Source organism: Hyla sarda, chromosome 6, assembly GCF_029499605.1.
Source record: "Hyla sarda isolate aHylSar1 chromosome 6, aHylSar1.hap1, whole genome shotgun sequence".
NCBI classification, from domain to species: domain Eukaryota; kingdom Metazoa; phylum Chordata; class Amphibia; order Anura; family Hylidae; genus Hyla; species Hyla sarda.
Genome location: NC_079194.1, coordinates 17,162,658 through 17,451,015, shown reverse-complemented (window position 1 = coordinate 17,451,015; position 288,358 = coordinate 17,162,658). Strand labels below are relative to the sequence as shown.

Here is a 288,358-nt window from a genome sequence, read left to right as displayed (position 1 = left end):
TTCACCAGAGCCCGCCGCAAAGCGGGATGGTCTTGCTGCGGCGGTAGTGACCAGGTCGTATCCACTAGCAACGGCTCACCTCTCTGACTGCTGAAGATAGGCGAGGTACAAGGGAGTAGACAGAAGCAAGGTCGGACGTAGCAGAAGGTCGGGGGCAGGCGGCAAGGTTCGTAGTCAGGGTGGATAGCAGAAGTTCTGGTACACAGGCTTTAGACACACAAAACGCTTTCACTAGGCACAAGGGCAACAAGATCCGGCAAGGGAGTGCAAGGGAGGAGACCAGATATAGCCAGGGAACAGGTGGAAGCCAATTAAGCTAATTGGGCCAGGCACCAATCATTGGTGCACTGGCCCTTTAAGTCTCAGGGAGCTGGCGCGCGCGCGCCCTAGAGAGCGGAGCCGCGCGCGCCAGCACATGACAGCAGGGGACGGGAACGGGTAAGTGACCTGGGATGCGATTCGCGAGCGGGCGCGTCCCGCTGTGCGAATCGCATCCCCGACGGCCATGACAGTGCAGCGCTCCCGGTCAGCGGGACCGACCGGGGCGCTGCGGAGAGAGAGACGCCGTACGCGCTCCGGGGAGGAGCGGGGACCCGGAGCGCTAGGCGTAACAGTACCCCCCCCCTTAGGTCTCCCCTTCTCTTTGTCCGGTAACTGCCTCCCCTGGGATGAGGACACCGGGAAAGGATGGAGGGATTCCTCAACGGCAGGCAGAACAGCAGGAGTGGGAATGGGGAGGGAGGGCAGAGGGCGAGGCCTGGCACGGGGCAGTGTGACACCAGGACGAGGACCATGAGGAGGCACCGAGGCTTGCCTGACTGGACTGGGAGGGGGGGAGAGGCACTTCTTAAGGCAGGCAGAGTCCATAACGACCTTAGGGAGACCGGATACAGGAGGAACCACAGGGTCACGGCAGGGAGTACTGGGAACCGGTTGAAGGCAGTCCTTGGAACAAGAGGGACCCCAACTCTTGATCTTCCCAGTGGACCAATCCAAGGTTGGGGAATGGTGTTGAAGCCAGGGTAGTCCAAGGAGAATTTCGGAAGTGCAATTGGGGAGGACCAAAAATTCAATTTTCTCGTGATGAGGTCCGATGCACATTGGGAGGGGCTCCGTGCGGTAACGCACGGTGCAATCCAACCTGGCTCCGTTGACCGCGGAAATGTGGAGTGGCTTGAACAGACGGGTCACCAGAATGCGGAATTTATTCACCAAGGACTCCCGAATAAAATTCCCGGAGGCACCAGAGTCCAGGCAGGCCACGGCTGAGAGGGAAGAGCTGGCTGAAGTAGAAATCCGTACAGGCACCGTGAGACGTGGAGAAGCCGACTTAGCATCAAGAGATGCCACACCCACGAGAGCTGGGTGCGAGCGTGCGTTTCCCAGACGTGGAGGACGGACAGGGCAATCCACCAAAAAATGTTCGGTACTGGCACAGTACAGACAAAGATTCTCTTCCTTACGGCGATTCCTCTCTTCCAGGGTCAGGCGAGACCGATCCACTTGCATGGCCTCCTCGGCGGGAGGCCTAGGCGCAGATTGCAATGGAGACTGTGGGAGAGGTGTCCAGAGATCTAAGTCTTTTTCCTGGCGGAGCTCTTGATGCCTCTCAGAAAAACGCATGTCAATGCGAGTGGCTAGATGAATGAGTTCATGCAGGTTAGCAGGAGTCTCTCGTGCGGCCAGAACATCTTTAATGTTGCTGGATAGGCCTTTTTTAAAGGTCGCGCAGAGAGCCTCATTATTCCAGGAAAGTTCAGAAGCAAGAGTACGGAATTGTATGGCGTACTCGCCAACGGAGGAATTACCCTGGACCAGGTTCAGCAGGGCAGTCTCAGCAGAAGAGGCTCGGGCAGGTTCCTCAAAGACACTTCGAATTTCCGAGAAGAAGGAGTGTACAGAGGCAGTGACGGGGTCATCGCGGTCCCAGAGCGGTGTGGCCCATGACAGAGCTTTTCCAGACAGAAGGCTGACTACGAAAGCCACCTTAGACCTTTCAGTAGGAAACTGGTCCGACATCATCTCCAAGTGCAGGGAACATTGCGAGAGAAAGCCACGGCAAAACTTAGAGTCCCCATTAAATTTGTCCGGCAAGGACAGGCGGAGGCTAGGAGTGGCCACTCGCTGCGGAAGGGGTGCAGGAGCTGGCGGAGGAGATGGCTGTTGCTGCTGTAGCTGTGACTGAACTTGCTGTAGCTGTGACTGTTGCTGCTGTAGCTGCGACTGGAGTTGCTGTGTCATGGTGGTCAAGTACGACAGCTGGTGATCTTGTTGGGCGATCTGTCGGGCTTGCTGGGCGACCAGCGTAGGGAGGTCAGAGACAACTGGCAGGGGAACCTCAGCGGGATCCATGGCCGGATCTACTGTCACGATGCCGGCTGGCAGGTAGTGGATCCTCTGTGCCAGAGAGGGATTGGCGAGGACCGCGCTAGTGGACCGGTTCTAAGTCACTACTGGTTTTCACCAGAGCCCGCCGCAAAGCGGGATGGTCTTGCTGCGGCGGTAGTGACCAGGTCGTATCCACTAGCAACGGCTCACCTCTCTGACTGCTGAAGATAGGCGAGGTACAAGGGAGTAGACAGAAGCAAGGTCGGACGTAGCAGAAGGTCGGGGGCAGGCGGCAAGGTTCGTAGTCAGGGTGGATAGCAGAAGTTCTGGTACACAGGCTTTAGACACACAAAACGCTTTCACTAGGCACAAGGGCAACAAGATCCGGCAAGGGAGTGCAAGGGAGGAGACCAGATATAGCCAGGGAACAGGTGGAAGCCAATTAAGCTAATTGGGCCAGGCACCAATCATTGGTGCACTGGCCCTTTAAGTCTCAGGGAGCTGGCGCGCGCGCGCCCTAGAGAGCGGAGCCGCGCGCGCCAGCACATGACAGCAGGGGACGGGAACGGGTAAGTGACCTGGGATGCGATTCGCGAGCGGGCGCGTCCCGCTGTGCGAATCGCATCCCCAACGGCCATGACAGTGCAGCGCTCCCGGTCAGCGGGACCGACCGGGGCGCTGCGGAGAGAGAGACGCCGTACGCGCACCGGGGAGGAGCGGGGACCCGGAGCGCTAGGCGTAACAAGCTTCAGAGTTCGAAAAATTCAAAATGTTCTAATTTTTCATGAAATTTTGGATTTTTTCATCAAAAAATGATGCAAGTATCGACAAAAATTTTCCACTAACATAAACTAGAATATGTCATGAAAAAACAATCTCAGAATCAAATTCATAAGTTAAAGCATCCCAGAGTTTTTAATGCTTAAAGTGACAGTGGTCATGTTTGCAAAATATGGCTGCGTCCTTAAGGTCAAAATGGGCTGCGTCCTTAAGGGGTTAATACCACTTTTGCATATTCTGCAAAATCAAGAACTCAGGGGTTAAACCTCTGTCTCAGATGGAATTGAAGAGAAAATGGTGATTATATGTGTACCCTCTATCTTCTTCCTAGTGATAAACAGTGGGGTTCCTGCCAACAGCATGTTGAATTCTAGCATTCAATCTGCTGGTGAAATGTAGTAATTGGGATATTGAGAAGATATGGCAAACAATATAATCAAAGGGGGGTTAATGTTATGAAGACTAAACAATTAATATCCTTAAAGTACAGAATTTGTTAGAAAATAAGCTTAATTTGAGTAAGGCCAAGAAGTTGGTTCTACTTTGTATCAGTGTATGAGTTCTCAGGAAGGAATGACCAAGCTGATAACAGTAATTGAGGAGATTCTGGGAAATTGGCCAAGAGCTGAGTTAGGCTGGGTCCACACTACGTTTTGTCCCATACGGGAGCGCATACGGCAGGGGGGAGCTAAAACCTCGCGCTCCCGTATGTTACCGTATGCGCTCCCGTATGTCATTCATTTCAATGAGCCGACCGGAGTGAAACGTTCGGTCCGGTCGGCTCATTTTTGCGCCGTATGCGCTTTTACAACCGGACCTAAAACCGTGGTTGACCACAGTTTTAGGTCCGGTTGTAAAAGCGCATACGGCGCAAAAATGAGCCGACCGGACCGAACGTTTCACTCCGGTCGGCTCATTGAAATGAATGACATACGGGAGCGCATACGGTCACATACGGGAGCGCGAGGTTTTAGCTCCCCCCTGCCGTATGCGCTCCCGTATGGGACAAAACGTAGTGTGGACCCAGCCTTAGCATGTAGGTGTCCTCTGGTTAATTGCTATGTATAATTGTATAACTTGTGACGTTTACTTAGTATATATCCAATGTATAAGTGGGTAGTTATGCCTAAAATACCATAAGATCAGAGACATTACTCTGTAGGAAAGTAGAAGTATCAGGAACAGATCCTATAGGAGGGTTTTTCTTAGGCTTGGTTCACATTACATTTTTGCCATACTGTTTTCAATCCATTTTTCTAAAGAAAACCGTATGGCAACCACGGTTTTGACTCTGGTTTAACCTGTTAAGGACCCAGGGCGTACAGGTACGCCCTGAGTCCGCTCCCGATCTATAACGCGGGGCCACGGCGTGGCCCCGCATCATAGCAGGTCGGGCCCGGCCTCTAACAACGGCCGGGACCCGCGTCTAAAATGAAAGTGAACCCATGCCGGTTAGTTCAGGGAGCTGTTCGGGATAGCCACAGTGAAATTGCTGGAGGGTCCCTACCTGCCTCCTCGCTGTCCAATGGCCAAATGACTGCTCAGTGCATGAGATCCAGGCATGAGCAGTCAAGCGGCAGAATCATCGATCACTGCTTTCTTATGAGAAACCAGTGATCAATGTGAAAGATCAGTGTGCGCAGTGTTATAGGTCCCTATGGGACCTATAACACTGAAGAAAAAAAGGGGGGAAAAAAGTAAATAAAGATCATTTAACCCCTCCCCTATTAAAAAAACAGTGTAAATAAAAATAAACATATGTGGTACCGCCGCGTGCGGAAATGTCCGAATTATAAAAATATATCATTAATTAAACCGCACGGTCAATGGCGTACGCGCCAAAAAATTCCAAAGTCCAAAATAGTGCATTTTTGGTCACTTTTTATATCATGAAAAAAAGAATAAAAAGCGATCAATAATTCCTATCAATGCAAAAATTGTACCGCTAAAAACTTCAGATCACGGCGCAAAAAATGAGACCTCATACCGCCCCATACGTGGAAAAATAAAAAAGTTATAGGGGTCAGAAGATGACAATTTTAAACGTATAAATTTTCCTGCATGTAGCTTTGATTTTTTCCAGAAGTACGACAAAATCAAACCTATATAAGTAGGGTATCATTTTAACCGTATGGACCTACAGAATAAAAAGAAGGTGTCATTTTTACTGAAAAATGTACTGTGCAGAAACGGAAGCCCCCAAAAGTTACAAAATGGCGTTATTTTTTTCAATTTTGTCTCACATTGATTTTTTTTCCCATTTCGCCGCAGATTTTGGGGTAAAATGACTAACATCATTACGAAGTAAAATTGGTGGTGCAAAAAATAAGCCATCATATGGATTTTTAGGTGAAAGATTGAAAGAGTTATGATTTTTTAAAGGTAAGGAGGAAAAAACGAAAATGCAAAAACAGAAAAACCCCGGGTCCTTAAGGGGTTAAAAACCACACTGCAACCACATACGTTTTTTGTTATTTAACATGGACGTCAATGGGAAACGCACATGTATACGGTTCCATACGGGAAAACGTAGACGGTTTTTACTTTGCACATGCGCATTTGCATCCTAAAGTCGCCACCCAAGACCCCGCCCATTAAAAATGGACAAAATTATCAAAAACTTATGTTTTTTTCTTTCTATAAAAATGGACGGAACTGTATGCACTTTTAAAAACAGTATACTGTTTAAAAACGCATACGGTTTACTTTTACCCAAACTGTTCCATCCGTTTTTTTGCCATACGGTTTTCTTTAGAAAAACGGATTGAAAACAGTATGGCAAAAACGTGATGGGAACCCAGCCTTAGAAGTCAGACCTAGAGGAAAGGAATATCCAAGAAAAGGGAAGTGCCTTATACCACACAGGGGTGTGGAAATTTTATAAAAAACTACTTGTCCACGGGACTAAAATGGAGCAAAATCTACTTGTCCCTCATGACGATCCACTTGTCCCGGCCAATTTAAGCTTTTACGCACTCATTTTTCCTCCTCGCCCTATAATAGCCATAACTACCTACTAAAATGATACCTTTTAATTTTTCAATAACATTCTCTGAACCAAAAAATATATATATATAAAGGGAAGTGAAATTGAAATAGTAAAAGATAATTTTGCAGATTTGGTGTTATTCTTTTCTGCGCCATTTACCTTGTGGTTGAGGTAACATATTAGTTTTATACTTTAGGCGCCTGGTTACAGCAATACCAGATTTATATCGTTTACGTCATGTTTTACTAATTTTGAACGTTTTCAACAAATTTTAATTGCCATTTTTTAACCCCTGTAGCTTTTTTTTTTTTCCGCATACCAGGCTGTATGAGGGCTCATGTTTTGCGCCATAATCTGTTTTTTGTATCGGTACCATTTTGGCATTGATCTGACTTTTTAATCGCTTTTTAACTTTTTTTTATGGGATATTATAAAACTTGCAAATCTGTGGTTTGGTATTTTTTTACATTTACCGTACGGGATACATAATGTTATATTTTAATAGGTTGTACAATTACGCAGGAAGCGATACCAAATATGTTTATTTTTATTATGTTTGCATGTTTTTATATAGGAAAAGGGGGTGATTTGAACTTTTAACATGGAAGGGGTTAATGCAGCGGTCTTTAAACTGTGGCCCTCCAGATGTTGCAAAACTACAACTCCCAGCATGCCCGGACAGCAAACGGCTGGGGTGCAGGGGTGTGGAAATAAAAAAAAAAAACTACTTGTCCAAGGGACTAAAGCGGAACACAATCTACTTGTCCCTCAAGAAAATCCACTTGTCCTGGTAGATAAAATAATTTCAACCAAAATAGTACGATCCCCCCACTAGACCACCAGGGATGGATATAAGATTCCTTTAGACACTGCTGACAGCGCTGATCTAATGGTTTAATAGGCGATCGCAGTATGCCAGGCTATTAGCGGAGGGAGAGCTGTAGATCCTCTTACACCCGAGACAAGCCCAGAAAAGTCTAGATATAACTTTTTGATCACCATAAAAAATTTCTCATATGAAGTGACCAAAAATGAGCAATTCTGGACTATTCTTTACATTTACACCGTTCACCGTATTTAATTAACATTATATTTTAATAGTCTGGACATTTCCACATGCAGCGATACCACTTATGTTTATTTTTGTACATTATTTCTATTTAAAGAAAATTGGAAACTTTTATTAGGAAAGGGGCTTATTCACATATATACGCACTTTTTACAATATTTTAATCACTATTTTTCAGTCTCAATAGGGACTTATGTGTTACTGGGGGGGGGGGGGGGGGTTCTGCTTCTCCAGTTTATGTGCTGCATTTTGTGTCAGAAAATGCTGGAAGTTGCATTTAGTTACTAGATAACTACAACACCCAGCATGCCCTGATACAGCCTATGGTTGTGTGGGTGTTGCAGCATGTTACACTGTATAGTAGGACAGTTAAGGTTATTGTGTAACATGCTGGGAGTTGTAGTTTTGGTTTGTGTCAGCTGCAGAGCCATAGGATGTGTCAAGGAATACTGAGAATTGCAGTTAGTAACTACAACACCCAGCATGCCCTGATGCAGCCTATGGCTCTGCAGCTGACCCGAACCAACACTACAACTCCCAGCATGTTGCACTTTATAGTTCTACAGTTTAGGTTATGGTCCAACATGCTGGGAGTTGTAGTTTTGGTTCGGGCGTGTTTGTGTGCATCTGTGGGGCTCTTGGTTGGCGGGTGAGTATGAAGGGGGTGGGATTCTGGGGGTGCAATTTAGTGTGGGTGCCACTAAAAATAAATAAAATTAGATGGCACAACTGCCCTAATGCCCGACGTGACAGTCCGCTCCTATACAAAACATTCATGCATACACATATCATACATGCACCAGCCACTGCCCCCATATACATATATACACACACACACCTGCCACTGCCCCCCCCACATCATACATTACATACACACATACACTCACACCATACACCTGCCGCTGCCCACCCCACATCATACATCACATACATACACATCACACTTAGACATTATACATACATCATACATTACATACACATCACACATAGACATCATACACACATACACATCCACCAGTGTTTCCCAACCAGGGTGCCTCCAGCTGTTGCAAAACTACAACTCCCAGCATGCCCAGAGCATGCTGGGAGGTGTAGTTTTGCAACAGCTGGAGGCACCCTGGTTGGGAAACACTGACATACACCATACATATAGGGTTGCCACCTTTCCCTCAGAAAAATACCGGTCATGGGTGTGACTATGTGGGGGTGGAGCTACAAAAGGGGAGGGGCCAGAATGCACAGGGGCTGAGGGATCAGGGGTTTAAGAAATGGCATGGGGATGGGAGGGGGGTTTAAGAAATGGCATAGGGGATTGGAGGGATACAATATATATGTGGGGGGCATTTTCCTATATCGCACAAAAAAATTTACATTTAGAGAATACCTACCAAAACCCTATTTATGCCAGCAGCGGCGGTAGTGGTGGTGCGCGACAGCAACGCTGGCTCTCTCTGATGACGAGTGACGTCGCCCTGCGCAATGTCAGATAGACAGGCTAATCAGACAGTATCACACATGACAGATTTAGATACACAGGCTCAGCAGATAGTATCCCACATGATAGATGTGGATATACAGGCTCAGCAGACAGTATCACACATGACAGGATTAGATACACAGGCTCATATCACACATGACAGGATTAGATACACAGAGGCTCAGCTCACAGTATCACACATGACAGATTTAGATGCACAGGCTCAGCAGACAGTATCATACATAACAGGATTAGATACACAGGCTCAGCTCACAGTATCACACATGACAGGATTAGATACACAGGCTAATCAGACAGTATCACACATGACATATTTAGATGCACAGGCTCAGCAGATAGTATCCCACATGACAGATTTGGATATACAGGCTCAGCAGACAGTATCGCACATGACAGGATTAGATACACAGGCTCAGCAGACAGTATCGCACATGACAGGATTAGATACACAGGCTCAGCAGACAGTATCGCGCATGACCGGATTAGATACACAGGCTCAGCAGACAGTATCACACATGACAGATTTAGATGCACAGGCTCAGCAGACAGTATCACACATGACAGGATTAGATACACAGGCTCCGCTCACAGTATCACACATGACAGATTTAGATGCACAGGCTCAGCAGACAGTATCCCACATGACAGGATTAGATACACAGGCTCATATCCCACATGACAGATTTGGATATACAGGCTCAGCTCACAGTATCACACATGACAGAATTAGATACACAGGCTCAGCAGACAGTATCACACATGACAGGATTAGATACAGAGCGCAGCAGATAGTTTCACACATTAAAACATTAAATCAGTGTTTTCCAACCAGGGTGCCTCCAGCTATTGCAAAACTACAACTCCCAGCATGCCCGGACAGCCAAAGGCTGTCTGGGCATGCTGGGAGTAATAGTTTTGCAACAGCTGGAGGCACCCTGGTTGGGAAACACTGCATTAAATACACAATTTTGCAGAGAGGTCTCACCAGTCTCTTGTCTTCACTTTCTCCTTTCCCCGGGCGGCTCCAGGTTAAGGAATGTCCGGGGTTGAGGAGGAATGGGGTGGGCAATTATTTATCCCATGGGGCCACATGAGAAACTAAAAATATTGTGGAGGGCCAGGTAGTTTTTCCCCAGATTAGGCAGCATGGTTGTCCCCCAGATTAGGCAGCATAGTTGTCCCCCAGATTAGGCAGCATAGTTGTCCCCCAGATTAGGAGGATAGTTGTCCCCCAGATTAGGCAGCATAGTTGTCCCCCAGATTAGGAGCATAGTTGTCCCCCAGATTAGGAGCATAGTTGTCCCCCAGATTAGGAGCATAGTTGTCCCCCAGATTAGGCAGCATAGTTGTCCCCCAGATCAGGCAGCATAGTTGTCCCCCAGATTAGGCAGTTTACCCCCCCCCCCTACACACACACACACACACACATATATACACAGACACATAGAGACACATACACAGACACATGTATACAGACACATATAATCACATACAGACACATATATACACAGACACATAGAGACACATACACAGACACATATAATCACATACAGACACATATATACACAGACACTCACCCGCCCTGCGCAGCAGAGGGAGACAGGATACACGGCCTCTTCTCCTCTCCCTTCCCTGCTCTGCCTATGGAGGGTTGTAAGACTGCACGGGGCAGAGGGAAGGAGGGGGAGGGGGAGAGAGGAGACAGGAGGTCACGCCCGCTCCCCAGCACTGTATAATCTCTTCCTGTCATCGCACGGAGCTCTCCCTGTCACAGGCTGCTGGTGTCAGACCTGGGCATTGTACGGCCGGTCATGAAAGAAGTGCTGATCTGGGGATGATGCTCCGTTCGCCCCTGTCAGTGAATGAAAAATACCGGCCATTGCATGGCCGGTATTTTTCATCCAAACTTACCGGCACAGCCCGGAATGTAGATGAAAATACCGTCTGTGCCGGTAAAATACCGGCAGGGTGGCAACCCTACATACATACACACATCATACATACACCTGCCGCTGCCCCCCATCATACATTACATACACATCACACATACACTCACACCATACATATACAACCACCCTTCCTGCCGCCGCCCGTATTCTCTGCCTCCTCACCTGAGCCGCCATGAGTGGACATCAGAGCTGTAGTCCCGGCCGGTGTGAGGTGAGATTTCCGTCCTCCCCCTCCCCCTGCTCTGTGTTTTCCCCGTGCAAACAAGCAACCTCTCCGTGGTGGATTAGGTCCTGTCTAGACAGAGCAGGGGAGGGGGAGGGGGGAGCTGTGTGCGGGGGATGGAGCTGTGCACGGAGCTGTCTACGTCCTTTCTCTCACCCTGCTGTGTCTTCTAAGCTCCGTCCATCCTCCGAGAGGGGAGATAAGGGGGCTCTGCGGTCAGCTGCAGGCCGCCGCCCCCTCCATACACTCAGAGCTGGTGTGAGGTGCAGACTTGCATCGGCTCCTGCGCCTCACACCGACATTACATAAAAATAAGGGGGAAGTCTGTCTGTCCCTGCTAGCCCGATACAGGGCTAAATCTATAAACAATTCACCTGCCCGGCGCCCAAAACTACTAGTCCCGGGCGTCGGTCTATAGGATTTCCACATCCCTGTTAATGTGTCTTTCAAACTTTTATTAAAACTTTTTTTTTTTTTTTACACTTTATTAGACTTATGAGGAATCATTAGATTCCTCAGACAGATGAATAGAGTTCTATTGAACTCTATTAATCTGTGTGCTCTGTGATCCATTGATAGAGCCTGGTCCAGCCAGGCTCTATCAATGACAGAGCCGGGACAGGAGGAAGCAGAGGTAAGTCCTCCGGCTACCTCTATAGTGGATCGCCCCCCTGCAATCGCGCTGCGGGGGGGCGATCCACCCCACTAGCCCACCAGGGAGCATTCACATCTCCCTTTAGACGCAGCTGTCAGCTTTGACAGCGGCGATCTAAAGGGTTAATAGCCAGCCGCGGCGATCGCCGCATGCTGGCTATTAGCGATGGCCCCCAGCTACTGAGAACAGCCGGGGGCTGCAGAGTATGGAGCGGGCAGGAATCCCGAGCCCGCTCCATACATACTGCAGAGCGCCGCATGCATCTCCCCGTGCAGACGTGCCTCCTCCCCTCAGCTCTCCGAAGATACAGCTGGGGGGAGTTAAGGCAGAGGACGCAGGTCTGCACGGGGAGCAAGAAGCCACGCCCCCTCATCTCCCCCCGCACGTCTGCAGAGCAGGGGAGAGAAGACATACACAGCTTCTATCTCCCCTGCTCTGCTTCCGAGCATACAGTTTTTTATTGTCGGAGGCGGCAGAGTATGGATCGGGCAGGAGTCGGCAGCCCGCTCCATACAGACTGCAGATCGCCACCGCACTTGTCAGGTCCGGCCCTGCTTGCCCGAAGCCGGGCTAAGGGCCGGACAAATTCACCTGCCCGGCGCCAAAACTGCTAGTCCCGGGCGTCGGGCGATAGGAATTCCACATCCCTGCCACAGTTAAAACATTAAATAAAACTATAAGGTTCATCAACCTCACCATAGAGGATGCCATAGCATTAGAGACAAGATATCAAGATAACAATGAGTGGCTAGAATGGCTAATCTGTAAAGCCAAAACATTAAAAAGAGAAATTGCCTAGTCTGTGCGGGTGTCAGGCCCCACTTAGCTGCAGCACCCTTTCCTTTAAACCCTAGTACAGATCCAAAAGGTTTACATTGTATGATGAAACTGTTCCAAAAAGCATACAACCTGATACTAACACAACCTGTCATACATTGAGTTTGTTGTTTCCTCAGGTCCAGACATCTCAAATACCCCCAGTGGTTACAGCATTTCATGGCAATTTTACTCTCTTTGCACTCCCAGGAAATGAGGGCGGTACAAACCTGGGCTTGTTGCCCGATGACTACTGTATGGAGAGGATTAACAAGAGAGGGAAAGATGGTGGCTGGGTTGAGCATGATACCCAAAGGGCTGATGTCTGGCGGTTATGCCGGCTAAGAGCTAGGAGCCCAGCCAATGCCTGAGGGTATTGTGCTGGGGTCCAACTGGGTATGTCCCTCCATATCCTGTCAGAGTCACCCTGGAAAAGAGGCCACTCACGTAGTCGAAGGGACACCTCTCCTAAAGGGTCTTTTGATTCTCAGGTGTACATTGACGAGATAGGGGTTCCACATGAAGTGCCTAATGAGTTTAAAGCCAGAGATCAAGTGGCAGCAGGGTTTGAGCCTCTGTTCTTTTGGTGGAGTACAGTAAACAAAAAATGTTGACTGAATAAATTACATCTACTATAACCAACAGAGGTTTGTACATTATACAAGGGACGCAGTCAAAGGTTTAGCAGAATAATTGGCCCCCACCTCATTGATGACCTGGAAAAATAGAATGGCCCTAGATATAGTACTAGCAGAAAGAGGAGGGGTCTGCAAGATGTTTGGCAGTATGTGTTGTACCTTTATTCCCAACAATACAGCCCCAGGAGGAATCGTGACCAGTGTAAGGCTGGGTTCACACTACGTTTTGTCCCATACGGGAGCGCATACGGCAGGGGGGAGCTAAAACCTCGCGCTCCCATATGTGACCGTATGCGCTCCCGTATGTCATTCATTTCAATGAGCCGACCGGAGTGAAACGTTCGGTCCGGTCGGCTCATTTTTGCGCCGTATGCGCTTTTACAACCGGACCTAAAACTGTGGTCAACCACGGTTTTAGGTCCGGTTGTAAAAGCGCATACGGCGCAAAAATGAGCCGACCGGACCGAACGTTTCACTCCGGTCGGCTCATTGAAATGAATGACATACGGGAGCGCATACGGTCACATACGGGAGCGCGAGGTTTTAGCTCCCCCCTGCCGTATGCGCTCCCGTATGGGACAAAACGTAGTGTGAACCCAGCCTAACAGAAGGAATAACTGCATTATCAAATGAACTGTCCGAGAACTCAGGAATAAGTCACCCATTCACCGACTGGCTTTAGGGATGGTTTGGAAGATGGACGGGATTGGTGACTTCGGCCCTCATCTCCATTGTGATTGTGTTGGCCATTTTGGTGACCTGTGGATGTTGTTGCATTCCCTGCATTCGAGGACTATCTCAAAGACTGATTGAGACTGCTGTGACAAGAACTGTGTACCAAACTATTTCTCTGGAAGAAGATGTCTATGATGATACTCCCTCTCTATGAAGCAAAGTCCAAAAACCCAGCTGAGGAAGGTACTTATGCTGAAATGAACTGAGAGAGTGAACATAGATATCAGAGGAGGGAATATGTTGGTAAAATAATATTTTGATATCTATGTTCTCTGTATATATATATATATATATATATATATATATATATATATGTCTAACTTTAGATGATGTTGGACAGTTTTATCTAGTTTCAATTAACTACTGTCCTAAGTCCTGGCCAGCACCCAGAAGGTGGAAAAACTATCCAATTGACCTTGGTAAATAATGAGGCTTTTGTTGGATAACAAGCTTTTTCTATGAAAGTGTACAGGAACCCTGTGATTGGTAATAAAGTTTAACACTATGAGCCACCGGGGTTTCCTTTGCCAATAAACTTACACTTAGAGCGTTGCCATATAAAAGAGCTGTAATCTATTTTGGGGTATGATTTTCTTCTGCGGAGCTGTTTCAATGCTTGTAAGAGGTCATTGTTACGCCGAGCGCTCCGGGTCCCCGCTCCTCCCCGGAGCGCTCGCAACATCCTCGCAATTGCAGCGCCCCGGTCAGACCTGCTGACCGGGTGCGCTGCGATACCTCTCCCAGCCGGGATGCGATTCGCGATGCGGGTGGCGCCCGCTCGCGATGCGCACCCCGGCTCCCGTACCTGACTCGCTCTCCGTCGGTCCTGTCCCGGCGCGCGCGGCCCCGCTCCTTAGGGCGCGCGCGCCGGGTCTCTGCGATTTAAAGGGCCACTGCGCCACTGATTGGCGCAGTTGGCTTAATTAGTGTGTTCACCTGTGCACTCCCTATTTATACCTCACTTCCCCTGCACTCCCTCGCCGGATCTTGTTGCCATTGTGCCAGTGAAAGCGTTTCCTTGTGTGTTCCTAGCCTGTGTTCCAGACCTCCTGCCGTTGCCCCTGACTACGATCCTTGCTGCCTGCCCCGACCTTCTGCTACGTCCGACCTTGCTCTTGTCTACTCCCTTGTACCGCGCCTATCTCCAGCAGTCAGAGAGGTTGAGCCGTTGCTAGTGGATACGACCTGGTTGCTACCGCCGCTGCAAGACCATCCCGCTTTGCGGCGGGCTCTGGTGAATACCAGTAGCAACTTAGAACCGGTCCACCAGCACGGTCCACGCCAATCCCTCTCTGGCACAGAGGATCCACCTCCTGCCAGCCGAATCGTGACAGTAGATCCGGCCATGGATCCCGCTGAAGTTCCACTGCCAGTTGTCGCCGACCTCACCACGGTGGTCGCCCAGCAGTCGCAACAGATAGCGCAACAAGGCCACCAGCTGTCTCAACTGACCGTGATGCTACAGCAGCTACTACCACAGCTTCAGCAATCATCTCCTCCGCCAGCTCCTGCACCTCCTCCGCAGTGAGTGGCCGCTTCCGGCCTACGACTATCCTTGCCGGATAAATTTGATGGGGACTCTAAGTTTTGCCGTGGCTTTCTTTCACAATGTTCCCTGCACTTGGAGATGCTGTCGGACCAGTTTCCTACTGAAAGGTCTAAGGTGGCTTTCGTAGTCAGCCTTCTGTCTGGGAAAGCTCTGTCATGGGCCACACCGCTCTGGGACCGCAATGACCCCGTCACTGCCTCTGTACACTCCTTCTTCACGGAGATTCGAAGTGTCTTTGAGGAACCTGCCCGAGCCTCTTCTGCTGAGACTGCCCTGCTGAACCTGGTCCAGGGTAATTCTTCCGTTGGCGTGTACGCCATCCAATTCCGTACTCTTGCCTCCGAATTATCCTGGAATAATGAGGCCCTCTGCGCGACCTTTAAAAAAGGCCTATCCAGCAACATTAAAGATGTTCTGGCCGCACGAGAAATTCCTGCTAACCTGCATGAACTTATTCATCTAGCCACTCGCATTGACATGCGTTTTTCCGAAAGGCGTCAGGAGCTCCGCCAGGATATGGACTTTGTTCGCACGAGGCGTTTTTTCTCCCCGGCTCCTCTCTCCTCTGGTCCTCTGCAATCCGTTCCTGTGCCTCCCGCCGTGGAGGCTATGCAAGTTGACCGGTCTCGCTTGACACCTCAAGAGAGGACACGACGCCGCATGGAGAATCTGTGCCTGTACTGTGCCGGTACCGAACACTTCCTGAAGGATTGTCCTATCCGTCCTCCCCGCCTGGAAAGACGTACGCTGACTCCGCACAAAGGTGAGACAGTTCTTGATGTCAACTCTGCTTCTCCACGCCTTACTGTGCCTGTGCGGATATCTTCCTCTGCCTTCTCCTTCTCTACTATGGCCTTCTTGGATTCCGGATCTGCAGGAAATTTTATTTTGGCCTCTCTCATCAACAGGTTCAACATCCCGGTGACCAGTCTCGCCAGACCCCTCTACATCAATTGTGTTAACAATGAAAGATTGGACTGTACCGTGCGTTACCGCACGGAACCCCTCCTAATGTGCATCGGACCTCATCACGAAAAAATTGAGTTTTTGGTCCTCTCCAATTGCACTTCCGAAATTCTCCTTGGATTACCGTGGCTTCAACGCCATTCCCCAACCCTTGATTGGTCCACAGGAGAAATCAAGAGCTGGGGTACTTCTTGTTTCAAGGACTGTCTTAAACCGGTTCCCAGTACTCCCTGCCGTGACCCTGTGGTTCCCCCTGTAACCGGCCTCCCTAAGGCTTATATGGACTATGCTGACGTGTTTTGCAAAAAGCAAGCTGAGACTTTACCTCCTCACAGGCCTTATGACTGTCCTATTGACCTCCTCCCGGGCACTACTCCACCCCGGGGCAGAATTTATCCTATGTCCGCTCCAGAGACTCTTGCTATGTCTGAATACATCCAGGAAAATTTAAAAAAGGGGTTTATCCGCAAATCCTCCTCTCCTGCCGAAGCTGAATTTTTTTTTGTGTCCAAAAAAGATGGCTCCCTACGTCCTTGCATTGATTACCGCGGACTTAATAAAATCACGGTAAAGAACCGCTACCCCCTACCTCTTATCTCAGAACTCTTTGATCGCCTTCAAAGTGCCCACATCTTTACCAAACTGGACTTAAGAGGTGCTTATAATCTCATCCGCATCAGGGAGGGGGACGAATGGAAGACTGCATTTAACACCAGAGATGGACACTTTGAGTATCTGGTCATGCCCTTTGGCCTGTGCAACGCCCCTGCCGTCTTCCAAGACTTTGTTAATGAAATTTTTCGTGATCTCTTATATTCCTGTGTTGTTGTGTATCTGGACGATATTCTGATTTTTTCTGCCAACTTAGAAGAACACCGCCAGCATGTCCGCATGGTTCTTCAGAGACTTCGAGACAATCAACTTTATGCCAAAATGGAGAAATGTCTGTTTGAATGTCAATCTCTTCCTTTCCTAGGATACTTGGTCTCTGGCCAGGGATTACAAATGGACCCGGATAAACTTTCTGCCGTCTTAGATTGGCCACGCCCCTCCGGACTCCGTGCTATCCAACGTTTTTTGGGGTTCGCCAATTATTACAGACAATTTATTCCACACTTTTCCACTATTGTGGCTCCTATCGTGGCTTTAACCAAGAAAAATGCCAATCCCAAGTCCTGGTCTCCCCAAGCGGAAGACGCATTTAAACGGCTCAAGTCTGCCTTTTCTTCTGCTCCCGTGCTCTCCAGACCTGACCCATCTAAACCCTTCCTATTGGAGGTAGATGCCTCCTCAGTGGGAGCTGGAGCGGTCCTTCTACAAAAAAATTCTTCCGGGCATGCTGTTACTTGTGGGGTTTTTTTCTAGGACCTTCTCTCCGGCGGGGAGAAACTACTCCATCGGGGTTTGAGAACTACTGGCCATTAAATTGTCACTTGAGGAATGGAGGCATCTGCTGGAGGGATCAAAATTTCCAGTTATCATTTACACCGATCACAAGAATCTCTCCTATCTCCAGTCTGCCCAACGGCTGAACCCTCGCCAGGCCAGGTGGTCGTTGTTCTTTGCCCGTTTTAACTTTGAAATTCATTTTCGCCCTGCCGACAAGAACATTAGGGCCGATGCCCTCTCTCGTTCCTCGGATGCCTCGGAAGTAGAGGTCTCTCCGCAACACATCATTCCTCCTGACTGTCTGATCTCCACTTCTCCAGCCTCCATCAGGCAAACTCCTCCAGGGAAGACCTTCGTTTCTCCACGCCAACGTCTCGGGATTCTCAAATGGGGTCACTCCTCCCACCTCGCAGGCCATGCGGGCATCAAAAAGTCCTTGCAACTCATCTCTCGTTTCTATTGGTGTCCGACTCTGGAGACGGATGTTGTTGATTTTGTGCGGGCCTGTACTATCTGTGCCCGGGATAAGACTCCTCGCCAGAAGCCTGCTGGTCTCCTTCATCCTCTGCCTGTCCCCGAACAGCCTTGGTCACTGATTGGTATGGACTTTATTACAGACTTACCCCCATCCCGTGGCAACACTGTTGTTTGGGTGGTCGTTGATCGATTTTCCAAGATGGCACATTTTATTCCTCTTCTTGGTCTCCCTTCAGCGCCTCAGTTGGCAAAACAATTTTTTGTTCACATTTTTCGTCTTCACGGTTTGCCCACGCAGATCGTCTCGGATAGAGGCGTCCAATTCGTGTCTAAATTCTGGAGGGCCCTCTGTAAACAGCTCAAGATTAAATTAAACTTCTCTTCTTCTTATCATCCCCAATCCAATGGGCAAGTAGAAAGAATTAACCAGGTCCTGGGTGACTATTTACGGCATTTTGTTTCCTCCCGCCAGGATGACTGGGCAGATCTTCTACCATGGGCCGAATTCTCATACAACTTCAGAGTCTCTGAATCTTCTGCTAAGTCCCCATTTTTCGTGGTGTACGGCCGTCACCCTCTTCCCCCCCTCCCTACTCCCTTGCCCTCTGGTTTGCCCGCTGTGGATGAAGTGACTCGTGATCTTTCCACCATATGGAAAGAGACCCAAAATTCTCTTTTACAGGCTTCATCCCGCATGAAAAGGTTTGCCGATAAGAAAAGAAGAACTCCCCCCATTTTTGCTCCCGGAGACAAGGTATGGCTCTCCGCTAAATATGTCCGCTTTCGTGTCCCCAGTTACAAACTGGGACCACGCTATCTTGGTCCTTTCAAAGTCTTGTGCCAGATTAATCCTGTCTCTTACAAACTCCTTCTTCCTCCTTCTCTTCGTATTCCCAATGCCTTCCATGTCTCTCTCCTTAAACCACTCATCATCAACCGTTTCTCTCCCAAACTTGTTTCTCCCACTCCTGTTTCCGGTTCTTCTGACATCTTCTCCGTGAAGGAGATACTGGCCTCCAAGACGGTCAGAGGGAAAAGATTTTTCTTGGTAGATTGGGAGGGCTGTGGTCCAGAAGAGAGATCCTGGGAACCTGAGGACAACATCCTAGACAAAAGTCTGGTCCTCAGGTTCTCAGGCTCCAAGAAGAGGGGGAGACCCAAGGGGGGGGGGGGTACTGTTACGCCGAGCGCTCCGGGTCCCCGCTCCTCCCCGGAGCGCTCGCAACATCCTCGCAATTGCAGCACCCCGGTGAGACCTGCTGACCGGGTGCGCTGCGATACCTCTCCCAGCCGGGATGCGATTCGCGATGCGGGTGGCGCCCGCTCGCGATGCGCACCCCGGCTCCCGTACCTGACTCGCTCTCCGTCGGTCCTGTCCCGGCGCGCGCGGCCCGCTCCTTAGGGCGCGCGCGCGCCGGGTCTCTGCGATTTAAAGGGCCACTGCGCCACTGATTGGCGCAGTTGGCTTAATTAGTGTGTTCACCTGTGCACTCCCTATTTATACCTCACTTCCCCTGCACTCCCTCGCCGGATCTTGTTGCCATTGTGCCAGTGAAAGCGTTTCCTTGTGTGTTCCTAGCCTGTGTTCCAGACCTCCTGCCGTTGCCCCTGACTACGATCCTTGCTGCCTGCCCCGACCTTTTGCTACGTCCGACCTTGCTCTTGTCTACTCCCTTGTACCGCGCCTATCTTCAGCAGTCAGAGAGGTTGAGCCGTTGCTAGTGGATACGACCTGGTTGCTACCGCCGCTGCAAGACCATCCCGCTTTGCGGCGGGCTCTGGTGAATACCAGTAGCAACTTAGAACCGGTCCACCAGCACGGTCCACGCCAATCCCTCTCTGGCACAGAGGATCCACCTCCTGCCAGCCGAATAGTGACAGTCATCCACCTGTATTGATACATGTGCATTAAATCTATCTACTAATCAACATGGCTGGAGTTGACTGATCACAGGGAGAAATAGATCCTAACAAATATAGTGTCTGTACCTGTGTGTGACCGTTTTCTCACAATTCTTCTGTGATTTTCACCCAAACATTTATTTTTACCAGCATACAAAATGACTGTTGGCTCAGATTTTTCCCAGCTTGCAATGTGGCCGAGACCTGACGCACTAGTCAGCTGATGACAGGGAACCTGTCTGCTTCAATGGGTGGAGGGATCAATCTGCAACTAATGCAACACCTGGAGGCACCCTGATTGAAAGAAAACCACACTGATTTGAATGGATGCAGCTCATTTATGTTTCAATGAGTGGGGTGGCTGATGTGTGGGAGGGAGGAAGATGGAATTGTGGGATTTGTAGTCAATAAAAGAAAAGTCAAACAGGAAATATTAGTTCACAAACAGCTAGCCACAGTGTTATGGTAACCTCACAACATAGCCATTTATCCCCAAGACAAGTGGAGATCCTTCCTAAGCATATCCATTACTGTCTGCCAGGTACGTATTAAAATCACCTTATGCTGGATAACCCCTTTAACTCAGTGTTTCCCAACCAGTGTGCCTCTAGCTATTGCATAACTACAACTCCCAGCATGTGCGGTCTGTCAGTGGAAGCTGGGAGTTGTAGTTTTGTAACAGCTTGAGGATTAGTGAGTATCCCGATTCAAGTTTGAGCTGCGGCAACTTTTCCGTCACAGCTCAAACTCCTAAACTACACATACACTCCCTTACACAGTTAACCCCCTCCCAATAAAAATTATGAATGGCTCATAAGGCACTGTTTCCAAAATGGAGCCTCCAGCTGTTGCAAAACAACAAATCCCAGCATTGCTGGACATCCATTGACTGTCCAGGCATGCTGGAAGTTTTGCAACAGGTGGAGGCACACTGTTTGGAAAACATTGCAGTAGGTATTTTTGGTGGAGGAGACAAATGCCATGCTTGCACCAGGTCCGCCCCTAATCCACAATTTAGGATTAAAATGCGCATGGCACTCTCTCACTTCAGAGCCGTTTTGTATTTCTAGGCAACAGTTTAGTGCCACTTATGGGGTATTTCCTTACTTGGAAGAAATTGTGTCACAAATTTTGGGGGCTTTTTCTCCTTTTACCCATTATGAAAAGGAAAAGTTGGGGGCCACACCAGCATGTTAGTGTAAAAAAATAAAATAAATGTTTTTACACTAACAAGCTGGTGTTGCCACATACTTTTCATTTTCACAAGAAGTAAAAGAAGAAAAAATAAATGTGTAACGCAATTTTTCCTGAGAATGGAAATACCCCCATGGACATAAAGTGCTCAGCTGGCACATAACATGGCTTAGGAGTGAGATCGCACCATGTACAGTTGAGGCCTAAATTGGTGATTTGCATTGGAATGGCTGATAGTGGTGCAGTTTTGACATAAACGCAAAAAAATGAAACACGTGTGACCCCATTTTTTAAACTAAACCCATCGAGAAATGCAACAAGGGGTCTAGTGAGCATTTACAACCCACAGGTGTCTGACATTTTTTGAACAGTGGTCTGAAAAAATGAAATTTTTTTTTCACAGCCCACTGTTCCAAAAATCTGTCAAACACCTGTGGGGTGTAAAGGCTCACTGCACCCCTTGTTACTTTCCTTGAGGGGTGTAGTTTTCAAAATAGTGTGCCTTTTTTTTTTTTTTTGCTGTTCTGGTACCATGGGGGCTTCCTAAATGCGACATGCCCCACAAAAACCATTTCAGCATAATTCGCTCTCCAAAAGCCAAATTTTGCTTCTTCTGTACCTAGCATTGTAGTGGGGATTTCCATGCTCTAAAGAAATAGGGTTACTAATTTTGGGGGCATTTTCTCCTATTACCCCTTAAGAAAATGAAAAATTTGGGGTAACACCAGCATTTTAGTGAAAATTTTCACATCCCACTTTACAGAGTGCCTGTCACTAAATAAACCTTTCTAAACTAACTCAGGCTATGTTCCCTAGCTACTCCTAACACCCCTCCCCTGCCCTTAAACATTTTAAAAAGCTCTGTATCTTACCTCTCTTCTTGCTTACATAGTGTGAGCGGCCGGCAGGATGATGTGGGCGTGCACCAGCAGGTGCTACATAATTGAAGCCTGCTGGGGGACTGCTTCTGCCCTCACTTTGCTGAGGAGAGCACCGGGGGGGGGGGGGGGGAGGGGCGGGGAGGGGGGTGGTGGGGTATGTGAGCATGCCTGCATTTGCAGAGCCCTGCTTGTCCTCACTGCACAGAGCCCCGGTTGTCCTCAGTGCACAGAGCGCCGCTTGTCCTTAGTGTACAGAGCCCTGCTGGTCCTCAGTGTACAGAGCCCTGCTTGTTCTCAGTGTACAGAGCCCTGCTTGTCCTCACTGCACAGAGCCCTGCTTTTCCTCAGTGTATGGAGCCCTGCTTGTCCTCAGTGTACAGAGTGCTTCTTGTCCTCACTGCACAGAGCACTGCTTGTCCTCAGTGTAGAGCCCCGCTTGTCCTCACTTTACAGAGCCCTGCTTGTCCTCAGTGTGTAGAGCCCCGCGGGGTATGCGAGTGAGCACAGCGCTCCCGCCTGTCTGATTGACAGGCAGGGAGCTGTGCTGAGCTGGTCACATGCTCAGCCAGCGGTCTGCGATTTCGGACTCACTGCCAGGCCGGCGTGAGTACGAAATCAATGCAAAAGCTTGCATCCAAGGACTCCTAGGAAGACCCCCTAGTGGCCACATTTTTTAAATGTACACAAGGAAACATTTTTTTAACAAAAATTCTATTAGAAAGTTGTTTAATATTTATAACACATAAAAACATTTTTCATGACAGGTCGTGTAACAAAAGTTTGTCAATCAACTGTGGGGTTAAGGCTCACAGTATCCCTTGCTATATTCCTTGAGGGGCGTAGTTTTTATTTTTTTTATATTTCTTGTTCTTGCACCATGGGGGCTTCCTAAATGCCCCCCCCCCCCCAAACCATTTTAGCAAAATTCGCTCTCCAAAAGCCCAATGTCGCTCATTCCCTTCTGAGCCCTCTAGTGCACCCACAGAGCACTTTACATCCACATATGAGGTATTTTCTTACTCAAGTGTAAAAAATGGAGATTTAGAATTTTTGCCTCCACTATGCTGCTATTCCTGTGAAACACGTAAAGGGTTAACAAACTTCTTGAATGTCATTTTTAATACTTTAAGGGGTGCAGTTTTTATAATGGAGTCCATTATGGGGGATTTCTAACATAAAGACCCTCAAATTTACTTAAAAACTGAAGTGAATTTCGGATTTCAAAATTTTCGTGTCAAAATTGGAAAATTGCTGCTATACTTTGAAGCCCTCTAATGTCTTCAAAAAGTAAAATCATGTCAATATAAAGTAGGCATACTGTATATGTGAATCAATATATAATTTATTTGGCATGTCCATTTTCCCTACAAGCAGAGAGTTTCAATGTAAAAAATGTTTTACATTTTTTATTTTTTCATGACATTTTGGCATTTTTCACCAAGAAACAATGGAAGTATTGACGAAAATTTACCACTAAGGCTGGGTTCACACCACGTTTTAGCCAATATGGGACCGCATAGGGCTGGGGGGGGGCTAAAACCGGGCGCCCCCATATCCAGCCCATATGTAATGTACTTCAATGAACTGATTGGAGTGAAACGCTGTCTCCGGTCGGCTCATTTTTGTCCCGTGTGCGGTTTTCCCACCGGACCTAAAACCGTGGTCTACCACGGTTTTAGGTATGGTGGGAAAACTGCATACGGGACAAAAATGAGCGGACCAGAGTCAGTGCTTCTTTCCGGTCAGCTCATTGAAATACATTACATACGGGCCGCATACTGCAGGGATACGGGAGCACCCAGTTTTAGCTCCCCACAGCCGTATGCGGTCCTGTATTGCCTAAAACGTGGTGTGATCCCAACCTAACATAAAGTAGAAAATGTCACAAAAAAAACTCTCGGAATCAAATTCATAAGTAAGCATCTCAGCGTTTTTAATGTATAAAATGACAGAGGTCAGATTTGCAAAAAATGCTCTGGTCTTTAACCCCTTAAGGACGCAGGGCATACCTGTACGCCCTGAGTCCGCTCCCTTTCTTTAATGCGGGGCCACGGCCTCTAACAACGGCCGGGACCCATGGCTAATAGCGCGCAGTGGTGCCACTGATCATGGTGCCACGTGGTATTAACCCTTTAGACGAGGCGTTCAAAGTTGCTCACCGCATCTAAAGTGAAAGTAAACTGCTCCCGGCTAGCTCAGCAGGCTGTTCGGGAATGTTGCAGCGAAATTGTGGCGTACCGAACAGCTGGCAGACACAAGGAGGGTCCTTACCTTCCTCCTGCATCGCCGATCGCCAAATAACTAACTAACTTATGATCGCCAAATAACTAACTAAGATCCAGGCATGAGCAGTAAAGCAGCAGAATCATCGATCAATGTTATCCTATGAGATAACAAAGATCGATTTAAAAGATCAGTTAGTGCAGTATTATACCCACTTGAGGGAGCTATAACACTGCAAAGAAAAAAGTGAAAAAAAAAATTAATAAAGGTCATTTAACCTCTTCCATAACAAAAGTTTGAATCACCCCTCTTTTCCTTTTTAAAAAAAAAAACTGGGTAAATAAAAATAAATATATGTGGTATCACCTCGTATCATTCAATATAGCGTATTTTGGTCACTTTTTATATCATGAAAAAATCTATAAAAATTATCATACAGTCCTATCAATACAAAAAAGGTAACATTAAAAACTTCAGATCACGGCGCAAAAAATAAGCCCTTATACTGCCCCGTACGGGGAAAAATAAAAAAGTTATAGGGGTCACAGGGGTGTGGAAATTAAAAAAAAAAAACTACTTGTCCAAGGGACTAAAGCGGAACACAATCTACTTGTCCCTCAAGAAAATCCACTTGTCCTGATAGATAAAATAATTTCGACCAAAATAGTACGATCCCCCCCACTAGACCACCAGGGATGGATATAAGATCCTTTAAACGCTGCTGTCAACTTAGGTGATCGCAGTATGCCAGGCTATTAGCGGAGGGAGAGCTGTAGCTCCTCTTATGCCCAAGACAAGCCCAGAAAAGTCTAGATATAACTTTTTGATCACCATAAAAAATTTCTCATATGAAGTGACCAAAAATGAGCAATTCTGGACTATTTTTTACATTTACACCGTTCACCATACGGTTTAATTAACATTATATTTTAATAGCCTGGACATTTCCACATGCAGCGATACCACTTATGATTATTTTTGTACATTATTTTTATTTAAAGAAAATTGGAAACTTATTAGGAAAGGGGCTTATTCACATATATACGCACATTTTAAAATATTTTAATCACTATTTTTCAGTCTCAATAGGAACTTATGTGTTACTGGGGGTGTTCTGCTTCTCCAGTTTATGTGCTGCATTTTGTGTCAGAAAATGCTGGAAGTTGCATTTAGTTACTAGATAACTACAACTCCCAGCATGCCATGATACAGCCTATGGTTGTGTGGGTGTTGCAGCATGTTGCACTGTATAGTAGTACAGTTAAGGTTATTGTAGGACATGCTGGGAGTTGTAGTTTTTGTCCGTGTCAGCTGCAGAGCCATAGGATGTGTCAGGGAATACTGGGAATTACAGTTAGTAACTACAACTCCCAGCATGCCCTGATGCAGCCTATGGCTCTGCAGCTGACCCGAACCAAAACTACAACTCCCAGCATGTTACACTTTATAGTTCTACAATTTAGGTTACGGTGGAACATGCTGGGAGTTGTAGTTTTGGTTCGGGCATCCGTGTTTGTTTGCGTGCATCCGTGGGGCTCTTGGTCAGCGGGTGAGTATGAAGGGGGGGGGGGGGTTCTGGGGGTGCAATTTAGTGCGGGTGGCCAGAAACCACTAAAAATAAATAAAATTAGATGGCACAACTGGCGGTGGCAGCAGTGCCCCCCCACATCATACATTACATACACACATCACAGATACATCATACACATATACACTCACACCATACATATACACACATCATACATACACCCGCCACTGCCCCCCCCACATCATATATTACATACACATCACAGATACATCATACACACATACACTCACACTATGCATATACACACACATCATACATACACCGCTGCCCACCCCACATCATACATCACATACACACATCACACTTAGACAGACATCATACACACATTATCCATTACATACACATCACACACAGACATTATACACACATTATACATTACATACACATCACACACAGACATCATACACACATTATACATTACATACACATCACACACAGACATTATACACACATTATACATTACATACACATCACACACAGACATTATACACACATTATACATTACATACACATCACACACAGACATTATACACACATTATACATTACATACACATCACACACAGACATCATACACACATTATACATTACATACACATCACACATAGACAGACATCATACACCTATTATCCATTACACACACATCACACATAGACAGACATCATACACACATTATACATTACATACACATCACACACAGACATTATACACACATCATACATTACATACATATCACACACAGACATTATACACACATTATACATTACATACACATCACACATAGACATCATACACACATTATACATTACATACACATCACACATAGACAGACATCATACACACATTATCCATTACACACACATTACACATAGACAGACATCATACACACATTATACATTACATACACATCACACAGACATCATACACACATCATACATTACATACACATCACACATAGACAGACATCATACACACATTATCCATTACACACACATCACACACAGACATCATACACACACATCAAACAGACATTATACACACATTATCCATTACATACACATCACACACAGACATTATACATTACATACACATCACACATAGACGGGCATCATACACACATTATACATTACATACACATCACACACCGACATCATACACACATCATACATTACATACACATCACACACCGACATCATACACACATCATACATTACATACACATCACACACAGACATTATACACACATCACACATACACTCACACCCTACATATACAACCACCCTTCCTGTCACCTGCATTCTCTGTCTCCTCACCTGATCCGGCCATGAGTGGACATCAGAGCTGTAGTCCCGGACGGTGTGAGGTTACATGGGTTTGAAAATCTCCCCTCACACCGGACGTCCTCTCCCCTCCCCCCTGGTCAGTGTTTTCCCCGTGCAAACATGCAGCCTCCCCGTGGTGGATTAGGTCCTGTGAAGAAAGAGCAGGGGGAGGGATAGAGCTTTGTGCGGGGGAGGGGAGGAGCTGTGGACATCCTTTCTCTCCCCCTGTCTTCTTGTGTTATGTGCAGCTGTGTCCTCCATCCTCCGGGAGGATTAGATAAGGGGGCGGGCTCAATTATGTAATGGGAACGTGCGACCTCGGGCTCTGCGGTCAGCTGGGGGCCGCCGCCGCCCCCTCCATGTGTGAGGTGCAGACTTGCATCCGCTCCTGCGCCTCACACCGGCAGTAAAGAAAAATACGGGGGAAGTCGGTCTGTCCCAGCTAGCCCGATACAGGGCTAAATCTATAAACAATTCACCTACTCGGCACCCAAAACTACTTGTCCCGGGCATCGGGAGATAGAATTTCCACATCCCTGGGTCAATAGATGACAATTTTAAACGTATACATTTTCATGCATGTAGTTATAATTTTTCCAAAAGTACGACAAAATAAAACCTATATAAGTAGGGTATCATTTTAATCGTATGGACCGACAATAAAGAGAAGGTGTCATTTTTACTGAAAAATTTACTGCGTAGAAATGGAAGCCCCTAAAAATTACAAAATTGTGTTTTTTCTTCCATTTTGTCGCACAATTATTATTTTTTTCCATTTCGCCGTAGATTTCTGGGTAAAATAACTGATGTCATTACAAAGTAGAATTGGTGGCGCAAAAAATAAGTAATCATGTGGATTTTTAGGTGAAAAATTTAAAGAATTAAGATTTTTTTAATGGTAAGGAGGAAAAAACGAAAGTGCAAAAATGGAAAAACCCTCAGTCCTAAGGGGATTTAAGGGATACTGCACTGGCCAACATTCGGAACATTTCCTTCCAAACTCTGTGTGCGCGCTGCTGGGGTCGGCCAAGCTCCATCGTGATGTCAGGCCACGCCTCCTCAATGCAAGTCTATGGGGCCTGACGTCACAAGGGGGCTTGGCCGACCCACGGCTTGCACACAGAGTTCAGAACTAAGGGGGAGATGTATCAAAACCTGTCCAGAGGAAAAGTTGCTGAATTGCCCATAGCAACCAATCAGATGGCTTTTTTCATTTTGCCTCTACTTTTCCTCTGGACAGGTTTTAACCTGTTAAGTACCCATGACGTACCGGTACGACATGAGACCCTGGTAGTTAAGGACCCATGACGTACATGTACGTCCGTGGGAATAACAATCAGCAGGCAACCCGCGCAAATGCCCAGGGGGGTCATCAGACCATCCCATGTCGACAATCACACCGGCGATTTGTGTCAATTCCGGGTCATACGGGTCTAGAAGTAACGACCAATAGCAGATCGGGGGGGGGGGGGGGGGTTAACTTTCGGTTTCCCGATTCTACCCACCCACAGTAGGCTGGGTAGAACGGGAAAACCGACAAGGACCGGCGCTGAAGGTCCACTTACCCATCGGCGGCGGCAGCGGGCGGTGATCGGCGGCAGAAGAGGACGGCGATGCGGCTCCCTGGATCCTACGGAAGCCGGTGAGTTGCCTAGAAACATATGGAGGGCTACAGTCTGAGACCACTATACAGTGGTCTCTAAACTGTAGACCTCCAGATGTTGCAAATTTACAACTCCCAGCATGCCCAGACAGCTGTTTGCTGTTTGGGCATGCTAGGATTTGTAGTTTTGCAACATCTGGAGGGCCACAGTTTGGAAATCACTGTGCAGTGGTCTCTAAACTGTAGCCCTCCAGATGTTGCAAAACTGCAAATCCCAGCATGCCCAAACAGCAAACAGCTGTCTCAGCATGCCGGAAGTTATAGTTTAGTACCTAAAGTTGTTGTATAACTACATCTCCCAGCATGCCCTTTGGCGATCAGTACATGCTGAAAGTTGTAGTTTTGCAACAGCTGGAGGCACACTGGTTGGAAAATACTGAGTTAGGTAACAGAAACTAACTGAAGGTTTTCCAACCAGTGTGCCTCCGGCTGTTGCAAAAGTACAACTCCCAGCCTGCATGGTCTGTCAGTACATGCTGGGAGTTGCAGTTTTGAAACACCTGGAGGTTTGCCCCCCATGTGAATGTACAGGGTACATTCACACGGGCAGGCTTACAGTAAGTTACCTGCTTGAAGTTTGAGCTGCGGAAAATTTTTTGTTGCAGCGCAAATTCCTAGCGGGAAACTGACCGTAACACGCCAGTGTGAATGTACCCTAAAAACACTACACTACACTAACACAAAATAAAGGGTAAAACACTACATATACATCTCCTTACACTATTCCCCCCCCCCCCCAATAAAAATGAAACAGTATTGTACGGCAGTGTTTCCAAAACGGAGCCTCCAGCTGTTGCAAAACAACAACTCCTAGCATTTCCGGACAACCTCTGACTGTCCAGGCATGCGGGAAATTTAGCAACAGCTGGAGGCACCCTGTTTGGGAATCACTGGCGTAGAATACCCCTATGTCCACCCCTATGCAATCCCTAATTTAGTCCTAAATTGCACATGGCTCTCTCTCACTTCAGAGCCCTGTCGTATTTCAAGGAAACAGTTTAGCGCCACATAAAAGGTATTTCCGTACTCGGGAGAAATTGCACTACAAATTTTGGGGGGCTTTTTCTCCTTTTCCCCTTCTGAAATGGAAAAGTTGGGGGCTATACCAGCTTGTTAGTGTAAAAAAAAAAAAAATTACAATAACATGCTGGTGTTGCCCTATACTTTTTATTTTCACAAGCGGTAAAAGGAAAAAAAGACCCCCAAAATTTGTAACGCAATTTCTCCTGAGTACGAAAATACCCCATATGTGGGCGTAAAATGCTCTGCAGACGCACAACAAGGCTCAGGAGTAAAAGCGCACTATGTACATTTGAGGCCTAAATTGGTGAATTGCACAGGGGTGCCTGATTTTACAGCGGTTCTGACATAAACGCAAAAAAAATACCCACACGTGACCACATTTTGGGAACTACACCCCTCATGGAACATAACAAGGGGTATAGTGAGCCTTAAAACCCCACAGGTGTTTGAAGAATTTTCATTAACCCCTTGAGTACGCAGTGTTTTTCCGTTTTTGCATTTTCATTTTTTCCTCATCACCTTCTAAAAATCATAACACTTTCAATTTTGCACATAAAATTCCATATGATGGCTTATTTTTTGCGGCACCAATTCTACTTTGCAGTGACATCAGTCATTTTACCAACAAATCCACGGCGAAACAGAAAAAAAATTAATTGTGCGACAAAACTGAAGAAAAAATGTCATTTTGTAACTTTTGGGGGCTTCCGTTTCTACACAGTGCATTTTTCGGTAAAAATAACACCTTATCTTTATTCTGTAGGTCCATACGGTTAAAATGAAAGCCTACTTACATAGGTTGGATATTGTCGTACTTCGGAAAAAAATCATAACTACATGCAGGAAAATTTGCATGTTTAACCACTTAAGGACCAGGCCATTTTACACCTTAGGACCAGAGCGTTTTTTGCACATCTGACCACTGTCACTTTAAACATTAATAACTCTGGAATGCTTTTAGTTATCAATCTGATTCTGAGATAGTTTTTTCGTGACATATTCTACTTTAACATAGTGGTAACATTTTGTGGTAACTTGCATCCTTTCTTGGTGAAACGTTTTTCAGAAATGGTTTTTGGGGGGCATGTTGCATTTAGGAAGCCCCTATGGTGCCAGAACAGCAAAAATACCCCCATGGCATACCATTTTGGAAACTAGACCCCTTGGGGAACGTAACAAGGAATAAAGTGAGCCTTAATACCCCACAGGTGTTTCACGACTTTTGCATATGTAAAAAAAAATTTTTTTTTTCACTAAAATGTGTGTTTCCCCCCAAATTTCGCATTTTTGCAAGGGTTAATAGCAGAAAATACCCCCCAAAATTTGTAACCCCATCTCTTCTGAGTATGGAGGTACCCCATAAGTTGGCATGAAGTGCATTACGGTCGAACTACAATGCTCCGAAGAGAAGGAGTGATATTTGACTTTTTGAGAGCAAATTTTGCTCGGGGGGCATGTCGCATTTAGGAAGCCCCTATGGTGCCAGAACAGCAAAAAAAAAACACATGGCATACCATTTTGGAAACTAGACCCCTTGAGGAACGTAACAAGGAATAAAGTGAGCCTTAATACCACACACGGGTTTCACGACTTTTGCATATGTAGAAAAATATATATATTTTTTTCACTAAAATGTGTGTTTCCCCCCAAATTTCACATTTTTGCAAGGGTTAATAGCAGAAAATACCCCCCAAAATTTGTAACCCCATCTCTTCTGAGTATGGAGGTACCCCATAAGTGGACCTGAAGTGCACTAAGGGCGAACTACAATGCTCAGAAGAGGAGGAGCACCATTGAGCTTTTGGAAAGAGAATTCGTTTGGAATGGTAGTCAGGGGCCATGTGCATTTACAAAGCCCCCCGTGGTGCCAGAACAGTGGACCCCCCCCCCACATGTGACCCCATTTTGGAAACTACACCCCTCACAGAATTTAATAAGTGGTGCAGTGAGCATTTACACCCCACTGGCATTTGACAGATCTTTGGGACAGTGGGCTGTGCAAATGAAAAATTACATTTTTCATTTTCACGGATCACTGTTCCAAAAATCTGTCAGACACCTGTGGGGCGTAAATGCTCACTGCGCCCCTTATTACATTACATGAGGGGTGTAGTTTCCAAAATGGGGTCACATATGGGGGGGGGTCCATTGTTCTGGTACCATGGGGGCTTTGTAAACACAAGTGGCCTTCAATTCCGGACAAATTTTCTCTTCAAAATCCCAATGGCACTCCTTCTCTTCTGAGCATTGTAGTGCACCCATAGAGCACTTTACATCCACATATGGGGTATGTTCTTACTCAGAAGAAATTGGGTTACAAATTTTGGGGGGCTTTTTTCATTTTCCCTTGTGAAAATGAAAAATTTAGGGTGACACCAGCATTTTAGTGGAATTTTTTTTTTTTTTTCATTTTCCCATCCAACTTTAATGAAAATTTGTCAAACACCTGTGGGGTGTTCAGGCTCACTATACCCCTTGTTACGTTCCGTGAGGGGTGTCGTTTCCAAAATGGGGTCACATGTCTGTATTTATTGTTTTGTGTTTATGTTAGAACCACTGTAAAATCAGCCACCCCTGTGCAAATCACCAATTTAGGCCTCAAATGTACATGGTGCACTCTCACTCCTGAGCCTTGTTGTGCGTCCGCAAAGCATTTTACGCCCACATATGGGGTATCTCCGTATTCAGGAGAAATTGCGTTACAAATTTTGGGGGTCTTTTTTTCCTTTTACCTCCCGTGAAAATAAAAAGTAAAGGACAACACCAGCATGTTAGTGTAAAAAAAAAAAAAATTTTACACTAACAGGCTGGTGTAGACCCCAACTTTTCTTTTTTACAAGGGGTAAAAGGAAAAAAAGCCCCCAAAATTAGTAACGCAATTTCTCCCGAGTACGGAGATACCCCATATGTGGCACTAAACTGTTTCCTTGAAATACGACAGGGCTCCGAAGTGAGAGAGCGCCATGCGCATTTGAGGACTAAATTAGTGATTGCATAGGGGTGGACATAGGGGTATTCTACTCCAGTGATTCCTAAACAGGGTGCCTCCTGCTGTTGCTAAACTCCCAGCATGCCTGGACAGTCAGTGGCTGTCCAGAAATGCTGGGAGTTGTTGTTTTGCAACAGCTGGAGGCTCTGTTTTGGAAACACTGCCGTACAATACGTTTTTTTTTTTTTATTAGGGGGACAGTGTAAGGGGGTGTATATGTTGTATTTTACTCTTTATTATGTGTAAGTGTAGTGTGGTGTTTTTAGGGTACATTCACACTGGCGGGTTTACAGTGAATTTACCGCTAGGAGTTTGCGCTGCGGTGAAAAATTTGCCACAGCCCAAACTTGAAGCAGAAAACTTACTGTAAACCCGTCAGTGTGAATGTACCCTGTACGTTCACATGGGGGGGGCAAACCTCCAGCTGTTTCAAAACTACAACTCCCAGCATGTACTGACAGACCGTGCATGCTGGGAGTTGTACTTTTGCAACAGCTGGAGGCACACTGGTTGGAAAACCTTCAGTTAGGTTCTGTTACCTAATCCATTATTTTCCAACCAGTGTGCCTCCAGCTGTTGCAAAACTTCAACTCCTAGCATGTACTGATCGCCGAAAGGCATGCTGGGAGATGTAGTTATGCAACAGCTGGAGGGATCGTTACTACAACTCCCAGCATGCAGAGACAGCTGATTGCTGTTTAGGCTTGCTGGGAGTTGCAGTTTTGCAACATCTGTAGAGCTATTGTTTAGAGACCACTGCATAGTGGTCTCCAAACTGTGGACCTCCAAATGTTGCAAAACTACAACTCCCAGCATGCCCAGACAGCAAACTGCTGTCTGGGCATGCTGGGAGTTGTAGTTTTGCAAGATCTGGAGGTGCACAGTATAGAGATCACTTTGCAGTGGTCTCAAACTGTAGACCTCCAGCTGTTGCAAAACTGCAACTCCCAGCAAGCCGAAACAGCTCTCTGGGCATGCTGGAAGTTGTAGTTTTGCAACATCTGGAGGGTTACAGTTTAGAGACCACTATAGTGGTCTCAGACTGTAGCCCTCCAGATGTTGCTAAGTAACTCACCGGCTTCCGTTGTATTGATCGAACTCTTTGATCGCTTTTTATTCATCTTTTCATGATATGCAAAGTGACCAAAAATACACTATTTTGGACTTTGGAATTTTTTTGCGTGCATGCCATTCACCGTGCGATTTAATTAACGATATATTTTTATAGTTCGGACATTTCCGCACGCGGCGATACCATATATGTTTATTTTTATTTACACAGTTTTTTTCTATTATGGGAAAAGGGGGGTGATTCAAACTTTTATTAGGGAAGGGGTTAAATGTTAACTTTTTTTTTCCACTTTTTTTTGCAGTTATAGCTCCCATAGGGACCTATAACACTGCACACACTGATCTCCTATGCTGATCCCTGCAAAGCCATAGCTTTGTGAGATAGGGGCTTGATTGCTCAAGCCTGTGGCTCAGGCTTGGAGCAATCAATCGACGATCGGACACCACAGAGACAGGTAAGGAGACCTCCGTCTGCGTCCCAGCTGATCGGAACATCGCGATTTTATCGCGATGTCCCAATCAGTCCGTCTGAGCTGCAGGGAAGCGTATACTTTTGCTTTCAAACGCGGCGGTCAACTTTGATCGCCGCGTCTGAAGGGTTAACAGCACGCGGCATAACGATCGATGCTGCGTGCTGTTAGCCCAGGGTCCTGGCTATGATTAGCAGCCAGGACCGACCCGGTGTGATGCCGGGTCACGGCGTGACCCCGTTCTAAACACCGGGACCGGGCGTACAGGTACGCCCTATGTCCTTAAGGAGTTAAAAGGTTAAAGTTGGATGGGAAAATGAAAAAAAAAAAATTTCAACAAAATGCTGGTGTTACCCTAAATTTTTCTTTTTCGCAATAAAAAATAGGAAAAAAGCCCCCCTGAGTAAGAACATACCCCATATGTGGATGTAAAGTGCTCTGCTGGCGTACTACAATGCTCAGAAGAGAAGGAGTGCCATTGGGCTTTTGGAGAGAAAATTTTTCCGGAATTGAAGGCCACATGTGTTTACAAAGCCCCATAGTGCCAGAACAATGGGCTACATGTGACCCCATTTTGGAAACTACACCCCTCATGTAATGTAATAAGGCGTGCCGTGAGTATTTACGCCCTACAGTTTTCTGATAGATTTTTGAAACAGTGGTTCGTAAAAATGAAAAATGTAATTTTTCATTTGCACAACCCACTGTTCCAAAGATCTGTCAAACGCCAGTGGGATGTAAATGCTCACTGCACCCCTTGTTACATTCCGTGAGGGGTGTGGTTTCCAAACTGGGGTCACTTGTGGGGGGTCCACTGTTCTGGCACCACGGGGGGCTTTGTAAACGCACATGGCCCCTGACTTCCATTCCAAACAAATTCACTCTCCAAAAGCTCAATTGCGCTCCTTATCTTCTGAGCATTGTAGTTCGCCAACAGAGCACTTGACGTCTACACATGGGGTATTTCCATACTTAGAAGAAATGGGGTCAAACATTTTGGGGGTCATTTTCTTCTATTAACTCATGTAAAAATGTAAAATTTGGGGAAAAAACTGCATTTTAGTGGAAAAAGTTTTTTTCTTCATTTACATATCCAACTTTAACAAAAAGTTGTCAAACAACTGTGAGGTGTTAAGGCTCATTGTACCCCTTGTTACGTTCCTTGAGGGGTGTAGTTTCCAAAACAGTATGATATGTGGTTTGTTTCTTTCTGTTCTGGCACCATAGGGGCTTCCTAAATGAGACATGCCCCCCCAAAAAAACATTTCAGCAATATTTGCTTTCCAAAAGTCAATTGTGACTCCTTCTCTTCTGAGCATTGTAGTGCACCCGCAGTGCATTTGACGTTCACACATGGGGTATTTCCATACTCAGAAGAGATGGGGTTACAAATTTGGGGGGGGGGGGCATTTTCTCCTATTATCCCTTGTAAAAATTAAACATTTGGGAGAAAACTGGCATTTTAGTGAAAAAAAAAGAATAATAATAATAATTAACAAAAAGTTGTCAAACACCTGTGGGGTGTTAAGGCTCACTGTACCCCTTGTTACGTTCGTTGAGGGGTGTAGTTTCCAAAATTATATGCCATGTTTTTTTTTTTTTTTTGCTGTTCTGGCACCATAGGGGCTTTTTAACCCCTTAAGGATGCAGCTCATTTTCACCTTAAGGACGCAGGCCTTTTTTTGCACATCTGACCACTGTCACTTTAAGCATTAATAACTCTGGGATGCGTATATTTTTCATTCTGATTCCGAGACTGTTTTTTTGTGACATGTTCTACTTTACGTTAGTGGAAAAATGTTGTCGATACTTGCATCATTTCGTGGTGAAAAACTCCAAAATGTGAAAATTTAGCATTTTTTTAACTTTGAAACTCTCTGCTCATAAGGAAAAATGGACATTCCAAATAAATTATATATTGATTCACATATACAATATGTCTATTTGCATCATAAAATTGACATGTTTTTACTTTTGCAAGACATCAGAGGGCTTCAAAGTTCAGCAGCAATTTTCCAATTTTTCACAAATTTTTCAAAATCTGATTTTTTCAGGGACCAGTTCAGTTTTAAGTGATTTGAGGGGCCTTCATATAAGAAATACCCCACAAATGACCCCATTATAAAAACTGAACCCCTTAAAGTATTCAAAATTACATTCAGTAAGTGTGTTAACCCTTTAGGTGTTTCACAGGAATAGCAGCAAAGTCAAGGAGAAAATTCAAAATCTTCATTTTTTACATTTCCATGTTCTTGTAGACCCAGTTTTTGAATTGTTACAAGGGATAAAAGGAGAAAAATCTTCCTAAAATTTGTAACCCAATTTCTCTCGAGTAAGGAAATACCTCGTATGTGTATGTCAAGTGTTCGGCAGGCGCAGTAGAGGGCTCAGAAGGGAAGGCGTGACAATGGAATTTTGGCATACTATTTTGGAAACTACACCCCTCACGGAATGTAACAAGGGGTCCGGTGAGCTTTAACACCCCACAGGTGTTTGACGACTTTTTGTTAAATTTGGACGTGTAAATTAAATTTGGAGAAAATGTCCCCATAATTTGTATCCCCATCTCTTCTGAGTATGGAAATACCCCATGTGTGGACGTCAAGGGCACTGCGGGCACACTACACTGATCAGAACAGAAGGAGTCACATTTGGCTTTTGGAGAGAAAATTTGGGCTGAAATGGTTTTTGTGGGGCATGTCACATTTAGGAAGCCCCTATGGTGTCAGAACAGCAAAAAAAAACAAAACATGGCATACTATTTTGGAAACTACACCCCTCAAGGAACGTAACAAGGGGTACAGTGAGCCTTAATACCCCACAGATGTTTGACAACTTTTCGTTAAAGTTTGATGTGTAAATTAATTTTTATTAATTTTTTTCACAAAAATGCAGTTTTTTGCCCAAATTTTACATTTCTACAAGGGGTAATAGGAGAAATGCCCCCCAAAATGTGTAACCCCATTGTTTCTGAGTATAAAAATATCCCATGTGTGGATGTCAAGTGCTCTGCTGGCCCACTACAATGCTCAGAAGAGATGGAGTGCCATTGAACTTATGGAGAGAGAATTTGGTTGGGGGCCTTGTGCATTTACAAAGCATCCCGTGGTGTCAGAACAGTGGAACCCCCCCCCCCCCCACATATCACCCCATATTGGAAACTACACCCCCACAGAATTTAATAAGGGGTGCAGTGAGCATTTACACCCCACTGGCATTTAACAGATCTTTGGTACAGTGGGCTGTGCAAATGAAAACTTTAAATCTGTTCAAATCTGTCAGACACCAGTGGAGTGTAAATGCTCACTGCACCCCTTATTACATTACGTGAGGGGTGTAGTTTCCAAAATGGGGTCACATCCATTGTTCTGGCACTATGGGGGCTTTGTAAAAACATGTGGCATTCAATTTTGGACAAATTTTCTCTTCAAAATCCCAATGGCGCTCCTTCTCTCAGAAGAAATGGGGTTACATATTTTGGGGGGCTTTTTTCCTATTTTCCCTTGTGAAAATGAAAAATGTAGGGTAACACCAGCATTTTAGTAAAAAAAATATATATATTTTTTCATTTTCCCATCCAAATGTAATGAAAATTCGTCAAACACCTGTGGGGTGTTAAGGCTCACTATACCCATTGTTACTTTCCGTGAGGGGTGTAGTTTCCAAAATGGGGTCACCTGTGGGTATTTATTTTTTTCCCCTTATGGCAGAACCGCTGTAAAATCAGCCACCCCTGTGCAAATCACCAATTTAGGCTTCAAATGTACATGGTGCGCTCTCACTCCTGAGCCTTGTTGTGTGTCCGCAGAGCATTTTACGCTCACATATGGGGTATTTCCGTACTCAGGAGAAATTGCGTTACAAATTTTGGGGGTCTTTTTTTCCTTCTACTGCTTGTGAAAATAAAAAGTATGGAGCAACACCAGCCTGTTAGTGTAAAAAAAAAATTTTTAACACTAACCAGCTGATGTAGACCCCAACTTTTCCTTTTCATAAAGGGTAAATGGAAAAAAAAAGCCCTCCAAAATTTGTAACTCAATTTCTCCTGAGTACGGAAATATCCCATATGTGACCCTAAACTGTTTCCTTGAAATACAACAGGGCTCCGAAGTGAGAGAGCGCCATGCTCATTAGAGGACTAAAATATGGATTGCATAGGGGTGGACATAGGGGTATTCTACGCCAGTGATTCCCAAACAGGGTGTCTCCAGCTATTGCTAAACTCCCAGCATGCCTGGACAGTCAGTGGCTGTCCAGAAATGCTGGGAGTTGTTGTTTCTCAACAGCTGTAGGCTCCGTTTTGGAAACACTGCCGTACGATATGTTTTTAATTTTTATTGGGGGGGACAGTGTAAGGGTATGTTCACACTACGGAGTGTGAATGGAATCTCCGTTCGCAGAATTTAGTGAGCGGAGATTCAGCCTGGTAGCCGGCGGCGGTGGTAGGACCGAGCGGCACTGCGCCGTCACCATTGAAGGCTATGCCGTGCTCACGGACTTCCGTGCAAAGAATGAACATGTTCTTTCTTTGCGCAGAACAATTTCAGCGGCAGAATTGTCCGCAGCTGAAATTCCGCAGTGTGAACAGGTCTCGCAGAAGACCCATTCACACAGATGCTACTGTTCACTGTGCGGACTTTTACTAGCGGAATTCCGCGGGGATTCCACAGTATAAACATACCCTAAGGGGGTGTATATGTAGTGTTTTACCCTTAATTATGTGTGAGTTTTGCGCTAGGAGTTTGCGCCGAGGCAGAAAATTTGCCGCAGCTCAAACTTGAAACAGGAAACTTACTGTAAACCTGCCTGCGTGAATGTATCCTGTACATTCACATGGGGGGGCAAACCTCAAGCTGTTGCAAAACTAGAACTCCCAGCATGTACTGATCGCCAAAGGTCATGCTGGGAGATGTAGTTATGCAACAGCTGGAGGTATGCAACTACAACTCCCAGCATGCCGAGACATCTCTTTGCTGCTTAGGCATGCTGGGTTTTGCAGTTTTGCAACATCTGGAGGGCTACAGTTTAGAGACCACTGCACTGTGATCTCCAAACTGTAGCCCTCTAAATCTTGCAAAACTCCAAATCCCAGCATGCCCATACGGCTGTCTGGGCTTGCTGGGAGTTGTTGTTTTGCAACATCTGGAGGGCTACAGTTTAGAGACCACTGTATAGTGGTCTCCAAACTTTAGCCCCCCCCCCCACACACCAGATATTGCTAGGCAACTACTCACCGGCTTCTGTAGTCTTCAGCAGGGAGCAGTACGAGGGAGCCGCACGTCATGTAAGGGACCTCCACCGCCGCCGATCACGCTACAGTTCCACCGTTTTGCATGCATTACTCTCAGTGGGCAGAACAGGGGAACCGAACTTTAACCCCGCCGCCACCGATCTGCTATTGGTCGTCGCTTCTTGACGACCAATAGCAGGGATAGGGGGGGTGGCACCGCTGCCACCGAACACCTATGGCTTCAGGGGGAACCCTGATTTTCAGGGTCACCGGACACCGGTATGAACCGGATCCACCGAAAATCGCCGGTCTGAGTTGACCTGCGATTTCCGGTGATCGCCAACATGGGGGGGGGGGGTCTCAGGACCCCCCTGGGCATATGCACGGGATGCCTGCTGATAGATATCGGCAGTCATCCCGGTCCGGTCCCCGACCTTATGGACTCAGGATGCAGGGCGTATGCATACGCCCAGCATCCTGAAGAGGTACAATGTGACATGCCCCCCAAAAAAAAATTCAGAAAAACTCTCCAAAATCCCCACTGTCGCTCCTTCCCTTCTGAGCCCTCTAGTGCACCCACAGAGCACTTGACATATACATATGAGGTATTTCCTTACTCGAGAGAAATTGGGTTCTACATTTTAGGAAGATTTCTTTCCTTTTACCCCTTTTAAAAATTCAATAACTAGGTCTACAAGAACAGTTAAAAAGTGTAAAAGTGTAAAAAAATGAAGATTTTGAATTTTCTCCTTCAATTTGCTGCTAATCCTGTGAAACACCTAAAGGGTTAACAAACCTTTTGAATGTCATTCTGAATACGTTGAGGGGTGCAGTTTTTATAATGGGGTCATTGATGGGGTATTTCTATTAAGAAGGCCTTTCAAATTCACTTCAAAACTGAACTGGTTCCTGACAAATTTTGATTTTGAAAATGTTGTGAAAAATTGGAAAATTGCTGCTGAACTTTGAAGCCCTCTGATGTCTTCCAAAAGTAAAAACATGTCAACTTTATGATGCAAACATAAAGTAGACATATTGTATATATGAATCAATATATAATTTATTTGGAATATTAATTTTCCTTCAAATAAAAAAAAAATGCAAAATTTTCAATTTTTTTCATAAAATTTTGGAATTTTTCACCAAGAAATGATGCAAGTATTGACGAAATTTTACCACTAACATAAAGTAGAATATGTCACAAAAAAAACTATCTCAGAATCAGAATGAAAGGTAAAAGCATCCCAGAGTTATTAATGCTTAAAGTGACAGTGGTCAGATGTGCAAAAAATGTCCGAGTCCTACACTGAAAATTGGCTGGGTCCTTAACCCCTTAACGACCACGGACGTAAATGTACATCCTGGATTGGCGGTAATTCGCGCACCAGGACGTACATTTACGTGCTGTGTATGACCGCGAGCATTGGTAATGGACGACATCCGCAATCGCACGGATGTCTGCTATTAAACCCACAGATGCCGTGATCAGTACAGATCACGGCATCTGCGGCAATGCACATGTTAAAATAGATTATCGGATCGCCCGCAGCGCTGCCCAAGTGATCCAATCATCTGTAATAGCGGACGGAGGTCCCCTCACCTGCCTCCGTCCATCTCCCAGCGTCTCCTGCTCTGGTCTGAGATCGAGCAGACCAGAGCAGGAAATAGCGGATAATACTGATCAGTGCTATGTCCTATGCATAGCACTGAACAGTATTAGCAATCAAATGATTGCTATAGATAGTCCCCTATGGGGACATAAAAAGTGTAAAAAAAAAAGTTGAAACATGTAAAAATAAAAAGTAAAAAAAAGTGAAAAATCACCTCGCCCAATAAAAATGAAAATTGTCAGTTTTTCCCATTTTACCCCCAAAAAGTGTAAAATTTTCTTTTTACAAATATATTTGGTATAGCCGTGTGCGTAAATGTCCGAACTATCAAAATATAATGTTAATGATCCCGTACGATGAATGGCGTAAACGTAAAACATTTAAAAACATTTAAAAAATGTTGCTTTTTTGTCATATTTTATTCACCAAAAAATTCATACAAAACGATCTAAAAGTTTCATATAAGCAAATTTGGTATTGATAAAAAGTACAGATGATGGCGCAAAAAATTAGCCCTCATACCACCCTCTATATGGAAAAATGAAAAAGTTATAAGTGGTCAAAATAGGGCAATTTTAGATTACTGATTTTGTACAAAGTTTTACATTTTTTTTAAGTAGTACAAAAATATAAAAGTATCTAGCCATGGGTATCATTTTAATCGTATTGACCCACAGAATAAAGAACACGTCATTTTTACCGAAAATTGTACAGTTTGAAAACGAAACTTTCCAAAATTTGCAAAATTGTGGTTTCCATTAAAATTTCCTCCCTAAAATAATTTTTGGGGGGTTTGCCGTACATTTTATGGTAAAATAAGAGGTTTCATTACAAAGTACAATTGGTCAAGCAAAAAACAATCCCTTATATGGGTCTGTAGATGGAGATATGAAAGAGTTATAGACTTTAGAAGGTAAGGAGGAAAAAACAAAAACACATAAATAAAATTGGCCTGTCCTTAAGGTGAAAATAAGCTTGGTCCTTAACCCCTTAAGGACCGGGGTTTTTTCCGTTTTTGCATGTTCGTTTTTTGCTCCTTGTCTTTAAAAAATCATAACTCTTTCAATTTTGCACCTAAAAATCCATATGATTGCTTATTTTTTGCGCCACCAATTCTACTTTGTGATGCCATCAGTCATTTTGCCCAAAAATCTAAGGTGAAACGGAAAAAAAAATCATTGTGCAACAAAATTGGAAAAAAAACGCCGTTTTGTAACTTTTGGGGGCTTCCGTTTCTACGTAGTACATTTTTTGCGCCGTGATCTGAAGTTTTTAACAGTACCATTTTTGCATTGCTAGGACTTGCATTTTTGCTATTTTGGACTTTGGAATTTTTTTGCGCGCACGCCATTGACCGAGAGGTTTAATTAACAATATATTTTTATAATTCGGACATTTCCGCATGCGGTGATACCATATATGTTTATTTTAATTTACACTGTGTTTTTTTTTATGCGAAAAGGGGGGTGATTCAAACTTTTAATAGGGGAGGGGTTAAATGATCTTTATTCACTTTTTTTTTTCACTTTTTTTTGCAGTGTTATAGCTCCCATAGGGACCTATAACACTGCACACACTGATCATTGTTATCCCATAGGGACCTATAACACTGCACACACTGATCTTTATCATTGATCACTGGTTTCTCATAGGAAACCAGTGATCGATGATTCTGCCGCTTGACTGCTCATGCCTGGATCTCAGGCACTGAGCAGTCATTCGGCGATCGGACAGCGGGGAGGCAGGTAGGGACCCTCAGGCTGTCCTGTAAGCTGGCTATCCCGAACAGCCCACTGAGCTAACCGTCACTTTTTACTTTCACTTTTAGCCACGTGGCTCAGCTTTGAGCGTGCAGCTAAAGGGTTAATAGCGCGCGGCACCGCAATCAGTGCTGTGCGCTATTAGCGGCAGGTCCTGGCTTCACTATGAAGCCGGGCCCGCCGTGATATGATGCAGGGTCACCAAGGGACCCCGCGTTATATCACGGGAGCGGGACCAAGGACGTACTCATACGTCCTTGGTCCTTAAGAGGTTAAAGGGGTACTCCGGTGCTTAGACATCTTATCCCCAATCCAAAGGATAGGGGATAAGATGCCTGATCGTGGGAGTCCCGCCGCTGGGGACCCCCGTGATCTTGCACGTGGCACCCTGTTTGTAATAAGTCTGATTACCGGCGACCACAGGGCCGACGACGTGTGACGTCACACCTTCGCCCCCCCATGTGACATCACGCCTCCGCCCCCCATGTGACATTAGGTTGTAGTCCCCCCCCCCACATTAGGTGCAGTATAGTTCACCCACATTAGGTTGTAGTTCCCCCACATTAGGTGCAGTATAGTTCTCCCACATTAGGTGCAATATAGTCCCCCATATTAGGCTGGCAGTATAGTTCCCCCACATTAGGTGCAATATAGTCCCCCGCATTACGTTGGCAGTATGTTCCTCCACATTAGGTGCAATATAGTCCCCCACATTACGTTGGCAGTATAGTCCCCACACATTAGGTGCAATATAGTCCCCCACATTAGGCTGGCAGTATAGTTTCCCCCCCATTAGGTGCAATATAGTCCCCCACATTAGACTGGCAGTATAGTTCCCCCACATTAGGTGCAGTACAGTTCTCCCACATTAGGTGCAATATAGTCCCCCACATTACGTTGGCAGTATAGTCCCCCCACATTAGGTCCAATATAGTCCCCCACATTAGGCTGGCAGTATAGTTCCCGCACATTAGGCTGGCAGTATAGTCCCCCAAATTACGTTGGCAGTATAGTCCCCCACATTAGGTGCAGTATGTTCCCCCACATTAGGTGCAGTATAGTCCCCCACATTAGGCTGGCAGTATGTTCCCCCACATTAGGCTGGCAGCATAGTCCCCCAAATTACGTTAGCAGTATAGTTCCCCCAAATTAGGCTGGCAGTATGTTCCCCCACATTAGGTGCAGTATGTTCCCCCACATAGTGTTCGCTCCGGGTCTGATTACCGGCGACCACAGGGCAGACGACGTGTGACGTCACGCCTCCGCCCCCCCTGTGACATCACGCTCCGCCCCTAAATGCAAGCCTGCGGGAGGGGGCGTGATAGCTGTAAAACCCCCTCCCACAGACTTGCATTGAGGGGCGGAGCGTGACGTCACACGGGGGCGGAGCCCCGTGATCGACAGTAATCAGACCCGGAGCGAACACGCTCCGGGGACTGATTACAAACGGGGTGCCGCGTGCAAGATAACGGGGGTCCCCAGCGGTGGGACTTCAGCGATCAGACATCTTATCCTCTATCTTTGGATAGGGGATAAGATGTCTAAGCACCGGAGAAACCCTTTAACCCCTTAAGGACTCAGGGTTTTTCCGTTTTTCCACTTTCGTTTTTTCCTCCTTACCTTTTAAAAATCATAACCCTTTCAATTTTCCACCTAAAAATCCATATTATGGCTTATTTTTTGCGACATCAATTCTACTTTGCAGTGACATCAGTCATTTTACACAAAAATTCCAGACGAAACGGAAAAAAAAATCATTGTGAGACAAAATCGAAGAAAAAACGCCATTTTGTAACTTTTGGGGGCTTCCGTTTCTATGCAGTGCATATTTCGGTAAAAATGACACCTTATCTTTATTCTGTAGGTCCATACGGTTAAAATGATCCCCTACTTATATAGGTTTGATTTTTTCGTACTTCTGGAAAAAATCATAACTACATGCAGGAAAATTTATATGTTTAAAAATGTCCTCTTCTGACCCCTATAACTTTTTTATTTTACTGAGTATGGGGCGGCATGAGAGCTATTTTTTTGCGCCGTGATCTGAAGTTTTCATCAGTATGATTTTTGTTTTGATCGGACTTTTTGATCACTTTTTATTCATTTTTTAATGGTATAAAAAGTGACCAAAATACGCTTTTTGGGATTTTGGAATTTTTTTGCGCGTACGCCATTGACCGTGCGGTTTAATTAATTATATATTTTTATAGTTCGGACATTTACGCACGCGGCGATACCACATATGTTTATTTTTATTTACACTGTTTTATTTTTTTTATGGGAAAAGGGGGGTGATATTAACACGCCTGTGATCAGTGTTATCGGCGCTTGACTGCTCCTGCCTGGATCTCAGGCACGGAGCAGTCATTCGTCGATCAGACACCGAGGAGGCAGGTAAGGGCCCTCCCGGTGTCCTGCAAACTGTTCGGGACGCCGCGATTTCACCGCGGTGGTCCCGAACAGCCCGACTGACTAGCCGCGATACTTTCGCTGTAGAAGCGGCGGTCAGCTTTGACCGCCGCTTCTAAAGGGTTAATACCGTACATCGCCGCGATCGGCGATGTGTGGTATTAGCCACGGGTCCCGGCCGTTGATGAGCGCCGGGACCGACGCGATGTGATGCGGGGTCGCAGCGCGACCCTGCTTCATATCGCGGGAGTCGGCGGAGGACATAAATATACGTCCTGCGTCGTTAAAGGGTTAAGGACTCAGACAATTTTATGTTTTCGTTTTTTCCTCCTCGCCTTCAAAAAATCATAACTCTGCCATTACTCATTTTACCATAAAATGTATTGCGCAACCATAAAAATACACATTTGTGTGCGGAAATTAAAAAGAAAACCGCAATTTCGCTAATTTTGGAAGGTTTCGTTCTCACGCCTTACAATTTACGGTAAAAATTGCATGTGTTCTTTATTCTTTGGGTCAATACGATTAAAATGATACCCATTATAACAGGGGTCCTCAAACTTTTTAAATGGGGGGCCAGTTCACGGTCCCTCAGACCATTGGAGGGCCGGACTATAGATAACAAAACATGAATAAATTCCTATGCACACTTATATATCTTATTAGTGGACTACCACTTTAAGTACACAGCACAGTTCCCACCACATTAGGTTGGCAGTATAGATCCCCCCACATTAGGTTGAAGTTCCCCCACATTAGGGTTGGCAGTACAGTTCCCCCACATTAGGGTTGGCAGTACAGTTCCCCCACATTAGGTGCAGTACAATTCCCCCACATGACGTCGCTGCGTGCGCCTGCTCCTGGCAGTCCCCGCGTTTTTAAAGTAAACGCGGGCCGTAGGGACTTCACAGAGGCATCCTTGTGTTCCGAAAGCATCTTTCGGAACACAGGGATGTCATAAGGCAAAAACACCCGGGGGGCCGGGTAAATGAACTCCGCGGCCAGCATGTGGCCCGCGGGCCGTAGTTTGAGGACCCCTGCATTATAACATACTTTTCTATTACTGTTGCGCTTAAAAAAAATCGAAAACTTTTTAACCAAATTAGTACGTTTAAAATCCCCCTATTTTGAAGACCAATAACTTTTTCATTTTTCCATATAAGCGGTAGTATGAGGGCTCATTTTTTGCACCGTGATCTGTACTTTTTATTGATACCCTATTTGCTTATATAAAACTTTTAATACATTTTTATAAATTTTTTTGGAATAAAATGTTATAAAAAAAGCAGCTATTTTGGACTTTTATATATTTTTACGTTCACGCCGTTCACCGTACGGTTCCATTAACATCTTATTTTAATAGTTCCGATATTTACGCATGCGGCGATACCAAATATGTATATTACATATTTTTTAACACTATTTGGGGGTGAAATAGGGAAAATGGGACAATTGACGTTTTTATTGGGGAAGGGGGTTTTCACTTCTTTTTTTAACTTAATTTTTTAACTTTTTTACTTTTATTTTTACAATTTAATAGTCCCCATAGGGGACTATTTATAGGAATCATTCGATTGCTAATACTGGTCACTGCTATGTATAGGACATAGCACTGATCAGCATTATCAGCCATCTTCTGCTCTGGTCTGCGGAAAGGCAGATCAGAGCAGAAGACTCCGGAAGGCAGCAGAGGCAGGTGAGGGGACCTGCGGCTGCCGTGCTGGATGATCGGATCACCGTGGCAGCACTGCGGGCGATCCAATTATCCATTTTAATGACCGTGATGCTGCAGATGCCGTGATCTGTATTGATCACGGCATCTGAGGGGTTAATGACCGACATCCGCGGGATCGCAGATGTCCGCCATTACGGGCGGGTCCCTGGCTGCGATCAGCAGCCGGGACCTGCCGCGCATGATCCGGGCATCGCTCCGATGCTCGTGGGTATAATTAGGACGTAAATGTACCAGCTCACCAGAACGTACATTTACGTCCTGCGTCCTTAAGGGGTTAAAATATACATCGCTGGGAAGCAGCTCCCCCTGCTGCCCCTCTAGTTAATAAGTTATGATCTCAGCGGGTCTCAAAAGGGAGACCAGATGCAATCAATCCCTCAGCCTCTGTACTACTACTCCCAACATAGAACAAATTCTGTTCCATCATGGGAGTAGGAGTACAAGCGCTACTGTACTCTCCCCAGCCGCCCGTAGACTCCCTCGGCGGGGAACAACAACGCCAATCATTGAAAAAGTCTGTTACATGATGGGAGTAGTAGTAGTACCACAGCACTGCAGGATTCCCGAGCGGCTGCAGAGTAAAATGTGAAAAACAGTACAGAACCGTGGTAGACTACAGATGGTTTTGTGCACAGGGAAAAAAAAAAGCAAAAAAATGTACACCCACAAAAACTTACACAACTGGATACATCTAGTTGTGTACATTTTTGTATGGCAGGTTAATGTATAAGGTTTTCTATACGGCTCCATACAATTTTAAAATTGAAAACGTATACTGCAACCGTATAGCAAAATCATGATGTGAATGTACCCTAATCATACATCACACAGTAATGCAGTATCAGCCTCTACATTATATATAAGATCAGTATTACCTCCTACAATCATAAACTAGTGTAGTTTTAGCTTTGTTGTTATATACAGGGCTGTGGAGTCGGTAGACAAATGTTCCGACTCCGACTCGGGAGTTTTTTGTACTTCTGACTCCCCGACTCCGACTCCTCTGTATGAATATGCGAATGTATTTTATACATTTCTTGAAGGAAAGAAAGGCAACATACATGTCATTACCACAGGACTACTGGCTGGGAAGCCAACAGTCTACTGTATTGAACAGTTTGTGTGCTGATCTGCTGCTGAAGATAGGGCAGTGGGAGGATCCAGGAAGGGGCATTTATTATAAAACATGATTTCCCTTGTAGAATCCCATAGTCATGTTTAAAGGGGTACTCCGCCCCTAGAAATCTTATCCCCTATCCAAAGGATAGGGGATAAGATGTCAGATCGCCGGGATCCCGCTGCTGGGGACCCCCTGGATCACCGCTGTGGCACCGCGCTTTCATTATTACACAGAGCGAGTTCGCACTGTGCGTAATGATGGGGATACAGGGGACGGAGCAGTGTGACGTCATGGCTCCGCCCCTCGTGACATCACGGCCCACCCCCTCAATACAATAGACTTGTATTGAGGGGGCGGGGCCATGATGTAACAATGCTCCGGCCCCTGTATCACCCGACATTACGCACAGAGCGAACTCTTTCTGTGCAGTAATGAGAGCGCGGTGCCGCAGCGGCGATCCCGGGGGTCCCCAGCAGCGGGACCCCAGCGATCTGACATCTTATCCCCTATCCTTTGGATAGGGGATAAGATGTCTAGGGGCCGAGTACCCCTTTAAGCTAACAATCGAGTTTACAGGTTTTTATAGCCTTTTTCCAATGGTTTACATCTTCAGTCTTGAACTGTTGACCCTCCATTCCCTTCACTTATACAAGTGTCTCTAGTCCTGCAAAAAACATATTTACTTAATCCCTTATCAGTGAGAGGCTAGGTTACCCATGGGTTCCCTGTAACAGCAGAACACAACACTATGGAAAGTATAAGTATTGCCGCTCCTAATTGTGCGTTGCGTGCCATATAGTGAAGCACATGAAAAGCATGCTTCTTCACGGTCACTTAACGTGTTCGTTTTGTTTTGCGGTTACGTGAGGCACTGCATGCATTGGTCTTTATTCTTACAGTAGAGAAGTCATTAATTATAACTTTTTGTGAATTGGGACATTTAAACTTGCTTTTTTAAATTATTTTGTTCCAATCTAAATTTAGTCGGAGTCGGTGCATTGTTTGCCGACTCCGACTCCAGGTACCCAAAATTTCCTCCGACTCCGACTCCACAACCCTGGTTATATATGGGATCAATATTATCACATAGAATATACACAAGTGCAGTGTAACCTTTTATATTATATATGGGATCAGTTTTACCTCATACACCATAAACTAGTGTAGCAGCAGCTTCTATATTATATATGGGATCAGTTTTACCTCATACATCATGCATTAGAGTAGTATCAGCTTCTATATTATATATAGGATCAGTATTACCTCATACATCATAAACTAGTGTAGAAGCAACTTCTATATTATATATATGATCAGTTTTACCTCATACACCATCAACTAGTGTAGCAGCAGCTTCTATATTATATATGGGATCAGTTTTACCTCATACATCATACATTAGAGTAGTATCAGCTTCTATATTATACATGGGTTAATTTTTACCTCATACACTAGTGTAGTATCCGCTTCTATTTAATTTTTGGGATAACCTCATACATCATAAAATAGAGTACTATCCACTTCTTTATCGTTTATGGGATAAGTTTTACCTCAAACATCAGTGTAGTATCTGCTTCTATTATCATTTATGGGATCAGTATTACCTCATACATCATATATTAGAGTAGTATCCACTTCTGTATCATTTATGGGATCAATATTACCTGACATATTAGAGTAGTATAAAATTATATATTATTTATGGGTTCAGCATTACCTCATACATCATATATTATAGTATCAGAATAAGGAGATTTTTTATGCTTACCGTAAAATCTCTTTCTTGAAGGATCCGTTTGGGGACACAGACCATGGGTGTATGCTCCTGTCATTAGGAGGCTTAACACAATGGCAACAAGAGAAGTCGGCTCCTCCCAGCAGGGTATACCCGCCCACAGGCACCTGAGGTAATCAGTTTTAGTCCCAGAGCAATAGGAGAAGACCGACAGGTCAAGAGAAAACCACAAACTGTCCGAGCAATCAGAAGAAAAGGCAATTGAACACACCTTCGGACAGATAACTGAAATAGGAACACCAGAAAAAAGGGTGGGAGCTGTGTCCCCTAATGGATCCTTCGAGAAAGAGATTTTACGGTAAGCATAAAAAATCTCCTTTTCTCTATCGGCTACATTGGAGGACACAGACCATGGGACGTACCAAAGCCATCCCTTGGGTGGGTAAGGAATCAGACAGGTGGACGGTTGGACCACCGCCGTCTGCAACATCTTACAGACCAGAGTAGCATCAACTAATGCGAAGGCATGAATCTGGTAGCACCTTGAGAAAGTGTACAAAGACGACCACGCGGACGCCTTACAGAACTGCAAGGCCAAAGCCACGTAGCGGTGGGCCCAGAATGCCCCGAAAAATGGGTGGAATCTTCCCCTTGCAGCGGTAAGCTCCCAAAAAGAGCAGACCGGATCCATCGAAAAATGGTGGTCGTAGAAGCAGGTTGTCCTATACAACGACCTTCTGGAAAAACAAAAAAGGGGGTCACACTGCCGAAAGGAAAGAGTGATTGAGAGATAAGTCCGAACAGCCCTCACCACAACCAGGTTGTGGGATAAACGTTTCCAGGGATGAGAAGGGGCCGGACAAGAGGATGGTAGGACGATGTTCTCATTGAGATGAAAAAGTAAAAAACCATGTCAGGTAAGAAGGACGGACCTGTACGGAAAACAACTTGTCCTGGTATACCACCAGGAAAGGAGAACGGCAGGAGAGAGCTACCAGCTCTGACACCCTCCTAACAGAGGTAAGAGCAAGAAGGAATGCCACCTTCCGGGGAAGGAGGCAAAGAGAAATGTCCCTGAGAGGGTCAAAAGGGGAGTCTTGCAGGGCACCTAAGACCAAGTATAATTCCCAAGTGAAAGAAGGGGACTGATAAGGAGGGGCAGCTTGTGCCACTCCCTGAACTAGGTTCGGACATGATAATTGAACGCCAAAGAACGTTGAAAAAGAATGGAAACGGCCGAACCTTTGACCCCCTAAGGGAGCTGAAAGCCAACCACGACCGGAGAAAAAGGCTGAGTTTCACACCAACAGAAATAAGACCGCCAGGTATGGTGATAAATCTTTCCAGAGGAAGGTTTGTGAGCCCTCAGCATGGTGTGAACCACTTGGTAAGAGAAACCGCGGGTCCTCAGAACCGCTGTCTCAACCGCCACGCGGTCAAAAGTAGAGACGGTAAATAGGGGTGGCACAGGAGACCTGATATAGGAGGTCTGGACAATAGGGAAGGTGCAGAGGTAAGTAGTACAGGAGCCTGACCACGACGATGTACCACGCCCACCGGGGCCGGTCTGGGCCACGAGAATGGCGAGAATGCCCTCTGCTGTGAGTTTCCTCAGGACCCCAAAAAGAGAGGAAGGGGAGGAAACAGATAAGGTAGGGCAAAGCCTGACCAATAAACAGATAAGGTAGGGCAAAGCCCGACCAAGAAAGAGGAACGCTTGGTTGTGGCGGGACATGCAGAGGTCCACGCCTAGAGCACCCTAGAGGTTGCAGACCACTGCAAACACCTCCGGATGTAGGGACCACTCGCCTTGGACGGCTGAGGGCCGGCTGAGAAAGACCACATCCCAGAAACGCCCAGAATGAAAAGCGTTGAGATGGCCGGAAACAAAGCCACCATAGAAGGGACCGACAAGACTGTTGAGTGACAATGGAGACCTGTCCCACCGGAAGAGAATCAACAATTGAAGAGGTCGGTGATGAAACTGGGCAAATGGCACGCCGCTAACCGACCCAGGACATCCATGCAAAAGCGAATGGAAACTGGAGCAGGGTGCCGAAGTCATCGGACTCTTGATAAGAAAGTCAGACGATTGGTCGGCGGAGTTGAAAGCGGGCAGAGGCCGCGTCGAACTGGAGCCCCAGGAAAGCAGTTGGACTTGTCCCGAATGACCATCCAACCGAAGAGAGACAAGGTCTGAAGGTTGAAGCTAAGACTCTCCAGGATCTGGGCCCTGGCTGGAGCTCTGATCAGAAGGTCATCCAATTAAGGAATCACAGAAACAACTGTTGTCCGTAAAAGGGGCTATCACAGGCCCCAGGACTTTGTTAAAGGTCCGCGGAGAAGTGGACACCAGCACCGAACGGAGAGACTCCATTCGGGATGGGAAGCAGAAGATGCTGGCTGAGATACTCAAGAACCAAGATTGGGCGAACAGAAACGCCTTTCTTGGGGACCACAAAGAGGTTGGAATAAACCTTGAAAATGTTCCCCTGAAGGAACCAGGACAATGAATGTGCGTGGTCCAGGCATCCCGGAAGAGTAAGAGGCGACCAACCACCCGAGAAAGGTCGGCGGGTGGGGGCGACCCATCAGATCGAGGAAGGCCTATGGGTGCCTGATGGGCCGCAAAATGGCCTGAACAGATAGCCGACCTCCGGGAGGGACAGGACCGGAAGGAGGGAGTCCTCTTCCCGTGAAGGCGCCCGGCTGGACCCTTTGTTGGTATCCTGTGGTGGCACCAAAGGTCCGCAGAACCCGCGGGAGGACTTACGACGGAAAGCGGTTCTGTGAGCCGTATCCAGAGGTAATAAAGAACTCTTTTTCCGACCAACGCCTCACTTCCTGAAGGCGGCGTCCACATTCCAGGCTTTAAGCCACATGGAGGGACGGTGGCTACCAGGTAGCTTGTGGCAAAGTGGCTACGCATGGAACAGAAAATCTCCAGCTGCGGAGCATGGGGAGCTAGATCAAATAAATCCTCCAGAGGCATCTTGAAGACTACCCTGGCGGAGATGGGAGACCATACTGAAAGGGCCTTGACCCCCAGGCCGGAGCAAAAGCAGGAAGATCCTGCTGTCTCAAAGGCAAAGTTTGCCAAAGTCTCCACCTTCATGTCGGCTGGATCCTTGAAGGCTGCCGCATCAGCCAAAGGCCCGGTAGGCGCCTTAGAGAGGCAGGAGACCGGCAGATCCACAGTTGGAAAGGCGGTCCACCGAGCAATGAGGTCCTTGGCGAAGGGATATCGCGCTTGAACCTTCTATGTTTCCTGAAACTTCTTGTCAGGGTGCCTCCAGGCGGATACCAGCAGGGCGTAAAATTCAGCGTGAGAGTTGAAAGTCTTGGGTGCCGGTCGGGCACGAAGAAATGGAGACTTCTGGAGCCACGTCTGAAGTTCCTGGGTCCTTTAGATGGAAGGTATCTCTTATGGCCGAAACCAATGAGTACACCACATCAGGCATCCGTGCGTTCCTTTAAGTCGGAGGCCGAATCAGAAACCTCATCCGCAAGTTCTCCAGGTGAATGGGAACGAGGTAAGGCAGCCCTGGAATAGGTCGGGCACGATGAGAGGAAACTTCTGGACCACGTACAAAGTTCCTAGGTCCTTAGCTGGAAGGTGTTTCTTATGGCCGAAACCAATGAGTACACCACATTAGGCATATCCGTGTGGTCCTCTGAGTCGGAGGCCAAATCAGAAACCTCATCCACAAGTTCTCCGGGTGAATAGGAACGAGGTGAGGCAGCCCTGGAGGTTGGGCACAATTAAAGGAAACTTCTGGAGCCACGTCTGAAGTTCCTAGGTCCTCTAGATGGAAGGTGTCTCTTGTGGCTGAGACCAATGAGTGCACCATGTCCGACATATCAGTGTGATCCTCTGAACCAGAAACTTCATCCACAAGTTCTCCAGGTGAATGGGAACGTGTGAGGTGGCCCTGGAAGAGGGGGAGACTGACCAGGTACGCGGGTCTGGAGAGCCAGAGCGGCGACCATGGGAGCGTCCTCTAGGGAAGCGACGCTTGCTACAGGGCGGAGTAACAGAGTGATGCCTGTGAGGGGAGCACCCATGCCGGCCAGAAGACTCGGAGGATGAGTCAGATGAAAAACACCCCCATGACGCTGCGAGAGCATCAGTATAGGGGGAGAGTGGAACCCTCCGGAGGGCCGGGAGGGAGACCTGAGCAAAGTCAGATATAGACTGGGGGAGGGAGAGAACCCAGGCTGGAGGGGTAGCCGAACCCACCGGGTTTGGTAGACAACCGGGGTAGAATAGCAGGGGGGTCTGGGGGAGCAGTGGAGCAGGCAGAACAAGTGGTTCAGCAGAACCAGACATTTTTGAGATACAACTTTTACAGATGTAATGAGTGGCTAACACTCCAGTTAACTGTTTAGAGGGAGCAAATGGGTTCAGCAGAACCAGGCATTTTGGAATTACAGCTTTTACAGACAAAATGATGAACTAACACTCCAGTTGTCTGTGCAGCCCAAGTCTGTGACCCCAGGTCAGCTGCTGTGAGGAGAACTCCGTTCTAGTGTAGATAGAGAAGTGATAAATGCCGGCCAATAGCAAAAGAGGGGCGGGCCAGGAGCAGGGGCGCTGCTGATTGGCCCCTGCCTCTCACAACGCGTGCACAGCGCTGATGGGAGGCTGATTTGCGCCTCTTAGAAGCCCCGACAACAGAGGGGGTGGAGCTATAGTGCCCTCAGCTTCTGACAAGAAGGTCAGTAATGGTGCCCATGCCCGCTCCTCTCCCCGAGCGCACGTCATTCGCATATGCGCTTGCGGGGAAGCGAGCGAGCGAGATGCCGCCGGCAGCCGACTGCTGCCGAAAGCGAAAGTAAGCCGGCGCTTCATGCGCCCGCATAGTAAAAAACGCCATGGCTGTCAGCCGCTTAAAGAAACACACATACCACACACACATATTTTTCAGGAAAGTGAAAAGTATGAATAAAGCTGTGCCTCAGTCCAAAAATGTTCCTGCTCACCCCAGCAATAAATATAGAAAAAAACCCTGTCCAGGTCTGCCCCTGAGAGAAAGTGGGCAAAAAGTGAGGGTCTCCAGAGGTTGCAAGGCTGTACCTAACGGAGAAAGGGAATATACTCACCTCAGTCAGAAGAACTTACCTAATGAAGTCTCCTATGAGGTCTTCAGTCAGCTTTCTGTCACCTGCATCACGCCGAGCTACCATGTGCGAGCGAGGCGAGCAGGGAAATAGGGGGACCCGACCCATGAGGTACAACCCCAGGCGCTGACCGTTGGCGAGAGGGGGTTGACAGCCCATATACGCAATGTCTGTGCCCCCTCAATCGCAATGGGGAGACAGTGAGCTGCAGTTCCTGAATCCCGACCTGAATCCCGAGCTCCCGTCCCGCGGCCCATACCTGCCTCTTACCCGCACGATCCGGCTGCATAGGGGGCCTCACCACTCACCCCCCGGACTACCACACGCCCGGTGAATGGACCGATACCTTCAGAGGGGAGGAATGTCCGCTGGACAACCGCTGGAGCCGTCCGCATTACGCAGCAGCAGCGTGCCCAAGATGGCCGCCACAGCATCAACGCTGCCTCAGGAGCACCACACGCTGCGCCCTCGAGTGCCGGAGAAGGCTATAGTACCCTCACCTCTGTCCCAAGCACAATTACCAGCTGACTTACCGGTGACCGCCACTCAGGGTGATGCAGCCGCAATGGAAATGGACACAGCTGACACTCCACTTCAGGATGTATCCTCAGGATCCTCTCCGGCCTCCTCAGGGCAGAGACAAAACGAGCAGCAGGTCAGTGTTCGCAGTGATACCTACTCTGGCTCTATAAACATAGACTATCAGCGCCTGGCCCTAGAGATGTCCCAACAGATGGCACCCAGCATGAAAGCTATAGTGGAGGATGCCCTAAAAAATGCACTTCAGCACCTGCAACTAGAACTGTCTGATCATACCGCTCGACTGGGGGAAGTTGAACGGAGGGTCTCCTCCCTAGAGGACAGTGACACTACAGTCTCCAACAGGATGCGCTCTGCTGAGCTGGAAATTACTCGACTATCTGATAAAGTTGAGGACCTAGAAAATAGGTCCCGCCGTAATAATTTACGCATTGTAGGGGTCAAAGAGTCAGTGTTACAGCAAGATCTCCAACGATTCTGTGAGAGGGACCTGCCAAAAACTCTAGGCTTGCCTCACCCCTGTAGGGTGGAACGCGCCCACCGAATTGGACTGGCTCCTATATCATCTCAAAGGGACACTGACCCCCTTTCTCATCGCCCACGCCAAGTGATACTCCGTCTTCTGGACTTTAATGACAAAGTCGACCTGCTGCGGGCATATAGGCGTCTGTAACAACCGCTAGAAGTTCAAGGTATGCGCCTATTATTATTTGAAGACTTTTCAGTGGAAGTCGCTAAAAAACGAAGGGCGTTTAGCGCTATCTGCACGTCCCTCCACAGACGTAATCGCCGCTTCCAATTGCAGTACCCGGCTGTCCTGAGAGTGTTTAATACCGATGGCTCTTCTTCAGTCTTTAATACCCCGGAGGCAGCCGAAGCCTCCCTGAACTTACCGGGTTCCCCCTCCAGGGGCCGTACCCCGCAACCAAGGAAATCGGGCAGCCGTTCTCGCTCACCCAGAGGAGACAGGACCCCCAAGGGACCAGCCAGGAACGACTCTTACTCACCTGACCCAACAGGACGAAGGAAACGTCCACGCTCACCCAGACGGCGCAGAGGAGACAGACAACCATCCCCAGACTGATCTTGGAGGTGCTGGATATTTGAGTGACTCTGCGACGAGCATTGACATGCTTTCATTGACCAGGTCGCTCTAATGCATATTATGTCTGATGTGGTCTCCAAATGTGGTTGTCTGGCGAATAGTAATTATTTCTCTGGATGATGATTTTCTACATCAACCACCCCCCCCCCCGTATGTGTCTACCGTCTCCCTCCCTTCCTCCCCCCCCCTAACCCACCTACCTCCCCCACCCCCCTCCCTCGTGTTCACTCTATTCCTTTCTCCTTTATTTCACCCCGCTCATATACGTGTCTCACTGTAATATCTACTTGTACCGAGGGCAGTGGGTAGCTGCTTTACCTAGCAGCCAGATGGGGCCGTGGGAGGGGAGATGCTTGAATGGAAGTCGCTTCTCATTCTCTTACCGCTTATATATCGTATAATGTTTGAACCTGCACCGCCTGAAAAAAGGGAGTCCATTACCCTATTGGAATGTGCCCTACTTGCCCGGGTGGCACACTCAGGGTTTATTTTTTCCTCTATAGTACCTATGATAGTTATGTTATGCGTTATTTATACTGTTTTGTTACTGTTTTTTTCACATGTATCTCGCCCATGGCATACAAGATATGAAGTCCGGGAGGTCCGCTCCAATGCTGCTGCACCTGATATATGCGCCCACCACATACTCCAGTTATTCTACGCCTGCAATCCGATCGACTTATTTAAGGTACCATGATTACACTCATCTCATGGAACGTCAAGGGTCTTCGTTCCCCCCACAAACGAAGGCTCTTGCTACGTTATCTCAAAAAACATCGCCCTGACATAGTCATGTTACAAGAGACTCACTTGTCTCAGCAAGACTTTTTCAGGATGCAGCAGCAGTGGGTCGGACAAGTTTATGGATCTCCTGCAATTGAAGGCAAGGCTGGGGTGCTCACTTTAATGCATAAATCTTTCACTCATACACTACTCTCTCAGACTGCCGACGAGGAGGGTAGGCTCTCCCACCTACAGATTGACCATAATGGGGAGGTTTATAGTCTGTATAATGTTTATGCTCCTAATGGGGAAAATAAGACATTTTTTGAGGGTATTCGAGATATGATGTTGACTGATGACACACCTTATAGGATATTGGGGGGGGATTTGAACACGGTTCTAGATCCCCTGACAGATAGAAAGGGTCGCTCCCAGATACAATCAACCCCTAGACAACGTGACTGTGTGCTACCCGACTTCCTGATAAGCCTAGCCCTGACTGACGCCTGGCGACTTTCCCACCCGGACGATAGGGAATTTACACACTATTCGTGCGTCCACCAGTCCTGGTCCCGAATAGATTATATCCTAATAGACCGACGACTAAGCGAACGCATTGATAAGGTGACCATTAGTGACTTAGTGATTTCTGACCATGCCCCGGTGATCCTTTCCCTACTTCCCACATATCCAAAGGGCACTGATATCCTCTGGTGCTTCCCAACATTTATGTCTAAAGATGAATCCTTTATAGAACTTCTTCAGGCATGGTGGCTAGAGTTTGCAAACGATAACAGGTCCCACCGCTCTAACGCAGGGCTATATTGGGAAACGGGAAAATCAGTACTGAGGGGGAGATTGATAGCTCATTTCTCGACCCTTAAACGTACTGCTTCCACCAAATTTACAGAGGCTAGCGCTGATCTATGACGTGCCTATGCCGGATATCTACGTACCCCTACGGATGCAAACAGAGAGGATTGGCTCAAAGCCCGTACACAATTCGAATTATGGCTGGATAGGAAGGAACGATTTCATCGCTCCCATTTTGAAGCGGATTTATTCCGCCATGGTAACAAAGCAGGCCGCCTGATGGCCAGGCTAGCAAGAGGTCGCCTTGGACTGTCCCTTCCAACTAAATTGAAGGATGGAATGGGTATGCTTCAAAGTGACCCTCACCAAATTAACAAAATTTTCGCACAATTCTATAAGGACCTTTATGAGGACTCACCCTCTGACCCTTCCTCAGGTAGGACGTTCCTAGATTCTTTGGAGCTTCCGCGCTTGGTAGAGAGTCAGAGGGAACTCCTTAATGCACAGGTTACGGAGGAGGAAATTCAGTACACCATAAAATCCCTACAAAACGGTAAAGCCCCGGGACCTGACGGATATACAGGGGAGTTCTACAAAGCACTCCTGCCACAGGTCTCTCCGATCCTAAAAGATCTGTTTAATTAATTCATATCCACGGGCCAGATTTCTAAAGAGGCATCGGTTGCCTATCTCAAAGTTCTGCCCAAACCAGGGAAAGACCTGTCTGACCCCGGATCATACAGGCCGATATCTTTAATAAACCAGGACATCAAGATCTTGTCCAAAATAATGGCGGACAGGCTATCTAGACTAATGCCAGAATTAGTGGGAACGCACCAAGTGGGGTTTATACGGAGGCGCTCGGCGACCATGAATATCCGAACGGTTTTAGCAGTTTTGGATCGTGTCCAACACCAGCCACAAGTGGGCGAACAACCAGCCTTGCTTTCCCTGGATGCTGAGAAAGCATTTGACAATATGCGATGGAACTGGTTGTGGCTGGTGCTTGATAAGTTCGGTATTCATGGTCGATTCAGAGACTTTCTACATGGGGTATATAGTTCACCTGTCGCAAGAGTATACACACCGGGTATCCTCTCCCAACCCATCCGTCTCTATAGGGGGACACGCCAAGGATGCCCACATTCCCCATTACTCTTTGACTTGGCCCTAGAACCCCTGGCCAAACATCTACTCGATTCGGCTGTTTTCTTGGGCATACGGGTGGGGGCGTCCGCAATCAAACTTACCATGTTTGCGGATGACATCCTCTTGTTTCTCGACAAACCAGCTGTGTCTTTGCCTACTGTGCTGACCTCGCTGCGAATGTTCGGTGAATTTTCTGGTTACAAAATTAACGTAGATAAATCCGAACTGCTGCCGGTGGGAGCTTCTCCACCTCGCTGGTTGCCGGACGTAGCGAACCTAGGGATACGTCTAGCCTCAAGTTCTATAACTTACCTAGGCATTAAAATAGGACGCACCCCTGACTCCTTGTACCGCCTTAATTATTCCCCCTTGATATTGAAGATACAAACAGAACTGAAAAAGTGGGCAGGAATACCTCTCACATTCATGGGCAGATGTCATTTGATAAAAATGGTTAGTTTTGCGCGCCTCTTGTACCCCTTGCAGACCCTCCCCTTATTATTATGACACATGGACATACGCTCCCTGCAATCAGCCTTTACCAAATTTATTTGGGGTGGGAAACGTCCACGCATAGCGCTTCAAAAATTGACCATACCAAAGAAAGAGGGAGGCCTTAATTTCCCAAATATTAGGGGTTACAATTTAGCTTGTCTCTTCCGCTTTGTGGTGGACTGGCTCCACGGTACCTCTTTCCATGTCTACTTTGGCCTGGAAAGTGACTTAGCAGCCCCATGGAGTCTGGCGGCGCTGCTACATACGCCGTTTTCCAGACTGCCCCCGTTGATCAAGCACTCCTCCTTGTTTAGGGATACCATCGTGACATGGAAAGTGACCCGTAAGCTGTACCGTCTTCCCTATTTAGTATCGAAATACCTTCCTCTTGCTGGCCTGCCTGAACTTCCGGATGGCATCACGGCAAGGACTCTAACTATATGGTCAGATCATGGCATCCGTACAGCTAACGATCTGATGAACGTACAGGAGCATACCTGGCTCACACCTGAGCAACTAGCGGATAAATTTCACTTACCGACGTCTCACATTTATTCTCTCAATCAAATCTACTCCTTCCTAAAACACCGATTGCGCGATCTGTCCAGAGAGGCGAACACGCATCCCATGGACGACCTCATAGGTTCGGGCCAACGCAGCCTGTCGATCTCGGACCTTTATCCAGCATTTAGACAAACCCTCCTGAAAACAGACCCTTCTTCTCTGTTTGCGTCCTGGGGAAAGTGGATCCTTGATGACAATATCTCAGATAGTATTCTGAAGGGATGGCAAAAACTACTCACATGTGTAATCAATGAGCGCTTGAGAGAGACTTATTTTAAATTGGCACACAGAGCTATCTATGGATTCAATATCCTCCCTTCCCCAGACTTCCCCGACAGAATAACGGCCTGCCCCAAATGTGCATCACCGCTTACTGACCTTTGGCATGGTGTGTGGGCGTGTGGTTCTACTCAGGAATATTGGGCGATGATTCAGAGTTATCTTAGAGACACTTGGAACTTGACCTTACCCCTTCAACCTCAGGTTTTCCTCTTTCACCAACTGAGACCCCCTGAAATTTCCCAGACAGAGGACTCGAAGGTACCCTCACTGATTCATGTCATCTTACTGGTAGCCTTACGCTGCCTTTTCACTGCATGGTTGTCTAACTCTATTCCCACGTTGTCAATGGTAATCCAGCAAATGAAACTGTTCTGTAATGTAGATCGGCTTGACACGGAACGACACAAAAACACTAAGACTCAGAAATTTTTTGACAAATGGGAACATTTTATTATTAACCATTATACGACCCCTGAAATAGCAGACATAGTCCAACCCTTCAGCCTCACAGAGTGGTACTGTGTACAATCTATGGGGGATACCTTGGGTACCCTACGCCTGCCTCATTCATAAATGGGACCACAAATACTCCACGACTCGGCATGTCAAATCCCCTTGCTCCCCCCACCCCCCTCCCAGACTTCAATCTTGACTTAACAACGATTTAGTTTGTAACGGGCGAGATATCTAATGTTACTCTGTCTAAACTGAGTTGATGACTTTACGATCCTGCAAGACATCGCAAGTTTTTATATTGTTGTTGTTTGTTGAAAATATCAATAAAATATGTTTAAAAAAAAAAAAAAAAAACTAACACATCCCTAACTAGGAAAATAATAAAACATAAGACCTGATCTGGAGAGAACTCCAGACCATGTCCACCTCCTTAAGACACTAAGCTAAAACTGATTACCTCAGGTGTCTGTGGGTGGGTATACCCTGCTGGGAGGATCCGACTTCTCTTGTTGCCATAGTGTCGAGCCTCCTAGTAACAGCAGCATACACCCATGGTCTGTGTCCCCCAATGGAGCAGATAGAGAAATATATAATTTATGGGTTCAGTATACATCATATATTACAGTAGGATCAGATTATATATCATTTATGGGTTCAGTATTACCTCATAAATCATATATTAGAGTAGTATCAGATTATATATCATTTATGGGTTCAGTATTACCTCATACATCATATATTAGAGTAGTATCAGATATCATACATCATATATTAGAGTAGTATCAGATTACATATAATTTATGGGTTCAGTATTACCTCATACATCATATATTAGAGTAATATCAGATTATATATAATTTATGGGTTCAGTATTACCTCATACATCATATATTAGAGTAATATCAGATTATACATCATTTATGGGATCAGTATTACCTCATACATCATATAGTAGTGTAGTATCACAATATATAAAATTTGTGGGTTCAGGATTACCTCATACATCATATATTACAGTAGGATCAGATTATATATCATGTATGGGATCAGTATTACCTCACACATCATATATTAACCCCTTAAGGACCAGGTCATTTTACACCTTAAGGACCAGAGCATTTTTTGCAAATCTTACCCCTGTCACTTTAAACATTAATAACTCTGGAATGCTTTTTTTTATCATTCTGATTCCGAGATTGTTTTTTCGTGACATATTCTACTTTAACATAGTGGTAAAATTTTATGGTAACTTGCATCCTTTCTTGGTGAAAAATCCCAAAATTTGATGAAAAAAATGAAAATTTTGCATTTTTCTAACTTTGAAGTTATCTGCTTGTAAGGAAAATGGATATTCAAAATATTTTTTTTTTGTTCACATATACAATATGTCTACTTTATGTTTGCATCATAAAATTGAAGTGATTTTACTTTTGGAAGACACCAGACAGCTTCAAAGTTCAGCAGCAATTTTGACATTTTTCACAAAATTTTCAAATTCACTATTTTTCAGTGACCAGTTCAGGTTTGAAGTGGATTTGAAGGGTCTTCATCTTAGAAATACCCCACAAATGACCCCATTATAAAAACTGCACCCCCCCAAAGTATTCAAAATGACATTCAGTAAGTGTTTTAACCCTTTAGGTGTTTCACAGGAATAGCAGCAAAGTGAAGGAATAAATTCAAAATCTTCATTTTTTACACTCGCATGTTCTTGTAGACCCAATTTTTGAATTTTTTCAAGTGGTAAAAAGGAGAAAATTTTTACTTGTATTTGAAACCCAATTTCTCTCGAGTAAGGACATACCTCATATGTCTATGTTAATTGTTCGGCGGGCGCAGTAGAGGGCTCAGAAGGGAAGAAGCGACAAATGGTTTTTGGGAGGCATGTCACCTTTAGGAAGCCCCTATGGTGCTAGGACAGCAAAAAAAAAAAAAACACATGGCATACCATTTTGGAAACTAGACCCCTCGGGGAACATAACAAGGGGTAAAGTGAACCTTAATACCCCACAGGTGATTCACAACTTTTGCATATGTAAAAAAAAAAAAAAAATGTTTTACCTAAAATGCTTGGTTTCCCAAGAATTTTTAAATTTTTAAAAAGGGTAATAGCAGAAAATACCCCCCAAAATTTGAAGCCCAATTTCTCCCGATTCGGAAAACACCCCATATGGGGGTGAAAATTGCTCTGCTGGCGCACTACAGGTCTCAGAAGAGGAGTCATATTTGGCTTTTTGAAAGCAAATTTTGCTCTGGGGGCATGCCGCATTTAGGAGCCCCTATGGTGCCAGTACAGCAAAAAACCTCCACATGGCATACCATTTTGGAAACTAGACCCCTCGGGGAACGTAACAAGGGGTAATGTGAACCTTTATACCCCACAGGTGTTTCACGACTTTTGCATATGTAAAAAAAAAAGAATTTTTTTTTTACCTAAAATGCTTGGTTTCCCCAAAATTTAACATTTTTAAAAAGGGTAATAGCAGAAAATACCCCCCAAAATTTGTAACACAATTTCTCCCGAGTATGACGATACCCCATATGTGACCCTAAACTGTTGCCTTGAAATAAGACAGGGCTCCAGAGCGAAAGAGCGCCATGCGCATTTGAGGCCTAAATAAGGGATTTGCATAGGGGTGGACATAGGGTTATTCTACGCCAGTGATTCCCAAACAGGGTGCCTCCAGCTGTTGTAAAACTCCTAGCATGCCTGGACAGTCAGTGGCTATCTGGCAATACTTGGAGTAGTTGTTTTGCAACAGCTGGAGGCTCCGTTTTGGAAACAGTGGCGTACCAGACGTTTTTCATTTTTATTGGGGAGGGGAGGGGGGCTGTGTAGGGGTATGTGTATATGTAGTGTTTTTTACTTTTTATTTTATTGTGTGTTAGTGTAGTGTAGTGTTTTTAGGGTACAGTCGCACGGGCGGGGATTCACAGTAGTTTCTCGCTGGCTGTTTGAGCTGCGGCAGAAAATTTGCCGCAGCTCAAACTTGCAACCGGATACTTACTGTAAACCTCCGCCCATGTGAATGTACCCTGTACATTCACATTGGGGGGGGGGGAGAAACTGGTAGGGACTTTGTAGTTATGCAACAGCTGGAGGCATACTACTTTGGCTGGGGATTGTAGTTATGCAACAGCTGGAGACACACTGGTTTGCTACTTAACTCAGTGTTTCACAACCAGTGTGCCTTCAGCTGTTGCAAAACTACAACTCTCAGCAGTCACCGACAGCCAACGGGCATGATGAGAGTTGTAGTTATGCAACCAGCAGATGCACCACTACAACTCCCAGCATGTACTTTAGCTGATTGTGCAAGCTGGGAGTTGTAATTATACAACAGCTGAAGGTACACTTTTCCATAGAAAAAATGTGCCTCCAGCTGTTGCAAAACTATAAGTCCCAGCATGCCCATAAGGGAATGCTGGGAGTTGTGGTGGTCTGCCTCCTGCTGTTGCATAACTACAGCTCCCAGCATGTCCTTTTTGCATGCTGGGAGCTGTTGCTAAGCAACAGGAGGAGGCTGTCAATCACCTCCAACTGCTGCTCAGCTGCAGGTCAGTTCCTCGCCGCCACCGCTCCTGGAGCCCCGATCCCAACATTGACGCCCGGGATCGGGGTCCCCAGCTCCCGGGGTATTCTTCCCGCACCCGCTCACGTCCTCCAGAAGAGGGACGGAGCGGGTTGCGGGAGTGACAACCGCAGCAGGTGCCCTGATTGGTTGGCCACCTCACCCCTGCTGGCTATGGCTGTTCGGGGCCGTCAGAGATGGCCCCGATCAGCCAGTAATTCCGGGTCACCGGAGACCCGATTGACCCGGAATCCGCCGTAGATCGCTGGGCTGAATTGTCCAGCGATCTGCGGCCATCGCCGACATGGGGGGTCATCATGACCCCCCTGGGCGATATGCCGCGATGCCTGCTGAACGATTTCAGAAGGCATCGGGCACCGGATCCCCTCCGGCTAGCGGCGGGGGTCCGGGAATGGACAGGACGTACTCCTACGTCCTCGGTCCTTAAGGACTCGGAAACGGGGGCGTAGGAGTACGTCCATTGTCCTTAACCCCTTGAGGATCGGGGGTTTTTTTTTTTTTTGCATTTTCGTTTTTTGCTCCTTGCCTTTAAAAAATCATAACTCTTTCAATTTTGCACCTACAAATCCATATGATGACTTATTTTTTGCGCCACCAATTCTACTTTGTAATGGCATAAGTCATTTTGCCCAAAATTCTATGGTGAAATGGAAAAAAAAAATCATTGTGCAACAAAATTGAAAAAAACACGCCGTTTTGTAACTCTTGGGGGCTTCCGTTTCTACGTAGTAAATTTTTCGGTAAAAATGACACCTTATCTTTATTCTGTAGGTCCATACGATTAAAATGATACCCTACTTATATAGGTTTGATTTTGTCGTACTTCTGAAAAAAATCATAACTACATGAAGGAAAATTTAATCGTTTAAAATTGTCATCTTCTGACCCCTATAACTTTTTTATTTTTCCGTGTATGGGGCGGTATGAGGGCTCATTTTTTGCGCCATGATCTGAAGTTTTTAACGGTATCATTTTTGTATTGATAGGACTTATTGAATTTTTTTGCGCGCACGCCATTGACCGAGCGGTTTAATTAATGATATATTTTTATAATTCGGACATTTCCGCACGCGGTGATACCATATATGTTTATTTTTATTTACACTGTGGTTTTTTTTAATGGGAAAAGGGGGGTGATTCAAACTTTTAATAGGGGAGGAGTTAAATGATCTTTATTCACTTTTTTTTTTCACTTTTTTTTTGCAATGTTATAGGTCCCATAGGGACCTATAACACTGCACACACTGATCTTCATCATTGATCACTGGTTTCTCATAGGAAACCATTGATCGACGATTCTGCCGCATGACTGCTCATGCCTGGATCTCAGGCACTGAGCAGTCATTCGGCGATCGGACAGCGAGGAGGCAGGTAGGGGCCCTCCCGCTGTCCTGTAAGCTGTTCGGGATGCCGCGATTTTGCCGCGGCTATCCCGAACAGCCCACTGAGTTAACCGGCAGCTTTCACTTTCGGTTTTAGCCACGCGGCTCAGCTCTGAGCGCGCGGCTAAAGGGTTAATAGCGCTGCGCGCCGCGATCGGCGCTGCGCGCTATTAGCGGCGGGTCCCGGGCCCGCCGTGATATGATGCGGGGTTACCGTGTAACCCCGCGTTATATCAGGAGAGCAGGACCAAGGACGTACCGGTACGTCCTTGGTCCTTAAGGGGTTAAAGTAGTATCAGATTATATATCATTAATGGGTTCAGTATTACCTCATACATCATATACAGTGGTCCCTCAGGTTACAATATTAATTGGTTCCAGGAGGACCATTGTATGTTGAAACCATTGCATGTTGAGACCATAACTCTATGGAAACTTGGTAATTGGTTCTGAAGCCACCAAAATGTCATCACAAATATAGGAAAAAGTGAGGATTAAAGAAAAATAAGTAGATAACTAATATAGATAAAGGAAGTCCTTTCATATAAAAGTAAGAAAGATCTGCCTGGAGCTGTAAATCACTGTCTATTTCAGTGTATTCCAACCAGGGTGCTTCCAGCTGTTGCAAAGCTACAACTCCCAGTATGGCTGTCCGGGGATGCTGGGAGTTGTAATTTTGCAACAGCTGGAGGCACCCTCATTGGGAAACACACGTCTATGTAGAGAACACATGTCCTATAAAAAAGTAAAATGGAGCCGCCCTTACTTGGTGTCCAAAGGAGCAGCTTACTAAGGCACATGGTTAAAAGTAGTACAGAACATGTAATACCTCCCTGTACTTTAGGGGGTGATACCAGACAGACATTCAGTGAATGCACATTAGGAATACGCAGGTTTTACCAGTGAATGCCCATTCTGATTGGTCAGTTCTTACAGTCATTGACATGTTTCGCAGATTCCATAGCATTGTATGTTGAGTCTGGTTTCAAGTTACAATGGTCCAGAATAGACCATTGTATGTTGAAACTATTGTATGTTGAGGCAATTGTAAGTTGAGGGATCATACTAGAGTAGTATCAGATTATATATCATTTATGGGATCAGTATTACCTCATACATCATACATTAGTGTAGTATCACAATATATAAAATTTGTGGGTTCAGTATTACCTCATACAAAGCTGATTTTACTTCACTTAATTTCACTTCACTTGATTTCACCGCGGCGGTCCCGAACAGCCTGAGTGACTAGCCAGGATAGTTTCACTTTCACTTTAGAAGCGGCGGTCAGCTTTGATCGCCGCTTCTAAAGGGTTAATACCGCACATTGCCGCGATCGGCGATGTGTGGTATTAGCCGCGGGTCCCGGCCGTTGATGAGCACCGGGACCGACGCGATGTGTATCAGAATATATATCATTTATGGGTTCAGTATTACCTCATACATCATATATTAGAGTAGTATCAGATTGTATATAATTTATGGGTTCAGTATTACCTCATACATCATATCAGGGATGTGGAATTCCTATCGCCCGACGCCCGGGACTAGCAGTTTTGGGCGCCGGACAGGTGAATTTGTCCGGCCCTTAGCCCGTCTTCGGGCAAGCAGGGCCGGACCTGACAAGTGCGGCAGCGATCTGCAGTCTGTATGGAGATGGCTCCCAACTCCTGCCCGCTCCGTACTCTGCAGCCTGTGTCCTCGGCAGGGGAGATGAGAAGCTGTGTACAGTATTTGTCTTCTCTCCCCTGCTCTGCAGACGTGCGAGGGGAGATGAGGGGGCGTGGCTTCTTTCTCCCCGTGCAGACCTGCGTCCTTTGCCTTCACTCCCCGCACGTCTGCACGGGCAGATGCATGCGGCGCTCACAGGGGAGTATGGAGCGGGCTCGGGATTCCTGCCCGCTCCATACTCTGCAGCCCCCGGCTGTTCTCAGTAGCCGGGGGCCGCCGCTAATAGCCAGCCGCGGCTGGCTATTAACCCTTTAGATCGCCGCTGTCAAAGCTGACAGCGGTGTCTAAAGGGACATGTGAATGCTCCCTGGTGGGCTAGTAGGGTGGATCGCCCCCCCGCAGCGCGATCGCAGGGGGGCGATCCACTATGGAGGTAGCCGGAGGGCTTACCTCTGTTCCCTGCTGTACCGCTCTGTCATTGATAGATCCTGACTGGACCAGGCTCTATCAATGGATCACAGAGCACACAGATTAATAGAGTTCAATAGAATCTATTCATCTGTATGAGGAATCTAATGATTCCTCCTATAAGTGTAATAAAGTGTAAAAAAATTTTTTTTATAAAAAAGCTTTAATAAAAGTTTGAAAGACACACATTAACCCAGTGGTCTTCAAACTGTGCCCCTCCAGATGTTACAAAACTACAATTCCCAGCATGCCAGGACAGCCGTTGGCTGTCCGGGCATGCTAGGAGTTGTAGTTTTGCAACATCTGGAGGGCCACAGTTTGAAGACCGCTGCATTAACCCCTTCCATGTTAAAAGTTCAAATCACCCCCTTTTCCTATATAAAAACATGCAAACATAATAAAAATAAACATATTTGGTATCGCTTCCTGCGTAATTGTACAACCTATTAAAATATAACATTATGTATCCCGTACGGTAAATGTAAAAAAAATACCAAACCGCAGAATTGCAATTTTTATAATATCCCCGAAAAAAAGTTAAAAAGCGATTAAAAAGTCAGATCAATACCAAAATGGTACCGATACAAAAAACAGATTATGGCGCAAAAAATGAGCCCTCATACAGCCTGGTATGCGGGGAAAAAAAAAAGCTACAGGGGTTGAAAAATGGCAATTAAAAAATGTTTTAAAAAGTTCAGAATTAGTAAAACATGACGTAAACGATACAAATCTGGGATCGCTGTAATCAGGCGCCTAAAGTATAAAACTAACATGTTACCTCAACCACAAGGTAAATGGCGCAGAAAAGAATAACCCCAAATCTGCAAAATTATCTTTTACTATTTCAATTTCACTTCCCTTTATATATATATATATATATATATTTATTTATTTTTTTTGTTCAGAGAATATGTTATTGAAAAATTAAATAGTAGGTAGTTATGGCTATTATAGGGCGAGGAGGAAAAAATTAGAGCATAAAAGCGAAAATTGGTGCGGACAAGTGGATCGCCATGAGGGACAAGTAGATTTTGCTCCATTTTAGTCCCGTGGACAAGTAGTTTTTTTATAAAATTTCCACACCCCTGCATATACTAGAGTAGTATCAGATTATGTATAATTTATGGGATCAGTATTACCTCATACATCATATATTACAGTAGTCTCAGAATATATATAATTTATGGGTTCAGTATTACCTCATACATCATATATTAGAGTAATATCAGATTACGGTATATATAATTTATGGGTTCAGTATTACCTCATACATCAAATATTAGAGTAGTATCAGATTATATATAATTTATGGGTTCAGTATTACCTCATACATCATATATTAGAGTAATATCAGATTATATATCATTTATGGGTTCAGTATTACCTCATACATCATATATTAGAGTAATATCAGATTATATATAATTTATGAGTTCAGTATTACCTCATACATCATATATTAGAGTAGTATCAGAATATATATATAATTTACGGGTTCAGTATTACCTCATACATCAAATATTAGAGTAGTATCAGAATATATATAATTTATGGGTTCAGTATACATCATATATTAGAGTAATATCAGATTATATATAATTTATGGGTTCAGTATTACCTCATACATCATATATTAGATTGGTATCAGATTATATATCATTTATGGGATCAGTATTCCCTCATACATCATATATTATAGTATCAGATTATATATAATTTATGGGATCAGTATTCCCTCATACATCATATATTAGAGTAGTATCAGATTATATATAATTTATGGGTTCAGTATTACCTCATACATCATATATTAGAGTAGTATCAGAATATATATATAATTTACGGGTTCAGTATTACCTCATACATCAAATATTAGAGTAGTATCAGAATATATATAATTTATGGGTTCAGTATACATCATATATTAGAGTAATATCAGATTATATATAATTTATGGGTTCAGTATTACCTCATACATCATATATTAGATTGGTATCAGATTATATATCATTTATGGGATCAGTATTCCCTCATACATCATATATTATAGTATCAGATTATATATAATTTATGGGATCAGTATTCCCTCATACATCATATATTAGAGTAGTATCAGATTATATATAATTTATGGGATCAGTATTACCTCATACATCATATATTAGAGTAATATCAGATTATATATAATTTATGGGATCAGTATTACCTCATACATCAAATGTTAGAGTAATATCAGATTATATATAATTTATGGGTTCAGTATTACTTCATACATCAAATATTAGAGTAGTATCAGATCATATATAATTTATGGGATCAGTATTACCTCATACATCATATATTAGTGTAGTATCAGATTATATATAATTTATGGGATCAGTATTACCTCATAAATCATATATTAGAGTAGTATCAGATTACATATAATTTATGGGTTCAGTATTACCTCATACATCATTTATTAGAGTAATATCAGATTATATATAATTTATGGGATCAGTATTACCTCATACATCATATATTAGAGTAGTATCAGATTACATATAATTTATGGGTTCAGTATTACTTCATACATCAAATATTAGAGTAGTATCAGATCATATATAATTTATGGGATCAGTATTACCTCAGATTATATATAATGTATGGGTTCATATTAGAGTAGTATCAGATTATATATAATTTATGGGTTCAGTATTACCTCATACATCATTTTTAGATTAGTATCAGATTATGTATTATTTATGGGTTCAGTATTACTTCATACATCAAATATTAGAGTAGTATCAGATTATATATAATTTATGGGATCAGTATTACCTCATAAATCATATATTAGAGTAGTATCAGATTATATATAATTTATGGGATCAGTATTACCTCATAAATCATATATTAGAGTAGTATCAGATTACATATAATTTATGGGTTCAGTATTACCTCATACATCATATATTAGAGTAGTATCAGAATATATATATAATTTATGGGTTCAGTATTACCTCATAAATCATATATTAGAGTAGTATCAGATTACATATAATTTATGGGTTCAGTATTACTTCATACATCAAATATTAGAGTAGTATCAGATCATATATAATTTATGGGATCAGTATTACCTCAGATTATATATAATGTATGGGTTCATATTAGAGTAGTATCAGATTACATATAATTTATGGGTTCAGTATTACCTCATACATCATATATTAGAGTAGTATCAGATTATATATACTTTATGGGTTCAGTATTACCTCATACATCATTTTTAGATTAGTATCAGATTATGTATTATTTATGGGTTCAGTATTACTTCATACATCAAATATTAGAGTAGTATCAGATCATATATAATTTATGGGATCAGTATTACTTCATACATCAAATATTAGAGTAGTATCAGATCATATATAATTTTTGGGATCAGTATTACCTCATACATCATATATTAGAGTAGTATCAGATCATATATAATTTATGGGATCAGTATTACCTCATACATCATTTATTAGATTAGTATCAGATTATATATCATTTATGGGATCAGTATTACCTCATACATCATATATTAGATTAGTATCAGATTATATATCACTTATGGGATCAGTATTACCTCAGTGAATTCTTTAGTCAGCTCATGTCTCTCACTTACCTCACACATTACAGATGCTGCCGTGTACACTCTCTGTAGACATGGCTGATGTATCACAGAATACTGAATGGAGTCCTGTGTGATAGGAGAGGACAGAGGCTTTACAGGTATTTGCCATAACTTTGGTCAATGGGGGATCTGGGGGGGGGTCACATATACTGGACCCTGGTGAGAGGAGCAGCCGGGGAGAAGACATGTCAGAGAGGAGGAGTCTGTATGGAGGCTGCATTGCTCTCATACTCTCCTCATGTCTACTATGTCTGTATAGTGACTAACGGTATGTTGTGTATTCTGCCTATGCTTTGTAGTGACTATGTATACTAACTATGCTGTGTTTAGTGACTATGTTGCGTACATTGGCTGTGCTGTGTATACTGAATATGATGTGTATACTGGCTGTGCTGTGCATACTGACTATGCTGTGTACAGTGACTATGCTGTGTATACTGACTATGCTGTGTATACTGACTATGCTGTGTACAGTGACTATGATGTGTATACTGACTATGCTGTGTATATTGACTATGCTGTGTACAGTGACTATGATGTGTATACTAACTATGCTGTGTACAGTGACTGATGTGTTTACTGACTATGCTGTGTAGTGACACTGGCTGTGCTGTGTTTATTGACTATGGTGTGTATACTGACTATGCTGTGTACAGTGACTATGATGTGTATACTGACTATGCTGTGTACAGTGACTATGATGTGTATACTGACTATGCTGTGTACAGTGACTATGATGTGTATACTGACTATGCTGTGTACAGTGACTATGATGTGTATACTAACTATGCTGTGTACAGTGACTATGATGTGTATACTGACTATGCTGTGTACAGTGACTATGATGTGTATACTGACTATGCTGTGTACAGTGACTATGATGTGTATACTGACTATGCTGTGTACAGTGACTATGATGTGTATACTGACTATGCTGTGTACAGTGACTATGCTGTGTATACTGACTTTGCTGTGTAGAGTGACTATGATGTGTATACTGACTATGCTGTGTACACTGGCTGTGCTGTGTTTATTGACTATGGTGTGTATACTGACTATGCTGTGTACACTGGCTATGCTGTGTATACTGGCTGTACATAGAGTCACATCTATGTGTTGTGTAAACTGACTTGTTGTGTATAGTAACTATGATGTGTATACTGGCTGTGCTGTGTATATTGGCTATGCTGTGTATACTGGCTGTGCTGTGTTTGTTGACTATGCTTTGTGTACTTGCTGTACATAGTGACTGTGTTGTGTATGCTGACTTTTCTGTGTATAGTAACTATGATGTGTATACTAGCCATGCTGTGTATACTGACTTTTCTGTATGTACTGTTCATGCTATGTATACTGCTGTGCTGTGTGTACTGACTATGATGTGTATACTGGCTATGCTGCGTGTATATTGACTATGCTGTGTACACTGGCTGTGCTGTGTGTACTGACTATGCTGTGTACACTGGCTGTGCTGTGTGTACTGACTATGATGTGTATACTGGCTGTGCTGTGTATACTGACTTTGTTGTGTATAGTAACCATGATGTGTATACTGGCTGTGCTGTGTATACTGACTTGGCTGTATGTACTGTTCATGCTATGTATACTGCTGTGCTGTGTGTACTGACTATGATGTGTATACTGGTTGTGCTGTGTATATTGGCTGTGCTGTGTATACTTACTTTGCTGTATATACTGTTCATGCTATGTTTACTGCTGTGCTGTATATACTTTCTATGATCTGTATACTGGTTGTGCTGTGTATACTGGCTGTGCTATGTATACTGACTTTGCTGTATATACTGACTTTGCTGTATATACTGTTCATGCTATGTATACTGCTGTGCTGTGTGTACTGACCATGATCTGTATACTGGCTGTGCTGTGTATACTGACTATGATGTGTATACTGTCTGTGCTTTGTGCAGTGACTATGTTGTGTATACTGACTATCACCTTAACCCCTTAAGGAACCGGGGTTTTTCAGTTTTTGCATTTTCGTTTTTTCCTCCTTACCTTTTAAAAATCATAACTCTTTCAATTTTCCACCTAAAAATCCATATTATGGCTTATTTTTTGCATCACAAATTCTACTTTGCAGTGACATTAGTCATTTTACCCAAAAATTCACGGCGAATTGGAAAAAAAAATCATTGTGCTACAAAATCGAAGAAAAGACACCATTTTGTAACTTTTGGGGGCTTCCGTTTCTACGCAGTGCATATTTCGGTAAAAATTACACATTATCATTATTCTGTAGGTCCATACGATTAAAATGATCCCCTACTTATATAGGTTTGATTTTGTCGTACTTCTGGAAAAAATCATAACTACATGCAGGAAAATTTATACGTTTAAAAATGTCCTATTCTGACCCCTATAACTTTTTTATTTTTCCATGTACAGGGCGGTATGAGGGCTAATTTTTTTGTGCCGTGATCTGAAGTTTTTATCAGTACCATTTTTGTTTTGATCTGACTTTTTGATCACTTTTTCTAAAAATTTTAATGGAATAAAAAGTTACCAAAAATACGCTTTTTTGGACTTTACGCCATTGGCCGTGCGGTTTAATTAATGATATATTTTTATAGTCCGGACATTTACGCACGCGGCTATACCACATATGTTTATTTTTATTTACACTGTTTTATGTTATTTTATGGGAAAAGGGGTTTGATTCAAACTTTTGTTAGGGAAGGGGTTAAATGATCTTTATTAACACTTTTTTTAACCTTTTTTTGCAGTGTTATAGCTCCCATAGGGACCAATAACACTGCACACACCAATCTTTTACACAGATCACAGGTGTGTATTAACACACCTGTGATCAGGGTTATCGGCGCTTGACTGCTCCTGCCTGGATCTCAGGCACGGAGCAGTCATTCGCCAATCGGACACCGAGGAGGCAGGTAAGGTCTCTCCCGGTGTCTGTAAGCTGTTCGGGACGCCGCAATTTAACAGCAGCTGGGATACTTTCACTTTCGCTTCAGACGTGGCGCTCAGCTTTGATCGCCGCGTCTGAAGGGTTAATACAGGGCATCACCGCGATCGGTGATGTCCTGTATTAGCCGCGGGTCCCGGCCATTGATGGCCGCCGGGACCGACCCAATATGATGCGGGGATACCGCGTGACCCTGCGGCATATCGCGGGAGCCTGCGGAGGACGTAAATATACGTCCTTCGTCATTAAGGGGTTAAGGACGGAGCGTTTTTCCGTTTTTGCACTTTCCTTTTTTCCTCCTCAACTTTTAAAAATCATAACCCTTTAAATTTTGCACCTACAGACCCATATAATGGCTTGTTGTTTGCGCCACCAAATCAGCATTGTAATGACAACAGTCATTTTACCCAAAAATCTACGGCAAAACCAAACAAAATAATATTTGTGGGAGAAAATTTAAAAAATAAAACACAATTTTGCAAATTTGAGGGGCTTCTGTTTCAATGCAGTGCCTTTTTGTGTAAAAATGATACCTTATCTTTATTCTGTAGGTCCATACAATTAAAATAATACACAATTTAGGCTACATTCACACTGGCTGTTGTCTTCCGGCAGTGTGAAGCCTGTTATTTTAGGATCGAGAATAGCCGGAGAAAAAATAGTGCTTGCACCGTCTTTTTTTCCGGCTATTCTCTCCGAAAATAAGGGCGCCCGACGGACCCAATTGACTATAATGGGGTCCATCGGGACCAGTTATTGGCCTTTATGACCCATCAAAATTATGGCCGTCAAATTGCAAAAAAAATTAAATAAAAAGAGGGAGTTTGACGGCCATATTTGACGGGGCATACTGGCAGTGTGAAAGGGGCCTTATATAGGTTTGATTTTGTCGTACGTCTGGTAAAGATCATAACTACATTCACCAAAATGAATATGTTTAAAAATGTCCTCTTCTGACCCCTATAACTTTTTTATTTTTTAGCATGCGGGGCGGTATGAGGGCTCATTTTTTGTGCAGTGATCTGAAGTTTTTATCGTTACCATTTTTGTTTTGATCAGACTTTTTAATTGCTTTTTATTCATTTTTCTATGGTTTGAAAAGGGACCAAAAATACGCTATTTTGGAATATTTTTTTATGTGTATGCCATTGACCGTGCGGTTAATTAATGAATTATTTTTATAAAAGGGAAATATTCAAACTTTTATTAGGGAAGTGGTTAAATCACATTTATTAACTATTTTTTTACACTTTTTTTTAAAAATTTTCTAGCCCCCATAGGGGACTATAACAAGCAATACCTTGATTGCAGACACTGATCAATGCTATGATATAGCATAGCATTGATCAGTGTTATCGGCGTTCCACTCGGCGATCGGACAATGAGGAGGCTGGTAGGGACCCTTCTTGTGTCCTCACAGCTGATCAGGACACCGCAGCTGAACACCACATCTAAAGGGTTAATACCAGGCATCACTATGTTTAATAATGTCCGGTATTAGCCATGGGTCCTGGCTATGGTAAGCCACATGACCCCACTTTATAGCACAGGAGCGAGCACAGGGCATCCTTAAGTGGTTAAGGACCAAGGGCGTACCTGTACACCCTGGTCCTGCTCCTGTACTATAACACAGGATCACGGGCTGACTGCACGTCATAGCTTGGTGGTCCCAGTGGCTATCAATGGCCAGGACCCGTGACTAATTCTGGATTTCACGTTATACACCTGCTGGTGTATTAAAGAAAAAAAAGTTTTTCCTGTGTACAAATACGCTTTTTCAGTGGCCTTATCATTGCAAAGGGCCTACATACAAGCAAATAGTGTACCATATACTACCTTTTTTTCTGTCTCTGTGTAAATTCAGTGTTGTACCACATGTTATACACCTGCCGGTGTATTAAAGAATTTTTTTTTTCCTGCGTACAAATACGCTTAACAGTGGCCTTATCATTGCAAAGGGCCTAAATACAAGCAAATAGCGTACCATATACCACCTTTTTTTCTGTCTCTGTGCTAAATTCAGTGTTATACCATACGTTATACACCTGCCGGTGTATTAAAGAAAAAAAAAATTTTTTCTGAGGACAAATACGCTTTTTCAGTGGCCTTATCATTGCAAAGGGCCTACATACAAGCAAATAGCGTACCATATACCACCTTTTTTTCTCTCTCTGTGCTAAATTCAGTGTTATACCACACGTTATACACCTGCCGGTGTATTAAAGAAAAAAAAGGTTTTCCTGCGTACAAATACGCTTAACAGTGGCCTTATCATTGCAAAGGGCCTAAATACAAGCAAATAGTGTACCATATACTACCTTTTTTCCAGTCTCTGTGCTAAATTAAGTGTTATACCACACGTTATACACCTGCCGGTTGTCACGATGCCGGCTGGCAGGTAGTGGATCCTCTGTGCCAGAGAGGGATTGGCGTGGACCGTGCTAGAGGATCGGTTCTAAGTCACTACTGGTTTTCACCAGAGCCCGCCGCAAAGCGGGATGGTCTTGCTGCGGCGGTAGTGACCAGGTCGTATCCCCTAGCAACGGCTCAACCTCTCTGGCTGCTGAAGATAGGCGCGGTACAAGGGAGTAGACAGAAGCAAGGTCGGACGTAGCAGAAGGTCGGGGCAGGCAGCAAGGATCGTAGTCAGGGGCAACGGCAGGAGGTCTGGAACACAGGCTAGGAACACACAAGGAAACGCTTTCACTGGCACTAAGGCAACAAGATCCGGCGAGGGAGTGAAGGGGAAGTGAGGTGATATAGGGAAGTGCACAGGTGTAAACACTAATTGGAACCACTGCGCCAATCAGCGGCGCAGTGGCCCTTTAAATCGCAAAGACCCGGCGCGCGCGCGCCCTAGGGAGCGGGGCCGCGCGCGCCGGGACAGAACTGACGGAGAGCGAGTCAGGTACGGGAGCCGGGGTGCGCATCGCGAGCGGGCGCTACCCGCATCGCGAATCGCATCCCGGCCAGAGGCGGTATCGCAGCGCCCCGGGTCCGTGGAACCGACCGGAGCGCTGCAGTGAGAGGAGTGTAGCGAGCGCTCCGGGGAGGAGCGGGGACCCGGAGCGCTCGGCGTAACAGTACCCCCCCCCTTGGGTCTCCCCCTCTTCTTGGAGCCTGAGAACCTGAGGACCAGACTTTTGTCCAGGATATTGTCCTCAGGTTCCCAGGACCTCTCTTCAGGACCACAACCCTCCCAATCCACTAAAAAGAAGGTTTTCCCTCTGACCTTTTTAGATGCTAAAATTTCTTTGACGGAGAAGATGTCCGAGGAGCCGGAGACAGGAGTGGGGGGAACAGATTTGGGAGAGAAACGGTTAATGATAAGTGGTTTAAGAAGAGAAACATGAAAGGCATTAGGAATACGAAGAGAAGGAGGAAGAAGAAGTTTGTAAGAGACAGGATTAATCTGGCGCAAAATCTTGAAAGGACCAAGATAGCGTGGTCCCAACTTATAGCTAGGGACACGGAAGCGGACATATTTGGCGGAGAGCCATACCTTGTCTCCAGGGGAAAAAATGGGAGGAGCTCTTCTTTTCTTATCCGCGAATCTCTTCATGCGTGAAGAAGCCTGTAAGAGAGAATTTTGGGTCTCTCTCCATATGATGGAAAGATCACGAGAAATTTCATCCACAGCGGGCAGACCAGAGGGCAAGGGGGTAGGGAGGGGGGGAAGAGGGTGACGGCCGTACACCACGAAAAACGGGGATTTGGAGGAAGATTCAGAGATTCTGAAATTATACGAGAATTCGGCCCAAGGTAGAAGATCTGCCCAGTCATCCTGGCGGGAGGAAACAAAATGTCGTAAATAGTCACCCAAGATCTGGTTAATTCTTTCTACTTGTCCATTGGATTGAGGATGGTATGCAGAAGAAAAATTTAATTTAATCTTGAGTTGTTTACAGAGAGCCCTCCAGAATTTAGACACAAATTGGACGCCTCTATCCGAGACGATCTGCGTAGGCAACCCGTGAAGACGAAAAATGTGTACAAAAAATTGTTTAGCCAACTGAGGCGCTGAAGGAAGACCAGGAAGAGGGATGAAATGTGCCATTTTGGAGAATCGATCAACGACCACCCAAATAACAGTGTTGCCATGGGATGGGGGTAAGTCAGTAATAAAATCCATACCAATCAGAGACCAAGGTTGTTCGGGAACAGGCAGAGGAAGAAGAAAACCAGCGGGCTTCAGGCGAGGAGTCTTATCCCGGGCACAGATAGTGCAGGCTCGCACAAAGTCCACCACATCAGTCTCTAGAGTCGGCCACCAATAGAAGCGAGAGATGAGTTGCACAGATTTCTTGATGCCCGCATGACCTGCGAGATGGGAGGAGTGACCCCATTTGAGGATTCCGAGGCGTTGGCGTGGAGAAACAAAGGTCTTTCCGGGAGGAGTTTGCCTGATGGAGGCTGGAGAAGTGGAAATCAGGCAGTCAGGAGGAATGATGTGTTGAGGAGAGAGTTCAATTTCAGAAGCATCTGAGGAACGAGAGAGAGCATCGGCCCTAATGTTCTTATCAGCAGGCCGAAAGTGAATTTCAAAATTAAATCGGGCAAAGAACAGAGACCACCTGGCCTGACGAGGATTCAGCCGTTGGGCAGACTCGAGGTATGAGAGGTTCTTGTGATCGGTGTAAATAATAACTGGAAATCTTGATCCCTCCAGCAGATGCCTCCATTCCTCAAGTGCTAATTTAATGGCTAGAAGCTCTCGATCCCCGATGGAGTAGTTCCTCTCCGCCGGAGAGAAGGTCCTAGAAAAAAAACCACAAGTAACAGCATGCCCGGAAGAGTTTTTTTGTAGAAGGACAGCTCCAGCTCCCACTGAGGAGGCATCAACCTCCAATAGGAAGGGTTTAGATGGGTCAGGTCTGGAGAGCACGGGAGCCGAAGAGAAGGCAGACTTGAGTCGTTTAAAGGCGTCTTCCGCTTGAGGAGGCCAAGACTTGGGATCGGCATTTTTTTTGGTTAAAGCCACAATAGGAGCCACAATGGTAGAAAAATGTGGAATAAATTGCCTGTAATAATTGGCGAACCCCAAAAAACGTTGGATGGCACGGAGTCCGGAGGGGCGTGGCCAATCTAAGACGGCAGAGAGTTTATCTGGATCCATTTGTAGTCCCTGGCCAGAGACCAAGTATCCTAGAAAAGGAAGAGATTGGCATTCAAACAGACATTTCTCAATTTTAGCATAGAGTTGATTGTCACGAAGTCTCTGAAGAACCATACGGACATGCTGGCGGTGTTCTTCTAGATTGGCCGAAAAAATTAGGATATCATCAAGATATACAACAACACAGGAGTATAACAGATCACGAAAAATTTCATTAACAAAGTCTTGGAAGACAGCAGGGGCGTTGCACAGGCCAAAGGGCATGACCAGATACTCAAAGTGTCCATCTCTGGTGTTAAATGCTGTTTTCCACTCATCCCCCTCTCTGATGCGGATGAGGTTATAGGCGCCTCTTAAGTCCAATTTAGTAAAGATGTGGGCACCTTGGAGGCGATCAAAGAGTTCAGAGATGAGGGGTAAGGGGTAGCGGTTCTTAACCGTGATTTTATTAAGTCCGCGGTAGTCAATGCAAGGACGTAGAGAGCCATCTTTTTTGGACACAAAGAAAAATCCGGCTCCGGCAGGAGAGGAGGATTTACGGATAAAGCCCTTTTTTAGATTCTCCTGGACGTATTCAGACATGGCAAGAGTCTCTGGGGCAGAGAGAGGATAAATTCTGCCCCGGGGTGGAGTAGTGCCCGGGAGGAGGTCGATAGGACAATCATAAGGCCTGTGAGGAGGTAGAGTCTCCGCTTGTTTTTTGCAGAAAACATCCGCGAAGTCCATATAGGCCTTAGGGAGACCGGTTACTGGAGGAAGCAGAGAGTTACGGCAAGGGTTACTGGGAACCGGTTTTAGACAGTCCTTGGAACAAGAGGGCCCCCAACTCTTGATCTCCCCAGTGGACCAATCCAGGGTTGGGGAATGAAGTTGAAGCCAGGGAAGTCCAAGGAGAATTTCCGAGGTGCAATTGGGGAGGACCAAAAGTTCAATCCTCTCGTGATGAGATCCGATGCTCATTAGAAGGGGCTCCGTGCGGAAACGTATGGAACAGTCCAATCTTTCATTGTTTATACAATTGATGTAAAGGGGTCTGGTGAGACTGGTCACTGGGATGTTGAACCTGTTGACGAGAGAGGCCAAAATAAAATTTCCTGCAGATCCAGAGTCCAAGAAGGCCACAGAAGAGAAGGAGAAGGCAGAGGCAGACATCCGCACAGGCACAGTAAGACGTGGAGAAGCAGAGTGGACATCAAGGATTGTCTCACCTTTGTGCGGAGTCAGGGTACGTCTTTCCAGGCGGGGAGGGCGGATAGGACAATCCCTCAGGAAGTGTTCGGTACTAGCACAGTACAGGCAGAGGTTCTCCATGCGGCGTCGTGTCCTCTCTTGAGATGTCAGGCGAGACCGGTCGACCTGCATAGCCTCCACGGCGGGAGGCACAGGAACAGATTGCAGGGAACCAGAGGAGAGAGGAGCCGAGGAGAAGAAACGCCTCGTGCGAACAGAGTCCATATCTTGGCGGAGCTCCTGACGCCTTTCGGAAAAACGCATGTCAATGCGAGTGGCTAGGTGAATAAGTTCATGAAGATTAGCAGGCATTTCTCGTGCGGCCAGAACATCTTTAATGTTGCTGGATAGGCCTTTTTTAAAGGTCGCGCAGAGGGCCTCATTGTTCCAGGATAATTCAGAAGCAAGAGTACGGAATTGTACGGCATACTCGCCAACGGAAGAATTACCCTGGACCAGGTTCAACAGGGCAGTCTCAGCAGAAGAGGCTCGGGCAGGTTCCTCAAAGACACTTCGAATTTCCGAGAAGAAGGAGTGTACAGAGGCAGTGACGGGGTCATTGCGGTCCCAGAGCGGTGTGGCCCAAGCCAGGGCTTTTCCAGACAGCAGGCTGACTACGAAAGCCACCTTAGACCTTTCAGTGGGGAACTGGTCCGACATCATCTCCAAGTGTAATGAACATTGGGAAAGGAAGCCACGGCAAAACTTAGAGTCCCCATCAAATTTATCCGGCAAGGATAGTCGTAGTCCAGAAGCGGCCACTCGCTGCGGGGGAGGTACAGGAGCTGGCGGAGGAGATGGTTGCTGGAGCTGTGGTAGTAACTGTTGTAGCATAACAGTCAGTTGAGACAGCTGTTGGCCTTGTTGCGCAATCTGTTGTGACTGCTGGGCGACCACCGTGGTGAGGTCAGCGACAACTGGCAGAGGAACTTCAGCGGGATCCATGGCCGGATCTACTGTCACGATGCCGGCTGGCAGGTAGTGGATCCTCTGTGCCAGAGAGGGATTGGCGTGGACCGTGCTAGAGGATCGGTTCTAAGTCACTACTGGTTTTCACCAGAGCCCGCCGCAAAGCGGGATGGTCTTGCTGCGGCGGTAGTGACCAGGTCGTATCCCCTAGCAACGGCTCAACCTCTCTGGCTGCTGAAGATAGGCGCGGTACAAGGGAGTAGACAGAAGCAAGGTCGGACGTAGCAGAAGGTCGGGGCAGGCAGCAAGGATCGTAGTCAGGGGCAACGGCAGGAGGTCTGGAACACAGGCTAGGAACACACAAGGAAACGCTTTCACTGGCACTAAGGCAACAAGATCCGGCGAGGGAGTGAAGGGGAAGTGAGGTGATATAGGGAAGTGCACAGGTGTAAACACTAATTGGAACCACTGCGCCAATCAGCGGCGCAGTGGCCCTTTAAATCGCAAAGACCCGGCGCGCGCGCGCCCTAGGGAGCGGGGCCGCGCGCGCCGGGACAGAACTGACGGAGAGCGAGTCAGGTACGGGAGCCGGGGTGCGCATCGCGAGCGGGCGCTACCCGCATCGCGAATCGCATCCCGGCCAGAGGCGGTATCGCAGCGCCCCGGGTCCGTGGAACCGACCGGAGCGCTGCAGTGAGAGGAGTGTAGCGAGCGCTCCGGGGAGGAGCGGGGACCCGGAGCGCTCGGCGTAACACCGGTGTATTAAAGAAAAAAATTAAGTTTTTCCTGCGTATAAATACGCTTAACAGTGCGCTCATCATTGCAAAGGGAAAACATACAACCAAGTAGTGTACTATTTAGTACCTGTATTTCGGTCTCAGTGCTAAATTCAGTGCTATTCCACACATTAGTATACTCCGGCTGGTGTATACAACAAAAAAAGAGTTTTTTTCTGCGTATAAATACGCTTAACAGTGCGCTCATCATTGCAAAGGGCATACATAGAACCAAGTAGTATACTATTTACTACCTGTTATTCTGCCTCTGTGCTAAATTCAGTGCTATTCCACACATTAGTATACCTGCCGGTGTATTTAAAAAAAAAAGTTTTTTTTCTGCGTAGAAATACGCATATCAGTGCGCTCATCATTGCAAAGGGCATACATACAACAAAGGAGTGTACTATTTAGTAACTGTTATTCTGTCTAGGGCCTATATATTTTGAAAGGACAGCCATAAGTAATCGCCTGCTGCTGTTCTATACCCTCATAAACGCACTAAGTATGTCAGGCAGGGAAGTGCCAGGACGTGCGCAGAGAGGGTGCAGAGGCCTACATACGTCAGGCAGAGTTGGCAGCAGACTTGGGGCTAGTGGCAACAGGAGTCGCAGCAATAGGCCTGAGCTCCCGTTAACACCCAGCGGTCGTGTCGTCGACCCATCTCTCCTCGTCAATTGGTTTGCACACTCATCCCCATCATCACAAGCGACATCTCACTACCCCAGTCAATAGTCGGTGGGTTCCTCAGACACAACCCTCAGTTGGCATGGCCCAGGAGCAGTCCCCGTAATCCCATTGCCTTTGTCCTATGCTGGTCCCTCTCCCAAAGAAGTATCTCATACTTTGGGTTCAGCTCCACTATTTAGTGAGGACAATGTAATAGAGGACAGTCAGCAGCTAATGGGAAGCCAAGAATGTGAGGAGACATGCGTCGCTTGCTCTGCAAGGCGGGCAAGTAGTGATGCGGAGAGGGACGTGGGAGGTGGTGTTTCAATTGTTCAGGGTCCTGAGGTAGACACTGTTGTGGAACACGAGGAGGACATCAGTGACGTGCACAAATCTTTTGATGATGATGAAACCGATCGCAATTGGGAGCCGGGTGCAGAAGCCGGGGCTTCATCATCATCAGGAGAAGAGATTTTCTCTTTGTCTATGAGGCAGCAAGGCAGTAACATGGTTGGCAATCAGCATGGTGATGGCAGTAGTGGAAATTCAGGAGCCAAACGTGCCAGGGGGAGACCACCTGCTTTGCGGCAAGCTACCATTCAGGGAGGTAGTGGAACAGGGGTTCCTGGAGACGGCGCCAATAGCAGTGAAATAGTGCGGACTGCGGGTGGGAAAATCAGCTACTCTGCGGTGTGGTTGTTCTTCATAAAGAATCCGGAGGACCTTAGCATAGTCACATGCAAAATCTGTCGGCAGAAAGTGAAGCGTGGCCAGGGTCCCAATCTCGGCACCACAGCCCTGCGTCAACACATGATTCGCCACCATAAAGCGGCCTGGGATAACCGTTGCTCCGAGGTAGTGGTCCAGCCTGCCGCATCACCCAGTGGTCATCCGCTCTCTCCGTCATCCAGCCAAGGCTCCACAACCTCAGCCAAAGGGAGCATTGTGTAAAATCCTCCTTCTTGCGCTCCTGCTTCTTCCGCTTGTAGTCAGTCATTCCGCCAACAATCGATCGGCGAAGCCATGCCCAAGAGACAACAGTATGCGCCCACTCATCCAACAGCGCAGAAGTTGAATATGCTCCTGTCCAAGTTGCTGGTGTTGCAGTCCCTCCCTTTCCAACTAGTGGACTCTGCAGCTTTCAGGGAATTGATGGCTTGTGCCGAGCCGAGGTGGAGAGTCCCAAGCCGTCATTTTTTTGCGAAGAAGGCAGTACCAGCCCTGCATAAGTTTGTACAAGAGAAGGTGGGCCAGTCCTTGAGCCTGTCGGTGTGTTCAAAAGTGCACGGCATCGCCGACGTGTGGAGCTGAAACTACGGGGAGGGACAATACATGTCTTTTATGGCCCACTGGGTAAATGTTGTTCCTGCACTGCCACAACAGCAACTTGGACAGGTCACACCGCTTCCTCCTCCACGCTCTGGCTCCCAGGCAGTTGGTCCTTTTACAGTGAGCGCCTCCTCCTCCCCATGTCCTCGGCCTCCACTGCACGTCCAAATCTCAGTGGCCCTTCATCGTACCACGTGTGTAGGACACAGCGATGTCAAGCCGTCCTTCACATGGTTTGCCTTGGCGAACGGAGTCACACAGGGGGGGGACTGCTGAAGTTCATTAGGGAAGAAATCCGAGTATGGCTTACTCCACAAAATCTGGAAATGGGAACCATAGTGACCGACAATGGGAAGAACATTGTGGCCGCGCTGCGACAAGGAAGTGTGAACCATTTGCCCTGCATGGCAGACGTGTTGAATCTGGTAGTCAAGAAGTTCATCAAGTCTTCACCCCATTTGCAAGACATCCTGACAATGACAAGGAAACTGTGCATGCACTTCAGCCACTCGTACACCGCCAAACACACTTTGCTTGAGCTGCAGCTTCAGAACAATATCCCACAACATAGTCTCATTTGTGACGTTGCCACACGTTGGAATTCCACCCTCCATATGTTGGACAGACTATACAAATAAAGAAAAGCCATCATGGATTTTTTGATGATACAACCAGATAGGAGTACTCCCCTGTGTAACTTCAATGTGAACGAGTGGCAGCTCAGACCTGACACCTGCCGTTTGCTGAGGCCCTTTGAGGAAGCCACATTTTTTGTTAGTCGCTCGAATTACGCCATGAACGATGTAATTCCACTCCTACATTTACTCCAAAAAATGATTGAAAACATGGCTGGTCACAGCAATGGAGATGTTGCGCCTACATCAGAAGACTACATGAGTCCTGTGGGGGATGAACTGGAGGAGGATGATGAGGGGCAGAGCGGAGCACAGTTTATGGTGGATAAGATGGCTGGTGTTTCTGGTGATTGGACAGGAGAGGAGGAGCAGGAGCAGCCAGAGGAGCTGGAGGGTTATTACGAGGGAGGCGAGACAGAGGACATAGACACACCGTGGCAGTATGCAGTCGAGATGGAGGCAGGTAGTCCCAGCGAGTCACAAATGGCACGATGCATGCTGAGTTGCTTGCGTAGTGACCCCCGAATTGTCAAAATTCGTCAGCGCGATGACTTCTGGATCTCCACCTTATTAGGCCCTCGCTACCGGCCCAGAATGGGGGCCTGTTTTACACCCACTGAGAGGGAGGACAAACTGACCTACTCGCAGGTCTGACTCGGGGGGCCCTCTGCGCTCACCTTCCACTGCCACGGCTGCTGGGGAGGGGAGGGGTGGCAGGAGAAGTACCGGCTCAATCAGCAGCAGCCTGAGTCTACAGTCGCTGATGAGTAGCTTCCTTCAGCCGCATAGTGAAGCTACTCATCAGCAGCAGGTGGACATGGAGCAGGACCTGAACCAGCAGGTGGTGGCTTACCTCGATATGACCCTGCCAACAACCGTTGAAGATCAGCTGGACTTCTGGGCAGCCAAACTTGATTTATGGCCGCAACTAGCGGAGTTTGCCCTGGAAAAGCTGTCCTGCCCGGCCAGTAGTGTGCCATCAGTGCAGCCGGAGCCATAGTTACCCCAAGGCAAACTCGTCTGTCAACTAAAAATGTGGAGAGACTGACGTTGTCAAGATGAATCAGGGATGGATCAGCCAGGATTTCCAGCCACCAATGACAGATGGGTCTGAGTAGATTGACCATGCTCCTACAACAACATTTTCTCTATTGTGGTTGGTTATGAAGCCCTCTGGGGCAGATCTGGGCATTGTACGGCCCGCTTGCCACATACGGCCCTTTGATTGGCTCTGACTGGCCCGCGCAGATTGGGGGACAACTATGCTGCCTAATCTGGGGGACAACTATGCTCCTAATCTTGGGGACATCTATGCTGCCTAATCTGGGGGACATCTATGCTGCCTAATCTGGGTGACATCTATGCTGCCTAATCTGGGAGACAACTATGCTCCTTATCTGGGGGACAACTATGCTCCTAATCTGGGGGACAACTATGCTCCTAATCTGGGGGACATCTATGCTGCCTACTCTGGGGGAAAACTATGCTCCTAATCTGGGGGACATCTATGCTGCCTAATCTGGGTGACATCTATGCTGCCTAATCTGGGGGACAACTATGCTGCTAATCTGGGGGACATCTATGCTGCCTAATCTGGGGGACAAGTATGCTCCTAATCTGGGTGACATCTATGCTGCCTAATCTGGGGGACAACTATGCTCCTAATCTGGCCCAAGGCGAACTCGTCTGTCCACAAAAAATGTGGAGAGACTGACGTTTGTCAAGATGAATCAGGGATGGATCAGCCAGGATTTCCAGCCACCAATGACAGATGGGTCTGAGTAGATTGACCATGCTCCTACAACAAAATTACCTCTATTGTGGTTGGTTATGAAACCCTCTGGGGCAGACCTGGGCATTGTACGGCCCGCTTGCCACATACGGCCCTTTGATTGGCTCTGACCGGCCCGCGCAGATTGGGGGACAACTATGCTGCCTAATCTGGGGGACAACTATGCTCCTAATCTTGGGGACATCTATGCTGCCTAATCTGGGGGACATCTATGCTGCCTAATCTGGGTGACATCTATGCTGCCTAATCTGGGAGACAACTATGCTCCTTATCTGGGGGACAACTATGCTCCTAATCTGGGGGACAACTATGCTCCTAATCTGGGGGACATCTATGCTGCCTACTCTGGGGGACAACTATGCTGCTACACTGGGGGACATCTATGCTGCCTAATCTGGGGGACAAGTATGCTCCTAATATGGGTGACATCTATGCTGCCTAATCTGGGGGACAACTATGCTCCTAATCTGGGGGACATCTATTCTGCCTAATCTGGGGGACAAGTATGCTCCTAATCTGGGGGACAAGTATTCTCCTAATCTGGGGGACATCTATGCTGCCTACTCTGGGGGACAAGTATGTTCCTAATCTGGGGGACATCTATGCTGCCTAATGTGGGTGACATCTATGCTGCCTAATCTGGGGGACCACTATGCTCCTAATCTGGGGGACATCTATGCTGCCTAATCTGGGTTACATCTATGCTGCCTTATCTGGAGGACAACTATGCTCCTAATCTGGTGGACATCTATGCTGCCTAATCTGGGCGACAAGTATGCTCCTAATCTGGGGGCCATCTATGCTGCCTACTCTGGGGGACAAGTATGCTCCAAATCTGGGGGACATCTATGCTGCCTAATCTGGGGGACAACTATGCTCCTAATCTGGGGGACAACTAAACTCCTAATCTGGTGGACATCTATGCTGCGTAATCTGGGGGACATCTACGCTGCCTTATCTGGGTGACATCTATGATGCCTAATCTGGGGGACAACTATGCTCCTAATCTGGGGGACATCTATGCTGCCTAATCTGGGGGACAAGTATACTCCTAATCTGGGGGACATCTATGCTGCCTACTCTGGGGGACAAGTATACTCCTAATCTGGGTGACATCTATGCTGCCTAATCTGGGGGACAACTATGCTCCTAATCTGGCCCAAGGCGAACTCGTCTGTCCACAAAAAATGTGGAGAGACTGACGTTTGTCAAGATGAATCAGGGATGGATCAGCCAGGATTTCCAGCCACCAATGACAGATGGGTCTGAGTAGATTGACCATGCTCCTACAACAAAATTACCTCTATTGTGGTTGGTTATGAAACCCTCTGGGGCAGACCTGGGCATTGTACGGCCCGCTTGCCACATACGGCCCTTTGATTGGCTCTGACCGGCCCGCGCAGATTGGGGGACAACTATGCTGCCTAATCTGGGGGACAACTATGCTCCTAATCTTGGGGACATCTATGCTGCCTAATCTGGGGGACATCTATGCTGCCTAATCTGGGTGACATCTATGCTGCCTAATCTGGGAGACAACTATGCTCCTTATCTGGGGGACAACTATGCTCCTAATCTGGGGGACAACTATGCTCCTAATCTGGGGGACATCTATGCTGCCTACTCTGGGGGACAAGTATGCTCCTAATCTGGGGGACATCTATGCTGCCTAATCTGGGTGACATCTATGCTGCCTAATCTGGGGGACAACTATGCTGCTACACTGGGGGACATCTATGCTGCCTAATCTGGGGGACAAGTATGCTCCTAATATGGGTGACATCTATGCTGCCTAATCTGGGGGACAACTATGCTCCTAATCTGGCCCAAGGCAAACTCGTCTGTCCACTAAAAATGTGGAGAGACTGACGTTTGTCAAGATGAATCAGGGATGGATCAGCCAGGATTTCCAGCCACCAATGACAGATAGGTCTGAGTAGATTGACCATGCTCCTACAACAAAATTTTCTCTATTGTGGTTGGTTATGAAGCCCTCTGGGGCAGACCTGGGCATTGTACGGCCCGCTTGCCACATACGGCCCTTTGATTGGCTCTGACCGGCCCGCGCTGATTGGGGGACAACTATGCTGCCTAATCTGGGGGACAACTATGCTCCTAATCTTAGGGACATCTATGCTGCCTAATCTGGGGGACATCTATGCTGCCTAATCTGGGTGACATCTATGCGGCCTAATCTGGGAGACAACTATGCTTCTTATATGGGGGACAACTATGCTCCTAATCTGGGGTACAACTATGCTCCTAAACTGGGGGACATCTATGCTGCCTACTCTGGGGGACAAGTATGCTCCTAATCTGGGGGACATCTATGCTGCCTAATCTGGGTGACATCTATCCTGCCTAATCTGGGGGACAACTATGCTGCTAATCTGGGGGACATCTATGCTGCCTAATCTGGGGGACAAGTATGCTCCTAATCTGGGTGACATCTATGCTGCCTAATCTGGGGGACAACTATGCTCCTAATCTGGGGGACATCTATTCTGCCTAATCTGGGGGACAAGTATGCTCCTAATCTGGGTGACAAGTATTCTCCTAATCTGGGGGACATCTATGCTGCCTACTCTGGGGGACAAGTATGCTCCTAATCTGGGGGACATCTATGCTGCCTAATGTGGGTGACATCTATGCTGCCTAATCTGGGGGACCACTATGCTCCTAATCTGGGGGACATCTATGCTGCCTAATCTGGGTGACATCTATGCTGCCTTATCTGGAGGACAACTATGCTCCTAATCTGGTGGACATCTATGCTGCCTAATCTGGGCGACAAGTATGCTCCTAATCTGGGGGCCATCTATGCTGCCTACTCTGGGGGACAAGTATGCTCCAAATCTGGGGGACATCTATGCTGCCTAATCTGGGGGACAACTATGCTCCTAATCTGGGGGACAACTAAGCTCCTAATCTGGTGGACATCTATGCTGCGTAATCTGGGGGACATCTACGCTGCCTTATCTGGGTGACATCTATGATGCCTAATCTGGGGGACAACTATGCTCCTAATCTGGGGGACATCTATGCTGCCTAATCTGGGGGACAAGTATACTCCTAATCTGGGGGACATCTATGCTGCCTACTCTGGGGGACAAGTATACTCCTAATCTGGGGGACATCTATGCTGCCTACTCTGGGGGACAAGTATGCTCCTTATCTGGGGGACATCTATGCTGCCTAATCTGGGTGACATCTATGCTGCCTAATCTGGGGGACAACTATGCTCCTAATCTGGGGGACATCTATGCTGCCTTATCTGGGTGACATCTATGCTGCCTATTCTGGGGGACAACTATGCTCCTAATCTGGGGGACATCTATGCTGCCTTATCTGGGTGACATCTATGCTGCCTATTCTGGGGGACATCTATGCTGCCTAATCTGGGGGACAAGTATGCTCCTAATCTGGGGGACATCTATGCTGCCTACTCTGGGGGACAAGTATGCTCCTAATCTGGGGGACATTTATGCTGCCTAATCTGGGGGACAACTATGCTGCCTAATCTGAGTGACATCTATGCTGCCTAATCTGGGGGGGACAACTATGCTACTAATCTGGGGGATATCTATGCTGCCTAATCTGGGGGACAAGTATGCTCCTAATCTGGGGGACATCTATGCTGCCTACTCTGGGGGACAAGTATGCTCCTAATCTGGGGGACATCTATGCTGCCTAATCTGGGTGACAACTATACTCCTAATCTGGGGGACATCTATGCTGCCTAATCTGGGGGACAAGTATGCTCCTAATCTGGGGGACATCTATGCTGCCTACTCTGGAGAACAAGTATGCTCCTAATCTGGGGGACATCTATGCTGCCTAACCTGGGTGACATCTATGCTGCCTAATCTGGGGGACAACTATGCTCCTAATCTGGGGGACATCTATGCTGCCTAATCTGGGGGACAAGTATGCTCCTAATCTGGGGGACATCTATGCTGCCTACTCTGGGGGACAAGTATGCTCCTAATCTTGGGGACATCTATGCTGCCTACTCTGGGGGACAACTAAGCTCCTAATCTGGTGGACATCTACGCTGCCTAGTCTGGGTGACATCTAGGCTGCCTAATCTGGGTGACATCTATGCTGCCTAATCTGGGGGACATCTATGCTGCCTAATCTGGGGGACAAGTATGCTCCTCATCTGGGGAACATCTATGCTGCCTAATCTGGGGGACAACTATGCTCCTAATATGGGGAAAACTGATGCTTCTGGCCTTGGGCCTATAATTTTTTTAAGTTTAGCAGTAGCTAAATACATGCTTAATGCAAATGTCAACATTGATCTTGAAATGTAAGGGATTATGAAACCCTCTTGGGTACTGCAAATGCATGCTCCAGACTCATTCTGTGTCTTTCACAAACTACTTGCCTCCCTGGTGCCTCAGGCCTTGGGCCTATAATTTTTTGAAGTTTAGCAGTAGCTAAATACATGCTTAATGCAAATGTAAACATTGATCTTTAAATGTAAGGGGTTATGAAAACCTCTTGGGTACTGCAAATGCATGCTCCAGACTCATTCTGTGTCTTTCAGGAACTACTTGCCTCCCTGGTGCCTCTGGCCTTGGGCCTTACATTTTTGGATGTTTAGCAGTAGCTAAATACATGCTTAATGCAAATTTCAACAATGATCGTTAAATTGTCGGCGCTCTGCCAGGGCCTTCTCCTACCCTGCCTGGGCCGACTGAGGACCTCACTAACCAACTCACTAACTAATCCAATCGCTTATAGTGACGGGCGGTGTTTACAAAGGGCAGGGACTTAATCAACGCCAGCTTATGTCCCTCACTTACTGGTAATTCCTCGTTTTAAGGTTAAATAATTGCAATCCCAGATCCCTATCACGAACTGGTTTCAGCGTGCAACACGCACCTGTCCTTGAAAGTTAGAGACACGCTAATCCTTTCAGTGGAGCGCTAGTGCGGCCCAGGACATCTGAGGCCATAACACACCTGTTATTGCTCTATCTCCCAATTGATCTGGCAAGGTAAGGGGGTTATTAAAGCCTCTTGGGTACTGCTGAGGCCTACTCCTGACTGCTCCTGGTGCAATGTATGGGGTAATTAAACACTCTTGGGTAGTGTTATTGTTAAATTTACTGATAATTTTATCAGTAATAAAATTGAATTTTGCAGAATGCTAACCGTTACACAACGGAACGCTTGTTGCGTGTGATGTTTTAATGAAAAAAAAAATAGATGGAGAGGGATTAACTCTGCTTAATCATTTTTGGCGATTAGAATCCTTTTGTCATCTGATTTTTTGGAGACAAATGCGCTTACACACATGTAATAATTTTTTTAACCAAATTTCAAACATTGTGTGGTTTATTATTTTTGAGAAGAATGTCTTTTGGTGGTCCACCATCCTGCATTATAGAGTCTTCTGAACTGCTGTATTTGCGCTTTTTAAAAAAAAAAACAGGTATTTTGTCAGACAATTTCAATAAAATTTTGCATTTTTTTGGGGTGGATTGTGAAGCCTGGGTGTGTACTCGTGCATCAGCCAACTCCAGGCTGTGTCTTTCAGGCAATCTATGGGTTCCTGATGCCGCTGAGGAGGGGCCTGGGTCTGGGAATTAAACATTTTTGGATTGCGGGTGCTACCAAAAAAGATGGACACGCCCTAATCCGTTCAGTGGAGCGCGCCTGCGGCCCCGGACATCTGAGGGCATAACACACCTGTTATTGCTCGATCTCAGAAGAAGGGGGGTTCATCATCGGGAGAAGAGAGTTGCAGGTTTTCCTTGAGTCAGCAAGGCGGTAGCACGGTTGGCAGTCAGCGTTGTGTAGCAGTAGTGGAAATTCTGGAGCCAAACGTGCCCGGGGGAGACCACCTGCTCCGCGGCAGCTTACCTTTCCGGGAGTTAGCAGGTTACCAGCACTGGTCGATGAAAGATAGAGACATGCTAATCCGTTCAGTGGAGCGCGCCTGCGGCCCCGGAAATCTGAGGGCATAACACACCTGGTATTGCTCGATCTCGCAATTGATCGTGCAAAGGTAGGGGGTTATTAAAGCCTCTTGGGTACTGCTGAGGCCTACTCCTGACTGCTCCTGGTGTAATGTATGGGGTAATTAAACACTCTTGGGTAGTGTTTTTTTTTTTATTTACTGATAATTTTATCGGTAATAAAATTGAATTTTCCAGAATGCTAATCGTTACACAACGGAATGCTTGTTGCGTGTGATTTCTTAATGAAAAAAAAAAAAAAAAAAAAAAAAACGGACAGGGATTAACTCTGCTTCATCATTTTGGGCGAAAAAAGTCCTTTGGTGATCTGATCTTTTGGAGACAGATGCGCTTACACACATATTGAATTAGTTTTTGTAAACAAATTTCAAACATTGTGTGGTTCATTATTTTTGAGAAGAATGTCTTTGGGTGGTCCACCGTCCTGCATTATAGAGTCTTGTGAACTGTTGGATATGCGCTTGTTCTTACACAAAGGTATTTCTTTAAAAAATTTCTAAAATGTTGTTGTTTTTTGGAGGGGATTGTGAAGCCCGGGTGTGTACTGGTGCAATAGCCAACTCCAGTCTGTGTCCTTCAGGCAAAATATGGGTTCCTGATGCCGCAGAGGTGGGGCCTGGGTCTGGAAATTTCTAATTTTTGGATAGCGGGTGCTACCTATGAGAAATCTTTGTCAAGAATTTTATATATTGTGTTGTTTTTTTGGGGGGGATTGTGAAGCCCTGGTGTGTACTCTTGCATCAGCCAACTCCAGGCTGTGTCATGCAGGCAATATATGGGTTACTGATGCCGCAGGGGTGGGGCCTGGTTCTGGAAATTTCACATTTTTGAATAGCGGGTGCTACCAATAAGAAATCTTTGACAAAAATTTCTCATTGTGTTGTTTTTGGAGGGGGGATTGTGAAGCCCTGGTTTGTACTGGTGCATCAGCCAACTCCAGGCTGTGTCCTTCAGGCAACATATAGGTTACTGATGCCGCAGAGGTGGGGCCTGGGTCTGTTAATTTCACATTTTTGGATAGCGGGTGCTACTAATTAGTGTTGAGCGGCATAGGCCATATTCGAATTCGCGAATATTCGCGAATATATGGACGAATATTCGTCATATATTCGCGAATATTCGCATATTCGTTATACCCTCGTTTTATTTTCGCATATGCGAATATTCGCGAATGCGAAAATTAACATATGCGAAAAGTTGCATATACAACATTAACGTATGCGAAAATTCGCATGTGCGAAAATTAGCATATGCGAAAATTAGCATGTGCTAATTTTCGCATATGCGAATTTCCGCACGTCAGTCTTACACAGTAGTATTACAGCCTTCTTTACACCACATAAGCTGGAAGCAGAGAGGGATGATCACTGTGATGTGTACTGTGAAGAAAAAAAAAAAAAAAAAAAAAAAACGAATATTCGTAATTACGAATATATAGCGCTATATTCGCGAAATTCGCGAATTCGCGAATATGCGATATTCGCGAATAATATTCGAATTGCGAATATTCGCGAGCAACACTACTACTAATGAGAAATCTTTGTCAAGAATTTTATATATTGTGTTGTTTTTTTGGGGGGGGTTGTGAAGCCCTGGTGTGTACTCTTGCATCAGCCAACTCCAGGCTGTGTCATGCAGGCAATATATGCGTTACTGATGCCGCAGGGGTGGGGCCTGGTTCTGGAAATTTCACATTTTTGAATAGCGGGTGCTACCAATAAGAAATCTTTGACAAAAATTTCTCATTGTGTTGTTTTTGGAGGGGGGATTGTGAAGCCCTGGTTTGTACTGGTGCATCAGCCAACTCCAGGCTGTGTCCTTCAGGCAACATATAGGTTACTGATGCTGCAGAGGTGGGGCCTGGGTCTGTTAATTTCACATTTTTGGATAGCGGGTGCTACTAATGAGAAATCTTTGTCAAAAATTTCATATATTGTGTTGTTTTTTGGGGGGAGATTGTGAAGCCCTGGTGCGTAGTGTACTAGTGCATCAGCCAACTCCACGCTGTGCCATTCAGCCTCTAAATGGTTTTATCTTGCTGCCAACATGTCCACGCTATGTCATTCAGTCACTATATGGTCTCCTGACACTGATGCCACCACCAGGCTCTGTCATTGTGCTGCTGTGCGGCAGTGATTCTAAGAGCGATGCCGGTAATCTGCATGCTATTCTGAATAACAGTATTATTTCACTACCCCAGCACACTCCATATTCGTTTTAGGACACAGCAAAGTGTTCTATACCCCTATAGAGGCTGTATGTAGGCTAGAAATAGCCTTTTTTAATATTGATTCGCCGCGAACAAATTCGGATCGAGAATAACTTTTCGGGAAAATTCGGCGAATCGGCCGAATCAAATTTTTGAAAAGTTTGCTCGTCTCTACAAATAACCAAACTCACGTACTCCATAAGAATAAGATAGGCAATGTTCATTGGGATGATTCATATTTTATGTTTCAATTAGATAATCCTACACGTAAAAACACTATGATATATGAATGTTGTATGTCAACTAGGGGACATTACAAACACTGTAATAGAGCAAATGTTAGTATTTGGTCTCTAGAAGATAATTTATGCACTGGAACTACAACCAAACCTTCCAATCCCTTACAAATTAATTACTTTAATTCCAAGCCATTGTTGAGAAATGGATAATTTGTAACCTTAGTCTAGACTTTTAATATGACAGATTGGAAGATATTAAAGGTTTCCTCAATGTGTGTCACACCTAACCAATTTGGAAAAGGTTCTTGCCCAATGGTTTGGACAACATCCACTAACCACTCAAAGAGATAAAAGAGGTGTGGTTGAGGGAATCTTGGGGGTGTTGTTTCAATACGAAGTTTACTAAACACTATGGACATAAATTCACTTAAATCAGACTTGGGATCCATAAGGTACATAGGTAGTAAGGGACTAAATGTTCAGAAGGGATTGAACCAATTATTGGAAAAAATGGTTTTGAGTACTGCTACTGTAATAGGATCATCTGTGTCTCATCTCCAAGATGCAACATTAGAACTGATAGAAAGTAAGCAGGAAGTTCAGGTTTCTAGGGCATGCTTGGAGATATAAGTAAAATATTCTACTAATTTAAAGATGATGGCACGGGCATGAAAGAGTGGTGTCAAACCTCTGGGATTCTTGAGAAGTCTTCTAGAAAAATATAGTTTTAGTTTACCGTATATACTCGAGTATAAGCCGACCCGAGTATAAGCCGAGACCCCTAATTTCAACCCAAAATCCCAGGAAAAGTTATTGACTCGAGTATAAGCCTAGGGTGGGAAATACATCATCCCCTCCTGTCATCATCCAGACCCGTCATTAACATCCTCATCATCATCACCGCCTGTCATCATCCAGACCCTCATCATCATCACCTGTCATCATTCCTTTGTCATCACTCCACACATCCCCCCTTCATCATCCCCTTGTCATCATCCCACATATCCCCCCTTCATCATCCCCTTGTCATCATCCCACACATCCCCCCTTCATCATCCCCTTGTCATCATCCCACACATCCCCCCTTCATCATCCCCTTGTCATCATCCCACACATCCCCCCTTCATCATCCCCTTGTCATCATCCCACACATCCCCCCTTCATCATCCCCTTGTCATCATCCCCACCCCCCTTCATCATCCCCTTGTCATCATCCCCACCCCCCTTCATCATCCCCTTGTCATCATCCCCCCCTTCATCATCCCCTTGTCATCATCCCACACACCCCCCTTCATCATCCCACACCCCCCCTTCATCATCCCACACCCCCCCTTCATCATCCCACACCCCCCCCTTCATCATCCCACCCCCCCCTTCATCATCCTCTTCTCATCATCCGCCCTCAGTGGTCTTCAACCTGCGGACCTCCAGAGGTTTCAAAACTAAAACTCCCAGCAAGCCCGGGCAGCCATCGGCTGTCCGGGCTTGCTGGGAGTTGTAGTTTTGAAACCTCCGGAGGTCCGCAGGTTGAAGACCACTGCGGCCTTCGACATCATCCAGCCCCCTCTCACCCCCCTTTAGTTCTGTACAGTACTCACCTCCGCTCGGCGCTGGTCCGGTGCTGCAGGGCTGTCCGGAGAGGAGGTGGTCCGGTGGGATAGTGGTTCCGGGCTGCTATCTTCACCGGGGGTGCCTCTTCTCCGTGCTTCCGGCCCGGAATAGAGGCGTTGCCTTGACAATGACGCAGAAGTACGTTGGCAATGAACGTACCTCTGCGTCGTTGTCAAGGCAACGTGACTATTCTGAGGCCGGGCCCGAAGCGCTTAGAAGAGGCCTCCACGGTGAAGATAGCAGCCCGGAACCACTATCCCACCGGACCACCTCCTCTCCGGACAGTCCTGCAGCACCGGACCAGCGCCGAGCGGAGGTGAGTACTTTACAGAACTAAAGTGGGGTGAGAGGGGGCTGGATGATGTCGAAGGCCGCAGTGGTCTTCAACCTGCGGACCTCCGGAGGTTTCAAAACTACAACTCCCAGCAAGCCCGGACAGCCGATGGCTGCCCGGGCTTGCTGGGAGTTGTAGTTTTGAAACCTCTGGAGGTCCGCAGGTTGAAGACCACTGCGGGTGGAGAGTTCACTCGAGTATAAGCCGAGGGGGGTGTTTTCAGCACGAAAAATCGTGCTGAAAAACTCGGCTTATACTCGAGTATATACGGTAGATCATATTGATTTATGGATAAACAAATGGTTGGGGTGTGACCAGGAAGTCTGTGTAGGGACATCTTTGATTCCAGTAGCAGAAATTGAACATGTTATGGTTCCAGTGACAGTTTTGGGAGTTCCAGTCAGTGATACACAATTGATTCATTACAACTTGAAATTTAACCCCTTAAGGACCAGGCCATTTTTCACTGTAGGACCAGAGAGTTTTTTGCACATCTGACCACTTTCACTTTAAGCATTAATAACTCTGGGATGCTTTTACCTTTCATTCTGATTCCGAGATAGTTTTTTCATGACATATTCTACTTTATGTTAGTGGTAAAATTTTGTCGATACTTGCATCATTTCTTGGTGAAAAATTCCAAAATTTGATGAAAAAATTTAAAATTTTGTATTTTTCTAATTTTGAAGCTCACTGCTTGTAAGGAAAATAGACATTCAAAATAAATTGTGGTGAGGAACTGTGTGGAAAGCCTTGTGGGGTGTAGGTTAGTTGGGGTGTAGCTGTTCTAGATACTGTAATTTGCACCACATGCACCGCTCCTGTACACTGTAATGCGGTCTGCGACACATGAATAAAGTCCGTTACTTTTTTTGGGGGGGAGTACAATTTCACTAGTGGCAACAGCAGCAGGCACACACCCGAATCCTGTTCGTGCGATGCCAAAAAGGCTTTGTGATGAGGAACTGTGTGGAAAGCCTTCTGGGGTGTAGGTTAGTTGGGGTGTTGCTGTTCTAGATACTGAAAGGGCGCTGTTAACCCTTGTCACTCGTGATGCCAGGGTAAGGGTTAAAACTCTGCAGTGATGCTGGGCCTATCGCCACCCTTCCCAAGAGCGATAGGTGAGTGTGAAATAAATAAATTGTCCACAGCAGTGCTGAACTTAAAACTTGCGGAATCTTTACTGAAGATTTTCTGTATATAATGGTAACAGTCCAGATAACAGAGTCTATTGAAACAGCACAGTAGTGATTGACAGATGCTTAGGGCCAGAAAGTTTGTTATAGCTTTAGAGGATTGTATTTGCATAGATCAGCTGGATTTAGGGGTTTGATTAGGTCCGGAGATCTTGCTGAGGTAGCAGGGAATTGTATGAACTATCCGTCTCTAGCGCAGGCTTAGGCCGCAAGGTTTAGGCCTAGTAATTTGTCTTGTAAGCTGCGGAGGTCCTACCTCATCCAGAGTCAGCAACCCAAGAGAGAATAGAGCGATCAAGATGGCGCAGCTCCCTTATATGGGCAGGGGCTGGCTGGTTTGGATTGGTCCAATCAGCTGTCACTCACCGTTACATTGCATTGTGGGTGATCACATGTCATGAGAACCACCAAAGGTCCTTCAGCAAACCATAGAGTTCTGAACTAAGTCACATGACCTGCAGGTCCTGCGACGCAAACAAGCTAGGAATCTTTAATAGACATATTTACATATTTATTCACATAAATATTAACTAACTAAGGGGTGACGAGGGGCTAGCTAAGGTAGAGGATATCAATAGGCTACAATTCCTAAAGTGTTTCTTGAATGTAAGATATATTTTTGTATTGTGTTCTGAGAAGACTGAGGTAGTACTTTGAAGTGAGTTATTGAAGGTACTATGTGTGCAGGTACTGAATGTGAATCTTGGTACCTTAAGGGTAGTTTACCCTGTGTAGTCTGTTGAGACCGGTGCTAGTGATGGGCGACTGTAACAATGCTACTCTCGGAGGGGCCGGGAGAGTCACCCATTTAGCAACTGCTAAAACACCTTGTAAATGTTCCTAGTGTATGTACTTGTGTACAAGGACTACTGACAATTGTTTCTTTTGTGTACACGTGCATCTAGCGGACATTTTTCTTGTACAACATTTACTTTCGTTTTATGTACACAGACACAAAGCTATTTTTTCTGTGTACAGCAACCATATACATTTTTATTACACAGACTTACACATTTATTAACACTCCAACAAGGTTTAGGTGCATACACCTGATAAGTGCAATCTTTAGCAAGAAAGTCCTATGAATATAGGGATATGTACACAAAACTGGCGTGTAAGGATCTGCAGTCCACCTACACTAGGAGTCCATTGATAGAACACGGCCTTACCAAAATCAGCCGGGCACAAAACTTACGAATCTCCTACTGGCTAGGAGTCTCTTGACCTAATGGTCAGGCATAAAGCTTGATGGTTACGTTGCTGAACTTGAAACTGGAACAATCATACCACAGTCCTGCTAGGCACATTTTCTTGAACTTTGTTACTGGAAAACAAAAGTGGTTAGCAAAGAAAAGCAACAGGCATTACTTCACAGTCCTTCAAAAGACATTTTTCTTGGAATCTTCTTGTGCCTCTTGTAGACCCCCTAGCCCATCCTACATCAGGGGCTGGCTGGGAGTTAATGTAACTCTCCCACTCCACATTGGTGAGAGTAGAATGAGTAACAGTAGGATTCAAAGTGACCAGGGGTTTACTGGTCGGGATCAAGGTTGGTGCATAAGGTTTTAGCACCATCTCCATGCCAGGAGTGGGCCAAAGAACTTTCGTCGGTACCCTGGAAGCAAGCAAACTCTCCACGTTGGAAGAGGGCCTTGGTACATACGTTGGTACCTGTGCAGGAGGCAAACTCTCATTGCTCAGAGAGGGCCTAGGTACGGTCTTTGGTGCCTGCAATTTGGGCCAACTTTCTTGGTCTTGAGCAGGTCTTTACACTTGCTGTATAAAGAAGATGACTGATGCTGTAGAGGCTCCTCCTTCTTGAGTACGTTGATGGAGGCATCAGGAGCAGACCATTTCGGCCTCAGGTTGAAGGGATCCGATTCACAATCTGTAAATGGAAAGTATTTGAAGGGAAGCTGTGTTGGGGCCATTGGTCTTGTGACCGCTGCAGCCCATTCTCCAAGCAGGCTCTGGACGGGGGTGTACTTCACTATCTCACCCACCTCCAGAGAGTAGAACTTTTTGTGCAGATATGGCCTCTGCACTGCTCGCCGGTTTACGAGGATGGTTTGCCCTGTATGGCAATCTAGGAGTGTCCCATAATCTCTGACCTTGTCGAACTTGGCCACAGTTGCTCTTCATCGTTCTAGAGACTCCTCCCCTTCTCGGGGATGTAGAGTGCTTACCTTTCTTTAGTATTTTCCTGATAACGAATTCTTTCCTCAGGAGGCAAATGCACATGCTTTGGGGCGTACAGTTCTCTGTGTCGGGCCTTTAATTTATCCATCAGCTCAGCCAGCTCGGCTTCTTGATGGGCCCTTTCCCTTTTTGCGGCTGAAATTGGTGGGAATGGCTTCCAAGTTATAGGTTGTAGAACCGCATGCATATACTCGATGAGTCCCGGCTCGTCCCCAAAAATCCACTGGGGCAAATCTGGTGAGCACAGTTGTGCACTTGGCAATCTGGATAGGGGTATTTCAGCTTCAGGGCTCGAGGAGGAAGAAAAGGCCGCCTCAGGCGGGGTACTCAATGCAGACTCCTCCGATGTGATTTCAGCCCACGAGCCCAAATTCTGTAGTGAGGGGACAATCTTACCGGTGATGCACCTCCAGGTGTCCCTGTGCTCTCCGCTGGAGGTGTGTCCGGCCAGTCATCGTCGTCATCGGGCAGTGGGGGAAGATTGTAGGCTCCCTCTTCATCCAGTGACAACCGCTGCAGATGGTCGGCAATGTCTTGGAATAGTTGGGCTGCGACTGCCACAACTTTCCGCTGTTCCGGCGCCATTTTGCTGTTCTCACCACGTGGAACGCTGCTCTCCGCCATGTCTGTACTCTCTGGCTCCCTGTGCAGACTGAAGAGGTTGCTGTGCATGGTGTCTTTTATATTGGGCTTCCCCAAAATGGCGGCCGGCAGGAAGGACGTCATCAGTGCAGCCCCGACTTCCGGTCCTCCCAGAAACAACTCCTCTGTTTCCAAGTTCCCTTTCTGTTGCGACACAGATACTTGGCAGCCACGCCCTGGGGCGCGTCGTGGCGCAGCGTGGGACTTCTTCGTGCGCTTCTCCGGCAGCAGGTTAACTCCGCCCGTGCTGACCGGACCAGGGGGCGAGAGTACAATTTCACTAGTGGCAACAGCAGCAGGCACACACCCGAATCCTGCAATGCCAAAAAGGCTTTGTGGTGAGGAACTGTGTGGAAAGCCTTGTGGGGTGTAGGTTAGTTGGGGTGTTGCTGTTCTAGATACTGAAAGGGCGCTGTTAACCCTTGTCACTCGTGATGCCAGGGTGAGGGTTAAAACTCTGTAGTGATGCTGGGCCTATCGCCACCCTTCCCAAGAGCGATAGGTGAGTGTGAAATAAATAAATTGTCCACAGCAGTGCTGAACTTAAAACTTGCGGAATCTTTACTGAAGATTTTCTGTATTTGCGATAATGGTAATAGTCCAGATAACAGAGTCTATTGAAACAGCACAGCAGTGATTGACAGATGCTTAGGACCGGAAAGTTCACTTTAGCTTTAGAGGATTGTATTTGCATAGATCCGCCGGATTTAGGGGTTTGATTAGGTCCGGAGATCTTGCTGAGGTAGCAGGGAATTGTATGAACTATCCGTCTCTAGCGCAGGCTTAGGCCGCAAGGCTTTGGCCTAGTAATTTGTCTTGTAAGCTGCGGAGGTCCTACCTCATCCAGAGTCAGCAACCCAAGAGAGAAGAAAGCGATCAAGATAGCGCAGCTCCCTTATATGGGAAGGGGCTGGCCGGTTTGGATTGGTGACGGGGTGACGAGGGGCGAGCTAAGGTAGAGGACCCCCACTGTTCCTAGGGACTCTGTCTTTGGGGACCTCACCACAAGGTAACGTATGAAATACGGTACTGGGACACCACAAACCCCCTTATTTAAAACAAGTCGACCCCGACACCTGTCCCCTAAGGCAGAGGGACTAGGACTAGGACAGGATTATTAATACGTTCTATACATCCTGACAAAATCTGAATAAACATTGGATACCTTCACATTTTCTGGATACACTTACTAGTATCTTGACTAGATAATTTGAATCTATCTAGACATTATGAAGCTTACTATACATCTTGAAGCTTACTAGACATTGTTGAAGCTATCTAACCTTTAGTTTCTCACCACAAGGTAACAAATGAAATACGGTACCGGGACACCACAAATGATATATTGATTCACAAATACAATATGTCTACTTTATGTTTGCATCATAAAGTTGACATGTTTTTACTTTTGGAAGACATCAGAGGGCTTCAAAGTTCAGCAGCAATTTTCCAATTTGTCACAAAATTTTCAAAATCAGAATTTTTCATGGACCAGTTCAGGTTTGAAGTGAATTTGAGGAGCTTTCTTATTAGAAATACCCCACAAATTACCCCATTATAAAACCTGCACACCTCAAAGTATTCAAAATGACATTCAGTAAGTGTGTTAACCCTTCAGGTGTTTCACAGGAATAGCAGTAAAGTGAAGGAGAAAATTCAAAATCTTCATTTTTTACACTTGTAGACCCAGTTTTGAATTTTTACAAGGGGTAAAATGAGAAAAATCCTTTCATAATTTGTAACCTAATTTCTCTTGAGTAAGGAAATACCTCATATGTGTATGTCAAGTGTTCGGCGGGCGCAGTAGAGGGCTCAGAAGGGAAGGGGCGACTTTGGAGAGTGAGTTTTTCTGAAATGGTTTTTGGGGGGCATGTCACATTTAGGAAGCCCCTATGGTGCCAGAACAGCAAAAATACCCACATGGCAAACTATTTTGGAAACTACACCCCTCAAGGAACGTAACAAGGGGTACAGTGAGCCTTAACACTCCACAGGTATTTCACGACTTTTTGTCAAAGTTGGATGTGCAAATGAAAAAAAATGTTTTCACTAAAATGCTGTTTTTTCCCCAAATTTTACATTTTTACAAGGGGTAATAGGAGAAAATTACCCCCAGAATTTGTAACCGCATTTCTTCTGAGAATGGAAATAGCCCATGTGTGCACGTCAAGTGCTCTGCGGTCGAACTACAATGCTCAGAAGAGGAGGAGCATCTTTGAGCTTTTGAAGAGTGAATTTGTTTGGAATGGAAGTCAGGGGCCACGTGCGTTTACAAAGCCCCTCGTGGTGCCAGAACAGTGGACCTCACCACATGTGACCCCATTTTGGAAACTACACCCCTCACAGAATTTAAAAAGGGGTGCAGTGAGCATTTACACCCCACTGGCATTTGACAGATCTTTGGAACAGTGGGCTTAAAAAATGAAAAATTACGTTTTCATTTTTCAGACCACTGTTCCAAAAATCTGTCAGACACCTGTGGGGCGTGAATGCTCACTGTACCCCTTATTACATTTTATGAGGGGTGTAGTTTCCAAAATGGGGTCACATGTTCGGGGGGTCCATTGTTCTGGCACTATGGGGGCTTTGTAAACACATGTGGCCTTCAATTCCGGACACATTTTCTCTTCAAGATCCCAATGGCGCTCCTTCTCTTCTGAGCATTGTAGTTTGCCCGCAGAGCACTTTACATACACATATGGGCTATGTTCTTACTCAGAAAAAATAGGGTTACAAATTTTTGGGGGCTTTTTTTCTATTTTCCCTTGTGAAAATGAAAAATTTAGGGTAACACCAGCATTTTAGTGAACTTTTTTTTTTTCATTTTCAACACCTGTGGGGTCTTAAAGCTCACTTTACCCCTTGTTACATTCCGTGAGGGGTATAGTTTCCAAAATGGGGTCACATGTGGATATTTCTTTTTATGCGTTTATGTCAGAACTGGTGTAAAATCAGCCCCCCCCTGTGCAATTCACCAATTTAGGCCTCAAATGTACATGGTGCATTCTCACTCCTGAGCCTTGTTATGCGTCCGCACATCATTTTACGCCCACATATGGGGTATTTCCGTACTCAGGAGAAATTGCGTTACAAATTTTGGGTGTTTTTTTTCCCCTTTTATCTCTTGTGAAAATAAAAAGTAAAGGGCAACACCAGCATGTTAGTGTAAAACATTTTTTTGTTACACTAACAGGCTGGTGTACACCCCAACTTTTCCTTTTCATAAGGGGTAAAAGGAGAAAAATCCCTCCACAATTTGTAGTGTAATTTCTCCCAAGTACGGAAATACCCCATATGTGGCCCTAAACTGTTTCCTTGAAATACAACAGGGCTCTGAAGTGAGAGAGTGCCATGCGCATTTGAGGACTAAATTAGGGATTGCATAGGGGTGGACATAGGGGTATTCTACGCCAGTGATTCCCAAACAGGGTGCCTCCAGCTGTTGCTAAACTCCCAGCATGCCTGGACAGTCAGTGGCTGTTCAGAAATGCTGGGAGTTGTTGTTTTGCAACAGCTAGCGGCTCCATTTTGGAAACACTGCCGTACAAGACGTTTTTCATTTTTATTGGGGGGGGGGGGGCAGTGTAAGGGGTGTATATGTACTGTTTTATCCTTTATTTTGTGTTAGTGTAGTGTAGTGTAGTGTTTTTAGGGTACATCCGCACTGGCAGAGGTTTACAGTGAGTTCCCTGCTAGGAGTTTGCGCTGCGGCAAAAAATTTGCCGCAGCTCATACTTGAAGCAGAAAACTTACTGTAAACCTGCCTGTGTGAATGTACCCTGTACATTCACATGGGGGGCAAACCTCCAGCAGTTTAAAAACTACAACTCCCAGCATGTACTGACAGACCGTGCATGCTGGGAGTTGTACTTTTGCAACAGCTGGAGGCACACTGGTTGGAAAACCTTCAGTTAGGTTCTGTTATCTAAATCAATATTTTCCAACCAGTGTGCCTCCAGCTGTTGCAAAACTACAACTCCCAGCATGTACTGATCGCCGAAGGGCATGCTGGGAGATGTAGTTATGCAACAGCTGGAGGGATCGCAACTATAACTCCCAGCATGCTGGGATTTGCAGTTTTGCAACATCTGGAGAGCTACAGTATAGAGACCACTGCAAACTGTGGCCCTCCAGATGTTGCAAAACTACAAATCCCAGCATGCCCAAACAGCTGTCTGGGCATGCTGGGAGTTGTAGTTTTGCAACATCTGGAGTGCTACATTATAGAGACCACTGTATAGTGGTCTCGGACTGTAGCCCTCCAGATGTTGCTAGGCAACTTACCGGCTTCCGTCGGATACAGGAGCCAGCTGCAAGTCATCGCCGCCCGCCGATCTCCGACACCGATCATCTCCCGCAGCCTCGCCCGCAGGGTAAGTGGACTCCGACGCCGGTCCCCTTCTTTTCCCCGTCCTGCCCGGCCTATTGTTGGTGGGCAGAAAGGGGAGAACGAAAGTTAACCCCCCGCTTTTAGTCGTCACATCTAAACAACCAATAGCAGGTATAGGAGGGGTGGCACCCCTGCCACCTCACTCCTATCCCTTCAGGGGGATTGTAGGTGTCTTGGACAACCGCGATCCCCCTTATATTCCCGGTCACCAGGTCACCATAGACCCGCAATGACCTGGAATCGCGCAAATAGCAAGTGTGAATTCTGATGACCCCCCCCTGGGCATGGTGACTGCTGATCGATATCCTTGGTCCTTAACTACCAGGATGGTTTAGATGTACGCGTACGTCCATGGTCCTTAAGGGGTTAAATACTTTGTATATTATGGGGAAAATTTGGAACAGGTAGATGTTTCAGTCTGTTTACAATTTGTCGCTAATGTAATATGTCTTCCAGGGCAAGATAAGGTTATCTATCATTCTTGTTTTCATAACCACTCATCTTGTGAGGGAAGAATTGATAGTGTCACATCTATACATGATATCATGACTCAGGTAAAGGTAGGAAAAGTTTGTTTTCAGGTAATGAAGAAAGAGTCATTGGTTAGAGGATTCTTTTCAACTTGTATGCATCGTGAAATTCTTCACAGAGGATTATATTGCATAGAAGGTGAATTGAAAAAGTTGGAAATAGATGGGAATGTATTCAATGTTTCCATAATAGACACAGAGCTATAACGGTCGGAGTAATTGATCTGCTGTACCACTGGAGAAAGCAGCACCAGTGGGTCAAGGGAAGTTGTCAGAGTACTATTTCGAAAAAGCACAACATAAGATTTTCTTCTCGGACCGGAGGGATTTTGTAGAAGGGTCTCGCCCAAGGAAACTATTAGCGAACCTAGTCAGAGCACAAAGGGAGAGGAGTGACATCCTCTCCCTATTCAATGAAAATGGGTCTATTCAAACTTCACAGGAGGAGTTACAGAGGATCGCCTGACAATACTACCAGCAATTATATAGATCCGAGGAGGGTGTAGGGGACAGCGAGATAGAAGCATATTTGGAGGAAATTGAGTTTCCAACTATTGATAAGTCGAGAAAATCTCAATAAACAAATTACAGTAGAAGAACTGGAGCAAGCCTTAGAGAGTTTTTTGAATTAATCAGCCCCGGGGTTAGATGGTCTACCTTATTCAATTTATAAGGAATATAAGGAGGTTCTACTTCCTATCCTTTGTACGGTTCTGGAGGAGGTCCGGAAGGGGGGAGAATTGCCTCCCTCTATGTTAGAAACTAAAATAGTCCTAATTTTAAAGAAAGAGAAAGATAGCAGGAAAATCGAATCCTACCGGCCTATATCCTTGATAAATTCAGACGTGAAAATTCTGGCCAAACTGTTGGCCAGAAGATTGTCCCCCCTTCTCTCTACGATTGTAGGGGATGAGTAAACCGGTTTTATTCCGGGGCACTCAATTCATAGTAATCTTTTTCGATCATTGGTCAATATACAGTTGGGATCTGATCCTTTCCGCTCCACCCTGTCACTTGACGGTATGAAGGCATTCGACAGAGTGAAGTGGAGACTCTTATGGAAGGTCCTCGAAAGATTTGGTATAGAGGGAGATATGTTGTAATGGTTTAAATTGCCTTATAAGAATCCCAGGGCTAGGGTGGCAGTTAACAGGTCCCTTTCCTCCCAACTTGATATAGGGCGGGGCACCAGGCAGGGATGCCCCCGTTCACCTATGCTTTTTGTCCTTTTTTTGGAGCCACTGGCGATGAAGCTCAAAAAAGCGAGAGATCTGAGGGGATTCGAGATTAAGGGAGTTGAAGAGAAATTTTTAATGTACGCTGATGATATTCTCCTATTTTTAGAAAACGCGTATACAGGTGTTCCAGCGGCAATTAGGGTCGTTGAGGAATTTGGTACGGTTTCCGGCCTCAAATTTAACTGGGAAAAGTCGTCTTTAATGCCCTTGGTAGCAGGCAACATAAATGGACAAATTGGGGTGAAAGTTCTGAAAGAGAATGAGAGTTTGGATTATTTAGGTATTAAACTGTCTCCAAAAAAGATCTTTTTGTTCAACTCAATCTATATCCTTTGTTGAGTAAGTTTAGGAAAAAGATAGACGCATGGGTAAAATTGCCCATTTCTATCGCAGATAGGATTGGGTTGATCAAAATGGTAATCTTACCTCAGGTTTTATAAGTTTTGGGGGCAGCCCCATGAGAATGTTTTTTTTGGTTTAGAAGCCTTAATGGGAAGGTTGATTTGGGGGAGGGGTAGAGTTCATATGAAATATATTATAGAGAAAGAATGGTTGGCGACAGAAGTGATTTTAGGCGATCTGAGCAAGGTTAAAACGGGGAGGGAGCTATTAATACAGTTATTTATGCTTGCTAAGGTTGTGATTCTTAGATGGCTCTTGGGCGGTAGAGGTCCAAGTGGTACGAAAATCCAAAAATATGAACAGTGGAAAGCTGGAGGGTCCAAGAGAAGAACTAGAAATTTTATATTGACCTTGTTAAGATGGGAAGATTAGGAATTTAATTCTTTTTTTTTTCTTCTTTTCTCCTGGTGGCAGGGGCGCCTGGAGGGTTGGTTGTTAAATATGTAAGGTTTTTGTATTTGGTAATTGCATTTGTATTTATAATTAATTGTTGTAATAAAATAAAAAAATGTAAAAGAAAAAAAAAAAGGGAGTGGAGTCTACGGAGCCGCTGGTTTTCACCAGAGCCCACCACAAAGTGGGATGGACTTGCGGTGGCAGGCGAACTCCCAGGTCCCTACCCCTGGTACAACTAACCCACAGAGGCGGCCGAAGTGAGGAGTGATACAATAAATTAGGAAATTCAGAGACAGGGATTGGCAGGAATGTCAGGGCTGGCGGCAAGGTACGTGGTCAGGAAACATAGAAAAACAGTACTGGTACACGGTATAGACAGGACACTGCAAGGTATGCTTTCTCAATGGCTACAAGGCACAAAGATCCAGCAGGGATATAGAGGAAGTGCAGACACTTTATTGGGTCAGCGCCTGGCAAGAAGGCAATTCATCAAGCTCCCAGAAAAACGACTAAAATCTTCAAACTTTAATAATTAAAGATTATTAAAGTTTGAAGATTTTATTCATTTTTATGGGAGCTGGATGTTCACCCTTCTTTTGCTGCAATGTATATGTGGGATATGGTCCATTGATACTCCGTGCTTCCATATCTATTCAGTGCCTTGGACTTTATTGACTCTTCAGATTGGGGGTGAGCTGTTTTGGTTATTAAGGCCTAATAAAGTCTCCCCCCTTATTAGGCCTTAAGAACCAATGACCCAATTTGTAACAGGGGATCCTCAGACATTCAAATTTGGCAGACAGCCAGACCCTGTCCCCAGGAGAAAGACCGGGGGTGGCCTTCTCTTCTTGTCAGCCTGAGACTTCATGTGGGAGGAGGCAAGAACTAGAGAGCGTCGGGTTCCCTGCCAAAAATCCATAAAGTCTTGAACCTGATCATCAACAGCAGGTACCCCAGAAGCAGTGGGCAGAGGAAGAGGTGGGAGAGGGGGGCGACCGTAGACAATGAAGAATGGAGAAGTTCTTGTAGCCTCAGAGTTCTGGTAGTTATAGGAAAACTCCGGCCAAGATAACAGATTGGCCCAATTGTCCTGCCATGCATAAACAAAATGGCGGAGATGATCCCCTAAAATTTGGTTCATCCTCTCTACCTGGCAGTTGGTTTGTGGGTGACATGCCGAAGAGAAGTCTAACTTGACCTTGTAGTAAGAGCAGAGAGCCCGCCAAAATTTAGAGACGAACTGGATCAGAGACAATGTGTAATGGCAATCCATGAAGGGGAAAAATTTGCCGTAAGAATTGATCCGCCAGCTGTGGGGCAGTGGGAAGTCCAGGCCGAGGTACAAAATGGGCCATTTTGGAGAAATGATCCGTGTTGTTGGAGGACGAAGGCAGATCTGTGATGAAGTCCATAGCAATATGAATCGGCAATGGTTGTAAAAGACCCGCAGGCTTAAGATGAGCAATCTTGTCACTGGCACAGGTAGTGCAGGAACGAACAAAATCAGTAACATCACGTTCCAGGTTCGGCCACCAGTAATGATGGGAGATGAGCAGAAAGGACTTCCATACTCCAGGATGCCCAGCCAGCAAAGAAGAATGTCCCCAGTTCAACACCTTAAGTCTGGTGGAGTCTAGGCCCACCACATCGGAGGACCTAGAAAGAGCTTCAGCTTCTTGGCTGCTGGCCAAAAAGGAATAAGGAAATTACATCTGGAAAAGAAAAGAGACCACCTGGCCTGTCAGGGATTCAGTCGCTGAGCGGACTGTAAATACAGTAGTTCCCAATCTCCAATGGTGTACTTCCTCTCAGCTGGCAAAAACATCTTGGAAAAGAACCCACAAGTCACCGTTTTACCCCTGGAATTATTCTGGGTCATAACCACACTGGCACCTACAGAGGAGGTATCCACTTTGAGAAAGGACGGTTTTTCTGGGTCGGGTCTTGTCAGAATAGGTGCGGAAGCAAAAGCTGACTTCAATCGGGAAAAAGCTTCTTCAGCTGAGCAGGCCAGGATTTGGGCTTACCATTCTTCTTGGTGAGTGCCACAATCAGTGCTACCATTGTAGAGAAGTGCGGTATGAACTGTCCATAATAATTTTCAAATCCAATAAAGAGTTGTATAGCCCGCAAGCCAGATGGTCGTGGCCAGTTAAGAACACAAGACAGTTTGTCAGGGTCCATCTGGAGGCCATGGTTAGAAACAATATAGCCAAGGAAAGGTAGACTAGTCTTCTCAAAGAAACATTTCTCGAGTTTGGCATAGAGACGATTAAAAGTGGTGCATAAGGCCGAATCATTCTCATTTTCAGCTCCGTGGCTAAAGTGCGAAATTGGACCACGTAATCACCAACAGAAGAGTCCCCTTGGCGAAGGTTCAGAAGCGCAATTTCAGCCAAGGAGGCCTGTGCTGGCTCTCCAAAGATGCTGTGGAACTCAGAGAGGAAGGCTTGCAGGTTGATGGCAGGGACAATCGAAGCTTCTGACCGAAGGATGCCAGAGAAGCTGCAGATACCGGAGGAGGCACCGGGGCAGGTTGCAGCGGCTGCTGCTGGGCAGAGAGAGGAGCTGCTGCATCATATCGGATAACTGGTCCAAAGGTTGCGCTTGTTGCGCAATCTGCTGAGACTGTTGGGCCACGATGGTGGTGAGATCAGCAACGCCTGAGAGAGGCACCTTGGCGGGATCCATGGCCGGGTCTTACTGTAACGGTCAGAGTAGTGGATCCACTGTACCACTGGAAAAAGCCATACCAGGGAGCGGAGTCTAAGGAGCTGCTGGTTTTCACCAGAGCCCACCACAAAGTGGGATGGACTTGAGGCGGCAGGCAAACTCCCAGGTCGCTACCCCAGGTACAACTCACCCACAGTGGCGGCCAAGGTGAGGCATGATACAATAAATAAGGAAATTAAGAGACAGGGACTGGCAGTAAGGTCAGGGCTGGCGGCAAGGTACGTGGTCAGGAAACATAGAAAAACTGTACTTGTACACAATATAGACAGGACACTGCAAGGTACGCTACAAGGCACAAAGATCCAGCAGGGGTCAAAACGAAGTGCAGACACCATATAGGGTCAGCGACTGGCAAGGACAAATTACCGATGCACTGGCCCATTAGATATAAGAGAGTCGGCGCGTGCGCCCCAGGAAACGGGTGTGCGCAAGTCCGCAGTTAGGGGAAGCAGAGGAGTCAGGAGTGCGGTGAGGTAAGTAACCGCTGGCTAACTGAGTGCGACCTCAGCCGGACATGCTGGCCACGGTGCTGCCCGTCCCTGAGGCTGTACAGGGAGATGGGCTGTGAGTACACATGTGGCCAGCATGACATGCTGCGGCACGACTCATGACAAGAGCGTTTAAGAACAATGCCTGTGCAGTTTAACCTTACACAAATTGACCATTTTCCATGGAAGACATGGACTGACGAAATAAAGAAAGATAAAGGATTATTGACTATATTGAAACAACAATTAAAAGATGCAGAAGTTATGTTCATACACCAACAGGGAGAATTAGAACAGTTTCAATATCAATAGAGTGACATCTCTGGAGTTAATTGGGGGTCAAATTTCAAGATATCTGTAAATATGTGATCCAATTCTTCTGTACAATCTGCTGCTGGGCATGTATTATCGAATCCAATAGTTATTATGGCTATTATTGTATTATTATGTATTTTGTATCAACTATTTCTTATGTTTCGAATAAGTAGAATATATAGGTAAAGAAAGAGGTTAAGAAGGGAGATGGAATTTTAAGGGAAATGATAAAAAGTCATGAATATCCTCCTCTCCCACAGGCCCAGGAGCAAATTAGCACAGGCCACCCCCATAGCTGTTCCCTGGAGCTGTAGGTATAACACATTTTTAAAAAGTGCAAAAAGTGCAAATGAGTGAAAATCAGAAAGGCTTTTAAAAGGCTAAAGTTGTTGGCATGATGCTCGTGCATATGACGGGATACACGAGCATCATGCCAACAACTTTAACCTTTTAAAAGCCTTTCTGATTGAACATATTGCCAATGATGTGTCCCAGAGATTCAATACACTGAGAAAATGTGAAAACTATTGGATACACACATTACACACGCTTACCCCACAAGGTTTGAACGAGATGATCGAATGCAACTTTTAATGGGCCCACTTTTCTCCCCAGCCTGTGTTTTTAGTGATCCAGCCTCTTCATTTATTATATAATATTATTTATTATACATTATATGTTATTTAATAATTCTATAACTGTCACGTACCGGCAGGACTGGTAGTGGATCCTCTGGACCTGAGAGGCGATGACGCGGGATGTACCAGAGGACCGGTTCTAAGTGGTTACTGGATTTCACCAGAGCCCGCCGCAAGGCGGGATGGTCTTGCTGCAGCGATAACCACCAGGTCGTATCCTCCAGTAGCAACTCAACCTCTCAGGCAGCTGATATGGCGTGGTACACAGGGAGCAGGCAGGAGCGTAGTCGGACGTAGCAGAGGTCAGGGCAGGCGGCAAGGGTTCACAGGCGAGTAGGCGGTAGCAACGGGTTCGGCAAACAGGCAAGGCAATACACACTATAGGAACGCTTTCTCAGAGGCACTAGGGCACAAAGATCCGGCAAGGGAAGGAAGGGGCAGGAGACTTTTATTAAGGAAGGCAGGAGGAGTGAGGAACCAGCGCACCAATTTCCGGTGCGCTGGCCCTTTAAATTTACTGAAGGCGGCGCGCGCGCCGAGAGGCAGGGAAGGACGGCGCAGGGAGCGGGGAGCCAGGTGAGTGGAGCTGGGACGCGGGACGTGAACTGGAGCGCATGCCTTAACAATAATATTTTTATACTATATATTATATATGTTCTTATGAACTCTCATTGCCCTTTTTATTAATATTCTGTTCCCTATGCTCCGGTTCATTGATTATGGATATATGTACATTTCATTTCTGGTACTGCACGCACAATTACAGATAGTAATGTCCTCTAGTCACCAGGACATTTTACCTACATTTCACCATTTCTGCTATTAGCAGTACCTTGCTGATGCCCCCTAAGACACTGCGAGGGCTCGTTTATTATCACCAACTTCTTTGGCCACATATGTTTTTTATTTAAGGTATTAATGCAAATATATATTTTTTATATCATTAAATACGCTCTTATATATCCATCTAATCATGAATTGTCCTTTCTCCTACGGTATTTTACATATTTTATATCATTCTTTATTACCTTTTACTGTTTTTTTATGTATTTATATACACACACTATCTCTTTACTATATATACAATCATGGTGTGTACGGTGATATACAGATATAACTTTTTACAGCTTTTTCTGTATTTATATACACACACTATCTCTTAACTATATATAGTCATGGTGTGTATGGTAATAATAATGATCACCCATTGTCTGCCTTATGCTCTGCTCTATAGGGTCTCCATAGGCGTGCGCACAGGGTGTGCCGGGTGTGCCCAGGCACACCCTAATCACCGCGGAGCAAAAGGGACAGCTGCCCCGGGCCCTGTAATTCCTGGGGGCCCAAAAGCAGCTCTCCCCTTTTGCCCCATAAAGCTGATAAAGGCTGGTGGGCCAGGCGTCAGGGGCCCGGCCAAAATGTTAGTAGGAGGGGGCGGGGGGGGCGGGTTTGCGCCGCACGCTACCTTTTTATGTTCGCCGCCGCCACTCATTCCCAGGCAGCCAGTACCGCAATGGCTGTCTGGGAGATGGTCACGTGACGTGACGTGTGGTGCAACGTCACGGGCGGCATCATAGAGAGGAGCGGAGCAGAGAGAGTCTCCCGCTCCTCTCAGTCCCCACACGGCCGCTTCCAGGATCAAGGCCGCAGCAGGGGACCCACCGCCGGATATTTGAGTATGTATAATGTGTGTGTGTGTGGGGGGGTATTTATTATATAGTGTGCGTGCGTATGTGTGTGTTGGGGGGTATTTATTATATAGTGTGTGTGTGGGGGGGGGGGGTAGGGGGGATTTATTATATAGTGTGGGGGTGGGGGAATTTATTATATAGTGTGGGGGTGGGGGGGATTTATTATATAATGTGAGGGGGGATTTATTATATAGTGTGGGGGTGGGGGGGGTTATTATATAATGTAAGGGGGGATTTATTATATAGTGTGGGGGTGGGGGGGATTTATTATATAATGTGAGGGGGGATTTATTATATAATGTGAGGGGGGGATTCATTATATAATGTGAGGGGGGATTTATTATATAATGTGAGGGGGGATTAATTATATAGTGTGGGGGGTGGGGGGGATTTATTATATAATGTGGGGGGGGGGTTATTATATAGTGTGGGGGGGGTTATTATATAGTGTGGGGATGGGGGGCATTTATTATATAATGTGGGGGGGGGGTTATTATATAGTGTGGGGGGATTTATTATATAATGTGAGGGGGGATTCATTATATAATGTGAGGGGGGATTCATTATATAATGTGAGGGGGGATTCATTATATAGTGTGGGGGGTGGGGGGGATTTATTATATAATGTGGGGGGGGGTTATTATATAGTGTGGGGGGATTTATTATATAGTGTGGGGGGGATTTATTATATAATGTGAGGGGGGGATTTATTATATAATGTGAGGGGGGATTCATTATATAATGTGAGGGGGGATTCATTATATAATGTGAGGGGGGATTCATTATATAGTGTGGGGGGTGGGGGGATTTATTATATAATGTGGGGGGGTTATTATATAGTGTGGGGGGGGTTTATTATATAATGTGAGGGGGGATTTATTATATAATGTGAGGGGGATTCATTATATAATGTGAGGGGGATTAAGTATATAGTGTGGGGGGGATTTATTATATAATGTGGGGGGGATTATTATATAATGTGGGGGGGTTTATTATATAGTGTGGGGGGGGGGCTATTATATAATGTAAGAAGGGAGGAAATTATGCATGTGAGGGGAGGATAATAATGATTATTATAATCCTCCCCTCACATATATGTAACATCTCCCCCTCACATGTATAATCTGATAATCCCCTCCTCACATTTATTATCCCTTCAAATATAATCTGATTATGATATTATATGTGAGAGGATTATCAATGTGAGGAGGGGATTATCAGATTATACATGTGAGGGGGAGATGTTACATATATGTGAGGGGAGGATTATAATAATCATTATTATCCTCCCCTCACTTGCATAATCTGATAATCCCCTCCCCCGTACGTATCCTGTACTGATCCTGAGTTATATCCTGTATTATTCTAAGGAGCTGTACTCACTATTCTGCTGGTGAGGTCACTATGTACATACTTTACATTACTTATCCTGTACTGATCCTGAGTTATATCCTGTATTATACTCCAGAGGTGCACTCACTATTCTGCTGGTGAGGTCACTGTGTACATACATTACATTACTTATCCTGTACTGATCCTGAGTTATATCCTGTAGATCTTTTATTAGAAAAATATAAATCATAACAAAAACACAAAACCAGCACAACTTGGCCATAACTGAAAACAGCAACATGAAATAACATAAACCAAAACTTTACATTTAAAATAAAAGAACATAAATCCTGCCTAACCGGCCAGCCCAGTTTTCCTAACAAAAAGAAAAATACACCTTACATAACCAAATATCTAACAACACACTCACATGCATACTCAACTTACATAACCAAAAAAGAAACATAAAAATAGCACTATTTAGCTGTAACTCAAAAACACCCAGACTTGGGAAAAACACACACTACAAAACACACAGAAAACACAACAAGCACTCCAACTACACACCACTACCCCTTTTTTTTAATGTTTTTTTTTGTGTGTGTATTTTTTTTTTTTTGTGTTTTTTTTTTTTTTTATAATAACACTAATAATAATAATAATAATACTATGCCACACACATGCATCACAGATCCATAACTTTACAAAGGCATAAAGATAAATTAATCTACAACTCAAAAAACACCCAAACTTGGGAAAAATCACATATTACAAACCGAAAACACAACAAGCACTCCCACTGCACACCAAATTTTATATATATATATATATATATATATATATATATATATATATATACACACACACACACTTTTTTTTCCCCTTCCACACACACATATATACATTAGTTTTCTACATTATCCCACAAGACCTAAACCACAACTGGATACAAAAATTACTACAAAAATAACATCTGGTTCGACTGCCATATCTATCTCTACTATAAACACAATATAAACAATATATAATTCACAAATCAAGATAAAAATAAATAAAATAAAAATAAAATTAATATATATATATATATTTATAATAATTACATGTAATGTACACAATTTATACATATAAACTATATACACTATATACACACCTATTATTATACAGGAAACACACCTAAATATACAATAAAACATCCTACTCTAAACTATCCCTTCACCCACACCACCCGCCCTTCTGTACATGGGTCAGAGTCCACAGTTCTCAATGTCCAGCCACGACTGACCCATGCCAGGTCCACCAAAAGAAAACCACCACCCACCCAACCTAGAACTCCTCCCAACCAACTTAACCATAACCAACTTTATAACATACATAAACAATATAACCCACACTAGGCCCAAGTTCGGTGCCTGTAAGCCCTTCATAACCTAAACATCGGAAAACAAAACAAAAAGCTATGGTGCACATGCATTAGCCCACCACCATGAAGAAGGATGGCAATCCTGATACATAAAAAATTCTTACATACTTTCCCTAACACCTCCCTACCTCTCACCCTACCATTATCCCTAAAATAGAAACTGACCCTACTATCACCCTAACCCTGTCCCCTTACATCACTGTCCCTAACCAAAACAAGGGTACTCTACCCAGAAGGTCTAGTACCTAGGGCACATCAAAAGAAAACCCTCTCCATAGGAGAGAAGCCCTACTGGTACCAAGACTGCCATACTCCAAAGACCTGATCTTACCGAGGTCACCGGTGATATTCCTACAGACCTCCACCTCGGAGAGGACTTTACGCTGCGTAGACACTAAACACCGTGCGTTCCACGTGTGGTACCTAATCACTAAGCTAACTAAGAATAAAGTGCCCCGGTCTCGACCACCCAGGTTCCTGAATGCCCCATAAGCCCACTCCGGATAGGTAGGGCCGGCAAGTTGACTCCAGCCAATGGAAGCGCCCACCCGGTTGTAAACCCCTATATTAAAGGGACAATGAAGGAGGAAATGGTCCATGCTTTCCAGCATGTCCACACACTCTTCTCGGGGACAGTCCCGGTCATCAGATCTCCTACACTTCAAATTGTCCCTCACATATAGCTTCCCCTGAAAGCAGCGCCAGGCCAAGTCCCAAAACTTCTGGGTGATCCTTTTCATGTTTAAAAGAAACAACCCCACCCTCAGATCCTGACCTGGGCAGTCCCTGAGAGCAAGAGGCTTCTGGAAGTGGGTCAACAGAACCCGTTTGTCAAGGAACTGCCTTGACTGGGTCCTGATCTCCCACACTCCCAGACCCCACCGACGTATCACTTTCAGAGTCGGGGTAGCGTAAGCCGGAAGATATCCATGTGGTGTACGGAGGTCCTTCACTTGCCCTCCTCTCTCCCATTCCTGGAAGAAAGGCCGAAACCACTCCCTGCAGGAGAGTACCCACAGAGAAGCCCTCTCTGACCAGAGGTTTGAGATGTTGGCTTTCAAGAAGGTGTTTGTTAAGAACACCACGGGGTTTACCATAGATAAACCCCTAGTCTCCTCGTGCGGTACGTAACCTCCCTCTTGACTAGGTTCATCCTGTTCCCCCATAACAGTTGGAAAAACAGGCTGTAGACCCTAGTGTAGTAAGCCTCTGGCAAGATACATACGCTGCCCAGATAGATAAACAAGGGGAGCAGGTACGATTTGATCAGGTGTACCCTTTCCCTGAGGGTCATAGACCAACCCTTCCACTGGTTCACCTTCTGAGTGGCATCCTGGAGCTTACCATCCCAGTTTTTGGTGGGATAATCATCCTGGCCGAATGTGATGCCCAAAACTTTTGCTGATTCTTGTGGCCCTGGAAGGGTGTCCGGGAGATCAAACGTGGGATCCCCCCCTCCCAGCCAGAGACTTTCACACTTATCCCGGTTGATCTTAGACCCGGAAGCCTCCGAGTAGCGGTCCACCTCTGACATCACCACATCGACCTCCCCCCTCGAGGAGACGAAAATGGTGACATCATCAGCATACGCCACCACTCTCTGGGCGACATCCGGCTCCGCCAGACTCATCCCGACTCCCGCCAACGGTCCACAATCTACCCTCTGGACGAAGGGATCGATTGCGAACACGTATAACAGCGGGCTCAAAGGACAACCCTGACGGACTCCGGACCCCACCTCAAAAGACCAACCGTTGGCCAGACCAACCGTTCACCAGCGGGAAACTCTCTGCCCCTGCATACAAGATCTTGAGCCAATTAACAAAAGTACTCGGTAAGCCATATCTCAGAAGGACGGACCAGAGGTAGTCATGGTTCACCCGATCAAATGCTTTGGCCTGATCCAAGGACAGTAAGTACCCCTTCCAGAGACCCGCACTGCTCCGCTCCACTGCCTCCCTGACACTCAGGACAGCACTTAAGGTGCTTCGGCCTGGAACAGAGCAGTGCTGGGCCCCCGAAAGGAGCCGGGGTGCAAACTCCACCAACCGATTAAACAGTATCTTGGCCAGAAGCTTCCTGTCCGTATTGAGAAGAGCTATGGGCCTCCAATTCTCAATCCGGCTAGGATCTTTACCCTTTGAGAGAAGAATCAGGGCTGACCTCCTCATTGACCTAGGCAGAGTGCCCGAGGAGAGACACTCATTGAATATCACAGTCAAGAGGGGAGCTAAAGACTCCTTAAAGATTTTGTACCACTCGGATGTTAAGCCATCCGGACCTGGCGACTTCTTGGGGGCAAGCCCCTCGATCGCCAGTCTCACTTCCTCTTCCTTAATTTCTTCTGCCAAAACGCCAAGAGAGGGGTCTACCCCTGGCTCAGGAATGGTTTCACCCAGGAAAGCCGACATCTTGTCCCGATCTAGATCCTTCCTCCCCAAGAGGTGCAAGTAGAAGGATATGACGACCTCCAGGATCCCTGATCTGGACCGATTCAGAGATCCCGTACTATCAATCAGTCCTGAGATGATTTTACTACTCACTAACATCTTGCAGTTTCTGTAAGGGTCGGGCGAGCGGTACTTCCCAAAATCCCTCTCAAAAACCAAAGATGCGTGCCTATCGTTCTGACACCTCATCAGCAAGGACTTCACTCTGGAGATATCCTCCCGGCTACCTCCAGTCGAGACGAGAAGCTCGAGTTTCCTCCTCAGACCCTGATACAAGCGATACCTGTTCAGGGACCTGAGGCTCGAGAGCTGGCGGAAGAACCCCGCAACCCGCTTCTTGAATATCTCCCACCACTCTGACTTACTACTACAAAGGTCCAGTAAAGGTACCTCACTCTGAAGAAAATCCTCAAAGGACTGTCTTACCTCCGCTTCCTCCAGGAGGGACGAATTCAGCTTCCAATAACCTTTACCCATCCGGGGGGTCTCTGAAACATTCAAGGAAAACAAAATCATATATCGGAGAACTCCACCTCAACCACGGACACTGCGGAAGAGACGGCTTCCTCCATTAAATAAAACCTGTCTATCCTAGACCTGCAGCTACCTCGATGATAGGTGAAACCCGCGTGGCCTGAGGGGCTCCGGATGTGGGCGTCCTCTAGGCGAGCTTCCCTAACTATATTATTGAGAGCTATGCTGTCGTAAGCCAGCGGACCATTGGAACCTCTCCTATCTTGGGACCTTGTGACAGTATTGAAGTCCCCTCCAAAGATCACTTGCCGGCTAGTAAAAAGGAAGGGCTTGATCCTCATAAAGAGATCTTTGCGGCCCCACTTGGTTTGTGGGGCGTAGATGTTAATGAGCCGGAGCTCCTGTCCCTTCATGAGGACATCTAAGATCAGGCACCTCCCCATTTCTAACTCAATAACCCGTCTGCATTCAACCGGAGCGGTAAAAAGGACCGCCACCCCACTATACGGCTCAGCCGCAAGAGACCAGTGGGAGGGCCCGTGCCTCCACTCTCTCCTGGCTTTTACCAGGGAGGCTAGATGTGACAACCTGGTCTCCTGCAGATACAAAATATCGGCTTCAACACGGCCGAGAAAATCAAAGGCTGCGAATCTAGCCGTATCCGACTTTATGCTGGCACAGTTAATAGATGCCAGCGTCAATGGGGTGAGTGCCGCCATCATGGGTGATTGAGTTAGACGGCCCTAACCCCTCATTTCTGTTTTTTTTTTAACCCCTCATCCCCAGATGAGGAGGCTTCTTTCCCTTTGGACCTTTTTTTAGACTCTGACTGGTCCATTTTTGAATCCCCATCTCTGCCTGGCTCTGGTTTGGCCCCATCCCCTGAGGAAACAGCCCCATCAGGACAGGGCCCAGTTCCCCCTGGAGGCTCCCCCACTTCAGGCACCCCATCCTCGACCCCCCCCCTCCAAGGAGGGGGAGGAGATGGCATCGAGTACAGAGTACCGGTTAGACAGATCAATCAGAGGGGGGGCAGGTAAGCTTCCGCTTGGGACCTGGTCCTTAGCACGGGGACTAGAGGGCTCCGACCTCTTCTTTCTCCCTTTACTGCCCTTCTTTTTTGGCCTCTCTTCACCCTCCTCATCCACACTTTCACAGTGGGAGGAATCGGAAAGATCGGCCTTGCTGCCTTCTTCTCTACAGATTCTCCCCATTTCCTCATCCAGCACATTCTCCCCCAGGGCCTCAGCAGTTTCAGGACTAACCTCTGGAGCAGGGCCAGAAGCTACACCTGCCACATGGGAACTCTCCAGTTCCCTGCTCCTTCTCCGATTAGCCTCCCGCCTCAGCTTGGCGGGACTTTGCCTCCTCACTGACCCTGTTGCACCTTCACCCGCACTCGTGCCCTCCCCAGCTGAGGCAACATTACTGCTCTCCCCAGCCAAGGTGACCGTCGCACGGGCAAAGGCGCTAGGACAACGGCTGAAAGGGTGTCCTAAGACACCACACAGATGACACCTGATCTGCCTACAGGATGCGGCAAGATGACCTACCCCACCACACAGAGCACAGACCTGCACGGTACAGGCTGCGCTAAAGTGAGTGGGGCTGCCACACCTGTGACAGACCTTGGGCTGCCCCTGGTAGAAAATTTGGATTCTGTCTCTCCCAAGAAAAGCAGCTGATGGGATGTGGGCAACAGTGCTCCCCGAACGCTTCAGTTTGACGGAAAACGTCCAGGCCCCAGACCAGATCCCATGTTCGTCGTAGTTCTTTTTCGGCATGTCCGTCACATCACCATATCTGCTGAGCCAGGTCATGATATCATAGCATGAAAGTGATTCGTTACGTGTCAAAACAGTCACTTTCTTGACCAAATTCTGACGGGATATCGCCTTTACTGCAAAATCCCGCCAGCCGGGCTCGCTTTTCACCACCTCATAGTTCGACCAGAAGAGTTCCAAACCCTCTGGCCGAACGAAGCTGATGTCAAACTCGGAAGTACCGTAGGGGTGTATCAGGGCAAAGATGTCACTTGCCCTGAATTCCATCCGGAGGAGGAGCTCAACCACCTTACCCCGAGGCGGACACGCATCTTCGCCCCTCCACACTAAACGGACCACATTCCTACGGCCACTTTCCTGCCCGGATGTCGGAAGGGACCAGACCACCTCCCCGTTTTGTTCTCGGAAGGCGCCTAAGCCGTGTCTTTCTATCCAAAAAGACAGGTCAACCTCACCCCTCCCCTCTACCTGGATTGATCTGTCTCCCCTACGTAGAGCCTCCAGGAGGCGCTGTTGCAAGTGACCCCCAGAGCCAGATGGAGATGGGGATCCCCCTGATCCCCCGGCAGTGACGCTGGCATAGCTTCTGGGAGAAGCAGCCACTACCGGGGGGGCAGTCGAACCAGAAACCAAACCAGGACCCTTATTCTTAACAGAGGTGTCAGCCACCAAACCTCTCTCTGCCATTCCACTACCACTCCTCACCTGAATTTCACTAGCACCCCTCTCTTGCACCCCATTTGCACTCCTCTCTTTCACTCCACTTGCACCCCTCTCTTGCACTCCGCTTGCACCCCTCTCTTGCACTCCGCTTGCACCCCTCCCTTGCGCTCCACTTGCACCCCTCTCTTGCACACCACTTGCACCCCTCTCTTGTACACCTCTTGCACCCCCCTCATCCACACTGCTACCACAACTCCTCCCATGCACACTACCATAACTCACATTCTGCACATTACCATTTTTGCTTTCACTTTCACTCTTGCCTACACTCTCCATTGTATTACAGGCTGGGCTGGCTGGGTCTTTTGTTTCATGTACAAGGGTTGCCGGTTTTAGGATTGGCGCTGTAGAGTTCTTCCTTCCACTCTCCTGGGACGCAGAGACAGGCTCCGCCTCTGACATGGGTGGCCACGCCCCCCACAAAATGCTGTACATCTTGGCGGGAGCTGTCCCTCCAGACGCACTCCCGTCCCGTCAACGTCAACTAGGGGACCGCCCCCTGAACCAACAAGGTCCGGCGCCCGGACACTCCCCCCCCTCACAGGGGAGTGCCCTGCAGCGCCAGGACCTGTACCGCCCACTTCAACCGAGGGACCGCCCCCCGGACGGGTGAATCTGCCGCTATTTTCTGGCGCCTGGACACCCTCCCACCTCACAGGAGGGTGCCCTTTTTTTTCTATAGCACCCGCGGCCATTTTGGGTGCACTACTGTATCCCCCATGCTGGCCCCGCTCCACTACAGAAACGGGGTCTGGCAGATTGGGGGACCCAGCACCCTGAGCTGACTTCTCAGCCGACCCAGGTTGCTGGAAAGAAGAAAATACAAATTTCACTCCTTGTGCCTTCTTCCTCTTCTTGCCCTTCACTTTCTTCCTCTTCCCCTTCTCTTCTGGGCCCAAATCATCACCAAAAGTGAAGTTCTCCAGACGGGTGGGGGACTCCTGCATAACAATCGCACGCAGGAGACCCCCATCTGCCGAGCTGCTGCCATCACTGCAGTCACTGCCATCCTCATCATCCTCACTGGAGGGAGGTAAGGCCACCTGAGCCGGGTTTATGTAGTCCGCACTGAGGGTAAGTGGGGGGTCTGGGGTAACAGTGGTGGTACAAACAGAACCCGTGTCCATATCCCCCTCACACACATCCCCCTCCTCACCTCCCTCCATCTCCTCCTCCTCACTCTGGCAGTCATCTTGGTGACAATCTTTTTCTGAACCTCTGGAGACCCCCTTTTTGGGGAACCTCTCCTCATTAAGAATCTTCTCACTGAAGAAGCCGGCTCCAGCCACAATGTCCGCTCTCAGCTGAACAATCTCCTCCACCTCTTTCTTTAGTGCTCTCACCTTTGCAGTGAATGCTGCTCTCTTGCCCTTGGCTGCTGTATCCGCCTGGTAAGTTGTAAACTTGATGTCTTCTCTAAGACCACGAAGCTGTTTCCCAAGCTGTTCATATTGGGCCATCTTTGCCTGGATTCTAGATCCGAAAGTCTCCTGGGATTCCCTTGGCTCCTTTACCCCCATTGCTGGGGTTCTGAGGAGCCTGAGGTATAAGCCTTCACTCCACTCCTCTGCCTGGATGAGCTTCTTTTCCCAGAGGAACTTTTGCTGGAAGCCTTGCAGCTCCCAGCAGGGGATGGGGGAGGGGGCCCCACATGGCGATGGGCCCTGGTGGATCGTCTCACCCCATCCTGGCTGCTGGCCGTCGCATTTTCCTTTGCACCCCCCGCCGGCCGGGTACGGGGAGTGCAAGATGAAGCCTCCTGGGGCTCCATAGCAGGAAAAGCCTCTACCCAGGTATCTGCCACACACCTGGGGAGGGGCGGATGGAAATCACTGCTTCACTGGAAGGGTCTGGAAGTAACAGGAGCTCAGACACACCCAACCTCTCTCCAGAGCTGTACTCACTATTCTGCTGGTGAGGTCACTATGTACATACATTATATTACTTATCCTGTACTGATCCTGAGTTATATCCTGTATTATACTCCAGAGCTGTACTCACTATTCTGCTGGTGAGGTCACTGTGTACATACATTACATTACTTATCCTGTACTGATCCTGTGTTATATCCTGTAGATCTTTTATTAAAATTTCAAACATAACAATAAAAAAATTACAAAACATAAACATACCATATCCGACAGAACATATCAATATAGCGAATCATAAAACCAAACACCATAGCATAAAATACAACACCGGTCCACCCCACACTCATTCCTGCACACAAACAAATATATACAATATTTACAAAAGACATATTCCTATAATACCCATAATACCCATACCATACTAATAAACTATATACACTAATATACACTAATACTAAATGTGAATTTCCTGGCCCAGTTGCAATACCAAAAACCCAATACCAGTAATATACCAAAAAGAATAACAACAACAACAATAATATATACAAAATAATAAAAACCAACACAAACAAAATAACACCACTTTTTTTTTTTTTTTTTTGGCCCTGAGCTGGTCCCGCATCCCATGCCCCCAGTACATGTTACCAGACGTCCATGAACCAGTCCAGGATTTTCTGTATATATAAAAGTCCCATACAAACCCCCTCCCCCCTTTTTAACCCACCACCCAACCTAAACTAAACCCAAACCCCAGGTGGCATCACACAATATATACAATATATACATTACATAAAATATACACAGACTAACAATATATACAATACATAAGTATACAAATAGACTACAACAATAAATACAATAACAAATACATATAACACTATAAGCCAAACAACAAACCCCTAAAGCTCAAGTTCAGCGCCTGCAAGCCCTATATTACCATAAACCAACTGCTCAAAACAAAAAGACTAATGTGCCAGCATCAGCCCACCACCAGGGGGAGACAACAGGCTAAGGCACTTTAAAGGCAGAGCCCCTCCATAGACGAGAGGCCCTGCCAGCACCCAGCCTCTCGTACTCCAGAGAACGCACCTTCACCAGGTCACCGAGAATGTTCCTAACCACCACATCCACAGGGAGGATTTTACGCTGCGTCGACACTAAACACCGTGCGTTCCACGTGTAGTACCTAACCACTGAGCTGACTAGGAATAAAGTGCACCGGTCCCAGCCTCCAAGGTTTCTGAATGCCCCATAGGCCCATTCCGCATAGGAGAGACTGGCCAGCCGAGGCCAACCAATGGAAGCGCCCACCCTGTTGTAAACCTCTGTGTTAAAGGGACAATGAAGCAGAAAATGCTCCATGCTTTCCAGCATGCCTCCGCACTCTTCGCGGGGACATCCCCGGTCATCAGAGCTCCTGCACTTCAGATTGTCCCTCACACACAGTTTCCCGTGGAAACAGCGCCAAGTCAAGTCCCAAAACTTCAAGGGGATCCTGATAGAATTCAAAAGCTCTAAACCCACCTCCAGATCCCGACTTGGGCAGTCCTTGAGCGCCAATGGCCTCTGGAAATGAGAAGACAGGACCCTCTTGTCAAGGAATTTCCTCGACAGAGTCCTAATCTCCCCCATCCCCAGACCCCACCGACGAATAACCTTCAGAACCGGGGTAGCGTAAGCCGGGAGATGCCCGTGTGGTGTGCGAAGATCCTTCACTTGCCCTCCTGTCTCCCATTCCTGGAAGAAAGGCCAAAACCATCCCCTACAGGAGGATACCCACGGAGGAGCCCTCTCTGACCAGAAGTTTGCTATATTGGTCTTAAGAAAGGTATTCACTAGGAACACCACAGGGTTGACCATACACAACCCCCCTAGTCTCCTCGTACGGTAAGTAACCTCCCTCTTCACTAGGTTCAGTCTGTTCCCCCATAACATCTGGAAGAACACACTGTAGACCCGGGTCCAAAGAGGTTCTGGCAACATGCATACACTGCCCAAGTATATCAGTAAAGGGAGCAGGAATGTTTTGATCAGGTTAACCCTTTCCCGGAGGGTCAAAGACCAACCCTTCCACTGATCCACCTTCTGAGCGGCGATCTTAAGCCTGCTGTCCCAGTTTTGTTTGGGGTAATCCCCTTGGCCAAATTCGATGCCGAGAACTTTTGCAGATTCCTGGGGCTCTGGAAGGGCGTCCGGGAGATCAAAACCAGGATCTCCCCCTCCCAGCCAGAGACTCTCGCACTTATCCCGGTTGATCTTAGACCCGGATGCCTCCGAGTAGCGGTCCACCTCTGACATCACCCATTGGCCTTCCTCTTGTGAGGAGACAAACACGGTGACATCATCAGCATACGCTACCGCCCTCAGAGCCAAATCCGGCACCGCCAGGTCCATTCTCACCCCCGCCAACGGTCCACAATCAATCCTCCTAAGGAAAGGATCAATTGCAAACACGTACAGCAACGGGCTCAAAGGACAACCCTGACGGACGCCAGACCCAACCTCAAAAGAGCGGCCAATCCAACCATTCACAAGCGGGAAACTCTCTGCCCCTGCGTACAAGGTCTTAAGCCAATCAACAAACCCCCCCGGCAGGCCATATCTCAGAAGAACAGACCAGAGGTATTCATGGTTAACCCGATCAAATGCTTTTGCCTGATCCAAGGACAGCAAGTACCCCTTCCAGTGGCCAGCCCTACCCTGCTCCACAGCCTCTCGGACACTGAGCACAGCACTAAATGTACTGCGGCCCGGAACAGAGCAATGCTGAGCCCCCGAAAGGAGCCGGGGTGCAAACTCCACCAGCCGGTTAAACAGCACTTTTGCCAGAATCTTTCGGTCCACATTGAGAAGTGCTATGGGACGCCAATTCTCAATGTGGGACGGGTCTTTACCCTTTGACAGGATGATCAGCGCTGACCTCCTCATTGACCTTGGCAGAGTGCACGAGGATAGACACTCATTAAAAACCCCAGTCAAGAGGGGAACCAAAGTGTCCTTAAAGGTCTTATAGAACTCAGATGTTAAGCCATCCGGACCGGGTGACTTCTTGAGGGCAAGCCCATCAATAGCCATCCTGACTTCCTCTTCCCGGATCATCTCTGTCAAAACGTCAAGAGAGGAGTCTACTCCTGGTTCAGGGACGGTTTCAGCCAAGAAAGCTGATACCTTATCTCGATCTAGATCCTTCCTTCCCAAGAGGTGCGAGTAGAAGGATCTGACGACCTCCAGGATCCCTGATCTGGACCTTTTCAAGGATCCCGTACTATCAATCAGTCCTGAGACTATTTTACTATTCACTGACATCTTGCAGTTTCTGTAAGGGTCGGGCGAGCGGTACTTCCCGTAATCCCTCTCAAAAACCAAAGATGCGTGTCTGTCATACTGGCACTTCATCAACAAGGACTTCACTCTGGAGATATCGTCACGACTACCTCCAGTCGAGACAAGGTTCTCAAGTTTCTTCCTCAGGCCCTGGTACAAACGGTACCTGTTTAGGCTTCTGAGGCCCGAAAGCTGGCGGAAGAATCTCGCAACCCTTTCCTTGAAGATCTCCCACCACTCTGACTTACTGCTACAAAGGCCCAGCAATGGTACCTGGCTCTGAAGAAAATCCTCAAAGGACTGTCTTATCTCCGCTTCTTCCAAGAGAGACGAATTCAGCTTCCAATAGCCTCTGCCCATCCGGGGGGTCTCTGTGACATTCAGAGAAAACAAAATTAAACAGTGATCGGAGAACTCCACCTCAACAACAGACACTGCTGAAGAGACGGCCTCCTCCTTTAAAAAAAACCTATCTATCCTAGACCTACAACTACCCCTATGATAGGTGAATCCCGCGTGGCCTGGGGTGTGCCGGATGTGGACATCCACCAGGCGAGCCTCACTCGCTATGCTATTAAGGGCGACGCTATCATAAGTCAGCTTGTCTCTGGCACCTCCCCTGTCTTGGGGCCTCGTGACAGCATTAAAATCCCCTCCAAAGACCACCTGCCGACTTGTAAAAAGATAGGGCTTGATCCTCATAAAGAGACACTTCCGGTCCCACTTAGACTGTGGGCCGTAGATGTTAATAAGGCGAAGTTCTTGTCCCTTCATGAGGACATCTAAGATCAGGCACCTCCCCATTTCTAACTCGATAACCCGTCGGCATTCTACCGCTGCGGTAAAAAGGACCGCCACTCCGCCATACGGCTCGGCCCCAAGAGACCAGTAGGAGGGCCCATTCCTCCACTCTCTTTTAGCCTTGTAGATAGATGACATATCTGTTAGCCTGGTCTCTTGCAAAAATAAAATATCAGCATTAATATGGGCAAAAAAATCATAGGCCGCAAATCGAGCCGTATCTGACTTTATGCTGGCAACATTAATAGATGCCAGAGTCAACGGAGAGGGTGCCGCCATCAAGGGTGATTGAGTTAGACAGCTTTCTTTTTCCCACCATCCTTCCCATCCACCCCACCACCCTCCTCATCAGATGATGGTTTACCCCTTTTAAGTGAAATAGATGTGTCCATTTTCCCTTTATATACATTTTCCTCGTCCCCTGACTCTGGGCCAGTCTCCCCCCCTGAAGACATAGATTCCCCAGGGAGAGAGGACTCAGCGTCTCCTGTGAGCCCCACCGCAACATCCGGAACCTCACCCCCAGCCCCCCCCTCCTCCGAAGAGGAAATGTCGCGGAGGGCTAGGAACCGGTTGGAGAGACCAATCAGAGGGGGGTCAGTTGTACCTTCCTTTGGCATCTGGCGGGTGGGAGAAGGTTTTAAATCTCTCTTTTTCTTATTCCTCCGAGTACCCCGCTTTGTTTCTGCCCATCTCCCTCTGTCCTCATCCGCGCTCTCACCATGGGAGGACAGCGAGGAGACAGCATCCTCCTCTTTGTGGATCCTTCCAGTCTCCTCATCCAGTTCACTATCCCCCAGGGCCTCAGCAGTAACACTGGTCGCAGGGACAGGATCAGAAGCCACCTCAGCTGGCTGATGCTCCTGTGACTCCCGAATCTCCCTATCCCTTTTACGCTTCTTGAGACGCCTCAGTTGGGCAGGCGTCTTCTGCTTACTTTTCTTCCCTGGCCCTTGCACCCCTTCATCCCCGCCAGCCATCCCCCCAGCAGAGTTCACCTCATGGCTTACCCCCACTGGGGCAACAACCGCGTTGACAAAGGAACGAGGGCAGCGACTGAATGGGTGACCTAAGTCACCACACAGGTGACACCTAATCTCTGCACAAGATGCAGCGAGATGGCCTATTTCCCCACACAGAGTGCACTTCTGCACAGTGCAATTGGCACTAAAATGTGTGGGGTCACCACATCTGTGACAGAGCTTCGGCTGACCCTGGTAGAAGATCTGGATACGATCCCTTCCGAGGAAGGTCGCAGATGGTATATGGGTAACGGAGTTTCCTGAAACTCAAGCTTAAGCTTGACCATAAACGTCCAGGCCCCTGACCAGATGCCATATTCATCCCTGTTCTTTTTTGGGACCTCCACCACCTCTCCATACCGACCTAGCCACGTCATGATGTCAATACAAGAAAGTGATTCGTTACGGGTTAAAACGGTCACTTTCTTGACATTGTTTTGGCGAGACACCGCCTGAATGGCAAAGTCTCGCCAGCCGGGCTCATTCTTTACCAGCTCTTAATTCGACCAGAAGAGCTCAAGCCCCTCTGGCCGAACAAAGCTGATATCGAACTCAGGGGTACCATAAGGATGTATCAAGGCGTAGATGTCAGCTGCCTTAAAGCCCAACTTCAGCAGAAGCTCAACAACTTTAGATCTTGGAGGACATGTATCACTGCCTCTCCACCTCAGCCGGACCACATTCCTTCGGAGACCACCTGGCCCGGCTGTTGGGAGGGACCACACAGTATCCCCCCCTCTTTCCTCTCGGAAGGCTGAAAGACCATGTCTTTCTATCCAAAAGGATAGATCAACCTCCCTACCCTCTACATTGATTGATCTCTCCCCTCTCCTTAAGGCCCCCAGGAGACGCTGCTGCAAATTGCCCCCCTCAGAGCCAGAAGACGAGGAAGGTGCCCCCCTCCCCCCAGCAGTGACATTTGCGTAGCTGCATACCGGTGCTGCCACCGCTGGGGGTGCAACTGGACCAGGCCCTACATCCCCACCACTAATCTGTGCCCCTTCACCACCCTCCTCGACATAATCCATACTCACACCATTATTGCCTGTTTTAGCTGATGTGCCCCCCATACCTCCACCCGTGCTACAGCCCATACTACCATTCACTCCAACATTAACCTCCTCATTCATACTGGCTGGACCGGTGCGTTCTGGTGCAGATAGTGTACCATCAGCATCACTGGGTACCAGAGCTGGAGCCACTGCCACAGGACAGGTCACCGGTCCTTTATACAAGGACCGGGAAGCCTGCCTAGCCTGTTTATTAGTGACCCCAGCCCTGTTTTTACTGGTACCCTCCGCCTCATCAGTACTGGAGTTTTCTGCTCCTGGGCGCCGCTGTTCTGGATAAGCGGCGCCAATACAAAATAAAGGTTTTAGTCCAGTCTTTCTGGGAGGCGAAGACATCTTGGCCCCAGCAGCTCTTTCACGATGACACTGCTGCTCCAAGGGAACAGCAGTGCCAACGCTCAGAACCACCGGAGCTCCCGCAGCTGACTCTGGCACAAAGCCGCCCCCCCTCCCGTTAGGGAGCAGCCCAATGTGCCAGAGCCATCCATGCCCATCGCTGGGCAAATATCACTGTCCGACCTCACAGCCGATACATTGTCTGCTCCACCACTGTTACTACAAACAGCGATGGAGCTCACCGCCACACTAGACTCCATACTCTCCCCACTCTCCTGCACTGAGTCCACAGCAGAACTCAGGCTGGGCTGAGAAATGGGGTTCACACAGTGAGCTGACCCTGCGGCCAGTCCGGGGGGCTCAGGGAGGGGGGGTATATACAAATGTTACCTGCTCCTGGAGCTTGGTCTTCTTAAGCTTCTTTTTCCTTCCCCCAGGTGCCTCCTCTGGTAACTCATCCCCAAACGTGAAGTCCTGGAGGCGACCTGGGGACTCCAGGAGCTGGATCTGGGCCATCAGCGCCCCTCCCTGGTGACTGGTGCTGCTCTCATCCCCCGAACCGCCAGAGCCACGGCCAGATGACATCGCCACTTGCCCTGCAGGGAGCCCACTGTATGGGGTCAGATGTTGCAGACCCCCGGGTGGATTTGGCTCAACATTATCGGCCTCCGCAGCGTCTCCTTCCTCCTTGCCCAGGGTCCAATCAAAATTAAAGACGGCCCTGTCCATTATACATACACTGTACAGCAATCATACATCCATTATACATACACTGTGTCTGTGACTGTACAACAATCATACATCCAATCCATTATTAATGGATTGGATGTATGATTGCTGTACAGTCACAGTGTATGTATAATGGAGGTATGCTTGCTGTACAGTGTATGTACAATGGAGGTATGATTGCTGTACAGTCACAGTGTATGTATAATGGATGTATGATTGCTGTACAGTCACAGTGTATGTATAATGGATGTATGATTGCTGTACAATCAGTGTATGTATAATGGATGTATGATTGCTGTACAGTGTATGTATAATGGATGTATGATTGCTGTACAGTGTATGTATAATGGAGGTATGATTGCTGTACAGTGTATGTATAATGGATGTATGATTGGTGTACAGTGTATGTATAAGGAATGTATGATTGCTGTACAGTGTATGTATAATGGAGGTATGCTTGCTGTACAGTGTATGTATAATGGATGTATGATTGCTGTACAGTCACAGTGTATGTATAATGAATGTATGATTGCTGTACAGTGTATGTATAATGGAGGTATGCTTGCTGTACAGTGTATGTATAATGGAGGTATGCTTGCTGTGCAATGTATGTATAATGGATGTATGATTGCTGTACAGTGTATTTATACTGAATGTATGATTGCTGTACAGTGTATGTATAATGAATGTATGATTGCTGTACAGTGTATGTATAATGGATGTATGATTGCTGTACAGTGTATGTGTAATGGATGTATGATTGCTGTACAGTGTATGTATAATGGTGGTATGATTGCTGCACAGTGTATGTATAATGGATGTATGCTTGCTGTACAGTGTATGTATAATGAATGTATGATTGTTCTACAGTGTATGTATAATGGAGGTATGCTTGCTATACAGTGTATGTATAATGGATGTATGATTGCTGTACAGTGTATGTATAATGGATGTATGATTGCTGTACAGTGTATGTATAATGGAGGTATGATTGCTGTACAGTGTATGTATACTGAATGTATGATTGCTGTACAGTGTATGTATAATGGAGGTATGATTGCTGTACAGTGTATGTATACTGAATGTATGATTGCTGTACAGTGTATGTATAATGAATGTATGATTGCTGTACAGTGTATGTATAATGGATGTATGATTGCTGTACAGTGTATGTATAATGGAGGTATGATTGCTGTACAGTGTATGTATACTGAATGTATGCTTGCTGTACAGTGTATGTATAATGGATGTATGATTGCTGTACAGTGTATGTATAATGAATGTATGATTGCTGTACAGTGTATGTATAATGGAGGTATGATTGCTGTACAGTGTATGTATAATGGAGGTATGATTGCTGTACAGTGTATGTATACTGAATGTATGCTTGCTGTACAGTGTATGTATAATGGATGTATGATTGCTGTACAGTGTATGTATAATGAATGTATGATTGCTGTACAGTGTATGTATAATGGAGGTATGATTGCTGTACAGTGTATGTATAATGGAGGTATGATTGCTGTACAGTGTATGTATAATGAATGTATGATTGCTGTACAGTGTATGTATAATGGAGGTATGCTTGCTGTGCAATGTATGTATAATGGAGGTATGATTGCTGTACAGTGTACGTATACTGAATGTATGATTGCTGTACAGTGTATGTATAATGGAGCCTCCAATCCAAAAAAAAGCCTCCAATCCCCAAAAAAGTTTTAATAAAGTTTTTCATTTTGTTTGTATTGATATTTATATGACTGTAGGTCTGTTTATGTATGTGTGCATGCAAACAAGAGTGTGTGTGTGTGTATATGTATATATATATATATATATATATATATATATATATATATATATATATCTATATAAACACACACGCGTGTGCGGCGTGAGTTTGTACTTTAGGGTGCACACCCTAATGCAATAGACTGCGCACGCCTATGAGGGTCTCCCTTATGCTTTTCCACCCACACTAAATTTATAAACCATCTTCTTACATGCCCCCACTTTGGCATTGCATATGTGCGATACAATTAGTACTTTGTACTATTGCTAACATTTTTGTGCTCCATTGCAAGCAGCACCACTATTACTGTGTGGTTATGTCAGCACAAGCTCACACAGCCCATTTTTCCTGGCTTTGCCTGTTCTCTATGTCCCTGTCATTCAACATCCACTCCCATCTGCTATGGTTCTACCACTAGATCCATACTGCGCATTATTCTGCGCGGCGCATGGTCCACCTCACTTCTGCTTTTGATGTCCCCGATATTTATTAACATCTTGATCTGTTATGGCTCCACTGTTTGATCCGTGCTGCACGCTCTATAGACACTGTTCAGCGCGGCGCACGGTCCATCTTACCTGTCAGCGAAGTCCCGGCGATGTTTTCTTTATATTTACATCTCCTGACACGAGCTCCAGGCTGGGGCTCCGCCTCTTTAGTTGAGATTGGCCGGGAGCCGGTCACATGTTTCTTTACCCTGGTGACGTGCCTGGCTGGCAGGATGTTGACATCTGGAGACCGGATGCCAGAGTCCGTTCTGCGGCTACACATCACTTCCGGCCACATATTAAAGTTCTGCATATAGTAAATGAACGTTTATGCACCTGCCATTCTGTTTATAAACATTTACATATAATTGTATTTTAATGCCATAACTCTGTATGTAACACATCACTGTGAATATTACCTATGATGTGGGAGTTTGGCTCTGGCCCTTTTTTGTTTTTGGCGCCAATTGTCCTTCTATTTAAACTGTTTAGGTACCTGATGTCCCCAGACTGATCTGAGGAAGGGGGTGGCGCGTCATCTCAGTATGTTTTATTATTTTCATTTATTTTATTAAACCACTACGGTGTTTTATAATACTCCTGGCTTGGATCCACTTCTTACTTGAACCAGCAGCGGCGTCAAAGGGTCATTTTTTCTGCTCCATATATAGATATGATAGGATGACTGGGTGGACATTCAGCCTGTTTATGCACTTTGGGCAGCATGTATAAGGTTTCAACGGTTGGATATGCCAGTGCCAGACTTTCTACCTGTTTTCTATTAAGCAATCCTTTTTCCAAACTATCATCCAGGATTGTCAATAATTCCCTTTTAAATTGTTCCATTGGGTTAAATGACAATCTTTTATAGCACACTGTATCTCGCAAATGCCTCAATACAAGTTTTGATTTGTTAGGGTCTCAGTGTTGAAAACCCCCAATCTCTAGATATAGCCATGTGAGGTTTGCATCACTCCCCGGCCTGAACATTGTGCCCTTGATAAAGCCAGAAATTCTAGTGAAACGTCGGGGAGGTTTAGGATAGTTTTAGCTTGTCACTATATCATAGATGTCATTATTCAGAGTAGAATAATATCTGTTACTGGTGAGCAACAAGAAAGCCTCATATAGAGAGATCCTGACGGAAAATGGTCAAATCATATACCGTATTTTTTGCCCTATAGGACGCACAGGCGTATAAGATGCACCCAATTTATAGGTGCAAAATAAAAAAAAATAAAAAATTTTGAACCCAATAGTGGTCTTCAACCTGCGGTCCTCCAGATGTTGCAAAACTACAACTCCCAGCATGCCCGGACAGCCGTTGGCTGTCCGGGCATGCAGGGAGTTGTGGTTTTGCAACATCTGGAGGTCCACAGATTGAAGACCACTGCATAGGAGGTAATACTCACGTGTCCCTGCCGCTCCGGACCGGTCACCGCTGCCCTGGATGTCGCTCCATCGCTGTCGCCGCGTCCCCGTCGCTCCGGAACGTCTGGGTATCCTCGCTCTCCGTCGCCGTCATCACGTCGTTACACACACCGACGCACGTACGCGACGACTTGATGACGAGGAAGGAGAGCGCCGGCCATACAGGGGATCGCTGAACGGAGAAGACACCGAGGAGGCAGGTAAGGTCCCTCCCGGTGTCTTGTAAGCACTAACCCGGCTATTCAGTCGAACTGTTCGGGACCGCCGCGGTGAAATCGCGGCGGTCCCGAACAGCCCGACTGAACAGCCGGCTTAGTATCACTTTTCCTTCAGACACGGCGGTCAGCTTTGATCGCCGCGTCTGAAGGGTTAATACAGGGCATCACCGCGATCGGTGATGTCCTGTATTAGCCACGGGTCCCGGCCGTTGATGGCCGCAGGGACCGCCGCGATAGGGGTGTATTCGCCGTATAAGACGCACCGACTTTTTCCCCCCAGTTTTGGGGAAGAAAAAGTGCATCTTATACGGCGAAAAATACGGTATCTGAAAATCTAATGATACAGTGAATGTAATTTTAACTACACACTGCCACCTAGTTGTCAAAATATCACATCACATTTCATATTTTACTAGTGTAAATAAAAGTTAACTTCAGGTTTAACTCTGCGGGGATATACCCCTAAAGGTGTGTTGTTATATGGTCTAGGCCAGGGGTTACCAGCCTTTTGGTAGTGCTGTGCCTAAAAAATTTTCAAAGTGGCTTGGTGTGTCGGTGAAATGGGTGTAGCTTATTGTGGGTGTGGTTTATTGTAGGTGGGGCTTGTGGGGTGTGGCTTGTCACAGAGTGTTTTTTTTTCTCCAGAATTTTCTCTATATATTGTCCTTGCTATAAGGACCTTACAATAAGGACAATACAGAGGTAGGGGATTGCCCACAACAGTTATTAAAGTTTTTGTTCAGCATGGATAACCATTTTAATACAGATCCCAGAAATAGACTCCACAAAAATTCAGATCCCAGAATCAGATCCCTCCATAATACAGACCCCAAAATCAGACCCCTCCATAATACAGACCCCAGAATCAGACTCCACCAAAATACAGACCCCAGAATCGGACCGCACCATAATACAGACCCCAGAATCGGACCCACCATAACACAAACCCTAGAGTCGGACCCCACCATAAAACAGACCCCAGAATCAGACCCATCATAATACAGACCCCAGAATCGGACCCCACCGTAATACAGACCCCAAAATCAGACCCCTCCATAATACAGGTCCCAGAATCCGACTCCACCATAATACAGACTGCAGAATCGGACCTCACCATAATACAGACCCCAGAATCGGACCCTAGTCGTGTTACACAGTAATATACACAGTTACATTAAGTGACTCACAATTCATGTATTTTCTGATCAGCGTCATCCTCTTTTCTTCTCCAGCTAAGAACGCCATGACTATTTCTTCCAGCCAAAACCCATCACTTCAGCATCTGCAGGATAAACATCTTAGTCTCCACATTTTTCCAGTGCCCTCCATCTCTACCCTATTAGGTAGGTATATCCCACAGTAGTTAGTTCCTTATTAGGTAGTCCTCCCCATAGGCAGGTATGTCCTCAGCTGGGTAGCCCCCCCAATAGATAAATATCTACAAATATTTACAGTGCAGGTGCCGATGAGTGACTGCTCAGAGGTCCCCGTTCTACTCTCAGTGAAGCCGCAGGTCCTGAAGCTTACACTGAGAGTAAGTTTTCATGCAGCGTGGTGCTCGCTCGCCTGGGCATACAGGACAAGGGTCCTGGATTCCCAACTAGCGAGGAAGCGCCTGGGCCGGATGGGTCCCCTCTCCGGCCGGGGCCCTCGCGTGCCACTCAGAAGCACCCCGTGTGTCACGGGTTGCCAACCCCTGGTCTAGGCCCTCTGGGGAATTGTTGTTATTGTCACTCCCCGGCTTGGCGCTCAATCAAATACATTGCATGTAACAGGCTCGATAGACGATAATAAAGCCCTTCTCGTGCCATGAGTGCCAATCCAGAGAATGAAGTGTTCTGCCATGTTCTTCATCCAATTTTCTCTAGACATTAGGGGTCTCAGCACTGAGAACCTTAAAGGGGTTCTCCGGTGGAAAACTTTTTTTAAAATCAACTGGTTCCAGAAAGTTAAACAGATTTGTAAATAACTTTTATTAAAAAAATGTAATCCTTCCAGTACAGTACTGGAAGGATTAAGATTTTTTAATAGAAGTAATTTACAAATCTGTTTTACATTCTGGCACCAGTTGATTAAAAAAAAAAAAAGAAAGTTTTCCACCGGAGTACCCCTTTAACCCCTTAACCCCTTAGGGATCAAGGGCGTACAGGTATGCCTTTGCTCCCTGGCACTTAAGGACCAAGGGCGTACCTGTACGCCCGTGGGAATTTCGGTCCCCGCCGCGCGCCGGGCGGGGATCGCGCCGGGGTGACTGCTGATATCTATCAGCAGGCACCCCGCGCAAATGCCCAGGGGGGTCATTAGACCCCCCCATGTCGGCGATCGGCGCAAATCGCAAGTGAATTCACACTTGCGATTTGCGCCGATTCCGGGTCATACGGGTCTATGGTGACCCGGTGACCCGGAATAGAAGGGGGATTGCGGGTGTCCTAGACACCCACGATCCCCCTGTAGTGATAGGAGTGAGGTGGCAGAGTTGCCACCCCTCCTATCTCTGCTATTGGTGGTCTAGACGCGACCACCAATAGCAGATCGGGGGCGGAGGGGTTTACTTTCGGTTTCCCCGTCCTGCCCACCCACAATAGGCGGGGCAGAACGGGGAAACTGACAGGGACCGGCGCCGAAGATCCACTTACCCATCGGCGACGGCAGTGGCGACGATCAGCGGCGGCAGCAGGCGACGATCGGCGGAAGAAGAGGACCGCAACGCAGCTCCCTGGATCCAACGGAAGCCGGTGAGTTACTTAGCAACATCTGGAGGGCTACAGTCTGAGACCACTATAGTGGTCTCTAAACTGTAACCCTCCAGATGTTGCAAAACTACAACTCCCAGCATGCCCAGAGAGCTGTTTAGGCTTGCTGGGAGTTGCAGTTTTGCAACAGCTGGAGGTCTACAGTTTGAGACCACTGCAAAGTGATCTCTATACTATGCACCTCCAGATCTTGCAAAACTACAACTCCCAGCATGCCCAGACAGCAGTTTGCTGTCTGGGCATGCTGGGAGTTGTAGTTTTGCAACATCTGGAGGTCCACAGTTTGGAAACCACTATGCAGTGGTCTCTAAACTATAGCTCTAGAGATGTTGCAAAACTGCAACTCCCAGCAAGCCTAAACAGCAAACAGCTGTCTCTGCATGCTGGGAGTTGTAGTTGCGATCCCTCCAGATGTTGCATAACTACATCTCCCAGCATGCCTTTCGGCGATCAGTACATGCTGGGAGTTGAAGTTTTGCAACAGCTGGAGGCACACTGGTTGGAAAATACTGAGTTAGGTAACAGAACCTAACTGAAGGTTTTCCAACCAGTGTGCCCCCAGCTGTTGCAAAAGTACAACTCCCAGCATGTACTGATCGCCGAAAGGCATGCTGGGAGATGTAATTATGCAACATCTGGAGGGATCGCAACTACAACTCCCAGCATGCAGAGACAGCGGTCTGTCAGTACATGCTAGGAGTTGTAGTTTTGAAACAGCTGGAGGTTTGCCCCCCCATGTGAACGTACAGGGTACATTCACACTGGCGGGTTTACAGTAAGTTTTCTGCTTCAAGTTTGGGCTGTGGCAAATTTTTCACCGCAGCGCAAACTCCTAGCGGTAAATTCACTGTAAACCCGCCAGTGTGAATGTACCCTAAAAACACTACACTACACTTACACATAATAAAGAGTAAAACACAACATATACACCCCCTTACACTGTCCCCCTAATAAAAAATAAAAAACGTATTGTACGGCAGTGTTTCCAAAACAGAGCCTCCAGCTGTTGCAAAACAACAACTCCCAGCATTTCCGGACATCCACTGACTGTCCAGGCATGCTGGGAGTTTAGCAACAGCTGGAGGCACCCTGTTTGGGAATCACTGGCGTAGAATACCCCTATGTCCACCCCTGTGCAATCCCTAATTTAGTCCTCAAATGCGCATGGCGCTCTCTCACTTCGGAGCACTGTCGTATTTCAAGGAAACAGTTTAGTGCCACATATGTGGTATCTCCGTACTCGGGAGAAATTGCGTTACTAATTTTGGGGGCTTTTTTTCCTTTTACCCCTTATGAAAAAGAAAAGTTGGGGTCTACACCAGCCTGTTAGTGTAAAAAAAAATTTTTTTTTACACTAACATGCTGGTGTTGTCCTTTACTTTTTATTTTCACGGGAGGTAAAAGGAAAAAAAGACCCCCAAAATTTGTAACGCAATTTCTCCTGAGTACGGAGCTACCCCATATGTGGGCGTAAAATGCTCTGCGGACGCACAACAAGGCTCAGGAGTGAGAGCGCACCATGTACATTTGAAGCCTAAATTGGTGATTTGCACAGGGGTGGCTGATTTTACAGTGGTTCTGACATAAACACAAAACAATAAATACAGACATGTGACCCCATTTTGGAAACGACACCCCTCACGGAACGTAACAAGGGGTATAGTGAGCCTGAACACCCCACAGGTGTTTGACAAATTTTCATTAAAGTTGGATGGGAAAGTGAAAAAAAAAAAAATTTTCACTAAAATGCTGGTGTCACCCTAAATTTTTCATTTTCACAAGGGAAAATAAAAAAAAGCCCCCCAAAATTTGTAACCCAATTTCTTCTGAGTAAGAGCATACCCCATATGTGGATGTAAAGTGCTCTATGGGTGCACTACAATGCTCAGAAGAGAAGGAGCGCCATTGGGATTTTGAAGAGAAAATTTGTCCGGAATTGAAGGCCACTTGTGTTTACAAAGCCCCCATGGTACCAGAACAATGGACCCCCCCCATATGTGACCCCATTTTGGAAACTACACCCCTCATGTAATGTAATATGGGGCGCAGTGAGCATTTACGCCCCACAGGTGTCTGACAGATTTTTGGAACAGTGATCCATGAAAATGAAAAATTTAATTTCCCATTTGCACAGCCCACTGTCCCAAAGATCTGTCAAAAGCCAGTGGGGTGTAAATGCTCACTGCACCACTTATTAAATTCTGTGAGGGGTGTAGTTTCCAAAATGGGGTCACATGTGGGGGGGGTCCACTGTTCTGGCACCATAGGGGGCTTTGTAAATGCACATGGCCCCTGACTACCATTCCAAACGAATTCTCTTTCCAAAAGCTCAATGGTGCTCCTCCTCTTCTGAGCATTGTAGTTCGCACGTAGTGCACTTCAGGTCCACTTATGGGGTACCTCCATACTCAGAAGAGATGGGGTTACAAATTTTGGGGGGTATTTTCTGCTATTAACCCTTGCAAAAATGTGAAATTTGGGGGGAAACACATTTTAGTGGGAATTTTTTTTTTTTTTTTTACATATGCAAAAGTCGTGAAACACCTGTGGGGTATTAAGGCTCACTTTATTCCTTGTTACGTTCCCCAAGGGGTCTAGTTTCCAAAATGGTATGCCATGTGGGTTATTTTTGCTGTTCTGGCACCATAGGGGCTTCCTAAATGCAACATGCCCCCCAAAAACCATTTCTGAAAAACGTACTCTCCAAAATCCCCTTGTCGCTCCTTCGCTTCTGAGCCCTCTACTGCGCCTGCAGAACACTTAACATAGACATATGAGGTATGTGCTTACTCGAGAGAAATTGGGCTACAAATATAAGTATACATTTTCTCCTTTTACCCCTTGTAAAATTTAAAAAATTGGGTCTACAAGAACATGCGAGTGTAAAAAATAAAGATTGTAAATTTTCTCCTTCACTTTGCTGCTATTCCTGTGAAACACCTAAAGGGTTAAAACACTTACTGATTGTCATTTTGAATACTTTGGGGGGTGTAGTTTTTATAATGGGGTAATTTGTGGGGTATTTCTAATGGAAAGACCCTTCAAATCCACTTCAAACCTGAACTGGTCTCTGAAAAAAAGCGAGGTTAAAAATTTTGTGAAAAATTGGAAAATTGCTGCTGAACTTTGAAGCCCTCTGGTGTCTTCCAAAAGTAAAAACACGTCAATTTTATGATGCAAACATAAAGTAGACATATTGTATATGTGAATTAAAAAAAAATATTTTGAATATCCATTTTCCTTACAAGCAGAGAGCTTCAAAGTTAGAAAAATGCAAAATTTTCCAATTTTTCATCAAATTTTGGGATTTTTCACCAAGAAAGGATGCAAGTTACCACAAAATTTTACCACTATGTTAAAGTAGAATATGTTACGAAAAAACTATCTCGGAATCAGATTGATAACTAAAAGCATTCCAGAGTTATTAATGTTTAAAGTGACAGTGGTCAGATGTGCAAAAAACGCTCTGGTCCTAAGGTGTAAAATGGCCTGGTCCTTAAGGGGTTAAGGACCCAGCCAATTTTCACTGTAGGACACGGCCATTTTTTGCACATCTGACCACTGTCACTTTAAACATTAATAACTCTGGGATGCTTTCATCTTTCATTCTGATTCCGAGATTGTTTTTTCATGACATATTCTACTTTATGTTAGTGGTAAAATGTTGTCAATACTTGCATCATTTCTTGGTGAAAAATTCCAAAATTTGATGAAAAATTGAAAATTTAGCATTTTTTTTTACTTTGAAGCTCTCTGCTTATAAGGAAAATTAATATTCCAAATAAATTATATTTTGATTCACATATACAATATGTCTACTTTATGTTTCCATCATAAAGTTGACATGTTTTTACTTTTGGAAGACATCAGAGGGCTTCAAAGTATAGCAGCAATTTTCCAATTTTTCACAAAATTTTCAAAATCAAATTTTTCAGGGACCAGTTCTGTTTTGAAGTGGATTTGAATGGCCTTCTTATTAGAAATACCCCACAAATGTCCCCATTATAAAAACTGCACCTCTCAAAGTATTCAAAATGACATTCAAAAGGTTTGTTAACCCTTTAGGTGTTTCACAGGAATAGCAGCAAATTGAAGGAGAAAATTCAAAATCTTCATTTTTTACACTGGCATGTTCTTGTAGACCCAGTTATTTAATTTTTACTAGGGGTAAAAGGAGAGAAATCTTCCTAAAATGTGTAACCCAATTTCTCTCGAGTAAGAAAATACCTCATATGTGTATGTCAAGTGTTCGGCGGGTGCAGTAGAGGGCTCAGAAGGGAAGGAGCGACAGTGGGATTTTGGAGAGTGAGTTTTTTTGAAATGGTTTTTGGGGGGCATGTTACATTTAGGAAGCCCCTATGGTGCCAGAACAGCCAAAAAAAAAAAAAACACATGGCATACTATTTTGGAAACTACACCCCTCAAGGCATGTAACAAGGGGTCCAGTGAGCCTTAACACCCCACAGGTTTTTGATGACTTTTTGTTAACGTTGGATGTGAAAATGATTTTTTTTTTCACTAAAATGCTAGTTTTCCCTCAAATTAAAAATTTTACAAGGGATAATAGGACAAAATGACCCCCAACATTTGTAACCCCATCTCTTCTGAGTATGGAAATACTCCATGTAAGGATGTAAAATGCTTTGCGGGCAAACTACAATGCTCAGAAGAGAAGGAGTAACATTTAGCTTTTGAAAAGCAAAATTTGCTGAAATGGTTTTTGGGGGGCATGTCCCATTTAGGAAGCCACTATGGTTCCAGGACAGCAAAAAAAAAAACACATGGCATACTATTTTGGAAACTACACCCCTCAAGGCACGTAACAAGGCGTGTTTGACGACTTTTCATGAAAGTTGGATGTGTAAATGATTTTTTTTTCCACGAAAATGCTAGTTTTCCCTCAAATTTATTTTTTTTACAAGGGGTAATAGGACAAAATGCCCCCCAAAATTTGAAACCCCATCTCTTCTGAGTATGGAAATACCCCATGTGTGGACGTCAAGTGCTCTGCTGGCGCACTACAATGCTCAGAAGAGAAGGAGCTCCATTGAGCTTTTGGGAAAAAAATTGTTTGGAATGGGTGTCAGGGGCCATGAGTGTTTACAAAGCCCCCCCGTGGTGCCAGAACAGTGGACCCCCCACATGTGACCCTATTTTGTAAACTACACCCCTCACAGAATTTAATAAGGGGTGAAGTGAGTATTTACACCCCACTGGTGTTTGACAGATCTTTGGATCAGTGGGCTGTGCAAATGAAAAATTAAATTTTTCATTTTCACGGACCACTGTTCCAAAAATCTGCCAGACACCTGTTGGGCGTAAAGGCTCACTGTACCCCTTATTACATTACGTGAGAGGTGTAGTTTCCAAAATGGGATCACATGTGGGTATTAATTTTTTTGCATTTATGTCAGAACCGCTGTAAAATCGGCCACCCCTGTGCAAATCACCAATTTAGGCCTCAAATGTACATAGTGCGCTCTCACTCCTGAGCCTTGTTGTGCGCCTGCAGAGCATTTTACGCCCACATATGGGGTATTTCTGTACTCAGGAGAAATTGCATTACAAATTTTGGGGGTGTTTTTTTTCCTTTTAACGATTGGGAAAATAAAAAGTATGGGGCAACACTAGCATGTTAGTGTACATTTTTTTTTTCACACTAGCAAGCTGGTGTAGCCCCCAACTTTTCCTCTTCATAAGGGGTAAAAGGAGAAAAAGCCCCCCAAAATTTGTAGTGCATTTTCTCCCGAGTACGGAAATACCCCATATGTGGCCCTAAACTGTTTCCTTGAAATACGACAGGGCTCCGAAGTGAGAGAGCTCCATGCGCATTTGAGGACTAAATTAGGGATTCCATAGGGGTGGACATAGGGGTATTCTACACCACTGATTCCCAAACAGGGTGCCTCCAGCTGTTGCTAAATTCCCAGCATGCCTGGACAGTCAGTGGCTGTCTGGAAATGCTGGGAGTTGTTGTTTTGCAACAGCTGGATGCTCCGTTTTGGAAACACTGCCATACAATACGTTTTTCATTTTTATTTGGGGGGGGGGCAGTGTAAGGGGTGTATATGTAGTGTTTTACTCTTTATTATGTGTTAGTGTAGTGTAGTGTTTTTAGGTTACATTCGCACTGGCGTGTTACGGTGAGTTTCCCGCTAGGAGTTTGCGCTGCGGTGAAAAATTTGCCGCAGCCCAAACTTGAAGCAGGAAACTTACTGTAAACCTGCCCGTGTGAATGTACCCTGTACGTTCATATGGGGGGGGGGGGGGGGTTTCAAAACTAAAACTCCCAGCATGTACTGACAGGCCGTGCATGCTGGGAGTTGTACTTTTGCAACAGCTGGAGACACACTGGTTGGAAAACCTTCAGTTTGCCTCCAGCTGTTGCAAAACTACAACTCCCAGCATGTACTGCTTGCTGAAGGGCATGCTGGGAGATGTAGTTATGCAATAGCTGGAGGTACGCAATTACAACTCCCAGCATGCCGAGACAGCTGTTTGCTGTTTGGGCATGCTGGGATTTGCAGTTTTGCAACATATGGAGGGCTACAGTTTTAGAGAACACTGCAAAGGGATCTCCAAACTGTGGTCCTCCAGTTGTTGCAAAACTACAAATCCCAGCATGCACAGACAGCAAACAGTTGTTTGGGCATGCTAGGAGTTGTAGTTTTGCAAGATCTGGAGGGCTACAGTTTAGGGACCACTATATAGTGGTCTCAAACTGTAGCCCTCCAGCTATTGCAAAACTACATATTCCAGCATGCCCAAACAGCTGTCTGGGCATACTGGGAGTTGTAGTTTTGCAACATCTGGAGGGCAACAGTTAGAGACCACTATATAGTGGTCTCAAACTGTACCCTTCAAATGTTGCCAGGCAACTCACCGGCTTCCGTCGGATCCAGCTGCACGTCATCGCCGCCCGCTGATCTCCGTCGCCCGCAGCCTCCGTCGCCCGCCCGGATGGGTAAGTGGATCTTCGGCACCGGTCCCCGTCGTTTCCCCGTCCTGCCCCGCCTATTGTGGGTGGGCAGGACGGGGAAAACAAAAGTTAACCCCCCCCCAATCTGCTATTGGTGGTCGCGTCTAGACCACTAATAGGAGGGGTGGCACCCCTGCCACCTCACTCCTATCGCTTCAGGGGGATCCTGGGTGTCTTAGACAACCGCGATCCCCCTTATATTCCGGGTCACCGGGTCACTATAGACCCATAATGACCCGGAATCGCGCAAATTGCAAGTGTGAATTCACTTGCGATTTGCCGCGATTGCCGACATGGGGGGGTCTGATGACCCCCCTGGGCGTTTGCACGGGATGCCTGCTGAACGATTTCAGCAGGCATCCCGGTCGAATCCCCGCCCGGCGCGCGGCAGGAATTCTCCATGATGTACGCTTACGTCATGGGTCTTTAACCCCTTCAGGACGGAGCCCATTTTGGCCTTAAGGACCGGAGCGTTTTTTGCACATCTGACCACTGTCACTTTAATCATTAATAACTCTGGAATGCTTTTAGTTATCATTCTGATTCCGAGATTGTTTTTTCGTGACATATTCTACTTTAACATAGTGGTAAATTTTTGTCGATACTTGCATCCTTTCTTGGTGAAAAATCCGTAAATTTGATGAAAAATTTGAAAATTTAGCATTTTTCTAACTTTGAAGCTTTCTGCTTGTAAGGAAAATGGATATTACGAATACATTTTTTTTTGGTTCACATATACAATATGTCTACTTTATGTTTGCATCATAAAATTGACGTGTTTTTACTTTTGGAAGACACTAGAGGGCTTCAACGGTCAGCAGCAATTTTCCGATTTTTCACAAAATTTTCAAACTCAGTATTTTTCAGGGACCAGTTCAGGTTTGAAGTGGATTTGAAGGGTCTTCATATTAGAAATACCCCATAAATGACCCCATTATAAAAACTACACCCCCCAAAGTATTCAAAATGACATTCAGTAAGTGTTTTAACCCTTTAGGTGTTTCACACGAATAGCAGCAAAGTGAAGGAGAAAATTCACAATCTTCATTTTTTACACTCACATGTTCTTGTAGACCCAATTTTAGAATTTTTACAAGGGGTAAAAGGACAAAATTTTTACTTGTATTTGTAGCCCAATTTCTCTCGAGTAAGCACATACCTCATATGTCTATGTAAAATATTCGGCGGGCGCAGTAGAGGGCTCAGAAGGGAAGGAGCGACAAGGGGATTTTGGAGAGTACGTTTTTCTGAAATGGTTTTTGGGGGGCATGTTACCTTTAGGAAGCCCTTATGGTGCCAGAACAGCAAAAAAAACCCACATGGCATACCATTTTGGAAACTAGACCCCTCGGGGAATGTAACATGGGATAAAGTGAACCTTAATACCCCACAGGTGTTTCACGACTTTTGCAAATGTAAAAAAAAAAAAAAAATTTTACCTAAAATGCTTGTTTTCCCAAAAAATTTTTATTTTTAAAAAGGGTAATAGCAGAAAATACCCCTAAAAATTTGAAGCCCAATTTCTCCCGATTCAGAAAACACCCCATATGGGGGTGAAAAGTGCTCTGCTGGCGCACTACAGGTCTCAGAAGAGAAGGAGTCACATTTGGCTTTTTGAAAGCGAATTTTGCTCTGGGGGCATGCCGCATTTAGGAAGCCCCTATGGTGCCAGGATAGCAAAAAAAACCCCACATGGCATACCATTTTGGAAACTAGACCCCTCGGGGAACGTAACAAGGGGTTAAGTGAACCTTTATACCCCACAGGTGTTTCACGACTTTTGCATATGTAAAAATTTTTTTTTTTTTTTTACCTAAAATGCTTGTTTTCCCCAAAATTTTACATTTTTAAAAAGGGTAAAAGCAGAAAATACCCCCCAAAATTTGTAACACAATTTCTCCCGAGTACGGCGATACCCCATATGTGACCCTAAACTGTTGCCTTGAAATACGACAGGGCTCCAAAGTGAGAGCGCCATGCGCATTTGAGGCCTAAATTAGGGATTGCATAGGGGTGGACATAGGGGTATTCTACGCCAGTGATTCCCAAACAGGGTGCCTCCAGCTGTTGCAAAACTCCCAGCATGCCTGGACAGTCAACGGCTGTCCGACAATACTGGGAGTTGTTTTGCAACAGCTGGAGGCTCCGTTCTGGAAACAGTGGCGTACCAGACGTTTTTCATTTTTATTGGGGAGGGGAGGGGGGCTGTGTAGGGGTATGTGTATATGTAGTGTTTTTTACTTTTTATTTTATTTTTTGTGTTAGTGTAGTGTAGTGTTTTTAGGGTACAGTCGCACGGGCGGGGGGTTCACAGTAGTTTCTCGCTGGCAATTTGAGCTGCAGCAGAAAGTTTGCGGCAGCTCAAATTTGCAGCCAGATACTTACTGTAATCCTCCGCCCATGTGAGTGTACCCTGTACGTTCACATTGGGGGGGGGGACATCCAGCTGTTGCATAACTACAACTCCCAGCATGCCCGTTGGCTGTCGGTGACTGCTGAGAGTTGTAGTTTTGCAACAACTGTAGGTACACTGGTTATGTATCACTGAGTTTGTGACCTAACTCAGTGTTTCACAACCAGTGTGCCTCCAGCTGTTGCAAAACTACAACTCCCAGCATGTACGGTGCATGGTGTAAGGTGACTGCTGAGAGTTGTAGTTTGCAACAGCTGGAGGCACACCGGTCGTGAAACACTGAGTTAGGTAAAAAAAAACTCTTGAGTTTCACAACCAGTGTGCCTTCAGCTGTTGCAAAACTACAACTCTCAGCAGTCACCGACAGCCAACGGGCATGCTGGGAGTTGTAGTTATGCAACCAGCAGATGCACCACTACAACTCCCAGCATGCACTTTAGCTGTTTGTGCAAGCTGGGAGTTGTAGTTAGACAACAGCTGAAGGTACACTTTTCCATAGAAATAATGTGCCTCCAGCTGTTGCAAAACCATAAGTCCCAGCATGCCCATAAGGGAATGCTGGGAGTTGTGGTGGTCTGCCTCCTGCTGTTGCATAACTACAGCTCCCAGCATGCCCTTTTTGCATGCTGGGAGCTGTTGCTAAGCAACAGCAGGAGGCTGTAACTCACCTCCTGCTGTTGCTTCATCGCTGGACTGTCCCTCGCCGCCGCAGCTGCTCCTGGGGCCCCGATCCCAACAGGGGCGCCGGGGATCGGGGTCCCCAGCACCGGGGGTCGTCTTCCCGCACCCGCTCACGCCCTCCGGAAGAGGGGCGGAGCGGGTGCGGGAGTGACACCCGCAGCAGGCGCCCTGATTGGTCGGCCGGTAATCCGGCCGACGAATCAGGGCGATCGTGAGGTGGCACCAGTGCCACCTCACCCCTGCAGGCTCTGGCTGTTCGGGGCCGTCAGAGACGGCCCCGAACAGCCAGTAATTCCGGGTCACCGGGTCACCGGAGACCCGATTGACCCGGAATCGCCGCAGATCGCTGGACTGAATTGTCCAGCGATCTGCGGCGATCGCCGACATGGGGGGGCATAATGACCCCCCTGGGCGATATGCCGGGATGCCTGCTGAACGATTTCAGCAGGCATCCGGCTCCGGTCCCCAACCGGCTAGCGGTGGGGGCCGGAATTCCCACGGGCGTATGGATACGCCCTCGGTCCTTAAGGACTCGGGATGCAGGGCGTATCCATACGCCCTATGTCCTGAAGAGGTTAAGTACCAGGGTGTCATGACGTACGCGTACATCAAGGGTCCTTGAGGGGTTAATGCTCAAAGCTTTAGACATGCCTGCATCACGTGTCAATAGTAAAGATTTAAAAACAGAAGTGCTTGGCTATGTGGTGGCTTGGGGGTGTAGGGTAGGTAGGGTGTAGCTGTGCAGTGATGAAACGGTGTTGGATTAACCCTTAACTGCCTTGATGCCAGGGTGCGGGTTCCTCTCTGTATATATATCCTACAGCCACCCGTCCCAGGAACGAAAGGGAGGAATAAAGGATTGTCCACAACCGGAATTTTGTTAAATTGAAGATAACTTTACTGCAGATTTAATGCAAGTTAAAAGTAGTAACAGTCTTTACGGAGGACCAGACTTTAGGCTTCTCACAGGTTTTGTCGGGACCTTGTAGGGAATAAGCTTGAAGTATTTGCTTTATGCTGTTCCATTGGATTTAAGGGTACTGTTTAGGTCAAGCAGTCACGTAGGATTAGTATTGAGCTAGATTGAACTCAAGATTTTGTATTCGGCTGAAGTTAGCAGGCTTCAGGCCTAGATTTGTCTTGAAGGTATACACGAAGCTTCTCTCTCTGCTAGTCCGAAACCCAAGAGAGCGAGGAGTGGATAACAGCGCCCTTATATATAAAGGGGCAGGCATCAAGCTTATTGTTTCCCCAGTAGTGTTGAACGGCATGGGCCATATTCGAATTTGCGATATTTCGCGAATATATGGACGAATATTCGTCATATATCCGCTAAATTCGCATATTCGTAATATTGGTGTTATATTTTCGCATATGCAAAAATTTGCAAACGCGAAACTTTGCATATACAAAAACTAGCATAAATCAAAATTTGCATATGCAAAAGTTGGTATATGCGAAAATTAGCATATAAAATTACCATATGCGAAAATTCGCACACCAGTCTCACACAGTAGTATTAGAGCCTTCTTTACACCACACAAGCTGGAAGCAGAGAGGGGTGATCACTGTGATGTGTACTGTGAAAAAAAAACGAATATTCGTAATTGCGAATATATAAAATTTGCATTGCGAATATTCGCGAGCAACACTATTCCCCAGACCTGTCAGTCCTAATACAAAGCATTTTGGTACATCACGTGACACAAACATATAGCCTGGAAGGTCCTTAACCTTAGCAGAACTATATAATTATTAATCATGTGACCTAAGGTCCTGGAAGCAACATTTACACTAAACAATATATAAAATATATACATAAAATCAAAGAATAAAGAGGCGACTAGGGGTTATCCCACTAAGAGCATCCTATCAGTACGGAGGAACTCTGACTTTGGGGACTTATTACACAAGGTACAGTACACGTACAGTACGGGGACAGCACAGATACACTCCTTGGTGACCTAATAGTAGAGCTACAGTGTTATACAACAGCTTTAGGGCTATTGCTGAAATGTGGGTTCTGATTAAAATATAACGGTCTGAACTGAACTTTTTGGTTACATTTGCGAACCAATCAAACTTTTTAAAAGTTTGTTCACATATACCGTACATTTGATGTTGTTATATAAAAAAAAGAAAAGTTCACTCATCACTATTGCTGAGATAAGAACTGCATATGACTCTTTAATTTAGTATAAAAGAAGCACAAAGACCAAAAACAAAATAAAGTTGTAGTTATTTCTTCCACATAAACATGTTTTGAAGGATTCCAGCTGCGGCATAATTACAAGGTGATGAAAAAATGCTCAGAATATCTAGGAACACCCTGTGGGCAAAAAATTCCCCAAGCTTTTCCTTACATAGGATCTAAAACAAGGTCTGTATATAAGAGGCTCTCCTATCTGCACTATGGTCTTCTTCTCTTGCACGCTGCATGTGTGACAGTGGGAAAGACCCCTGGTAGGAGAGTCAGGTTTTTTACTACACATCAACTTTCTTCAGTTTTTTGGGAACATTCATAATAAAATTGTCACATCAGGCTTATATCCTATGTCTTACAGCTGGACAAGATTACTTGTGTGCTTTATACAGATAATGCTCTTTACCATGTAAGTACTTATAACACACTGTGTATATAAAATGTATAGTGGTGATATTCATATTTATGTAATGAATAGAGAGTGTGTGGTGTGAATGTGAACCTAGGCCCTGGAGCTGTCCACTTACCCTAGGTTGGGTTCACATCACGTTTTCAGCCATACGGGACCACATACGGCTGGTGGGAGCTAAAACCGGGTGCTCCCGTATCCCTGCCATATGCCGCCCGTATGTAATTCATTTCACTGAGCCGACCGGAGTGAAACGCTGACTCCAGTTGGCTCAATTTTGCCCCGTATGCGGTTTTCCCACCGGACCTAAAACCGTGGTGGACCAACGGATTTAGGTCTGGTGGAAGACCTTACACGAGGCAAAAATGAGCCGACCAGAGTCAGTGTTTCACTCCGGTCAGCTCATTGAAATGAATTAACTGGTTTTAGCTCCCCCCCAGCCGTATGTGGTCCCGTATGGCTGAAAACGTGATGTGAACCCAGACTTACATTTATTTTCTATTGCTTTTCTTCACACATTAATACACCGGGTTTGTAATGATTTTTGTGTTAGTGATACATTATACACTGGTGATGTTTTTTGTACTGTATGAAAATGTAAACTTCAAAAGGTTATAAGAATTTTACTGAAATATTTATGATTAACTGTATATTATTAAATGAATATAGAGTTCACAAATACAGTAGGCTGGGAATAACACCGGAAACTTTTTTGGTGATTTTGAAAAAAATAAAATATTTTTGCTTTTTTGTAAAAAATGTCAGTAAGATTCATATTGTTCAGTCATAAACACAGCTGCCTTTCAAATGGTTACACTAAAAAAAGGCGTTGCCAAAATCGCACAAAATCACAAAACTTTATAGATGGGCTTAAGATACATACACACTATTACTTGAGATGTTTTAAGTCAGACTTAGGCCATGTTCACACGGCAGAATTTCCTGCTGTAGCAACATCCGCCGTTGAAATCCTGATTATGGTGTCCGCAAAAAACATTAAACCTGTTCAGTTTTTTGCGGATTCTGCCGGGAAATGCATTTCTGAATGGTCCTAGCCCCGTGCGGACATTCCACTGTGTGAACATAGCCTTATTGTCAATGGCGCCATCAGAAATAACCAAGTACAGTGCTGGGTTATCTCTGGAGGCTCCATAAACCAGTGTTTCACAACCAGCTTGCCTCCAGCTGTTGCAAAACTACAACTCCCAGCATGCCAGGACAGCTGAAGGCTCTCCGCACATGCTGGTAGTTGTAGTTTTGCAACAGCTGGAGGCACCCTGCTTGTTGAAACACTGCCATAGACATTGGAGTTGTTCAGAAGATTGTGGGGGAGGGCCCAGCAATCAGGCCACCATTGTCATGTCAAACTTATCCGTTAGCCATCTTAACAAATTTTTTTTTTGAAACAATGTAGCCGTATGAGTGTATTTTCCATTGGCATCATTGTGGGAGAAATGTAACTTATTGTTGAGCTTTTGTTATTTTTTTGGGAGAAGAAAATTCAGTTGTTACACTGTTCTTTGTTTTCTTTTCATAGTTTACTGTGCAGTAAAAATAACATGTTACCTTTCTGGCCTGCAGAGCTGGAGGAGGGCAGCAGCATTAGGCTGGGTTCACATCACGTTTTTGCCATACTGTTTTCAATCCGTTTTTCTAAAGAAAACCGTATGGCAAAAAAAAAAACGATGGAACAGTACGGGAAAAAGTAAACCGTATGCGTTTTTAAACTGTATACTGTTTTTAAAAGTGCATATGGTTCCGTCCGTTTTTATACAAAAAAAAAATTTAAAAAACATATGTTTTTGATAATTTTGTCCATTTTTAATGGGAGCGGTGTTGAGTGGGGACTTTAGGATGCAAATGCGCATGTGCAAAGTAAAAACCTTATGCGGTTTCCCGTATGGAACTGTATACATGTGCGTTTCCCATTGACGTCCATGTTAAAAAAAAAAACGTATGCGGTTGCAGTACGGTTTTTAAACCGGAGTCAAAACAGTGGTTGACCACGTTTTTGTCTCCGGTTTAAAAACCATACTGCAACCGCATATGGTAAAACAGTATACAGTTTAAAAACGCATACGGTTTACTTTTTCCCATACTGTTCCATCTGTTTTTTTTGCCATATGGTTTTCTTTATAAAAACGGATTGAAAAAAGTATGGCAAAAACGTGATGTGAACCCAGCATTACTATTCCATCAGATTCTTGCTGCAGTAGCCTCCTAACACACAGATCCGCCCCCGCCCCTCACATACAGCGCCTCTGTCAGGTAATAATACACCTGATGCTGCAGACAGAGGCTTTCTGGTGTCTGCTGTAGGGATCAGCTCAGGTGGCCGGTAGTAGAGGGACAGATGCTGATCATAATACTGACTGGGGTCGGACTACTAGGATCGCTGCCTGGTGGAGTGTATGTCGGAGTGGATGTGACCTTGAGTGTCACCTCCATTATGGATATTGGGGGGTATTTATCAAAGGATTTATGTGTTTTTTTTTATGTAACTTTGGCGCAATGCTTTGGCGCAGTGTCTTTTTGCGCCAAAGTTTGGCGCATCTTCTCCACTGTAATTTTTACAGCTTTCTCAAAATCACACGGTCCTGTGTGTGATTTTAACTTTAGTCAGTAATTCATCATTTGCGCCAATCGATCTTTAGCGCAATTTTGCGCCTTCAGGGTTTTTTTTTTTGGCGCAAATCCCCGCCAATAAATTTTGCACATGGAAAACACACTTAGCAATGTCAGAAAATATAAAGGCGTCAAAATACATAAAAAAAAATTTTTTTGTGAAAGCAGCGACGCCTCCAGGGCTGCTCAATACTATCCTGTGACATAGTTATCTCTGAGGAACCTTCCCCCTCCGTTGAGCCAGCATTGGACATGGCCGCACAGGTTCAGGAAAGCACTAAAGCAGTGGTCTCCAACCTGCGGACCTCCAGATGTTGCAAAACTACAACTCCCAGCATGCCCGGACAGCCAACGGCTGTCCGGGCATGCTGGCAATTGTAGTTTTGCAACATCTGGAGGTCCGCAGGTTGAAGACCACTGCACTAAAGTAACCAAAAAGAAAAACAACCCAAGTTGATAATAAAATCCATTTCACATGATGGCTATAAACCCCACAAAAGAAAATAACTCATGTCGCTTGCTGATATACTGCAGGAGGGACTCCGAAATGGCTGCTCTACAGGGTAAAATACGCGTCCTCTGTGGCGGTAAGTTCTGTGTAAAAGGCGCTGTGAACAGCTGATTTCAACATTTAAGCCAAAATTACTAACAACTTGCACCAAATGCTAAATTTGGTGCATGTCCACGAAAACCAAAGTGAAAAAAAAGGGGTAAAAAGAAACTGTCAACAGGCAAAATTGATAAATACCCCCCCATTATTTACTAACTTGATTTGTGAATGACTGTAGAAATAACATAACATATCACGTGGGGAAAACACAGGAAATAAGATGTTGTAGAGGCCCCGGACTATAGTAATAGAACTGACTGGGCTGGTGACAAAAGGAGAAATAAAGGAGAGATAAAGGGTACATCAGTTATCTCTGGCCCAAATGCAAAGGAATACAAATGTTTGCACAGAGTGGCAGAAAGGCTGGGTTCACACAGCAAAATGCCTGCATGGAATTCTGCATGAAAAGTCTGCATCCTGATTTCCGCAGTCCGGAAAAAAAAAAGTTTGGTCTTATATTTGTCTGGATTTCCACTGCAGAATTCCATTGAAGTCAATGGTGCTTGATTTCTGTGGAATTCTTGTGGAATTTCTCGTGAAATGCATGCAGATTCCGCACGGAATCTGCCCAAACTTTGACCGTTCAAATAAATAAAGTCTATCATTTTAGTGAGCTGCGGAATCATGCAGAATTCATGCGGAAATCAGCATACATTTCCGCACGAATCCCGCACCGATTCCGCAAATGTTACAAAAATGCGGAATTTTGCAGAAAATCTATGTCAATGCAGAATTCATGCAGATAGGCGCAATTTACTTCATGAAAATTCCGCAGTATATTCTTCAGAAATTAGGGCCCATTTACTTTAATGGAATTCTTGCAGCGGAAATTCTGCAGGAGAACTTCTGCCGTGTGAATGGGACAGCGGAATCCCACCAAAGTGTATTGATTATAAATTCATGCAGAATTTTCCTGTGGAATTCCATGCAGAATACCTTGCAGAAATTCTGGCGTGTGAACATAGCCTAAATGAGTTGTGAATGAAGACTGTGCAAAATTCTAAACAGCAGCATAGAACAAAAGGTAAATGATGTGATTTTATGGGATTATTTGTATTGTAAACACATAGCTCTACAAAGTCAAGAAAATGAAGCGTGAATGTCCTTATGAGGCTAGGTTTCCACACAGGTGTTTTTTCCGGCATGTATTTTTTTTTAATTATTATTCCACTGCAGTTTTTGAGCCAAAGCCCGAAGCTTTTCTAAAGGAATGAGAAATATGAAGGATGGTCTTAAAGGGATATTCCAGGATTTTTTTTATTTGACTATGCTACAGGGTCTGTAAAGTTAGTGTAGTCCATAATATAGTGTCTGTACCTGTGTGTGATGGTTTTCTCACAATTCTTCTGTGATTTTCACCCCACTATTTATTTTTAACAGCATACAAAATGACTGTTGTCTCAGATTTTTCCCAGCTTGCAATGCGGCCGAAACCTGACTCACTAGCCATCTGATGACAGGGAGCCTGTCTGCTTCAATGGGTGGAGGGATCAATCAGCAACTAATGCAACAGCTGTAGGCACCCTGATTGAAAACCACTGGTCTTTTAATGGATGCAGCTCATATATGTTTCAATGGGTGGGGTGGCTGATGTGTGGGAGGGAGGAAAATGGAATTGTGGGATTTGAAGTCAAAAAAAGAAAAGTCAAACAGGAAATACAATTTCACAAAAAAGCTAGCCACGGTGTTATGGTAATCTCATAACACAGTCATTTAGCCCCAAGACAATCACAGATCCTTCCTAAGCATGTCCATTACTGTCTGCCAGGTACGTACTAAAATCACCTTATGGTGGATAACCCCTTTAAGGCTATGCTCACATGTCAGAACAATGAGATTCCACAACAGCAGAGTCCCATTGATTTCATATAGCAGAATTTCCACGCCGGAAATATCTGGCTCGGAAATTAAAATTGCGCTGTCTGCAGAAAGAATAAGCATGTCTAATATTTTTTTTGCCGACAACACATGGAATGCATTGCTGTCTATAAAACGGCACATTCCCGAGCAGTCCTAGTGCGAACATAAACTGGGAACTTTGTCTAATACTTCTTCTTTCCACTGGATCCACTTCTGACTTTGGCTCAAACACAGCAATTGCAGTTTTCTAAAAAAAAAAAAAAAAAACCTAGCTTGAATGTGGATGGCGCCACGGAGGATTTTCGTTATAATGTGAAGGATGGAATTTTGTTAGTAACTCTCGAACCAAGTGATATAAATAATACTTTATTGAAAAGTAAACAATGTGTGGCCAAGGAAGAATAGAAAGTGAAGTTTTCCAGATCTGGGGGGTCCGAAAGCTGGGAACCCCCGCGATCTCCTGCATGGGGCCACTGCTCTGCCGTGGCTCTCTCGTGCAGGAGGCATGTCGGCCGCAGCATGACGCCGCGGCTGACACACCTCCTCCATGTAGTTCTATGGGAGAGGTGGGGATCTAGCATTCATGCCTCCCTGCTTCTCCCATAGAGCTGTATGGGGAGGGGACACTATGCGCATTAGCCGCTCTCGCAGAGCGGCAGTGCCAGGGCACGTTTCGGAGTTCGTGGGGGGGTCCCAGCTGTCGGACCCCCGCAATCAAACACTGTTCTTTAATATCATGACCCATTATTGCTTAATATCAGACCAAGGTAAAAAAAATATCAAAGACACAACACATATGGAGGTATGGAAATAGTAAGTAGGAAAGTAGTGTGATGTCATTTTTTTTTCAATGAAAATAATGTGTGACAGTTTTAATTAACCCTTAAGGACCTAGCTAATTTAAATTTTTTAGTTTTCTCCTCCTTGTCTTTTAAGAGATATAACTTTTATTATTCTATCCACATACCCTTATAATGGCTTGTTATTTGTGTGACATTTGCCCTTTGTAACATCTTTTATTTAACCATAAAATTTATGGTGAAACCAAAAAAAGTATTATTTTTTGGGGGAAATTGAAAACTGCAGTTTCGCCAATTTAAAGGGGTTTTGTTTTCACACAGTGCACTTTATGGTAAAAATGACAGGTGACCTTTATTCTGTGGGTCAATGCAATTAAAACAATACCCAATTTATATAGATTTTCTATTGTACCACATTAAACTCCTTTTATTAACAAAATCAGTACGCTTCAACTTGTCCTTTTTTGATCCCTATAACTTTTTTATTTTCTGTAAACAGGGCTGTATGAGGGCAAATTTTTTTTTTAGCCATGGTCTGTTGTTTTTATCGGTACCATTTTTGTTTTGATAGGACTATATATTCACTTTTAAGACTAGGTTTCCATACAGGTGTCACGATGCCGGCTGGCAGGAGGTGGATCCTCTGTGCCAGAGAGGGATGGCGAGGACCGTGCTAGTGGACCGGTTCTAAGACACTACTGGTTTTCACCAGAGCCCGCCGCAAAGCGGGATGGTCTTGCTGCGGCGGTAGTGACCAGGTCGTATCCACTAGCAACGGCACCTCTCTGGCTGCTGAAGATAGGCGAGGTACAAGGGAGTAGGCAGAAGCAAAGTCGGACGTAGCAGAAGGTCGGGGGCAGGCGGCAAGGTTCGTAGTCAGGGGAGATAGCAATAGTTCTGGTACACAGGGTATAAACACACAAAGAACGCTTTCACTGGCACTAAGGCAACAAGATCCGGCAAGGGAGTGCAAGGGAGGAGACTAGATATAAGCAGGGAACAGGTGGGAACCAATTAAGCTAATTGGGCCAGGCACCAATCATTGGTGCACTGGCCCTTTAAGTCTCAGGGAGCTGGCGCGCGCGCGCCCTAGAGAGCGGAGCCGCGCGCGCCAGCACATGACCGCAGGAGACGGGAACGGGTAAGTGACCTGGGATGCGACTCGCAAGCGGGCGCGTCCCGCTGTGCGAATCGCATCCCCAACGGCCATGGCAGAGCAGCGCTCCCGGTCAGCGCTGACCGGGGAGCTGCAGGGAGAAGGACGCCGTGAGCGCTCCGGGGAGGAGCGGGGACCCGGAGCGCTAGGCGTAACAGTACCCCCCCCCTTAGGTCTCCCCTTCTCTTTATCGGGTAACTGCCTCCCCTGGGATGAGGACACCGGGAAAGGATGGAGGGATTCCTCAACGGCAGGCAGAACCGCAGGAGTAGGAATGGGGAGAGAGGGCAGAGGGCGGGACCTGGCACGGGGCAGTGTGACACCAGGACGAGGGCCATGAGGGGACACAGAAGCTTGCCTGATGGAACTGGGAGGGGGGGAGGGGCATTTCCTGTGGCAGGCAGAGTCCTTAATGACCTTAGGGGGACCAGATACAGGAGGAACCACAGAGTTACGGCAAGGGTTACTGGGAACCGGTTTTAGACAGTTCTTGGAACAAGAGGACCCCCAACTCTTGATCTCCCCAGTGGACCAATCCAGGGTTGGGGAATGAAGTTGAAGCCAGGGAAGTCCAAGGAGAATTTCCGAGGTGCAATTGGGGAGGACCAAAAGTTCAATCCTCTCGTGGTGAGATCCGATGCTCATAAGAAGGGGCTCCGTGCGGAAACGTATGGTACAGTCCACCCTGGCTCCGTTGACCGCGGAAATGTGGAGTGGCTTGACAAGACGGGTCACCGGAATCCGGAATTTATTCACAAAGGAGTCCCGAATAAAATTCCCAGAAGCTCCAGAGTCCAGGCAGGCCACGGCTGAGAGGGGAGAGCTGGCTGAAGTGGAAATCCGAACAGGTACCGTGAGACGTGGAGAAGCCGACTTGGCATCAAGAGACGCCACACCCACGAGAGCTGAGTGCGAGCGTGCGTTTCCCAGACGTGGAGGACGGATTGGGCAATCCACCAGAAAATGTTCAGTACTGGCACAGTACAGACAAAGATTCTCTTCCTTACGGCGATTCCTCTCTTCCAGGGTCAGGCGAGACCGATCCACTTGCATGGCCTCCTCGGCGGGAGGCCTAGGCGCAGATTGCAGTGGAGACTGTGGGAGAGGTGTCCAGAGATCTAAGTCTTTTTCCTGGCGGAGCTCTTGATGCCTCTCAGAAAAACGCATGTCAATGCGAGTGGCTAGATGAATGAGTTCATGCAGGTTAGCAGGAGTCTCTCGTGCGGCCAGAACATCCTTAATGTTGCTGGATAGGCCTTTTTTAAAGGTCGCGCAGAGAGCCTCATTATTCCAGGATAGTTCAGAAGCAAGAGTACGGAATTGGATGGCATACTCGCCAACGGAGGAATTACCCTGGACCAGGTTCAGCAGGGCAGTCTCAGCAGAAGAGGCTCGGGCAGGTTCCTCAAAGACACTTCGAATTTCCGAGAAGAAGGAGTGTACAGAGGCAGTGACAGGGTCATCGCGGTCCCAGAGCGGTGTGGCCCATGACAGGGCTTTTCCAGACAGAAGGCTGACTACGAAAGCCACCTTAGACCTTTCAGTAGGAAACTGATCCGACATCATCTCCAGATGCAGGGAACATTGGGAAAGGAAGCCACGGCAAAACTTAGAGTCCCCATTAAATTTGTCCGGCAAAGACAGGCGGAGGCTAGGAGTGGCCACTCGCTGCGGAAGAGGTGCAGGAGCTGGCGGAGGAGATGGTTGCTGCTGCTGTAGCTGAGACTGAATCTGCTGTAGCTGCGACTGGAGTTGCTGAGTCATGGTGGTCAAGTACGACAGCTGGTGATCTTGTTGGGCAATCTGTCGGGCTTGCTGGGCGACCAGTGTGGGGAGGTCGGCGACAACAGGCAGAGGAACTTCAGCGGGATCCATGGCCGGATCTACTGTCACGATGCCGGCTGGCAGGAGGTGGATCCTCTGTGCCAGAGAGGGATGGCGAGGACCGTGCTAGTGGACCGGTTCTAAGACACTACTGGTTTTCACCAGAGCCCGCCGCAAAGCGGGATGGTCTTGCTGCGGCGGTAGTGACCAGGTCGTATCCACTAGCAACGGCACCTCTCTGGCTGCTGAAGATAGGCGAGGTACAAGGGAGTAGGCAGAAGCAAAGTCGGACGTAGCAGAAGGTCGGGGGCAGGCGGCAAGGTTCGTAGTCAGGGGAGATAGCAATAGTTCTGGTACACAGGGTATAAACACACAAAGAACGCTTTCACTGGCACTAAGGCAACAAGATCCGGCAAGGGAGTGCAAGGGAGGAGACTAGATATAAGCAGGGAACAGGTGGGAACCAATTAAGCTAATTGGGCCAGGCACCAATCATTGGTGCACTGGCCCTTTAAGTCTCAGGGAGCTGGCGCGCGCGCGCCCTAGAGAGCGGAGCCGCGCGCGCCAGCACATGACCGCAGGAGACGGGAACGGGTAAGTGACCTGGGATGCGACTCGCAAGCGGGCGCGTCCCGCTGTGCGAATCGCATCCCCAACGGCCATGGCAGAGCAGCGCTCCCGGTCAGCGCTGACCGGGGAGCTGCAGGGAGAAGGACGCCGTGAGCGCTCCGGGGAGGAGCGGGGACCCGGAGCGCTAGGCGTAACAACAGGTTTTTTCTAGCTTTTTTTTTTTAAACTGCCATTGCAGTTTTAGATCCAGTAGTAAGGAGAAGTATAAGTTCTTTCTTTTATTTCCAATTCCTTTTGAATGTACGTCTGCTTAAAGGCGTACTTTGCCCTTTTTATCCCCTATCCAAAGGAGGGCAAGGGGCAAGATGACTGATCTTGGGGGGGGGGGGGGGGGGGGGTCTGGCCACTGGTCCACAGCCTTCACGCCTCCTCCCATTGACATGAATAGAGGGGGTGTGGTGTGTTATCATGACCACGGCCTCTTGAAGCCACCCGGAGATCATGGATCCTAACAGCTAGACCCCCTGCAATCATGCATCTTATCCCCTATCCTTAGGATAGGGAATAAGATGTCTACGGGCAGAGTACCCCTTTAAGAGTTGTATTTGCAGTTGAGAAAGTGTCCAAGTAAGGGTGGGTTCACACTACGTTTTGTCCCATACGGGAGCGCATATGGCAGGGGGGAGCTAAAAGCTCGCGCTCCTGTATGTGACCGTATGCGCTCCCGTATGTCATTCATTTCAATGAGCCGGCCGGAGTGAAACGTTCGGTCCGGTCGGCTCATTTTTGCGCCGTATGCGCTTTTACAACCGGACCTAAAACCGTGGTCAACCACGGTTTTAGGTCCGGTTGTAAAAGCGCATACGGCGCAAAAATGAGCCGACCGGACCGAACGTTTCACTCCGGTCGGCTCATTGAAATGAATGACATACGGGAGCGCATACGGTCACATACGGGAGCGCGAGGTTTTAGCTCCCCCCTGCCGTATGCGCTCCCGTATGCGACAAAACGTAGTGTGAACCCAGCCTAACATTTGGACCCCTATCCCTTTGTTGGACATGCTGTTTATGTTCTGCTGGAAAAGTTGCAATCTCTCTTTACACCCAAGTGAAAGTCTGGGTAGTAGATCTTACTGTCTTCACCTTACTTAGTTATTGTATGGTTCTATCCCGTTGTTATTATTGTTTTCAACCTCTTCTACAAATTGCACTTGAGCACAGTAGTCATGTTATCCTTGCATTTGTATCCAAAAATGATTAACAATTTACTTGGCTTGGTTTTGATTTTCTTATAAGACAATCAGCCCTTGTTGCCTACAGGTCCTTCTCTATGTAAGTATTTTTTTATGATGAACTATAAAGCAAACAATCATTTTAATAAAAAGTGGTTTATTTATTTATCTATATTTATTTATGTATCCCTTTGTTATGTGCTATTAGGGTACTCATCATCTGAACACTTGTCTCATGATTTAGAATATATTGTATTCCATAGTATACATAGTTGTCCAAAGCATTATTGTCAGTGCTATATTATGTCATGCATGTGGCATTTCCTAATAGGCACATACATAATATCCAATTTGCACCCCTGCAATTATGTGGTGGGGTGCTGATTGCCCCTTTCCTGTCAAACGCTTTAGATGCTGAGGTCTGTGGATATTAACTGCAGCAGCTAAGGGGTTAAATGAGTGAGTTATCCTTATAGTTATGGCAGGAGCCAGGCTGTTTATTACTGGGCTTGCCCTAAAGAAGTCACCCGATTCAGGTTCTAGAAGACCTTTTAGGATGCTTTGGTTCCCTTCTTGGCTGAGGTATTTAACCCATTTAAGGACAATGTTAATTTAGCATTTTAGTTTTTTTCCTCCTTAATTTCTAAGAGCTATAACTGTTTTTTTCATCTACAGAGCCATTTGAGGACTTGTATTTGTGGAACCAATTGTACTTTGTAGTGAAACTTTTATTTTAGCCATAAAATGTACGGCACAATCAAAAGAAATATTATTTGTGGAGTCAAATTGAGCTTTTTTTATTATTTGTTTATGGTTTTATTTCTGTTATTTATTAATTTTTTTAACAAAATAAATGCATAATATTGCCCTATTCTGACTTCAATTTTTTTTTTATTTTTCTGTCTACGGGGCTGTTCGAGAGCTAATTTTTTTGCAGCATGAACTGTACTTTTTATTGTTACTGTTTTTATTACTTGAAGGGGTACTCCAAAGGATAGGGGAAAAGATGCCTGATCGCGGGGGTCCCGCCGCTGCCCCCCCCCCCCGTGATCTTGCACATCGCACCCCATTAACATCTGTCCCCGGAGCATGTTCGCTCCGGGTCTGACTACTGTCGATCACGGGGCCGGAGGGTTGTGACGTCACGGCTCCGTCCCCGTGTGATGTCATGCTCCGCCCCCTCAATGCAAGCCTATGGGAGGGGGCGTGATGGCCGCCACGCCCCCTCCCATAGACTTGCATTTAGGGGCGGGGCATGACATCACACGGGGCAGAGTTGTGACGTCACGCTCTTTCGCTCCAGTGGTCGGGATCCGCAAGCCTCCAGCATTGCCGAAAGCCGTTGAGGTGGGTGCTGCAGCCGAGATCCCAGGGGTCCCCAGCAGCAGGACCCCCTCGATCTGACATCTTATCCCTATCCTTTGGATAGGGGATAAGATGTCTAGGGGCAGAGTACCCCTTTAAAGGGGTTGTCCAACCACAAATGCTTATGAACATCAGTTTTGTAAGGCCAAATAACCCCTCTTATAATTCTTCACTACTTCAAATACATTTCTTAATCTAAGAAAAGACATTTTTTAAAAGATGTACATTTACAATTGTATTACTATTATTGTTGTTATTATTTAACAAATATAATTATGTTCTCATATATGAAGCATTAACTGCAAGCCTACATAGTATAATGGAATAATTTAATCTTTTTCTTTCCTTAGATTGAAATTGCTAAGGATCACAGCTCTGTTGTTACTCACTGCCTTACACACAGCTAAACCACAGAAAAATTGTGTGTTCCATTCATCAAGAGTTACAATTAGGTATATTAAACATGGAAATATAATGTTGACTGGGGTCTTTCAGTACACATACGGATTTTATTATAGAATCTATCGCAGAAGCTTTCCCAGGGGAGATTCTATATGTAATGTGTATGTACAACAGCAGATTTTGAAATTTCTTATCGTAATCTCTTGTCTTGTTTGGGTATAACCTGTAGTATTATGCCTAAAGCTGTCCATACTTTTCTTACCGAGTCTCCCATAAAATGCATGCCCTATTTGGACTAAAGATGATCATATTGGCCCTCATTTACTAAGAGTGTTGTGTAGGTTTCTTTGTGGGTTTTAATTCCCTACAATTTATTTTCCACGCTATTTACTAAGGTTTCCCTACATTTTCCACTTTCCCTACATTTTGCTTTTTTTACACACGCTCTGATCTGTCTGGTTTTCCTCAGCTCAAATCCAGCACATCATATGTGGAAACCTTAATAAATATGTTGTTTTTTTGTGAAAATGTCGGGAACACGCCCCTTTCCTGAGATCACGCCCCCTTTTCCCGGCAACCACGCACCCTTTTCAGGTTTTCTTAGTAAAAGGGAGAGTTAGTCGGGTTTTTTCAATTCTGGAGCAAATTCTGGCGCAGACAGAATTTCTGGTGCAATGCGACAGAATCTGGTGGACAACCCGACAAAACATGTCGGGTTTGCAATAGTAAATGAGGGCCATTAACTTACTATCTGGTGGATAGGCCATTAATATTTTCAGGCCAGATAACCCCTTTACTCATTCTTCACTACATGAAACATGTCTCTCATATCTAATTGGCACAGAGACAAGACAAACTAGATATACCTCTAATATGAAGCAGCAGATACTCTCTAGCTTTGTTACTTTAATGATAATAGGATGGTTGTAAAAGACATTGCATTTCCAAAAGCCATACACTTACATTATTTTATTATAAGTTTTTTTTCCCTTACAAATCTAACTATGTTATCATATATAAAGCATCAGCTGCAAGCTTACATGGTATGATAGAATAATATATTTTTTTTAATTTTTTTCTCAGATGGAAATTGTTAAAGATTACAGTTCTATTATTACTCTCTGCCTTACACACAGCTAAACCGCAGAAAAATTGTGCCCTACACTCACTGGGAGATACACCTAGGTATTTTAAACATGGAGATGTAATGTTGGCCGGGATCTTTCAGTTTTCATATGGATCTTATTATGGCTATGAAAACAAAATGTTATTCCCCCCACAAGATCGTGTATGTACAGGGTATGTACAACTTGGAAACTATTCTTCTTGTGTTTTTGAAATTCCTAATTCTAATCTCTGTCTTGTGTTAGTATAACCAGTAATGTAATGCCTACAGCTGCCCATACTTTTCACAGACAATCTCTCTTTTACTGTTGTCCACAGTTCTGAGTCTGTTGTGGAAAAGATGTCACAGCTTTTTTTAATTTTTTTCTCTGTCTGCATGAGAGGAATAAGCCACGCCCCCTCATCTCATTCAGCTGAGTACACAGCTCCTAACCTCCCCTCCCCCCTACTCTGTATTCTAAGGACGCAGGTCTGCACAGGAGAAGGACCTCACAGAGAAGGGCTGGGGATGTATGGACTGCAGGGGAATGAATCTCATACTGGGAATGATCTCTATGGGGGAGATTTATCAAAACCTGTGCAGAGGATTGCTTCTTTCCTTTTTCACAGGCCTTCATAAAAATGAAAGCAGAAAGCTGATTGGTTGCTATGGGCAACTGGGCAAGTTTTCCTCTGCACAAGTTTTGATAAATCTCCCCCTATATGTGAAGGGGGGGGGGGGACTCCTGAATGACACATGCTGGGATTTGTAGTCCCTGTTGTGTGTGTGTATGCTAGTGTTTACGAACCAGTATGCCTCCAGCTGTTGCAAAACTACAACTCCCAGCATGCCCTGACAGACTTTGGGCATGCTGGGAGTTGTAGATTTGCAACAGCTGGAGGTACACTGGTTGGGAAACACTGTTCTAGCCTATTCAGCATACACATCATGTTACACCATTGCTTCCCAACCAGTGTGCTTCCAGCTGTTGCAAGACTACAACTCCTAGCATGCCCAAAGGCTGTCAGAGCATACTGGGAGTTGTAGTTTTCCAACACCTGGAGGCACCCTGGATGGGAAACACTGGTGTATGCCCTACAGAGGTGTGGTGAACTACAACCCCCAGGAGACTACAGAGGCAGCATGCTGGTGTTATACCACAGACTGAAGACTCCTGAATGACACATGCTGGGAGTTGTAGTCTTTTTTGTGTGTGTATGCCAATGTAGCCCAACCAGGGCTGATTATATTAGTGTGCTGTGTATAAGGGGGCTGACCCGGTAAAATAGTAGCATGGGTAAAGGGCGGAACAAAAAAAAAAAAAGAAAGGAGCCACCCCAAACCGGCAAGGCATGTGGCATGCTGGGATTTGTAGTTTTCAGCACAGAAAGAAACAGGAAATAGAAGCAAAGATAGGAAAACAAAGTGGGGGATAAAAAGACAACAAAGAAAGGAAATAGAGTAGGCTAAAAAACAAGAATAGAAATGAAGCAAAACAAATAGGGTAAGTCAAAAACGGAAAAACACGTTGACCACCAGAGTACCCCTTTAGCGACCCATGACATTTATTTATGTCATTTATTTATGTCATAGGGCCCTTAAGGGTAGATGGAATGAGTTTGGGACCAATTCATACCTGGCAGCACATGACTGTTCTTAGCAGCTGAGGGCCACTGCTAATAGCTAGCATGGAGCGATCTACAAAGCCGACAAACGACTGTTTACATTTTGCTGTCAAACATGAGATGCCATTTAAACCCTTAAGGACTGAGCCCTTTTTAACCTTAAGGACGGAGCCCTTTTTTGCAATTCTGACCACTATCACTTTATGCATTAATAACTCTGGGATGCTTTTACCGATTATTCTGATTCTGAGATTTTTGTTAAAGTCGGATGTGTAAATGAATTTTTTTTCACAAAAATGCTGGTTTTCCCCCAAATTTTACATTTTTGCAAGGGGTTATAGGAGAAAATGCCACCCAAAATTTGTAACCCCATCTCTTCTGAGTATGGAAATACCTCATGTGTGGATGTCAAGTGTACTGCGGGCGCACTACAATGCTCAGAAGAGAAGGAGTCACATTTGGCATTTGGAAAGCAAATTTTGCTGAAACGTTTTTTGGGGGGCATGTCACATTTAGGAAGCCCCTATGGTGCGTGGACAGCAAAAAACAAAACAAAAAAAAACATGCCATACTATTTTGGAAACTACATCCCTTCAAGGAACGTAACAAGGGGTACAGTGAGCCTTAACACCCCACAGGTGTTTGACAAATTTCTGCTAAAGTTGGACAGGAAAATGAAAAATTTGATTTTTTTTCACTAAAATGCGGATGTTACCCCAAATTTAGTTGTTAGTATACATTTTCATAAAAAAGTACAAGCCCACTCGCCATGTCAAGGCCACCTCGTTGGGTCCCTAACCTGACACTGGCGTAACGCCCGGCGGCGACCACTGCCTCCGAGACCCCATGCCCAACGGGGGGAGCGACCCAGTGGCCAGGCAGCCCCACTACTGCCCAACCAAGCCCCTGGCTCTGGGCCACTCCACCCTACAGACAAAGCATCACAGATACAATGGCCGCCACAGAGAACCACACCAGCATGAAACCTACCATGTGCTCACTGCCAGAGGGCTGGGAGAATGGGTAATGCTAATTAAAAACAACTGGGCCAAATGGGTGGAGTGGAGTGCTGGCTGTGGAAGAAGAGAGAGACTACAAATGTGCAACACAAAAAGAGAAACACAGCCGCACATCCACCATTTGTAATTTGATCTACCTGCTTCTCAGCATAATTTCAAAAACTAACAGGTTGTTAGTATACATTTTGATCAAAAAATTTCAGGCCAGTGAGCACATGGTAGGTTTCATACTGGTGTGGTTCTCTCAGGCGGCCGTTGTTTCTGTGATGCTTTGTCTGTGGGGTGGAGTGGCCCGGAGCCAGGGGCTTGGTCGGGCAGTAGTGGGGCTGCCTGGCCACTGGGTCACTCCCCCCTGTTGGGCATGGGGTCTCGGAGGCATTGGTCGCCTGGGGCTACGCCAGTGTCTGGTTAGGGACCCACTCTAACGAGATGGCCTTGACGTGGCGACTGGGCTTGTACTTTTTGATCAAAATGTATAAGAACAACCTGTTAGTTTTTGAAATTATGCTGAGAAGCAATTAGATCAAATTACAAATGTGGATGTGCGGCTGTGTTTCTCTTTTTGTGTTGCTACATTTTTATTATTGTCGGCTATATTTTTAGCGCCCTGCCCGCATACATATATTGATCCCTGTTTTAAAAATTAATAAAAATGTTGTCATAAAAAAGATAAATTTGGTTAGATACAATTTTTTTCCTTCACTACTGTATCTTTTTTATTACTTTTTTTTAATGGTACCCTACAAAACGTCACAATTTCAGGGGAAAAAACGCCATTGGCTCAACATGCTGCGATGTTGCAAAACCGCCAAGGAGCTAAAAAAGAGTGAAAAAACGCCAAAAGGATAAAAAAAAAACACCAAACTGAAAAACGGCAAGTGGAAAAAGAATTTAGCGATTTCTCATTGATTTACAGCTAACATCCCGCCGCAGCGTTTTTTGGCCGAAAAAACGCAATGTGGCAGAATTGGCGTTTTTCTTGGCGCTTTCCCCCCAAAAAAAACAAGTAGGAACTTAGCCTCAAGGGGTTAATTATCCTATAGACATGTTGTGGTAAACAAACCTCTTGTGTATTTACTTTCAGTTATCCAGTTGCAATGTCCTTGTGGTCTGAAGAGGTTAATCTTCCAACAACTTTATATGTCTATCTCCATTCCCATTGTTTTAAACTGGCATGTTTTTTTTATTTTATTATAATTTTTTTTTTACTATTTATGTACTTTTTAGATTTAAAATGTGATTCTTTAACAAACATGATATTGGCACTCTTTATAGGATTTTGCTTGAGGACTGCGCCTAAAAATCTTCAGTTTAGTTACTTAACATATTAGGTATTGCATTTAACTTAATCTACGTATTGTGATTTTCCCTTTTTTTTTTTTTTTTGTAGAATGTTAAAAATGTTTGCTAATTTATTAAAAAGGAAAAACTAAAATCTTGCAGTGACATACGTATTCAGACCCTGTACTCAATATTTATTTAAAACACCTTTTGCATTGATTACAGGTTCCAGTTTACTTAGAGATGAGTTTACTTTAGCCACATGTTTCCATACAAAAACAATTTTGTGAGCATAATGTGACAGAACACATAATATTCACCCAGTGCGTGTCGCTGATGAGGTTTACGGCATTACTTTAAGCTCCCACCGGAGCTCCGTGCAATAGTGTCCATGCTGGCTGTACCTCTTGCTTTCTTATCCAGACAGCGGAAGACTGTTCACCTGAAGGTGAGAAAATCAGGCGACGTTTCAGGATCTCTCCCTTTCTCAAGCCTAATGTGCATACACCCACCACCACTACTTATACATCATACTCTCGCGATATTTCCATATCTATAAAGTTAAAATCATATAAAGTAATTAAATGCAATGACAGATGTTATTCCATAAGATGTTACATCGGTTAAGCATACAATATGTATAGCAATTCTATAAAAATACAAAAATTACAAAAATATTTTTTGTTTTCATTCTCATGAAAATACATTAAAATTGCAGTTTTCATTAATACCAATCGGAGACATAGAATTTAGTTTAGTTATCCAGTATACTTCCCTTTTTAACAATTTCTTTTTACTATCTTCCTCTCCTGTACGATATATTTCCTCCAGCACCATCCACTTTAAATCACAGATGTTTATTTTCCAGAAAATGTTTTGCTACACTAGTCTCTCCAAATTTTACACTTTCTACTTTTATGCGCTCTCCTTCCTTATCTTGTATTGCCTTTTTAGCCATAGTTCTGATTGTACTTTTATGTTTGGTGATACGGATTTTAATGGCTCTAGATGTTTGACCTATATATACCATACCACATGGACATTTAATCAAATATACAACTTGTTTAGTATTACAAGTAAACCAGCCATGTATTGGGAACTTAATTCCTTTCATTAGATGCGTGACTGTTTCTCCCTTTATTATTCCACTGCAGTTCTGACAAGAACCGCATGGAACAGTACCATTTTGTCTTGCTTTATTCCAATTTTTCTTGTCATTTCTTTTCCTTAGTTGTTCCCTAGGTATTTTGTCAACCTCGGTTCCTGCTTCTTCAACTAATTTTTTCTTGTACAAATTTACTAATCAATTTCTCTTTATTCATTTCATATTCATCCTGTGTACTGCAGATTCTTTTAGCTCTTATAATCTGACCCTTATAGATCCCCCTAAAAACCTGTGGTGCATGTCCACTTTTTTTATGGAGCAGATTATTTCTATCAGTTTCTTTAGAAAATAATGAAGTTTCCAATTTATTATTAATTTTACTAATATGTACATCCAAATAGTGTATTTCTTTTAGATTTTTTTCACATGTAAATTCAATCAATGGGTGACAATTATTTGAAAATTTTATGTATTCCTCCAATTCGGGTCGTGTGCCGGACCATAGGACAAACACGTCGTCCACGAATCGGAGCCAAGTAATTACATAATTTCCCAATGGACTTGCTGTAACAAGTTGTTTCTCAAATCTATCCATAAAAATATTTGCGACACTGGGGGCCACAGGGGACCCCATCAAAGTTCCTTGCTGCTGTATAAAGAATTCATCTCCAAAACAAAAAAAGTTCTTGTTTAAAATAAGTTCCAGCAAGTCCATGAGAAATCAAATTTTTCTATTATCCAACGTACTATCTTTCATCTATTCCTCTTTGATAGCTAACATACCTTCATCTGTCGGTATATTTGTATACATGCTCTTGATGTCCATGGTACATAGCCATGTGTCCTCCATGACACTAAGAGACTGTATACGGACCAAAAAATTGTTAGTGTCTTTCAGACAATTAGTCAAATTTTTGACAATTTTCTGTAAGTATTTATCCACATAAACCGTTAGGGGATAAAGGACCAAGTCGACCCCCGAGACAATGGGATGTCCCGGGGGCCGAATCAGGTCCTTATGAACCTTTGGCAATAAATAGAGGCCCGGCACTCTAGGTGCATTATTGCTAAGGATTTCTTTAACATCGGGAGTTATTATGTTATTAATAACTGAATCTTATAGGACTATATCAACCTCTTTTTTAATGTCTTTCATTGGGTCACCTTTAAGTTTTTGATATACATCTTTCTCATTTAATTGTCGTTGTGCTTCTGACATATATAATTCTTTATCCTGTATAATTATTGCTCCGCCTTTATTGGCTTTTTCCACAATAATTCTTTGATCTTCCTGCAGTTCTTTCAGGGCTACCCTTTCTTCTTTATTTAAATTAGATCTTGTTTTAAATTTAGCATTATCCCATTCTTTACACACCTCATCTAACACCACCTGTTGAAACCCTTCTAAAAGTGTATTAGACAATTTGGGGTCAAAGTTACTACATTTTCTTAATTTATCTGGGATCTCCTCATCACATGACCTTTTGCCACGATTTACATAAAAAAATTAATTTTTAATCTTATTGCTCTACAAAACTTATAAAAACCAATCATAAATTCAAAACTATAGGTAATAACAGCAGGGACAAATCCCAACCCCCAATTCAATACATTTTTCTGTGCTTCAGAAAGTTCAACATTAGCTATATTAATCAAAAGCTCACCCCTTCTATGGTTTGTATCTGTCCCGAGCTCTGGTGTGCACACCTTCCATTTTCTCTCCTTCTTTTATTTTTCCTCTTTCTTTCTTTGTTGTTTTTGGACGCACCCCTAACAAATCATGTGCACTTTTGTTAGATTGAGTCTCAATCCTTTCACTGTCAGTAGAAGCTCCATCGAACATATCAAACTCCTGTGTCTTTTCTCTTTGTATTTTGTGAGCATAGTGTGACAGAACACATAATATTCACCCAGTGCGTGTCGCTAATGAGGTTTACGGCATTACGGGAGAAACAGTCATGCATCCAAAGAAAGGAATTAAGTTCCCAATACATGGCTGGTTCACTTGTAATACTAAACAAGTTGTATATTTGATTAAATGTCCATGTGGTATGGTATATATAGTTCAAACATCTAGAGCCATTAAAATCCGTATCACCGAACATAAAAGTACAATCAGAACTATGACTAAAAAGGCAATACAAGATAAGGAAGAAGAGTGCATAAAAGTAGAAAGTGTAAAATTTGGAGAGACTAGTGTGGCAAAACATTTTCTGGAAAATAAACATCAAGTCTGTGATTTAAAGTGGATGGTGCTGGAGGAAATATATCGTACAGGAGAGGAAGATATTAAAAAGAAATTGTTAAAAAGGGAAATATACTGGATAACTAAACTAAATTCTATGTCTCCGATTGGTATTAATGAAAACTGCTATTTTAATGTATTTTTATGAGAAAGAAAACAAAAAATATTTTTGTAATTTTAGTATTTTTGTATTTTTATAGAATTGCTATACATATTTTATGCTTAACCGATGTAACATCTTATGGAATAACATCTGTCATTGCATTTAATTACTTTGTATGATTTTAACTTTATAGATATGGAAATCTCACGAGAGTATGATGTATAAGTAGTGGTGGTAGGTGTATGCACATTAGGCTTGAGAAAGGGAGAGATCCTGAAACGTCGCCTGATTTTCTCACCTTCGGGTGAACAGTCTTCCGCTGTCCAGATAAGAAAGCAAAAGGTACAGCCAGCATGGACACTATTACACGGAGCTCCGGTGGAAGCTTGAAGTAATGCCGTAAACCTCATCAGTGACACGCACTGGGTGAATAATTTGTGTTCTGTCACACTATGCTCACAAAATAGTTTTTGTATGGAAACATGTGGCTAAAGTAAAGTGATTTATTGGAGAACACGGAATGTATGGTGTGAAGTGTATTTATTGTATGGGACTATATTGTGCCGAGAAACCATGGAGACTCAGGTGCACTTTACTACACCTAGGTGCTAATTACACCCTCTACCTCATTTATGTTACTTAGAGATGAGGCCACAAGGTTTGCAAATGTTGATTTGGGGATTTTTTGCCATTCTTCTCTGCAGATCCTCTCATGTTCTGTGAAATTGAATAGGGACCGTTGGTGAAAACCATTTTTTGGTTTCTTCAGAGGTTTGGTTCCAATAGTTTTTTTTCTGGCCCAAAAAAACGCAAGAAAAAATACTAGGCATTTTCCTGCATTTGGAATTTTTTTTCTTGTGTTTTTTTCTGGCGTTTTTGCCTTTGAAAATTGCATTTTTTTGGCCCTTTTGGCGTTTTTTAAGAATTTTGTTGGGTACCAAAAAAAAAGAAAAAATATTTAGTTTTAACCCCTTAAGGACCAGTTTTTTTTTTTTTTTTTCGTTTTTGCACTTTCATTTTTCCTCCTTACCTTTAAAAAAACATAACTCTTTCAATTTTGCACCTAAAAATCCATATGATGGCTTAGTTTTTTGCACCACCAATTCTACTTTGTAATGACAACGGTCATTTTACCCAAAAATCTACGTCGAAATGGAAAAATAAATCATTGTGAGATGAAATTGAGATAAAAAACGCCATTTTGTAACTTTTGGGGGCTTCTGTTTCTATGCCGTACATTTTTCGGTAAAAATGACACATTCTCTTTATTCTGTAGGTCCATGTGATTAAAGTGATACCCTACTTATATAGGTTTGATTTTGTCGTACTTCTGAAAAAAATCATAACTACATGCAGGAAAATGTAAACATTTAAAATTGTCATCTTCTGACCCCTATAACTATACCGCGTATGGGGCAGTATGAGGGCTCATTTTTTGCGCCGTGATCTGAAGATTTTAGCGGTAACATTTTGTATTGATCGGACTTGTTAATCGCTTTTTATTCATTTTTTCATGATTTAAAAAGTGACCAAAAATACACTATTTTGGACTTTGGAATTTTTTTGCGCGTATGCCATTGACTGTGCGGTTTAATTAATGATATTTTTTTATAATTCGGACATTTCCGCACAGCAATACCACATATGTTTATTATTATTTACACTGTTTTTTCTTTAAATGGGAAAAGGGGGGTGATTCAAACTTTTGTTAGGGCAGGTGTTAAATGATCTTTATTCACTTTTTTTCCCCCACTTTTTTTTTTTTGCAGTGTTATAGCTCCCATAGGGACCTATAACACTGCACACACTAATCTTTTACATTGATCACTGGTTTCTCATAGGAAACCAGTGATCAATGATCCTGCCGCTTGACTGCTCATGCCTGGATCTCAGGCACTGAGCAGTCATTCGGCGATTGGACACCAGGAGGCAAGGTAGGAGACCCTCCTTGTATCCCAGAGTTGTTCGGGATGCCGCGATTTCGCCGCGGACATCCCGAACAGCCCCCTGAGCTAACCGGCAGTGATTTACTTTCACTTTAGATGCAGTGTTCAACTTTGAACGCCACGTCTAAAGGGTTAATAGCGCACGGCACCGTGATCATTGCCGCGCGCTATTAGCCATGTCCAGCTATGATGACCCGCTATGACGCGGGGCCACGTTGTGGTCCCACATTATAGAAAGGGAAATGACTCAGGACATGCCGGTACGTCCTTGGTCCTTAAGAGGTTAAACAGGGACCAATTTATGTAAGCGGGCAGAAACCTAAAAATGTAGCCAACAATATTAAAAATGCATAAAAGGGGGGGGGGGGCGTGGCTTGCCGCGGTCTAAGATGGCTCCATGTTAGGGGAGCTCCGCACACCCAGAAGCCTTAATTAAGCTTTATTTGCACCCACCGCCACTGCTTCCATGCCGAGGGGCTCCCTCCTCGGCTCAGGCCTCCCCGCCTGCCTCGCCTGGATCCTCATGTGTGCTGCTCTCCCACTCGGTGGGCGCGGCAGCTGTGCGCACGGTCCTGGAGCCTGCACCTGACTGTGTGCCGACGGAAGGACGCTCTCTCCCCGGCTCTCCACTCCGGCGGCTCTCCCTTGCCCCTGTCGATAAGGACATGCCTGTTCCTGAAGACCGCTGACTGCTGTCCTCCTCTGGCACTCCTGAGCGGGCTGTGCTGCCGCAGCAGTCCGCGTTCCGGCCGCCATCTCCTTCACTCAATTGGACTCCTTCAGTGCTGGTGAGTGACAGCCCCAGCTCTAAGTTCCCTGTGCCTGCTTCACCTTTCTCTCACTTGTCATGTGCCCTCTTCCTCCTCAGACCCCCCTCTCTCCAGCTTCTGGTTTCGGTTCAGGCAGGGGCTCAGTTAAAGGGACAGTGCCCCTATATCTCATACCTTCTCCTAATGCTACTACCTGTGGTGTCTCACCTTCTGGCTCCCCTGGGGAGCGTCTGCCAGAGACTTCTCTAGCTTGGGCTGCACCCCTGCTCTGTTGCTGACCTGGTGGCTCTGACCCCTGATTGCCTGATGGTCTCCTTGCTGGCCTCCCCAAAGCCTCAGAGGGCTATATCGACCTCCAGACTGCACTCAGGAGGGGACAAGACCAGGGCCCCCTTGGGTCCCTCTCCAGCTGTACCACCCTCCACCACACATAGCTGGGCAGTTGCCCCCCCCTTCCTGGGACGCTGGCCTGGACCCTGAGCTGGACTGTCCTGAAATTCCAGCCTCTATTCCGCTGACACCGGACCTTAGTTTGTTGCTTTCTCAAATGCCCAATAAAGAGGACTTTAAGGCGCTTATTGTTGACGTCAAAGTCGCCTGTAGGGCTGAGATAGCTGATATGCAAAAGGATCTTTAACATGTCTATGATAGAGTGGATGACCTGGAAGGGGCCCATGACTCTACTAGGTCCTACATTGCGGATCTGCATGGCACCATCTCTACTCAATCCGAATTCCTGAGCGGCCTTCACTCTCACAACGAGGACTTGGACAACAGGGGCAGGCGTAACAACATTAGAGTCTGTGGTCTCCCGGAGGCTACTAGGGACGAAGACCTGCACGCAACGTTGGAGGCAATCTTTAACATGATCCTTGGTGAACCTACGTCTCACAAGATCAAGTTGGACCGTGCTCACCGGGCCCTTCGGCCCCTGTCCCTCCAGTGGCCCTTCCAGGGACGTGATCTGCTGTGTTGCTGATTTCCAGGTGAAGGAGCGTATTATGGCTAAAGCATGCTCTCTTATATTTTTTGACTTTGGAATTTTGACTTTGATGGGGCTCCTATGCAATTGTTTCAGGATCTCTCCTGGATCACCTTGCGTAAGCGCAAGATGCTACAGCTCCTTCTATCTACTCTCCGCTCAGCTCAGGTACCCTACAGGTGGTCATTTCCGTTTGCACTTCCGGCTCGACGGGATGGACGCTCTGCAGTACTACGGCCCTTTGCTGATGTCCCGGGATTCTGTGCTGCCCTGGACCTCCAGATCCTGAAGCTCACCGACTGGGCGCTGACTCCCCCTCCTCTCCCTCTCCCTACCGTGTGGCAACCTGCTCGGGGGAGACGTTGTAGATCTGACCAACAGCATCGTGATCCGCCCCCCTCCGTTAATCCCCCCTCTCTCTCCATGTGATCCTCTGGATTGGCCCCTTACCTCCTTGGGGGTTTGAATGTTTGCATTGTTTCTGTTGCGACAAGCCTTCACTCTTGCCTGATGTCACGCTTATGTGGGTTCTCCTATGCCCTGTTACCAGTAGTGGTGGGTAGTTTTTGTTTTGGCCAGATCTCTGGGTGGAGCCTTGGTTCCTGAAAGTAGTCTCTTTTGGGTGCGTACTTCCACCTTCCCCCCAGAGGCCTTGACAAATTTTGGAATGTTCTTGTTTGGAATGTTTCTTTTATTGCTCTGTTTAGATTTGGCCTCCTCTCTGGCCCCTGAGCCACTGGTTTCTCCTTTATACTGTTGTTTTTATTTGTCTCCCCTGTTGTTCTCCCCTTTATGATTCCTGTCTGTCCACCCCAAGTTATGTCTTGCTATTGTCTCTCTCTTTTGTTCCTTGTGTCTCTTTCTATTCTTTTCTAGGATCAGCGGTCCTCTCTCGAGACTCACCAGATTCTGCACCCTGATTAAGCCACCTTTGCACACCTGTCCTACACTGAGTAAGTACCTTGATCACATGCACTTTTTCTCTTACACCATCCCTCATGGCTAAGTGTCTCTCCCTGAATGTGAAGGGTCTGAACTCCCCTACTAAGCACTGTTTATTGCAGAGGGAATTAGTGACCCTGCACGCTTATATAGTCTACCTTCAGGAGACGCACTTTGACAAGACGGGTACCTTCCACTTCCTTCAGCACATTTACTCCCAGTCTTTTTTAACCTCCTCTGATAGCCTCCTCTGATAGGAAAGTAGCTGGGCTATTCTGATTTCTAAGCATTGTCCCTTCCAGGTTTCCTCTACTTACACTGACCCCTCTGGTAGGTATGTTGTAGTCCAGGAGAACCTGGGTGGTAAACAACTCCTTCTCTGTAATGTCTATGCTCCCAACTTGTCCCAGATCGCCTTCCTACATAAGGTCTTCTTTCATCTGCGGTCTTATCCCTCTTCGACCTGGCTTTTGGGAGGTGACTTTAATCTGGTTTTCTCTCCCTCCACTGATCAGCACTCACTGTCGGATACACCACCCTCTCCTACACAGTCACGCCTCTCTACGCATTTTCGTCGCATGATACATTCGGCGGGGCTTTACGACCTCTGGAGGATTAACCACCCTACGGATCGCTCCTTTACCTTCTACTCCCACCCACATAACTTCCACACCCATATTGACTATTTTTTCGGGAACTTACCCATGGTCCGTATGCTCTCCTCTGCTTATCTTGAACCTATTTACTGGTCTGATCACAGCCCTGTCCTTATTTCCTTCTCTCCTTTCAGATCTTTTGTGCGCTGGTGTCATTGGCGTCTTAATGACTCCTTGCTTAAAAACCCCTCTTCTCTGGACTCGATCCTGAATAGCATCACAACCTATTTTGCCGATAATGAAGGGTCTGTGTCCTCGCAGGTGGTTCTATGGGAAGCCCACAAAGCAGTCTTCAGAGGCCATTGTATTGCACTGGGCTCTAGGCTGAAACATGATGCTCTGGCTCACTCTCGAGAACTCAGGGGGTAAATACAACATTTCAGGGCCCTTCTGCTTTCTTCTCCCTCTATATCAGTGCTGAGGCGTCTGGTGGTGGTGAGGTCCCAGTTACATGACTTGGCCCTCTACAAAGTGGAGCGTCAACTCTTGTATGCATTGTATGTGTTTTTATGAAAAAGGTAATAAGGCGCACACCATGTTGGCACGACGCCTCCGTGATCGAGCTGCCGCTCAGGCCCCTTCGCCACTGGAGGACCCTTTTGGAACCCTTCAGCACCACCCTGACTCTATAAATAAACTATTCTTTGACTACTACTCCAAACTTTACTCTCTTCCCTCCCAGCTACCCTCTGACCCGGGAGAGCGTTCTGAAGTACTACACTCCTCCCTTTGTAAATGCAGCCTCCCGACTCTCTCGGTGGCTGATAGAGACTCCCTGAATGCTCCTATCACCTTAGAGGAGCTTTCTGAGGTTCTAAAGTCTCTTCCTGTGGGACGCTCCCCAGGCCCTGATGGTTTCACTTATTTGTACTACAAAACTTGTTTACCCTTACTAACTCCCTTCTCTCCCTGCCCTCTCTATATAAACTGCTACACGAATTTGGTTTGGTCTCTGGTTATAAAGTCAATCTCTCTAAGACCGAAGCTATGCCTCTCAATCTCCCTCCCCCTTTGGCCACCCTTCTGCGGGCCAACTACTCTTTTCATTGGTCTAATTCTGCTATTACTTACCTTGGTGTATCTCTCTTTCCCCACTACTCTACTCTGTATTCTGTCAATTTTCCCACTCTTTTTCGTGGGCTACGGACTATGATGGACCGTTGGCGGACTCAATATATTTTCTTTTTCGGGCGTATAGCGGCAGTTAAAACGACTATCCTCCCTAAATTGCTCTATTTTTTTTAAACCGCATCGGTGCGTTCTCCCTTAATAGTGCTGCGTTCTTTCCAATCTGCTATTTTTCAGTTTATCTGGGAGGCTAAACGACACCGGCTCCCGATGTCAGTAATGTTGGCCAGCCAGTCGTTGGGGAGCCTAGGTGTTCCAGACGTGACCAAATACTACTGGGCAGCTCACCTCCGACATCTGGCGTCCTGGACCACATACCGTGCCTATAGCAAGTGGATGGAGCTGGAGAAGCTGTGGATGGCCCCTGTGCACCCTAACTTTTTCTTATGGTCTACTCCCCTTCCCTCTCTAGGCTGTCCCCTGTTGGGCCCCATGTCCTTTTCTCACTATGTCTGGTCCTACTGCTTCTGTCATTTCAGTCTCCTTTCTTCTTTTTCTCCCTTACAATCCTTCTTATATCATCCTGATTTTCTGCCTGGTTTGACTTCAGATATGGTGAAGGAGTGGGGGTCCAGGAATTTGTTCTGCTGGGCTGACCTGGTTGACCCTCGTACTAGGATTCTACTCCCCTTTGACCAATTGTAATCTCGCTGGGATCTGGGGGCCTCTGAGGAGCCTCGCTATCTTCAACTACGTCGCTATTTCCTTTCAAAGCAGGCCTCCTTGCCGGTCTCACTGCCTACAGGTTTTGAGCAAGTGTGCAGGGGTGGGCCTCTGCAGCGGGGTCTTCTCACTAGTATCTATTCCTTACTATTGTCTCCCCATCCTGACCATCCCCCTTCACATACATACATGTGCCGATGGGAAGAGGACCTTGGTACTCCCATTACCCTCCCCCAGTGGCGTGTGATATGGGAACGGGCTTCTAAGGCCTCTATCTGTATCCATCTATCTATAAAGAGACGCAGTATAACTTATGGGCTGGTATCTAAATCAATTGAATCCAGCTATCCCCCTAGATTAGTGTTAACAATCCCCCAGCGCGTCAGGCCCGAGGCTGACATCACAATGGCACATGCGCAGATGACCCTCACGATCGAGGACGAACTGCCCATGCCCCAATCACCGGAGCCGATTCGCCGCAAGCAGCCCAATCAGCATTCAGCTTACAAGAAGCTGAAAGTAAGGAGGTGCACGCTTATGACGGCAGAATATTCATTAGGGCGGGAGGCAGGCACGAACGGAGAGAGGGGCAAGCCGGCCTCCCACACAACACCCTGCAGGGTGACGTATCGATGGCAAGATGGTGGCGGGAGAAAAAAAAAAGTGGTCGAGGCAAGCCAGCAAACTAAGGATTTAACCAGCTTCCGGGTCTGTTAAAAAAGGTAAAAAAAAAATAAAAAAAACGCATGTAGTAGCATTAGCAACAGGAAAGAAAGTGTTAATGACATATAGCCACAGTACTAACTAACAGGCCAAAGAAGGTAAAAGCAGTGGAGAACCCCTGTAATTATGTGTATAAAAAAGTCTGTGTTTTTTGCTTTTTTTTTTTAAACATTTTTTAGGTACTACTACTAGGTAATACCTGTACTAATAGACAGATCGCCCCGGGTGACACTCCTGACACCCGTTGCGATCGTCATTTATATTGAATAGATGTGGAGCTGTTCTCTACAGACATCTGTCTATTAATGCAGGTGCTACAGCTCCCAGCATGGAGCAAAGTGTACTCCATGTTGGGAACAGTAGTACCTGCAGTTAAGGACAGATCACAGTGGGTGTCACTCCTGACACCCGCTGTGATCCTCCTGTATAAGCTATAGAAGCGGGCTGGAGGCCACACTTCTCTGGTTCCCTGCTCGCCCTGTATCCTTTTGTGATGTGAAGTTCTCTTCACATCACAGATTCGTATATGCCACTGAGACTGACTGGCCAACACCATCTGGCCAATCACTGCTCTCAGCGGGAAATATGAATCTGTGATGTGAAGAGAACTTCACATCACAGAGTACAGTGCAGGGGAGCGGAGAAGTGCGGCCGTGCCACCAGTCTGTTCCATGCTGGAAGTAGTAGTAGTACCTAAAAAATAAAGAGAAAAAAGGAAAAAAACACACACACACACTTTATTAAACACATCAGGAATACATAGGGGATAATTGTATTATAAGTGATAACCAGCATGGGTTTACTAAGGATAGAAGTTGTCAAACCAATCTAATTTGCTTTTATGAAGAGGTGAGTAGAAGCCTTGACAGAGGAATGGCTGTGGATATAGTGTTTCTGGATTTTGCTAAAGCGTTTGATACTGTCCCTCATAGACGTCTGACTGGTAAGTTAAGGTCTTTGGGTTTGGAAATTTTAGTTTGTAACTGGATTGAACACTGGCTCATGGATCGTACCCAGAGAGTGGTGGTCAATGATCCGTACTCTGATTGGTCACCGGTAATTAGTGGTGTACCCCAAGGTTCTGTACTGGGACCGCTGTTGTTTAATTTATTTATCAATGATATAGAGGATGGTATTAACAGCTCTGTTTCTATCTTTGCAGATGACACCAAGCTTTGTAGCACGGTACAGTCTATAGAGGAGGTGTATAGGTTACAAGATGACTTGGATAGACTAAGTGTCTGGGCATCCACTTGGCAAATGAGGTTTAATGTGGATAAATGTAAAGTTATGTATCTGGGTACTAATAACATGCATGCGTCATTTGTCTTAGGCGGGATTAAACTGGCAGAGTCACTGGTAGAGAAGGATCTGGGTGTACTTGTAGATCACAGACTACAGAATAGCATGCAATGTCAGGCTGCTGCTTCCAAAGCCAGCAGGATATTGTCATGTATAAAAAGAGGCATGGACTCGAGGGACAGGGACATAATACTCCCCCTTTATAAAGCATTGCTACGGTCTCACCTGGAATATGCTGTTCAGTTTTGGTCGCCTGTTCATAAAAGGGACACTGCGGAGTTGGAAAGGGTGCAGAGACGCGCGACTAAACTAATATGGGGCATGGAACATCTTAGCTATGAGGAGCGATTAAAGGAGTTACAATTGTTTAGTCTTGAGAAGAGACGTTTAAGGGGGATATGATAAATGTATATAAGTATATTAATGGCCCATACAAAAAATATGGAGAAAAACTGTTCCAGGTTAAACCCCCCCAAAGGACGAGGGGGCACTCCCTCCGTCTGGAGAAGAAAAAGTTTAGTCTCAAGGGGCGACACGCCTTTATTACCATGAAAACTGTGAACTTATGGAACAGTCTACCTCAGGAACTGGTCACAGCAGGAAAAATTAACAGCTTTAAAACAGGATTAGATACATTCCTGGAACAAAATAACATTAATGCTTATGAAGAAATATAAAATCCCATCCCTTCCCCAATATCGCGCCACACCCCACCCTTCAATTCCCTGGTTGAACTTGATGGACATATGTCTTTTTTCGACCGTACTAACTATGTAACATCATTAAATTACATTACTAATAAGTACCACTTTTGCATACTTCTTTGGCCCAGTCTAAGGTAAAGAGCAATCCTGACCAGGTTTTTATCAAGGTTTTCTGTATACTTCACATCGTTTAGCTTTCCCTGAAACCTGACCAGTCTTACTTTCCCAGCCTCTGAAACACACCCCACAGCATGATGATGCCACAGCCATGATCACTGTAGGGATGGTATTGGGCAGGTGATGGGCAGTGCCTGGTTTCCCCCAGACATGATGCTGCCCCCACCATGATCACTGTAGGGATGGTATTGAGCAGGTGATGGGCAATGTCTGATTTCCTCCAGACATGATGCTGCCCCCACCATGATCACTGTAGTGATGGTATTGGGCAGGCGATGGGCAGTGCCTGGTTTCCCCCAGACATAATGCTGCCCCCACCATGATCACTGTAGGGATGGTATTGGGCAGGTGATGGGCAGTGCCTGGTTTCCCCCAGACATGATGCTGCCCCCACCATGATCACTGTAGGGATGGTATTGGGCAGTACCTGGTTTCCTCCAGACATGATGCTGCCCCCACCATGATCACTATAGGGATGGTATTGGGCAGGTGATGGGCAGTGCCTGGTTTCCCCCAGACATGATGCTGCCCCCACCATGATCACTGTAGGGATGGTATTGGGCAGGTGATGGGCAGTGCCTGGTGTCCTCCAGACATTATACTGCCCCCACCATGATCACTGTAGGGATGGTATTGCGCAGGCGATGAGCAGTGCCTGGTTTTCTCCAAACATGACGCTTAAAATTGGGGTCAAATTGAGTTCACATTATTCCCAACCCGCCAAATTTCGACTTTTAGCATATGCTTAAATTGACTGTATGGGTCAGTACGATTCTAACAATACCTAATTTGGATAATTTCTGTTTATTTTTATGAAAAATAAAAAATAAAAACATCTGTGCATCGCACTGTTTTGACCACTATAAAGTTTCCATATTCCACCTACAGAGCTGTATGAGGGCTAAATTTTTGCGCAATGAGCTGTACTGTTTATCAGTACCACTTTTGCATACTTCTTTGTTCCCCTTTTTATAATTTTTTTTGTGGCATTTAAACTGTTAAATGACTCTTATTCGGGTGATGTAAATGTACTTTAAGGGTCGGGAAGGGGTTCTCTTTCATCTGCGTGGCTGTAAAGATTCAAAAAGAAAGTAATTAGAGGCTATTTTGACTTCCTCTGACAATCTGTACATTAGGGCTGCCGTCAGAAATGTTGGGGCCCCTTACACAGGTCAAGGCCTGGGCACCCTTCAACTCACCCCCCTGGTAATTTTCAGATTGCATACACTAACCAATGCTGTGCCATATCACAGAATTGATCAGGCTGCTGAAGCTTTCTGCACTAATGGAGCACCGATCAGATGAGCCAGAGGCAGATAGGTACCCCCCCTCTGAGCTGATCGGAACACCAAAATTTCGCTGTAGTCCTGATCAGCTCCTCTGGGCTAACTGGCAACCTATTTTCATACTTTTAGATGCTGCAATGAACTTTGATTGCGGCATCAAATGTGGCTATTGCTGGACATCACCCTGATTGGTAATCTCTGGCATTAGCCACGTGTCCCAGCTCTGGTGATAGCAGATGGAACCAATCAGTTATGAAGCGTGATCAACTCCTGAGCACGAGTCATAGAACTGGAGGGGGGAGGGGCAGGACATACATTTACACCCTGCATCCTTAAAGGGGTACTCTGCCCCCAGACGGATAGGGGATCAGATGTCTGATCGCAGGGGTCTTGCTGCTGGGAACCCCTGCAATCTCTTCTGCAGCACCCGCTGGTCATCAGCTGCACGGAGCGAAGATTGCTCCGTGCTGATGACTCATGATACAGGGCCCAGAGTATCGTGATGTCACGCGGCCGTCACACCCCCTCCCACAGGCTAGCATTGAGGGGGTGGGGCATGACATCATGAAGACAAGGAGAGAAGCACTCAGCAGCACACATCCCCCAGCTCTATTTAATGATTAAGATGGGTCTAAAGACCCAGACCGTGACTGATCAAAAGTTTTTTATATGTCTGTGTAACGTGTCAAAGGTTTTTAGAAGTGACAGAGACACTGGAAATCCCAGATGAGGCATTACAAATGTGTTGAGAATGATTTATAAAATAAAAAAAATTAAAAATCTGATAATTTATCTTGAATTGTATTTACTACATTTCTGTTATCGATTCATTTACAGTTTTAATATTCAATACTTGCGCCATTTCCTTGCATTTGATTTTGCTATCAAAGAAATAAACAAAGACCCAGATATTCTTCCCAACATCACCCTGGGATATGATATTTATGACACATGCTACTTTCCTGAGCAAGCAATGCAAGCCACAATGAGAGCTCTGTCAGGAGGTGTAAAGCACCATTGGAACTACAGGTGCGGTGACAATGGCAAAATTATAGCATTTATTGGACATCTGCTTCCTACTCCATCAGAAGCAATATCACAGATACTTAATCTATACGGATACCCACAGGTAAGATATTGTTCTAACAATTCTAAATGATAACATATGTATAGTGGTTTTCTGCTAACCTGTGTTTTGGCCAGGGGCATTGCTAGATCTCCAAAAGGCCCAAGGCTAGAGCCCATAGCCCCAGTCACACCCCCAAATTGCCCTGACCACACCCTTAGTAACACCCATAACCACACCCTCAGTCGCACCCATGCACACCCAGCCTTATCACTCTCAGATCTCAGCATGTCCAAGCTACCTGAGTATGTACAGGTTGTGTGAGGGTGATAAAAGTGTGGTTGCAGGAGAAAAAAAACTATAATTTCATTGGCCGGGTTCACATTAGCATTGAGCTTCAATAGGAAACTCCACTAGCTGAGTCTGTTACAGTAACAAACAACAGACCTGGACTGTCTGTTGCACAATGAACACCAACTGGACCCGATGGGTTCCATTGTCTTTGAATGAGCGCCATCAGGTTTCTGTCTGGTGTTTATTGTTTCATAGGAGTTAAGCAAAGAAAAAATCAGAACTTGCAGTCATTTTTTCTCCACTCAACTCTCGCAATTTGAACACTCAGCTAACAGAGCTTCTCTGAATGGAGCTCAATGCTGATGTGAACTCGGCCTTACTTTCCAAGTAAAAAGAAAAGTAACAATATAAATAAATGTAACATTTAGTATAAAAGGAGGATAATTATCACCATATATATTACCATCATACAAAATCCTATATATTGAGACCAATATTACCAAAAATAGCAGTATACAAGAAGGAATATTATCACTATACATATTACCATCATACTGTTACTGATCAAATCTTGTTTACTGAGACCAATATTACCAATAATACCAGTATACAATGAGGAATATTATCACCATACATATTACCATTATCATGTTACTGACAAATCCTGTATACTGAGACCAATATTACCAATAATACCAGTATACAAGGAGGAATAATATCACTATATATATATATATATATAGAAAGTTCATAAAAAGCAGCACATCCAGAATAGTGGAATGGGTGCAGGCCTGTTGAACCTCGGTGCTCCGGTTCTTACTAAATATGCAATGGATAGAGGCAGCACACCACGATGATATAATCCAAAAACTGTGAATTTATTCCATGATGTAGAAAACTTCTACATCATGGAATAAATTCACAGTTTTTGGATTATATCATCGTGGTGTGCTGCCTCTATCCATTGCATATATATATATATATATATATATATATATATATATGCAAATAAAAAAATGTTGCAGTATCTTGTAATACCTTTTTTTATTGGACTAACAGCATTTTGTAGAGACAAGCTTTAGGGATTCCTCCCTTTATCAAGTCCAAAGCAAATCTAAGCTCACAAGCAGAAGACACGGGTTACATCTCACAAAAATGCAGGGGTTAAGACAATGTATGTGGAGAATTCACACTAAGATGGGCCATAAATTGTCCTGTTATAGGAACACAGACTAAATAGATAAGGATGAGAAAAAGGGGGAGGGAGGGGGGATCAGGGGAGAGACTGGTAATTAAGCAGGACAAAGTGAAATGCAAAAGAGAAGACAGTACAAGTTATAAGAGAATACAGTGTCAGGCCCAAGGCCTGATTATGGAAACATACCTGTGTTTTATTATTGCATCTGTGTATAAACTAAGACCTGGGGGGTGAGGAGTCATTCAGACGGTGTATACTGTGTCTTTTGTGTATTGCAGTTTATTGAGGGGGCCTGGCTGGTTGTTTGTTTGAAGTGAGGAGCTTCTTTGAAGCGGCAGGATGGGAGATAACAGATGCCCCTTGGTGGGATCAGAGGGGGGGGGGGGGAGGGGGGAGTGGAGCTTCCCTCCAAAAAAACAAGCAGATATGATATTTAGACAATGCTAGACTCAAAGTTGGTTGTTAAGATCTGTGCCCCAAGCTGACAAGAACATCCTAAGAACAGCTGGAGACCCACTCTCATGGACTGCTATAATATCATGCTGTAAGAATTTCATTTTTGCTTTCTGAACTTGTTAAACACTTTTATATTTTTGTAACTGTATGTCATTTGTTTCTGTATTTTTATATAGTCAGTACTGTGATACCTTTTATCAGATTAAATGTTTAATTAATCAGCTCTGGTCTTTGATCTCTAAATGTATGAGCTCACCTTTCTGAAGGCAGCTCTAGTGGAAACACGTTTATCTAGGGGTTAATTTGGTGACTTGCTGGGACTAGTAGTGGATACCCAGAGGTCTGGCGGCTTTAACCCTTGCACCATCACACTCTCTCTAGCGTCTTGGCTGGACCGATAGGGTGTGATCGTGACATACAGGTTATAAGAAATTTTGATGAGTGAGATGAGAAGCTCAAATCCACATTGAGTCCCCTGTTTTTCGAGTCAAAAAACAGTATCATTTTGGCTTCAAATGTCTTTCTCTCTTGTGTGTTTTTCGAATTCCCTCTCAGTTTCCTGATTGTAAGGTCATGTATGGAGTGGCCTGATTGGGTAAAATTATGTCCAACTGGGGTGCAGTAGTCATTTTCTTTATAGCGGTTGATAGAATGTCTGTGTAGATTCATCCTTTTGTTGAGTTTCCGGCTGGTTTCATCAATGGTACATTATATCATGTAGACCACATTTGGGGATGTGCAGGAGTATAGTCCCCTAATGTTATCTAATGTAATGTTACATGATACAATGCAGCAAGTGTGACATGGGATGCTACATTGGTGAAACCAGACGGAAACTCCAAGAAAGGATGAATCTACACAGACATTCCATCAACCGCCATAAAGAAAATGACTACTGCACCCCAGTATGACACCATTTTACCCAAACAGGCCACTCCATACATGACCTAACAATCAGGTTACTGGAATTTCAAAAACACACAAGAGAGGAAGACATTTGAAGCCAAAATGATACTGTTTTTTGACTCGAAAAACAGGGGACTCAATGTGTATTTGAGCTTCTTATCAAAATTTCTTATAACCTGTACTGGATTCACTTATAACCTGTACTGTCTTCTCTTTTGCATTTCACTTTGTCCTGCTTAATTACCAGTCTCTCCCCTGCTCCCCCCTCCCACCCCCTTTTTTCTCATCCTTATCTATTTAGTCTGTGTTCCTATAACAGGACAATTTATGGCCCATCTTAGTGTGAATTCTCCACATCTATTGTCTTAACCCCTGCATATTTGTGAGATGTAACCTGTGTCTTCTGCTTGTGAGCTTAGATTTGCTTTGAACTTGATAAAGGGAGGAATCCCGAAAGCTTCTCTACAAAATGCTGTTAGTCCAATAAAAAAGGTATTACAAGATACTGCTAAATATTTTGATTTGCATCTGCATCACTGGTGTCACGATGCCGGCTGGCAGGAGGTGGATCCTCTGTGCCAGAGAGGGATTGGCGTGGACCGTGCTAGTGGACCGGTTCTAAGTCACTACTGGTTTTCACCAGAGCCCGCCGCAAAGCGGGATGGTCTTGCTGCGGCGGTAGTGACCAGGTCGTATCCACTAGCAACGGCTCAACCTCTCTGGCTGCTGAAGATAGGCGCGGTACAAGGGAGTAGACAGAAGCAAGGTCGGACGTAGCAGAAGGTCGGGGCAGGCAGCAAGGATCGTAGTCAGGGGCAACGGCAGAAGGTCTGGAACACAGGCTAGGAACACACAAGGGAACGCTTTCACTGGCACAATGGCAACAAGATCCGGCGAGGGAGTGAAGGGGAAGTGAGGTATAAATAGGGAGTGCACAGGTGAACACACTAATTGGAACCACTGCGCCAATCAGCGGCGCAGTGGCCCTTTAAATCGCAGAGACCCGGCGCGCGCGCGCCCTAGGGAGCGGGGCCGCGCGCGCCGGGACAGGACAGACGGAGAGCGAGTCAGGTACGGGAGCCGGGATGCGCATCGCGAGCGGGCGCCACCCGCATCGCGAATCGCATCCCGGCTGGAGACGGTATCGCAGCGCACCGGGTCAGTGGAGCTGCCCGGAGCGCTGCGGTAGCGAGAGTGAAGCGAGCGCTCCGGGGAGGAGCGGGGACCCGGAGCGCTCGGCGTAACAACTGGACTAATACGGCTATTCAAATTTACTATATATATATATATATATATATATATATATATATAAATATCCAATAAGAACAGCACCTCCAGAAATATCAAGAAAAAAAGAAATTGGGGTGCCCGCATATTCTGAACCTCGGTCCACTGGTTCCTCAATGCATACAAAAATATAGAAGCAGCACACCACAGGTAGAGTTCAAAAGAACGGTGAATTTATTCCATGATGTGAGAGACTACGTTTCTCCAGCCTCACGCTGGCTTTCTCAAGTGCTTAATGAGTGACATATATGAGGCTTAAATAAGCCAACCAATTACAGAGTTTGTGACATCATCACATAGTGATTATCATATATAAACAATGTATAAAACCATAAATTATTAAGACATCGTATACAAAATGTGTTACATAAATACAGATATATGTGTGTCCAGTGTAGATCCACACCTATGTGTCACCCGATCGTGACGTGTAATAAAGTGTCCATAAAAAAAGTCCATATTTCTACTATATGTAGAATACCTTCTGAGCCGCTCTCATGACACCATCCTTCCGGGACGCCGATATCTCGTGGTTACAGCTGATTAGGCTTCCGGGATCGAGGTGCGTCATCAAGCGTCTATAGCAACCTCCGGATCATCACGCCAGTCTCGCGATCAGCGAGAAATACTGTGCAGCTTAGCGTCCATAGTAACTTTGACTCGGCCGTGTTCCAGCGCATGCGCACTGGTGATGAGAAAGGAATATTCTGCCAAACACCTCCGAGGGCGTCCATAGCAACAGGAGCGGTCCCGGATCATCGAGCGCACCGCTGTTCCAATCAGGGAGTGCATCGCTCAGGTAAAGCAACTTACTTCATTACAAGGGAAACAATTAAGCCACATCATTCATACTAGACAAGCACTTCAGGACTTTGACACGGCAATCCCCTGTGTAACGGGTGTAAAGGGACATGCTTTAAAAGGTGTACATCATGGACATGGATAACACCCGCATTGAAAAGGAGATATACCTTCGGCCTAGGCCAGGTCTCATCATCCATATTCTTTCATCCCTTACCCACACAGTTAGAGGGAAGTGTCAATAGAATGTCCCAACATTCGTAGAGTACAAACATACATATGGCACTGTCAATGTTCCCCTTGAATGAAAGAAAGTATCAAGGCAGTTATCCAAAAGAAGAAGACAGGCAAAAGCAATAGAAAGCAGTGTGTGGCGTTTAGTACCAGGTTGCTATAGGTGATGACACAGGAATTATCCATTTGAAAATGATTTTTCTTAATGTTACAAAGATCGTCTCGGTGAGGATGGCATCATGGGCAGGCTCAGATATCGATAGAATTCTGAAATGTAATGGAAACAAGTATTAAAAAGAGAAAAACATACATATTACATGTCACTTTACAACATACAATAGGACAGTCCTGACCAAACAAAAGGGGCTCAATCTGTTAACGTTTCATCATTTTAGGTAGAACTGTGAATTCTACATTGAGTCCTTTCGGTTTTAAGCTGTCAAGTAAGAAAATCCACTTAAGTTCCCTTGTCTGTAATTGAGTTAATCTGTCACCGGCTCTATTAAGTGGAGGGATATGATCCACTATCATGCATTTTAAATCCGTTTCAACATGACCGGCATCCAAAAAGTGTTTGGATACCGGTAGGTCAACCCGTTGTTTTCTGATCGAGTATCTATGTTGGTTGAGTCTAGTTCTTAGATCACATTTCGTTTCCCCAACATATATAAGTTTACACGGGCACCATAATATGTACACAATATATTCACTTTCACAGGTGAGGTAAAATTTAATAGGATAGGTACGTTGTGTCATTGGATGTGTAAATACACTACCCTTTTGTATGTACCTACAACTGACACACCTTCTGCAGGGGAAACAACCCTTGGACTGAATTGTTAGGTACTTTACTAGTAAGAACCAGAGCACAAAAGACCTCCAAGGTAGCGCCAATCAAAATGCCCTACAAGAAGAAATAGAATGTTCAAAGAACAAGACTGTGGTAAATATCTCCTCACATACATTATCTGAACAACAGTTATGTCTTTTGTCTAAGGGTTTGAGTTTTTGTCCTACCTCATTTAATGATTGGTTCCAACTTGAACTAGATACGGTTTGGTTTATTAGGAAACTTAAATTGAAAATTTGGTTTCACAATCGCTCTGGGGTGCGTCAGGAGGATGGTTCTGTTCCATCATGTACCACACCACAGAGCGATATGTTCACCTTTAAACAATATGAATTACCAGGGTATAGTGAATTTCAACCACCTATAGAATCACACGCTGTTTCTACCTATTTTGATTGTATTAAGAGAGATTTTGCTACATTTAGACAAAAACAAACACGCCTCAAACATCCAAATCTGTCACATGATGAAATTCTGGCAATGCAGGAACTGATCCATGACCACAGCCTCATCATCAAATCCGCTGATAAGGGTGGTGGGGTTGTGGTCATGGATCGGAGCATGTATCTTAGGGAGGCATTGAGACAATTGGGTGACACAGAAGTTTATAAAATTTTACAGAGAGATCCGAGAGGAATAATGATGCAGAAGTTGGAGCTCATTTTGGGTGAAGCTATAGAAAAGAATATCATTGACAAGAAACTTAGGGATTTCTTACTGGTAGAGTTCCCCATTACACCGGTATTATATCTCCTGCCGAAAATTCATAAGAGCCTCATTGATCCCCCTGGGAGGCCTATAGTTTCCGGCAGGGGTTCTCTTTCTAATCATGTTTCAATATTTCTTGATAAGGTATTGCGCTCACTGGCCACTAATACAAAATCGTACTTGCAGGATACAATACACTTTTTATCTGTTATCTCTAATATTATTCTCCCAGACAATTGCATTATTGCGACATTTGATATAGTCTCACTCTATACCTCGATACAACATAGTAGAGGCATGAGGGCCGTTGATAGAGGCCTTAGGAAAACTAACTTTAGTAGCAAACAAGTGGATTTTATTCTCACATTATTGGCTTTTGTCTTGGAGAATAATTATTTTACATTTAATGAGACCTTTTATCTCCAATTACGTGGGACTGCCATGGGCAGCAACGTGGCGCCCACGTACGCCAACATTGTGATGGCGGACTTCGAGGAAGAATACGTCTATGTGTCCCACCACTCCAGGAATCTCCTGGGGTGGTGGAGATACATAGATGATATCTTCCTCATTTGGAAAGGCAACATCAGTGAGCTAGAAGAATTTAAAACTTTTCTGAATAGCATTGACCCTGACTTACAATTCACTCTAACTTTTTCAGATCAGAAAATTCACTTTCTGGATACAGAAGTTACAATTGTAGGTAACAAACTTTCTACAGATCTATATCGGAAACCAACTGACTGCAACACCTTACTTAAATTCAATTCTGCACATCCTAGACCCATGATCTCATCTCTCCCATACAGTCAGCTATTAAGAGCAAGCAGGATCACTGATTCTGACATAAAATTTGACCGAGCGATCAATCATATGGTAACACAATTTAAAGATAGGGGTTACCCAACCAGAGTAATATCACAACATGTGAACAGGGTGAAAATGGAAAGACAACGTAATCATACACCTAGCCGTAAAAAAGACCAATCCAATCGCATTCCATTCATTTCCACTTACAATGAAATCTCGGGCAATATCGCACAGTCAATTAGGAGACATTGGCATCTAATCCGGGATAGCTATCCTGACATTCCGTGTTTAGATCGCCTCCACTAATGTCATACCGTAGGGCACGTAACCTAAAAGATTGCCTAGTGAAATCAGACATTATGGGGAGTTCTTCTAAAAAAACTCAAAAGTACCTAACAATTCAGTCCAAGGGTTGTTTCCCCTGCAGAAGGTGTGTCAGTTGTAGGTACATACAAAAGGGTAGTGTATTTACACATCCAATGACACAACGTACCTATCCTATTAAATTTTACCTCACCTGTGAAAGTGAATATATTGTGTACATATTATGGTGCCCGTGTAAACTTATATATGTTGGGGAAACGAAATGTGATCTAAGAACTAGACTCAACCAACATAGATACTCGATCAGAAAACAACGGGTTGACCTACCGGTATCCAAACACTTTTTGGATGCCGGTCATGTTGAAACGGATTTAAAATGCATGATAGTGGATCATATCCCTCCACTTAATAGAGGCGGTGACAGATTAACTCAATTACAGACAAGGGAACTTAAGTGGATTTTCTTACTTGACAGCTTAAAACCGAAAGGACTCAATGTAGAATTCACAGTTCTACCTAAAATGATGAAACGTTAACAGATTGAGCCCCTTTTGTTTGGTCAGGACTGTCCTATTGTATGTTGTAAAGTGACATGTAATATGTATGTTTTTCTCTTTTTAATACTTGTTTCCATTACATTTCAGAATTCTATCGATATCTGAGCCTGCCCATGATGCCATCCTCACCGAGACGATCTTTGTAACATTAAGAAAAATCATTTTCAAATGGATAATTCCTGTGTCATCACCTATAGCAAACTGGTACTAAACGCCACACACTGCTTTCTATTGCTTTTGCCTGTCTTCTTCTTTTGGATAACTGCCTTGATACTTTCTTTCATTCAAGGGGAACATTGACAGTGCCATATGTATGTTTGTACTCTACGAATGTTGGGACATTCTATTGACACTTCCCTCTAACTGTGTGGGTAAGGGATGAAAGAATATGGATGATGAGACCTGGCCTAGGCCGAAGGTATATCTCCTTTTCAATGCGGGTGTTATCCATGTCCATGATGTACACCTTTTAAAGCATGTCCCTTTACACCGTTAAAAGTCCTGAAGTGCTTGTCTAGTATGAATGATGTGGCTTAATTGTTTCCCTTGTAATGAAGTAAGTTGCTTTACCTGAGCGATGCACTCCCTGATTGGAACAGCGGTGCGCTCGATGATCCGGGACCGCTCCTGTTGCTATGGACGCCCTCGGAGGTGTTTGGCAGAATATTCCTTTCTCATCACCAGTGCGCATGCGCTGGAACACGGCCGAGTCAAAGTTACTATGGACGCTAAGCTGCACAGTATTTCTCGCTGATCGCGAGACTGGCGTGATGATCCGGAGGTTGCTATAGACGCTTGATGACGCACCTCGATCCCGGAAGCCTAATCAGCTGTAACCACGAGATATCGGCGTCCCGGAAGGATGGTGTCATGAGAGCGGCTCAGAAGGTATTCTACATATAGTAGAAATATGGACTTTTTTTATGGACACTTTATTACACGTCACGATCGGGTGACACATAGGTGTGGATCTACACTGGACACACATATATCTGTATTTATGTAACACATTTTGTATACGATGTCTTAATAATTTATGGTTTTATACATTGTTTATATATGATAATCACTATGTGATGATGTCACAAACTCTGTAATTGGTTGGCTTATTTAAGCCTCATATATGTCACTCATTAAGCACTTGAGAAAGCCAGCGTGAGGCTGGAGAAACGTAGTCTCTCACATCATGGAATAAATTCACCGTTCTTTTGAACTCTACCTGTGGTGTGCTGCTTCTATATTTTTATATATATATATATATATATATATATATATATATATATATATACAGTGACCCCCCGACTTATGAAGGCCCCGACATATGATCATTTCAACATATGATGGCCTCTCAGAGCCCATCGTATGTTGAAGGCAGCATCGACATATGATGCTGCTGTGTGTCGGGGCCATCATACAAACAGCTATCTGACAGCGCTGACAACTTCAGCAACTGACAGATAGTTGTTTAATGTGCCCCGTTCTGCCTCCTGTTACTGCTAACTCACGCAGGCTTCCACTGTGAGCTCCGTGTAAGCCCCCCCAGTGCAGCCATAGCAATAGCCTGCAGCATCTTGCTGCAGGCATCCAATGAGCTGCTGGCTGCCCTCCCCTTCCTTTCCTATAGAGCTGTAGTCGGCAGGATCGTAATGAAGGACATTCTGTCCCCCCTGAAGGTATTTAAAGAACTGTACAGTACTGTATGCGATGTCACACATCACATACAATACATATACACACTATACACCCCATACATCAAAGTTTCCCTATCAGTGTGCCTCCAGCTGTTGTAAAACTATAACTCTCAGCATGCCCAGACAGTCAATGGCTGTACATGCATGCTGGGAGTTGTAGTTGTGCAACAGCTGGAGGCACCCTGGTTTGTTAAACACTCCCCATACACTCCACATACAATGGTCATCCCAGAACCAATTAGCAGTTTCCCATAGAGATATGTATTCAACTTACAATGGTTCCAAGGCCCCAGAACCAATTACCATTTTTACATAGACATATGTAATCGACATATGATGGTTTCAACATATGATGGTTCTCCTGGAACCAATTAATATCATATGTTGAGGGACCACTGTATATATATATATAAAGCCAGCATACTGTTATGACCAAATATATTTATATATATATATATATATATATATATATATATATATATATATATATATAAAATCAGCATATTGTTATGACCAAATCCAATATACCGAGACCAATAGACCAATAATACTAATAATACCTGTATACAAGGAGAAAATATTATCACCATACATATTACCATCATACTATCAGTGGTTAAATCCGGTATACTGAGATCAATATTACCAATAATACCAGTGAACAAGGAGGAATATTATCACCTTACCATCATACTGTTATGACCAAATCCAGTATACTGAGACCAATAATATTAATAATAACAGTACAAAAAACTAAAAAGGTCAGCACCTCCAAAAAAAAAAAAAAGCACCTCCCTTTATAATAATAATGATGACAGTTTTGCTTCTCAATTTAAATTTGTTATCAAGAAGTTACCCCCCCGAGTTGGTACAACAGGCTTTTGAATAACCTCTTAAGGACTGAGGGCGTATGGATACGCCCGTGGGAATTCGGTCCCTGCCGCTAGCCAGTTGGGGACTGGACCGGGATGCCTGCTGAAATCATTCAGCAGGCATCCTGGCACATCGCTGAGGGGGTCCTGAGACTCCCCCATGTTGGCGATCGCAGGAAATCGCATGTCAAGTCAGACATGTGATTTTCTGCTATTCCGGGCTGATCGGGTCTCTGGTGACCCGATCGCCTGGAAAATAGGGATGATCGGAGCTGTCAGTGACAGCCCAGATCATCCTGAGGGATAGGAGCGAGGTTGCAGTGGTTTGATCTCCTCCTATCCCCTGCCATTAGTCAGAAATTAATTCTGACCAATGGCAGCACACGATAGGGGGTTGCCATGGAAACCCCCCGCTCTGCCCACCCCTGGATGTCGGGCAGAACGGGGGGAGAAGATGGCGGCTGGTACCTGAGGACAAGATGCCGTGGGGACTGCCGATCATCGGTGGAGACAGCGGAGATCAGCGGCGCAGGTAGGGAGGCGATGGTGGGGGGGGGGAAAGGAAGGTGGCAGTAAAGCGATATTTACTGCTGCCCTTCTAGTGGTTGCCAAACTGCAACTCCCAGCATGCCCAGACTGTCTGGGCATGCTGGGAGTTGTTGTTTTGCAAAATCTGGAGGGTCACAGTTTGAAGACCACTATTACAGTGGTGCCCAAACGGTAGCCCTCCCGATCTTGCCAAACTACAACTCTCAGCATGCCAAGACTGCCCAGGCATGCTGGGAGTTGTAGTTCTGTAACATCTATCACTTCAGATTTTGCAATTTTCATGAAAATTTTGAAAATTGCTGCTATACTTTGAAGCCCGCTAATTTTTTCAATAAGTAAAAACATGTCCATTTTATGATGCCAACATAAAGTAGACATAGTGTATTTGTGAATTAATATAAAATGTATTTGGAATATCAATTTTCCTTACAAGTAGAGAGCTTTAAAGTTCGAAAAATGCAAAATTTTCAAAATTTATATAAAATTTGGGGATTTTTCACCAAGAAAGGATGCAAGTAACGACAAAACTTTACCACTAAAATAAAGTAGACTATGTCACGAAAAAACAATCTCAGAATAATTGGTAAAAGTATCTCAGAGTTATTAATGCATAAAGTGACAGTGGTCAGATGTGCAAAAAAAGGGCTCAGTCCTTAAGGTGAAAAAGGGCTCAGTCCTTCAGGGGTTAAACAAATATTTTTGTTTATTCAGAGTATAAAATTTCCCTATTTATCACATGTAAAACCAAGTTTTTGATATGCTAGGAATATGGCCGGGACTTACCGATTATCACAAGGACTATTCAAATGACACCACTGATAACGGTTTAATAGAGATCAGTACACATGATAGACATAATGGCCCAGATTTATCAAAATGTTTGAGAGAAAAACTGGAATGATTATCCCACAGAAACCAATCACAGCTCAGCTAACGAGCTCTGGTAAAGTCAAAGCTGAGTTGTGATTGGTTGCTATAGAAAATCACACCAGTTTTTCTCTCACACAGTTTGATAAATCTCCCCCAATATCTCTCCTATTCCAAAGGTTATTGTATTGTGTGGTATTGTAATTGTAATTGTGTTGTATTGTAATTGTATTGTATTGTATTGACTGACCGATAATACCACCAGTCACTCATATTGCTTACTCCTCAAGATCACGCCTACTGTTGTCCTGTGGTAATTGGTTAGTCTCGGCCATATACCTAGTATATCGAAAACTAATGTATATGGTGGAAACCCCATCAATTGGTGATGTTATCAATAGAGAATACTTAAAGGGTTACTCCGACCCTAGACATCTTATCCTCTATCTAAAGGATAGGGGATAAGATGTCTGATCGTAGGGGTCAAACTGCTGGCACCCCCGCAATCTCTGTGAAGCACCCGGCATTAGTTTGGCATGCTAGGTCCTAATGTCACTGCCACACCCCTTGTGACATCACGCCATGCCCACTTAATGAAAGTGTATGGGAGGGGGTGTGGTGGTTTGCATTGAGGGGGCGTGGTGTGACATCACAAGGGGCATGGCCATGATGTTAAGACCCTGCCGTCCGCTCCAAGTGTTTGGAACCAAATGTTCCGAATGCTAGGGCAGCAGAGTACCCCTTTAACCCCTTAAGGATGCCCTGACGTCCTGGTACTTAAGGACTCAGGATGTACCTGTATGCCCTGAGAATTTTCAGGAACCGGCCCAGAATGCCTGCTGAAATCGGGGTACTCAGACACCTCCCCACATCGGCGATTGACGATTCTGTACTGTCCCAGTACACTGACAACACAGGGACATTCCTGCAGTTCCAAGAGGAAGTTATAAAGGCCCTAATCTTTGGTGACTGCCGAAGAGAGGGCCAGAGCACCTCTGGAACTGTGGACCCCCAGATCGCCCCAGGCCAAGACTTTCCAAATTACAATTTTCATTTTCACAGACCACTGTTCCAAAAATCTGTCAGACACCTGTGGGGCGTAAATGTTCACTGCACCCCTTATTAAATTCCTTGAGGTGTGTAGTTTCCAAAACGGGGTCACATGTGGGGGGGAGTGCATTGTTCTGGTACCATGGGGGCTTTGTAAACACACGTGGCCTTCAATTATGGACAAATTTTCTCTCCAAAAGCCCAATGGCACTCCTTCTCTTCTGAGCATTGTAGTTCACCTGCAGAGCACTTTACATCCACAAATGGGATATGTTCTTACTCAGAAGAAATGGGGTTACAAATTTTGGAAGACTTTAACCCCCACGATCGCCGACATGGGGGGGGGGGGTCTCAGGACCCCTCTCGGCGATATGCCGTGATGCTTGCTGAATGATTTCAGCATGGCGTCCCTGTCCGGTCCCCGAGCGGCTAGCGGCGTGGACCCAAATTCCCACGGGCGTACCTGTACACCCTGCGTCCTAAAGGACTCAGGATGCAGGGCGTATGCATACGCCCTGCATCTTGAAGAGGTTAAAGGGGTTATCCAGGAAAAAACGTTTTTTATATATATCAACTGGCTCCAGAAAGTTAAACAGATTTGTAAATTACTTCTATAAAAAAATCTTAATCCTTTCAGTACTTATGAGCTTCTGAAGTTAAGGTTGTTCTTTTCTGACTAAGTGCTCTCTGATGACACTTGTCTCGGGAAACGCCCAGTTTAGAAGGGGTTTGCTATGGGGATTTGCTTCTAAACCGGGCGGTTCCCGAGACAGGTGTCATCAGAGAGCACTTAGACAGAAAAGAACAACCTTAACTCCAGAAGCTCATAAGTACTGAAAGGATGAAACATTTTTAATAGAAGTAATTTACAAATCTGTTTAACTTTCTGGAGCCAGTTGATATATAAAAAAAAAGTTTTTTCCTGGATAACCCCTTTAAAATTGCAATTTTCACTTTCCCCAAACTACACTTTATCCATTCCTGGAAAATAAATTTAGGAAACACCTGTATTTTCAAATGTCCACTTCACCCCTATACACCTTCCCTAGGGGGTGTACTGTTTTTAATAGGCTCACATATGGGTGTTCCTTTCTTGCATTTTTCTCTGGATGTATGTAACTGTTTGGTCCTTAAGAAACATCGGCCTCAAATGTGAAGAGTTCTCACTCATGAGCTCTGTCGTATTTCCAGGCGACAATTTGGAGTCACATGTTAGTTGTTCACAGAAGGATGAAGCAGAGCATAGGTTGAAAATTGCTATTTGCTTAAGCTACCCTTCATCCATTCCTGGAAAATACATTTTGGAGACAACTGTACGTTCAAAATGTCCTCTTTACCCCTATACCCATTCCTCAGGGGGGGGTACTTTCTGTAATGGTGTCACATGAGGGTGTTTCTTTTTTGTATTTACCTCTGAAAGTATGTAACCGTCAGTTAGTGATATACAAACAGACCTCTATGACTTCTGAGCCCTGTTGTGTGCCCGCCCAGCACGTTACCCCATATGGCGATGTATTTTCATAATCAGGAGAAAAATCAATCCAAAATGTGTAACCTGGTTTCCCCCATTACTTTTTGTGAAAATGTTAAACATTTAGTAACCCCAGAATTTTAGTGTAAAAATGTTTTTTTTCATTTTACGGCCAACTGTTCCAAAAACCTGTGAGGTATAAGTACTCACTGTACCATTTGTTACCTTCCTTGAGGGGTGTAGATTCAAAATTGTGGTCACTTTTAGTTTTTTTTTCTTAGATTCTATGTCAGATCCTCAACCATTGCAATGCAAATCACCACTTTAGGCCTCAAATCTCATTGATGCTGTCTAACACCTAAGCCCTGTTTTGCACCCGCAGAGTGTTTTACAGCCAAATATTGGGTATTTCCTTATTCTGGAGAAATTAGGCTACACATTTAGTGGAGCTTTTTTCCTATTACTTCTTGTGAAACTAAAAAAATTGGGGTAATACCAACAATTCAGTGGTAAAAATAAAATGTTTCACTTTTACAGCCCACTGTTCAAAAAAACTGTGAGGTGTAAGTTCTCACTGTAACCCTTGTTATGTTCCTGGAAAGGTGTAGTTTCTAAAATGGTGTCACATGTGGGGGGTTTCTGCTGTTCTTGCACAATGGGGGCTTTATAAACGCACATGGCCCCCGACTTCTATTCTGAGCATTGCAGTGCGCCCGCAGAGCACTTTATAACCACATTTGGGGTATTTTCTTTCTCAGGCAAAATTGCACTACAAATTTTGGGGTCCATTTTCTCCTATTACCCCATGTGAAATTGAAACATTTGGGGTAACACCATCATTATAGTGTTAAAAATAAATATTTTCTATTTTATGGCCAACTGTTCAAAAAACCTGTGAGGTGTAAGTACTCTCTTTAACTCTTGGTATGTTCCTTGAGGGGTTTAGTTTCCAAAATGGTGTAACATGTGGGGGGTTTCTGCTGTTCTGGTACCATTGGGGCTTTGTAAACGCACATGGACCCCGACTTCAATTCCAGCAGAAATCTCTCTCCAAATGCCCAATGGCGCACCTTCTGATCTGAGACCTGTAGCGTGCCAGCAGAGCACTTTATGTCCACATATGGGGTGTCACCTTTATCAAATTTTTGGGTCCATTTCTCCAAATACACCATGGGAAAATCAAAAATTTGGAGTAACACCATCATTTTAGTGTTAAAAATCGAATTTTTCACTTTTGCTGCCCACTGTTCAAAAAAACTGTGAGGTGTAAGTACTCACTGTACCCCTTGTTACATTCCTTGAGGGGTGTAGTTTGCAAAAGGGTGTCACATGTACAGGGTTTCCACTGTTCTGGCACAATAGGGGCTTTGTAAACACACATGGCCTGCAACTTCAATTTAAGCTAAATTCTCTCTCCAAAAGCCCAATGGTGTTTCTTCTGTTCTGAGACCTTTAGTGCTCCAGCAGAGCACTTTACGTATGGAGTATTTCCTTAATAGGGAGAAATTGAGCTTCAACTTTTGGGGTCCATTTTCTCTTATTACCCCATGTGAAAATGAAAAATTTTGAATAACACCTGTCACGATTCGGCTGGCAGGAGGTGGATCCTCTGTGCCAGAGAGGGATTGGCGTGGACCGTGCTAGTGGACCGGTTCTAAGTTACTACTGGTATTCACCAGAGCCCGCCGCAAAGCGGGATGGTCTTGCAGCGGCGGTAGTAACCAGGTCGTATCCACTAGCAACGGCTCAACCTCTCTGACTGCTGAAGATAGGCGCGGTACAAGGGAGTAGACAAGAGCAAGGTCGGACGTAGCAGAAGGTCGGGGCAGGCAGCAAGGATCGTAGTCAGGGGCAACGGCAGGAGGTCTGGAACACAGGCTAGGAACACACAAGGAAACGCTTTCACTGGCACAATGGCAACAAGATCCGGCGAGGGAGTGCAGGGGAAGTGAGGTATACATAGGGAGTGCACAGGTGAACACACTAATTAGAACAACTGCGCCAATCAGTGGCGCAGTGGCCCTTTAAATCGCAGAGACCCGGCGCGCGCGCGCCCTAGGGAGCGGGACCGCGCGCCGGGACAGGACCGACGGAGAGCGAGTCAGGTACGGGAGCCGGGGTGCGCATCGCGAGCGGGCGCCACCCGCATCGCGAATCGCATCCCGGCTGGAGGCGGTATCGCAGCGCACCCGGTCAGTGGATCTGACCGGGGCGCTGCAGTAGCGAGGATGTGGCGAGCGCTCCGGGGAGGAGCGGGGACCCAGAGCGCTCGGCGTAACAGTACCCCCCCCCTTGGGTCTCCCCCTCTTCTTGGAGCCTGAGAACCTGAGGACCAGACTTTTGTCTAGGATGTTGTCCTCAGGTTCCCAGGATCTCTCTTCAGGACCACAGCCCTCCCAATCGACCAAAAAATTTTTTTTCCCTCTGACCGTCTTGGAGGCCAGTATCTCCTTTACGGAGAAGATGTCAGAGGAACCGGAAGCAGGAGTGGGAGAAACAAGTTTGGGAGAGAAACGGTTGATGATGAGTGGTTTAAGAATAGAGACATGAAAGGCATTAGGAATACGAAGAGAAGGAGGAAGAAGAAGTTTGTAAGAGACAGGATTAATTTGGCACAAGATTTTGAAAGGACCAAGATAGCGTGGTCCCAGTTTGTAGCTGGGGACACGGAAGCGGACATATTTAGCGGAGAGCCATACCTTGTCTCCGGGAGAAAAAATGGGGGGAGCTCTTCTTTTCTTATCGGCAAACTTTTTCATGCGAGATGAAGCCTGTAAAAGAGAATTTTGGGTCTCTTTCCATATGGTGGAAAGATCACGAGTCACTTCATCCACAGCGGGCAAACCAGAGGGCAAGGGAGTAGGGAGGGGGGGAAGAGGGTGACGGCCGTACACCACGAAAAATGGGGATTTAGAAGAAGATTCAGAGACTCTGAAGTTGTACGAGAATTCGGCCCATGGTAGAAGATCTGCCCAGTCATCCTGGCGGGAGGAAACAAAATGCCGTAAATAGTCACCCAGGACCTGGTTAATTCTTTCTACTTGCCCATTGGATTGAGGATGATAAGCAGAAGAGAAGTTTAATTTAATCTTGAGTTGTTTACAGAGAGCCCTCCAGAATTTTGACACGAATTGGACGCCTCTATCCGAGACGATCTGCGTGGGCAAACCGTGAAGACGAAAAATGTGTACAAAAAATTGTTTTGCCAACTGAGGCGCTGAAGGAAGACCAGGAAGAGGAATAAAATGTGCCATCTTGGAAAATCGATCAACGACCACCCAAACAACAGTGTTGCCACGGGATGGGGGTAAGTCTGTAATAAAGTCCATACCAATCAGAGACCAAGGCTGTTCGGGGACAGGCAGAGGATGAAGGAGACCAGCAGGCTTCTGGCGAGGAGTCTTATCCCGGGCACAGACAGTACAGGCCCGCACAAAATCAACAACATCCGTCTCCAGAGTCGGCCACCAATAGAAGCGAGAGATGAGTTGCAAAGACTTTTTGATGCCCGCATGGCCAGCGAGGTGGGAGGAGTGACCCCATTTGAGAATCCCGAGACGTTGGCGTGGAGAAACGAAGGTCTTCCCTGGAGGAGTTTGCCTGATGGAGGCTGGAGAAGTGGAGATCAGACAGTCAGGAGGAATGATGTGTTGCGGAGAGACCTCTACTTCCGAAGCATCCGAGGAACGAGAGAGAGCATCGGCCCTAATGTTCTTGTCGGCAGGGCGAAAATGAATTTCAAAGTTAAAACGGGCAAAGAACAAAGACCACCTGGCCTGGCGAGGATTCAGCCGTTGGGCAGACTGGAGATAGGAGAGATTCTTGTGGTCGGTGTAAATGATAACTGGAAATTTTGATCCCTCCAGCAGATGCCTCCATTCCTCAAGTGCCAATTTAATGGCCAGTAGTTCTCGATCCCCGATGGAGTAGTTCCTCTCCGCCGGAGAGAAGGTCCTAGAAAAAAAACCACAAGTAACAGCATGCCCGGAAGAATTTTTTTGTAGAAGGACCGCTCCAGCTCCCACTGAGGAGGCATTAACCTCCAATAGGAAGGGTTTAGATGGGTCAGGTCTGGAGAGCACGGGAGCAGAAGAAAAGGCAGACTTGAGCCGTTTAAATGCGTCTTCCGCTTGAGGAGACCAGGACTTAGGATTGGCATTCTTCTTGGTTAAAGCCACGATAGGAGCCACAATAGTGGAAAAATGAGGAATAAATTGTCTGTAATAATTGGCGAACCCCAAAAAACGTTGGATAGCACGGAGTCCGGAGGGGCGTGGCCAATGTAAGATGGCAGAGAGTTTATCTGGGTCCATTTGTAGTCCATGGCCAGAAACCAAGTATCCTAGGAAAGGAAGAGATTGACATTCAAACAGACATTTCTCCATTTTGGCATAAAGTTGATTGTCTCGAAGTCTCTGAAGAACCATGCGGACATGCTGGCGGTGTTCCTCTAAGTTGGCAGAAAAAATCAGAATATCGTCCAGATACACAACAACACAGGAATATAAGAGATCACGAAAAATTTCATTAACAAAGTCTTGGAAGACGGCAGGGGCGTTGCACAGGCCAAAGGGCATGACCAGATACTCAAAGTGTCCATCTCTAGTGTTAAATGCAGTTTTCCATTCGTCCCCCTCCCTGATGCGGATGAGATTATAAGCACCTCTTAAGTCCAGTTTGGTAAAGATGTGGGCACCTTGAAGGCGATCAAAGAGTTCTGAGATAAGAGGTAGGGGGTAGCGGTTCTTTACCGTGATTTTATTAAGTCCGCGGTAATCAATGCAAGGACGTAGGGAGCCATCTTTTTTGGACACAAAGAAAAATCCAGCTCCGGCAGGAGAGGAGGATTTGCGGATAAACCCCTTTTTTAAATTTTCCTGGATGTATTCAGACATAGCAAGAGTCTCTGGGGCGGACAGAGGATAAATTCTGCCCCGGGGTGGAGTAGTGCCCGGGAGGAGGTCAATAGGACAGTCATAAGGCCTGTGAGGAGGTAAAGTCTCAGCTTGTTTTTTGCAAAATATGTCAGCATAGTCCATATAAGCCTTAGGGAGACCGGTTACAGGGGGAACCACAGGGTCACGGCAGGGAGTACTGGGAACCGGTTTAAGACAGTCCTTGAAACAAGAAGTACCCCAGCTCTTGATCTCTCCTGTGGACCAATCAAGGGTTGGGGAATGGCGTTGAAGCCACGGTAGTCCAAGGAGAATTTCGGAAGTGCAATTGGAGAGGACCAAAAACTCAATTTTTTCGTGATGAGGTCCGATGCACATTAGGAGGGGCTCCGTGCGGTAACGTACGGTACAGTCCAATCTTTCATTGTTAACACAATTGATGTAGAGGGGTCTGGCGAGACTGGTCACCGGGATGTTGAACCTGTTGATGAGGGAGGCCAAAATAAAATTTCCTGCAGATCCGGAATCCAAGAAGGCCATGGTAGAGAAGGAGAAGGTAGAGGCAGATATCCGCACAGGCACAGTAAGGCGTGGAGAAGCAGAGTTGACATCAAGAACTGTCTCACCTTTGTGCGGAGTCAGCGTACGTCTTTCCAGGCGGGGAGGACGGATAGGACAATCCTTCAGGAAGTGTTCGGTACCGGCACAGTACAGGCAAAGATTCTCCATGCGGCGTCGTGTCCTCTCTTGAGGTGTCAAGCGAGACCGGTCAACTTGCATAGCCTCCACGGCGGAAGGCACAGGAACGGATTGCAGAGGACCAGAGGAGAGAGGAGCCGGGGAGAAAAAACGCCTCGTGCGAACAAAGTCCATATCCTGGCGGAGCTCCTGACGCCTTTCGGAAAAACGCATGTCAATGCGAGTGGCTAGATGAATGAGTTCATGCAGGTTAGCAGGAATTTCTCGTGCGGCCAGAACATCTTTAATGTTGCTGGATAGGCCTTTTTTAAAGGTCGCGCAGAGGGCCTCATTATTCCAGGATAATTCGGAAGCAAGAGTACGGAATTGTATGGCGTACTCGCCAACGGAAGAATTACCCTGGACCAGGTTCAGCAGGGCAGTCTCAGCAGAAGAGGCTCGGGCAGGTTCCTCAAAGACACTTCGAATTTCCGAGAAGAAGGAGTGTACAGAGGCAGTGACGGGGTCATTGCGGTCCCAGAGCGGTGTGGCCCATGACAGAGCTTTCCCAGACAGAAGGCTGACTACGAAAGCCACCTTAGACCTTTCAGTAGGAAACTGGTCCGACATCATCTCCAAGTGCAGGGAACATTGTGAAAGAAAGCCACGGCAAAACTTAGAGTCCCCATCAAATTTAACCGGCAAGGATAGTCGTAGGCCGGAAGCAGCCACTCGCTGCGGAGGAGGTGCAGGAGCAGGCGGAGGAGATGATTGTTGAAGCTGTGGTAGTAGCTGCTGTAGCATCACGGTCAGTTGAGACAGCTGGTGGCCTTGTTGCGCTATCTGTTGCGACTGCTGGGCGACCACCGTGGTGAGGTCGGCGACAACTGGCAGTGGAACTTCAGCGGGATCCATGGCCGGATCTACTGTCACGATTCGGCTGGCAGGAGGTGGATCCTCTGTGCCAGAGAGGGATTGGCGTGGACCGTGCTAGTGGACCGGTTGTAAGTTACTACTGGTATTCACCAGAGCCCGCCGCAAAGCGGGATGGTCTTGCAGCGGCGGTAGTAACCAGGTCGTATCCACTAGCAACGGCTCAACCTCTCTGACTGCTGAAGATAGGCGCGGTACAAGGGAGTAGACAAGAGCAAGGTCGGACGTAGCAGAAGGTCGGGGCAGGCAGCAAGGATCGTAGTCAGGGGCAACGGCAGGAGGTCTGGAACACAGGCTAGGAACACACAAGGAAACGCTTTCACTGGCACAATGGCAACAAGATCCGGCGAGGGAGTGCAGGGGAAGTGAGGTATACATAGGGAGTGCACAGGTGAACACACTAATTAGAACAACTGCGCCAATCAGTGGCGCAGTGGCCCTTTAAATCGCAGAGACCCGGCGCGCGCGCGCCCTAGGGAGCGGGGCCGCGCGCGCCGGGACAGGACCGACGGAGAGCGAGTCAGGTACGGGAGCCGGGGTGCGCATCGCGAGCGGACGCCACCCGCATCGCGAATCGCATCCCGGCTGGAGGCGGTATCGCAGCGCACCCGGTCAGTGGATCTGACCGGGGCGCTGCAGTAGCGAGGATGTGGCGAGCGCTCCGGGGAGGAGCGGGGACCCGGAGCGCTCGGCGTAACAACACCATTATTTTAGTGTTAAAAATCAAATTTTTTTTATTTTCTCATCTAAGTTGGACGCAAACCTGTCAAATACCTGGGAGGTGTTAAGGCTCACTGTACCCCTTGTTACGTTCCTTGAGGGGTGTAGTTTCCCAAATAGTGGGCCATGTGGAGTTTATTATTATTATTTTTTTTTGCTGTTCTGGCACCATGGGGGCTTCCTAAATGAAACATGCCCCCCAAAAACCATGATCGCTAAATTTGCTCTCCAAAATCCCACAGTTGCTCTTTCCCTCTTGAGCCATGTTGTAAGCCCGCAGAGCACTTTACATCAACATATGAGGTAATTCCATTCTCGAGAGAAGTTGGGCTACAAATTTTGGGAGGCTTTTCCTCACATCTACTTCAAACTTAACTGTTCCCTGAAAAAATTAGATTTTGAATTTTTCATGAAAATTTGGAAAATTGCTGCTATAATTGAAGCCCTGTAATGTCTTTAAAAAGTAAAAACATGTCAACTTTATGATGCCAACATAAAGTCGACATATTGTATATGTGAATCAATATATAATGTATTTGGGATGTCCATTTTCCTTACAAGCAGAGCGTTTCAAAGTTAGAAAAATGCAAAATTTTCAACATTTTCATAACATTTTTGGAAAATGGATGTGCTGCAGGAGAGATTGCGGGGGTCTAGGGGCGGAGTACCACTTGTCTAGGGGCGGTGTACCCCTTTAAGGTCAAAATGGACTGATACCTTAAGGGGTTAAGGTCAAACAGTCTTCAGTTTGATGCCCATTAGCACAGACCACTGACGAAGCTCTGAGGAGCAAAACATGCAAGGGGGCTATGTGTTTGAGTTTTTAACCCCTTAACGAGGCAGGACGTATATTTACGTCCTGTGCCGGCTCCCACGATATGAAGCGGGATCGCGCCGCGATCCCGCATCATATCGCGTCGGTCCCGGCGCTCATCAACGGCCGGGACCCGCGGCTAATACCACACATCGCCGATCGCGGCGATGTGTGGTATTAACCCTTTGGAAGCGGCGGTCAAAGCTGACCGCCGCTTCTAAAGTGAAAGTGACCCGGCTGCTCAGTCGGGCTGTTCGGGACCGCCGCGGTAAAATCGCGGCGTCCCGAACAGCTGAGAGGACACCGGGAGGGCCCTTACCTGCCTCCTCGGTGTCCGATCGGCGAATGACTGCTCCGTGCCTGAGATCCAGGCAGGAGCAGTCAAGCGCCGATAACACTGATCACAGGCGTGTTAATACACGCATGTGATCTGTGTAAAAGATCAGTGTGTGCAGTGTTAAAGGTCCCTATGGGACCTATAACACTGCAAAAAAAAAGTAAAAAAAAAGTGTTAATAAAGGTCATTTAACCCCTTCCCTAATAAAAGTTTGAATCACCCCCCTTTTCCCAGAAAAAAAATAAAACAGTGTAAAAAAATAAAAATAAACATATGTGGTATCACCGCATGCGTAAATGTCCGAACTATAAAAATATATAATTAATTAAACCGCACGGTCAATGGCGTACGCGCACAAAAATTCCAAAGTCAAAAAATGGTCACTTTTTATACTATTAAAAAATGAATAAAAAGTGATCAAAAAGTCCGATCAAAACAAAAATCATACCGATAAAAACTTCTGATCACGGCGCAAAAAATGAGTCCTCATGCCCTGTACGTGGAAAAATAAAAAAGTTATAGGGGTCAGAAGATTACATTTTTAAACGTATAAATTTTCCTGCATGTAGTTATGATTTTTTCCAGAAGTGCGACAAAATCAAATCATTTTAACCGTATGGACCTACAGAATAATGATAAGGTGTAATTTTTACCGAAATATGCAATGCGTAGAAACGGAAGCCCCCAAAATTTACAAAATGGCGTTTTTTTCTTCGATTTTGTCGCACAATGATTTTTTTTTTCCGTTTCGAAGTGGATTTTTGGGTAAAATGACTAAGTTCACTGCAAAGTAGAATTGGCGACGCAAAAAATAAGCCATAATATGGATTTTTAGGTGGAAAATGTAAAGGTTTATGATTTTTAAAAGGTAAGGAGGAAAAAACGAAAGTGCAAAAACGGAAAAACCCTGAGTCCTTAAGGGGTTAATAAGCGTTTGTCACCAGTTATATTTTATACTTGTTGTTAGGACTGCAGCCATCAACAGTAAACATGATGAGATACGTTCAGTGCTATCCGCTAAGGGCAGGCACCCTCATTATGTTACAGTGACGTACTTTAACCCCTTCAGGACCAAGCCCATTTTGGCCTTAAGGACCAGAGCGTTTTTTGCACATCTGACCACTGTCACTTTAAACATTAATAACTCTGGAATGCTTTTAGTTATCATTCTGATTCCGAGATTGTTTTTTCGTGACATATTCTACTTTAACATGGTGGTAAATTTTTGTGGTAACTTGCATCCTTTCCTTGTGAAAAATCCTAAAATTTGATGAAAAATTTGAAAATTTATCATTTTTCTAACTTTGAAGCTCTCTGCTTGTAAGGAAAATGTATATTACAAATAAAAAAAAAATGTATTCACATATACAATATGTCTACTTTATGTCTGCATCATAAAAGTGACGAGTTTTTACTTTTGGAAGACACCAGAGGGCTTCAAAGTTCAGCAGCAATTTTCCAATTTTTCACAAAATTTTCAAACTCACTATTTTTCAGGGACCAGTTCAGGTTTGAAGTGGATTTGAAGGGTCTTCTTATTAGAAATTCCCCACAAAAGACCCCATTATAAAAACTGCACCCCCCAAAGTATTCAAAATGACATTCAGTCATCATTTTAACCCTTTAGGTGTTTCACAGGAATAGAAGCAAAGTGAAGGAGAAAATTCACAATCTTCATTTTTTACACTCGCATGTTCTTGTAGACCCAATTTTTAAATTTTTACAAGGGGTAAAAGGAGAAAATGTATACTTATATTTGTAGACTGATTTCTCTCAAGTAAGCACATACCTCATATGTCTATGTAAAGTGTTCGGCGGGCGCAGTAGAGGGCTCAGAAGGGAAAGAGCGATAAGGGGATTTTGGAGAGTACGTTTTTCTGAAATGGTTTTTGGGGGGCATGTTGCATTTAGGAAGCCCTTATGGTGCCAGAACAGCAAAAAACCCTCACATGGCATACCAATTTGGAAACTAGACCCCTTGAGGTACGTAACAAGGAATAAAGTGAGCCTTAATACCCCACAGGTGTTTCACGACTTTTGCATATGTAAAAAAAAAAAAAAAAATTTTCACTGAAATGTGTGTTTCCCCCCAAATTTCACATTTTTCCAAGGGTTAATAGCAGGAAATACCCCCCAATATTTGTAACCCCTTCTCTTCTGAGTATGGAGGTACCCCATAAGTTGACCTGAAGTGCACTATGGGCGAACTACAATGCTCAGAAGAGAAGGAGTCATATTTGGCTTTTTGAGAGCAAATTTTGCTCGGGGGGCATGTCGCATTTAGGAAGCCCCTATGGTGCCAGAACAGCAAAAAATACCCACATGGCATACCATTTTGGAAACTAGACCCATTGAGGAATGTAATAAGGAATAAAGTTAGCCTTTTTACCCCACAGGTGTTTCACGACTTTTGCATATGTAAAAAAAAAAAAAAAATTTCCACTAAAATGTGTTTCCCCCCTAATTTCACCTTTTTGCAAGGGTTAATAGCAGAAAATACTCCCCAAAATTTGTAACCCCATCTCTTCTGAGTATGGAGGTACCCCATAAGTTGACCTGAAGTGCACTATGGGCAAACTACAATGCTCAGAAGAGGAGTCATATTTGGCTTTTTGAGAGCAAATTTTGCTCGGGGAGCATGTCGCATTTAGGAAGCCCCTAAGGTGCCAGAACAGCAAAAAAAAAACACACATGGCATACCATTTTGGAAACTAGACCCCTTGAGGAATGTAACAAGGGGTACAGTGAGCATTTGCCCCCCACTGGTGTCTGACAGATCTTTGGAACAGTGGGCTGTACAAGTTTTCATTTTCATGGACCACTGTTCCAAAGATCCGTCAGACACTTGTGGGGGGTAAATTCTCACTGCACCCCTCATTACATTCCGTGAGGGGTGTCGTTTCCGAAATGGGGTCACATGTGGGGTTTTGTTTTTTTTGCGTTTGTCAAAACCGCTGTAACAATCAGCCACCCCTGTGCAAATCACCTCAAATGTACATGGTGCGCTCTCCCTTCTGGGCCTTGTTGTGAGCCCCCAGAGCACCTTGCGCTCACATATGGGGTATCTCTGTAGTCGGGAGAAATTGCGTTACAAATTTTGGGGGGCTTTTTTCCCTTTTACCTCTTGTGAAAATGTAAAGTATAGGGCAACATCAGCATGTTAGTGTAAAAAATAAAAAAATTTTACACTAACATTCTGGTGTAGACCCCAACATTTCCTTTTCATGAAGGGTTAAAGAAGAAAAAGCCCCCCAAACCTTGTAACGCAATTTCTCCCGAGTACAGCGATACCCCATATGTCGCCCTAAACTGTTGCCCTGAAATACGACAGGGCTCCAAAGTGAGAGCGCCATATGCATTTGAGGCCTAAATTAGGGATTTGCATAGGGGTGGACATAGGGGTATTCTACGCCAGTGATTCCCAAACAGGGTGTCTCCAGCTGTTGCAAAATTCCCAGCATGCCTGGACAGTCAACGGCTGTCCGACAATACTGGGAGTTGTTGTTTTTCAACAGCTGGAGGCTCTGCTTTGGAAACAGTGGTGTACCGGACGTTCTTATTGGGGGAGGGGGGCTGTGTAAGGGTATGTGTATATGTAGTGTTTTTAACTTTTTATTTTCTTTTGTGTTAGTGTAGTGTAGTGTTTTTAGGGTACAGTCACATGGGCGGGGGATTACAGCGAGTTTCCCAGCGCAAAATTTGCTGCATCTCAAGATGCGAGAAACCCACTGTAAAAGCCTCGCCCATGTGAATGTACCCTGTACATTCACGGGGGTGGCGGGGCGGAGGGGGGGGGGGGGCTTGAATCAGCTGTTGCAAAACCACAACTCCCAGCATGCATGGTCTGTTAGTGCATGCTGGGAGTCATAGTTTTGCAACAGCTGGAGGCACACAGGTTAGGAAACACTGAGTTAGAAAGAGACAATGTTTCCCAACCAGTGTGTCTCCAGTTGTTGCAAAACTACAACTCCCAGCATGCCCAGACAGCTGAAGGGCATGCTGGGAGTTGTAGTTTTGCAACAGCTGGAAGAGCACAGATTGAAGACCATTATACAATGGTCTCCAAACTGGGGCCCTCCAGATGTTGCAAAACTACAACTCCCAGCATGCCCAGACAGCCAAAGGCTGTCTAGGCATGCTGGGAGTTGTAGTTTTCAGACTCCTAGAAGCAGCAGTGAAGATCTTCACTGCTGCCTCTGAGGACTACATACTTACCTGCTGGTCCCGTCGCTGCTCGCCCACGTGGCCGGTCCTGCCGCTGCTCCTCGGTCCTGCCGCTGCTCCAGGTAAGTCCGCCGGTCCCCACGTGTTCCCCCCGTGTGCCGCAGGTCCCCGCAAGCCCCTGCAGCCTTCGTCCACCGTTCTGCCCGACTTCCAGGGGCGGGCAGTGCGGGGGATCTGAACTTTCACCCCAGATCACTGTGATTGGTCCACAGGGACCAATCACAGTGATCGCTGACCAGGACCATCAATTGATGGTCCTGGGGGTGAAGCAGAAGTTGTCCCCTGGTGGAAACAGCGGGACTTCTGCCAGTTAACCCGTGCGATGCTGCGCATCGCCGGGTTAACTGCATGTCATTTATAAACGCCGGGATGCGCGAACGCACTGCACAACCCGGCGTTTATATATGACATTCTGCGGGAAGGGGTTAATTCCATTTTGACTGGTGGCACTGGTATTTTTAAACGTCTTGGTTTTTTAAATGTGAGAAAGGGGCGGCAAAGTTAGTCTATTTATATAATTTATTGGGTCATGGGATTGTGCAATACACTGCCGTGCGATAGTATGTTGATGTACTGAACTCTGATTCACTGAACCCATATATTTTGCACTAGTGCACTGTATCACTTCATGTGCCGGGAGTGTTGTTGCAATGCATATTATGCTGCTCTGACCATTTTTTTCTGCTGTTTTTGCACTTTGCATTGGCACTTTATCCTCCATACCCTTACATATATCCTAGGAGAAAAAAAAAAAATTCTCTAGCCAGCCGACCTCATCACTATCTTGTAGGTATTATATTTTTTTTAACAAGAAGAGGAGATGATCCAGCGTGGGTCAATAGAAATCCAGACTTTATTAGACCTCACAGTAAAAGCAGTAAAAGCGACCAGCAGATCAGACGCGTTTCAGGCGCATGCGCCCTTCGTCAGTGATGTCATCCATCTGCACAGGTGTCAGTTAAATGCCGACCAGGTAGTGGATGGAGAGTTAACCACCAATTAAACTACACTTGGACCGCTGACAACGGTGCAGAGGAGGATACTAATACAAAACATGGACAAAATGTTAGTAAAAGTACAAGAAGCTAAAAACAATACACTAATATGCAATTTTGCACAAATGGCTTGTACAACACAGGAAAATAACATGGTGATATGAAAAAAAAAACATATAAAATGTACACCAGTTATGATCCGCTGTGAAAGTGGAACAAACGTGTGTGTGTGACTGCGGCGCTAATAATGGAACAGCAATTCTCTCTTTAAATTCAGACCCTTCGGTGCACTGGTGCCCAAAGTGAATTGCCAGAATGCCTCACGTTCCAACAATTTTCGCCGCACACAACCACCACGGGGTCCTATGTGAACACGTTCTATAGCATAAATTTGAAAATAGTTAATGTGGCCACCATGTACAGTTTTAAAATGTAAAGATGCTGCCGATCGGTTTCTTATGGCATTGCTGGTTATGTCATTGAGATGTTCCAGCGCTCTGACCCTGAGTTTCCTGGAAGTGGAGCCTACGTATTTAAGTTGGCACTGCGAACACTCAATGACATAGACTACATTATGGTGGTTACAGTTAATATAATCTTTTATCTGATAATTTTTGGTTTGCTCTGCATTGGAAAATTGTATGCATAATTTAGCATAATTACAAGTTCTACAAATCCTACAGCCACATTTAAAAAATCCTCTATTACTCAACCAGTTATTTCTATTAACTGTGTTGGACAATACCAAGCTAGGGGAAAGAATATCTCCCAGGGTTTTTGCCTTTTTTGGGACTATGTGACAACCTTTAGATAATAATTGTCACGATGCCGGCTGGCAGGAGGTGGATCCTCTGTGCCAGAGAGGGATTGGCGTGGACCGTGCTAGTGGACCGGTTCTAAGTCACTACTGGTTTTCACCAGAGCCCGCCGCAAAGCGGGATGGTCTTGCTGCGGCGGTAGTGACCAGGCCGTATCCACTAGCAACGGCTCAACCTCTCTGGCTGCTGAAGATAGGCGCGGTACAAGGGAGTAGACAGAAGCAAGGTCGGACGTAGCAGAAGGTCGGGGGCAGGCGGCAAGGTTCGTAGTCAGGATGGATAGCAGAAGTTCTGGTACACAGGCTTTGGACACACAAAAACGCTTTCACTGGCACAAGGCAACAAGATCCGGCAAGGGAGTGCATGGGAGGAGGTCAGATATAGTCAGGGACCAGGTGGAAGCCAATAAGCTAATTGGACCAGGCACCAATCATTGGTGCACTGGCCCTTTAAGTCTCAGGGAGCTGGCGCGCGCGCGCCCTAGAAAGCGGAGCCGCGCGCGCCAGCACATGACAGCAGGGGACGGGAACGGGTAAGTGACCTGGGATGCGATTCGCGAGCGGGCGCGTCCCGCTGTGCGAATCGCATCCCCGACGGCCATGACAGTGCAGCGCTCCCGGTCAGCGGGACCGACCGGGGCGCTGCGGAGAGAGAGACGCCGTACGCGCTCCGGGGAGGAGCGGGGACCCGGAGCGCTAGGCGTAACAGTACCCCCCCCCTTAGGTCTCCCCTTCTCTTTGTCCGGTAACTGCCCCCCCCGGGATGAGGACACCGGGAAAGGATGGAGGGATTCCTCAACGGCAGGCAGTACAGCAGGAGTGGGAATGGGGAGGGAGGGCAGAGGGCGAGGCCTGGCACGGGGCAGTGTGACACCAGGACGAGGGCCACGAGGAGGCACCGAGGCTTGACTGACTGGACTGGGAGGGGGGAGAGGCACTTCTTAAGGCGGGCAGAGTCCAAAACGACCTTAGGGAGACCGGATACAGGAGGAACCACAGGGTCACGGCAGGGAGTACTGGGAACCGGTTTAAGCAAGAGGTACCCCAGCTCTTGATCTCCCCTGAGGACCAATCCAGGGTTGGGGAATGGTGTTGAAGCCAGGGTAGTCCAAGGAGAATTTCAGAAGTGCAATTGGAGAGGACCAAAAACTCAATTTTCTCATGATGAGGTCCGATGCACATTAGGAGGGGCTCCGTGCGGAAACGCACGGTGCAATCCAACCTGGCTCCGTTGACCGCGGAAATGTGGAGTGGCTTGACAAGACGGGTCACCGGGATGCGGAATTTATTCACCAAGGACTCCCGAATAAAATTCCCAGAGGCACCAGAGTCCAGGCAGGCCACGGCTGAGAGGGAAGAGCTGGCTGAAGAAGAAATCCGTACAGGCACCGTGAGACGTGGAGAAGCCGACTTAGCATCAAGAGACGCCACACCCACGAGAGCTGGGTGCGAGCGTGCGTTTCCCAGACGTGGAGGACGGATAGGGCAATCCACCAAAAAATGTTCGGTACTGGCACAGTACAGACAAAGATTCTCTTCCTTACGGCGATTCCTCTCTTCCAGGGTCAGGCGAGACCGATCCACTTGCATGGCCTCCTCGGCGGGAGGCCTAGGCGCAGATTGCAATGGAGACTGTGGGAGAGGTGTCCAGAGATCTAAGTCTTTTTCCTGGCGGAGCTCTTGATGCCTCTCAGAAAAACGCATGTCAATGCGAGTGGCTAGATGAATGAGTTCATGCAGATTAGCAGGAGTATCTCGTGCGGCCAGAACATCTTTAATGTTGCTGGATAGGCCTTTTTTAAAGGTCGCGCAGAGGGCCTCATTATTCCAGGATAGTTCAGAAGCAAGAGTACGGAATTGTATGGCGTACTCGCCAACGGAAGAATTACCCTGGACCAGGTTCAGCAGGGCAGTCTCAGCAGAAGAGGCTCGGGCAGGTTCCTCAAAGACACTTCGAATTTCCGAGAAGAAGGAGTGTACAGAGGCAGTGACGGGGTCATTGCGGTCCCAGAGCGGTGTGGCCCATGACAGGGCTTTTCCAGACAGAAGGCTGACTACGAAAGCCACCTTAGACCTTTCAGTAGGAAACAGGTCCGACATCATCTCCAAGTGCAGGGAACATTGCGAAAGAAAGCCACGGCAAAACTTAGAGTCCCCATTAAATTTGTCCGGCAAGGACAGGCGGAGGCTAGGAGTGGCCACTCGCTGCGGAAGGGGTGCAGGAGCTGGCGGAGGAGATGATTGCTGCTGAAGTTGCGACTGAAGTTGCTGCACAATGGTGAATACTTCCGACAGCTGGTGGGTTAGATGGGCGATCTGTCGGGATTGCTGGGCGACCACCGTGGTGATATCAGAGATATAAGGCAGAGGGACGTCAGCGGGATCCATGGCCGGATCTACTGTCACGATGCCGGCTGGCAGGAGGTGGATCCTCTGTGCCAGAGAGGGATTGGCGTGGACCGTGCTAGTGGACCGGTTCTAAGTCACTACTGGTTTTCACCAGAGCCCGCCGCAAAGCGGGATGGTCTTGCTGCGGCGGTAGTGACCAGGTCGTATCCACTAGCAATGGCTCAACCTCTCTGGCTGCTGAAGATAGGCGCGGTACAAGGGAGTAGACAGAAGCAAGGTCGGACGTAGCAGAAGGTCGGGGGCAGGCGGCAAGGTTCGTAGTCAGGATGGATAGCAGAAGTTCTGGTACACAGGCTTTGGACACACAAAAATGCTTTCACTGGCACAAGGCAACAAGATCCGGCAAGGGAGTGCATGGGAGGAGGTCAGATATAGTCAGGGACCAGGTGGAAGCCAATAAGCTAATTGGACCAGGCACCAATCATTGGTGCACTGGCCCTTTAAGTCTCAGGGAGCTGGCGCGCGCGCGCCCTAGAGAGCGGAGCCGCGCGCGCCAGCACATGACAGCAGGGGACGGGAACGGGTAAGTGACCTGGGATGCGATTCGCGAGCGGGCGCGTCCCGCTGTGCGAATCGCATCCCCGACGGCCATGACAGTGCAGCGCTCCCGGTCAGCGGGACCGACCGGGGCGCTGCGGAGAGAGAGACGCCGTACGCGCTCCGGGGAGGAGCGGGGACCCGGAGCGCTAGGCGTAACAATAATTTTGCTACAATTTCATCCTGTCTCAGGAAATGGAGGTGTCTATTGATAATGTTCTTGACCTGTGTAAATTGGGGAGAATAAGTGAGTGCTATGACCGGTTTGTTCTGAAAATTAGAGTGACTGTGTTGTGAACAGTTAATAGGTGGAGAAATTAGACGAGAACGGTCCTTTTTAGCAACAATAGTTTTAGCTCTGGATAAAGTACGTTTAGTTTAGCCTCTATTCGCGAGCCTACGTGAAGCCTCACTAATTTGAGACTCGCAAGTAGAGGGACCACTACAATTTCTTTTTATCCGTGTAAATTCTCCTACTGGAATAGCCCTGATGGTATGTGGCGGATGATTACTATCAGCTCTGAGAATGGTGTTACCTGCAGTGGGTTTGCGGAACGTTGAAACAGAAATGATATGATCTGGTACTGAGCTGAATTCAAGGTCAAGGAAGGAAATGCTGGATGGGTGTGAATGATGAGTGAATTTAAGATTGTAGGAATTGTCATTAATGTATTCCAGGAACAGTGGTATGGCAGACATATCACCCCTCCAAATCAGGAGGAGATCATCTATGAATCTGCCATACCACTGCACGTGGGAAACAAATGGATTGGATGTGGAAAAGAGGTACTTGGATTCCCAATATGACATAGTCAGATTGGCTAAAGAAGGTGAATGTCTAGCGCCCATGGAAACGCCACTAGTTTGAATGAAGAACATGCGGTCAAAAGAAAAAAAGTTATGTGTCATGAGATACCATGTGCTCATTTTAATAAATTCTTTTAAATCAGAGGTATAGTCACTGTGGTTGTCCAAATGGTACATCAGTGCCTCCATGGCAACATGCCAGGGAATACTGGTGTACAATGAGACAACATCACAAGTTAACCAACTATGCTCTGGCCTCCATGTTAGGTGTTCGAAAGCTCTAAGAACATCTCTAGAATCTTTAAGATACCCAGGGACCCTTTGGACCATGGGCTGAAGCATTTGATCAGTCCATATGGAAAGTTTTTCTGAAAGGGAGCCGCAAGAAGATACAATCGGTCTCATAGGGGGGGTAAGATTAGTTTATGGGTTTTGGGTAGGCCATACATGATGGGGATAATGGGTTCATCCACCAGCATGTATTCCCTATCCCTGTTCGGACACTCCACAGTCTTCAGCTGTTCCACAGCGTCATCTTTCAAAAAACTCCAAGCGCAAAGGAAACCCTCCCGGAGGGGGGGAAGAAAACACAACAGACGTGGCCACTCCCAGATTGAGGAGCCAAGTGACGAGAAATTAACAGTGTTAAATTTATCTAATAGGACACTCACTCCTGACCAAATCAGTGTCCTTAGTAGGGGAATGAATTTCTCCCCATCTAACGATCTGCAAATTTTTAAAATGTTATGTGAAATTAACAAGTTTGTACGAAATTTGACAATCAAAAAACATTTTTTTCGCAGATGTTGTTATGGATTATAATGTACCTATCTCTCGTAATAATTATGCTAACGAATTTTGTGGATTACATTTCTCGGAGCAGGTGGCCTTATGCACATTACAAGATTTAGCTGGAGAACAATCAGATGCAGTTACCAATAGCAACCATGCTCATAGAAATGCTAACCCTTATTTTTATCCTCTTCAATCTAGAACCAATGGTATGGATTTATTCCAAAATGCAGTGGAGGTGGATTTAATTGCATTGGTTAACAGTCGATCAGGACTGCCCAACAAACATCACAACCTTTCGCACAGTGAAAATGCCGCTCTCAATGAACTTAGTATTGCAGATGATATAGTCATTAAAATGTCTGATAAGGGTGGCACAGTCACTGTGATGGATAAGGCGATTTATATGCAACAAATTAATGATCTACTTTTGGATACAAATGTGTACAAAAAATTGGATTTTGATCCTACCGCCAAGTTTAAAAATGAGTTGGATAAACTACTGAGTGAGGGGGTTAGTTTGGGTGTCATTTCAAACAGGGATAGGGAATACATGCTGGTGGATGAACCCATTATCCCCATCATGTATGGCCTACCCAAAACCCATAAACTAATCTTACCCCCCCCCTATGAGACCGATTGTATCTTCTTGCGGCTCCCTTTCAGAAAAACTTTCCATATGGACTGATCAAATGCTTCAGCCCATGGTCCAAAGGGTCCCTGGGTATCTTAAAGATTCTAGAGATGTTCTTAGAGCTTTCGAACACCTAACATGGAGGCCAGAGCATAGTTGGTTAACTTGTGATGTTGTCTCATTGTACACCAGTATTCCCTGGCATGTTGCCATGGAGGCACTGATGTACCATTTGGACAACCACAGTGACTATACCTCTGATTTAAAAGAATTTATTAAAATGAGCACATGGTATCTCATGACACATAACTTTTTTTCTTTTGACCGCATGTTCTTCATTCAAACTAGTGGCGTTTCCATGGGCGCTAGACATTCACCTTCTTTAGCCAATCTGACTATGTCATATTGGGAATCCAAGTACCTCTTTTCCACATCCAATCCATTTGTTTCCCATGTGCAGTGGTATGGCAGATTCATAGATGATCTCCTCCTGATTTGGAGGGGTGATATGTCTGCCATACCACTGTTCCTGGAATACATTAATGACAATTCCTACAATCTTAAATTCACTCATCATTCACACCCATCCAGCATTTCCTTCCTTGACCTTGAATTCAGCTCAGTACCAGATCATATCATTTCTGTTTCAACGTTCCGCAAACCCACTGCAGGTAACACCATTCTCAGAGCTGATAGTAATCATCCGCCACATACCATCAGGGCTATTCCAGTAGGAGAATTTACACGGATAAAAAGAAATTGTAGTGGTCCCTCTACTTGCGAGTCTCAAATTAGTGAGGCTTCACGTAGGCTCGCGAATAGAGGCTACACTAAACGTACTTTATCCAGAGCTAAAACTATTGTTGCTAAAAAGGACCGTTCTCGTCTAATTTCTCCACCTATTAACTGTTCACAACACAGTCGCTCTAATTTTCAGAACAAACCGGTCATAGCACTCACTTATTCTCCCCAATTTACACAGGTCAAGAACATTATCAATAGACACCTCCATTTCCTGAGACAGGATGAAATTGTAGCAAAATTATTATCTAAAGGTTGTCACATAGTCCCAAAAAAGGCAAAAACCCTGGGAGATATTCTTTCCCCTAGCTTGGTATTGTCCAACACAGTTAATAGAAATAACTGGTTGAGTAATAGAGGATTTTTTAAATGTGGCGGTAGGATTTGTAGAACTTGTAATTATGCTAAATTATGCATACAATTTTCCAATGCAGAGCAAACCAAAAATTATCAGATAAAAGATTATATTAACTGTAACCACCATAATGTAGTCTATGTCATTGAGTGTTCGCAGTGCCAACTTAAATATGTAGGCTCCACTTCCAGGAAACTCAGGGTCAGAGCGCTGGAACATCTCAATGACATAACCAGCAATGCCATAAGAAACCGATCGGCAGCATCTTTACATTTTAAAACTGTACATGGTGGCCACATTAACTATTTTCAAATTTATGCTATAGAACGTGTTCACATAGGACCCCGTGGTGGTTGTGTGCGGCGAAAATTGTTGGAACGTGAGGCATTCTGGCAATTCACTTTGGGCACCAGTGCACCGAAGGGTCTGAATTTAAAGAGAGAATTGCTGTTCCATTATTAGCGCTGCAGTCACACACACACGTTTGTTCCACTTTCACAGCGGATCATAACTGGTGTACATTTTATATGTTTTTTTTTTCATATCACCATGTTATTTTCCTGTGTTGTACAAGCCATTTGTGCAAAATTGCATATTAGTGTATTGTTTTTAGCTTCTTGTACTTTTACTAACATTTTGTCCATGTTTTGTATTAGTATCCTCCTCTGCACCGTTGTCAGCGGTCCAAGTGTAGTTTAATTGGTGGTTAACTCTCCATCCACTACCTGGTCGGCATTTAACTGACACCTGTGCAGATGGATGACATCACTGACGAAGGGCGCATGCGCCTGAAACGCGTCTGATCTGCTGGTTGCTTTTACTGCTTTTACTGTGAGGTCTAATAAAGTCTGGATTTCTATTGACCCACGCTGGATCATCTCCTCTTCTTGTTTGAATCCATGTGCACCGGGCTGGGTGCGGATCCGTGTCGGGGGCGCATTGGTGGAGCTAGCTGGATTTTTCTGAACTATACTTGCCACATTATATTTTTTTTACATGTTTTGTGTGCTTTTTATGTGACTTTATTTTATCTCTTTGTTTAACCCCTTAAGGACCAGAGGGTTTTATGTTTTTGCACTTTCGTTTTTTCCTCCTTACCTTTAAAAATCATAACCCTTTCCTTTCAATTTTGCACCTAAAAATCCATATGATGGCTTATTTTTTGCGCCACCAATTCTACTTTGTAATGACAACAGTCATTTTACCCAAAAATCTACGGCGAAACGGAAAGAAAAATCATTGTGAGACAAAATTGAAAAAAAAAAACGCCATTTTGTAACTTTTGGGGGCTTCTGTTTCTACGCAGTAAATTTTTTTGGTAAAAATTACACATTCTCTTTATTCTGTAGGTCCATACGATTAAAATGATACTGTATTTATGTCGGTTTGATTTTGTCGTACTTCTGAAAAAAATCCTAACTACATGCAGGAAAATTTATACGTTTAAAATTATTTTACTGAGTATGGGTCGGTATGAGGGCTAATTTTTTGCGCAGTGATCTGAAGTTTTTAGCGGTACCCTTTTTGTATTGATCGGACTTGTTGATCACTTTTTATAAATTTTTTCATTATATAAAAAGTGACCAAAAATACACTATTTTGGACTTTGGAATTTTTTTGCGCTTACGCCATTGACCGTGCAGTTTAATTAATTATATATTTTTATAATTCGGACATTTCCGCACGCGGCAATACCACATATGTTTATTTTTATTTACAAAGTTTTTTTAATGGGAAAAGGGGGGTGATTCAAACTTTTAATAGGGGAGGTGTTAAATGATCTTTATTCACTTTTTTTTCCCACTTTTTTTTGCAGTGTTATAGCTCCCATAGGGACCTATAACACTGCACACACTGATCTTTTACATTGATCACTGGTTTCTCATAGGAAACCAGTGATCGATGATTCTGCCGCTTGACTGCTCATGCCTGGATCTCATGCACTGAGCAGTCATTCAGCGATCGGACACCAGGAGGCAAGGTAGGAGACCCTCCTCGTGTCTAACAGCTGTTCGGGATGACGCGATTTCGCCGCGGCGATCCCGAACAGCTCCCTGAGCTAACCGGCATGGTTTCACTTTCACTTTAGACACAGCGTTCAACTTTGAACGCAGCGTCTAAAGGGTTAATAGTGCATAGCACCGCGATCACTGCCGCACGCTATTAGCCACGGGTCCCGGCCGGGCCCGACCTGCTAAGTTATAGAAAGGGTAAGGACCCATGACATACCGGTACGTCTTGAGTCCGCTCCCATTCTATAGCGTGGCCCCCGCGTCATAGCGGGTCGGGCCCGGCCGCTAATAGCGCGCGGCTCTAATCAAAGTTGAACGTTGCGTCTAAAGTGAAAGTAAAACAATGACGGTTAGCTCAGGGAGCTGTTCGGGATCGCCGTGAGGAAATTGCGGCATCCCAAACAGATTACAGGACAGCTGTCTGATCGCCGTATGACAGCTCAGTGCCTGAGATCCAGGCAGGAGCAGTCAAGCGGCAGATTCATCCATCAGTGCTTTCTTATGTGAAACCACTGATCAATGTAAAAGATCAGTGTGTGCAGTGTTATAGGCCCCTATGGGAGCTATAACACTGCAAAAAAAAGCAAAAAAAAGTGAATAAAGATCATTTAACACCTTCCCTAATAAAAGTTTGAATCACCCCCCTTTTCCCATAAAAAAAACAAAAAAAACAGTGTAAATAAAAATTAATATAAACATATGTGGTATCGCCACGTGCAGAAATGTCCGAATTATAATAATATATCATTAATTAAACCGCAAGGTCAATGGCGTACGCGCAAAAAAATTCCAAAGATCAATAAGTCCTATCAATGCAAAAACGGTACCGCTGAAAACTTCAGATCATGACGCAAAAAAATGAGCCCTCATACCGCCCCATACACCAAAAATTTAAAAGTTATAGGGGTCAGAAGATGACAATTTTAAACGTATTCATTTTCCTGCATGTAGTTATGATTTTTTTCAGAAGTACGACAAAATCAAACCTACATACGTAGAGTTTCATTGTAATCGTATGGACCTACAGAATAAAGAGAAGGTGTCATGTTTACCGAAAAATATATTGTGTAGAAACGGAAGACCCCAAAATTACAAAATTGTGTTTTTTTTCAATTTTGTCTCACAATGATTTGTTTTCCTTTTCGCCGTACATTTTTGGGTAAAATGACTGACGTCATTACAAAATAGAATTGGTGGCGCAAAAAATAAGTCATCGTATGGATTTTTCGGTGCAAAATGGAAAGAGTTATGATTTTTTAAAGGTAAGGAGGAAAATGCAAAAAATGGAAAAAAAAAATGGGTCCTTAGGGGGTTAATGTGACTTCAATAAAGGATACAGTATTTGACATACATTTGAGTCTACCATTTTTTTGTAGGATGTATGTTTATGGGTAGCATCACCGTAATGGTGGAGTTTTTGTAGGATTCATAGTTATTTGTTTACTTCAGTTACCTGTATTTGGTGGCTGGTATCGAATTGATTTGTTTCTCTTTTCCCCGGAAGTTTATTTTCTTCATCCTACAAAGTGAGTGTTGTTTCGGACCTTTCCCAGCTTGCTGTGCGGCCCAAGACAATACCTCACAAGTCAAGTGATGAAAGGGGCTTGGCTGCTTTGTCTGTTGTGTGTGAAGCTGGCCCCTTATGATGTTACCAGCACACGTGTGTGTATTCTTCATGACTCAGATCCACAACTTGTGTGTCAGGTTGTCCTATGCTGCAATGGGTGGGGTGACTGATGTGTGAGAGGGAAATAAAGGATTGAAACAAAGGATTCTGGGGATTGTAGTCTAAGGCTCCTTTCTCACTATACTGTTGCTCCGTTACAAAGACCTGTTAGATCTTGCGCTCCGGCCTGACACTCTGACCGTGAGCACATTCCCCCTCTCACTTCCCCAGACTGCGGGGCTGGGATTCGCATCACCGGGATGCACCTGCATGTGAGTTCCAGGCCCTCTCTCACCTCCATGCTCGTCTCCTGCTTCTGTCTTCTCTCAGCGCCCGCCTCCTAGGGCACGCGCGCCGGAGCTCTTTGATTTAAAGGGCCAGTGCGCCCGTAATTGTTGTTTGCACCTGCTCTGTTTTTTTATATATTTCCGCACCTCCTATCACTCCCAGACGGATCTTTGTTGCCCTAGTGCCTAGTGAAAGCGTTTTCTGTGTTGCTTTTCTGTTTTCCAGACGCTTGTATTCCATGACCTGACCCTGCTCATTGCCGCCTGCCTACTGACCTCCTGCCAAGTTCCTGTCTACGCACCTGTGCCGGCTGCCCTGACCTCCGGCTATCCAAATTACGACTTGCCTATCCCTTTTGTGCCTCGCATCACCTCAGCCGCCTGTGTGGTCGAATTGTGTCAGGGGTAGTGACCTAGGCACCCCTGCCGCAGCAAGACCATTGCGGGGGGCTCTGGTGAAAACCAGCGGCACCTTAGGCTCCGCTCCCTGGCATGGCCCATGTCATCTGCCACACAGGTCCAGCAGTTAGCCCATCAGGCGCAACAACTGAGTCAATTGTCAGCCATGGTGCAGCAGCTACTAGCCATGCAGCAACAGCAGCAGCTGCAACCTGCTCCAGTCTCTCCACCTGATCCTGCAGCTCCTTCTGGCTCCAAGCTTCATTTACCCTTACTCATGAAGTATGATGGTGATCCAAAGATCTGTAGAGGCTTTGTGACTCAGTGTTCCATGCATCTGGAGCTCATGGTGGATCAGTTACCGACAGAACAAGCTAAGGTGGCATTTGTGGTCAGTGTTTTGTCTGGGAAAGCCCTGGCCTGGGCTACACCTCTCTGGGATCGTAATGATCCGGATTCCTCTAACCTGATGACTTTCCTTGCTGAATTCCGTAGTGTTTTTGAAGAACCCGCACGAGCCTCCTCTGCCGAGACTGCTCTACTGAACCTCTGACAAGGGAATTCCTCTGTTGGAGAATATGCAGTTCAATTTTGCACTCTTGCCTCTGAACTGGCATGGAACGATGAGGCCTTGTGCGCTACATTTAAAAAAGGACTGTCCAGCTAAATTAAGGATGCTCTTGCTGCACAAGATCCTCCATCTACCCTGTGTGAACTAATCCTTTTAGCCACACGTATTGATGTGTGTTTTGCTGCGAGGCAGGAAGAACTTCATATGGAGAGAGAACCTGCCCGAACACAGTGATTTTCTCGCTTGGCACCCATGTTCCAACGTCCACCTCTACAGTCTTCTTTGCCTCTTTCCGAAGAGGCTATGCAAGTGGACCGTTCTCGCTTGATGCAGCTGGAAAGATCCCAATGAAGCAATGAGAATTAGTACTTATATTGTGCCAGTCCAGGGCACTTTCTTAAAGACTGTGCTATACGTCCACAGCGTCCGGGAAATGCTCTCACCTAGGACACGAAGGAGAGGTGTCCCTAGGTGTGTATTCTACCTCCCCTCGATTGACCATTCCAGTTTAGATTTACGCTTCTGTCAAGTCTTCATTCCTCGCTTCTGCATTTTTGGACTTCTTTGATGCATCCTTGGTCCATAAAATATCATCTTCCTGTGACTCGGCTTGCAAAGCCTTTGTTTATTTCTTCAGTTAATGGACAAAATCTGGACTGTAAGATGCTATTCCGCATAGAGCCTCTTGTCATGCAAGTGGGAGTCTTGCATAATGAAAACATGTAATTCTATGTGCTTCCTCATTGTATTTCTTCTTGGTCTTCCTTGGCTCCAACGGCATTCTCCGTAACTTGACTGGAGATCGGGTGAAATCACAAGCTGGGGACAGTTTTGTCGAAATCACTGTCTTGTGCCAGTCCAGTCTAACACTGTCTTGTCTCTGCCTCCTGTGCCTGGTTTGCCTCTTCCATATCAAGATTTTTCAGATGCATTCTGCGATTGCCCTTACGATTGCCCCATTGACTTACTGCCTGGAACTATGCCTCCTCGAGGAAAAATCTATCCATTATCTGTTCCAGAGACTCAAGCCATGGCAAAATATATCCAAGAGAACCTCCAGAAGGGATTTATCCGGAAGTCCTCCTCTCCTGCCAGAGCAGGTTTCTTCTTTGTAGGGAAGAAGGATGGTTCTCTTCGTCCATGTATAGATTACAAGGGCCTTAACAAGATCACAATCAAAAAATGTTATCCTCTTCCTCTGATCTCTGACTTTTTTGATCGTCTACGTGGTGCCAAAGTCTTCACTAAGTTGGACTTGTGGGGAGCCTATAATCTTATCCATATCCACGAAGGAGATGAATGGAAAACGTCCTTCAATACCCACGATGGACACATGCCTTTCGGTCTTTGTAATGCTCAAGATGTCTTTCAAGAATTTGTCAATGACATCTTCCAAGACCTCCTCTACCCCTTTGTTGTTGTATATCTTGATGACATTCTGATCTTCTCACCTAATTTGGAGGATCATCGCTCACATGTCCGTCTGGTTCTTCAGCGCCTTTGGGAGAATCATCTATATGCTAAACTGGAGAAATGCTTATTCAAGAGATCTTGTCTTTCGTTCCTTGGTTACATAGTTTGTCACTAAGGTATCCAGATGGATCCTGATAAACTGATTGCGATATTAGATTGGCCTCGCCCTACTGGACTTTGGGCTATTCTATGCTTGCTGGGATTTGCCAATTATTATCATCAGTTTATCCCATATTTCTCTTCCTTGGTCGCTCCGATTGTGGCTCCCACAAAGAAGAGTTCTAACCTCAAGTCTTGGCCTCCTGAAGCCAAGGAGGCCTTTTCTCGCTTAAAGTAGGCATTTGCCTCAGCTTCCGTGCTTACTAGACCAGATCACGAGAAACCCTTTGCTTTGGAGGTGGATGCTTCATCTGCAGGAGCCGGTGCTGTTCTAACCCCAAAAAAACTCCAAAGGCAAAATTGTAACCTGTGGTTTCTTTTCTAAGACTTTCTCGCCTACAGAGAGGAACTACTCTATTGGAGATCGAGAACTCATTGCTAACCTTGGAGGACACCTTGGAAGAGTGGTGTCACTTATTAGAAGGTTCACCCCATCCGGTCAGTATCTATTCTGATCATAAGAATCTCCTATATCTACAATCTGCTCAGCGCTTAAACCCTTGCAAGGCTAGATGGTCTCTTTTCTTTTCCAGGTTTAATTTCTTCATTCATTTCCATCCAGCTGACAAAAACATCAGAGCCGATGCTCTTTCCAGATCCTCCGATGTTGTGGGAACGGACTCCACAACTAAGCACGTTATCCCTCCAGAGCGATTGATTTCAGCAGCTCCTGACAATCTTCAGCATCTTCCTCCTGGGAAATCCTTTGTGGCCGCCAAATTGAGATGCAAAGTCCTGAAATGGGGTCATTCTTCTTTGTTGGCAGGTAATCCTGGAATTCGTAAGACCTTACTACTAATCTCCCAGCACTACTGGTGGCCCCAACTCGATGTCTCCAATTTAGTCCGATTCTGTGTTACCTGTGCCCGTGACAAGACTCCTCTGCAGAAACCTGAGGGACTCTTACAGCCATTGCCCATTCCGAAGATTCCCTGGTCCAACATCGCTATAGATTTTATTACCGATCTGCCACCATCCTGTAAAACACGGTCATCTTGGTGGTGGTTGATCTATTTTCCAAGATGGCTCATTTCATTCAACTACCAGGTCTTCCATCTGCCCCACAGCTGGCGAAGCACCTCCTTCAACATATTTTTTGCCTACATGGTCTACCCAATCATATCGTCTCGGATCGCGGAGTTCAGTTTGTCTCCAGGTTCTGGTGTGCTCTCTGTTCCCTTCTTGACATAAATCTGGACTTCTCCTCTGCTTACCACCCTCAGTCGAACGTTCAGGCCGAGAGGGTAAATCAAATTCTGAATACTTATCTCTGTCATTTTGTTTCTGCCGGTCAGGACCTTCTTCCTTGGGCTGAATTCTCCTATAATCATAAGGATTCTGAGTCCACAAGAACTTCTCCATTTTTTGTTGTGTATGGACATCATCTCCGTTCTCCTCTTCCAGTTCCAGTTTTCTCCGGTGCCAGCTGTTGATGAACTCGTCCGAGACTTCTCTTCCATTTGGCAACAAACTCGGCATTCTTTGACTCTTGCCTCCTCACGCATGAAGACCCAAGCAGATAAGAAAAGAAGACCTCCTCCATCTTCTTCTGCCGGTAACAAAGTTTGGTTATCCTACAGGTATTTTCGCTTCAAGATTCCCAGCTACTAGATGGGTCCTCAGTTTCTGTGTCCGTTCGAGGTCTTGCAAAAAATCAATCCAGTCTCATTTAAACTCTGTTTTCCTTCTTCACTTTGTATTCCCAATTCTTTTCATGTCTCTGTCCTCAAACCTCTGGTACTAAACCGTTGCTCACAAAAGAACACTGCTCCCATGCCCATCTGAGGTTCCTCAGATGTTTACCAGGTCAAATAAATTTTTGCCACCAAGACCGTGCGAGGAACACGATTCTTCTTGGCTGACTGGAGGGGATTTGGCCCTGGGGAGAGATCCTGGGAGCAGGAGGAGAACATCCTGGACCGTAATCTCCTCAAGCATTTTATTGAGCCTAAAAAAGAGGGGGTGACCAAATGGGGGGGGGTACTGTTACATCTTGCGCTCTGGCCAGACACGCTGGCCTAGAGCGCATTCCCCCTCTCACTTCCCCAGACGGCGGAGCTGGGATTCCCATCGTGGAACACGCCAGTATGCGAGTCCCAGCCCATCTCTCACCTCTGTGCCCATCTCCTGATTCTGTCTTCTCTCAGTGCAGGCACACATGCCCCGCCTCCTTGGGCATCCATGCTGGAGCTCTTTGATTTAAAGGGCCAGTGTGCCCGTAATTGTTGTTTGCAACTCCCATCACTCCTTGAGGAATCTTTTTTGTCCTAGTGCCTAGTGAAAGTGATTTATGTGTTGTCTTGCAGTTTTCCAGACCCTTGTATACCGTGACCTGACCCTACTCATTGTCGCCTGCCTACTGGCCACCTGCTACGTTCCTGCTACCTAAGAAAACTCTTAAAAACGTCCATTAAAAAATCCCATTATTGTCTATGGGATTTTTTGATTATCCGTTCTCAGCCATTATAGCCCTTTATGACTAACAGACGTAATTTGTGACGGGAGAAAAAACATCACATGCACTAATTTTTCACCAGTCACAAATAATGTCCATTAGTCATAACGGGTGAGAACGGATAATCAAAAAATCCCATAGACATGAATGTGATTTTTTAACGGACATTTTTAAGGCTTTTCTTAGGTTTTCTTAACAGGACATTGTAACAGGTCTTTGTAATGGAAAAACAGTATAGTGTGAAAGGAGCCTAAGGGGATCCATGGAAAACGGAAGTAGCTAATTCGAAATAACAAGCCAGCAGCATGATGGGGGCACAGGACGTGGCCACTTACCACCAACACAAGCACAGATCCTTGGTAAGCATGTCCATTACTGTATGTCACTTTATTAGTAAGTCACCTTATGTAGGATAATGCCTTTATACTGAATGTGGATTTCTAAGGTGGCACCATTGCTGATTGGGGACTTTAAGGAAGACCTTTTTAAAGGGGGCAGCAATGGGTATTTTTACTGAGTGAAGGCACATGAAGGGCACATTTACTGAGGAGATACTAAAAAGCATTAGTTCTGAATAGGGCTACTAAAAAGCATTACTCCTGAGTAAGACAGAATAAGGGGCAATATTATTGAATGGGAGCATAAAGAGGCATTATTACAGAGTGAAGGCACTAAGGAGCACCATTACTTAGTGGCTCCATTACTGAGTGGGGGCACTAGGGCACAAAGGGGGCACTATTACTGAGTTGGAGCACTAAGGGGCATTATTTCTAAGTGCATGAGAAAAGTGGACAGAGATCGGCACTGGCATCTATGGTTTTAAATAGTCTCTAGCAGGCTCTGGCTATCTGCCGAACCCTCAGTGCTGCAGCAAAGCAATCAACTAGCTGGAACCAAACGAGGTGCTCGATCCTCCAGAGCATACAGTGCAACATCCATAAATGAGAAATAAAGAATAAGGAGGCACTCAAAGGTTTCACGGTGCAGCAGTTTTCATTTATTTTCAGTGCAGGGTTGGAGCAGTACAGCATACGCAGGATGCCATTGCAGGAGCACAGGTGCAGTGACAATTGTTTCACGCCCCTTCTGGGCGTTTCATCAGACTACCTTCACTCCCCCATCACACAGGTAAATACCATTCCCATAGTGACGTGTGGTGTGGCGTGCGCCCTCCACACCACACGTCACTATGGGAATGGTATTTACCTGTGTGATGGGGGTGAAATACAGCCCCCTGACAATCCCTGCAAAGCTCATCTAAGACTGCCAAGACCAAGCAGCAGCTTCTACAGCTACCGAGCACCTGGCCATCACATAATCACCGACAGGAAAGCACAATGGTTACTGGATAACTGTATACTGGTTCCATGTAATGTATAAAATGACTAGAAAGGCAGGGACATTAAGGCAATGATCATACATTGGAATGTCCACACGGAAAATCTCCATGCAGAGATTTTCTGCAAACTGCAGGCGGCATAATATGCATTCCATGCCGTGTCTGCAGAAAGAATGAACACGTTCATTCTTTTTGTGGACATGAAAATCGGAACTTCCATGCCGGAAACTTCTGGCATGGAAATTCCGGCGTGTGCACAGCGCAGCAGAATCCTGTTGAATTCAACAGAACTTTGCTGCAGTGGAATCTCTGTGCTGAATTCCAATGCGGAATTCTGGACATTCGGACATGTGAACATGGCCTAATAATCCCTACATTCTCTCTGGAGACCCCAGCTGTCACTGACAGCAGGCTTGCCAATAATGCAGCGGCATAATCTCCTTGCTGCTGCAAAACTTGGTTTACTTGCCTTTTTAGCTATTTATGGCTTAAAATTAGGCTAAAAAACAATGTGTGAACATGGCCTAATTCGGTTTTACCATCACACAGATAACCTGTGAAAATGCTGCAGAATTTCCAGTGCTGTTAACCCAAGTTTACCCTTAGATTACCAAATTATCTTCAGTAATAAATTATGTTTCACATGTTTTTCAGATAAGTTACGGAGAAAGCTTAAATAACAAAATAAATTTTAAATTCTTCTACCGCACTGCACATGGGCCAAATGTTGTGAACAAAGTGATTATAAAGTTACTGAACTACTTTAGTTGGACATGGATTGGATTAATTACTGGTGATGAAGATGATCTCCTGAAAGCCAGTGAAAACCTTAAGGAGGAAAGTTTAAAAAGTGGGATTTGTGTGGAATATTTCCTAAACACTGATGAATTTATCTCTAAAATATACAAAAAACATTTAAAGACAACAAATGCAAGAACTCTTGTCCTTAATGCTTCACTTTTGTCAATAGAAAAAGTATTAAAGATTTTTTTACGAAAAACCCAACACAATTTAATCTTTACAAAAGATATACTGACTGATAGCCGTGCGATAGAAGATAGATATATATTTTATTTGGAAGAAGTATTATTATTTGTTCCTCAGAAAGGCAACATAATTGGCCTAAAGAAAGTGCTTCAAAAAGCCAACCCTGTAGATTACCCAAATAACAAGATGCTTCAACATATATGGCTTTCATATTTTCGTTGTGAGCCACCAGATAACAAAGTAAATAAAAAGTACTGGTGCAGGAAAAACCATACACTAGAATCACTTTCTAACATGGAATATGATGTTGACAACTTTCGGACCACATACAGTGTTTACCTTAGCGTTTATGCTGTTGCTCACGCCTTGAACAATATGAACATGGCAGATAATAAAGATGGGAAACACCATGGATCATTTCTTCAGAGGATTCATGCAAAACAGGTGAGTAATGCCAATTCTATATATGATCTTCATAGGATTCACTCAGATTAAAAGGGTTAAAGATACTGTAACATAAGGCTGGATGTGGGTTGGGACACCTTGGTGCCCAGTATATACAAGTGCGTGTTATAAGCCGATAAATATGGTAGTTTGGTATAATGTTCATGCACTAGTAGATATAATCTGGGAATGATCACTTCTTTGCTGTGGATCATTTTTAGCCACTATAGCATTTGTGCACTGCGGATATTATAGTTAGCATAAGGGTTCTGGCTCCAAGATAAGGATAGTGGCTTAAGGATTGTGACCCCTGTTCACACACACACTGTCTGTCCTATCTCTATCTCTCTGTATTCCTGCAACATGATCTCTCTCTGCTGCTCTGACTGTGTGCTGGGACCGGCTTGTGACTACCTTTTAGCTGTGCAAAACTTCCCTCCCCTCTTGCTGTTTCCTATTGGCCTTTGAGCTACTTGACACCTAAGCCAACAAGTATTATGACAACCTTGGTTATTATACGATATGCTGGTCACAATAACTTCATCCGCCCCCTGCTCCTCCCACTTCCTCTGGGTGCCAAACGTTATGGTTTGCACATATTTTTGTCTTTGGACCAGTTCATGCAAACCAAACCAGTAAAAGTTCTAAATTTCAGTCAAATCCAAGTTTACTGGGCTCAGCTAGCTCAAGATTGATTTCATCAGCTTTATGTGTAATGGAAAAATATGTAGCCCAAAAGTGTTAGGAAATAAAAACTAACGGAAAAGTGTCTGGTCATTCAGCGCAATTGTGGGAGAAGGGATGAGGAATACATAGTGTTTTAGCACCATTTCAGCATGGGATAAGGCCTTATCAACCCTGAGATGACATCATGGTAGCCCAGAACATTTTACAGCTCGCAGCAAGATCACATGAAAGATGAGCACTGAGCAGTGCAAAGAACAACTCATTGGGGAACTACTGATCCCACACTACAATACAAAGCGATCTGAGCAAAGAATTGTGCAGTGGGCTGATCTCAGTGATCTGCATTACTGGGTCAAGTTGCTGCACTACAAATTCCAGCAGTGTAACTGCACAACATGCCCAGGGAAATATATCACACAACTACACAAAGCAATGTGCAGTGAGCTGACCTGTGTTTTACCTTTCTTTTCTGGGTTTAACCAAATAAAGAGCATTTCTATCGGAAAGAGTTTATTTTGCCATTCGTGCCATTTATAAAGGGGTTTAACAAAAAAAATAATTTTTAGCGGTGGGAATGAAAGTTTCTAGCACAAGCAGAGTCTCTGAGTAGAGTAGAGGCACTGCTGAGAATGAAGCACAAGGAGGCACTGGAAGTCCCGGCTGCTGGCTCCTCTGCTTCAACTGAGCTTCATGCCGCCGACAGGCAGCAGGGACTTCGATTGCCTCTGTAGCCTCTCTACTTTCTGGTGTTGAGCAGATGTGCACTGTTACAGCACCTGTTTGCAGTTTAGGGGGGACATTTATCATTGCATTTAGAGCTGTTTTGTTATCTGTTTTTTTGCACCTTTTTTGCGACTTTCTTCACAATGTTGACTTGCAGTACAGCATTTATCCTTTTCACTATGCAGTGGTCATGTAAAGACTTTTGTGAAAAGTCGCAAATTTTTTTGTGCCAACAATTCCCAAAAGTCACAAAAATACACCAGCCCAGACCTGGCTTAGCTTTTTGGTGTATGTGTAGAAAAGTAGCAAATTTTTGCGCAGCAGGATTAAAAAGTCACAAAATAATTTAACCAGTGAAAATCCAGGAGATGTGTTTCTACACAAAAATTTATCAAATGCCCTGGGTGCATTTAATAAATTTGGTGCTCCTACACATTACCAGCGCACAAAAAAAGTGTAAAATATGCTTTACTTACAATGATAAATGTCCCCCCATAAGCGTAAGCTTGATGCCTTCTTCTTCCTCTGCCGGTGCTTGCGTGTGGGGCATCCTGTGTGCCAGCCTAGGGTCGACTTTGCCTTAAGGTGCTATTTTGCAAACTCCAGGCAGGCTTTCATGTCACTGACCTTTCTGCTATAAAGACCAGCTTTGTGGAGTGCTACAGTTATGGTTCGGCTCTTGGAAGTTTCTTCTATCTGCATACAGGATCTTTGGAACTCAGCCAAAGGAAAAAAGTGGGTTTGGGTATTTGGTCACCTCTCTTACCAAGTCCCTTCTTTCATGACTACTTTGGTGGCCAGATGTAACAGTCCTGGTTGTTCTAATTATCTTTCATTTAAGATTTTTGGAGTCCACTGTGCTCTTCATTTCAAGAGAAAAAGGAGGCACCAGAGTGTCAAAGCAAAAGGTCTCATTACTTTTCCTATGTCCATGCTAATTTTTTTTTAGATGATGTCAGTGAAGCTTCCTTGTAAGATTAACAAATAAGAATGGGTAATGTGGGACATGGGCATTCTAAAATTAACCTATAATTTTGATTTATTAAAATCTTTTCAGCCGAACAAATTTATAAAAAATTTACATTTCCAAACTCCTTCTGGGGATGAAATAGTTTTTGATGAAATGGGAATATCCAGTATAAGATTAGAATTATTACATGTTGTTGTGTTTCCAAACAAAACCTTTACAAAAGAACCTGTTGGAGAATATAACCCTAATGCAAATGAAAGCGACAGATTCTTCATAAGAAAGGATTATACCAAGTGGGCCAAAAGAATTAAAGAGGTAGGTAATACCATGGTACATGTAAACGTTTTGCATGAAAAGTTTGGTAGACTATTTTACATATTAATTATAATGTAGAATTGCACTATGCCATATAATAGTTGTCAAAGTTATCTTTTGATAAAATTCTGGTTCTATCCTAAACAGTCTAGAATGGTTTACAAATGTATCGTCTTTGCTTTTGCAACCATCCTGCGGCCAGTAAGGGCTGCTGGACAAATTCAAATTTGTTGAGTTTGCAACCATCCTGCAGCCAACCTGAGCTGCTGGCCAAAATGAGTACCTAGTCTTCATTATTTTGCTGAGACAACCGTACCCTGCATGCCATGGTTGATAGGTGGCATTGTACTTACAGCCAGTGGCAATACATGTTCAAAGAATAGTTTTGCTCCATTCATTGCTCCTACTTCCAGCCAGGCCTGGGCCATCTGGCTGGACGAAATTTAACAAATTTACAGCGGTTACTTTTACAACCACCTTGCGGCCAGCCAGGGCTGTTGGCCAAAATCAAATTTGTTGTGTTTGCAACCATCCTGCAGCCAGCTAGGGCTGCTGGCCAAATTTAAATTTTCAGCAGTTGCTTTTGCAACCACCCTGCGGCCAGCCATGGCTGCTGGCCAAAATCAAATTTGTTGTGTTTGCTTTTGCAACCTCACTGCAGCCAGGCAGGGCTGCTGGCTAAAATGAATTGGACTTTTTGGGAAACCTCCAGCCAGCCAGACCAAATGGACATCTGGCTCACCAGATTAGACCATTGGCCAGAACTTGTCCAGTTTGCCATGAGTGTTCTGTCTTACCCACCCTCTATTGTGGCTTCCGCGAGAGTGTTCAGCACAGCAGTGTGGTCACCCTCATGTGAACAAGATTGTCAGCCAGTAGCATGGAAAAACTGACTTTTACTAAAAGGCATCAGGCATGGATCAGTGAGGAATTTAAACCTCTGGTGCTAGATGCCACTGATTAGACAGTGCTACCACCACCCTGCCGGATGCTAGTGACATCAGTCTACCATCTTGTGCTGTACGCTATAAACATCTGTCTTCCATCTTATGCTGTACGCTGTTAACCTCAGTAAGCCACCACCTGCTGTACACGTGCTTCTTCTAGTAATACCAATCCACAATTACCCTACCAGCCAGGCCTACACATACACAATCCATCAAATGAATTTTTCGGCTTTTCATACAAGAGCTATTTCTTCTTCACTATTTTAGAATGCCAATTATGTTACTACTAAAAAAAAGGGATAATTTTTGGCATGCCAGGATAAAGCTACGGTGCCTTCCCATGCCTCTGTGTGCATATTAACATTGACAGGCATCTACTGACAACCAGGGATACTTTATAGTCAAAAAGAAAGGAAATGTCTGCTCACCCCTCCACACATTATAACTCCAATTAATGAGTAGGCCCGGTGCATGGGTCATAGCTGCCGTAGGTACGATGAGACTGAGAAAGATCTTTTCTTGCAGGAGGAAAACCAGCACTCCAATTCAAACTACGGAATATGGTAAAAACATATTCCGGAGTTTGGATTGGAGTGCTGGTTTTCCTGCTGCAAGGAAAGATCTTTTTCAGGCTAAGTTTCCACTTTGTTTTTTTTTTCTGGCAGGTTTTGGAAAACTGCCACTGCAGCTATGGAGCCAAAGCCAGAAATGTATTCAAAAGGAATAGGACATATAAAGGAAGGACTTACACTTCTCCTCCCTTATGGATCCATTTCTGACTTTGGCTCAAAAACTGCCAGAAAAAAAATAAGTGGAAGCGCAGCCTCAGGAATACTTTATGCCGCTTTACTTTGGCGTTAATAAGCCGAAAAAATGGGCGGGCAGGAATAGTTATCATGGGTTACCGCATGTCACTATAACTGATCCATACAAACACTTTAAAACTACTTGAATACATTCCTAACAGTGTTAGACATGGATTTAGAGGTGTTAGGCAGTGTTATAAACGTGTTTAGGGACTTATTTAATTGCCGATTCGAGTCAAACCGAGCCGAACCGAACTCACGATTTCAAAAAAGTTTGACGAGTCTGGCGATCCAAACTTTTAAAAGTTCGCTCAACTCTAGTCTTGACCAGTTTATTCAGCACAGCAGCATAGTGCCACAATCTGAGACCTAGATGAGTGAAAAGTGAATTTGAATGGCCTTAGTACACAGTCCAGTGGTGGCCCTGGTCTCTGCTGCACAATGGACCTGACTGTTTAGCCTTTCAGGCAGTGCAGATGCCACTCTATCAGTCATCTGTGATTGGTCTTTGCTGCCTCATATAAATTCTTGCTGTATTGTATTTCTGTGCCTTTGACACCTCACTTGTTACTTGTATTATCCCTTCTGTCTTGTGATTCTGGACTGATGTAGTCTCCTTGAATTTTAACCATTAGGCCTGATTCTGACCATCCTTCTACATACTGATTTGGACCTTGGCATACTGGTATAGATAGATTCAGCTATTTTTTGCATCACCAATTCTACTTTGCAGTGACATTAGTCATTTTACCCAAAAAAATCCATGGCGAAATGAAAAAAATAATAATTGTGCGACAAAATCGAAGAAAAAACGCCATTTTGTAAATTTTGGGGGCTTCCGTTTCTACGCAGTGCATATTTGGGTAGAAATTACACCTTATCATTATTCTGTAGGTCCATACGGTTAAAATGGTACCCTATTTATATAGGTTTAATTTTGTCCTACTTCTGAAAAAAATCATCAACTACATGCAGGAAAATGTAAACGTTTAAAAATAAAAATGTCCTCTTCTGACCCCTATAACTAATTTTTTTGCGCCGTGATCTGAAGTTTATATTGGTACCATTTTTGTTTTGATCTGACTTTTCGATCACTTTATTCATTTTTTAATGGTATAAAAAGTGACCAAAAATACGCTTCTTTGGAATTTGGAATTTTTTTACGTGTACGCCATTGACCGGGCGGTTTAATTAACAATATATTTTTATAGTTCGGACATTTCTGCACGCGGCTATACCATATATGTTTATTTTTATTTACACTGTTTTATTTTTTTAATGGGAAAAGGGGGGTGATTCAAACTTTTATTAGGGAAGGGGTTAAATGATCTCTTAACACTTTTTTTAAACTTTTTTTTTTGCAATGTTATAGCTTCCATAGGGGCCTATAACATTACATACACTGATCTTTTACACAGATCGCTCTCATGTATTAACATGCTTGTGATAAGTGTTATCGGTGCTTGACTGCTACTGCCTGGATCTCAGACACAGAGCAGTCATTTGCCGATCGGAAACGAGGAGGCAGGTAGGGTCCCTCCCGGTGTCCTGTAAGCTGTTCGGGACGCCGCGATTTCACCGTGGCGGTCCCGAACAGTCTGACTGAGCAGCCGGGATAGTTTCACTTACGATTCAGATGCGGCGGTCAGCTTTGATCGCCGCATATGAAGGGTTAATACAGGGCATCACCGCGATCGGTGATGTCCTGTATTAGCCACAGGTCCCAGCCGTTGATGGCCACCGGGACCGTCGCGATATGACGCAGGGTCACCGCATGACTCCGCGGCATATTGCAAGAGCCGGCAGAGGACATAAATACATGTCCTTCGTCGTTAAGGAGATAAAATAAATGGCACTGTATATGATTGGATATGGTGAATGTGCAGGATATGGGCAAAAAAAATATAAAAAGTTAAAAACCCAGAGTGCTTCTTAAAACATACAAGTGGCAGGTGATACTAAATCATGAATAAATTACAGAATAAAAAAATAATCAAATGCAAATGTGCGATGCATATTGTTATGTGTTGAGGCACTGTGTGAATAAATACATACAATAAATTAATACATTAATTCATATAAAGTCAAATCGAGGTGATTGATACATAAGACCATCAATTAAAAACATACATAAAATATGTGAATTCGTATAAATACAATTTATAGTACATGACATTTAAAAATATAAAAAAAGAAATTGAGAAACAGAAACATAGCCGCACATCCACCATTTCTATTTTGATCTACTTGCTTCTTAGCATAATTCCAAAAACTAACAGGTTGTTAGTATACATTTTGATCCAAAAGTACCAGCCCCCTTGCCACCTCAAGGCCACCTAATCAGAGTGGGTCCCTAACCTACCACTGGCGTAGTGCCGGGTGGCGACCACTGCCTCCGCGACACCAAGCCCACAGGGGGAATGACCCAGTAGTCATGCAGCCCCACTGCTTCCTGACCAAGCCCCCAGCTCCGGGCCACACCACCCCACAGACAAAGCATCACAGCAACAATGGCCGCCACAGAGTACCACAGGAGCATGAACACCTACCACGTGCTCCCTGCTTTTGTTTCAACATTTAAAAATGTATCAGTGCATCAATAATATTCATAAGGTGCAAAAGAAAACACTTCAAAAACACACCAATAAAGTGCAATGTTTAAACAGTCATACAGAAAAATTTCAATACATTATAAAAAATACATTTAAAAAAATTATTCATGAGGGATCTTCTCCAATGTCCCTCACATGGGCGATTCTTCCTGCAATTCTTAAAGGAGAACTCGGGGATGGGAAAGTGGCCGGTCATACTGCTGGCAGTAGAAAAAATAAAGAGGTACATAACTTCCGTCGCTCACCTGATGCCTCTGGTAACCCGCTCCGGCCTCCGGGGATTGGTTGAGTGCAGTATGACTTGACGACCACCGGCAACCAGGAAGAAGATCGCGGTGGTGGCCAGAGCGGGTTACCGGAGGTACCGGGGGGAGCGACGGAAGGTATGTACCTCTATTTTTTTTAGAGAAGAAATATCCAGCATCCAGCTGAGTTCCAAGGGTATACTTTATTGGAGGTAGCAAATGCACGTATAACTCTGACGCGTTTTGCGTGTTAGCGCTTAGTCATAGAGTAATAAAACAGTGATACAATACACTTATAAGTACTAAAACCATTTGATCACATGACCATGTTGCAAAAAAACACATACAAAATCCGTACTGGATTCTGGTAAATCTAAAACCAGAAATGGAATGACAGCTATACAATTTCTCAGTACCTGTTCACACCTGCGATTTCAAAATGACTAGAAATTATCTATTATATCTGAGTACGTAACAACCAGAATAGGTGGCAAAATATTCAAAGCAAGGAAAAAAACCAAATCTAATTTAACTAAACATAAACATAAAAGAATCTTATCCGAAACTCTTCAGAAAAAATTCCCTGAGGATTTAATACTAACATGCATGTATAGAAGCCAAAATATCTAACAATGGGAGATAATTAGAAGGTATATATTGATATCTGTAACTACACAGGTATCAAACAGAGGGGAGAGGATCATGTTGAATTATGATTATTGCATTGCCACATCTACGCATAATTATAAAACCAAAACTATAAGAAGGTAAGCATACATATGTGTATATGTTTTTTAATAATTTCTTACCCCATTATATCACTGTGTTACAATGGATAATTATGATGTTAATGATTTGTTTTCTACACAGATATGTCTTATTTTATATTATTATTAGTAAGTATTCTATGCATATATATATATATATATATATATATATCAATTAATATTATACTGTATTATTTGTTATCATTATATTGCAATAGCCATACATATTAGATTAATTATGTTATGATTAATTCATTTTATATTTATATTATACTATGTGTTATTTATTATTCTATTCCTATGAGTCGATCATTATTGTGATGTAGTATATTCCAACTGAAGAATAAACTATATCCCCATGAATTTCTTAATTTTGCTTTGTTCATGATCATACATCATTTTATTTTTGTCACGCCGAGCACTCCGGGTCCCGCTGCGCCCTTGTCACCGGAGGGAACGCGATCCGAGGCACGGGATGTGCCCGCTCTCGGATCGCGCCCCATGTCACTCACCTCACGCCTCCGTCTGCTTTCTCCCGGCGCGCACGGCCCCCATCCCTAGGGTGCGCGTGCCGGCTTGCTGAAATTTAAAGGACCAGTGCACCACGAATTAGTGCCTGGCCCAATCATTGCAGAACATATAAATATCCACTTCCCCTTCCTGCCCTTGCCGGATCTTGTTGTCCTAGTGCCCTGAGAAAGCATTTGTGTGTATCCCTAGCCTGTGTATCCAGACCCTTGCCGTTGCCCCTGACTACGAACCTTTGCCGCCTGCCTTGACCTCTGGCTACATCCGACCTTTCCTTCGCCTTGTCCTTATGTACTACGCCTATCTCAGCTGTTAGTGAGGTTGAGTCGCTATCGGGGGGTACTACCTGGGAGTTACCGCCGCAGCAAGTCCATCCCGCCTTGTGGCGGGCTCTGGTGAAAACCAGTAACTTCTTAGTACCGGTCCCCTGGTACGGCCCACGCCATCGCCTCACTAACACAGAGGATCCACTACCCGCTTCCAGTCCGGTTCCTGACAGTAGATCCGGCCATGGATCCCGCTGAGGTACCACTGCCAAGCCTCGCTGATCTCACCACCGTGATCGCCCAGCAGTCCAAGCAGATCGCTCAACAAGGACAGCAGCTGTCACAGTTGACTGTTACGTTCCAGCAGCTTCTACCTCCACAGCAGCAACCATCTCCTCCGCCAGCTCCAGCATCTCCTCCACAGCGAGCTGCCGCCTCCACGTCCAGAGTCCGCCTGTCTCTACCTGACAAGTTTGATGGGGATTCTAAGCTCTGCCGTGGGTTCCTGACCCAGTGTTCGCTGCACCTGGAGATCATGTTGGACCACTTTCCCACTGAACGGTCTAAGGTGGCATTCGTGGTCAGTCTGCTATCTGGAAAGGCCTTGTCCTGGGCCACACCGCTTTGGGACCGCAACGATCCTGCTATTGCTACCAACCAGTCCTTCTTCATCGAACTACGCAGTGTCTTTGAGGAACCTGTCCGTGTCTCTTCCGCTGAAACAGCCCTGCTAAACCTCGTCCAAGGAGACTCTACAGTGGGCGAATATGCCGTACAGTTCCGTACTCTGGTCTCTGAGTTGGCCTGGAATATTGAGGCTCTCTGCGCGACCTTCAAGAAAGGTTTATCCAGCCACATCAAGGATTGTCTGGCCGCACGAGAGATACCTTCCTCCCTGTCTGATCTCATTCATTTGGCTACCCGCATTGATATGCGCTACATTGAAAGACGCCAGGAGCTTCACCAGGATAAAGATCTTGTTCGCACCAGGCGTAATCCGCGCCTGGCTCCTCTCTTTCAGCATCCATTGCCACCTTTTACTGTGCCTTCCGCCTAGGAGGCCATGCAAGTGGACCGGTCTCGCCTGACCCAACAAGAGAGGACTCGCCGTAGGAACGAGAACTTGTGTTTATACTGTGCGAGCTCTTAGCATTTCTTAAAGGACTGTCCTCTTCGTCCTCCGCGTCAGGGAAACGCACGCACCTAGTGAACGTGGGAGAGGCGTTACTAGGTGTGAATTCTTCCTCTCCACGTCTTACTATTCCGGTACGGATTTCCTTGCCCACTAACTCTTCCTTCTCTGCTGAGACCTTTCTGGACTCTGGTTCAGCAGGAAATTTCATCGAAGTTTCACTCATCAACAGGTACTATATTCCTGTTACCCGTCTCGTCAAACCTCTCTTCATAGCCTCGGTGAATGGAGAGAGACTGGTCTGCACCGTGTGTTATCGCACTGAACCCCTGCTCATGAACATTGGAGTTCACCATCTAGAAAATATCGAATTTTTCGTATTGCCCAATTGTACTTCAGAAATTCTTCTTGGCTTGCCCTGGCTCCAGTGTCACGCACCTATCCTCGACTGGACCTTCCTGCCACAAGCGATGTCTTAAGTCGGTTCCTGTCAATCAAGTCTCCATCGCTCCTCCATTGCCTGGTCTTCCAAAGGCCTATCAGGACTATTCAGACGTTTTTTGTAAAAAGCAAGCAGAGGTCTTACCTCCACATAGACCCTTTGACTGTCCTATCGACTTGCTCCCTGGTACCACTCCGCCCCGTGGAAGGATTTACCCACTCTCCGCTCCAGAAACACAAGCCATGTCTGAATACATTCAGGAAAACCTAAAAAGAGGTTTTATCCGAAAATCTTCCTCTCCAGCCGGAGCTGGATTCTTCTTTGTTCCAAAAAAGACTGATCTCTACGCCCTTGTATAGACTACCACGGTCTTAATAAAATCACAGTAAAGAATTGCTATCCTTTGCCTCTGATCTCCGAACTCTTTGACCGACTGCGTGTGGAAAATTTTTTCACCAAACTGGATCTAAGGGGCGCATATAACCTCATCCGTATTCAACAAGGTGATGAATGGAAAACCGCCTTCAATACTAGAGATGGTCACTTCGAGTACCATGTCATGCCCTTTGGACTTTGCAATGCCCCTGCAGTGTTTCAGGACTTTGTCAATGAGATCTTTCGGGACATGCTGTATTCCTGTGTGGTAGTCTATCTAGATGACATCCTAATTTTTTTCCCCAACCTAGAGGAACATCGCCTCCATGTCCATCAAGTGCTTCAGCGCCTACGCAAAAATCATCTTTATGCCAAGATTGAGAAATGTCTCTTTGAACGCAGCAGTCTACCCTTCCTGGGTTACATAGTGTCCAGCCAAGGCCTTCAAATGGACCCTGACAAGCTATCTGCGGTAATGGATTGGCCACGCCCCACAGGTCTACGAGCTATCCAACAATTTCTCGGATTTGCTAATTATTACCGACAATTCATTCCCCACTTCTTCACCATCGTTGCTCCTATTGTAGCATTAACCAAGAAGAATGCTAATCTGAAATCCTGGCCTCCACAGGCGGAGGAAGCCTTTAATCATCTCAAAGCCGCCTTCGCCTCTGCACCAGTCTTGTCCAGGCCTGATCCTCTCAAACTTTTCTTCCTTGAGGTTGATGCCTCCTCAGATGGAGCCGGAGCTGTTCTTCTACAAAAAAACGCTAAAGGAAAAATTGTCACTTGCGGATTTTTCTCCCAAACTTTTTCCCCTCCTGAAAAAAACTATTCCATAGGTGACCGTGAATTATTGGCCATCAAATTGGCACTCGAAGAGTGGAGACATCTTCTGGAAGGGTCCCTTCATCCCATCATCATCTACACGGGCCACAAAAACTTGTCCTATCTCCAGTCCGCCCAGCGTTTAAATCCTCGCCAGGCTAGATGGCCATTGTTTTTTGCCCGTTTCAATTTTCAGATTCATTTTCGCCCTGCGGACAAGAATATCAGGGCAGATGCTCTATCATGTTCCACCGATGTCTCAGAATCTGAAGCTTTTCCTCAACACATCATACCTCCAGAATGTCTGATCTCCTCTGCTCCTGCTTCTCTAGTGCCAATTCCTCCTGGAAAAAGGGATGTTCCTCCATGTCTTCGCCTCCAAACTCTCAAATGGGGTCATTCCTCCCACCTGGCTGGTCATGCTGGAATCAAAAAGTCCATACAGTTAATTGCCAGACATTATTGGTGGTCCTCTCTGGAGAAAGATGTGACGGATTTTGTATGGGCCTGTACAGTGTGTGCACGTGACAAAACTCCACGCCAGAAGCCGGCTGGTCTTCTCCTTCCTCTGCCTGTGCCTGAACAACCATGGTCCCATATAGGTATGGACTTTATCACTGACCTTCATGTATCTCATGGCAACACTGTCATTTGGCTGGTCGTGGATAGTTTTTCCAAAATGGCTCATTTTGTCCCACTTCCAGGTCTTCCCTCTGTGCCTCAATTGGCTAAAAAAAATTCTCCACATTTATCGTCTCCACGGACTTCCCACGCATATTGTGTCTGATAGAGGCATTCAATTTGTTTCTAAATTTTGGAGAGCACTTTTTAGTCAATTAAAAATCAAATTAAATTTCTCTTCCTCCTATCATCCGCAATCCAATGGACAAGTGGAAAGAGTAAACCAGATTCTTGGTGACTACCTTCGACATTTTGTCTTCCCCCGTCAAGACGATTGGGTTGATCTTCTGCCCTGGGCTGAATTCTCGTACAACTTCAAAAATTCTGAATCTTCCTCCCAATCTCCATTTTTTGTGGTGTACGGCCGTCATCCTCTCCCCCCCTCCCCATTCTCACTTCTTCTGGAGTCCCTGCCGTGGACGAATTGATTCAAGATTTCTCCTCCATCTGGAAAGAGACTCAAAAGTCGCTCCTACTGGCCTCATCTCACATGAAGAGACATGCTGACAAAAAGAGAAGAATTCCTCCTTTCTTTTCCCCCCGGTGACAAAGTCTGGCTCTCTACCAAATACATCCGTTTCCGTGTCCCTAGCTACAAGCTTGGTCCTCTGTACCTCGGGCCTTTTAAAATCAAGAATCAAATCAATTCTGTCTCCTACAAGCTTCATCTTCCCCCTTCTCTTCGTATTCCTAACTCTTTCCATGTGTCTCTTCTCAAACCTCTCGTACTTAACCACTTTTCTCCCAAGGTCTCTGTTCCTGCTCCTATCTCTGGCTCCTCTGATGTCTTCTCCGTCAAGAAAATCCTCGCCTCCAAGGTCGTCCGAGGTAAAAAAAAATTTTTGGGGTGGATTGGGAGAATTGTGGCCCTGAAAAAAGATCATGGGAACCCGAGGCCAATATTTTAGACAAGGAACTCATCTACAGATTCCTCGGTTCCAAAAAGAAGGGGAGACCCAAGGGGGGGGTACTGTCACGCCGAGCGCTCCGGGTCCCGCTGCCTCCCCGGAGTGCTCACGGTGTGCCTCTACATGCAGCGCTCCGGTCAGCACCACTGACCGGAGCGCTGCTCCCTTGTCACCGGAGGGGACGCGATCCGAGGCACGGGACGTGCCCGCTCTCGGATCGCGCCCCATGTCACTCGCCTCACGCCTCCGTCTTCTTCTTACCGGCTCCCTAGGGCGCGCGTGCCGGCTTGCTGAAATTTAAAGGACCAGCGCACCACTAATTGGTGCCTGGCCCAATCATTGCAGAACATATAAATATCCACTTCTCCTTCCTGCCCTTGCCGGATCTTGTTGCCCTAGTGCCCTGAGAAAGCGTTTTGTGTGTATCCCAAGCCTGTGTATCCAGACCCTTGCCGTTGCCCCTGACTACGAACCTTTGCCGCCTGCCTTGACCTCTTGCTAGGTCCGACCTTGCCTTCGCCTTGTCCTTGTGTACTACGCCTATCTCAGCTGTTAGTGAGGTTGAGTCGCTATCGGGGGATACGACCTGGGAGTTACCTCCGCAGCACGTCCATCCCGCCTTGCGGCGGGCTCTGGTGAAAACCAATAACTTCTTAGAACCGGTCCCCTGGTACGGCCCACGCCATCGCCTCACTAACACAGAGGATCCACTACCCGCTTCCAGTCCGGTTCCTGACAATTTTATTATATTATATTTATGGATATATATCTTTGCCTTTCAGTTATTATTTAATACCCACAATATATATCAACTGGAAATAACCTACTATCAATATGACATAATTAAATCTAATCTATGATTTAAAACTTGAGGGTATCTGGTGTTCAAAATGAACATCCAGTACGTCTCTCGGTTAAGTAATTTTCTCCTCATGTCTCCTCCTCTAGTATTACACCTAACTTTCTCTATTCCCATGACACTCAGGCTACTAGTGTCTCCTGCATGTTGTTCTCTGAAGTGTCTGCTCAAAGCTGATATATTGAATTTCTCCATGCGGAAATCTGAAATATGCGGTCTGATCCTCTCTTTCAGATGATTACTCGTACAGCCAACATATTGTTGTTGGCATATATCACATGAGGACAAGTATATAACTGAACTTGTATTACAGTTTACATAAGATCTGACGGCATATTTCTTTTTAGTTACACAAGACATAAATTCTCTACTTATATTCATGTATGAGCATGTTATATATTTATTATGGCCACATTTCCAGTTTCCCGTAGTATTAAGCCAATTCCCATTAAAAGTTTTTTTGGGGTTACTGCTGAATAAACTAGGAGACACTTTAGAGCCTATAGTGGGACCTTTCCTTGACACAACGTTCACACCACTCTCAATAGTTACTTTAAGTATTGGATCCATTTCCAAGATAGGTAAGTACTTGTTAATGATCCGTTTAATACATATGAACTGATTGCTGTAGGCTGTGACAAGCGTGGGTTTCCTCAAGCCCATGTTCACACCAGTTTTCTCTTCTTCGCGCATTTTTAATTTTTTCCCAAATTAATCCATTTTTTACTTTTGTCCTCTCTTGATTGATTTATCGTTTTTCCTCTATTAGATCCTTCCTATCTATTCTATCCACTCTCTCTTCTGCTATTTGTATATCCTGCATAGAATAGCCTCTCTCATAGAAGCGTTTTCTCCATTTATTATTCTCTTCTAGGAAGGTTTTTAGGATATGAGCAATTACGTTTAATACGGCCGAATGGTATATTTTTAACTACATGGCGTGGATGACAGGAACTAGCAAGCAATATTGCATTGCTTGCTGTTTCCTTCCTATATGGATTAATTTTAACACCATATTCATCTGATGAAATAGTGATATCCAAAAAGTTTACTGACTCATTACTATAATGTGACGTAAATTTTAGATTAAATTCATTTTGGTTGATAAATTTCATGAAATCTCCAAATTCACATTCAGACCCTTTCCACACCAGTAGTAGGTCGTCAATAAAACGACCTATCCACTGGAGACATATATGTGTAGAAAGCAAATTATTAACATCATAATTATCCATTGTAACACATTGATATAATGGGGTAAGAAATTATTAAAAACATATACACATATGTATGCTTACCTTCTTATAGTTTTGGTTTTATAATTATGCGTAGATGTGGCAATGCAATAATCATAATTCAACATGATCCTCTCCCCTCTGTTTGATACCTGTGTAGTTACAGATATCAATATATACCTACTAATTATCTCCCATTTTTAGATATTTTGGCTTCTATACATGCATGTTAGTATTAAATCCTCAGGGAATTTTTTCTGAAGAGTTTCGGATAAGATTCTGTTATGTTTATGTTTAGTTAAATTAGATTTGTTTTTTTTCCTTGCTTTGAATATTTCGCCACCTATTCTGATTGTTACATACTCAGATATATTAGATAATTTCTGGTCATTTTTAATTCGCAGGTGTGAACAGGTACTGAGAAATTGTATAGCTGTCATTCCATTTCTGGTTATAGATTTACCAGAATCCAGGACGGATTTTGTATGTGTTTTTTTTGCAACATGGTCATGTGATCAAATGGTTTTAGTACTTATAAGTGTATTGTATCACTGTTTTATTACTCTATGACTAAGCGCTAACGCGCGAAACGCGTCAGAGTTATACGTGTATTTGCTACCTCCTATAAAGTATACCCTTGGAACTCACCTGGATGCTGGATATTTCTTCTTTGTTCCTTCGTTGTGAGGCCAGGGGCGGTACCGGCCTATCCGAGCACGGGTGCTAACAGTCTGGAGGTGAGCTGTTTCCACTTGGATATTCTATTTTTTTTTACTGCTGGCAGTATACCAGGCAATTTTCCCATCCCGGAGTACTCCTTTAATGATGACATGAAATCTATAACAAAGATAAAACATTGAGACCATTAAAAACTAGGATCACTATGCATTTAAAAAAAAAATCACTAAAGTATAACATTTAAGGAAGCTCAGTGTCTCATTGAGGCCTTGAGAGAGCGATGTTTTTAGCTTCCATTTCCATTTGCTTTCACATTGTGCCCTCTTTTTGAACACATCCCTTTCTCTCATGGTAAATTTGTGATCAATACCTCTCACTTGTAGTATAGTGGGGTTATAATAATGGTACAATTTAAAATGCTTTGTTAAGGGGTTTCAGCATATAGACACTGGGCCTCAATTACTAAGGCTTTTTCTGAATGGGTTTTGTAGGATTTTTGTGTTGCATGTGTTGTGTGCCAGAATTTGCGATAAAATAATGTACTAATCTTTACACATATGGTGGATTTTTGCTTTGGAAACCCCTCAACTCAGAGCAAGTGTAAAAAAAAAGTGTTTAAAGAGCAATACAGATCCCACAATGAAGCTGGGCTGATTTCTAAATTCTGCTATATATGAATGACCTAACATCTCATTCACTTTGCTGTTCTGTTTGACTTTGGATCTTCTATCTGAAAATTTGGATGGAAAATCCTCTAGCTGTGAAACTGCTGTTAGTTACCACAAGTTACAACATGTTACCATAACTTTGACATTAAAGGGGTTGTCCAGAGAAAGAAACAATCTGTGTATGGTGTCAAAAAGTATAATTTAAAGCAACTTACTAATATAATATTTTTAGCCATAGATCTTCTATTTCAGCTGTGCCGCTGTAACCAGTGACGTCATGTCACAGGCTCTAGAAGCAGTCTGCTCCATCTCTCCTTCTCATTAGATTTATGATTTTCTAGATAAGGCATCAGGGATTCTAATGAGCAGAAATACCAGCTCCCCCCTTCACATCACCAGTCTGATCTTGTGATGACAGTGTGGTCGGCCACAGGGTGTGAGGAGGTGAGGTATGGGGCAGATGTTGTAGCCCAGGGGCAAGTTGTTATTAACTCCTAAAAGTTCATGACGCCAGGGCGTGGTTTTCCCAGTAACCACCCGAATGGTAGTACCACCATCCCAATGTTAGGCAGTGTAATAATAGTCCAAGACCAGGTAAGGGTTAACGGTAGCTTTACTGAGGTATACAGATAGAAATAGTCTTTACAGCTAGGCCAGGATCCCAGAGAGGTGATCAGTAAAACAGAAGGACCTCGCAGCTTTCTGGGACTTACTGGTATGTGGCTGTAGGTGTCTTGAGGCCTCTAGATGTGCTGGACACTAGCTCTGAGACATCTGGTCTTTACTGTGCCTCAGTAGGAAGAGAGAGATTGTAACAGCTGCCCCTCTCATAAAGGGGGCTGCGCCAGAAGCCCATAGGTCTAGCTGCAGGTCACCTGGTTAGCTGGTGCTCTCTGGGTAACAAACACATCATGTTAACACATTATCATGTTACTAACTCAATGGTCCTTAAAGGTCCTTTATCCATAACACTATACATAATACATATTACTAAGGGGGAGACACTGCAGGAGAGCCCCTAGGACACAAAGGGACTCAACCTGACAGGGCCTAAGTACTGTACGGGACTATATCCCGTACTGGGACATCACAAACCCCCCTACTTAACAGAAGTTCTCCTTGATGAATGGTTCTGTAAGGCTTTGCATGTCGAAGCGGCCTTGGGTCCAAATGGAGTCCTGGGGCATTGTAACCCAACATCCATTTCCAGGCTGTGGTTTTAACAAAAGCTGACAATGCAATAGAGTCTCTGTATAAATGTCCATACATGCTCCGGTAGACTGTATGACGGAGTACAATAATAACAACAATATACCTATGACTATGGTATAACATGACTTATGGACTATGACTATATCTACTATGACATTTGACTATGCATATTATGACATTTGACTATGCATAACAATACTGTAAAACTCACCGCAGATGGCAGGTACCCAGGGAGTAGGAGATCCGTAGTTCCACAGTAGTCTGGAGCGGGTGATGTAGTGGATCCACTGGACCTGTGTGGCAGATGACACGAGCCGTGCCAGGGAGCGGAGTCTAAGGTGCCACTGGTTTTCACCAGAGCCCACCGCAAAGCAGGATGTACTTTCTGCGGCAGGCGACACCCAGGTCGCTACCCCTGACACGACTCGACCACATAGGTGGCTGAGGTGATGCACCGAAGGAATAGGCAGGATGGAGTCAGGTTGGCTAGAGGTCAGGGCAGGCGGCACAGGAGCGTAGTCAGTAGGGTAGCAGAAGGTCAATAGGCTGGCAGCTTGAAACACGATCGGGTCACGGAATACAAAGGCCTGGTACATTGCAAGGAAACACTAGGACTGCTTTCTCTAAGGCGCAAGGCAAACAAAGATCTGGCAAGGGTACTAGAGAGGTGCTAAAACTTATAATAAGGGTGCAGGTGTTAATACTAATTACGGGCACACTGGCCCTTTAAATTTCAAAGCTCCGACGCGCGCGCTAGGAGCCGGGGGCATGCGCATCGGAGCTGAGAGACAGAGGCCGGGGACAGAGGTGAGTGACGGGCTGGGACTCGCATGCGGGTGCGTCCCGCGATGTGAATCCCAGCCCCGCAAGGAGACGACATAAGGGGAAAGATGCACTCACGGCCGGTATGTCCGGCCGGAGTGCTGTTTATTACAGTACCCCCCCCTTTGGTCTTCCCCTCTTCTTGTGGGACAAACATTTTTGGAGGAGATTGATTACGGTCCAAGATGTTCATGCATGAGTGAGGCATCAATAAAATTGTCAGCAATTGAAGAAAGATTAGCCCAGCAGTACCATGGAGATGTGATCAAGAACGCGCATGCGTTCGAAACGCGTCCATGTGAGTTGCCTCCCGACATGGTGATGGTGTTTGGAGTGTGCTCTTCATTTTAAAGGAAAGAATAAAATTCAACATTTTAAAGGTACTGCTGGACTACTTCTTTCTTCAATTGCTGACACGTATGAAGCCAGGCCAGGCTCGAAGTCTGTGCAGACCGTGGAGGAGGTGAGCTGAAAGAACTTTTTGTTTTCATGATCAATAAAATTGCCAGCAGAACCAGAGTCCAAAAATGCGGTAGCGAAGAAAGAAGTCTTAGCAGAAATGTGGACTTGTACGGAAATATTCAAACAAGAAGAGATGGTGCAAACACCCAGAAAAGTCCCTCCTACATATCCTAAGTTCGGACGTTTGCCTGGATTCTGAGAACAGGAAGGGCAGTCCTTGAGGAAATGTTCCGGACTGGCACAGTATAGGCACAAATTCTTGCTGTGACATCGGTATCTTTCCTCGTTGGTGAGGCGAGTATGATCCTCTGGCATAGCCTTTTCAGAAAATCCACTTTTCTTTTAGGAGCTAATCCTGTCTTTCGGGCAAACGTACATCAATTAGAGCGGCCAAATGGATCAGTTCACACAGGTTAGATGGAAGATCTCGAGCAGCAAGAGCGTCCTTTATGCTACTAGAAAATCCTTTTTTAAATATAGCACACAAGGCCTCGTCGTTCCATGTCAATTCAGAAGCAAGGATACGAAACTGGAGTGCATAGTCTCCCACAGAGGAAGTCCCTGGACTCAGGTTAAGAAGCGCAGACTCGGCAGAGGAGACACGTGCGGGTTTTTAAAAAACGCTGAGGAATTAAGCCAGGAAAGCCGTGAGGTTGAAGGTAATTGGATCGCTATGATCCTAGAGCGGAGTAGCCCAGGCCAGGGTCTTTCCAGACAAGAGACTGATCACAAAGGCCACCATAGCACGTTCCGTAGGAAACAGATCCGCCTTGAGCTCCAGGTGCAAGGAGCACTGTGTCACAAAGCCCCTACACTGCTTAGGATCTCCATCAAACTTCATGGGAAGGGGAAGCTTAGCTGCTGAAGGAGCTGCAGGAACTGATGGGGACTGCTGCTGCACAGTCAGAAGTAGCTGCGCCATGGCGGACAGTTGATTTAATTGCTGTGCCTGATGGGCCAATTGTTGCAACTGATGAACCACTTCGGAGGAGAAATCCGAATCCTCAGGCAGAGGTACCTTGGCGGGATCCATGGCCGGATCTTACTGTAAGACTCACCGCAGACGGCAGGTACCCAGGGAGTAGTAGATCCGTATTTCCACGGTAGTCTGCAGCGGGTTATGTAGTGGATCCACTGGACCTGTGTGGCAGATGACGCAGGCCGTGCCAGGGAGCCGAGTCTAAGGTGCCGCTGGTTTTCACCAGAGCCTGCCGCAAAGCGGGTTGGACTTGCTGCTGCAGGTGACACCCAGGTCGCTTCCCCTGGCACGACTTGACCACACAGGCGGGTGAGGTGATGCATGGCACCAAAGGGATAGGCAGGACGTAGTCAGGCTGGCTAGAGGTCAGGGCAGGTGGCACAGGAGCGTAGTCAGTAGGGTAGCAGAAGGTCAATAGGCTGGCGGCTAGAAACACGGTCGGGTCACGGAATACAAAGGTCTGGTATATGGCAAGGAAACACTAGGACTGCTTTCTCTAAGGCGCAAGGCAAACAAAGATCCGGCAAGGGTACTAGGGAGGTGCTAAAACTTATAATAATGCTGCAGGTTTTAATACTAATTACGGGCGCAGTGGCCCTTTAAATTTCAAAGCTCTGGTGCGCGCTAGGAGGTGAGGGCACGCGCTTCGGAGCTGAGAGACAGAGGCCAGGGACGGAGGTGAGTGACGGGCTGGGACTCCCATGCGGGCGCATCCCCCAAAGCGAATCCCAGCCCCGCCAGGAGCCGACGGGGAGAGATGCACTCACGGCCAGTATGTCCGCCCGGAGAGCTGTTTATTACAAATACTTTATACAAGACTAGACATGACACTAGCGGATTGGGTTGCCGGAGGCTCTCTGCCTTGGCTATTGGGGTCCCTTGACATTACACACTTCTACCCAGAACACTAGACATTTTCTTATGCTAGACGTTTTCTTATGCTAGACATTTTCTTATGCTAGACATTTTTGTAGATAAAATTTATTTGACATTCTGTTACCTTTGACTTTTATTACATGCTTCTGTAAGTAACAGGAATACCTTCTGGCCAGTAAAGTATCCTGAGCACGAGGACACAAGACATATCACATTTGACATTTGAAATATATGACATTTTTATGGAATGTGTGCTTGTGAGTGTTACAGTCCTACTGTACATGACTTTAGGTGTACTTGACTTTTATGTGTACATTTATGAAAGCATTTACCCGTTTTTTTTTCCATATAATTGTCGCAAAAAAGTCGCAACTGCGACTATGCAATTTTCTGTGTGACAATCATCCCTAAGAGCGAGAAAAACAAGAAAATCGATTTTTGCTTATTTAAGCAAGTTTTAGAAATTGACTTGCAGTAGTAAAAGATTAATTAAATGTGACTGTCGCTAAAAAGTCGCTATAGAGGAAAACTTTGCTTAAATTTACTCCAATAAAGTATCACAGAAAAAGCATATCAAGTCTATCGACCAAAAATCTTTATCTCAGAGAAATAGGCTGATAAAACATAACTTTTAATTAGAAGCCCATAAAACCAAGGGTGACACCAAGCAAACAATTATAATCCGCACAAACCATGGATATCACAGATCACCGGCGGATGAATAACATTATATTTATAAGTGCGTCTGATCCAACAAATAACACAGATCGCAACTATCCACCAAAAGCAGTCTGCTAGATAATTCAGCAAGCTGCCCAAAAAAATTATTATATCAAGGGGCGACACGCCTTCTTTACCATAAGAACTGTGAATTTATGGAACAGTCTACCTCAGGAACTGGTCACAGCAGGAACAATTAATAGCTTTAAAACAGGGTTAGATACATTCCTGGAACAAAATAACATTAATGCTTACAACATCCCTTCCCCTTATCCCCTTACACCCTTCAATTCCCTGGTTGAACTTATACTTCACAGATAAAGCAAAACAAATACCCTGCTAGAAATAACGGTTCACAGAAGGGGTAAAAACATGTAAAACGTAACGTTTAATCGTGCTATTTAAAACAACAGAATCCCCACTGACATACAAACAACAAGAAGATAGGTGAAGGAGGCCCAGAGGCCACAACTAGCGATGATAGTTGGAGTCAGACAATTCAATGGCCTGAGTAGAGACAATGTGGGGTGACCGGGAAAAATATAGAGACCAGGTGGGGTGGGGCTATAACCCTAATACACCCTGACAGGGGAGATGTTGTGCCCACTTGCCCTGCTCGCTCAGGGAGCTGTCGGGGCACTCGTCCTTGAAAGGACGACCCCTGCAACGGTCTATCCCTTGGTCAGCCCCTAGACTAGAACAAGTGTATAGCCCGCCAAACGCGTTTCCCCCAATTAATGGGTTCATCAGTGGCTCCAGGGCAAACAAGAAATGTGGTCAATAATGCGTTACCCAATGTAAATAATAATACATAGAGTGCAACAAGAAAACAAGGTGCAAGAAAAATTCATAGGCCAATAAGGTGCAACAATAATAATAATAAAGTGCACTAATTAAAACCAACACGTGAACATAGTCCACAAAATTAAACACATTTCCCTTAGAGCATAACCAAGGGACAAGGGCAAAAAAAAGTGTGCTGGTTACCCAGAGCAGAGCCCTGCTACTGGGTTTGACTCACGTGACCACAATGGCGGTCGGCGAGATGTCGGGATCTGCAGTGGCAGAGTGCGCGGTTATGGCGTCTGTATCCTGTTGGTCACATCAGTGAACCGGGGATCCATAAATAGCACTTACCAAACCGGCTGCTTCCACGCTCATTCATGCGCGTGCCACTTCTGGGTGCCGGCGCCACAACTGTGTGCCGGCGTCACTTCCGGGGGGGGGTCTGTGCTACGGAGCGGAGCGTCCTGCGCTGCTAGGCGATGCTGGTGAGACAGTACGCATGCGCCAATGGCAACATATCTTTCAATAATACAAATGAGTATTACGTGGTTGGTATTGACAGTTTAAACAGGTAAGTATTTACAAAGAGAGTGAGATAACTGAATCAGTAATGATGAAAAACCTAGGGACAGCAATGGTTATAGTGCGGTCCCTACGAGGACGGCGGAGAGAGAAATGGGGGACCATCAAAGGGAGGGAACTAACCGGGGGGACATTGGGTGGACAGAGTTAGACATAGCATGCAAATCAGCTGATCATTGAGACCTTTGGGAAACTGAGTCTGCAGGCGGAAAATCCATTGAGTCTCCTTCTGCAGGATCAGCTTACCCCAGTCGCCCCCCCTTGTGGGGGGTCGCACCAGCTCAATCCCCACAAAACTGATCACTTTTGGGTCCCCTCCGTGCTTGTCATGAACATGTCTTGCCAGGGGTTTATCTGCTGAATTAGCAATGTCTCTCAGATGCTCCCCCACCCTCCTCCTCATCTCACGTTTTGTTTTTCCAATGTATTCCAAGCCACAAATAAGTGGACATATGTCTTTTTTCAACCATACTAACTATGTAACTATGTAACCAAGTGCAAAATATAATAAATTGTATATTCCTAAGATTGGATGTCATATACACAGTATGTATCTAGCAAGTCCTAACCCCAGATGCCACAGGTGGGGAATAGGAGGGACAACTGGAGGGGTGGGGGACCAGGAGCCTGTTAGACCCTAAGATAATCCTACTCTCAGACCCTAACCCTAGGCGGAATTATCGCCCTAACAAGGGCGTTCCCACGCTGGAATCTCCTATATAAAACTGTCCTCGCCCTACTGCTGACTAGCTAACTAACTATCTATGGTCTAACTTACTAGCCGGGCAATTCGCTATTTCTGTGTCAAAGATACAAACAAAGCTATATAGATACATAAAGTGTATACGAATGTCACATCTTTGTACATCTATCCTGTTTAAGTATACACTTTATGTATCTATATAGCTATGTTTTGCATCTAGTAAACTTTGATAACATTGTTGGATGTTAAAGCACTTATAGTGTTAACATCTATGCATTGCTACTAAAATAGATGCGCAGTGCATGTAGTGCTGACTAGTATTTTGCATGCTTTATTTGTTTTGCCTGTAACTTATATGTGCTTGCATTATTGTCTTGTCTGCTTTGTTTGGTCTGCACTAACTTTTATCGTGCTGTCTGTGGCTAAATAGTGCTAATTTGTGTTTAGCTTATATTGGCGCTACAGTCCCTAATACACGTTTTGTTTGATGATCCATTGTGTTGTTAATCCTTTTCCTACTAGGAGTTTGCTGGCATGTTGTCCATAACTAAAACCACACATCAATGACTAAACATTTATTGCACTTAGGAATAGCATATCCTCCTTTGATAGCCTCTTATTAGCTCATATTGGCTATTACAGCTTTTGTGACCAGTGACAGCACTAGGGCATTAATTAAGCATCATAGTCTTCTGAGTTTGTATCTTTGACACAAAAGCAATAGGGAATTGCCCTGCTAGTAAGTTAGACCATAATTAGTTAGTTAGCTAGTCAGCAGTAGAGTGAGGACAGTTTTATATAGAAGGTTCTGGCAAGGGACCGCCCTTGTTAGGGTGATAATTCCGCCTAGGGTTAGGGTCTGAGAGTAGGATCATATAAAAGGTCCCTGGTCCCCCGCCCCTCCAGTTGTCCCTCCTATTCCCCACCTGTGGCATCTTGGATTAGGGCTTGCTAGATACATACTGTGTATTTGACATCCTTTCTTTGGAATATGCAATCTATTATATTTTTGCACTTTGTTGTATATAATAATTTTTTTGGGCAGCGTGCTGAATTATCTAACAGACTGCTTTTGGTGGATAGTTGCGATCTGTGTTATTTGTTGGATCAGATGCACTTATAAATATAATGTTATTCATCCGCCGGTGATCTGTGATATCCATGGTTTGTGCGGATCATAATTCTGGCTTACTAAACTGCCTTACATCCTCTAAAATGAATTGTCCTCTTTTATTAATGGTATTCTTTTTTTTTTTTTTTTTTATGAAAGTGTGTTATAACTACATTATTAATTTTTAATGCTTACTTTTGTGCACTGTCCGTGAAAATTATTATTATTTTTTTGGTTTTTTTTTCTTTTGACACTGCCATAATCAACCTCTTCTACTCAAGCTAGTTCCAATCATTGCTTGTCAAAACGTAATTTAAACTTCTATTTTAAAAATAAAAAGAATAATGCCAAAAATGCACATGAGAACCTTTTTTTATTCACTTAAAACTCAAAATATCTTTGCTAAATTTATTGGGTGAGTTTGGTGGAATAGAGTCTCCTAAAGGTTGTGTTGTGGCAATGGCGGACGCCATACTTTTGTAATATTTCTTCCGCGGTACTAGGCTGGGAAATGTGTTTGGATTTGGACCTACTCTTATCACCTACTTGTGCCATCACAGTGGGTGTGGCAATGCTGGATGATTTTGAGCATGAGAAACAAGTGAGGATAGCAAAGAACAACCTCTTTAGCTAACGCGAGAACAGCAGAGCAATCTCCAGGGCTTACCTCACAGTTTTTGGTTACATGGAGGGATTTTCCAGCTTTTGATTACATGCGACAAATTTATTAATGCCGTGCGATAGAATAATAAATTTGTCGAACGTAAGAAAACTAGTTGAAAAAAAATTGCTAAAAAATATGTGTAGTACACGACTTTACAGTTAACTGTACATGCATGATGCTGGCGATGGGGTGAAATGTTGCTTCTCCCGATTGGTTCAGGACAACCCCTGTAAGAAAACTATCAGACATCAGAAAAATACTGTACACTATGACTTTTTTGTGTACAACATTTTATGTACATTTTATTAGACCATAACAGTTATAATGCAGGACCACAGACCTTTCAGTACAATACCGTAACCCTTCGGGTTTTTTTTCTTGCTGTGGTCCGGTTATACCCTGGATTTATTCTGTTCGAACCAAACTTTTTGCCAAAATTTGGCGAACCTTCCAAACCGAACTTTCGAAAAGTTTACTCATCTCTACTCCTGTTTATCATTTGAACTTCATCATCAAGGACACCCCACCTTATAACAGCCAGAATACCCTACACAGGGAGTGCTTCAAGGGAACTGTGGTGCTCACAAGAATAATGGGTGGAGTAATCCCAGTAGTAGTCTTAGTTTATGATTAGCTTGTGGCTGGCTAACCCTGTATGTCCCCCTGTGGACCCTTGCAACTTATGTAAATGGGGGTCTGCACATGTATAGGTAGTCCTTGACCATGGGGTACACTTGGATGAGGTGTCTGGGGGGTGTACCTGTGGTTTTGTGTGTGATAGAATTACTCCAGAAACATAGGTAACTTTAACAATAGGGGTTAACTTAAAGGGGAATTCTCACTTTATACATACATCTTATCCCCTTTTCAAAGGTCGTCACGTCAAGGCCCCCGGCTCGGAGGCAGCACCTGGCACAGAATGCCGGGGCTGCACCGAGATTGCGGGGGTTCCCAGCAGCAGGACCCCTGCGATCATACATCTTATCCCCTATCCTTTGGATGTATAAAGTCATTCCAAATCCCTTTCGTTGTTAGATGAGCTCTTTGTTCATGGTATTTGAGGTAAACTGAAGCTATCGTTATTCTATAATCAATGTCCAGGAAGAAATAGGTAGCCTGGCACTGCTGCTTCACACACCTGCGTAATTAACCTTAGGTGGACACAATGCTGCAGTTGCTCTGTTTGTGCACAGGCAGTGGCGGTGCTATACTTGTATTAGCATAGAAGTATCCCACAAATATCCAGCAAGGAAAGGAAGTCAAGCACACTCACCACAAATCTTGCTTCATCTGTGCTCTTTATTGAAGTCCATACGAATACAGAGCCACAGAGCAGGGGGACAACAAAGGAGGAAGGTGCTCGTGGGCTACGGAACCATCTCGCGCTACTAGCGCTTCATAAGGCCCCTTACTGATGTAACAGGTAACAAGGTGTGTTTAAAAAGGACCCTACTGGAAGGGTTTCCTAGGAAACCTATAAACACAACCACATTTGAATGTGGCAGAAGTTAAAAAATAAAATATAAAACTGATGCCAGAATTAAAACAACTTCTTAAACAACACTCGTGTACCAACCTAGGAGACACAAGATAAGTAAGGTAAGGTTATCTGGATTGTACAACCGCATTTGATAGCAGTATTTAGTGCAGAAACGCACCCATCTTGTTTCGGACATTCAGACCTAATGAACCTGTCGCGTTTACTTGTATAATCCAGAAAGCCTCCTTCTCTAATAGTTGACGATCTTTATATCCGAACCTAATTGATTACTCTACCCTCTCTAGGGCTCCAAATCTTAATGTGTCAGGGCGGCATCCATGAACATCATTCATATGACTGATAAATCTTGAGGCCCTTATCCCTGTTCTTAGAGAATGGAGATGTTCTCTCACTCTGTGAAATAGAGGTCTAATGGTTTTTGTTAATATAGAAAAAACTGCAACCACAAATTAGGGCATAAACCGTATGTGTCGATCGACATGTAATAAATTGTTTTATTTTTACATTGTGTTTTCCTAATTTAATCAAATACCTTTTAGATAAAATTTACAAAAGGAGCTTGTGCCGCATGGTTTAATTCCCCAATAGTAACAGGTAGTGCCATCGATCTATTTTATAGATCAGTATGCAAAGAGATAAAAGCACAGATATATCAATCAATACAACTGAACCTCCCTTTGAATGAGAAAAAGGCTCTTAATAGAAAAGATATTGTAATATCTAAAGCAGACATGGGAGGTCCGGTTGTTGTTTGGTGGGTAAGGGATTACAATAAGGAAGTTATGTCCCAGCTAGGTGATACTTTAGTGTGAGAAACATAATATAAAGACCCAACAGTTAAAACCCTAGAAAAACTTTGGTCATTATTGAACAAATGCACACAGCTCAACATCTTAACAACCAAAACCGCAGAACGCCTCCTACCCAAGAATCCAAGCAAACCCTATTGGTAAATTTTACCCAAAGTACATAAGCAAATTATTCCACCCCCAGGATGTCCCATTGTATCGGGGATTGATTCCCCTACAGCGTATTTGTCAAGTTATATTGATTGGCTAATGGCACCGCTTCTTCCATCTATTCCGTCCTATCTCAAAGATACGGGGGATTTGCTTGAATTCTTGGATGAGTTCCATTGGCAAGAAGGATATACATTAGTATCGATCGATGTAGAGAGCCTGTATACCCACTTCCCACATGATGCGGGTATATAGACTCTCCATCGGTTTCTGACATTCACAGACAAATCCACTGGTTTTATTGATTTTGACATTGATTCTGTCAAATTTTATCTTGAAAACAATAATTTTACATATGCAGACACCTGGTATAGGCAATTGAGAGGGACGGCGATGGGTACGCCCATCTCGTGCAGTTATGCTAATATCTTTCTAGCCATATTTGAGAGTGACTTTATTTTTGCATCCAGGAATTCCTTTAGCCGCCACATTAAATCCTACCACAGATATGTGGATGATATCCTCATTATATGGGAGGGAGCAAAGGATACATTTGACACTTTTGGGTCCTATTTAAATAATACCAATGATGAGAATATGAGGTTTACCTCAAATTTTGGTGGAGACTCATTGGAATTCCTGGATGCAAGGTTAGGCATCATTGAGAATAGGATAGTGACATCAGTGTTACGCCGAGCGCTCCGGGTCCCCGCTCCTCCCCGGAGCGCTCGCTACACTCTCGCTACTGCAGCGCTCCGGTCAGATCCACTGACCCGGTGCGCTGCGATACCGCCTCCAGCCGGGATGCGATTCGCGATGCGGGTGGCGCCCGCTCGCGATGCGCACCCCGGCTCCCGTACCTGACTCGCTCTCCGTCGGTCCTGTCCCGGCGCGCGCGGCCCCGCTCCCTAGGGCGCGCGCGCGTCGGGTCTCTGCGATTTAAAGGGCCACTGCGCCGCTGATTGGCGCAGTGGTTCTAATTAGTGTGTTCACCTGTGCACTCCCTATGTATACCTCACTTCCCCTGCACTCCCTCGCCGGATCTTGTTGCCATTGTGCCAGTGAAAGCGTTTCCTTGTATGTTCCTAGCCTGTGTTCCAGACCTCCTGCCGTTGCCCCTGACTACGATCCTTGCTGCCTGCCCCGACCTTCTGCTACGTCCGACCTTGCTTCTGTCTACTCCCTTGTACCGCGCCTATCTTCAGCAGTCAGAGAGGTTGAGCCGTTGCTAGTGGATACGACCTGGTCACTACCGCCGCAGCAAGACCATCCCGCTTTGCGGCGGGCTCTGGTGAACACCAGTAGTGACATAGAACCGGTCCACTAGCACGGTCCACGCCAATCCCTCTCTGGCACAGAGGATCCACCTCCTGCCAGCCGGCATCGTGACAGTAGATCCGGCCATGGATCCCGCTGAAGTTCCTCTGCCAGTTGTCGCCGACCTCACCACGGTGGTCGCCCAGCAGTCACAACAGATAGCGCAACAAGGCCACCAGCTGTCTCAACTGACCGTGATGCTACAGCAGCTACTACCACAGCTTCAGCAATCATCTCCTCCGCCAGCTCCTGCACCTCCGCAGCAGCGAGTGGCCGCTTCAGGCCTACGACTATCCTTGCCGGATAAATTTGATGGGGACTCTAAATTTTGCCGTGGCTTTCTTTCTCAATGTTCCCTGCACTTGGAGATGATGTCGGACCAGTTTCCTACTGAAAGGTCTAAGGTGGCTTTCGTAGTCAGCCTTCTGTCTGGAAAAGCTCTGTCATGGGCCACACCGCTCTGGGACCGCAATGACCCCGTCACTGCCTCTGTACACTCCTTCTTCTCGGAAATTCGAAGTGTCTTTGAGGAACCTGCCCGAGCCTCTTCTGCTGAGACTGCCCTGCTGAACCTGGTCCAGGGTAATTCTTCCGTTGGCGAGTACGCCGTACAATTCCGTACTCTTGCTTCAGAACTATCCTGGAATAATGAGGCCCTCTGCGCGACCTTTAAAAAAGGCCTATCCAGCAACATTAAAGATGTTCTGGCCGCACGAGAAATCCCTGCTAACCTACATGAACTCATTCATCTAGCCACTCGCATTGACATGCGTTTTTCCGAAAGGCGTCAGGAGCTCCGCCAGGATATGGACTTTGTTCGCACGAGGCGTTTTTTCTCCCCGGCTCCTCTCTCCTCTGGTCCCCTGCAATCCGTTCCTGTGCCTCCCGCCGTGGAGGCTATGCAGGTCTCGCCTGACACCTCAAGAGAGGACACGACGCCGCATGGAGAATCTCTGCCTGTACTGTGCCGGTACCGAACACTTCCTGAAGGATTGTCCTATCCGTCCTCCCCGCCTGGAAAGACGTACGCTGACTCCGCACAAAGGTGAGACAGTCCTTGATGTCAACTCTGCTTCTCCACGTCTTACTGTGCCTGTGCGGATATCTGCCTCTACCTTCTCCTTCTCTACTATGGCCTTCTTGGATTCCGGATCTGCAGGAAATTTTATTTTGGCCTCTCTCATCAACAGGTTCAACATCCCGGTGACCAGTCTCGCCAGACCCCTCTACATCAATTGTGTTAACAATGAAAGATTGGACTGTACCATATGTTTCCGCACGGAGCCCCTCCTAATGTGCATCGGACCTCATCACGAAAAAATTGAGTTTTTGGTCCTCCCCAATTGCACTTCCGAAATTCTCCTTGGACTACCCTGGCTTCAACACCATTCCCCAACCCTGGATTGGTCCACAGGGGAGATCAAGAGTTGGGGTACCTCTTGTTCCAAGGACTGCCTTAAACCGGTTCCCAGTACTCCTTGCCGTGACCCTGTGGTTCCCCCTGTAACCGGTCTCCCTAAGGCCTATATGGACTTTGCTGATGTATTTTGCAAAAAACAAGCTGAGACTCTACCTCCTCACAGGCCTTATGACTGTCCTATTGACCTCCTCCCGGGCACTACTCCACCCCGGGGCAGAATTTATCCTCTCTCCGCCCCAGAGACTCTTGCTATGTCTGAGTACATCCAGGAAAATTTAAAAAAGGGCTTTATCCGCAAATCCTCCTCTCCTGCCGGAGCTGGATTCTTCTTTGTGTCCAAAAAAGATGGCTCCCTACGTCCTTGCATTGACTACCGCGGTCTTAATAAAATCACGGTAAAGAACCGCTACCCTCTACCTCTTATCTCTGAACTCTTTGATCGCCTCCAAGGTGCCCACATCTTTACCAAACTGGACTTAAGAGGTGCTTATAATCTCATCCGCATCAGAGAGGGGGATGAATGGAAAACGGCATTTAACACTAGAGATGGACACTGTTACGCCTAGCGCTCCGGGTCCCCGCTCCTCCCCGGAGCGCTCACGGCGTCTTTCTCCCTGCAGCGCCCCGGTCAGTCCCGCTGACCGGGAGCGCTGCACTGTCATGGCCGTTGGGGATGCGATTCGCACAGCGGGACGCGCCCGCTCGCGAATCGCATCCCAGGTCACTTACCCGTCCCGGTCCCCTGCTGTCATGTGCTGGCGCGCGCGGCTCCGCTCTCTAGGGCGCGCGCGCGCCAGCTCTCTGAGACTTAAAGGGCCAGTGCACCAATGATTGGTGCCTGGCCCAATTAGCTTAATTGGCTTCCACCTGGTCCCTGACTATATCTGACCTCCTCCCATGCACTCCCTGGCCGGATCTTGTTGCCATTGTGCCAGTGAAAGCGTTTCCTTGTGTGTTCCTAGCCTGTGTTCCAGACCTCCTGCCGTTGCCCCTGACTACGATTCTTGCTGCCTGCCCCGACCTTCTTTCATACGTCTGACCTTGCCTCTGCCTAGTCCTTCTGTCCCACGCCTTCTCAGCAGTCAGCGAGGTAGAGCCGTTGCTAGTGGATACGACCTGGTTGCTACTGCCGCAGCAAGACCATCCCGCTTTGCGGCGGGCTCTGGTGAAAACCAGTAGCCTCTTAGAACCGGTCCACTAGCACGGTCCACGCCAATCCCTCGCTGACACAGAGGATCCACTACCTGGAAGCCGAATCGTGACAGTAGATCCGGCCATGGATCCCGCTGAGGTGCCGCTGCCAAGTCTCGCTGATCTTCCCACGGTGGTCGCTCAGCAATCGCAGCAGATTGCCCAACAAGGACAGCAGCTGTCGCAGTTGACCGCCATGTTACAGCAACTTCTGCCTCTGCTACAGCAGCAACCATCTCCTCCGCCAGCTCCTGCACCTCCTCCGCAGCGAGTGGCCGCTCCTAACCTCCGCTTGTCCCTGCCGGACAAATTTGATGGGGACTCCAGACTCTGCCGTGGATTTTTGTCTCAGTGTTCCCTGCATATGGAGATGTTGTCAGACTTGTTTCCTACAGAACGGTCTAAGGTGGCGTTCGTAGTAAGCCTTCTTTCAGGAAAGGCCTTGTCCTGGGCCACACCGCTCTGGGACCGCAATGATCCTGCCACAGCCACAGTCCAGTCCTTCTTCGCTGAAGTCCGAAGTGTCTTTGAGGAACCTGCCCGAGCCTCTTCTGCTGAGACTGCCTTGCTGAACCTGGTCCAGGGTAATTCTTCCGTTGGCGAGTACGCCATACAATTCCGTACTCTTGCTTCTGAACTATCCTGGAATAACGAGGCTCTCTGCGCGACCTTTAAAAAAGGCCTATCCAGTCGCATCAAGGATGTGCTGGCCGCACGAGAGATTCCAGCCAACCTCCAAGAACTCATCCATTTGGCTACCCGCATTGACATGCGTTTTTCTGAGCGACACCAAGAGCTCCGCCAGGAAAAAGACTTTGATCTCTGGGCACCTCTCCCACAGCATCCTTTGCAGTCTACGCCTGGTCCTCCCGCCGAGGAGGCCATGCAAGTGGATCGGTCTCGCCTGACCCAGGAAGAGAGGAATCGCCGTAGAGAAGAAAATCTCTGTCTGTACTGTGCCAGTACTGAGCATTTCTTGGTGGATTGCCCTATCCGTCCTCCACGCCTGGGAAACGCACGCACGCACCCAGCTCACGTGGGTGTGGCATCTTTTGGTTCTAAGTCTTCTTCTCCACGTCTCACGGTGCCCGTGCGGATTTCTCCTACAGCCAACTCCTCCATCTCGGCCGTGGCCTGCTTGGACTCTGGTGCCTCCGGGAATTCTATTTTGGAGTCCTTTGTTAATAAATTCAGCATCTCGGTGACCCGTCTCGTCAAGCCGCTCTACATTTCCGCGGTCAACGGAGCCAGATTGGACTGCACCGTGCGTTACCGCACAGAACCCCTCCTCATGTCTATTGGACCCCACCTCGAGAGGATTGAGCTATTCGTTCTCCCCGGCTGTACCTCTGAGGTCCTCCTCGGTCTGCCTTGGCTCCGGCTTCATTCCCCCACCATTGATTGGACCACCGGGGAGATCAGGAACTGGGACTCTGCCTGCCACAGGAAGTGCCTCTCCCCCCCTCCCAGTCCCGTCAGGCAAGCCTCGGTGCCTCCCCATGGCCCCCGTCCTGGTGTCACACTGCCCCGTGCCAGGCCTCGCCCTCTGCCCTCCCTCCCCATTCCCACTCCTGCTGTACTGCCTGCCGTTGAGGAAACCCTCCGTTCTTTCCCGGTGTCCTCATCCCAGGGGAGGCAGTTACCGGACAAAGAGAAGGGGAGACCTAAGGGGGGGGGTACTGTTACGCCTAGCGCTCCGGGTCCCCGCTCCTCCCCGGAGCGCTCACGGCGTCTTTCTCCCTGCAGCGCCCCGGTCAGTCCCGGTGACCGGGAGCGCTGCACTGTCATGGCCGTTGGGGATGCGATTCGCACAGCGGGACGCGCCCGCTCGCGAATCGCATCCCAGGTCACTTACCCGTCCCGGTCCCCTGCTGTCATGTGCTGGCGCGCGCGGCTCCGCTCTCTAGGGCGCGCGCGCGCCAGCTCTCTGAGACTTAAAGGGCCAGTGCACCAATGATTGGTGCCTGGCCCAATTAGCTTAATTGGCTTCCACCTGGTCCCTGACTATATCTGACCTCCTCCCATGCACTCCCTGGCCGGATCTTGTTGCCATTGTGCCAGTGAAAGCGTTTCCTTGTGTGTTCCTAGCCTGTGTTCCAGACCTCCTGCCGTTGCCCCTGACTACGATTCTTGCTGCCTGCCCCGACCTTCTGCTACGTCCGACCTTGCTTCTGTCTACTCCCTTGTACCGCGCCTATCTTCAGCAGTCAGAGAGGTTGAGCCGTTGCTAGTGGATACGACCTGGTCACTACCGCCGCAGCAAGACCATCCCGCTTTGCGGCGGGCTCTGGTGAAAACCAGTAGTGACTTAGAACCGATCCACTAGCACGGTCCACGCCAATCCCTCTCTGGCACAGAGGATCCACTACCTGCCAGCCGGCATCGTGACAGACACTTTGAGTATCTGGTCATGCCCTTTGGCCTGTGCAACGCCCCTGCCGTCTTCCAAGACTTTGTTAATGAAATTTTTCGTGATCTCTTATATTCCTGTGTTGTTGTGTATCTGGACGATATCCTGATTTTTTCTGCCAACCTAGAAGAACACCGCCAGCATGTCCGCATGGTTCTTCAGAGACTTCGTGACAATCAACTTTATGCCAAAATGGAGAAATGTCTGTTTGAATGTCAATCTCTTCCTTTCCTAGGATACTTGGTCTCTGGCCAGGGACTACAAATGGATCTAGACAAACTCTCTGCCGTCTTAGATTGGCCACGCCCCTCCGGACTCCGTGCTATCCAACGTTTTTTGGGGTTCGCCAATTATTACAGACAATTTATTCCACATTTTTCCACCATTGTGGCTCCTATCGTGGCTTTAACCAAAAAGAATGCCAATCCTAAGTCATGGCCTCCTCAAGCGGAAGACGCCTTTAAACAGCTCAAGTCTGCCTTTTCTTCTGCTCCCGTGCTCTCCAGACCTGACCCATCTAAACCCTTCCTATTGGAGGTTGATGCCTCCTCAGTAGGAGCTGGAGCGGTTCTTCTACAAAAAAATTCTTCCGGGCATGCTGTTACTTGTGGTTTTTTTTCTAGGACCTTCTCTCCGGCGGAGAGGAACTACTCCATCGGGGATCGAGAGCTACTGGCCATTAAATTAGCACTTGAGGAATGGAGGCATCTGCTGGAGGGATCAAGATTTCCAGTTATTATTTACACCGATCACAAGAATCTCTCCTATCTCCATTCTGCCCAACGGCTGAATCCTCGCCAGGCCAGGTGATCTCTGTTCTTTGCCCGATTTAATTTTGAAATTCACTTTCGGCCTGCCGATAAGAACATTAGGGCCGATGCTCTCTCTCGTTCCTCGGATGCCTCGGAAGTAGAGCTCTCTCCGCAACACATCATTCCTCCTGACTGCCTGATCTCCACTTCTCCAGCCTCCATCAGGCAAACTCCTCCAGGGAAGACCTTCGTCTCTCCACGCCAACGCCTCGGAATCCTCAAATGGGGTCACTCCTCCCATCTCGCAGGCCATGCGGGCATCAAGAAATCCGTGCAACTCATCTCTCGTTTCTATTGGTGGCCGACTCTGGAGACGGATGTTGTTGATTTTGTGCGGGCCTGCACTGTCTGTGCCCGGGATAAGACTCCTCGCCAGAAGCCTGCTGGTCTCCTTCATCCTCTGCCTGTCCCCGAACAGCCTTGGTCTCTGATTGGTATGGACTTTATTACAGACTTACCCCCATCCCGTGGCAACACTGTTGTTTGGGTGGTCGTTGATCGATTTTCCAAGATGGCACATTTTATCCCTCTTCCTGGTCTTCCTTCAGCGCCTCAGTTGGCAAAACAATTTTTTGTACACATTTTTCGTCTTCACGGGTTGCCCACGCAGATCGTCTCGGATAGAGGCGTCCAATTCGTGTCAAAATTCTGGAGGGCTCTCTGTAAACAACTCAAGATTAAATTAAACTTTTCTTCTGCTTATCATCCTCAATCCAATGGGCAAGTAGAAAGAATTAACCAGGTCCTGGGTGATTATTTACGGCATTTTGTTTCCTCCCGCCAGGATGACTGGGCAGATCTTCTACCATGGGCCGAATTCTCGTATAACTTCAGAGTCTCTGAATCTTCTTCCAAATCCCCATTTTTCGTGGTGTACGGCCGTCACCCTCTTCCCCCCCTCCCTACTCCCTTGCCCTCTGGTTTGCCCGCTGTGGATGAAATAACTCGTGATCTTTCCACCATATGGAAAGAGACCCAAAATTCTCTCTTACAGGCTTCATCACGCATGAAGAAGTTTGCTGATAAGAAAAGAAGAGCTCCCCCCATTTTTTCTCCCGGAGACAAGGTATGGCTCTCCGCTAAATATGTCCGCTTCCGTGTTCCCAGCTACAAATTGGGACCACGCTATCTTGGTCCTTTCAAAATTTTGTGCCAGATTAATCCTGTCTCTTACAAACTTCTTCTTCCTCCTTCTCTTCGTATTCCTAATGCCTTTCACGTTTCTCTTCTTAAACCACTCATCATCAACCGTTTCTCTCCCAAACTTGTTTCTCCCACTCCTGTTTCCGGCTCCTCGGACATCTTCTCCGTAAAGGAGATCCTGGCCTCCAAGAAGGTCAGAGGGAAAACCTTTTTTTTGGTCGATTGGGAGGGCTGTGGTCCTGAAGAGAGATCCTGGGAACCTGAGGACAATATCCTAGACAAAAGTCTGCTCCTCAGGTTCTCAGGCTCCAAGAAGAGGGGGAGACCCAAGGGGGGGGGTACTGTTACGCCGAGCGCTCCGGGTCCCCGCTCCTCCCCGGAGCGCTCGCTACACTCTCGCTACTGCAGCGCTCCGGTCAGATCCACTGACCCGGTGCGCTGCGATACCGCCTCCAGCCGGGATGCGATTCGCGATGCGGGTGGCGCCCGCTCGCGATGCGCACCCCGGCTCCCGTACCTGACTCGCTCTCCGTCGGTCCTGTCACGGCGCGCGCGGCCCCGCTCCCTAGGGCGCGCGCGCCAGGTCTCTGCGATTTAAAGGGCCACTGCGCCGCTGATTGGCGCAGTGGTTCTAATTAGTGTGTTCCCCTGTGCACTCCCTATGTATACCTCACTTCCCCTGCACTCCCTCGCCGGATCTTGTTGCCATTGTGCCAGTGAAAGCGTTTCCTTGTATGTTCCTAGCCTGTGTTCCAGACCTCCTGCCGTTGCCCCTTACTACGATCCTTGCTGCCTGCCCCGACCTTCTGCTACGTCCGACCTTGCTTCTGTCTACTCCCTTGTACCGCGCCTATCTTCAGCAGTCAGAGAGGTTGAGCCGTTGCTAGTGGATACGACCTGGTCACTACCGCCGCAGCAAGACCATCCCGCTTTGCGGCGGGCTCTGGTGAACACCAGTAGTGACTTAGAACCGGTCCACTAGCACGGTCCACGCCAATCCCTCTCTGGCACAGAGGATCCACCTCCTGCCAGCCGGCATCGTGACAATCAGGTTTCAGAAACCCTATCTAAAAAATTCTCTCCTCCACTACGACTCATCACATTCAGCACACATAAAAGACAGTATCCCCCATAGTCAATTCATTCGTCTTAAATGCATCAACAACGACCCAGATAAATTCCATCAGCAGGCATATGACCTAGCGCAAACCTGGGGAAAATAAATAACTAAATAGATGTATTTTTTCCTTCCAAAATAGTCCCATGAATTATAAGATTAAGCAAGCGATTTTTAACAACTGGTTCATGGTAGAGAGAGATGAAGATCTTTAAAGAATTTATGGCAAACAAACCAATTATTACATATAAGTGTAATAAAACATTACAGAATTATATCAAGAAGAACTCCAAAGAATGCAACAGACAACTGGTTAGAAAACACCAAACCTCAGGGAAATTTCCCATGCGGCACAAGCTCCTTTTTGTAAATTTAATCTAAAAGGTTACTTGATTAAATTAGGAGAACATAATGTAAAAATAAAACAATTTATTACATGCCGATCGACACATACGGTTAATTTGTTAGAGTGAGAGAACATCTCCATTCTCTAAGAACAGGGATAGGGGCCTCAAGATTTATCAGTCATATGAATGACGTTCATGGAGGCTGCCCTGACACATTAAGATTTGGAGCCCTAGAGAGGGTAGAGAAATCAATTAGGTTCGGAGATAATGATTGTCAACTATTACAGAAGGAGGCTTTCTAGATTATACAAGTAAACGCGACAGGTCCCATAGGTCTGAACGACTGAAAGGAGATGGGTGCGTTTTTGCACTAAATACTGCTATAGAATTCAGTCGTACAATGCAGATATCCTTACCTTACTTATCTTGTGTCTCCTAGGTTGGTAAACGATTGTTGTTTAAGTAGAAGTTGTTTTTATTCTGGCATCAGTTTTATATTCTATTTTTTCACTTCTGCCACATTCGAATGTGGTTGTGTTTATATGTTTCCTAGGATACCTTTCCGGTAGGGTCCTTTTTAAACACACCTTGTTACCTGTTACGTCAGTAAGGGGCCTTATGAAGCGCTAGTAGCGCAAGACGGTTCCATAGCCCATGAGCACCTCCCTCCTCTGTCATCCCCCTGCACCTTGTCTCTGTATTCGTATGGACTTCAATAAAGATTTGTGGTTAGTGCGCTTAACTTATTTTCATTGCTGGATATTTGTGTTATTCTATAATTGTCTTCTGCAGGAGAGTACCACCTCACACCCCTTATATCTACACTCCTGGGAATAGGAGCTGGATATTAGTCTGACAGATGACCTACGCTGTTCTGTGCTCTGATGTTCCCATGGTTTCTCTCGCTGTGTTATATTGCAGGAAAAACACTTCAAATTACTCACTAGATGGTATAAAATCCGGAAGCCCTCTTTCATTTGGCCAATCTCACACCAAGACGTGTGTTACGCCGAGCGCTCCGGGTCCCCGCTCCTCCCCGGAGCACTCACAGTGTTCTCCTGTTCGCAGCGCCCCGGTCAGACCTGCTGACCGGGTGCGCTGTGATCATGTTCCCAGCCGGGTTGCGATTCGCGATGCGGGACGCGCCCGCTCGCGATGCGCATCCCGACCCGCTTACCAGACTCGTTCCCCGTCTGTGCTGTCCCGGCGCTTGTGCCGGGTCTTTGCGATTTAAAGGGCCGGTGCGCCACTGATTGGCGCATGGGTTTTAATCAGTACCTTCACCTGTGCACTTTCCTATTTATACCTCACTTCCCCTGCACTTCCTTGCCAGATCTTGTTGCCATTGTGCCAGTAAAAGCGTTTCCTTGTGTGTTCCTAGCCTGTGTTCCAGACCTCCTGCCGTTGCCCCTGACTACGATCCTTGCTGCCTACCTCCGACCTTGCTCTTGTCTACTCCCTTGTACCGCGCTTATCTCAGCAGTCAGAGAGGTTGAGCCGTTGCCGGTGGATACGACCTGGTTGCTACCGCTGCTGCAAGACCATCCCACTTTGCGGTGGGCTCTGGTGAAAACCAGTAGCAACTTAGAACCGGTCCACCGACACGGTCCACGCCACTCCCTCTCTGGCACAGAGGATCCACCTCCAGCCAACCGAATCGTGACAACGTGTTGGAGATTCAGCAATGCATATTCGAGCCCATTTAGTAATCCTGTCCCATAATTAAAGCATTCTGGAGGGAGGTGGAGAGCACTATTAATTTAGTATGTAATTGTTCTATTTCCCTCTATGGCCACAATAACCTTGGCTCTCCCGAGCCCTCGTTCAGACAGTCTGTTAAATCCCTACCTACGCATATGCTAGCAGCTGCTAAGACCCTTGTCCCACTGTTATGGCTACAGACTTCCTTGCCTTCTAAGTCACGGTGGATAGAGCAGATAAATCAAATCTGTCGCATGGAAGAATTGATAGAGAGGAGATGGCTTTAGAAGAGATGCTGGCTCAATGTGGCGCTGGACACAGACAGCAGAAGGTAAGTAAAAGCAAAGGTGTTTAATTTTCCCAGAATGCAAAGCGTTTCACTGCATAAGCAGCTTCATCAGGCATAGGTGAGAACAGCAGGGTGATGCCTTTTTATCCCAGCACTAATTAGTCACAGCAGGAGAAAAATCTCTGCGGACCAACGAATGCTGGAAAAATGCATTTACAGATAGACTAGAAGGTTTGAATTAATATTATAACCTGACAATGCATACATATGGCATACAAACATATATTGAAACAACAAATAAAATAATAAAAAAATAATGATAAGGTAAAAATACCGTATTTGATAAAACAAATATGCACCAAAATAAAAAATGTAATAATAGATAAATATATGTATACATGTACAAGAAATTTATTTGTACACATATACATATCTGCATGTAATGAATAATATTTATATAAAACTAAATAAAAAAAATGCATAAAAGAAAATTATATAAAGAATTAAAATTAAGAGGATAAATGGTGGGACCAGAGAGAATGGTCAGTATTTTTAGTGAGCATTCTCTATGGTCTCATTCAGACCATGCAGTGTCAAAGTTGAAAGTGTGAATATCCAATAAGATTCTCTATTGATTAAATGTTGAAAATGATTGGAATTAACGACTGGAATCGATTCGAGAATCACTAAACGTAAGGATGAAATATTGTTCTTATGGACCATAGTAAAATGCCGTGATACGCTGTGCAATGTGAATTGATTCTTAATATTAGACCGATGTTTTGACATGCGGCACCGCATGGTCTGAATAATACGTCCAACATATTGGAGCTTACAACTACAGGAAAGGAGATATATTGCATACTGGGTACTATAATTTAAAACTTGGTTGATATTAAACGATTTTTTAGTATACCGTATATACTCGAGTATAAGCCGAGTTTTTCAGCACGATTTTTGGTGCTGAAAATGCCCCCCCTGGGCTTATACTTGAGTGAATATACATTTCCATAATATAGAACAGGACCGCCGGGCTCCTGACAAGCCCGGCAGTGGAGGGGGGGGGGGGGTCATTCCATTCATTCATAATAAAACAAAGAAGGACCCATAATTATGACCTGGGAGATATTGGAAATATGGATGAAACACCTATGACGTTTGATCTTCCAAGCAACAGAACTGTGGCAAATTTGGGAGAGAAGACTATTTTACTCAGAACCACAGGAAATGAAAAAAAAAACATTTCACAGTTGTTCTGGCTAATGGAACTAAGCTGCGGCCTGTCATTATTTTTAAAAGAAAGACCTTGCCTAAAAAGGTCAAATTCCCACCACCAATTACAGTGCGCGCGCATATTAAAGGTTGGATGGATGAAGACGGAACAAAAAAATGGCTGGAAGAAATTTGGAACGGACGACCAGGAGCAGCCTTAAAGAAAAAAAAATCATTGCTAGTTTGGGATATGTTCAGATCCCACACATCTGATGACATAAAAAAATTGACAAAGTCTTCTCAAGTTACTTTGGCTGTTATTCCAGGTGGGCTTACATCTGTATTGCAGCCCCTAGATGTGTGTTTAAATAAACCTTTCAAAGACCGTGTGCGAAAGATGTGGCATGAATGGATGTCATCTGGTCAAGCCCGACTGACAAAAGTTGGAAATCTGATGAAGCCCGACATAGAATTGGTAGCAAGGTGGGTTCGTGATGCATTGGAAGATATTCCAGAGGACATGGTGAAACACGCCTTCAAGAAATGTGGCATTAGTAATGCTATGGATGGCAGTAAAGACAGCGCTTTGTATGAAAACGACAGCAGTGATGGTGAAGACTGCGAAATCAGTGATGATGACAATGTCTATGCTGATAGCCTCACACCAGCTTTAGCTGAAGCTCTGTTTGGACATACAGATGACGAGGAGGAATTCAGTTTTGAAGGATTTTAACTCTTGTGTTTTAGCTTGATTGATGATTGAGGTTTTTGTACTTTTTAAGTTATTTTTGATACCATATGGTTTTTGTTGACCCTCTTTTCCACTTACAGAGCTAGTTTACTGTTTTTCTTTGAAATAAATATTTAAAAACATTTAAACTACCGATGTCTCAATTAATGTAATTTTATTGGTATCTATTTTTATTTTGAAATTTACCAGTAGCTGCTGCTGCATTTCCCACCCTAGGCTTATACTCGAGTCAATACTTTTTACCAGGTTTTTGTGGTAAAATTAGGTGCCTAGGCTTATATTCGGGTCTGCTTAAAACTATTAGTGAAGGGATACATCATATGGCAGCACAAACACTTATTTTTCCCGCATGGTGAACAACCAGGATTCGAAATTATCGGGAAGGAGTTGTCATTACAAGCATTTTTTAACCTATTTGGAGCTATCATATTTTGAAGATTTTTAGATCTTCTATAGGTGATGCCTGGTTTAGTGGGGACTACATCCTTGAAGACAGGGTCATTCAGAATAATATGCCAATTGCGTTTGAAAATATTATGTATTTGTGAAACTGCTCGATTGTAATTAGTTATAAAGGTATATTTAAATTGATTATTGACTTTTTTGTTTTTATCTTCAGTGACCAAATTAATTTGTTTTTTTTATTTTTTAACTCTTTGATATGCATGAGTTAACAAAAATCTCTGACTATACTTTAAGGAATTTTGTGTTGCTAGTGGTGATATTGTTTGCAGTCCAATGGAAATAATTCTCTACCAAAAATGTCCTACACAGGTTGGCTGATTGTGGTGATAATATACTTGAAAAGACTTGTACTCATGGTTGTGGGTATTATGATTCCCTATGGCATGGTTAAGACACAAATAATTGCGACTTGTAAGCCACACTGCACCAACCCCTTTCTAAAAGCCATAAAAAATGTAAGTTTTGCAGAAGAGTGCTTACTTAGCTAGTCCCTCTTCTGGCTAGACAATTATCTTTCTCAGCAGGAACAGGATACTTGAGATGATTTGCTTTGGGACAGTCATGAGTAAAACCTCCTCAATGCAACAATTTTTTTTCTTAATTTCTATATGTTATTTTTGGTTCTTTTTAGTGATTTAATTAGGTTTTGATCAACATTTCTTTGCTTCCAGGAACGTTTCTCTTCATGCTCTGAAACATGTTTTCCTGGATATAGAAGAGCTGTAAACCCAATATTATACTGCTGCCATTTATGTGTTCCTTGCCCTACTGGGGAATATTCTAATGGGAATGGTGAGATATTTTTTTGTACTGATGCCATGCATTAAATTCAAAAGCATTAAATTAACATTTGGGGCCAAACTCAAGACCCAAGGATTTATATAATCATCAAAAAAGAGAATCATTGTATCATTGTGTCATGTGCACCCCATACCTCACTACCTCCCACCCCTATAGTGCTTGGGCTTTACCTGGAATGCTCCTTTAAAGCATTAAAGCATAGTCACACTTTTTAAGGATAGAGAATCTGATTTTTCCCAGCAAACTCTGTACTGCCATTTAATTTTTTTTATATGAAATAGTTAAAGTTAGCTGAAACACTTTTTAGGGTTTGACTGGATTGTACTATATGATAAGCAATGGATTTTACATCAATTGTCTGGAATCTATATTTATAAATGTTTTTCTGGATAAAGAGTTACTTATAAATATCACTGTGTCTAAGACGTTCACTGTTGTCTTCTTACTTTTATATGTCTGTTTACTTTAGATGCTGATATTTGTGAACAGTGCCCAGAAGATGAATGGCCCAATTCAAGAAATACTGCTTGTGCGAAAAGACCAGTTGATTTCTTATCTTTTCAGAACTTACTTGGATCATTGTTAACATCACTTATTGTAATATTATTTATTTTCTCAATGATCATTCTAATTATATTTATTAAATATAGAAAGACTCCTATAGTTAAAGCCAATAACAGAAATCTCAGTTACACCATCCTTATCTCACTCATGTTGTGCTTTCTATGTTCTCTACTGTTTATAGGTAATCCGGACAAGGTGACTTGTTTGTTACAGAATATTATTTTCAATTTAGTTTTTGCTGTTGCTCTTTCTTCAATTTTGGCAAAAACCATCACTGTTCTAATTGCTTTTAATGTTACTAAACTAAATAACCAATTCAAAATACTTTTTAGAAAAATTTCCCAGGTGTTTATTATATTTTGTCTTATAGGTGAATTTGGTATCTGTATGTGCTGGATACAGTTATATCCTCCATATCCTGATAGAGATTCAGTGTCTAAACCTGAGATCTTAATATTACATTGTAATGTAGGTTCTCATGTGATATTTTATCTTGCTCTCGGTTATAACAGCTTCCTTGCACTTTTATGTTTTCTTGTCGCTTACTTTGCAAAAACGTTGCCAGATAGATTTAATGAAGCCCATCACATCACATTCAGCATGTTGGTGTTCTGTAGTGTATGGATCTCATTTATACCGGCATATATCAGCACTAAAGGCAAATACATGACGGCCGTGCAGGTTTTTGCCATCTTAGCATCAAGTGCTGGACTCTTGGGATTCATCTTCTTTCCAAAATGTTTTATTATAATATTTAGACCTGAATTAAATGTAAAACAATCTCTGTATATAAGAAGCAAATAGAGCTGTGCAAAAGTATTTGAATCTTTAAAGTTACCTTAGACATTTAATATCTTATGTAGCATGTTAGAGATTTAAAAATAAGTATTTAATAAATGTCAAGCTTCACTATTTCTTGCTTCTCCTTTACTATAAATGTAAATAAATACTATTTTAACCCCTTAAGGAACAAGCCCATTTTCACTTTAAGAACCAGAGCATTTTCACTTTAAGCATTAATAACTCTGGGATGCTTTTACTTCTCATTCTGATTTTTTTTTCCTGACACATTCTACTTTATGTTAGTGGTAAATTTTCATCTATACTTGCATAATTTTTTGGTGAAAAATTCCCAAATTTGCTGAAAAATTGGGAAAAAAAGTGAACGAACATAGCAAATATGCGAATTTCGCGAACATAGGACGAATAATCGTCAATATATTAGTGAAATATCGCGAATTTGAATATGGCCCCTGCAGCTCATCACTAGTCTGTGACAGACAATTAGTAGTTATGGTTAGTGATGAGCGGCAGGGGCCATATTCGAATTTGTGATATTTTGCAAATATATTGATGATTATTCATCCTATGTTTGCGAAATTTGCATATTCGCTATGATCGTTAACTTTTTTTTCCATGCAAAAATTCTCATGGAAAAGTCACATAAAAATTTGCACAAAAAAAAACAAAACAAAAAATAACAAATATTCGTCATTACGAATATATAGCACTATATTCTAAATATTTACAAAATTGTGTAGTGCCGATATTCGCGATAAAATTCGCATTACACATATTCGTGCTCAACACTATCACGGACCATGCTACAGAAGGGGGCATGCTTAAAAAAACTTTTTTTTCTTGTATTCCATATAAACATGGATGTATACCTAATATAAATTAGATAGAAATTGAGATAATTTAAAGGAAATCTGTCACCAGTGTCACCTGCACTAACCTGTTTGTACCGACAGATGTGCAAGTTACACTGATGACAACGGTACTCACCTTTGTCCCGTTCTGTGGTGGGAATCTCTGGTAATCTTGTTAGCTTCAGCTCCGGTTACCCAGCTTGGGGCACAGGCGGAGCTTAGCAATGTCACAGCTGCTGTTCTCTAGGTTACTGAAGATCCCAACCACAGAACAGGAAAAGGTAAGTACTGTGGTAATCAGTATCACCTGCACTACCTGTCGGTACCAAGAGGTTATTGCAGGTGACACTGGTGACAGATTTCCTTTAAGAGTTGGTTTAGTAAGTGATGCACAGGGTTAATTTAGAGTGCCTAAGCAAGTGACAAAGAGTTGATTAGAAAGAGAGAAGTGACGTCACTGTACATTATCATTGTGCCAAACTGTCAATATATATATTAGTTTGTAATTAGAGATGAGCTAACTTTTGAAAAATTTGATTCGGGGTGTCACACATTGCCACTGAAGAAGGGGACACCCCGAAATGCGTTTGGCTTGTTAAGGATTACCTGACCTCATACCACCCCGCAAATAGACTTTATATGGTTTATTTCCTTTAATATCCATTCTCAACAGCTGCAATACCCTAATTTCTGGACCACTCCAGCAGCGCGCGTTTTCCTCAATTCCATCCACGAGGACGCTGCACTCCAAACACTCACCCCACCACCCCGTCACCTTCGGCCAGCTGCCTACCTATGACACTCCGTAGGACCATCACCTGAGGATGTCAGGACGCAACTACTGTCATCTATGCAGTCCTCCAACTAGGCCGGCCGCTGGTCCGTGCCGGACAGCCGGAACATCACGTGACCCTTGGAACTGAGTCATTCACGGGTGGCGAATGTTAAACGGCACAATATTCATCTTTAAAATAATAACCTGTGATGCCAGCAATCAGTCTATACTATTAACCTGTGATGCCAGCGATCTTAATACAATAATCACCAATCTATATTTGGGACATTCATTCTGAACTTCTATTCAATTCTGGACTGCCATATAGTCACTAGTGGTTTTGAGGTCTACAATTTTTTATTTTTTTATTATACAATATTTTTGCTCTCATATATTTTGTTTTATTCTATAATCATTTGGTATTTCTGGCAAGGGCCCTGTCAGCATACCTGTTATATGTATTTTAATTTATTATAAAATTCTTATTCATCTTCAATACTGGTCATATCTATTTATTTTGGTCATATCTCATATAACCATCACAATTTATATACCTAGAGGACTGTTCTTCCCTTTCTATTTTGAAATTATTTCTGGCACGACGGGTACGAGCAATACAGGATACCGGTATATACATTTATTATTTAGCAGTGTGAGTCTCTCTATTCTGTTTTACTAAAGAACATATAGTGGCTGAATGGCACAGACTGGAGTTTGTGGCAGCATGAGGAGACCATATAGTGGCTGAATGGCATAACCTGGAGGTGGCAGAAGCATGATGAGACCATATAGAGGCTGAATGGCACAGCCTGGAGTTGGGTGAATGATCAGGAGACCACATAGTGGCTGAATGTTACAGCCTGTTGGTGGTGAATAGAGATGAGCAAATCGAAGGTGACAAACCCAAATTTGTTACGAATTTCTGGAAATATTCGATTCGCAACTAATGCGAATATCGCCGCGATTCTATAGCGCAAATCGATTCATTAAACTTCATTTACTGCGGTGCTGGCTCCAGGGCATCTAAAATGGCTGATCCACATTTCAGTACATGGGGCAAGGAAGGCGGGAAGGGAAGTAGGCGGGATGACCCTGAATCACATGCAGGATGCAGCCTATCTGCAGCCAGTCACCCCTGTGATGTCACAGCCCTATATGATCGGCAGCCATAATTCCGGCTCCTCACTTCATTACAATGCACTGCAGAAGGATCATAGGACGTAGAGCCTGTGTGTGTGTTTTACAGCAGAGAAAAGCGCAGTCCAGCAGTGTTTAACAACATCCTCCTAGTCACATCAGCTTTCTCATGGACGGAGAGCATTGTTTTTTTCACTGAGGGATTTTTACTGCAGCTGCAGGCATTAATCTCCCATTCACTTTCTCCGGCATAGTATTACAGAGAGGGGCAGATAGCTGTGTGCTGCCTCATACATTTCAACAAGCTGCATCAACTTCATAAACCTTAGCAGAGGAGGCAGGAATACTTTTTCAGCGCAATTCAGTGTCTTTGTTCCACAAAAAATCATCTGCTGGTTATGCTAGTCTGTAGACGGTATAATACCCAGAATTCCATTCCTAATAGTCTTTGACATAGTGCAATTTTGTGTTTAGTACACAGCTTTTTTTGGCTGCAGCACTGTTGTGTACTGCTGGTGTTTTACAAAAATATGTTTTTTTAAGGGTACTGTAGCACATTTTTCTGCCCTCATAAATGCATACCGCATATGTACCTCTAAGTAGTGCACTATTTTTTCCCTGTTAATCTGTAAAGGGTCTACATACTGTGAAAGTCCAGGCAAAAGTACTCACCGGCTGCTGTTGTACTCAGATACTTTTTTTTAGTGTACTGTAGAACATTTTTCTGCCCTCATCAGTGCATACCACATACCTACATCTAAGTATTTTACTATTTTGAACCTGTTAATCTGTAAAGGGCCTAGATACTGTGAATGGCCAGCCAAAAGTGCACACCTGCAGCTGTACTAGAAAAATACTGTTTTAAGCATAGTGAAGCGTATTGTACTCCCCTCATATACGCACTAAGTATGTCAGGTAAAGAAGTACCAGGACGTGCACAGAGGAGTGGCAGAGGCCTAAATCCCTCAGGCAGCAGACTAGGGGTGAGTGGCAGCAGGAGTCGCAGCGAGATGGCCGTTATCAGCTAGCCGTCATGTGTTGACCAGCAACCCATCTGCCGTCATCGATTGGTTAACATGGTCATCCACTTCATCACAAGTAACATCTGACACCCCCAGTCAACTGTCGGTGAGTTTCTCAGACACAACCCTCAGTTGGCATGGCCCAAGAGCAGTCTCTGTCCTCCCATTTCCTCTGTCCTATGCATTTCCCTCCCCTAAAGAAGTATCTTATGCTGTGGGTTCAGCTCCACTATTCAGTTAGGACGATCTAATAGAGGACAGTCAGCAGCTAATGCCCAGCCAAGAAGTGTTGGAGATATCTGCCGCTTCCCCCACTAGGTGGGCAAGTAGTGATGAGGAGAGTGACGTGTGAGCTGGTTTTGCCAGCGTTTAGGGTCCTGAAGCAGACACTGTTGAGAAAACTGAGGAGGACATCAGTGATGTGCAGACACTTGTTGATGATGATGAAGCCGGTTGCAATTGGGAGCAGGGTGCAGAAGAGGCTTCATCATCATCAGGAGAAGAGAGTTGCAGTGAGGCAGCAGCTGAGCCAGCAAGGTGGTAGCATGGATGGCAGTCAGCATCGTGGCAGAAGTGGAAATTCTGGAGCCAAACGTGCCCGGGGAAGACCACCTGCCTCGCAGCAGCCTACCTTCCCGGGAGGTAGTTGAATAGGGGTTCCTGGAGACGGCAACAGTAGCAGTCAATTAGTGCGGACTGTTGGTGGCAAAATCAGCTACTCGGCGGTGTGGCAGTTTTTCATCAAGCATCAAGAGGAGGTTCACATAGCCACATGCAAGATATGTCGGCAGAAGGTGAAGCGGGGCCAGGGTCCCAATGTTGGCACCATGGCCCTGCGTCAACATATGCTTCGCGCCCATAAAAGTGCCTGAGAGAACCGTGGCTCTGATGTAGTGGTCCAGCCTGCTGAATCACCCAGTGGCACGCCTCTCCCTCTTTCAGCCAGCCAAGGCTCCACCACCTCAGCCGAAGGGAGCTGTGTGTCATACCCTCCTTCTGTCACTCCAAATGCTCCTGCTCCTCCTTTTAGTCAGCCATTCCACTAACAATCCATCGGTGAAGCCATGTCCAAGAGACATTAGTATGCACCCACTCATCCAACGGCACAGAATCTGAATGTGTTCCTGTCTAAGTTGCTGGTGCTGCAGTCCCTCCCTTTTCAAGTGGTGGACTCTGCACCTTTCAGAGAACTGATGGCTTGTGCCGAGCCAAGGTGGAGAGTGCCAAGCCGTCATTTCTTTGCCAAGAAGACAGTACCAACCCTGCACAATTTTGTGGAACAGGAGATGGTCCAGTCCTTCAGCCTGTCGGTATGTACCAAAGTGCACGGCAGCGCCGACGTCTGGAGCTGTAACTACGGTCAGGTACAATACATGTCCTTTATGGCTCACTGCGTGAATGTGGTTCCTGCACAGCCACAACACCAACTTGGACAGGTAACGCCGCTTCCTCCTCCACGCTCTCAGGCCGTTGGTCCTTTGACAGTGTGCGACTCCGCCTCCTCATCCGCCACTGTGTCCTCAGCCTCCACTGCCCAGACAAGTCTCAGTTGCCCCTCAGCATACCATGTGTGCAGGGCACAGCAGTGTCACGCTGTTCTTCACATGGTTTGCCTTGGCGAAAAGAGTCACACAGGGGAGGAACTGCTAAAAGTAATTCGTAAAGAAATCAGAGCATGGCTTACTCCCCGAAAACTGAAAATCGGAACCATGGTGACTGACAACGGGAAGAACATCTTGCATGTGCTGCGACTGGGAAGGCTGAGCCATGCGCCCTGCATGGCACACATGTTAAATCTGGTTGTGAAGCAGTCCCATTTTCAAGACATCCTAGCAATGGGAAGGAAACTTTGCATGCACTTCAGCCACTCGTACACCTCCTTGAGCTGCAGCGTCAGAACGGTATCCCCCAACAACACATGTTGGAAATGATGGCTGGTCAGGGCACTAGAGACGTAGCCCTACATCTCATGGCCACATGAACCCTGTGGGGGCTGAACTGGAGGAGGGGAAGGGCACAGTGGAGCACAGTTTAGGTTTCACCAAATGGGTGGTTTTTCTAGTAATCTGACAGGAGAGGAGGAGCAGTAGCAGCCAGAGGAGCTAGATGGTTATGAGGAAGGCGAGACATAGGACCCAGACACACTGTGGCAGAATGCAGTTGAGATGGAGGCAGGGAGTCCCATGGCTGCTGGGGAGGGGTGGGGTGACAGGAGCAGTACAAGCTCCATCAGCAGCAGCCTGAGTCTATAGTCGCTGATGAGTAGCTTTCTTCACCCGCATAGTGAAGCAACTCATCAGCAGCAGGTACACCTGGAGCGGGACCTGAATCAGCAGGTGTTGGCATACCTTGACATGCCCATGCCAACACATCTTGAAGATCCGCTGGACTTCTGGTCAGAAAAAAGACTTGATTGGCGGCCGCAACTAGCAGAGTTTGCTCTGGAAAAGCTGTCCTGCCCGGCCAGTAGTGTGCCATCAGAGCGGGTGTTTCGTCAGCGGGGGCCATAGTCACCCCAAGGAGAACTCGTCTGTCCACAAAAAATGTGGAGAGACTGACCTTTGTGAAGATGAATCAGGCATGGATCAGCCAGGATTTCCAACCACCGATTCCTGATACATGAGAAAAGATTGACCATGGTGCCACGCCAACACTTCACAAATATAGGTAGTGCCAAACAGATTTAAGGCACTGCTCCCCAGTTACAAACATTCCTCTGCATCAGACCTTTTTTCACCCACCTTTGTCACCGGGTACTAGTATTGCCACCCACCGCACCACTCTGTCACCGGGTCACTTTCAGGATTCCTGATGCTGCCATTTCCAGGCTGTCTCATTCAGCCACTATATGGTCTCTTCTCATGCTTCAGCCACCTCCCAGCTGTGTCATTCAGCCACTATATGGTCTCCTCATGCTTCAGCCACCTCCAGGCTGTGCCATTGAGCCAATATATGGTTTACTGATGCTTCAGCCAGGCCAGCTCCAGTCATTCAGCAACAACATGGTTTAGTGATGCTGCTGGGCCTAGGACATTACCTATTTATGTTTATGGTAGCACTAGGTACCATACATCTTCAATGGAAATAAAAAATAAAAAAAATGTATTCTTAGAGATTGTGAGGCCCTATTGTCTCCTCATCTGCTGCCAACTCCAGGCTGTCATTCAGACACTGTATGGTCTCCTCATACTGATGCCACCTCCAAGCTGTCTCATTCAGCCACTATATGGTCTCTTCTCATGCTTCAGCCAACTCCAGGCTGTGCCAATATATGGTCTCCCCATGCTTCCACAAACTCCAGGCTGTGCCATTCAGCCACTATATGGTCTCCTCCTACTGATGCCACCTCCAGGCTCTGTCATTATGCTGCCATGTGACATGTGACTCCTTGTTAGATTTGGTCCTTTGTAACCACACGCCGGGGCCCTGGACACTAACATTTGGGAGTTAAAAGTTCTTTTTTAACATCCTTAATTTCAATTTCTAAATCTTAAATCTAAATTTAAAATAAAAATTTCAATGGCCTCCTCATGTTTCTGCACACTCCAGGCTGTGCTATTCAGACACTATATGGTCTCCTCATGCTTCAGCCAACTCCAGGCTGTGTCATTCAGCCAATATATGGTTTACTGATGTTGCTGGGCCTGGGTCTGGGAATAAAAATTTTGCTATGGTAGCACTAGCTACCCAAAATCTTCCATTTAAATTTCAGAATTCATCTTTTAATCTTAGGGATTGTGAAGCCCTAGTGTCTACTCATGCTGCTGCCAACTCCTGACTGTGCCATTCAGGCACTATATGGACTCTTCATGCTTCAGCCAACTCCAGGCTGTGTCATTTATGCAATATATGGTTTATAGTGTTGGGTGCGAATATTCGCATTTCGAATTTTTGTTGTGAATATTGGGAATATACTTGTCAGAGGTTATCAACAACATCCCTAGCAACCAATAGTAAAGTTGCCCACCCCCTCACTGTTTTCTTCCTCGAATATGCGAATATTCACATATGCGAATATGCGAAATTCGCGAATATAGGACGAATATTCATCTATATATACGCAAAATATTGTGAATTCGAACATGGGCAATGCCACTAGTCACTAATGGTTTACTGTTGCTGCTGGGCCTGGGTCTGGGAATAAACATTTTGTTATGGTAGCACTAGCTACCCAAAATCGTCAGTTTAAATTTCAGAATTCAGCTTTTAATCTTAGGGATTGTGAAGCCCTAGTGTCTCCTCATGGTGCTGCCAACTCCTGGCTGTGACATTCAGGCACTATATGGTCTCCTCATGCTTCTGCCAACTCAAGGCTGTGTCATTCAGGTAATTTATGGTTTATTGATGCTGCTGGGCCTGGGTCTGGGAATAAAAATGTTGTTATGGTAACACTAGCTACCCAAAATCTTCAATTTATATTTCAGAATTAATCTTTTAATCTTAGGAATTGTGAAGCCCTAGTGTCTACTCATGCTGCTGCCAACTCCAGGATGTGCCATTCAGACACTATATGGTCTCCTCATGCTTCAGCCAACTCCAAGCTGTGTCATTCAGCCAATATATGGTTTATTGATGCTGCTGTGTCTGGGAATACAAATGTTTATATGGTAGCACTAGCTACCCAAAATCTCTAGTTTATTTTTCAGCATTCATCTTTTAATCTCAGGGATTGTGAAGCCCTAGTGTCTACTCATGCTGCTGCCAACTCCTGGCTGTGCCATTCAGACACTATATGGTCTCCTCATGCTGCCAACACCTCCACGTTGTGTCATTTAGCCACTATATGGTCTCCTCATGCTGTCAACACCTCCACGCTGTGTCATTCAGTCACTATATGGTCTCCTCATGCTGCCAATACCTCCATGGTGTGTCATTTAGTCACTATATGGTCTCCTCATGCTGCCAACACCTCCACGCTGTGTCATTTAGCCACTATGGGGGACATTTATCCATGTTTACTTATGTATTCCTTTTTTTAGTCATTTTTTTCTTACTCTTTTTTTGCTTTAGTACCTGAAATTTATCAACAGTTCTCAGCTTGTTGATAAATGTTGCATTCCAAGTCTTTTTTTTTTTTTTTTGCTTACCTGCTCCATTTATTGCTTTTTGCTTTAAAAAGTCGCATGGTTGATGTTAAATTGTCGCAATTGCGAATATATAAGGAAGGAACTTTTTACATCATACTGAACACTCTAGAGCTGGGGTGAGAGGTGGTTCAGCTGATATTTGGCTCTGCTATTAGTCTGTGCCTTTTTTTTTTTGGTTGTTCTCAGCTTTTTTCTTTTCCTGAAAAACTCTTTCATTATAGTAATTTGTTTAAAAAATGTAAAACAATCAAGGGAAGAGGGGGCAAAAAAGGAAACATATATCATCACCTACTGCAGCTGAGCAGTTACTGCTTTCTATGGCTTGTGAAAGTGAGGGCACACAATCTGAGCCTTTGTTAGAAGCTTGGAGGCTTGGAGGCTTCTGGGTCTGGACCCCAGACTCGTTTCTGTGAGGCCAAGAAAAAACAATTACACAGACAATGAAATGGAGGCGTTGGTGGATGAGGTATGTTTTTTTTGGCTTAATGTTTATTTATTTTTTGTAAATTTTATATTTAATTTACATGTGTGTGTGTATATATATATATATATATATATATATATATATATATATATAGATATATGTGTGTGTGTGTGTGTGTGTGTGTATGATTTTTTCCTTTGACTGTCTTTTCTGTGTTTTTCCGATTTAAGTCAATGTTTGTCAGAAGCATTGCGGATTGCGGATGCATAGTAGGCCCCCTTGTCTCTGCTGGGGTTAATTTTCCTGTATTATATTCTAATTGTTACACATCCACACCGTTTATCTGGTGTAGGATTCTATTGTGGCACTTGTAGTCCGCTGCAGGCATCCTCCATTGTATGCATTTTTATGCTGGGGATCGCCCTTAGCAACGGACTACAAGGGCAGGATCTGCTCCCCCAGTATGAATGCACAACCGCATTTGGGGTTGAGCACCTCCAGCCATTTGAGACCACATTTTTTGTTGTTTGTTTAAATTTTATACTTGGAGGTGTGTAAACTCCAAAATTAATGCGCCTTGAATACCTTCAAGGCAGCATTAAGGTAGCACCTGTGAGGCCAGGCACCCATATTAGCCAACTCAGGTGGGGCTTGCAGCTTGCCTCCCTCCTCCCATTGCATGTGTGCTCAGTCACGCTGGAGGGTATCTGGGAGGAAGTTGTGAGTCGACCGAATGCTGCCGTAATTGCCCACTGGCCCCTGTTTGGCTTATCAAGCACAGATAGGATTAGCGTTAGGTCTCGCACCATCTTGAGAAACCTTGGCGTTGGTGTGCGGGCTCTGGTGTGTCCTTCATATAAGGATACACTGGCGAATGTCTCAATTTTAACATCAGTGTTGAGGGATAGCCAATGTCATTGTTACATCCACCACAGTAGTGCACCCATATTCCTGTATTGTATTCTAATTGTTACACATCCACACCGTCTATCTGGTGTAGGATTCTATTGTGGCACTTGTAGTCCGCTGCAGGCATCCTCCATTGTATGCATTTTTATGCTGGGGATCGCCCTTAGCAACGGACTACAAGGGCAGGATCTGCTCCCCCAGTATGAATGCACAACCGCATTTGGGGTTGAGCACCTCCAGCCATTTGAGACCACATTTTTTGTTGTTTGTTTAAATTTTATACTTGGAGGTGTGTAAACTCCAAAATTAATGCGCCTTGAATACCTTCAAGGCAGCATTAAGGTAGCACCTGTGAGGCCAGGCACCCATATTAGCCAACTCAGGTGGGGCTTGCAGCTTGCCTCCCTCCTCCCATTGCATGTGTGCTCAGTCACGCTGGAGGGTATCTGGGAGGAAGTTGTGAGTCGACCGAATGCTGCCGTAATTGCCCACTGGCCCCTGTTTAGCTTATCAAGCACAGGTAGGATTAGCGTTAGGTCTCGCACCATCTTGAGAAACCTTGGCGTTGGTGTGCGGGCTCTGGTGTGTCCTTCATATAAGGATACACTGGCGAATGTCTCAATTTTAACATCAGTGTTGAGGGATAGCCAATGTCATTGTTACATCCACCACAGTAGTGCACCCATATTCCTGTATTGTATTCTAATTGTTACACATCCACACCATTTATCTGGTGTAGGATTCTATTGTGGCACTTGTAGTCCGCTGCAGGCATCCTCCATTGTATGCATTTTTATGCTGGGGATCGCCCTTAGCAATGGACTACAAGGGCAGGATCTGCTCCCCCAGTATGAATGCACAACCGCATTTGGGGTTGAGCACCTCCAGCCATTTGAGACTAGTGTTGCTCGCGAATATTCGCAATTCGAATATTATTCGCGAATATCGCATATTCGCGAATTCGCGAATTTCGCGAATATAGCGCTATATATTCGTAATTACGAATATTCGTTTTTTTTTTTTTTTTTTTTTCTTCACAGTACACATCACAGTGATCACCCCTCTCTGCTTCCAGCTTGTGTGGTGTAAAGAAGGCTCTAATACTACTGTGTGAGACTGGCGTGCGAAAATTCGCATATACGAAAATTAACATATGCTAATTTTCGCATATGCGAACTTTCACATGTTAATTTTCGCATACACATATTTTCGCATATGCGAAAATAAAACGAAAATATAACGAATATGCGAATATTCGCGAATATATGACGAATATTCGTCCATATATTCGCGAATATTCGCGAATTCGAATATGGCTTATGCCGCTCAACACTATTTGAGACCAAGTTTTTTGTTGTTTGTTTAATTTTCCTCTACTGCTCACCTGCTCCACATTTTTGTCTCCATACTTGTGCAGCTAAAGAGTGTTTCACTTGCCTATAGCTAAAATTAAAAGGTATTTATTCCTTTTGGCCAGGCCATTGTATGTATTTGTTAAGAACTGTCCTTGTTTGCTATATGCAACTACACCTGTCTTTCTAGGCCTTTGTTTCCAAATGTATTCCCCCGTTGCCCTTGTTTTTTTTTTTTTTTGTGGTAACCTTAAAAACTCGGATTCCTTCCACTTTAGACCTGTTGTATGCTCGTGACTAACTTGTGTGGTTAGATTTTTTTTGTAAACTT

At 45.3% G+C, this 288,358-nt stretch overlaps 1 protein-coding gene across 5 annotated transcripts; it reads left to right on the top strand.

Moving 5' to 3' along the window:
- Nucleotides 1-71,973: 71,973 nt before the first annotated feature.
- LOC130275364 (vomeronasal type-2 receptor 116-like) lies at nt 71,974-276,717 on the top strand. 5 transcript variants are annotated; one of them, XM_056523242.1, is made up of 9 exons: nt 72,038-72,108; nt 137,139-137,249; nt 151,297-151,344; nt 163,736-163,837; nt 164,871-165,086; nt 184,387-184,678; nt 231,304-232,080; nt 274,976-275,096; nt 275,575-276,717. In XM_056523242.1, the coding sequence occupies exons 3-9, from the start codon at nt 151,331-151,333 to the stop codon at nt 276,471-276,473; spliced, it is 2,421 nt and encodes an 806-aa protein (XP_056379217.1). In that variant the 5' UTR covers nt 72,038-72,108; nt 137,139-137,249; nt 151,297-151,330; the 3' UTR covers nt 276,474-276,717. The 5 variants fall into 5 exon arrangements, with proteins under 5 accessions (XP_056379215.1, XP_056379218.1, XP_056379219.1 ...); XM_056523240.1 differs by lacking the exons at nt 137,139-137,249; nt 151,297-151,344 and having other exon boundaries at nt 71,974-72,108; XM_056523243.1 differs by lacking the exons at nt 137,139-137,249; nt 151,297-151,344 and having other exon boundaries at nt 72,007-72,278.
- Nucleotides 276,718-288,358: the final 11,641 nt, after the last annotated feature.

What these genes read in the sequence shown, in the direction of transcription:
- LOC130275364 (XM_056523240.1), top strand. Translation starts at nt 72,050, where the DNA reads ATGTATCACAGAATACTGAATGGAGTCCTGTGTGATAGGAGAGGACAG. An exon ending in ATCTATACGGATACCCACAG is followed by an intron (nt 184,679 to 231,303) that starts GTAAGATATTGT and finishes CATGTTTTTCAG; the next exon opens with ATAAGTTACGGAGAAAGCTT. An exon ending in AGAGGATTCATGCAAAACAG is followed by an intron (nt 232,081 to 274,975) that starts GTGAGTAATGCC and finishes CTTTGCTTCCAG; the next exon opens with GAACGTTTCTCTTCATGCTC.